Raw genomic sequence first — 283,387 nt, 5'->3', positions numbered from 1 at the left:
TCTGGAGGATATCGCGGAGGATGCTTTTCCCCTCCGTGCTCGGTGTTACTGCTTACAAAGCAGCACAGCTTGACGGGCATAGCAACAGTAACTAAGTGGGCGGGTCTTTTGCGAAAGGTCAATAGCCTACCAACAGTCTTCCAACAATGGAGTCTGTCCACAGTATATCAGGAGTCTACAGTGTACCCACAGGGTGACTGGCAGTCCTATCCGACTCACTTTGTTGTCGGGAGTACTCCAGAGTAGCATGTCTGTGTTGACCTCCACGGTCCCCTGGCTCACACGGTATCTGCCGACTACTTTGAAGACACGCTTTAGTCCCTGCCTGCTCCAGAAGATCAGGTCATAGCCGTCTACAGTGTCCCCATTTTCATTGAAGTAGAACTGGTTGTCGTCCAGGGTGAAGTTCACCTTCTTAAGCTCCTGCAGAAGCTGTGGAAATGAAAAGATGTGTTGTCTGGGTACAATGGAGCATTGTTACCACACCTCAGTGTCTACCAGTTTAAACAGCAGCACAACACACCAGCATACATACAACCACAAACTCATTCAATGCAATTGAACCGAATCATCAATAAAGCTCCAGAAATAAAACAAACACAGAGATTCATTAATAAATATTTACCTGCCAGGGAGGAAAATTCCTGGGACCAGGGCAGGCAGTCTGGTTGCATCGCAGAAGACTGTGGAGGGCATGTGCCAAGGCCCAGACAGCCTGCCTACTGCCATAGGCCACACCTAAGTCGATCGCCTTCAACAGGAAGTCATCATCCTCTACCTGGGGGTCCACCACCTCACAGGCTTTTGGAGATTTCATTGCCAAGTTGGGGATTTGGGGGATGGGGCACCATGTGGGTGGCTGATTCTTCAGGCACTGGTTGTATTGGCGAAGCTCAGGGGGGCAGGAGAAGCGCAACTCCTTGTACTCTTCGATGAAACGGTTGGTGGTGTTCGGGGCGGGCCGCAACTTCTGCAGGTACTCTGAGAAGCCGGGAATGTTGCCAGTGGTGAAGGTAAAGCCAAAGATCTCCCCCACCTGGTTGATGCCTTCCATATTGGCAACAAGCCGAGACAAAGACCAGGCGTCGCTGGCAATCCAGATCTTGGATGTGTTGGTGCGGATCATCTCCTGAAAGAGCTCGTTTACCAGCTCGCCCTTGAGAATCAGCACCACCACTTTGGCCTGGAAGTTGCGGATCGTGGAGGCTACCTCCAGTATGCGTCGCTCACTGTTCTTGTCACCCAGGTAGTGTGGCATCATCTCCTTGTAGGCCACGCACACCCCCTGCTCATCTGCATCACGCAGGAAACTCTCCATCGCCGCCTTGGCATAGTCGTCGTCCCCAGATACCACGCCCACCCAGTCCCAGCCAAAGTGCGAAATCAGTCTCGCCATTGCCCGCGTCTGGTAAACATCACTGGGGATGGTGCGCAGGAAGGAGGGGAAGCGCTGCTTGTCGGACAGTGCTGCCGCCGATGATGTCCAGCTAATCTGAAGAAGCAGGGATGGGGCAGACAGAGAGGGGGAACAGAGGACACACACGCTCACTGTCTGCTTCACAACAGCCATGCACTGTTCAACCTCAACTGGCATTTTTGACTCCCAAAATTTGTCTCTCCCCACCCCTAGCTTTCTGTCTCACATCTACCTTCCACTGTCTCAGAGTTACATTATCCTGTCTGTCTCACATTTATTTTATAACTGTCTCACAACAAGCTTACACTCCACCTTGGCTCACATCTCCCTTATACACTCAAAAGAAAAAAAACTTGTTTGTTGTTAAAATAATAAATACAATTTCTCAAAACTAGTTAAGGAAACGTACCCATTCTACAAGTAATTCTTAGTAATGCACAATATTTGGTAGCAATTGTTAGTAAAGTTAAATGTAAGTAAATATATGACATGTTATGTAAACAAAAATAATTGTTATTGTTTAATGTACTAAGTGAAAATGCTGATAAGAAATTCAAGTAATAATCCAGTTACTTGATTTAAGCAATCCTTAAGCAATTAAAGCTGCAGTAATGAAGAGTAATGAAAAGTAAATAATAGTAATTTGTAGTAATTTGCAGGTAAATGTTGTAATCATTATAAGTAAAATAAAAATAATAATATTAAAAATTAAATTTTGTGAGTGTACTGTCTGTCTCACCCCTGCCTAGCACTGAGCTACTGAGGAAGCATGTATGGAGGTATATATAACCTTTCTTTCAGCTGTCTTTTGTTTTTTCTGTCTCCTTCACAAGCCTTTCCTCACCCCAGACCATCTGCCTCACCCTGTACTTTGTGCCTGGAAGGGGAAATCCTTCAAATTTTTCACTTGTAAAAATATATCTGTCTGATTGTCCCTCTCACCTCAATCCTGTCCTTGGCTTTGTCTGACCTTTCTCTTATAAGACCTATTTGTGACCCCCGCAGGATAGAGATGGCTCTGATTCTTACCACTGAATTGTACATCTTTAATAATAACAGAAATGAAACCCAGTTCAGTGCCTTCAATAGTGTTATCGCTGATGTGGTTGGTGCATTTCTGGAATTTAATCTCTGCAGATAAGGATGTATGAAGGCCCTGACAGCTGCACAAACTCCTGCAGTGTGATAACAGAGTTAAAGGTGCCCACTAGCAATTACAACCCACTGAAAAGGGAATCCATTATAGACGAACCAACAGCAGGGATAGGAACCTGTTTGCAATCGCCTGCCCCTTGCTGTACATATTTTCCAAAACATACTGTGCCACTCCTGGATAATTACATTCTGAAGTCAGAAGAACAAAGCCAGTCACCACTGTGCTCTACAGAGTGTTTCATCGACTGAACACCCGGAGCGTTTTGTTGATCGAGCGTCTTCAGAGCCATCATGCCATATCATAATGAGCATAGGAAGTGACCTCCATCACCTGAGGAATCTCAACACACCCTTCAAAAGAATGTTGTGTGACAATCTCAGCTGCGTGACAAATTTGTTTTTCAAGTTCGACATAAAGAATGTCGAAAATTACACATTTATACTTCACATCCTGAGCTTCCCTCTCTCCCAGCATTCCCCTCTCCCAATCCCCTCACCCCAGACCTCCACTTACACACATACTCCCTGGCTCCCTTGGTCTCCTCCTCTCCCTGAATTTCCTACCTCTACTCTCCATTCCTCTCCTCTCCCACTCACTCATTTGCTCACCTGGGGGACCATGTAAAGACCCAGTAGCTTGGCAATCGCGATGGACTCCTCAGAGTAGCGCCCCCCCACTACAGCCTTCACGAGGGGGGCGTAGTCGCTGTAGTTGCAGTGGATGTCCAGGCTGCCATTGAGCGAGAGCAGCACCTGTGCACCCTGCAGGGCCTTGATGGCATCAGAGCAGGTATCACATATGATGTAGCCCAGCTTCACCCCGGGCAGGAAGCCAGACTCATTGATCTGCTCGATGCTGAGGATCGTGGCCATCTGTAGCGCGAAGGGCATCCAGTCAAACCTGGAAAGAGACAGAGAGAGGAGACAGAAGAGGGACAGAGGAGATGGAGAGAGGGAGTGATGGACCCATCAGGAACCCAGAGCTCAGTTGTATAAAAAACACATTTCAGTTTCTCCTTAGTTTTCCCCTAGCAGGGATGGCAAACCTGTGGCACGCATGCCCAGAGTGAGACTTAGAGCTGTATAGGTTGGCACGCCAATTGAACGACTATCTGTGTTTTTTTTGTTTCGTTGTTTTTTGCCAGCCCGCCCCTCAATTGTCTAAATTGATTGGCACTTTAGAAAAACAGTCAGTATATTTGGCAGTGACGGCACTGCCCAAAAGGAATTTTCTGAATATTCATGTTTAAGGTTGGGTTCTTGTGCACAAATTTTCGCCATTATGCGCAGAACTGCAGAATCCCATTGGTGGAGCTGTGCAGATCCACGCAGAACTGCGAAAATCTGCACTGCATGGACGAGATGTTAATATTATGATGACTGTTCATGCTGAGGTACGGCACTCTGGCAGCAGGAGGAAGATGACAGAAACTGTAAGTCTGTGCTGTTGTGATTCATTGTGGTCAGCAATGGACGTGTCTGTTCAACACGCAGTGGAAAGCATTTTGTTTATCTCCTGTATCACATGGAGAAATGGCCACAAGCATTCATATTTAACACTCCGACAATTTAAAAACTTCATGAAGTTGTCAAAAGAAAGCTGTCAATTCTCAAAATAAATAAATTGTTCACAAATGTACTCTACAAATCAAAGGCATACTCATACTCAGGGTAGATTGATACCAATGCATTATTTTTGTCTTAAAACAGTGCCACACAGTGTATACTAATCTACCAGTTTTAGTTATTTTACAAAATGTAAAAGCAGTAGATATAAGTAAATATACGTTGAAAAAAGAAGGTGCATTGGTAATGTGCAAGTGCAAACAAAACAATATGGAAGGGTTACTAATGCAGCCAAATGAACAAACGTCTACTTCTTGTATGTAACAGCAGGACAATGGGAGAGTCTGTGGGACATTGTTTTGGGGGTAGATTGTGATTTTAAAGGGGTTTTTAAACGTACTTCACCATTATAATCCTCAATCTTAATGTGTGATTAAATGTGATTCATGCATTTTACTTCACTGTAACAATACTGCAACATATAAATGATGTATTAATTGTATTAAATGGTTTTCCACTATATACAATTAAGATTGATTTATTTAATTTGAACAAGGATTAAAGATTCCCATTGTCCAATATGAAAAGGGACATATTCCAAAAATGATAGTGATGTGCTATTACTACTGCTTTGTATATTTGTAAATTGACAATAATCTGTGAGCAAAAATGGAACCTGCATATTTATAATATTTTTGGGGAGGAATATGTGCCTCGATTCATTCAGCTTGATACTCTGCAGCAGACTCCCATTAGCAGACCACAGAGGGATAAGGGGGTGGGTTCAAGGGGGGGAGTGGTGTTGATTCAGGTGGTGGGTGGGTTGGTTCTATCTGTCCATCTTGTTTAAATTTTTCTGTATTGTGGTTTGTTTTGTTGGCATGTTTGATTCATAACTTAAATTACAACAAAAAATAAATATAAATATTGGTTTAAAAAATGCTTTTTAGCCCCTGTATAAACATTTATATTCCTAATTTATCAATGGCACCCTTTAGCACTTAACAAAGCATACAAACCAGACATTGAGCACTCCATTCAAAACAGGATTGCCATCGCTGGCCTAAAGCTTTCCTGGAGTTTAAAGGTATTGCACAAAGCTCCTCAGACACTACATTAGTATAGGTCAACTGGTTTCATTCCTGCTTGCAAACTTGTCTTATGTTCTGACGTTCTCACACAGTGAACTCAATCTCATCATTAGGGAAGGAGCTGCTATAATTAAAACTGAACTTATTGAATAGCGATGCAACCCAAGACAGAAGCACTTAGCCCCTTAGCCAAGCAAAATAATGAAGCAATACAATCCATATACTGTGAAACAGAAGCATGGATTCAAAAAGTGCTGTACGAAGGTGACCATTGTTCTATCCACCCAACTCTACTGCTTTAGGGGTTAATTACACCTATGTGTGTCAAAAATGTACTTAAAACTGACTGTAAGCTGTTCCTAAACCATGAGTATGGCACGAGCAACACAGGCCAGTGAACACACAGCTGTGGTCAGTGCTGGTAGGGTCTATTCACCTTTACTGGTACTTGTACTTCTCGATTTCATCCATTATCCCCCAGTCCTTAACAGCTCAATGCTTGTAATGACTTGTGTTTTGACAATGAGGAAAAATGTGAACACCTTCGATTAAGTGGCATGAACAAACAAAGTGCTTTTGTGTATGTGTTGGTATACACACACACACAGGCTCCAGTATTAACACTCTCTCTAGTTAACTAAGCAATGGGTTTTAAAAGTTCCCACAACAGCAGACACAGGCTGCCCTGGTTCCTAAGCACCCTGGACCCCTTGCACCCTCTTTCTCCTACCCCAGGGCTGTACTCACTGTGTGCAGTTGAATCCATTCGGCTGTGTCCTCAGCTCAGTCCCCACAGTGGCGTGGAAGGGCAGGAGCCCCCCCAGCAGGATGTCCCCAGGGGCGTGTGCTCCACAGATGCTCTCGATGTAGTCACAGCAGCCCCCCAGGCCCCCCAGCACGGACAGAAGCAGGACCGATACGCACAGAGTGCCGAGCATCACGCATGTGTATGAGTGCGTGTGTTTGTGTGTCTGTGTGTTCAGTGCAGGACTATAAAATCACATTGACATACAGTCTCACGTTACCACGTCCTTTTATGTATCAGGTCTCCCTCTCTCTCTCTCTCTCACTGGAATAGGGGTATGGCGTAGGTCTCACACGTGTTGTACAAACAAAAGCTGCATAGCGGTGCCCTGGAATTGAAAGCATAGACAGCACACACCTTCCTCATTCCTGGGCGGCTCATCATATAGCACAGAGCAGGCAACCTGGTGGCCCTCAGAGGAGCAGTGGGCTGTGCCAGTGTTGCTGACACTGGGGGGTGTGTGGGGAGGAGAAAAAGATCTCTGCATCTTCCCGCGCTGTAAATCCCCATTACAAAAAAGAAAAACAAAACAAAACAAACTAGCCGAGCAGGAAACCTGAGATGGTCACAGTCTCTATGGGATTTGCACAGCAGCTCCGCTCGCTCCACTCACACCTCTGATATTTCCTAGCCCGAGTCCCTTTATTGCACCTGCATGAAAAATTCCAACCTTTTGTTGTGGCCCTGGGGAAGGGAAGGCTGCACGCACATAGATGGATGGCAGTGGTGGTGTCTGGGTTGAAAGGAGTCTGATTTATTCATTCATTAATCTATCCATTCTTTATTTGATCCATTAATGAATTTGTTTACTAACATATTCAATTTCTTGATTGATTGATTATTGCTTATCTAGATCCACAGTAGCCACCATGGTCCTGGGGAGCCAGTTAGCTTGCTAGATTTTTGATAGGAGTTTTGCACTTTTTATATGATTTTACTGTGGTTGTTTTGTTGTAAGTTTTGCAGTCTCTAATCCACGGCTGGCAGCTTCAGTCCTTGAGGGCCGGGTTCCTGGGGGTTAGGTAGGCACATTTCAATAAGCAACTGCTTTAAACTTGTATTAAACAGGTGATTTGACCTCATAGACCTCATTACATTAATTATATAATTAAGTCCTCAAGGGAACTGAAAACCACAAACCCCTTTGGCCCCCAAGGACTGGAATTGCACACTCCTGTCTTGGGGGGAAAACTGAGTACCCAACTAGCACCCATATTAAAACATTTAAAAAACTCAATAAATAAATACACATTGCAAATGTTTGTTGTAATAGTTGTTTTATTTTATTTTATTTTTTACCATAACAAGCTTCCCAGCAGTAGGTGACAGCTGTAGCCAGAAGAGGAGCATGCCCCTGATTACACTGTGTCAAACAGTTCAGGGGAAGAAGGCACAGAACCAGAAGGGCAGGTTTCAGCGCATCAGTGTGTTTTTTATTTGAAAGTTGGAATTACCCTGACTGCCTGTGGGGAAGAGAAATGGGCACATACTATGAACTTCTTTCGTCCAAAGTTACTGGAACAGTAGAGTCCTGCCCTACTGATAAACACTATTAACTGTAACAGTGGTTCTCATCCCTTGTCCCAACCCTGTTGGTTTTTGTTTCAACCAGCTCTCAATTACTTAATTACATAATTGATCGCAGTGAGCCAGAACTGAATCCGGCACACACAGAGTGCAAGGCAGAGACCAGTCAGTTGCTTTCAGCCTTTTTTCTTAGAGATGCTGGCTTCATTCATCCAGGTACTTTTTAATTTGACCCTGTCATTTCCATCGCCAGCCTCCAGCATGTGACCACAGATGTATTGGGTTCAATGGGATGCAGTGTCACAGGGAGGTGTGACAGATATAGCTGTGAATGACACCAAGTCAGAATCTTTCCATTGTGGGAAAAGGGTCCAGCTAAAAGTAGAGAGCTGGAGTTTCTGATTCTGTTGTGTAATCTCCAAATCCTAAAGCAGAGCTCTATTCCTGCACTTCTATTCTCAGCCCTGTGTGTGTGGAATAATCCCTGAGGAAGCAGCGCTGCCCAGCCCAGTCCGGCACAGAGAGGGAGGGAGGAGGAGTGGAGGGACAGAGTAAAAGAAAGAGATGAAGCACAGACCCATAGAAAGTGACAAAGAGAATGTGGGGGATTGAACTGAATTAGAGAGAGAGAGAGAGAGAGAGAGAGAGAGAGAGAGAGAGAGAGGGTAAGAGATGGAGAAGGATGGAATGATAGAATGGGAGAAAAACGGACGGACGGCATTTATAAAGCTGTTGTCTGATTTTCCTATTGAAAATACACTTTGTATTGCACTTATGTTGTAAGTCGCCCTGGATAAGGGCATCTGCAAAGAAATAAAAATAATAATAATTTAAAAAAAATAAGTGGGGAAGAGGGCCTTTTTCAGAGGGCCTGTCTTATGGTTAACAGAAGTAAATAGTTTATACATGAGGTTAAAGTTTTATCCATCTGGCCTACGGTGAGACATGAGTAGAGGCAATAAGAGACAGTGAAGGAGTGAGAGAAGGGACAGGGAGAGAGGGGGATAGAATGAAAGAGAAACCGAGGGAAAGTGGGAAGAGAAAGCTGAGGCCAAACCAGAGAATGAGAGAGGGAGGTGTAGAGTCAGACTGTGAGAGAGAAAGAGAGAGAGAGAGAGAGAGAGAGAGGTGTCAATATCACTAAGTGAGACTCTGCAGCTCTCCTGCTGTAATCTGTCCAGCTGGCAGAAGGTGTGAATGAATAAGTCTGGTCTCACCTCTCACAACACCACTCACCCTGTCTGCCCCACAAGACTACACCTAACCACAGAGACCACTGCAGCCTCCCCCAGGAAACACAATACTAGAGTAACTTACATTGCAGATGTAACCGGGGGGGTTTCATGTTTTTTACCACTATTATGATTATGTATTTCTATTTTATCAGAATGTGTTTTAGGGCTGTCTTGGTTTTAATTGTTTATGTATTTTTTTCTATAATGTTACCGTGTTCCTGTTGCCATTTAAATCGATCTCTGAATTCTGGTACATAGAACCAGGGTTGCCAGATTGGGGGGAAATCCCCCATTTGTGGCGGAAAATCAAAGCCATGGGGGAAAAAATAGGGGGAAAGATTTCATGGGGGATAATATTTTTCAGATGGGGGGATTCAGATTGAAATGGGGGATTTCTGTAATATTTTATTCATATTTTTCATTCTTTCTACTAGTTATGATTATGTTATGATTAGGGTTATGATTTCACTTCCTATGCAGACAGGCTTAAAGGGGCTGTAGAGTCAGGGAAGGAGAAGTGCAAGGCGATGCTGGTGCAGATGGCACATCAACTGAAGGCTCGACTGCCACCCAACATCAACATACTGGAAAAACTGGACATGCTGCACCCAAAAGAGGCATTATCACAGATCAAGAGACCCATCACAGCTATTGCGAACGAATTCCAGGTGGTATGCAAGCCAAGACATAGGAGGAACTGAACAACACTGGTCCAATTTAACCAACAAGGCCTGGAACAAAACAGCTGATGAGTCATCCTTCAGGATTGGGGTGTGCGAAGACACGGATGCTGCCGGGAACAAGCAGTATGGTAGTGAGCTTGCCCTCACCATGTTAACTCTACCAATTTCAACTGCAGCAATGGAACTACTTTCAGCACTGTCACACTGATGAAAACAAAACTAAGAAACAGACTTCAGTCCAAGACTTTGGAAAGTCTGCTGCAAGTCAAATACTGCTCGGAGTGGAAGGGACAGGACTGCAGGAGCTTTCAGCCAACTCCACAGATGCTGCAGAAGTTGAACAGCAACATGTACAATGTCAGCAAGAACAGGGCTGTCTGGATGCTCTATTTGTGGAAGCCTAAGTTTGTAAAGCATTTTTCATTGGCAACTGCATTTATTCTCACATTTTATCCGTGCAAGGTATACCTAATTGTAGACTGAACAAAAAAATTGTATTGTTTATTCACAGGGAAAACCCTGCATAGAATGAGCTGGACATGAAAAACCCACTCCACAGCATATGTTTCTACTTGAGAAACAATGGCATTTCGGTGGAGTTTCCCTTTAAGAGCAATTGTCACGTAAACATCCACATTTTTGGTTTATACAGGAATAACATGATTAGCTGAATACCTTTTCAGAATTTTAGTTGTGAAGTGTGATATTGCATTGCAAAACCATGATGCTATCAGTGTTTTGCAATATATTTTTTCTGTATTTTTATTTTGCTAACTGCATCCAAAACTCAGTTCTTTTGCTGGACTTTTGCTGGTGCCTGTTGCACAGACACGTCATTCTGAAACTCTTATCTGCCTGATCTGTCACTACACTGCATTTTTCTTTTTTCGAGAGTTAAAATCTTTTGGCGCTTTTTCACACTCAAGAAACTTAGTTTATTTAAAATGTGGAATAAGCATCGGCACAACTTTGCGGACCACTGCTATACGCCGTAGTGCTACATCTGTAGGTTACTTAAACCATTTTAATCTCTTACAACTGTCTAATCCCTAACACTAGCCAACACTGAATTTTGATCCTAGGTCCATACAAATGTACACACAATTGAGCTTACTCTGTGCCTAATGGTTTATTTCTAAAACCTAAAATTAAATATGTGAAGCGCTCTGGATATCTTGTGAACGGTGCTATACCAAATTCAAATTGATTGAAAAAAATTGATTAGTCAGTAAAAATGACTCCCAACTCCTAAATTTAACAAATGTTCACTTGGGACTTTAACTCTAGCCAGGACTAAAACATAAACCTGATTTAATCATTAAACAGTTTTAGTGCAACATTTAACTAATTAACTAACTAATTTAACTAATTATCCTAATTTGTATCCTAACTTTACTTTTATTCATATTTTCATGTTAAACATCAGAATTTTCACTTCGTACCAGGATAACACCTACATCAAATTCAGATTCTTTATTCTGAACTATAACTATGTGCATCTATGTGTGTGTCTCTGTAGGAGTGTGTCTGTGTGTGTATTTGTCAGTATTTGTGCCCATATGTGTGTGTGGGACAAGGCTGGGCATTTGTCCCTTGCTGGCAAACATTGTCTGCCCCTGTGCAGCTCTGCCATCTCCTGAAGGTCACACTGAGAGACGGGGCAGGGGAGATTATACTAATATCCGGCACTGCACCGCACTGCCCTGTCCCACAGCGAGGGGGTCTGGGGCTGACCCTCACACAACAGCTGCCGCAGTCTCTATCAACCAATCCACTGCATTGTTTTTAAATAAATGGATTTAAAGCTCATATCAGTGAGTCAAGTTACAAGAAGTTAATCTTGAAAGGCATGGAAAAAGTACAGCAGTTACCAAGGGTCAAATACACAAAGCAGTTTCAAAGTTGTAAATGCACACAAAGTTCAAATGTCAGGTTGATAAATATATGTATATATGTATATATATATATATATATATATATATATATATATATATATATATATATATATATACGTATATACACCGATTAGCCATAACATTATGACCACCTGCCTAATATTGTGTAGGTCCCCCTTTTTCCGCCAAACCAGCCCTGACCCATCGAGGCCTGGACTCCACTAGACCTCTGAAGGTGTGCTGTGGTATCTGGCACCAAGACATTAGCAGCAGATCCTTTAAGTCCTGTAAGTTGCGAGGTGGGGCCTCCATGGATCGGACTTGTTTGTCCAGCACATCCCACAGATGCTCGATTGGATTGAGATCTGGGGAATTTGGAGGCCAAGTCAACACCTTGAACTCGTGATTCATCAAACCAGGCCACCTTCTTCCATTGCTCCATGGTCCAGTTCTGATGCTCACGTGCCCATTGTAGGTGCTTTCGGCAGTGGACAGGGGTCAGCATGGGCACCCTGACTGGTCTGCGGCTACGCAGCCCCATACGCAACAAACTGCGATGCACTGTGTGTTCTGACACCTTTCTATCAGAACTTTTTCAGCAATTTGAGCTACAGTATCTCGTCTGTTGAATAAGACCACCCGGGCCAGCCTTCGCTCCCCACGTGCATCAATGAGCCTTGGCTGCCCATGACCCTGTCGCCGGTTCACCGCTTTTCCTTCCTTGGACCACGTTTGACAGGTACTCACCACTGCAGACTGGGAACACCCCACAAGAGCTGCAGTTTTGGAGATGCTCTGACCCAGTCTAGCCATCACAATTTGGTCCTTGTCAAAGTCGCTCAGATCCTTACGCTTGCCCATTTTTCCTGCTTCTAACACATCAACTTTGAGCACAAAATGTTCACTTGCTGCCTAATATATCCCACCCACTGACAGGTGCCATGATAACGAGATTATCAGTGTTATTCACTTCACCTGTCAGTGGTCAGAATGTTATGGCTGATCGGTGTGTATATATATATATATATATATATATATATATATATATATGAGAAGTATGTTTCAAAACTAGGGAAATTAGCCTTAATCAGATAATAGGAGATTACATATCCCACACAGTTGAGGTGATCAGAGAGAAATCACCTCTCGTCTGTTCAGAACTGATATGAGACAGACAAAACAAACACTGATCTGGGAGTTACAGAGTTACACCCCTATGTGTGAGTCCCCTAGAAAACTGTATGACCCCCTTCCAATGTTTTGGAGCTCACCTCTCATCATGACCAAAATGTTTCTGATTAAACGGATTGTAGGTGCCCATGTGTGTATGTGCTCTCCAGTGAGTGACACACAACAATTTGGACAACCGTCGAACACTTTTTGTATTGTTGTTGTTTTTACTATACTATGCTTACTGTAGCACTGCCATATTTTTGATGATGCCTTAGGACTTGGAAATATGTTTGAATGTGTGCCTGTATGAAAATAGTACAGCAAGGAATGTTACATATTCGAGTTCATGTTGGAAAATGCAAACAATGTAAACAACCAAAGGGATTTAACCAAGAATGCTCAAAAACAAGTTTTTGAGCTTTTGTACAGAAGCCTGGGCTTTCCCCATCTCCCCCATTACACACTTAAGCGGGCACACGCATGCGTTAACGCAAAGGACAAAGGTCCAAATCGCAAATGTATTGTCCTGCTGAATAAACCGGCACGGTTAGCCTTTCTGAAGATAATATTTCAGAAAACTTTATAAATGCTTTATCCCTTTTATCCCCATTCCCATGGAACTCTGCGAAAAGGGAAACTCTGTAATAACACTGTTATGTCAAAGCAGCTTATCTCTGTGTGTTGAATATTGAGTACTTTTGTTTTCCAGAGGTGCATCTTGAAGAGTTGTCAAGTCAAGACTGAAACGATTCTGCCTGCTTTCTGTGTTTAGCTCAAGCACGTTGGCAGCGATGTTGATTATTTGTGACAAGCTTTCACTGCTCTGCGTTGAATTCCTTCCCTCTGTAAAAAAACTTTGATTAAAGCAGCCAAGGAGACCTGGTGTGGGCTATAAAAAGCCTTCTAAATAACAGGGCTGATTATCTTAATGAGCTTAAGGTCTTATGTTGGTGTGCAGTGTTTTGTTGTTCTGTTTTTTTTCTTTCTTTCTTTACCGTGACATCTGTTCACACAGGAGTGAGGAAGAAAATCCTGCCTAATCTTTTCAGCAGCTAGATGTCTGTGAGTAAGGACAGTGTGGTGCCCAGGAGCTCACAGCTAGAGAGCCTGATATTCTCAGAGGGGATGTGAAATCTGCGGTCAAATTTGTCAAATCGGCGTCAGTGCGAATGAAGGGGAGACTTTGCAACTGGACTGGGCTTATTCTTTTTCTGTTTCTCTCTCCTTTTGTGGATCAGAGAAAGCAGTCGGACATAAGGAGTGGTTTTGCTACATATGAAAATGACAGGTTCAACAGGTGGATAAGTCACTCTGCTGGTCCCTGCCTCCTCATCTTGCTCTCATTCTGCATTTGGCTCCTTTGTTCGGACTGCAGTTGGAGCGCACCTCATTTGCTCCAGTTTTGTTCAATTTCTCTCCGCTGCCAGAGGACTGAGGAGTGCAGACATGGGCTGCTCCCCATCCAAGGGCAGCGGGATCCACAGCCTGGCAGGCAACAGATTAGGCTCCTTCAGGAGGGGCCAGACGCTACGACCAGGGCCCATTGAGAGCACAGGGGAGTCCATGTCGGATGACAGCCCTGGAGAGACCGATGGAGAGAGCTCGGGGAGAGGAGGGAGAGGAGAAGGAAAAGGAAGAGGTGAGAATGCTGTCTACCAGTCTTCCCCCTCCCTGGAAGAGACCCCTGTGGCCCCCCAGCAGAGGAGACCCTCACTGCCTGAGCCCACGTCCTCAGAGGCAATACACCCAGAGAGGGCCAGCACCCAAGAAGCCCAGGTCAGTGTGGGCCCAGAGGTGCAGGGGGAGCTCAGGGAGGACAAGCAGGGAAGGAAGGGAGTGAAGAAGCCTAAGAAGGGGAAAGGAGGAAGGCAGGGCAGGAGGAAAGACAAGGAGAAGAGAACCCCCACACTTGAAGAGAAGGTGGACTTCCCTGAGCCGCTGGTCAAAGCACACCAGGCCGCCTATGCCTACCTGAACCCCAGCATCTCCCGGTATGAAGCCCTACTGGGGCTGCTGGACCAGGCAGCGCAGACGCAGCTCGCCCTGCAGCCCATGGCCACTTTCCTGGCACTGCGCTTCGAGGAGGTGAACCGCGCATTGACTGAGATCACAGAGGACGGGGAGAGACTGCTGAAGGAGAACGGAGAGCACCTGGCCTGGCCTGCCCCTGCAGTGAAGGCCGGTGCACCCATCAAGACTGCCCCCACTGATCCACCCCCGGACCTGCTGCAGCAGCTGCTCCAGTACACCGTGCAGAGGATGCAGCTGGTGGGAGGCTCTGTGGGCCGGCTGGGGGACAAGGCATTGGAAGAGGCGGCAGAATATTTTGGCTCCCTGGCGGAGCTGCTGGAGGAGAAGCTGAAGACCAAGCAGGCCCTGGAGGGGCGGCTGGCTCGGGTCCTCACCCGCATGGAGGCAGCTGCCCTGAAGAAGCCGCTGCCCGAGGACTCTGCCCTGCACTCTGAGGACAGCGGCATCGGCGCCGAGAGCGAGTCGCTGGCCGGGTCTGAGAGGCACCAGCAGAGGCGCCAGAGCTGCGAGTCCAAGTCCGATGAGTCCCCTGGCCTTTGCCCCCCCCCCAGGGATGCCAAAAATAAGAACAGCTATGCCAGCAGGGATGGCTCAGTGACTCTCCACGAGGCATCGAAGCCCCGTCTGTCAGACATTTCCAGAGAGGGCAAGATGTGTAGCAGCCTGTCGCTCAGCTCCTTGCACTCTACCTGCACCCTCACAGCTGGAGATCAGAGAGACACCGAGTCCCTGTTGGGCTCTGCTTCTCTGGACGAGGGAGACGACAACGAAGAGGAGGATGAGGAAGAGGAAGAAGAGGAGGAGGAGGAGGAGGAAGAGGGAGAAAATGGGGAGGAAGATAGGGGCAGACGGCGTCGCTTCAACTCCTCACCAGCCGTCCCCAACCTGCCTGTAACACTGGTTCCTCGACCCGCGCCCAAGGGCCTGGAGAGCCCAGCCAACGCGGAGCTGACTCTGAAGATGAAGGATGCCATCAGTGGGCGGATCCGCTATGTGTCCACATCCCAGCGCTCTGGCAACGGCAACAGCATCCGGCGTGGAGAGAGCAGTGGGAATGGCGCTCCCACCTGGACAGAGGAAGAAGACACCAAGCAGCCCAAGCGCCCGCAGACAGCCGCTGGGGTCAGGGGGGCAGGGAAGCGGAGAGGTGTGGCGATGAAACAGCGGCGCTCCAGATCTGCTGAGTCCCTTCGCAGCCAGGCAGAGGACCCCACCCTGCTGGAGCTGCAGAGGACACAGAGGGACCTGGGCTGCCGGCTGGAGAGGATGGGCCAAGGCCAGGGGGAGATCGACAGAACCAAGGGGGCCAAACCCAAACTGAACGGGGAACAGCCATCCCAGACCAGCAACCTCGCCTCCGCTGCCAGCAGCCGCCTGCGCTCCTCCCTAGACAAGAACTTTAGCATCCTACCCAGCCAGGAGCGGCCAGGGCTGCACAGGAACAGCGTGGGGGAGCAGGGGGTGGAGACCAGGGAGGAAGAGGAGGAGCACAGGAGGAAGGAGAGAAGGGGGTCGGAGAAGGGTCCACTTAGAGCCAAACCCCCTGACAACTGCTCCCTCCCTCCACAGGCCCCACAGCCCCCCACCACCCAGAGAGGCAGGAGCTCTGTAAAGAGGCTGATCGACACCTTCAGTCAGGGCGCAGCAGAGAGGCAGAGTCCCACCAAGACCCTGGCACCTCTCAAAGGGGTGCGGAAGTGCGGGGTGTCCATTCTTCCAGGTCAGAGCAATAGCAACAGCAACAACAGCAGTAGGGTTGACTCCAGGCTGTCTGAGGGTGACAGACATGAGGAGGTGGATTTGGACAGCTTGCCACCTCCCCCACCCGAGGTCCTGCAGGACAACTCCTTTGAATGTTCAGAGATGCCCCCCAGTGGTCACATTGAGGAGGGCAGCCTGAGCAGGGGGCGCTCCCTGCTGCCCCAGAGGACCACGGCCACCCAGCGGCTCCGGGCCTCACTGAACTCTGTGACGGTGCTGCCCAGCCGGAGCAGCCTGCGACGCAGCTCTCTCAGCCTGTCCCCAGCACGCTCTGGCAGGCAGGGGGCCACACAGGCAGGAGGAGGCGGTGGGGCAGCGTCCCGGAGCAGCTCCCAGGAATCGCAGCCCGATGCCGACCCAGAGAACGAGGAGGCAGCCAGCCTGTACCGGCATGCCCGCAAAATCATCCACCTGCGGCACTCTGTAGAGTCCCCGAGCTCCCCGGAAAAACCCAACACGGTCACGGGGGGCAGGAAAGCCTCACCGAATCAAGGAGGGGCGGCTGCCACGAGAGGAGTAGGCACTGGCACTGAGGCAGCCTCTACTTCCACCTCCACCTCTACCTCTCCATCTGCCTCCACCCATCCCAAGATGTCCTCACAGGGTGGCCAAGCCCCTCCCCGAGGCAGGATGCTGCCCTCCACGCCCTCCACCACCTCCACCACCTCCAACTCCTCCACCCCCTCCAACCTCTCCGCCCTGCACCGCCGGCTGCCCAGCCCACCCACTTTCCGACACCAGCCCACACCCCCCACACCCACTTGCCCCCCTGCCCCCCGGAAGCTCCCCAGTCCCCCTCCAGGCCCGAGGAAGCTGCCCAGCCCCCCCCAGCTTCGCCGTTTGGTCAGTCCGTCCAACACGCAGTGGAAACCCATGACGCCCACTTCCTCCCATCATTCCTCTTTCGCCAAGACCCCCTCGCCCCCAGCCTCACCCCACACATACCACAGACGGACTCTAGGGGGCAGCAGTGAGGAGGGATCAACACCACCTTCTTCCTCCTCCTCTTCCTCTCGCATTCTCAGCAACGCCCGCTCTGTGTTCTGCCCCGCATCCCGCTCAATGTTCGAGGCCCAGCCACCCCCAGCCCCACAGGCGTGGCCCCTCCCCGGTGGCTGTGTGCTCCCTCGGCCCTGGGGGGAGCGGCCGTCCCGAGGTCGGCTACCCCTGGCCTCCACACGCAGCCCCCAGCCCTTCGTCAAGCGCAGCTTCTCGGACCGCCGGCCCAGCCTGAACCTCAACCCCCAGCCGCCCCTCTCCTCCACCGACTCCCTCGGCTCCGTTGGCTCTGGCAGCGAACCCGCCATCTACAGCCAGGGGTGAGTCCCACACTGTCTCACTCTCCACTACTTAATCTTCTGCCTGCCTGTCTGCCTGTCGATGTGTGAGTCAATGTCTGTCTGTCCAATCTGCCATCTGTGCGTGTGCGTGTGTGTGTGTTTGCATTATACATGTCTCTCCATGTGCCTGACTGTGTGTTCCTCAGTGTATCACCCCCTGTATCACACCCTTCCTCAGGGCTGGGCTGGTCAGTCAATCTCTGATCACGGTGTGGATGGAGCTCCAACATCAGTCAATTATCGATTCACTTGCTGTCTCACCCTAGGGCAGGGTTTGGCAACTGGCAGCCCGCGGGCCAAATTTGGCCCGCCAGCATTTTTATTTGGCCCTCCAAAGCCCCCCCGCTCTTACTGAAGAAAACCCCCTCCCCCTGCACGTACAGGGGAAAACACCTTCATCCCCCACCAGATATTGATATAAAATACTTTTTTGCCAAGAAAAACAGTAACCCTGAGAGATATGAGCTATAAACTAATGAAAGAGTAGTAATATTGATTACATCAACAGGGATTCCAAGCTCTGTGAACCAGGAAGTCACAGTGGAGTGCCACTGTGCCACCTCAATTACCAGAGAGCAGGGGGAAAGGGTTGAGCTGGTCTAAATGGGAACATATACAGTTAAATAAATATTTGGACAAGAACCCAATTTTCATTATTTTGGCTCTGTACGCCACCACAATGGATTTGAAAGGAAATAATCAATACATTCTAGAAGTGTAGACTTTCATCTTTAATTTGAGGGTAGTTACATCCAAATGGGGTAAACAGTGTTGGAATTTCACTGATTTTTATATGTGGTCCCCCCAATTTTAGGGGCTCAGAAGTATTTGGACAAACTAACATAATCACGAATTAAATTGTGAGTTTCAATACTTGGTTGCAAATCCTTTGCAGTCAAAGACTGCCTGAAGTCTGGAGCCCATAGACATCACCAGATGCTGGGTTTCTTCCCTGGTGCTGCTCTGCCAGGCCTGTACTGCAGCTGTCTTTAGTTCCTGCTTGTTCTTGGGGCGTTTTGCCTTCAGTTTTGCCTTAGAAATCAAAACAAACCAATCAGAGAGATAGCAATAACATTAGGTGTGCTAATGTGCTAATGAACTGCTCATGATCCCAAGCATACCACCTCATCTGTGAAGCATGTTATGGCATGGGCATGTATGGCTGCCAAGGGAACTGGTTCCCTTGTATTTATTGATGATGTGACTGCTGACAAAAGCAGCAGGATGAATTCTGAAGTTTTAGGGCTTTATTATCTGTTCAGATTCAGCCAAATGCTGAAAAACTAATTGGACAGCGCTTTACAGTGCAGATGGACAATGACCCGAAGCACACTGTGAAAGCAACCCAAGACTTTTTGAAGGTGAAGAAGTGGAATGTTCTGCAATGGCCAAGTCAATCACCTGACCTGAATCCAACTGAGCTTGCATTTCACTTGCTGAAGGCAAAACTGAAGGCAAAACACCCCAAGAACAAGCAGGAACTAAAGACAGTTGCAGTGCAAGCCTGGCAGAGCATCACCAGGGAAGAAACACAGCATCTGGTGATGTCTGTGGGTTCCAGACTTCAAGCAGTCATTTACTGCAAAGGATTTGCAACCAAGTATTGAAACTCACAATTTAATTCACGATTATGTTAGTTTGTCCAATTACTTCCGAGCCCCTAAAATTGGGGGAACCGCATATAAAAATGGGTGTAATTCCTAAACCGTTCACCCAATTTGGATGTAACTACCCTCAAATTAAAGATGAAAGTCTACAACACTTAAAGCACTTAAAGCACATCTTGACTGCTTCCTTTCAAATCTATTATGGTGGTGTACAGAGCCAAAATGATGTAAATTGTGTCCTTGTCCAAATATTTATGGACCTAACTGTATATAATTTGGTCTAATGCAGCTGACTTACTTTATCTTCCCTGTTCATAACTAATTAAAATACAATGATGTGTTTTCAGTCTGATTCTTGGTCTTAGGATTTCACTAATTGCTTGTGAATGAACAGATTTTGTGTAATTTATTTTAATTGAAAAACAGTATATCATTGGATTGTATGGTCTTATGGACCCTCTGTTCTTAGACCAGGCCTGCTTGCTCTTTGTTTCAGATTTGTCTGCTTTTTCTGTGTTTTTCCCCAAAACATTCAAAGCAGGGGATTTACAGTCTGTTTGATAATGGGATTCGCAATGACAACATGACAAAGTGGTGAACACTCCCTCACCTATGGCCATGTGCTCCGGTGCTGTTTGAGCACTTCAGTCAGGTCACGTCTGTTTTGTTGTGTAGAGAGCCCAGTAGGAACTGAAGCTGACTCAAGCATCCTTTGTGAGTAGATGTCGTTACTGAGTGACAAATCAATAGATCTCCAACATCTCCACGTATCAAAACAGTTCAATAACGTAATGCAATTTAATTTACATAAGTGAAAATGTAATCAACAATAACTGTATATAGACAATGTATTTTATATTCAATGCTTCATATGCTTTGAAATTACAGAAATTGACCTCATACACTGACTAACTGACTGATATACTGTGACTGACTTATTGACTGAAACACAGACTATTTGACTTGTACACTGGCTGGCTGGCTGACTGACTAAAACACTGATTATTGGATTGATAAACTGACTAACTGACACATCATACTGACTGACAGGAAGCTGTGAGCTCAGGTGCCCTTCCCAGAAGGAACAGGACAAATTAAATAAACAATTAATTTAAGATAATTAATTATCTTTCCCTCATGAAAGACTGAAACCATTACATCACTGTAACAGTAAGGAATACACACAGAGCCCTGTTAAAAACACAGATATTTGATCTAGGTTAGTCAAGGCCTGAATTATAATATTTGCCATTTTGTTTTATTTGGTTTCTGACTGGCAAGATGACTGGGAAAGTAAAATAGATTCCAGTGTGAGAGATACATGTTTTCTTGTGTCACAATCACATCCCAGTGGCATCTCTCATCTTTAGACCACATAACCCAATTCCACCAAACCCTGCTCCCCCTGTGGCCACTACCCTCCCCATCCTCAGATCATAGACACCCTCTCCATTCTTAGATTTTCTCCTTTTCTAATACTGTTTAAAACCCTGCCATTGAATAAGCCTTCCACAGAGAGTGGAAATCCCACAGCAAATTCACACATTCAGACATTCAAATAAGTGTGAACACCCCTAAGAGGTGTGAGCAGCGAGGGGTGCTGGAGCTCAGCCACAGGGAGGGAGAGTGGGGGAAGTAGGTCAAGGGCAGAGAGGGAGGAGGAGATTAGCCCCAGTGAGAGAGCTAGATAATACAAGGGCTGCAGGGTGCTGAGACACTGCACACCACCATATTAGAGAAAAACATACAAACAGCATGTAACTCCAGTCCTTACCAAGACTGGTGAACGTGCCCCTGCAGACTCACTTGATTTCCAAAGCTGGGAATTTACTATTGAGAAGGGGAAGTACACGTTGGTGTGATTGTAATTGAACATGTTACTTTCATCATCAGATACTTGACAGACAAAGGCATTCCTGTGGCATCTCTTATCGGGTTTAATTACATGACAGTGTCGCTCATGAACTCGGGGGTAAAAACTGGGTCACTAGCAGTAGAGCTAGAGCCTTCACACTGCGTCTCTATACCGAGATACAATGCAGGTCACAATCTGTGAAGGGGTGGGCAGGGCAGGTGACACTCCAGTGAATTCTGTAAACTGAAAGTATATTCTGGTATGTATTCTAAGACTTTACATAAAACAGGTGCATTGTTTGTTTTAGGTGAGTATTAAGTACTCTGTGTTTAAACAACCTATCCTATTGTTTTTCTGCTGTAAACAGAAGTTGATTGGCTGGCCCAAGTGCACTCAAGCTTAAAGATCTGTAGATCTGCCATAAGTAGCATAGCTTTTCCGAGAAGTACAGCTTTGTTATTTCCCCCGTGTTCAAGTAACATGCATACCAGTACTTTTAATTCCATACCTACAAATTGTGCTATTATTTATTTGGTTTATGTCTTTAAGGCTACATAGTGGGGTTCCTGTTAATACAGCTGGGCATGCTCTTCTTCACTGCCTTGTTTAAGGATATAGGAGTGTCTCAGTCAGGATCTCAACCCTTAACTGTTAAACACCACTGCCTCTGTCCAGTCACATAAAACAACTTATGTTAATTTTCCCCTTAAGTGTAAGAAAGACTGCTGAACAAAGTATCCTAACACCCTGAAGTATGAATATTGCATGGTGGGAGGTCGGGGAGAGCTGCTGAATGTGCCGGGGGTTCATGCAGTGGCCACCTGTCCCATAATCCCAGTGCAGGCTGTGACACAGGACAACCTTAACCCCTGACGACCCACCCCAACCCCCCCAAGTCACTGGGAGCAGCTTGCTTAGGAAGGACACAGTCATTGCTTAAGCTGTCCTGGTAAAGGTATTTGGTTCCCAGGCTGAGATCTGTGCTGACAGGACAGTTAACAATGAAGCAGCCGGGCAGGTTCAGTGAAGTGGGTCTGAGGGATGAGATTTTAATAAATTAATCTGATCATCTTTGGAAAACTCCACCATCAACATGTGAACATTTTAAAATATATTTAAGAGCTCTCTAGCAATGATTAAACCAAGCTTTCAATTAAATTGAAAGCATTTCAGCCCCTCTTATCCATGTAAATTCCTCTCAGTTTAAGATCAGGCGTCAAACCTTGGTGTGGAGTTGGCCAGGGAAGAGGAGTGGTCCTAACATTGAGAGGAGCTCTGAGGGTTGCCAATCAATCAATCAATCAATCAATCAATCAATTAATCAACTGAACAAGTGTCTGTACTTGTTTAACTGATCAATAACCAAAATGTGTCCTCGGTTTTTAGACGCTGGTGATTGAGGAGGTGGCCTAACTGGATCGAGAGGTTTCCAGGAACACTGAATTGAGTCCAAAACATGATAGATTGTCCTATTTCAATGACAAATTCCCTTTTTTTCTCATCACACTTGATTGCTCGCTCGCTGATGTCAAAATCCCAGCACTGCTCATTTATCACCTAGTGATAGAGAGAGAAAGAGCCTTGCCTGCCCACCTGCCTGTCTGTGTGTCTGCCTGGTCTGTCTGTCTGTTTGTTTTTCCTAATCTCTAGCAGATGAGCCCTGGGAAAATGGCAGCCCCACTGTTAGACTGCCCTACTTCTGGTAATCCAGCCTATTACTGCCACTAATCCACCTCTTACTTTTCCCTGCAGCCTGGAGGAGGGCCCACTGAGGGAGGGGGAACCATGGGACCAATCAGAGCTCAGGACTGCCAATCGCTCTGCCTCCCACCCGGAGCTTTGCATCGTGGGTCAGGGCTTTCAGATCGACTGAGGAAAGGGGGAGAGGAATAGGGGAAGAGCAGCAGAGAAAGGAGGAGAGGAGGGGAGGAGCAACTGAAGAGAAGGGGTATGGCGTGAGGGAGGAAGAAAAAGGAGAGATTAGCCCTGCTCTGGGAATAAGATGTTTTCCTCACTTGCAAGAGAGGCTGTGCTAATTCCCTGCAAGCCGCTTTGACTGTGGCTCCACTTCCCGCTGTGAGAGGAACTCTGACTCAGGCCTGTCCTCACACTCCTACTAACACAGAGGAAACACTGAACCACAACAACACAACCATTAGATGTTGATGACTTCTGTTTTCTACTTCTGTCTTTTGGTTCTATTAGGCTTTTTGTACATCATTTCAGAGACATGGTTCACAACACAAAACCAATACAGTGTCCAACCTGACTGTAATTGTTTGTTTCTTTGTTTATTTTGTAAGCTTAAACTCAATCTCACAAATGTCTGTATCTAAACACAACCCTGCTTTGTGAACTGCTATTGCTCTGCCAATGAATAGTGTTTTTTATTTGGACTTTTTTACATAACAAACCTAGCACAAAAACATCCCTTATGATATGATATCTATGTTTATCAGGGATAGGCAATTCCAGTTCTCAGGGACCACAGTGTCCTGTACTTTTTTTCCATCCCACTCCTCTCACTCCCAGGCGTTAATCAGTTCCTAATTAAAAAGTGCATCTTAAACCTGCAGGGATCTGGCCTCTAGTGGACTGGAGCTGCCCATCCAAGATGTAAATTAAAAAATCAGCAGCTAATGTGTGTTGAGGCAGCGTTTATCTCCATGAAATCCAGGGGTTGACCTCCGGCCCACAGCTGTTAAAGAGACCACAGGGCCAGGCCCTTTTCCTCACAAACTGGAGCTCTTAATTGGTTAATTGGTTAATTATCCACTCAACTGCTCAAAGCAATTCTAAACCTCTTTCCTTTTCTGAGGTAACAGGTATCAATACTGCGACATCAGTTTCTGTATAGGATTGTTTAAACAGTGGGCTAACAATAATCAAGTCGACTCCACTCTCGCACACCCCTATACCGGTCTAGACCTCAGCCTCCTCAGCTCCAGTGGCTCATTGGCACAGGCTGGAGACCTGGAGATCCCCCGGTGCAGTTAGTTCTTTACATCACCCTCTAGAATCACCGTTTTTAAAGTCACACTGCCCTGTTTTTCTGTGTCTTCCACATACTGTTATTGTTTGTTTTGTTCTTTGTTTTGTGTGGATTTCAGTTATTGTTTTTTACCTGCGTTCCCAATAAACGTGTTTTAAAAGTGTCTCTGTATTTCTCCTTTGCTGTGTCAAAAACACCTCCACCCCCTCCTCTCTCACCCTTTCTTTTTGATTTAGAAAGAGCATCTCTCTCGTCTAACTCTCCAACACACACACATAGACACAGTCTTCAAAAGCATTATTTGACATTGTTTTCAAATAATTTTAAAAACCATCTGCATTTTTATTTCAGACCAACATAACAAATCAGAAGCTGTATATATTATATTATCTACAACAAAGGACGTTTTAAAAATAACAGTTCAATACTACTGCTCTTGCAAACACTGGCTATGAAATTCAATCCAGAAGTGATTTAAAAACCACAGACTTTTATCTGAGTCAATAAAAGAATAAATTATGTCATTCAGAGAGCCACTATCAAAAATATTCTGCTTCTGAGCGCAATACAAAAATATACTTAATTGTTCCAGTCAGCAACAAATACTTACAATTGTATATTGCACATAACTGGGGATGTGAATAGATAGGTATAGGTACATTATAAATTAAGAGCTTTCTGAAGTTCAGGGGTAAAATACTAAATAAAATTAAATCTCCCCCTGACCTCAGAACTGTGTCCACCTACTGGGTCTACTGAACACAATGTGTGATCAGTTGAGGTCTCAGCCCACTGTCACATTTTCCCTTTCTCTCCCGTTTCTCCCTCAGTACACTGCTCTCCCTCCGTCCCCTTTTCTCCACTCTTCCTCCTCTCCTGCTCCCCTACCCCAGCTCCATCTTTCTTCTCTGCCAGTGTGTCTACAACAGAGGGAAGACAGAGATCCCCACCCCCCTGCTGGACCCTCAGTAGGTCCCACAGTGTGCGTTGCTGGACAGGGGGTCTGGTCTTTGAGCTGGCCCTCAGGCTGTCAGGCAGGACATCCCAGAGACTCTGTGCCAATCTGACCACTTTTCCCCCTCCCCACCTTGCGCCACCCTCCACCAGTTGACCAATCAGGTGCCACAGAGCTGGGAGAACATGTCTCTCCACCACAGAGGGTCTGACTGGAGCCACTGACTCCACCAGCACTGAGAGAGAGAGAGAGAGAGAGAGAAATGGAGCAAGGGAGGGAGAAATGATGAAAGGGTGAAAGATAGCATGGGGATGTGGGACAGATGGGAGAGAGTCAAGGTGAGATGGTAGGAGAGAGAGACAGAGGGGAAGATGGGATGAGTAGACAGAGAGAGACAGAATAACGGGGGAGAGAGAAAGGTGGGAGGTTGTGGGAGTGAGAGCAGAGAGTTACTGTCACACATACAGATCACTAGGTTACTGTCATACACAGATTAAAACAAATAACAAGGACTGAGACAGAGAGATAAAGATTTATATATAGACAGATAAGGGCAATGTGTAGGGTTTACTGGAATCATTCAAGGAACAAGATCAATCTCTCTCACACACAAACACGCACAAATACCATGTTACACTAGTACACACACACATACCTGCCAGTCTCTCAGTCACCTCTTGCACAGCTTGACCACTACTCTGCTGCACCCTGCTGGCCAGAGGCTGCAGTAGCAAGGACTGGTCTGTAACAGAAACAGGGGGAAGGGGAATTCAATGTTTACACTAAGAGCCAAGGGAAAGGTGAATGTTATGTAAATGTCTGCCATTATTTAATGTACTTTGAAATGTTTTAATGTTTTAAATACTTTGGCGACACATTTCGATTTGATTTTTAGAGGGAGAGAGAGGGGGTTAGAGGGAGAGGTGAGAGAGAGAGAAACTGACCGCAGTGTATAATCAGAGAGAGAGAGAGGGAGCGGGAGAGGGACAGACAGGCTGACCGCAGTGTGTGATTAGACAGTCCAGCAGGGCGGCGGCAGAGGGGGCAGTGCCAGGGTGTTTGGAGTTGAAGTTGTCGATGGCGGCAGTGGCCAGGGGAGACAGGACGGGTGTGATGCTGTTGCCCAGCAATGGGACGAGCTGGCTGGCTGTGTCCAGGGCCTTGAGACAGACCTTCCTGTTGGCATCCTGGACACGGGGGCCGAACCAGTCCCACACCTGATCAATCAATCAATCAATTTATCAATCAGTTAGTCAGTTAGTCAGCCAGTTGGTCAGTCAGTTATCAATAAATCAGTCACTCCATACAGCAGTTTTCTAGAGCAATGCTCTGTCCTTGGTCCTGGAGAGCCCCAGTCCAGACCCCTAAGGTTCTATAAGACCAGGAAATTGATGATTTAAAGGATGACCTTTAAAACCGTCATCTCTGCTATGGCTGCCCAGTGGAAACCCCTGCTATAGAGATATATATTGTTGATTGTAAGTGCTCAAAACACAAAATACCATTGACCTCTCACCTCACTCTACTTCTCCTTCTCCTCTTCTCCCTCTCTGTCTCTCACAATCTCTTTTACCCTCTCCCTGTCCCCCTCACCTTTTGGATGTTGTTGCTGATGAGGAGGGGGTGCTGTGTGCAGAGCTCAAGCAGAAGGTCCACCCCCCTGGCCCTCTCTGGATGCCCCCCTCCTGTCAGCAGACAACGCAGCTCCTCCAGCCTCTCCCCCCTGCGCAGGGAGCACACCGCGGCCTCACGCAGACCCCCCCTGCCTCCGTCCTTGCACTCAGCCCTGGAACCCCCCACTGGCATCTCACTCAGGGCATCACTGAGACAGAGACACACACAGGGTCAGGAATGGCCTGCATGTCACAGAGAGACCAGATCACTCCATAGTACACAACTCAGCTCAGTTTAACTACAGTCCCCAGTTCTGAAGGTGCTGAGGATCCAGAGAGACCTATAAACCCTGTTGGACTGGATCAATCAACTGATTGGTTCATTGGCAAATTAGTTGCTCTCACCCGACGCTCAGTCGCGTGAGCCCTGGAACACTGGCTGAGAAACTGGCCCTGGATGACCTCCGACCCCTCGCTGAGGGCGGCTCCGAGACACTCCCCCTCATAACCTGGAGACAGACAGAGTGAAGGACAAGGGGACAGAGAGGCAGTGAGTCAAATATGGGGACAGAGCAGGACACAAAAGGAGATGGAGAGTCAATCATGGGTGGAAAGGGAGATGATCATGGACAGACAAGGAACTGAGAGACAGGGAGACAAATAGGGGTGCAGAAAGGAAGACAGAGACATAACACCCCCCCAGGTTGAGAACCATTTACCCTTGACCTCATCTGACCCTCAACCCCGACTGACCTGGTTCCGGAAAGATGAGGACAGGAAGTGCAGGTCGCAGGTGGGCAGGCAGCGCTGGGCCTGGCGGTCAAACTCAGGGTGGGACATCAACACTGTCAACATGCTCCGCCCATAGAACCTGAGGCATACAAACAGCATTGACACAGTGATACAACACACTGACACATTGACACACCAACAGACGGACTGACAGACTGACACTGCCAACTTGCGTGTAAAATCAACCTGACTGATAATAAAGTACCGCAGACTGATAAACCAGCTCACTGACTGACTGAACGATTGATGGATCAATTTGACAAAGTATTGAATCCCTGATTAATGGACTGAACTAACTGATAATTGACTGATCAACAAATTGTCTGACTTGACCTATCGATTTGATAAAGATTTATCCATCGATTGGCTGAAATACGGGTCTACAGCCGAGCACCCCACCTGGTGTCCTGCTGAGAGTCCTGTGCCAGGCGCACCAGGGTGATGAGGAGCTCCCCCTTTCCGCCCCATACCCCACTCATCACCCGCTCCGCCCCCTCGCTCTCCACCAGCCACAGCATCAGCTCCGCAGCAACACAGCGTGACGCGGGGTTACGATGACTGAAAAAGAGAGAGAGAGAGGGAGGGAAGGAGGGTAGGAGAGAGGAGAGGGGAAGAGAAAAATGTTATGTATTTCAGTGTTTGTGTATCAGCGTGTGTCTCACCGGTCCAGTGTCTCAGTGTGTGTGTCTCACCTGGCTCCAGTGACAATGAGTGTCCCCAGGACGCGGGCCGGGTTGGCGCTGCCCACAGCTGCCCTCAGTGTCTTCTGTGCCTCCTCCCTCAGGAACTCGCTGGCATCTCCCGCTCTGAGCAGCAGCACCCGGCACACCTCCTCCAGCTGCCCCTCCACTGCCCCCCCCAGTGCCCCACACACCCGGCCCAGTGCCCTCATCGCCGCCCGGGACACTCCTGACCGCAGACTCAACACCTGGGGGAGAGGGGCAGAGGGGGAGAGGACAGAGAGAAGAGGGGAGGGAGAGAGAGAAGGGGAGGGGAGAGGGAGGGAGTGCAGGTAAGGGGGAAGAGGGAAGATTGGGAGGGGTGAAGCAGAGAGGGAGGAAGCAGGTGGGGGTGGGGGAGAGAAAGGGAGAGGGGATAGGAGATGAGGGGAGAGAGAGAGGAAGGGGAGAAATATGATGGGGTAGAGCGAGAGGACAGCGAGGATGCAAAGGTTAAGAGAGAGACAGAGCGAGGGAGAGATTGATATTCCAGTATTTTCTAAATGCCTCTCTCATCGTTCCCACTATTACCTCTTATATGTCCCTATCAATACCACTGCCCCCTGGATCAGTTCCAGTATTGTCTCCAGTACTGCCTATTGCTCCCTGTATCTGCCTCTGGTGTGACCCACCTCTCTTTTGAGCAGTTCAATGAGTTGGGGAAGTTGGGGCAGCAGGGTGCCAGGGTGCCAGGCAGCCAGGGCACACACTGTGGTCAGGCACTGAAGCTTCACCTCCCTAGAGGAAGTGGGGAGAGGGAAGGAGAGAGTGAGGGCAGGGGGGAAGGAAGGCAGAGAGGGGAGCAAAAGGAAAGAAAGAGAGTCAGGAGGAGAAAGATATAGTGAGAAATGACCAGTCCTGTAGCTGCATGTCTCGTGAAGATGTCTTGGAGAGAGAGAGAGACAGAGGGGTGCAGTACTGACCAGTCCTGGAGCTGAAATCCTCTGACAGTCTCCCTCAGCTGCTGCTCTGGGTTCGAAAGGGGGCGGGGCTCCTCACTATCAGAGTCTCTGCCCTCTTCCTGGGACTCAGGAAGCAGCCTGGAGCCTGGCAGGACTGACACACACATTCACTGTTAACCAACACGTACTGACAAGAGATACACAAGCAGGTACAGCAAAACATACAGACTGACAGACAAAGAGAGGTACACAGAGATATACACAGACAGACAGAGAAAGAGAAAGACAGTCAGACAGTCAGTCACCAGAGGAGTGTCTCCTGTGGGGGGGCGGCAGTGTGGGTCGGCTGGGGCGACGCTGCAGGACAGCAGCCAGACTAGCCCTGCGAGGTGGGGGCTGTGCCAGTGCTGGGGGAGATATAGAAACACACACACACGCACAGTGAGAATCACATTGTCACACACACAAACACAGTTCAACGCACACTACTAGGAACACACATACAAACTGACACTAACACACACGTTAATACACACTCACTGTCAGTAAAACAATATAAATAACACACACATCAGTACATGCACTGTAAGTAACACACTGCCAGAAATCCACACAACTTGTCACAAGAGGGGCCACAAAGGGGTCAGGGGCCAGGTCACCCTCTGTGTCCGCCCCCCTGTCTGTTTCACTCTCTCCCTCTCTGTCTCCCCGCTGCCTCTCCAGCGCCATCCTCCACCTGTTGCGCACTTTCTCCTGCGCTGACTTGGACAGGGTCGCTGGGACCTGAGGTGGGAGGACAAGGAGGAAATTAATGATATTCATATTTCCTTATTAATTATGGACCTGCTCTGGACTGGATTGGGAGGTCCCCTGGTTCAGTCATTCTCAGTCTGGTCTTGGAGGTGACTTGTGTCTGCAGGTTTTTGTTCCAGCTTAGCCTTAAATTACTTAATTACTTGGAAACCTAATTTAAGTACATTGCTGTCAATTATTTGTATTATTAGAATTATTATTAGTAGTAGTAGTAGCAGCAGTAGTAGAAGTAGTAGTATTAGACTGAGAACAGGAGTAAGGCCAACAGAGTTGCAGAGGTATGTAACAAGATGCTGTGAATTTATTTTCTGTGCAAATTGATGATGATTGGGGAGCAGAGATTGTTGTGTGTGAGTGTGAGAGATAGAGATAGAGATAGAGAGAGAGAGAGAGAGAGAGAGAGAGAGAGAGCCTCTCCCACACTCTCACCTCTGCCATAGGGGGTGCCAGGGAAACGGGGGGATCCAGGGATGCAACAGAGACATCAGGCGTTGCACCCCCTGCTGGTCTCAATGCCACACTGCATGCTGCTGCAGAGGGGAGGGTGTTGCTCTCTGACTCCAATGACTCGCCTGCCTGTGTGGATGTAGAACACTGGACAACACAACACAGACAATGCAACAGTGTGTGTGCAGTGTTCAGCGTGCAGTGATGCGATATGGAGTGTGTGCGTGCTTCATGTTCTGTGTTTTATGGACAGTGGTACAATATGCCGAGTTTAATGTTTAAGGTGTAGTGTCTGTAATAATTAGCAGTTTGTAGTGCTTATTGTTCAAGTGCTGATGTTTCCAGCTGCACCCTGACCTCAGACTGTGTGGATGGTCCCTGTTGCCTGGCGGGGTCAGCTGATCCTGTGGGGGTCACCTGCAGGGAGTCAGTGCCAGGTTGGGTCAGTGACCGTGAGACGTCCTGCCCTGCGTTCTCTCTCTCTGGCTGTCCTGGGAGATCAGGACTACTGCTCCTGGAGAGACCTGCAGAGAGAGAGAGAGAGAGAGAGAGAGAGAGAGAGAGAGAGAACAATGTAACCCCCTCAAGATAAGTTGGCAGAATCACAAGAACAAAGTCATTGTCGCATAAAAACAGGCAGATCTACGTGGGTATAATAATCAATCTCCGGGAAGTGATCCAGAATAAGTCTGTGTACCTGTTAACGGCCTGGGGGGCACTTGGAGAGGGAGATCGTCACTCTCTGGAGACAGCCTGAAACAAAATGACAGATTTACCACCTGAACACAGGCGCACTGACACGGAAACGCACAACGATCTTCACTAGCTCCTCCCCCTGTCTCAGCCGGTCTCACCTCAGGTTTACATCCTCCGCCTCCTCTGTGTTAGGCTGAGCTGACTGGCTGTGAGGTTGGGATGGGCTCTGGGTGTGAGCGCTGTCCAATCGGATGATGGGAGGCAGCAACGTTCCACTGAGTGACATGCGCTTCCTTTGGGCACTGGAGCGCACGGACTGCAGGGCGGCCAGAACCTGCACATGAACACACAGGCCCAGAAACAGACAGACAGAAGACAGAGGAAAGACACAGTGTCATTCACACAGACAGACAGACAGACAGACAGACACAGAATGATAGGCAGATTTACACAGACAGACACTCAGACACAAACAAACACAAACACAGAGACAGAGACAGACAGAATCCCCCCCATACACACACACCTCCTCTGGACACTCCTCCTCTGTGTCCTGAGCCCCCTGGTTGCCACTGCCACCCCCACCCCCCTCTCTGCTGGATCCTGGTGTGATGGGTGGTAGGGGTCTTGAGCATGACAAGGGTCTCTGAGGGGCAGGGCATACATCAGGTACCGCTTCACCCAGCATCCTGCCAGCGCTCATTGCACCTGGGGGCACAGAGACACTGCGTCACTGCTGATTCTGGCTGACATCACTAAATGACAGTTTGATTCCACACTACAGACTCTCATCTCATCATGGGGACTTGATTCAAGTCTTCAAAATCATGAAGGGCATCGACCACATCAAACCAGAGGAGCTTTTCCAGATCAGCAGGGATACACGGACCCGGGGACACAAATGGAAATTGGGCTTCAAGGCATTCAAAATAAAAAACAAGAGACACTTCTTCACACAGAGAGTCGTCACGATCTGGAACAAACTCCCCAGCGATGTGGTAGAAGAGACAATTTGGGAACATTTCAAAATAGACTGGATAGGATCCTTGGATCACTTATTAATGGACACCAAACAAGCCTGATGGGTCAAATGGCCTCCTCTCGATTGTAAACTTTCTTATCATGAGGGTTAAGCAGTCAATTATATGGTTACTCTTCCAATCTTTCTTCCTTTCACTCTTTGTTCCTTTCACCACTCCCCCACAGAACTCCTCTATTTTTCTGCTATAATGTTGGATACAGTGGATCAGTAGTGTGACACCCTGATCACATGGGGGCAGTCTGGCCCTGCAGTCATACCTCCAGCCCTGCTCTCGACCCCTCCTCCAGCTCTCACTGTGTCCCTGCCTCCTGACACAGGTGTGGTGTGATTGGCTAGCGAATGGGGCCTTGGCTCTGACAGGCGGCTGCGGGTTCGAGTGTTGATGGGAATGGGCAGCAGGGAGTGCCTCCTGCGCTGTGGCATCCGAGCCTCCGGGGGGCGCTGTCTCTCCGGACTGGCTTCTCTACCCGGACCCTGGGGCAGCTGGGGCGGGAGCAGTTCTGTTCAGACACACAGCGTCAGACACTACTTATGAATAGGCAAGACAAAAATCTTCAGAATAAAGTCAAAGTCGAATTCGCGCAGAATTCAATTAATTCAGATAATGAATGTACTCGTGTATCAGACAATCTCGGTTTGAGGCTTAAAATGCAAGAACCTTGTGGCACAAAACTAGAACGTTTACAAAATGAAGCATAGCGAAGATGATGCAAAAAAAAAAGTGGCCACCAAAACACTGCAAGCGATCATGCTCAACAATTTCGATGTGGTTTCTATGAAGATGGGGGACGACATTTTTGGACCTTCTGTCACCACTCTATTGACCACTGTCAGGGTTCTTTCCCTCAGAGACTCAGAGACACATCAGTAGAAAAGCACAACACCAAGCAGGAAAGAATACATATATTATTAGTATTATTATTACTACTATCATTGTTGTTGTTCTATTTTGAGTTTTGCGCTTTGAACATGGATTACCAATCTACTGCCAAATCAATAGCAGCATTAAGTATTAAAACGAACTATATCATCATTATCAGCAGCAACAGCCTACATTGATCCACTGCTGGATGAAGGCTCCCCAGCATGAATCCACTTGCTTCAATCTATAGCTTCCCTTTTCCATGTCACACCGGCAAAGTTTATTATTTTATCTTCCCATCGTCTATGTGCTGTTCTTCTAGGTATTTTTTCTTCTCTTGGGATCCACTCGATAGTTTCCTTTTTCCATCATTGATCTGTTTTTCTTGCAGTGTAATAATAATTATTATATTGTGTACCACCTTGGTATATTAAATACAATGTAAAGAATTGTAACCATTTAGTTCTGAAGTATATTTTTGTTTTAAAAGACTTACTAACTTGTATATTATTTTGTGGGTCAATCAAGAATTGAGACACCAGTATTGTGCTCTCAGCAACAGAAAGAAAGGCATTCATTCTGGACAAAGCACCCAGGTTTTGAGAATTTTTATGAGGCCTTTTTTCTTTGTCCCACTGTCTGTCAGTCAGGTACTTTCAGTGACTGAGAGTGAATCAGTCAGTCAGTGGGTCAATCAGTGTCTCAGTGTGTCTGTCTGTCAGTCTGCCAGGTTGTCAGCGTCTCATACCATTGTGAGGTAAGCCGTTACTCGGGAGTCGCAGGGGGGAGTCCACACTCCGGCTGCGCTGTGATTGGTGGCCAGGTCTCACATGGGGCACACTCCCACAATACACTGCAACCGGCACCCGTACTGGTCCTGAGGACACACAGCAATTAACTGACCACACCACAGACAGATATACAGATGCACAAAAATACAGAGACAAGAATCGCAGCTGCAGTGTTGAATTTACTTACCTGCAGTGAATTCAGATTGTTCCATGGCTGCAGCCTCCCCTGCCCTTCGCCTCTTCCTCCCTCTCTGTCTCTCTCAGTGCTGTATCAGAGGTAGGGAGAGAAAAGCTGAATTGACAGAGCCACAGGAAGGACCAGACAGCAGAGTGCCAAGGGGAGAAGAGGAGAGGTGTCGTTTAACGCCCCTAAGAGCAGTGGTGCCGCCAGCGGTGGCCAGGGGGGACCACGGCCACCCTGATACAATCGCTGCCCCCCCCTCATGAGTTGCATATGCATATTTTGCTTCTGAGTATGCATAATATGCTTATATCTGATATTTTACATTAGATACTATCCATTTAAATCAATAATGTATATTTTTCATAATAGTTAATGTGAAAGAAAATAACAAATGCACAGCCAGCCAGCCGCTTTTGACTGTCCGACACTGCATCACACTTCAACCCTAGGCTATAGTAAAATGTATATTGTTGTCCATGATTATGCAGTTTTGTTTTGTTTTTCATTTTTGGACATATATAATATAATACTTCCATTTACAAAAAGACCCAGCAACAGCCGAACAAAGCTGTATTGAAAATAATTGGAGGCCTCTGTGTGGTGTTTTTAAACTTGAGTAGGCTTGCTCCCAGTAAATGTTTTGTTCCTTACAATCAATGCACTCCTTCAAATTAAAGCTGTATGTTTGTCTTTTTAAGGAAAAAGACAACTAGCCTATCTGAAGAACAATTAATCGCCTAACACATACAGATACATAACACATTAAAACAGGATTCTTGTGGAACTCAAAATGTTAACTGTACCAGTATTAGTCTATGCACTACAGATAATTAGTAACATTAACTGTAACATAAGAAACCAAAGTATATCAGTATGCGATTCCTTAACTCTCATATTTACATCGTTTTCAAATAGCCTATATACTACAACAGCATAATAGAATTCCTGAAATTCAGTTATGGCTTTTGATTTTGGTGTGCCACCCCAAGATTTTCATGACAAATTTCTGGGGTCGCCACAGCCTAAGTGTGGAACGACCGTCCCACTGAGCTCAGGACCGCACAGTCTCTGACCACCTTCTGGTGATTTCTCAAGACACATCTGTTCAGACTGTACCTGTAATACAGCAGCCTTGCTATTTTGTACTTATTAAACTCTGCTTGCTTATGCTCCTGCGTACTTCTGTATGGTTAGCACTTCTTTTGTGTTACTGCAGCCCTTCCAATGCCTCCCTCTCCCTTTAGCACACACTTCACAGTATTGTGTCTGCACTTGTTAGCTCATTGTACTAGGATGTGTGCTTACTGTATTTTGTACTCATTGGATTACTGCATTTTTGTAATGCTTGAAAGTGAAAACTGTTAAGTTGTCCTGGATAAGTGCATCTGCAAATATATAACTGATAAAATAAAGAAAGATAACACACAGGTAGAGAGTACGTGTAAGAGTGTGTGTGCTGGCAGTCCTGAGCAGCGTGTCAGTGTGTGTGTGTGAGTGTGAGAGAGAACGGGAGAGAGTGGGAGATGGCTATCAGTAGCTTGTCCAGACAGGACCATGTGGAGATACGAGTGTGTCGATGATAACACACAGCACCCCCACCCCCCCACCCAGGGCTGCAAACACAACCTGAAGTAGACATGTCACAATATCTAAACACGTCCAGAAAAACAGATTGTGGTACTAATGTCAATAAATTGAGAGTGCTTTCCTGATAAAACCAGCAGCGTACACTTTGTTTTACTGTAGTTGAATATACATAATCACTGCTGTTAAACTGAATGTTTCTTCAGTGACCTACACACCAAAGTGTCACACTGTGGCCCCGGTCAGGATCACACAGCCGGGGACAGGAAAGCTGGGCTCAGCTCAGGGCACAGGGTCCTCTGAGGGAGGGAGTGGTGGAGGGAGAGAGAGAGGAGGAGGTGGGTGTTGCAGGGGCCATATTACAGCAATGATTCCCTGCAGTATGGAGACTCACACATACCCCTTGTCGATAACTCCAGTCCAGTCAGAGTACACATACAGACTGGCAGCTTTAGCTACTCATGACTCCACACGCAAGCTCATAAAAAATAAAAAAATAAAAACGTCACAAGATAAATGGTAGATATACAGCCTGGCACCTCATGGAACCAGCATTGGCGGTTCGTCTGTGTTTGCTGCACAGCATTTTGAGCAGCCAGGTGTTTGGTCTGTGCCTGTGAGCTTAACTTCACAGTTTATAATGCCCAGTCTAATATTAACCACTTCCAGTATACGCTACACTATACACTACGCAGACCGACAGAGAAACAGAACATGCTGGGATACAGTACCTGTGTGAGACAGGAGCTCCCTGACCTGTCTGTCCCTACCTCTGCACAAACGTCCCACAGCGTCCAGGGCTCCAGAGATGCAGCGCAGAGCTGCTCAGAGACACACAGACTCACCGCCAGCTTCAGAGTCCCACATACATTCACCTGCCAGCTGGGTCAAGAGATTGGCAGACTCATAAGGTGACTCACAGAGAAAGTCACAGACTGACAGGCTAACATACTCTCACACAAACAGACTGACCCACAGCGTGTGCAGCCCGTCTCCTCTCTCTCTCTGCCCAGGGGAGTAGAGAGCCACGCTGTCACTGACTGAATACACACATACCTACACTCACAATCACACACTGGCCAGGGCGAGCCGGGGCAGGGCAGAGCCACCTCAAACACTGCAGCCTAGTAACCAGGAACAACGAACACAGTGGGACAGCCCTGCAGGGACACATGTGTGTGTGACTGTCAGTGTGTGCGAGTGTGTCAAAGTGGAAATGTGCATGTGTGTGTGTGTGTCAGAGTGTGTGCGTGTGTGCGAGTTGGTGTGTGTGAGTCAGAGGGTGTGCGTTTGTCTGTGTTTGAGTGTCAGACTGTGCGTGTGCATGTGTGTGTCAGTATTTGAGTTCCAGTCTGTGAGTGTGTGAGTAAATGTGTCAGAGTATATGTGTGTGTGTCTGCACTGCCCACACTGGACTACAGGGCTCGACCTCCTCTGAATGGAGGTTTATACTGGCTGTGCCCCCTGTCCTAACTATGTGACTAGAACAAATAAATGATTAATGTTATTAAATAGTTAATTTCTCCAAATTTCCGGCAATATCGCCTAATAATCAAAAACAAATGCAACATTCTACCATGTAGGATAGACTGACAGCCTCTTCTGTTACATCTGTAGTTCCCCATTCTTCCCACAAGGGGGCAGTGTAGGGTAACAAACTGGAGAGGATCGGTGCAGTTCAGTTACTGTATTGAAATGGCCTCATTTAACCTTCACTGTAATGTATTGTAACTGTGTCGACCTATTCTGGTGTTAAACACTGGAAAAAACTTTGGGGGAAAAAAGGTCTGAATTCAATTGCGCTGACGTGAAGACCAGTCAAGATTTTTTTTAATAATTTGTTTTCGATTGTGAAAAAGGAACGTGGAAAAGCAACACATTCCCTCTCTCTGTCTCTCTCTGTCTCTGTCTCTCTGTATGTGTGTGTGCATGTGTGTGCATGTGTGTGCGTGTGTGTGTGTGTTCTTTCCCTCAGGGTTTCTTGTAGCTTCATTAAAATGCAAATGACAATTAAACAATTGAATCTTCTCATGCAAATAAGCTTGTGCGCCTTGGTACAAACCCCGGATCATAAACTAACTTTATTCAAATGTTAATGCAAATTGGAATATGAACATGCAATCCTGCAATTGCATTTTGTTTTTTTAATGTATGCATTATTTGGGTCAAAATGAAAATGTAAATGCAATAATTCAACTTTTCTAAGCACTTTAAAAGACTTGCTCAGCTTTATGGTGAACAATATTCAAATGGTAATTCAAAGTTTAAAATTCAAACCCAATAAAAAACGATTACCTATTTGTTTTATGTATGTATGCAACATTTAAGGCATAATTTAAATGAAAATTAAATAATACAACTGTACATGAATTTTCATGCTATATCGTGCACATTCTATGACCGTTTGAAAATGTTAATGAAAAAGCCATTTGACATTTCATTTTGAAAGACTTCCCCCCTTCATGGTTAACATCATTCAAACGCTAAGTCAAATGTGAATAGAGAACACCAGTGCCCCACTTTGCAATTGGATTTTCTTGCTCTTACGCCGTTTCCCTAACAAAAAGAGAATGCAATGTCAAACTCTATTGCATTTGCAGTCATTCTAGAGCTGTGCATTTGCATTTTCATGTTCTACCTCTACCTCTAACCTCCGACCTCTGAATTTTTACCACAGGAACTAGACTAACAGACAGCTGGGAGGGAGCCTAAAAGCATGTGTAATGAAGTCTGCTGATTCCATGACAATTCACCCCTATCCTACCTTGTCCACATAAGCATTTTTAACTATGAGTGTGTTAACTTATTGTAGAGCTATTGCATTTCAAGATTTATTTAAATATTTAAAGATATATTTCAATCATTTACAGATGTCTTTAAATGAATTTGATCTCATTTAATTCCATTTACAGATATCTGAAATGTATTTAATTTCAAAACATCTATTAATTTCAAAATATCTGAAATACATTTGAAGATGTCTCAAAATAACTGGCTCTTTAAAGTATTTTCCACATGTCATTGTGTTACAACATTAAATCAGAATGGATTTAACCAGGAGTTTTTGCCACTGATCAACACAGAAAAAAGCTCTACTTTGGTTTCATCAGACCATAGAAACTTCCTCCACTTGGTCTCAGAGTCTCTCCCACATGCCTTCTGTCAAACTCTAGCTGAGAGTTTTTTTTCTCTCCCATAAAGGCCACTTTTGTGAAGAACCCGGGCTATTGTTGCAGTAGCACAGTGTCTCCCAGCTCAGCCGTGGAAGACTAACTCCTTTAGAGTTGCCATAGGTCTCTTGGTGGCCTCTGAGACTAATGCCCTTCTCGTCCGGATACTCAGTTTTTGAGGACGGCTTGATCTAGGCAGATTCACAGTTCGCTCCATTTCTTAATAATGGACTTTACTGAGCTAAGAGGATATTCAATGCATTGGAAATATTCTTACATTTCACCCCTGATTGGTGCTTTTCAAGAACCTTGTTCCCTATCTGCATTGATCTTTATCTGCATTCCCGATCTGTTCCTTCATCTTTATTATGTCGTTTTTGTTAGGAATTGTACTAACCAACCCAGAGACAGGTGTATTTAACCTGAAATCATGTGACACACTTTAATTGCACAGAGGTGGACTAAAGACAATTGGGTTCGCCACAGCTCAATCAGGTGTGTCATAGCAAAGGGGTGATTACTTATTCATTCAAGTATTTTCTGTTTTGTAATCCATTCTGATTTCATGTTGGAACACAATGAAATGTGGAAAAGTCCAAGGGGGTGAATACTTTTGAGAGCCGCTGTAACTGTTAAGGTTAGTATATGTTGGCTGAAACTATCACTTCCTGTTTTCTCATTCAGTTACATAGAAATTAATGAACGAGTGAAAAGGAAGTGATAATCTCAAGTCCACCATGAAGCGGGAAGTCTTTAAAAATTAAATGTCAAAAGTCTTTTGAATTAACATTTTAATATTGTCAGCAAATGTGCATACTAGAATATGCAAATGAAAATGGGAATATTGCATTAGCATTTTCATTTTGACCCAAATAATGTATGCAGACACATAACATGAAAATGCAATTCATTTGAATAAAGTCCACTATATGCTTCCATAACAATTCCCCAACTAAATGAAAATCCGATGTCAAATGATATTAACATTTTCTCTTTTCACATTTGAATTAACATTTGAATAATGTTAACCGTGAAGGGGGGAAGTCTTTGAAAATGATATACCAAATGACTTTTTCATTAACATTTTCAAACTGTCATAGAATGTGTATGATAGAGCATGAAAATTCAAATGCAATTGGATTATTCAATTTAAATTTCAATTATGACTTAAATGTTGCATAAATAAATGGAAAATATAGGTTACAATTGTTTTATTGCATTCTGGTTTAAAACATTGAATTAAAATTTTAATATTGTTCATCATAAAGCGGGGGAAGTCTTTGAAAATAAAATGTCAAATGGCTTTTTCATTAACATTTTAATATTGTCAGCGAATGTGCGTAGTACAATATGCAAATGCAGATGGGATTATTGCATTTACATTTTCATTTTGACCCAAATAATACATGCATAAATGGAAAATGTTCTAATTTGCATTAACATTTGAATAAAAGTTAACTATACACTTCCATACCTCTTCTGTGTGAGCGTTTTTATATATAAAGTGTGTGTGGTGTGTGTTATGAACAACAAGCTGGTGTCACTAAATTATAGTAATGCTGAATTTGTTATTTTCAGTCAGCATGGAATATAGTTGTTAATTTTGTGGGGGAGTAATAATAACAGAACTAATTTATTATGCAGATCCTCCTCAAGTCAAAGAGCTCTCCTGTCAAACTGCTATAGCAAAAGGACACTGCTATAAGGTTGCAGCTGTCAGCCAGACAATACTGTATACTGTACAAGGATTAGTTAACTAACTGAACCTTGACTGTGATTGGCGAAAAATAAGGGGTGGGCTTTAAATATAATGTGTGTTATTAAAACATTGTAATGTTTCAACTAGGTTTGGTCACGAGAAAAACAGCTGGTAGAAGTGTATGTATATTCTTTATATCATATTTTCATGCACTGATCACATCAACAAGAAAATATTTCTGGATACATCAGACTGAATAGTGAAATACATAAACAATAATACAGATGTATTAGTTTTATTTACCCCAATTAATTGTTTCTATATATTGTTTATGTCAGCATTTACAAAAAAGGGTCCTTAGTAATAATATTGCTTGATTGTCATTTGTCTTAACATTGCACATACCTTACAATATCTAATATATTTCCTAATATGTTTTGATATTAATCAAGTATTTTGAATCTTTGAAAACCAATGTTATATACATTGGATTTCAAAGATTATATGTAAATTATTACATATTATTGTTATTGTTATTACATATTACATATAATGAGTATATGTAAATTATATGTATATAACATTGTCTGTATGCAAATCAATACTTAATAATAATATATCTGGATGTAAAGTGTTCCACTTAATTCTACATTTGTTCACACATTTAGTGATCCTGAAGTAAACAAACTGATATCTAAGATGGTCACCAGGAGACAGGGGCCCTTGAAGACAAATAGATGGATGAGCTTGGATTGAAAATCATCTCATCTCTCACCTTGAGGACCTGAGGCTTTGTGCAACATACTACAGCAAAAGCTTTGGACACTAATGCATTTAAAAGGAATGTTCTCATTTTATATTATTGGAAATAATCTTCATAAGATTTTCCCACATGGATTTAACAACAGATTACAGATTAACAAATTGTCTAGTTTTTAAACTACAAATAAAAAATAAATGTTAAACGTTGCATTTTCCTCAATTAATTTACGCAACTCTGAATACAATTTAAAATAATGTATTTTGAGTTGCAGAGTTTTTGCAATAATGTTTTATACATGTTGATCAAATGCCCTGCATGAAGGTGGTGGGTTTCCTAGGTGAACATACTGCTGTAAAAAATGTAATTAATAAATAGGCTACATATATAAATTCTAAGAGACCAGGCTCGATTCTGGCAGCCGAGTCTGCCCCAATGCCGTTTACCCAGAACTGGACTGATGTACATTCATACAATACAGTTTGACATCGGGACAGTTCTGGCAAATGGCATCATGCCGGAATCGGGCCAGTTCTGGCCGGAATCAGTATGCTGTCTGGCAGGATATTTACTGTCAAGACCGTTTGACTGCTCTGACAGTCACTGTAGCTCGATCCTCTGGCGCCTGGTAAATATCCTGTAATGAATGCAGAAAAACAGCCCCTCTCACCCTCTCTTTCTCTCCCTCCCTGGGTTGCGTGCAGCTGCATTCAAATGCAAATACTAATCTACTTGTTTATGCAAATACGCTCAACCGCCTCCATAGCACCTGCATACAAATGCAAATATAACCCATGATGATTCACAAATGCATTTGACAACAATAACAAGCCTGACGCACAAAAAGCAGAACATTGTAGCCAGGCAACCAGGTGCTCTTTATTTATATATTTTTAGTATTTGTTTGTAATTTTTGTTAAGCTAACAGACAAACACTCTACACAGAAAATGACTCTGAATTATGCCACACTTGGGCTATACACCGATCAGCCATAACATTATGACCACTGACAGGTGAAGTGATTAACACTGATAATCTCGTTATCATGGCACCTGTCAGTGGGTGGGATATATTAGGCAGCAAGTGAACATTTTGTCCTCAAAGTTGATGTGTTAGAATCAGGAAAAATGGGCAAGCGTAAGGATCTGAGCAACTTTGACAAGGGCCAAATTGTGATGGGTAGACGACTGGGTCAGAGCATCTCCAAAACTGCAGCTCTTGTGGGATGTTCACGGTCTGCAGTGGTCAGTACCTATCAAAAGTGGTCCAAGGAAGGAAAAGCGGTGAACCGGCGACAGGGTCATGGGCAGCCAAGGCTCATTGATGCACGTGGGGAGCGAAGGTTGGCCCGTGTGGTCCGATCCAACAGACGAGCTACTGTAGCTCAAATTGCTGAAAAAGTTCATGCTGGTTCTGATAGAAAGGTGTCAGAACACACAGTGCATTGCAGTTTGTTGTGTATGGGGCTGCGTAGCTGCAGACCAGTCAGGGTGCCCATGCTGACCTTTCCACTGCCAAAAGCGCCTACAATGGGCACGTGAGCATCAGAACTGGACCACGGAGCAATGGAAGAAGGTGGCCTGGTCTGATGAATCATGAGTTCAAGGTGTTGACTTGGCCTCCAAATTCCCCAGATCTCAATCCAATCGAGCATCTGTGGGATGTGCTGGACAAACAAGTCCGATCCATGGAGGCCCCACCTCGCAACTTACAGGACTTAAAGGATCTGCTGCTAATGTCTTGGTGCCAGATACCACAGCACACCTTCAGAGGTCTAGTGGAGTCCATGCCTCGACGGGTCAGGGCTGGTTTGGCAGCAAAAGGGGGACCTACACAATATTAGGCAGGTGGTCATAATGTTATGGCTGATCGGTGTATATATTATGTGATATTGACTGATATGCAGATTTGAAGCAGTTGCTTAAAAAAAAAAAAAAAAATCCCTGTGATTGGGGATCTGGCTACTTGCCTTTAAATGGGAACTGCTCAGGACATCAGTGCTTTTAACTGCACACTACTTCTCTGCCTCAGTTCTATATATTTTCTTATTCTCTCATCCAGTGCATTTTTACATACCCCATAGGAAGCTGTTTTATATTCCATTTCATTGCTTAGGATAAAGTTGAATCAGGATTGGCAACGTTTTGGCATAATTATCAAATATCTGCCTCCCTCTTCTTTATCAGTTAAACTGCAGAGACTCGGCTGAGACTGTCTGAGCTGAGCCCCACTGCCCACAACTATTTTGTATTTGTATTTTATTTTGTCCATAATGAGATTTCACCTCATTGCTGAATCCCCCTGCACCGGTGGCAATTGTGTGTGGTTGAAACCATAAGACACGCCCCGGCCGTATAAAGAGGGAGGCGCTGTGACTGCAGCTCCATAGCCCTGCGAGTGGAGAGGCAGGCAGCCCGTTTCCCAGCGCTGACCGCTCACAGCCGCCCCCGTCCTCTCAGCGCCGGTGGGGGTGTTGGGTGTCTCTGCGTCTGCAGATGCGGATTGTTGTCTGCGGATCATCCCCGGCCGTACTGGTGAGTACCGGTTACCGTTTCATATTTCCTCTGGCTCAATCACACACACTTTCTCTGTACCGCTAATCTCGCTTCATCATGCTTACCATTCCCCCCGCTGCCCTGTGCACAGCCCGACCAGGCATGCGTCCTGGCTGTCCTGCTCCCTCACAGGCGGACGGGGTGCTGGGGACGATTGGATCAGTCCCAACTGCGGATCAATTAACTAATAAACGCGTTCCAGTCCTCCGTTAATATAAACCTAGAAATATTGAAATATCATTCGTTTGTGGTGCAGCCCAATACAAGGATGGCTTACAAACGAAACCCAAAAAGTTATTGTCGCAACCCGTTTGGCTCCGGGCTATTGGCAAATATAGTGAACTTGGATATGAAAGGCTCTATATTGCTCTTCATTGCATCTTTTGTGCAGATTGTCTTGATGTGGGTGTTTGTTCTTACACCTCCTTTCCCAATACTGTACTTTGTTTTGCTCTGCAGTCTGATTCGTCTTGCTGCATTGGTTACCGGTATCCTATCACACCTTATTAACTGTTAAAAGCGAGCAGCTTTGGATACAAAAAAAGTTTATGCCGCTTTAAAATGGTTAATCCTCTGTATCACCATATCAGATAGTTATGTCATTGTACTGAGAAAGTGTTTGTAGCCAGATCGGTTTAATTACTGCATCACGATGCTTTAGGCAACAATGACAAACAGTAGATGAACTTAGTTGCTTATTCTTGTGAATGTCGGAACGAGTGCAATCCAGGACAGAAAAGGGGGATGTGTATGATCCTGTAAAGTCTATAGAGTGATAAAAGGAGGCAGGAGGGAGAGGAAGAGGAAGATGGGAAAGATTGCACCCATGTCTGTCAGTACCTTGTGTTCCCCCATGCAAGGTGTTTCACCACTTCAGCAAAAACTCAAATTGTGTCCTGCCCCAAAAAACACCCTCAGGGAAATTTGAGGGAGAGAGGATGGGAGGGAGAAAAATAAAAAATAAAACACACCATACTGTCCCATTTGAATGAGAGAATTGGCTGTTTCTGTGCGCGCAGCAGAGTACTGGACAGCCCTGATCCTACAGAGCCCCAGGACAGTTATTTTCTACAGGGCACCAGATTATAAAGAAACACTTGTGAATCAATGGAGAAAGTCCAGTCACCTTGTTTAAGGGAATTTCTGGTTCTTGAGGGGCTGAAGGGGTTTGTTCCTAGTGATCGCAGAATGAAACTGTTACAATGGCTAAATGGAGAGACTTTGGACGATTGAGGACTAGGGAATGGAAAGAACAGTCATATACTATCCTGCCCTGACCAAAAGGCAGCATGTGTTAAACCAGTGTTTCTCTCGGGCTTGATTATGGCTGCTCGCTGCCTGCTAATGCTTCACTGCCCTCCTATGTCAGTTGTTTAGGCGGGAGAAAAAATTCTGCAGGTTCACATGCATTTGCAATTCTCTTCAAGTACTTTGCAGATTGTGTTGCCCCCTGTTCATCAAGGTGAGACCTTCACCTCACTCCTCTACCAGTCCCTCCCTTCACTCCATTCTCATTCTCCTGTTCACACTCTTCTCAACCCCTGGAGAAGATCAGAAACGGGCGAGCTTGATTGGACTGAATGCAGAGAGCCGTGTCGAGAAGGGCTCTTTGATGAATGGGGATGAACTCAATTCTAGAAGTATTTGAAGAGCACTGCTAATGCATGACACCACGTCCGATCCCACCTCCCCCAGTAAAAAGCCATCCACAAGAAAATAAAAACTCAGGAAAATAAAGCACACGACTGAGGTGGAGGCTCTGGTTACAGAATTTAATTTTGCAGTCGTCTCATCCTCCTGTTAGAACAGCAACAGCCTGTACAAACACCGCGCTGCACAGACAGAGAATCGGACAAGACGGACGGACACAACACCTACCAGCCACCTCCTGCACAAGAGCCCCCACCCAACCCCATATCAAACAATAAAGCAGGCAGGACGGGGGCGCTAAAGAGTCTCCCCGAACTGACGCACAGGGCAGGGGTAGGGAGGAGCTGGGAAGGGCAGGGCCTCAGTCTGTAAAAAATCACCAAGATCAGTCCACACCACACCCCCACACCCTCCCCTCCCCAGTTGTCAATTTTCGGGCCAGTACAGGGAGTGTCCAGTCCTCAGTGTGGTTCAGTGGCACCACTCTACAGGCTGCCCTGGGGTACTGTGCCAACTGTCGGTATTGCCCCAGGCATAATTCAGATATCTTCATCTTTGTATAAAACTGTGTTGGTTGGTTGTTTTTTTTTCTTAAAATAAAATCCAAAAGAAATGAAAATGAAAAAAAAAAAATTATATAAATTTCTCCATTCTGTTTTGCGTTTTTCCTCCCCTCTCCTTCTCATTCTTCCTCGCTCTCGTTTTCCGGCTCCAAGTCCGAGTCACCGTTCACTTTAGTTTCCACATTCATCTCCTCCTCTTCCTCTCCCTCTTTCTCTCTATCTGATGTCTCGTCCATCTCTTCTTCCTCATCCTCCTCCCAATTCTGCTCATGGAGGGAAAATATATTTGATCATTAAAAGCAAGAAACCCTCAGGCAGTTCAGAGATCACAATAGCAATAAGAAATTGAAGGTCCCCTGCATGTTTTTAGAGATCAGTGACCAAACCCCCCTCCCCAGTCAGGGTGATACTCACATCAGAGTCTTCCTCGGCCAGTCCTTCATCCCCAGAGCCTTCCTCTCCCTCATCTGAAGAATCTGCAAGAGGATCACAGATCAACTGTCAGTTTCAAACAGATAATGGCTTGCTTGCCTTGAACAAGACTAGGGGTCAAATTCATGGGCACATTTCTTCAAATGCTTTGAAGATTGTGTTGACCTTCTAACTCCTCTACCAGTCACTCCCTTCACTCCATTCCCATTCACCTGTCCATGCTCTCCTCTACTACTGCAGAGCGGTCAGAGGTGGAGAAGAGCAGGGACAGGCGAGTTCGATGGGGAGAGCAGTGATGAGAAGTGCTCTCCCTTGATAAATAGAGGTGAACAGAATCATAAAAGGAATTTGAAAAGAAATATTGCAAAACCATTTGACCCCAAGTGTGGCTTGAATGCACCACTAGGAACAGTAAGGGTAAATGCTTTACTGCAGCATAAAAGACTATTCAAGGTTTACAGAATATTAATTTGTACAGACAGAGGGAGAGCGCGAGCGAGAGACTCATTAAAACTCCCACCCCCTCCATCGAGCCGAGCTCCAAGTACAAGTGCATTTCCATTTATATGTAAATTATTATTTCCCCCAACCTGCATTTGCATTTAAACACAATCGGAAAAACATGTGCGCACACACAGTGCATTTGCATTTATTCAGAAAAGCAAGGCGCTTATATTTTCATAAAGAAGATGCATTTCAGCTGTAAAGAAAAATCATAAATGCCTTTAGCAAAGGTTAGGGTCACTCAACCTGAAATTAACACAGCTAATCAAAGGAGGCTGACAGCCTGCAGGCAGAGACCGTATCCTCGGGACAGCACATTAAAGCAGAAGCATGAGGAACAGACACTATTAGACACAGTGGTGTGTCGAGTACTCCTACTGTCTGCTCCTTTGCCTGCTGACAACAGGTGCTGCTCAGGAAAAACTCTCAAAAGTATCCGAAATCTCAAAATAAAACTCATGCATTTAAAAAAAAAAAAACATGTTTCCAGCACCTCTATGCTATATTCAGAAACATGTGGCTTCACAAGGCAAACTGTAAGCAAGATTTATTATATATATTTTTAAGTGATGGTTGATTACAAAACCTGGATTCTTTTGGGGACTGTGTTCCTCACACCTGCAAGTGAACACCCCTTGACTTATTACGAAGAGTTGCATGTTACAGTATCTTACAGTACATAAGACATTGCATGAGTTGAAACATACACCCGCTTCCCTCTGTTTCTCTAGGAACCAGCCCCCCCACCCCCCCTGGGCCACCATGACCAAACGCAGGGCGTCGGTTGTGTTCGATCACTTTGTGGTCCCCGACACGGCCGAGGAGGTGTGCAGGGTGCAGTGCAAACACTGCGGAGTGGACATGAGCTTCAACAGGAGGGCCACCTCCAACCTACTCAACCACATGAAGGTGAGCGCTCACCCAAACAACCATTCAGGACAGGTCTGCTTGAAACAACAAGACAACATGGCACTACAGGACAGCACAGTGTAGCGTCTCACTCCAGTAGCCAGTGAACAGGGCAGCTTACGACAGGACCTGTAGGTCACAGACACCAGTCAATGCCACACTGCAGCGGTCTTGTAGTCCTGGAGCAGCCGTATACAACAAGGGTCTGCATTGACTGGGGATACCTCCAGACAAAGCATAGCACAGGGTCACAGTCCAGGTGCCAGCTACATAAAACAATCTGTTAAGAGTAGGTTTTGCCTATTATTTTCCTTTGCAGTAGACCTGAAAAGACTTTGGCATGGACATCACACTGACACCTCAAACTCCTCTCTTGCAGAGGAAGCACGCCTACATCCCCTTGGAGCTCGCATCCAGCCCAGCCAAGCCATCGCCGCCACCTCAACCCCTGACCTCCCTGACCCCCCCGCCTATAAAGAAGTGGCAAGACAGTGACCCCCGTCAGGCTCAGGCTGACATGGCGCTGATCCGCCTGTTTGCTGGGGAGCTCCTGCCCCCCTCCCTGGCGGACAGCCCACTGCTGAGGGCCTTCCTACAGGAGCTCCAGCCAGCCTACAGTCCCCCAGGCCACCCCACCCTGCTGAAGGCACTGGGCCAGCAGCTATCACAGCTCCTCCCACAGGTGCGGGCGCTGGTTCACTCCGCCCCACGCGTGTGTCTGACTGCCAGCCTGGGGCGTGGCCGTTACGTGGCAGTAGCTGGACACGCGGTGGTGGACTTCACACCACGGACAGTGATGCTGGGCTGCAGGAGGACCGGACGGGTTGGGGATAAACGGGCGACTCCAGGCTTACTCCAGTTTTGCCACCAGATTGTGGAGGATTATGACCTGGCAGGCAAGGTGGCCTGCATCCTCATAGACCTGGCCCCCGAGGCCCAACACCACGCCACCCTGCCGGGGTTCGAGGGATCGGCTTCAGACAATGGTTGGGGGGAGGAGGAGGGCAAGCTGGAGGATGGGAAAGGTGTATTGGGGCTCCAGCCCTGCTTTGCCAGAGCCCTGCACTTGGTGGTGACTGATGCGCTTCAGGCAGTGGCCCAGGCAGCTGCTCCCTCCATAGGCCGAGCTGCCTCCATCAGCACCCTCCTGCAGAGCACCACTACTGCCCCAGAGCTGCGGCATGACCCCCCCACCCACACCGTCCCCTCCCTCTGGAGCAGTCAACTGAGGGTCATCCGCATGGTGCTGGCAATGGCTGAGAGCAGTGGCAGCACCCCCCCACCCCTTGAACCCGGTGACCAGCAGCTCCTGGAGGAGCTGGTTGGCCTCCTAAGCCCCTTCGAAGAGCTACAGGAACGGGTGCGAGGTGGGGGAATGAGGACAGTACCAGGGACAGCACCAGTGCCTGCCAGCTTGGTCATCCCCTCCATCCAAGGCCTCCACAGGCACCTGGGCTCTGCGTTTGAGAGTGGGCCGGGACCAGGACCAGGGTTAGGACTCGCTCCTGCCCTGCGGAGTGCAGTGGAGCGGCGGCTCTCTGGGTTTGAGAGAAGCGCAGACTACCAGAGAGCCACCCTGCTGGACCCAAGGCTGAAACTGCGCTGCTGGGAAGGGGAGCTTGGGGACCAGTCGAGTAAAGTGGCCCAGGTGGACCAGGTAGCCCAGCTCAGAGAAGACCTCCTGTCTCTGGCCAGCACGGTCCACACAGACTCCCCAGCTCCATGCCCGCCTAAGCCTCTGCCCTCGCCTTCCTCTCCCTGCTCCCCAAAGAGAAGCTGCCTATTCCCCTTCTTCCAGGACGACCCCCCAGTATCGCCCAGCCCCCATTCCCAGGAGGTAGAAAGCTACCTGGGGGAGGCCTGCCTACCCTATAGCCAGGACCCACTGGCCTACTGGAGGAGCAGCCGGCAGCGCTACCCCCGGCTGGCTCACCTGGCTCAGCACTACCTCTGCATCCCCGCCTGCCCCCAGCCCAGCTGCGCCCTGCCCGCCCCCCCAGTGCCGAGTGACTGTGAACTCGATATGCTTGCGTTCATCAGGTGCAACAACAGACTGCTGTAGAAGAGCAACGCAGCGGTGGGCTGAGGGTTGACCACAGATGGAACAACCACCTTCCAATCGGTTATTCTCCTATGACAATCTGTTCATGATAAGGTGCATCACAGGCTCCAGAGACACAGATTAAGGGCAGGGCACCTTAGTGGGGTGAATTGAAGCAATGCTTATATCCTGATGTGCTCATAAAGACCTCTCTTGCACTGTGGGGATCTCTCAGTGACTCATGAAGGTATGCCCTTTGTTAGTTTTAGTTTTATATACAGAGACTGATCTGTGATTTTTTTCAATAAAGCTGTTCACAGAAGTCAGTGTGGGGTGTGCGGTTTCCATTTACACATAAACCAACAAAATAAGGGGCTGCTCAGTCCAGCCTGGTTGCCTGGCTACAGAAGTCTAATTCTCATGCGTGAAGCATGTTCATGTCAGTTCTCAAATGCATTTACAGATCCAGGGTTTTATTTGCATTTGTACTGAGGTGTGTGAGCTCATTTGCATGAACAAGATTAAGTAGTTTCTCATTTGCATTTAAATTCAGTTGCATGCAATGTCAGAGGGAGGGAGGACAAGTAGAGAAGGGAGAGTAGAGTTTTTGTACAGTAAGAATAATTCACCATGCAGAGCAATCCTAATGTCAGGATATTTACATCTGGTTAAAATTAAATCCCTCAAAACTTTAAGGATTAAAAAATCCTTAGCCAAATAGAACAATTAGACACTGCATTCAAGAGAATCGTATTATTACAAGCATGTACAAATTTTACTGTAATTTGTCTTCAAGTAAGTTACAGACTGGCTGAGTGTCAAAATATTAAATATTCCTGCAATAAATCAGGATTATGCATCAAAATGCTGAAATTACATCCAGTTTCTAAAATAATAAAACATTCCAGCTTCCTTGTGTGTGGAATCAACAAGTCCCACATACTACCCCCCCACCTGGCCCCTGTCCAGTGAGTGTTTGCCCCAACTCATCCAAAAGGCTGGGAACAGTTAGGAACAGGGAAACTCTGGTCCTGCAGGGTACAGCCCTTCTTTAAATATCAGACAGAGAGCCAGAGAAATGCTGGGCATGTCCTTACCCTCTTCATAGACCAGTTTGGCGGTGAGGTCCAGCTCTGTGACGGTGTGTGACCTCTCCGATGCCGCGACCTGAGGGCAGGGGATACAGGGTTACATACCAAAGATCAAGGTTTAATCCTATTTATTCACAATCACTGGAATTATTGTAACGATTATAGGTCTTTAAATGTATATCTAATATTCTTGGGAGATTAGGACAACCCACAGTTTCAGGGGTCAGGGGTGTGATGCGAGAGCTCAGGTCATTACCTGTGTGACCAGCAGGTAGAGTTTGCCATGCAGTCTAGTGAGCTTGTGGAACATCTTCACTCGGCTCTCAATCAGGTGGTACAGGACACCCAGCTGGCCCACCAGGTCAGGCACCTGCAGGAGAGAGAGACAGGCTGTAACACCCCCCAATATTCACATTCACCGGCTACAGCAGGAGAGGGGAGACTCACTCACGGACAGGCACATAAACATCTGTACACTGAATCATCCCCATTACTCCTTCCAGTCCTCTCCACCTCCATCCCTCCACCCCCACCCCCTGTAGGGGACACTCACTGTGGACAGATAGGAGGCATGGAGTGTGAGGACTGCCTTCAGCCAGCGCACCATCATCACAGCACTAAGAGAGGGCGAGAAACACGAGTACACTTTCAATACACAGACGACAATATGAAAGCATTCCAGTGTAGAGGGACGGGACAAAAAAAATAAATGGCACAAACATTTCACAGCAGCTGGGTTCTCACCTGTATGGATTGCCCTGCATCCTCTTGGTGAGCTGAAACAGGAGAAGACAGTGTGAGACGACTCCAGACAGACTGGACCCACACTTTGCTTTATTTGTGGGGACTTCATTGACACTCATTTGATTCCCAGTATTCCTCACACCACAAAAAAAACATGTAAGGCGAAAACTGATGTCGGATGTCTCCACAACTTGGTTTGTTCAGGAGTTGCCACCTTTGTGAGGACATCTTGCTAAGATTTGAAACCGCTCTCGCTCTTAACATCAGTGTCTCTGTGCCCGACTGCATGACTATCTTTACGTCAAGGTCCCTGCATCGCCGTGTCTCAGGCTCGGTCTGTATCCTCTCTGCGGTTTAAGTATCCCCCCCCCAAGCCCGCTGACTGCTCACCTCCTCCACCAATGGCAGGACGGCAGGGATTGGTAATCTGGAAACTGTTTTCTTTATCAAAGCTTCCTTCTTGGTCTGCAAAACTTTCTGCAGGAGAGGGAAAGAGGAGAGTGGTTAAAAGCAAGTCACTTCACTGCCCCCTACAGTAATATTAGATTACTGCACACACTAAGGCCTCACAAAAGAAGCAGGGATTCTGATGTACAAACAAATTAGACACCCTTCAAAACACTAACTTATAAATAGTTACTTTTCAAAGCAGAATCATTGCTATATGAATTGAAGTGCCAATGACACCAGATATCCGCAGATTTCAGCTGTGTGGGCGAGCTCATGAAGGGGCGAGGCGGTCAAGAGGGGCTGTGGACTCACATTGAGGATGTTGCTGTCGTTGCTCTCCAGCCCCTGGACAAGCAGCACGGCAAAGCTGTCTGTCTGGAGAGAGGAAGCCCCCACAGGGCCCCCTTTTCTCGCAGATACCGTCAGATCCATCTCTCCCAGACGCTCTTCAATGGACATCTACAGCAGGCAGAGAAGGAAAAAGGGGCAGAAAATGTGGAATAAAGGGACAGGGAGATCAGGGAGAGAAAGGAGGAGCGAGATTAACATGCAATGCACACACAGGAGACAGCAGAGCTGTTCAGAAAACCATGTTAAACTCCCTTCTTCCTAGGCAGGGTTGTCCCTTTGCCCACCATTATACGAACCTCTTTGGTTTTCGAACTCTGTTTCCTCTTTTCGGCTTCTGCAGGGACAGACTTGACTGGCGCACAGTGTCCAGGAAGTCCAGGCACGAGGACTTTGGCATCTGCATTGACAACAGGAGTCTTCACCTGAGGGGATGGGCAGGTCAAATAGTAAAAAGTGAGTTCAAAGGTCAAAAGGCGTTTGAAATAATGGGCATAGAAAAAAGATGTGCAAGTGAAAACAAGGAAACTGAATTAAATCGGGGAACAAACCAGGGAAAGAGACATGGAACAAGGAATGGGAGAGTGGAGAGGAAGCAAGGTCAGAGGACAGCAAAAATGCATTTCATGTCACACAAAATCTCCAGAAACTTTAACTACATTACTCCAGTAACAACACAGCTGTATAAATGGGTATTTGCATGTAAAAGTCTCCCTGGATAAGTGCATCTTAGAAATACAGATCTACCAGTCCCCACCCTCCGGTCCTCTGTACCGCACCCTGCCCCTGCCCCCTTAGGGGACGTTACCTTTGAGATGGCGGTTTCCATTGTGAGGGTCAGAGTAGCCTTGACGTCCCTGACCAGACAGACGTGACGTTCTGCAGTGTTCACCGTCTGAGAGAGAGAGAGACATTAATACACAAGGCATACACATAGCTTGGGCATCACCCATGCAGCTACATCACCCTCTATACCATCCCCTCCTACTTGCCAAAGTCTCAATTCCCTCCCTCTGTGCCCCAGTCCTTCACTCTACCCTCGCTCCCTGGAGGCATCCTCTGCCCCTCCTCACCGTGCGCTCAATGACGGGCTGTGTATGGTTGCCGTATGCCAGCAGCAGTGCCTGCTTCTCCTGGCCCAGAGCAGTGGCCAGGACTGGCACCGGAGTCGGACTGTCCCCTCCTGGCACCCCTACCGCCCCCGGGGACGACACCTGCACTGAGCAGGACGGGGACAGGGGCTTCTTACAGTGCCTGCAGAGAGAGAGAGAGAGAGAGAGAGAGAGAGAGAGAGAGAGAGAGAGAGGGCAGGAGAGGAGAAGTTAGAGAAAAACACCAGGGAGATCTTACAGTGCCTGAAGAGAGAGAAGGCTTAGAGAAGTTGGAAGGGGAGAGACCAGGGGAAAGGGCTTCACTCACCCATTCAGGATGTGCTCAAACAGGTGCAGCTGCCCATCTCTACACACCACTGCCAGCCTCACCGCCTGTGCAGAGAGAGACTTCAGTTACAATGGAGGTAATACATCAGTCAAAACTTTGTCAAAGAGCCTACCCTGGTGAATTTTCTGCTGCTCTTTTCCTTGCTCCAAAACAAACCCGCCATTGGCATCATTCAAATGATTCCAGGGGCAGCACAGACCTATTCACACAGAGGGCAGTACAGAGCAAAGGCCAAGGCAATGCCAGTCACAAAATAGGGGAACTCCACCAAAAATCCATGACCTCTCAGGTTATTCTGTAAGTAGATACATTCTGTGGAGTGAGTTCATGTCCAGCTCATTCTATGTACCAGAAATCAGAGATCGAGAAATAGGCCATAACGTCACGGGGGTGCTAACTCTGGAGCTGCTTTGGTGGAAGGTCAATGGAGAAGATCAGAAAAATCATGAAAATCACTAAAAAAATTAAATAAAATAAAAACTATGCACATTCAATGACACATCACCCTATTTCTTCTGAAGAACCATCGGTTTGTAGTCTTTCAACACCCACAACTTCCCACCCACAGGGGGACGTGCGAGCGTATAACGGCATATTTCTCGAACTCTGATTTCTGGTACATAGAATGAGCTGGACATGAACTCACTCCACAGAATGTATCTACTTACAGAATAACTTATAGAATTAGGCAGCACTGTGGAGTAGTGATTAGGGCTCTGGACTCATAACTGGAAGGTAGATTGCTCCAGTAAAATACCCAGCTGTATAAATGGGTATAAATGTAAGTCGCCCTGTAATAACCTGAGAAAATAAGGATTTTCATTGTAGTTCCCCTTTAAAGTGCATTATATCGGTTCAGGACAGCGCCCTCTCCAGATGCTAAAATGTCTGAATTTCAGCTGTGTGTTACTTCAGAGAGGCCAGGTGCAGTAGCTCAGTGTAACCGATTTTTTGAAAAATATTTTCATTCAAGCCAAGACCTTCAATACAGAGAACACAAGTGTGTGATAAAGATTGGGGTTCCTCATTAATGTCATGTAGTTGTCCAGCAATAGGGAGTAATGTTCGATCTGATAGTATGATCGTGTCTTCCAGACAGGCCATCTCTGGAGCACTTCATTATAGCTTTATATTTATATTTAAAATACGAGTGTTCTATCGAGGGATAGAATTTCCTATCAATACTATAATCTGTCCAAAAAGGCTTAAATGCAAAATTATATAAAACTGAACCCAACTTTTTGTCTTGCCCAACATGAAATTCTGATACAGAATTCCTCCTCTACACCAGAACACCCCTAGACCCGTCATCACTCCCTCACAGCTGTGGAGCAGTGTCAGCAGACAGACAGGACGGGGGGACACCAGGAGACTCGGACAGGGAAAGAGCGAGACAGAAGCAAACTCTCAGTCAGTGATGGACACAGAAGAGACATACTCAGAGACATAACCATGAGGGCCACAGAGGGACGAGAGGTCAGAGAGATACAGGCACAGACGAGGAGGAAAGAAACCGATCGAGTCACCGAGAGGGGCAGCGAGGCCGATATGGACACTCACCTCGTCTTTGCTGTCAGAGGCAGTGAGGTCGATGTGCAGCGGCTCGTCTGTCAGAGTGAAGGACACCACTGCGTTCTTATCCTTGCCATCTGCACGCACCTGCCTGAGAGGAGGGGAGAGGGAGTGAGCTACCACAGCCTTGTGCCACCTGTAGAAAACTCACTGCGTTTGGAAACAGGCAGCACAGAGAGAGAGCGGTCCTTACCACACACTGAGCAGCCGGTCATGGGCGGCTCCGGACAGGAAGTAGAGGCCGTCACTGTCGGGGGGGCGCGTGGTGGCAAAACACAGAGTCGTCACGGCTGTGGAGTGTCCTGTGAATCTCTGAGAGAGGGAGGAGCAGAAAAAAGGAAGGGAAGAAGCAGTGGAAAGAGGAGAAAGAATTAGCCACCCAATTGACAGAAACCTGTCAGATGTCTTTCAGCCAACAAGTGGGCCCCATTTAGTGACACTGTCAGTGCTGGAGCTGTGTGCTTCCTGTCCGTTAACTGGGGTTTTATCCCTTCAGCTCTTGGGGAAAAAGACTCACCCGGTACACCTCCTTGGTCTCCAGGTCCCACATCTTGATGGTCTGCCCAGCTGACAGCAGCAGCCGGCCATCTGGACTGACACACAGACTTGTCACTGCGCTGCGGTCCACCTTCCACTTACTGCACACACAGATACGCAGGGGAGAGAGGGAGACACAGGTCAGTGAACCGACCGTCACAGCGGTGGCACACCCCGTACGTGGAGAGTCACAATGCAGCCGCTCTTACAGGAGTCATTAAATCATCAATTAAGCCCAATAATTGGATTGTGTTAGTTAACAGGTTTGGATATAACAAAAACCTAGCAATCTGCTAAATACGGACGGACAGTCAGGACTGACCAGCGCAACTTCCCGCTCCGCAGGTCCCACTCTGCGATGTGGCCGTCCTCGGCACCACTGTACAGCACGCCCCCTTCAGGATGCCACCGCACACTGTTCACCTGCCCACTGTGAGCACCCTCCTGGGGAGGAGGAGGAGAAAGAGGGAGAGAGTGGTTAAAGTCAGAGATCAAAAGTAAATTGCACCTACAACTGCAGGTTCTCCAACTCTTCCACCCCAGTCCAGCACAGGGCCTGTGAGAAGTGCCCTCAACCTCCTCTGTGCCCTTTATCAATTGCTAGCCACAATGCCCCCCCCAACTACTGCCAGCTTCAGCCCCCACACCCCTGTGCTAACCTCAGACTGGCACCGAGCTAAAGTTCCCGCTGTCTCAAGCAAGCTGCCGTGCGGCCAAATGTGCTGATGCCCAGAGCTACTCCCCAGATGCCCACTGTCCTGTGCTCTCTGCAATGCCCAGTCTACCCAATGTGCAGTGCCATACCCCAAGCACCATACCCAGTCCCACCACAGCCCTGTACCCCCTGTACCTCCAGTGGGCAATGCCCAGTGTGCTCAGACTTACTAGTGTGCAGTGCAAGGCTCCCTTCACGGTGCTGTAGATTAGCACGCTGCCCGCCGCAGTGCCCAGAGCCAACAGGTCTGCCCTCTCGGCCGCCACCATCGCCTCTGAACGCCGCTTCTTCCTCTGAGGGCCTTCCTGCGGGCGGAGGAGGATTATAATTTATTTATTGGCAGACATCGTTATCCAGGGGTAACTGTGCTGTTACCTGGCATGTAATGCCTTTTTAATTGCTTTGGCAAAATAAAAAGTTGTAAGCTGCCAATAAAGCACAACTTTGAACTTTGAAGAGAGAGAGACAGAGAAAGAGAAACTACATTTGGTCAGAAGCCATGCTTCATCAACAGTTGAAGACAACCTATGTGGAAGTCTCTGGGAGAGAGAGTGTGTTTTAGAGTAACAGGTGGGAGTTGGTGCAGTCCGGGACAGTCACAGGACCACATACACCAGCAGCTGGTTTCTGCTCACTGTAATAATCTGCCGAGAAGATTATTCTCTCATCGTTAAAAAAAATATTAAATTCCGCACTCTGGTATATAACTGAAAGACTATGGTCACAAGGTGCCTGCACTGTAGTAGCAGTAGAGTAGAAAAACCCTGTTACAGTAGAAAGCTATACTACAGTAACAGAGTAGAATCGTACAATTAAACCATGAGAAGGACAACAAGGAAAAAAAAGTGTGTGTGTGTGTGTGGGGGGGGGGGGGAATAAATAAGAAAATGAACCCCAGAGTAATATAAGAAATGCCCTTTGCAACGGGCACATCCAGCAGCAGCAGCCAGTCTCTAAACACCCCGGCACCATTCACCACCAGCAAGGTAATAAAATGCTCCTTATTGTGTAAAACAGGGAGATGCAGGTAGATACATCACCCCCTAAATGTCCAGTTCCTGACAACATGGACAATAGAGTGTAGTATAAAACACTTCAATAAATTGTGCTCTGGAGGCTGACGGGCTGAAGGGTATTGAAGCATTGGTTTCCAATGATCTCGAAATGACTGACTTTACCTAAACCTCTACCTGCTGCACACACATTTCCCAGTCCCTATACAGTTATAAATTAAAGGGGAACTCCACCAAAAATCCATTATTTCTCAGGTTATTCTACAAGTAGAAACATTCTGTGGAGTGAGTTTTCATGTCCAGCTCTTTCTATGTACCAGAAATCAGAGTTCAAGAAATAGGAATGCAAAGTGGAATCCCTGTGCGCCCGCAGTTTCACACTGCACTGTAGCCTATAGTAAAGTAGCCTATGCGGTGGCTGAAGCAAAAATCAAGTCAAATAAGAGTGACAGTTCTGGGAGGTGAAAAACGTTTTGACTAAAAAACAATGGTTCTTTCGGCAACAACAGGGTGATGGGGCCATTGAGCGTGCATTCGTTTTTTTTTTTTTTTCACGATTTCCTAGTTTTCCCCCATGGACTTCCTGCAAAGCAGCTCCAGAGATTGCACCCCCCTGACGTCACAGCATGTTCTTCGATCGCTGATTTCTGGTACATAGAATGAGCTGGACATGAAAACTCACTCCTCAGAATCTCTCTACTTATAGAATAACCTGAGAAAAATTGGATTTTTCATGTGGAGCTCCCCTGTAGGGCTGCTGAAGTGGGAGTGATGCAGGAACAGCGCTGGACAACCTTGTAGTAAAAATGAACGATAGAACACTGAATCTGCATCAGCAACCAGTCCAGGTAGCCACACTATTGCATCTCACCCTCACAGCCATGTTAAGTCACTCAAGAAAATGCTTTTATTTATCAAGGATTGTCACAACGGCATCCACAACTTCACGGCTGTCTGAACTGGACTGTACGGCCGTAGGCGTCACTGACGGGACTTGTGGTGTTGAGTCAATGGCTGGACTGTAAAACAACTTCCTGACCCGACTCTGGGACCATTAACTATACTGGACGAGAATTAAGCAGCCCTGGTTATCTTCACACAAAGTCCCCCCCGAGTGTCTCAGCTCTCCTGTAAATTGTCACTTTATGTAATGTTTAATCAAACTGCTTGCTATTACATTGCTAGTACTCGTGTTTATTAGATTTCCCCTGTTTCCCCTTCCCCTTAGCTATTAACTATGACTGCACATCTTGTCTGCACTTATTAGCTTTTACAACCTAGGATGTAGGACTTGTATTTGTATTACCTGTACATTTTCCTATGCACTTGTGTAATTGTGAACTTGTAATTGTATTATGTTTTGATCTGTACAATTTTACACTTTTGTATTTTTCCCCTCCCCCCAAGTCACCCTGAATAGAAACAAATAATAAAACAGAGTGAAATACAATTTGAGACGCAAATGAAGTTTTCACACTAGACCAGGTGTCAGCAGCCCTGGTCCTACAGAGCATCCCATCTAGAAGGTTTTAGAAGTCACCCTTGTCCAGTCACCGCAGGGAATGAAGGTCCTGTGCTTCTTCTGGGCTTTGATTCAGCTCAATCAGTCACTGAATTAAACCTTACCGATAGCCAACAGTAAATATAACTATATATTTAGATGGATCAGCTGGAACAAAAGCCTGCAGACACAGGACCGCTGCGGAGAAGCTCAGTTGTACAGTGTGGTGAGTAACGGGTCGGAGTAACAGTTCAATGAAATGCATTTGCCTGTTTTCCTCCTCTCTGCCTCGGCGATACGCGCATCTTTGACAGTCGTGCCGGCTGGCAGCCCCGCAGAGAAACTTCCCTCCCGCAGGCCAGCGCCACGGCCGGACCTGCATGACGTCACACAGCGGCCCGTGTAAACACGCAGATGCACCGCAATGCAAGAGTGCTGTGAATACGGTAAACTGCTTTCAACAAAATCGGTCTAATCACAGAGAAAACATGTTTTTTTGTTGTTTCTGTCCCAGAAGTTTTGACAGACAGCGAAAGGCGCTTTCAAGATCAATCACCGAGTCACGCAGTCCTGTGGCGCTGAATAATACAGATTTCACCTTAAAAACATACCAGACGCCTTCCAGTTACACCAGCCGTCTCAATTGCGACTTGTTGGATGTTGCGCAGACAAAAAAAAAACACAATGGCGTCTTTTCCTAAAATAACATTTCGCCATTATTTTATGTATTTATTTTATTTATTTATTTTACGATTTTATTTAGATTATCGACGATCGGTTAAATAAGATGTGGCTCACAATCTGACGATGGACTGGAACGGGTGCAATGAAAGCAGACAGACCTGCTGCGATTCCCACATGTTGGCCGACCATGTGGGGAGGAAGCAACATGTGCGTCTCCAGCAGCGTCGCAGGCGAACCGCGGATCCCAGCACGTCCCGCAATCAACCCTCCAGCGCAGGCAGCGGGCACTACCCGCAACCCGGCCAGGGCTGGGGTCCCAGCGGCATGAAGCCCATGTGCTGAGAGGGCAGCCGTAACTTTCAGCGCCGCCCGCAGACTAGGCCCAGTGAAACTCTATAGAAAATAAGTCACCCCCCACCACCAAGCGTACCTTGTCCGTCCGGCATGGTCCCCAAGCTATGCAAGTACAAGTCGCACTCAGGTGGGCTGAAGGCACGTATTCCTGGTGCAGAGTGTTGCTGTGTGTGTCCCAGATCCGCAGCCGCCCATCCTGTGCGCACACCGCCAAGTACTGGCGCGACTTGAGCGAGAAAGCGCAGGGATACGCCAGCGAAGAGCTGCCTCCGTCGGCCGCCATTGCTGTAGCGCTGCGTCTGCTCACAACACGCAACCCCGCAGCCAGCGGACACGTGTTATGGTTCAGCGAGCATGCGCACTAGCTCCGCCAAGCCCGCCTCGCTCATTGGCTGCAGCCAGGGCGGAAAGGGCGTGCCCAGAAGACCGGTGTGGGCGGAGACGGTGTGGTAGATGGCATGACGTGGGCGTGTTCGCATGTGTGAGGGGGCGTGGTTTACCATATTAAGTTAACGGGCGGTGCTTTGATTGTAAAGGGCGGGGTTATTATATTTTAAAAAGAAAAGGAGGCGAGGGTTTCTGACTTTGTGACGTGATTTTATTAATGTAAAACTAAGACGTGTGACATTTTAATATCCCCGATTGTGAAATATATTTTAAATACTATTGTAATTAACTATTGAAACGTAGGGACATGTTGCTTTGGAAGGATTAGGAACCAGTAAAGGAAAATTACATGTAAGGTATGCTTGAATTCCCACTCTCTATTGGAATTAATGTTCTTTAATAATTTAGTAAATATTCTTGGTGAACTTATTTATCGATATGTTTTCGGTGTTTGATTACCGATTCACTGTAAAGATTTCAGTCATCCCGGTTACACCAGCAAAGCTTCTGATCTAGTTTTCCCTTCTTCCATGTGGGTCTTCTGTGTCACTTTGTCCATCTGTTGGGATCAGTTATAGCTTCTTCAGTTTAGCGTTGGTCGGTTCTTCTTTGTGTGTATCTGGCCCATAGTCAATCATCTTCACTCTTGAAAATGTCACATGCTTTTGTTTGTTCTTGCAGCCACGTATCTGTTTCATGTGTGTCATATTTTTGTATTTATTGAACAGGTTTCTGAGCAATAGGTGAGCACCGCTATTATGAATTGGTCCAATCATTTCAGAATTCCTTTCAGTAGCTCTTCAATATGTACCCCTTCCCATACTTACTCTTCTTTTGATTTCCCCAAAAACATCTGCACCTGCGTTGATTTGTTGGAAACGATAAACGTAACTGTTTTGGCTTCTTAATGTATCTTTCAATCAACTTCAATCTTGTTAGTTTTAAAAAGATGGTTTTGCTTTGTTAAAAAAGAAGTAAAATACTGTTTATTTGAATTTAGTATTTTTCTTTTCATCAATAAAAACAATTCAATTTTTAATACTTGTGATTAAAATCATTAAAATATCAGTCCTTAAAATCACTTAAAAAAATTTAAAATCTTTGTGATTTTAACAAGAACAAAAACAATTAACTTTAAAATAAACGTGCCCAAAACAACAAAACAAACGTGATAAAAGCAAAAACTGCTCACCAACAAAAGGGTCAAATACATTGAAAATAACTGAAAATGCATTGAACAAAATAAAGAAACAATTAAAAGGGAAAAAATAAAAAACAAACAAAAAAGGTCCAATGCATTTTAAATTAAACCCAAAACGGTCAATGTATTTGTTAAAAAAGAAGGGTGGGGCATTGCCTCAGTGATATTATTCTTTACATTGTATTTCACAGCGATCTAACGCTATCTATAGTCCATTAACGCCGCCTCCAGGTGCGTAAATGACAAGCGTGTGTGGCGAGGCGTCGCACAATTGATGACGTCTTTCCCACGCTGCTCCAGCATGGCGACTGTCAGAGAGGAAGGTGTGTGTAAGTGACTGATCCAGGCAGGGGGCGACCGCCGAGGGACTAAACCCGGAGCCAACGCAGGACTGCTCTCCCTGCAGCCGGCCTGGTATGATCTGATCACCTGTCAAAACCGACGGAGGGCAGCGCGACTTTCTTCAACACTGCTTTGTACATGGTGCGCATCGTCCGTAGTAGCAGTGCGGATACAACCGCACACTGAAGGAAAACCCGACCCGCAGGAAAAAGGTTCCTACCCGTAGGTGTTGTTGTGTTTAGGAGGAAGAAAAGAGCTGGACTCGCATGGGTAGATGTGGTGTGTGTCTGCCGGGTGCATCAGTCCCATGTGGGAACCGTGTCCTTGGACTCCACTAACGGAATATGCTAGTAGTCTGTACAGTAGCTGCTGCGTCTGTTTGTAAAACGTTAGTGATATTAAGTGAGGTCTTTAAACAAAATGATCAAAAGTAATGCAAATACATTATACAAAATAAGTTGCACACAGTTAATATATGCTCATGGGGTGGTGGGAGTTCTGTGGTGTGTAATTACTACAAAACTATCTGAATATTGTATTACTGCACACAGTTTACATTTATATATAGACTTTTTGAAGTTGTGCTGTGCAGATGTGGGGGGGTGCGTGCAGGTTCTGGCAAGCGGGCCAGCTGTGTGCCCGGGCGCGGGGGGCGTGGAGCATACTGGGGAGAAGGGGGTGTGAGGTGGAGGGAGGGGGACAGGTATTCAACCGCCCAGGAGGGGGTCACAGACTCTTTGGATTAGCACCCCCTGGGGAGGGTGAAGAGAGTAGGGGGAGCCGAGTGAGGAGTGAGGATGAGAGTCCAGACACCCAGGCTGGCTCTTCCCCACCTCAACCACTGCCCCGGACTGGGGTGCCACCCCTCGGCTTGAGCCTGAGGGCCAGACATCGATCCCTGTCACCCCTGGAGAGACTCAGCCGCCTGCTGCCCCTGGACTCCCTGACACAAGAGGTGAGGGAGCTGAGAGAGAGCGAGGGAGGGGAGACGCAGGGGTATGGAGAGGGACTGGTAGCAGGAGAGAGACAGATGAGAGAAGAACTTGAGGAGAGACAGATGCAGGGAGAGAGACTGCCTGAAGGGCCCACATGGGGAGATTGCAGCTCTATGGATGGGGAGTATGGAGACTCTGGGTGTTCCAAGAGCCAAGTCCCAGGAACCCCAAGCAACACCCCCATCCCCATTATCCCCAGGGAGCTGCCCCTGCACCCAGGGGAGCTGGTGCTGGCGGAGTATCGGCGTAAGGGACAGCTGGAGTTCCGGAAGATGTTTGAGCTGAACGAGGGGGGGCAGCTGCACAGTAACTGGGGGTCCCTGGCCCACAGCGCGGTCCTGGGGCACCCCTCGGGCACCTTGGCCCTCACCTCCACAGGCACTCCCCTGCTGCTGCGCCGGCCCAGCCTGGAGGAGTATGCCCTGCTGATGAAGAGGGGCCCCACCATCGCCTACCCCAAGGTACAAATCAAGGTACACACACACACACTACTGACTTCCAGTACTGCTCCTTAATACCCCCTAACTACTAACCCTTAACTACACTGCATTGCTCCACACTACAGCCCTGTGCTCTTTGCCCATTTTACTGCCCACTCCAAGGTACACACACAGGCCCACAATACTGTCAACCAATGTGCACAACCAATTACACATTCCAGCCTTTACCTGTCCCACACTTCCTGCCCAGCATCACCCACCACAACATGCACAGCAAGGCACACACACTACCCCACCTGCCTCTGACTCTGTCTCTCGCTCTGCCTCTGCAGGATGTCAGTGCGATGATGATGATGATGGATGTGTGTGAGAGGGACAGTGTGCTGGAGTCGGGGTCAGGGTCCGGGGCCATGTCTCTCTTCCTGTCCCGCGCAGGTCAGTCCATGTCTCACTGTCCTCTCTGTCTGATTTTCTGTCTGTTCTCTCACTCTGTCTATGATTGTCTATGTGTGTTCTCACAGTGGGCTCTGGGGGTCGGGTACTCAGTGTGGAGCTGCGGAAGGACCACCACAGGAGGGCACTCCTGAACTACCAGCGCTGGCGAAAGTCTTGGGGCATGGCCCGTGATGGAGCCTGGCCTGACAATGTGGAGTTTGTCAACAAAGACTTGAGCAGTGCTGCTGACCTGCTGGAGGGGCGGAGCTTCCATTCAGTAAGGACTCTCTCTCTCTCTCTCTATCTCTCTGTGACTCGCCTAGGTGTGTGTGTTTTCCTCTCTGTGCCTGACACAAGTGTGTGTAATTGCTGCACTGTGTCCATGTGCATGTGTCTAATTCCCCCTGTGTTCCAGGTGGCTCTGGACATGCTGAACCCCCAGGTAGTGCTGCCCACTGTGTTCCCTCACCTGTGGAATGGGGGTGTCTGTGCAGTCTACCTGGCCAAGTGAGTACACAGCACACTGCACACACACACACTGCACACTGCACACACACTGCACACTCGGCTCCACCACACTAGAATCAGGTGCCAGGTGAGAGCAGCTCTGGTCCACCGGTCTCATTTGCTTGGTCGCTCAGCAGCTTAACGATCAGAGGATCTCAATCTGATCCAGATGTTTCTTACTAAAGGATCTCAGGAACGCTGACTCCAGACACCAGTTTTAATCATATCGCAACCTTATAACTTCAGGCCTATATACGCTCTGTTTGGCACCTTGTTCTCGTTACCTTTTTTTGTAGAAATAAATGTACAGTTGAGTTAACATTTTAATTAGCTTTTTGGTTTAATTAGGGTCATTTCAAAGGAGCATACATTAAAACCAAGTAATGGATCAAGTTGCTATAAAAACAGAAATTGTATCCAATTGTATTGTATGGAGGCTGTTACCCTTCTGTAACCACAGTTGTCCCTCTTGTCTGGGCGCAGTATCACGCAGGTGGTGGACCTGCTGGAGGGTGTACGCAATGCCGGTCTGCCCCTGCTGTGTGAGCGGGTCATTGAGGTCACGCACAGGGACTGGGTGGTGGCCCCAGCGATCCGGAAGGATGGCAGCCGGGCCCCCAGATTCCTGTCCACTGGGGTCAAGGGTCAGCATGACGAGGAGAAGGAGGAGGAGGGGGAGCCATCATGTGACCAAGAAGGAGGTGGGGATACAGACAGGCAGACACAAGCCATTTGATAAACGCATAGTTTTATAGTGCTGGGTATAAACCGTTTACTGTGTTTATGATACTCAAGGTGTGTGGGTGTTATTTTCGGTCACAATGTATATTTTAGTGTGTTATTCTGTCTCCCTGTTTGATGTCTTTCTGCGTGTTAGTGTGTATGTGTCCCTCTGTCTCATGGTCTGTGTGATTTGCAGAGACTTTGGGACGACGTGACTCAAGGTCGTTAGAGACAGTGCCCTACATCGCCCGGCCCCATCACGAACAGGGCAGCCACACAGGTGAGAAAAAGAGAAACAAATTCACAGGGGAGAGACGGAGCAACCAGGTGAGACAGACAGAGGGCAGGGTGTGAGGGACAAGGCATTCGCATACATACCAGACTGTGCCACATATTGCCACTAACACAAACATTTAATAAAACACACTTCATACACACTTGAGTAAAACGAGTTGTACTTAACAAGACGATGTGTGCATGTGCATCCCCAGCATTCCTGGTGAAGCTGAGGAAGGTGGTGCCAGTGCCACACCACTCCAGGTCGGGGAGGATGGAGGGTCCGGGCGCCGACACAGAAGACCCCAGCAGCCACATTGGCCAGCCGTGACAGTCACAAGCAAGCCTGTCTTTCCTGGAAATGTTGTTTTTGTTGTTGCTGCTGTTGTGTCTAATTAAATATTTTATTAAACTGCTCTGTTTACAAGGATACATTTTGTTATAATACATAACCACTCTGGAATTGCATAGTAGGGATCCCTGGTCCTGGAGTCCTGCAGTCAGTCCTATAGTTCTCTCTCAAGCCTCCAGAGGAGAATTATTGGGACAAAATCCAGAAGACACCTACTTGATACCCCCCCACCACACAGACTTTAGGCAGCAGATGACAAAAGCCTCCAACACAATAGGTGCATGGTTCACAGATATATAAATAGTTTAAATTCCCCTTAAGAATGAAATACTTTGGATAACAATAGGATTAAGTAAGTGGACATTTTTTTTTTATATAGATAGAATGATACAAATCTTTCACCCCTTGAAGGAAGACCCCTATGGAAACTTGTCACCCTGAACTGCTCTAGAGCCGCCTCATCTGCAGAAAATATATTGTCCTATAAAAAAAATCACAAGAACAGAGAAAAGCCGAGAACAGAATCAAGTCAAGTTGCTGTAAATCGTTTATTAAAGACTCACATAGGTTTGTGGATTTCCTTTTAAGGGGAAGATGAGAAGAAGCATAACTGATAATACTGAAATAATTGTTGAAGGGAAATTCATAACCAGTCCCCACCCCTACCAGCCAACCTGCTCAAAGTTACTGCAGTGAACCCACACTCTGTAGTTTACAGCAATGGAGAGCACAGTCTAGTCTGGGATAGCCAAATCCTGGAGGGCCTCAGTCCAGGAGGTTAATATAGCCCTCTAAATCTACAGCTGCAGAACCGCACAGATTTGTGAAACTGCTTCAGTGATGCAAATATGAAAACCAAGTTATGCCAGAGCTCTCAAACTCATATCCTGGAGAGCAGTGTCTTCTGTTCCAACCCAGCATCAAGGTAATTAATTGGTCTGATTGAGCGAATGAACAGGGTGAATTTATTCCTTCTCTACAGTCTGTAATTTTTTACATGTTTTGGTGCCTTGAATCAAGAGCTTTTTATAACCATCAACTATAAAAGACCCTTAAACAATGTTACAGTCAGGACCCTGAGCTAAACCTGCCACACACCCTTCCCTCTGCTTTCCAAGACATTCATCAGTACCACTTTTCTTTCCATTTATTTTCCCTGCTCACCTGTGAAATATGATGCAGTATTACAATATAGATCTGTTGACAGTGCTCTTGTGAACCAGTCTGAGGTTAATGTGATACAAGTGTTTAAATGCCAATGCAAATGCAATGTTTAAGTGCTCAGTGCAGAGGTTACAAAATAAAGGCCCTGGACATTACAGGCCTTACAGTGAATAATCATCAATATAATAAATAACAATAATAACAACAGTGAAAGTATTTCTAATCATGCTACTCATCTAACAGTCAACTGAGCTGAGCGTTTAGTTACATATGTTATAGTATCGGACAAGAAAACCCTGCACTGCAAAGGATGCAGGGATCATGGGAAGGAGGGATGGAGGGAGAGTGGCCAGTGAGGGATTCGGTCCGGTCTTCACTCCTCATTGAACCAGTCCATGGAGGAATCCTTCAGCCCAGAGCCGCTGTCCAGTGCGCTCCCTATGGGATAGACAATACGATTACAAATTACAGCTCTGTGGGATCCACACACTTATGGAAAATACCAAAAAGGCACAAAGGTACTTGTTCTTTATTTTGTTTATAATAGGTTTATATTGTTGTTGCTGCTGTGGTTTGGATTGTGTGCGTTTATGCTGATGCTCAGCTGTAGGAAGGCATGACTAATTAGCCTGCAGAAATCTAGAAACAGAAGGCGAGACGGGGAATATAGGGGGTGACAGGAAATGAGAATATGCAATAAGGAAGAAAGACGTTAGAAGCTCTTACGGGGGGAGGCGTTTCGGGAGTGGGTCGCCCCATCGCCACGGCTCCTCCTGCAGGTTTGCCGAGTGGTGGCGGAGGAGGTGAAATGGTCCTGGGGGGTCACCTCCAGTGAGAGGGTGCAGGGCAGTGGAGAGGAGGAGGAGGAGGAGGAGGAGGAGGAGGAGACCCCCAGGTCCAGAAAGCGCTCCCCCCTGGTGCAGAGCGCACAGCGCGCGGGGGAGGCGGAGGGACCTCGGGGCAGCTGTACTTCCTCCCGCCCGTCGTACTGACGCTGGGCGCCACTGTGGTGCTCTGCCCGCTCCCGTTGCCACACGAAGTGGGAAGGTGCAATTGCTATCACCTGACGGACAGAGTTAGAGGTAGAGACAAGCAGGTGTACACACATTATAATGAGGATTTCTTCAACAACCTCCGCAGAGAGATCGGCCATTTCTAGGCCCAGGGGAATGTGCTGCTCTTTGGGTATTTCAATGCCCGGAAAGGAACTGAGCCAGACTGCATCGGCACACAGGGAAACAGCCCTGTGTTCAGCCAGGCCCCTCTGTACCTCACCCCCACCACAGTACAGAGGAACACACTGACTGTGAAAAGATCAGGCCACTGTCATCACACACTATCACAGCCCTATAAACTGTACGACCTCAAGCAATAATACAGATGGTCCCCAAACAGCACAGAGGAATTTAATAAAGCAACTAGTTCAACCAAAATTACTAACTTAATTAACACTTTCCTAAACACACAGTACCAACCAAATGTGACAGGACTAAATCTGCCAGTTGCACACATCAACAACATTTTTGATCAGGCTGCTATAATGGCAAAACTAAAACCAACCAAAAACAAAAAACAAAAGAATAAACACAGACACACTGAGAAATGGTTTGATGAAGAATGCAAAAAAATAGACAGATTTAAAAAATGTATCTAACCAGAAACATCAACCACAAAACCCAGATTTATGCTTAACACTAAAACACTACAAACACACTATCTGACAGAAAATACAAAAACACACCAACAGTAGCCTTTTAGACATAGAAAACTATCAACCACAACCAGTTCTGGCAAATGTGGAATAATCTAAACACAGCAGAAAAACTGAACAATTTGGAAAAACTATTATGCTGACCTCTATACAGGCATCCAAGAAAAAGATCTAACTCAAGATCAAAACCAAAGGAATACAAAAATTAAACTCTTATAACAAACAATTAAAAGAAAACCAAAACACAATTGACTATCCAATTCCCTGCAAGAGCTAATTGGCAAATTCCAGGCACTCAACCACAAGAAGGCTTGTGGACCTGATAGCATCAGCCCTGAGATGCTCAAACACAGCAGCCCCAAGCTGCAGGAGGCGGTGCTTACATTAAATTATTCAACCTAGTTCTGCATTCAGGTTGCTTCCCTGTCATCTGGAAATAGGGTCTTATATCCCCAATCTACAAGATCGGAGACAAATTTGACCCCAACATCTACCGGGGCATCTGTGTGAGCAGTAACCTGGGGAAGGTGTTCTACAGTATCATTAATGCCCAGATACTGGCCTTCCTTACCAAGCACAGTGTCCTGAGTAAGAGTCAGATTGGCATCCTCCCAAAACACCGCCCTACTGATCATATTTATACCCTACACACCCTCAAAGACAAACATGTAAAACAAAAAAGCAATGGAAAAATATTTGCCTGTTTCATTGACTTCAAAAAAGCTTTTGATTCCATTTGTCATGAAGGACTATATTATAGATTACTTCAAAGTGGCGTAGGGGGTAAAGTTTATGATGTATTAAAATCAATGTACACAGAAAACAAGAGCAGAATAAGGATTGGATACAAAAGGACAGAATTCTTCACACAGGGGCGTGGAGTGAGGCAGGGCTGCAGTCGGAGTCTAACACTGTTCAACATCAATATCGAGTTGGCCACAGTGTTGGAGCAATCTGCAGCTCCTGGCCTCGATGAGCAGGAGGAGATGAGGAGATCAAGTTCCTGTTCTACACAGATACCTGGTGCTGCTGTTGCCCACAGAACAGGGGCTTCGGCAGCAGCTGGCACTGCTAGAGCAGTACTGCCAGACCTGGGCCCTGGCAGTAAACATGAAAAAGACCAAAATAATGATCTTCCAAAAAAAGCCCAGATGTCAGGAGACCAGATACCGCTTCACTCTAGACAACACCGCTCTAGAACACACCCTGAGCTACGATTACCTCGGACTGAAGATCAGCGCATCAGGGAGCTTTGTCCTGGCAGTGAAAGCACTAAAAGAGCAAGCCCAAAGAGCTTTATATGCCACCAAAATAAAACTATATAAAATAAACATCCCGATTAGTATCTGGAGCAAGATCTTCGACAGTGTCATTCAGCCCATTGTGCTGCGGGTCAGTGAGATATGGGCTCCACTCAGTGAGCAGGACTACACTTAATGGGACAAACACCCAACAGAGACCCTGCAAGCAGAGTTCTGCAAAAAACATCCTACAGGTGCAAGAAACACCCCCAATCTTGCATGCAGGGCTGAACTGGGCCACTACTCACTGCTCATCTCCAGACAAGTCCCCCAGAGTCACTGCAACACAAGGCCCTGAGAGCCCAAGAGCTGAACCCAAGAAAGAGCCCCCTCAGTCAGCTGGCCCTGAGGCACATCAGAGTCAAACAACTTACTGAACAAACTAAAACCTCCTATCTGGAATATTGTGACAAAGAAACTAAATCCCAAAGTAAACTGGATTGCTATCAGGCCCTAAACAGTGAATACACCCTTGCAGAGTCTCTCTTCACTGTCAGAGATACGAAGCAGAGATGCCAGTGCTGTGATCACTGTGAAAGGTGGAAACAGAGATGCACTTCCTACTACAATGCAATAAATATGCCCCAATAAGGGACATATTCTTTAATAAAATAATAAATGCCCACCCAATCTTTGAGAAAATTGATAATAAAGAAAAACTGTCAGTCCTCCTGGGGGAGGGGGACACAGCCCCCCTGGCAGCCCAATACACCTCCGCCTGCCACAGCATGAGGGGCACAATGTGAAAATGTCTGTAGACACTTATTATTGTGATATAGTTTCTTGTTTGTTCCATGTTTGAATTTAAAAAAAAAAGTAAATGTGTGTTTATGTATATTAAGATTTTCTTAATAAATTATATATATTTATTGACTTATTGAATTATTTGTCTTATATTTTTTCCATATAAATGTGTGAAATGCTTTGGCAACACTGCAGACCTGTTTTTCATGCCAATAAAGCACCCTTGAATTGAAAAATTGAATTGAAATAGAATTGAGTGAGTGAGTCTGTGAGAGTCTACAGTGATGCTCCACCAGTACCTCCTCGCAGCAGCGGCGGCTGACAGCGGCCCGGTAGTCAATTCGGGCCCAGAGTCGGTCTCGCTGTCTCAGGAACCCAGAGAACTGCTTCCTCCAGGCCTTTCCCAGCGCCCAGGGGAAGATCTCATACTTGCTCTCCTCCTCGTCCTCCTCCATCGTGTTTGCCAGGTATCTGCATGGGCCACAGAGCCAAAGAGAGAGATAGAGAAGAGGGTGAGAGGACATCTGATTAAGACTATTTCCTATTTCATTGGACCATGACTCATTGTTAATTGAAATTTTAAATGTATTTTTTAAAGTATTGCATTTAAGTATATAAAACCTGAAGGAAGCTGTGGAGAGTATTGAATAATGAATGGGATAAATACAGCAGAAATACAGGGTGCTGGCACAGAAGCAGTACAAGGCCATCTTGTGCACAGACCTCTGAGAACACAAATAATTACTACTATTGCCTACTTAGACAATGCCTCTTTAAACTTGTCTGTTTCTGATAATAACCCTGCCGTGGTGGACATTCCTGCTACTTACAGCGCAATGAAGAAGTTAATGCGGGTGTGTTCGCTGATGCTGAAGCGAGCCCTCTTGAAATAGACGAACGTCATGGCCAGCAGGTACTGAGTTCACACAGAACATAAAAGTAAAGAACTGAGCCACTCACAATATTATCCAGGTGATAATATCAGTAATAGTATTGATATTATCAAATCATTTGGGAGACATCTTTAGCTGTGGGAAAAAAATGTGAGGCAAATCTTTGCAACTTCCCTGTTATGAGCGGTAGGTCTTTTAAATTAAGCATATTTGAAACAGTTCTGCCTTTGATATTGAATGCAAGAATAATAAACGACTGCATATGCATATTCGTCCCTGTGATGTTTTTTACCTTGTCTGAGATTTTGCAACAGCAGTCCATCCACAGAAAGTCCTGGACAAGGTCGTCATCTGAAAATAAAGCTTACAGTGATCACAAGGTCCTTACTTACTACTTTCACTACCAGAGATTTATCACTTATTGTCATCGACCCAATTAACTATGTATACCAGAGGGGCCCCAACTCCAGTCCTGTAGGGCCCAGTGTCCTCAAGCTTTAATTCCTCACTGAGCAATGAATCACCTAACTTTGCTCATTATTGGCGCACTGAACCGGTTTAACAACAGTCCAGTTCTGAAGGTGGTGAAGACTCAGGGAGAACTGTAAACGGTGCTGGATTGGACTGAACTATGGCTATGCAGTCCAATTTAATAGAAAAAAAAACTCAGCTGGGCTCAGATGATATAGCCTTTGAAACAATGTCAATGAGGCAGGAAGTCAGCTTTATTGTCCATGCAGTAAAGAGCAAAGCAGAGGAAGTGGGACAGACTCCTGAAGCCACCAAATTACCAAAGGCAATTTGCAAACATGGCAGGGGGAAGGGAGAGAGGCAGAAAGAGCGAGAGATGGAGTGAGAGTGTGTGACCAATATTTTAATGGAAGGCCACAACACAGCAGGGGGAAGGACTGGGAGCTAGGCCCCACCCCACCATTTTTCTCCGGCTCACCGAACAGCTTGAAGAAGGCAGCCATCTCCTGCCTCTGGATAACCAGAGTGGGGCCCCAGCAGCACTTGTTCTGGGAGGAGGCATCGTCATGGCCTGTGGCACCATGGTTCTCATTGCCGCGGCTCTTCCCCGGGTGGCCGTGGCCCTCCTGCAGAACGGGCCTCTTCAGCCGCAGGCCCCTCCTGAGCTGCAGGACGCGGGGGGCGGCCGATCGAACACGCACTGTGACTGTGGGCGGCGTCTGGCACCAGCTGTGGGTGTGCTTCATCATGCTGCTCCAGCCGCCGCGATCACGGGCCCCCAGGGCCCGGCACTCACACGACAGGGCACCCTCCAGAAGTAAGCGCTGCAGAGACGCACAGGCAGACAGGAAGGCCAGGGGGCAGTCAGGGAGTACAGTCAGTTATTATGTCATTGGAGGTGCAAGTCATTAGTGAACAAACACACCAAATAAATAATAAAATCATATATCCAGTTTATTATTGTTATGATTATTATTCCAAGGATACAGCCAAAGACAAATGCAAGCAGCTACACCTCACACTGCGTAAAACAATTTTATTTAATTACTATTTATTTGTTTATTAGCATTCCGGGGTGACTAACAAAATATAATTGACCTGTATGTTAAGCTGTTTTGATGTGGTAAATTGGATGGACTTCACGTTACTCTCACATCTCTAAAACTAAAATTGCATGTAAACAATTGTAATTGTCTACATTTCAGACCGATATCCACTGCAGCCAGGGGTGACAGCTGAACGAGCTACAGCACTGCCGAGTCCTTACTACTACTACTACTACTACTACTACTACTACTAATAATAATAATAATAATAATAATAATAATTCCTATGTATTTAGCGTCCTCTGTAACGTTACTATTGATCATAATTTATATATTCTTTTTCGTTTAGGTTTTCAATTGAATGAAGTTGTTCTGGTCTTAACGGGACACACCTGTCCACTTGCCGTCTCGCTCGAAGTGTGTTTTGTAATCAGTAAATCACCCAACACAAACTTTATGACACAAATAAACCTCACCAGCACCTTTAACGCCATGAAGATGACACGTTTTCCACACAATGTGTGGTAATCGGAGTCACACGAGCACAAACACAGTCCTACCTGCTAGTCTGCAGTCTCTGTCCGCGGACTCCGGTACAACAACACAGACAAACTCTCTCAACCAACGCGTGTATGTGGGGCGGGTTATCGAAATGAAGTGAGGACATCTAGCAGGCGCTGGTAATGGATATAATCGTGCTGCTGCTGATGATGATGATGATGATGATGATGATGATGATGAGAAGTACACAGAGATTAATGAACACCGCACAGCAGGGCGCGAGCGTGACAGCGGCGCTCACGCGGCACAGCGCGCGCCACACGGAGCACGAGCGCGCGCCCAGCAGCCGCGCAGTCACCCCTAGACTCGGCCATCACACTGCAGGAGGTCAGAGAAAGCATCCCAAACGAGATGCTGAAATACAGCAACACCACCCTGCTGAGCGCCCTGGTACAGCTGTTCAATCTAATCCTGACCTCGGGCTGCTTCCCTGACACATGGAGCACAGGACTCATAACCCCGATATATAAGAAGGGAGACAGACTGAACCCAGACAACTACAGAGGGATCTGCCTGAGCAGCAGCCTGGGGAAGCTGTTCTGTAACGTCCTGAACAGCCGCCTCCTGGCCTTCATACAGGAGCACAGAGTCCTCGACAGCAGCCAGATCGGCTTCCTACCCACCCACCGCACCGCCGACCACATCTACACCCTGCATTCCCCGATCGGCCAGCACAGCCACCGCACACAGAAAGGGAAGATATTTGCCTGCTTTGTCGACTTCAAAAAGGCATTGGACTCAATCTGGCACCCCAGCCTGTATCTGAACTCCTCTAGAGCGGCATTGGGGGGAGGGCGTAAGATGTGATCAAATCCATGTACACAGGCAGCAAGATCAGCGTGAAGGTGGACACCAGGAGGACTGAAGCCTTCCCCCAGGGCCGAGGGGTGAGGCAGGGCTGCAATCTGAGCCCCACCCTGTTCAACATATACATCAACCAGCTGGCCACAGAGCTGCAGCAAGGCCCCGGCCTGACGCTGGACGACACCCAGATCAAGTGCCTTCTGTATGCACACGACCTGGTGCTACTGTCAACCACAGAGCAAGGGCTCCAGCAGCAGCTGGACACACTGCAGAGCCTGGGCCCTGGAGGTCAACATGGACAAAACTAAAATAATGATCTTCCAGAAGAAAGCCAGGATCCAAAGCAGAAAATACAATGAGAGGAGCCCCACAGAAGCCCTGAACGCCGAGTTCTGCAGGTACATATTGAAGCTCCACAGGAGCAGCCCCAACAGTGGCTGCCAAACCGAACTGGGGCGCCTGCCTCTGGGCTGTGCAGTGCAGAACAGAGCCCTGAAATACTGACTGCACTTGAAACACAGCAGCCCAGAGACCCACCAGCACAGCGCCCTGAGGCAGAGCTAAACCGACAGCACAGAGCTGTTGAGCAGCCGAGGCAAGAGACAGCTCCCCCAGCTTCAGCACATCACCGCGGTGCTGCACTGCAGCTACATCGAGCACTGGGCTGAACAAACCAAACAGCAGAACAAGCTGGAGTGCTACAGGGCCCTGGGCAGAGAATACAGCCCTGACACTGGTCACAGACCCCCAGCAGAGACGGACTCTGACCAGGTACAGACTGAGCGACCACAGCCTGGAGGTGGAGACCGGACGGCACAGGCAGACCTGGACCCCCAGAGACAGACGCCTGTGCAGACAGTGTGGGTCTGGGGAGGTAGAGACAGAGGCGCACTTCGCCCTGACCTGCTCCAGATACACACAGGTCAGAGATGCCTTCTTCCCCAGATTCGCCAGCAGAGTCCCCGACTTCCCCCAGCTCAGCACAGAGGAGCGGCTCAGAGTGGTGCTGGGGGAGCACAGACACTGCGCTGAGTACATCACAGCCTGCCACATGGCCAGAGAACCACAACCATGTCTCCAAACCAACAACACAGCACATTAACCATGTAAAATATATGTAAATAACAATATTTTATTTTATATTTGTTAAGTTCTTAATGTTATTGTATATAATTTCAATGTACCCAATTGCTTTGGCAATACTTGTGTGTAAACATATCATGCCAATAAAGCTTGTTTTGAATTTGAGAGAGAGAGAGAGAGAGAGAGAGAGCGAGAGCGAGCTACGACAGCGTGTTCAACAAGAGTGCCAGAGAGCTGTTGAGCCTGTGTCGAGGCCTGGGGCTGTACATCATTAATAGCCGGATCAGGGGGGACTCCTTAGAAAGATACACTTACAACTCAGCACTTGGCACTAGAGTAGTGGACTATGCAATTACTGACATGGACCCAAACAGTTTTAATGCATTTACAGTCAAGCAGCAAACAGTCAAACAGTGCTGTACATAAAGAGAACAGACCAGCCACACCCCAGCCATCAGACCGACTCCAACCTCCTCAACATCACTGCCTCCTACAAGTGGACACAGCAGAGCATCTCAGAGTATGGGAAAGCACTCTGCAATACACAGGTTGGCAATCTATTGCAACACTTTCCGAATAAAAATTATGAATGAAACACAAATGGAGTAAATTTAGCAACAAGAGAACTAAATGACATCTTTGAAATCCTAGCCACCAAGTCTAACCTAAGAAAAAATAAAAATAAAAAACAGAATGAAAAGGGACAGTCAAAAGAAAAATGGTTTGATGCTGAATGCAAAGAAATCAGAAATGAACTGCAATCTCTTTCCAACCAGAAGCACAACACCGCACTACGACATCACTACCACCACACACTGAAACACTACAAATACTCCCTGAGAAAGAAAGAGACAATTATATCACAAAAAAACTGAAAAAAAATGAAAAATCAATTGATCGAAACACCTTCTGGGAAACTTGGAACCAGTTAAATTACACCAAGCAAAATAGAGAATTGGCAATTCAAAATGGCAACATTTGGAAAAATTACTTTGAAAATCTATACCAAGAAATACCAGAGCAAACTCTAACACCAGAACAAAATTTGATCCTAAAGAAACTAAAGGATTTAGAAAACATTATCAAAGACAATCAAAACCCCCTGGACACCTCCATTACCCTGCAGGAACTAAAGGAAATAATAAAATCCCTGAAATCTAAAAAAGCCAGTGGGGCAGATTGTATCCCCAATGAGATGCTGAAGCACAGCAGCCTGGCATTACAGGAGGCCCTGCTGAAGCTGTACAACCTGGTGCTGACTGCGGGCTGCTTCCCTGCTCTGTGGGACCAAGGGCTCATCACCCCCATCCACAAGAGTGGCAACAAGCTGGACCCCTCCAACAACAGAGGGATCTGTGTGAGCAGCAACCTGGGGAAGGTTTTCTGCAGCATCCTGAACAGCAGAATCCTGAGCTTCCTGTCAGAGCACAGTGTGCTGCACAGGGGCCAGATCGGCTTTCTTCCCAAAACCGCACCACCGACCACATCTACACTCTGCACAGCCTCCTCAACAAACATGTACACGGCACCAACAAGGGGAAAGTCTTCGCTTGCTTCGTCTACTTCAAAAGAGCCTTCGACTCCATCTGGCACCCCGGACTGCTCCTCAGACTGCTGGAGAGTGGCATAGGAGGGAAAACCTATGACATCATCAAAAACATGTACCAGGAAAATAAGTGCAGTGTGAAGGTCGGCCACAAAAGGACAGAGTTCTTCCACCAGGGTCGCGGAGTGCGACAGGGCTGCAGCCTGAGTCCTACGCTCTTTAATATCTATATTAATGAACTAGCTTCAGTGCTGGAGCAGTCCTCAGCCCCAGGCCTCACTCTGCACCACTCCACTGTCAAACTACTGCTGTATGCTGATGACACACAACATGGGCTGCAGCAGAACCTGACCATACTAGAGCAGTACTGCCAGGATTGGGCCCTGGAGGCCAACCTGGACAAGATCAGAATCATGGTGTTCCAGAAAAAAGCCAAGAACCAGGCACAGAAATTTCAATTCTTTCTAAATGGCAACACAGTACAGCACACAACCAATTACAAATACCTTGGTCTGGACATTAGTGCATCAGGGAGCTTCAATGCAGCTGTAAGTGCACTGAAAGAAAAGGCACGCAGGGCTTTTTATGCAATTAGTACCAATATATAGTACCAATTCATGCAGAATTGTTTTGTAAATGTTGTGTTCGATGTATATTGATGTATGTAATGTCTGTAAACTTGTGTGTATTGTATGTATACAGTATTATTGCCCACTGCACTGTTCTATGTTTTGCAGTAGAACCCCCTGTACTTGCTTTGGCGAAACAGGTGTAACCTTGTCATGCCAATAAAGCTCTTCTTGAATTGAATTGAATTGAATTGAGAGAGAGAGAGAGAGTCGGCAGTGTTTGGAAATGAAGATGTCCTGCACGATTTCACTAATTGAGTCATGTCCATGACAGTGAACTGAGAGAGAGCGAGGGAGAGTAATGTTTACATATCTTTAATTTCTGTTAAGTTTTATTTTAAATCTATATATGTATTGATTTTATTGTTAAGTGCACTGTTCCTCAGCACTGGACCTGCGTGTAAATGCTTTTGCCGAACCGGTGTAATCTTGTAAATGACCTCAGGCTCATCGTGATTTTATTTTTCATTTGAGTTTGAGAAGGATAGAGGGAGTGGAGGGTAGGGTCTAGGGTCAGTGTCTTCTGACTTTTGTTTCCACTCATCTCTCAATTGCTCACCTTAACCAATGATTTGCTAAAGCTACATAAGCATTTCTTGCAAAAACATCTTGCAAAAATGAATCAAATGCCAATTTGAGCTGGCGCTGAATGATCTGCTTCATAAGACAACCTGACTCACAAAGACACAGATGGTCACATTCTGAAACGAAGAAGAGGAAAACAATTCTTGCTTTATATTTAGTAAACTAATTATATTCTATACATGCAGCTATCAAACATAATGAATACATGAATAAAGAATAAAATGAGTCTTTGAAAGTCTTTCACAATTTTCTTCTACAACACACTACACTTAACTGATTTTACCATGGTAAACCATACTGTATTTAACGTGTTCTTGCCACACAACACCATATTATAACCGTAATTTATCAGAGAATAATAGTAATAATAATCTATATGAGTGTCTAATATTATTATTATTTACATCAGTCAGTGAATGCTGTCTATGATACTGTTCAGAACCCGTTTGTTTGCACTGGATTTAGTATGGGACCTGCTCTGCACTGCTGTGTTGGGGCCGGAACCCTTCTCTCCCGGCCTGTGTGCGCAGGGGCAGCGTTTCCGGTCGGAGCGGCATCGGAAGCGCAGGTGCTGCGTGGCGTGCGAGCGAGTCGGGCTGACAGATCCGAGCCAGAGAGAAGCAGCGAGGGAGAGCTTTGGAGGAAAACGCAAGGAAAGTCCACTTGACCCACCAGGAACAGCGAGAGGGGCCTCATTATGGCTTTAAAGCTCATCATCAACTCCAGCAGCCCACCGCTAGGTACGTATAATTGCAGCGTGGGGTGCGACGCCGGGACCGGGCTGTGTGTGAGCGACAGTGTCCTGAAAGTGGCGGAGGAATGAGACTCCACTCGCCACGTCTGGGTGTAATTATAGAGCTCTGTGTCCATATGTGGGGTGGAAATAAAACAATGCATGCAAATAATAAAGAAGTAATCCATGTTCATTTAGGTTATATATTTGATCTTTAATAGGCAACACACTTTTGTGTATGTGTGTGTGTGTGTGCATGCCTTTACAGCACAGGGATGCATTTAAATAACACACTGCCATAACCTTCTCTTTGCTCTGTCCGTCAGTGTCACTCAGCCACGTCGAGCAAAGTTACCAAACGCAGAGACAGACAGTAGGGGGTTTATTTCGAGCAGGACTGTAATGATCCATGCACGGTAGCTAACATGTGGCTCTAGCTAAATCCTGTGGGTTTTGAAGCGGAAATGCAACAAATAAAAAGCATACATGTAAACGTATTTGTAATTGTTACACCGCAGAAGATTTTTTTTTTTATTTGCTTGGTAACCCTTCTTCTTTTATTATTATTATTATTATTATTATATTAGGTCAGTGTGGTCGTTGCTCCGCCTTGCATTCTGCCCTGGCTGGCTGATGCAAGCGGGTAGAAAGATGATGCGCCCAGTGTTGTGGGAGTGTCTATGTCTATGTGTGTGTGTGTATGTATGTGTGTGTGTATGTGTATGTGTATGCAGGGGTGTGTAAGCATTCTGACAGTTGCACTGCTTGGATTGGGTGGGTTGTGCTAAGGAGTGGTTCACAACTAGAGAGAGATGGGAATTGATTATTCATGAGAGTCAGTAATGTATTAGTTGTGTAGTTATTCAAATTAACATCTTTTTTTGTTACTGTACAATTAAATATAACAACCCAAGCTTTTTTTCTTTTTTAAGTGGCAAGGCAACACCAGAAATCCAGCCATTTCATAGAGGGAGATGTAGAGTCTACCAGCCAGTCATTTTATCAGTCAGGCAGGCAGTGTGCATCAGTGGGCAGTCGTTCACAAGTAAAGCATGATCAAAATGTTAAAATATGCGGATGTATATTAGTTCAGTGTAGTGTTCAAAATATCTTGATATATCCGTTGAAGTATGTTGTCCCACCCTAGTTTGTGCAACATGCAGTGTGGCTGGGCAGGAGTGCTCCGCTTGCTGTGGCAGGGGAGTGTAGCCAAACTGGATTAGCCAGAAGCAGCACTGAGATGCTGGGGGAGTCGGGGGACAGCTGAAGTAGTCGGTGCAGTTTTGGGTGTAATCGGGACAGTTCCTGTGTGTGTGCCTGCAGGCGTGCTGTTGACGGTGGAGCATGTGAAGAACAGCGTGAGTGTGTCAGTGGAGGATGGAAAAGACACCAACCTGCACATCTCAGAGTGAGTACACTCCGCTCTCCTCCCTTGCTCTCTCCACCTCCCTTTCGCTTTCTTTTTCCCAGCTCAATGCAGTGGAGTGTAATATCTCTCTCTCTCTCTCTCTCTCTCTCTCTCTCTCTCTCAGCTCTGTGCAGTTTAGTGACGTGAACTCCATCACTCGGTACCTGGCTCGGGTTGCCCCCAGTCTGGGCCTGTATGGCGCCAACCTACTGGAGCAGACTGAGGTGGGACTGTACTCCTATTGTTATTATTATTAATTTAAAATATATTAGCATTGTTACAGTAGCAAAAGTACCAACTTTTACTTTACCAGCAGCTGTAGTTAATTATGGTAGTATCAACAGCTGTATTTATAGTTTTTACAGTATAGTTTCAGCAGAAGTTATAGTAATGGTAGCAGTAGTTATAGTGGTCTCCCCTCTCTATCCATCTTTCTCTTCCTCATCTTACCTACTTTTATCCCTCAATCCCCCTCACTTTCCTGCCCTACATCCCTCTATGACACACTTTCCCCTCCTTCCCTCCACTCATCCTTCTTCAACTCTCTTCCTCTCTCTCCCTCCTTTTCATACCTCTCCAACTGTCTTCCTCTCACCCCCCGCAGGTTGATCACTGGCTGGAGTTCAGTGCCAGACTGTACCAGCGCTCCCTAGCCCCTGCTCTCGCCCAGCTCAACAATGCCCTCTGTCTGCGCACCTTCCTGGTTGGGCAGAGCCTGACCTTGGCTGACCTTAGTGTCTGGGCCGCGCTCAAAGGTGAGATCTTTCTCAATTTCTCTCTCCTGCCATATCAATTTAAATATCTCTCTATAGCCTTCCTCTCTGCATTGAGTGAGTGTGTCACTGTTCAGTGTGTGTGTTAAGTGCTGCCACAGCCTTATAACAATTTTTTCTCCCTTTCCATCCATCTCTATTTTAATTCTCTCCCTCCCCTTCCCCCTCTCAGACAGTTCCTCCTTGCAGTCTCTCCTATCTGTGGAAGGCACAACCCCCCATGTGAAGCGCTGGTTCAGTTTCCTCAGCTCTCAGGGCCCCTTCAAAGCTGTGGCGGAGAAATGCGGCACGCCCAGAGCCGCCCCCCGCAACGGAGGGGTGAGTACAAGGGGGGGATGCCCAACAACAGCGGAGGTGGTGGGGAGGAAAGGGGTCACAGTACTGAGAAGAAGAAAATGGTCAGTACAGTCACACAGGGCTCAATACTGGGGTCCACGGGGGTCACACACATGTCAGTATAGGGTAACAGTACTGACGTATGCTGAGGTCACACAGAGGTCAGCATAGAAGTCATAGTACTGAGAGCGATGTGTCACACAGGTTAGTGTTGGACTCGCAGTCCTGGGAGTCAGTCTCTCTCTGCCTGTCTTTATGTAACAGTTTCTCCCTCTCGTTCTCTCTCAATGCCCTCCCCTCTGCAGCAGTCCTCAGAGAAACGTGCTGACGTAGGGAAGTTTGTGGAGCTGCCTGGGGCTGAACTGGGCAAGGTGGTGGTGCGTTTCCCCCCCGAGGCCAGCGGGTGAGTGATCAGTGTGGGTGGAGAAGGGCCACACAGACCACCACCATCTTCATCATCTTCTGTATCGTCATTACCCCCGTCTCTTTCACCTGCTCCTTCTTTCTCTTTTTTTCTACTGCTTACCCTTCTCCTCCTTTCTCCTTCTCTCTCCTCCCCCCTATCTTGTCTCCTTCTTCCTCCCTGAGATCTTTATGCATTGTAACTCACATACAGCATGGAATCGCAGAGGAATCTAAGTAGTAAATATGAACAGCTTAATTTAACATCTCTGCCCGTCTCTCTCCGTTCCTCTCTTGCCGCCCTTCCCCCCTCACTCTCTCTCTCTGGCAGGTACTTGCACATCGGTCATGCCAAAGCTGCTCTGCTGAACCAGCATTACCAAGTCAACTTCAAGGGCAAACTGATCATGCGCTTCGACGACACCAACCCCGAGAAGGAGAAGGAGGACTTTGAGAAGGTGAGTCAGTGTGGCAATCGTTCAGTTTGTGCGTCAGTCAGTCACAGCCATGACACTGAAGGACACAGAGACCCCGTAGTGAAAATGATCCGTCCCTCCCCAAGGTGATTCTGGAAGACGTGGCTCTGCTGCAGATCAAGCCGGACCAATTCACCTACACCTCGGACCACTTCCCTCGCATCATGGGGCTGGCGGAGCAGCTGCTGAAGGAGGGCCGCGCCTACATCGACGACACGCCCCCCGAGCAGATGAAGCAGGAGAGGGAGCAGAGGCAGGAGTCGCACAACCGCTCAAACAGTGAGGCCCTGCTCTGCCACACGCCCCACAGCACGACACACAGCTGCACAACCGCATACACCGCTGTGTAATTGCGCTGCACTCTGCGCACGGTCACATGCATGTACATTGTAAACTGCTACACAATTGCACAGCGCACACAGCTACACAGTCAACACTACTAGACATCTGTATAGTGCTACACATAGTTTAGTTGCGAATAGAAATCGTGTTGCTATTAACATCCCTCTCTCACTGTGCCCCCTCTCCCTGTCTTCTCCTCTTCCTCTTCCCTCCCCTCCTCTTCTCGCTCTCCCTCCCTCCCTCCCTGTGTCCAGCGGTGGAGAGGAACCTGGAGCTGTGGGAGGAGATGAAGGCTGGCACAGAGCTGGGCCAGAGGTGCTGCATGAGGGCCAAGATCGACATGAACTCCAACAATGGCTGCCTACGGGACCCCACCCTGTACCGCTGCAAGAACACCCCCCACCCCCGCACAGGCAGCACCTACAAGTCAGTCACCTCACTGGGCATAGCTAGCACACCCTGTATAGACACTGTACAGGCAGTAGAGATTATACTATAAATGTTATTAGCATACTGTATAAATTAAAGACTGGATACGACAGACTGTATGGGACCTATATGCTACATAGTCCGCTCTAAACAATTTCCCTCTCTCTCAGGGTGTACCCCACGTATGACTTCGCGTGCCCCATCGTGGACAGTGTGGAGGGGGTGACCCACGCGCTGCGCACCACGGAGTACCACGACCGCGACGAGCAGTTCTACTGGGTGATCGAGTCGCTGGGCCTGCGCCGACCCTACATCTGGGAGTACGCCCGGCTCAACCTCAACAACACCCTGCTGTCCAAGAGGAAACTCACCTGGTTCGTGGACCAGGGCCTTGTGGACGGCTGGTGAGGAACGCATCACACAAGCACACACACGTAATAGCCTGCCTACACACATTAACACACACACATGCACACTGCTGAAGTAATTCACAAATACAATTTGCATTTTCTTAATTACTTTTCTCTCTCTCTCTCTCTCCTCCGCCTGGCTCTCTCGCAGGGATGACCCCCGGTTCCCCACAGTGAGGGGGGTGCTGCGCAGGGGCATGACGGTTGAGGGGCTGAAGCAGTTCATTGCCGCACAGGTCAGGGTTGTGTGTGGCTGCAGTGGTGTTAGGTTTTTGTGTTTATTTTAATTCACAGGTTCAGGCAACTGTTGTTAATGTCAATGATTCGTATTTTCTTACCTATTCTTCCTCTCTTTCCGTTTCTCTCTCTTGCAGGGTGGGTCCAGGTCTGTTGTGAACATGGAGTGGGACAAGATCTGGGCATTCAACAAGAAGGTATAGTTCGACATGCTTTACTGTGCCTTCCCTGCTCCTACACACACCCAATGTAGACATAGTCCCAACGCAGCCCCAGTCCAGAGTAATTCCTGGTGCTGAACAAACCTAGTACAGTAGCAGAGCAGCCCCATTACAAACCTCAGCAGGTGAGACTTTTGTGTGGCCCCACTCATAGTGCAGTACAGTGCAGCCCAGCACACTGTACACAACGTGGCCCTGACTGCAGAGGGGGAGGCCGAGACGGTACTGGGACCCCACGCCCCCTCAGTGTGCAGTACGTTCTGTGTGCGCATGTGTGCGTCTGTGTCAGTCGGTGTGCATCGATTGATCTGTCAGGTCCTGTCAAATGCGCTGCCACCAGGGGGTGAGAGAGCTGGCTCAGGGCTGCCTCAGTGCTGTGATGTGTGCGGTGCTGTAGCGTGCTGAGGTGTGTGCTGTGCTTTCAGTGTTTGAACTGTCTTGATTTCTCTCTCTCTATCTCTCGAGTTTGTTTGTTTAACATTAAACTGCATCTCACTCTTCTGTTCCAAGCTGCCAATTAGCTGTAAAAAGGTACTCCGCTCCTTTCCTGTCTTCTCCTTCCTCTCTCTCTGTTTCCCTCCCTCCATCCCTCTCTCCCACTCCTCCCCACTCTCCCAGAGGCACTGCTGACGTAACTGAATTAAACAAATGTTAATAAAGAAAGTGAAACATTGAAATAAAAGATTAATATTTAAATAGCAGTTCTATCAACTAAAAGAAAGTGCAGTGTCTGGTACAGTGGAGTGGATCAGAGTGCTGCTCTGGGATTCCCTGGGAATATTTCAGCACACTGGGAGCTATGGACAAGCCTGGCCATGTTTTTGTGTGTGCGTGTGTGAAATTGACTTTTTTTTTGTTTTGTAGGTGTGTAAGTGTCTGCATCTCCCTCTCTGTGTTTCACTCTGCATTTTCCTTTGACACACACACACAATTTCCCTCTCTCTCTTGTCACCCTCTGTGGCCCTCTGCAGTTTGCTGCTTACCTCTGTCTTCCTGCGCCTCTCTCTCTCTCTCTCTCTCTCTCTCTCTCTCTCTCTCTGTCTGTCGGTGTGCCAGTCCCTGTCGCTTGTTTTCATGTCCCCTCTCCTTCTCTTTCTGGTTGGTTTCAGTTGCTTTCATGTCCTCTCTCTTTCTTCCCCTCCACCCACCTCTTGTGCCCCCTTTCAGCATATTGGCAGTGCCTGTGCACAGGGCTCCAGTCTCTGTCCCTGCAGTGTCGGGGACGTACAGCAGGGCGGACGGCACACTGTCAGCAGGACACAGCACTGAGAGAGTGAGGGGTGGAAGGAAGGGGGGAAAAGAGAGAGAGAGCGAGAGAGAAAGAAATTGAGGCAGAGTGAGACTGAAGCCCTGCTCAACCAGCTATGAGTGTTTGTGTGTATATCCCCTTCCTGTGGTTGTGTATTCCTCTGTCTGCCCCTTTCACTCTCTCTGTGACCCCTAATCTTGTCAACACCCCACTCCATGTGTGTGTAGTATGGGTGGGTTTAGACACCAGACATTGTCCCTACATATCCCTTCCTCTCCTGTGTTTTTTGTGACCTCTCTGTGTGTGTAGTGGGGGTTGGCCTTAGGTCCAATACAACTATGTCAGTACGTGTCTGTCTGTCTCTGTGGCCTCTGACCCCGGTGACTCCTGTCTTTCCCAGGTGATTGACCCCGTGGCCCCACGCTACACCGCCCTGCTGAAAGATGACGTCGTAACCATTAGCATCCCCGAGGCGCCTGAGGAGGTCAAGGATGCCCCCAAACACCCCAAGGTACGCCCTCACCCTGGCCACACAGACCCTGAACACACACACGCACACGCAGAGATGTGCACACTCATGCTTACACACAGACATGCACAAATACACCGATCAGCCATAATATTATGACCACCCACCTAATATTGTGTAGGTCCCCCTTTTGCTGCCAAAACAGCCCTGACCCGTCGAGGCATGGACTCCACTAGACCTCTGAAGGTGTGCTGTGGTATCTGGCACCAAGACGTTAGCAGCAGATCCTTTAAGTCCTGTAAGTTGCGAGGTGGGGCCTCCATGGATCCGACTTGTTTGTCCAGCACATCCCACAGATGCTCGATTGGATTGAGATCTGGGGAATTTGGAGGCCAAGTCAACACCTTGAACTCGTGATTCATCAGACCAGGCCACCTTCTTCCATTGCTCCGTGGTCCAGTTCTGATGCTCACGTGCCCATTGTAGGCGCTTTCAGCAGCAGACAGGGGTCAGCATGGGCACCCTGACTGGTCTGCGGCTACGCAGCCCCATACGCAACAAACTGCGATGCACTGTGTGTTCTGACACCTTTCTATCAGAACCAGCATGAACTTTTTCAGCAATTTGAGCTACATTATCTCGTCTGTTGGATCGGAGCACACGGGCCAGCCTTCACTCCCCACGTGCATCAATGAGCCTTGGCCGCCCATGACCCTGTCGTCGGTTCACCGCTTTTCCTTCCTTGGACCACTTTTGATAGGTACTGAACACTGCAGACCGGGAACACCCCACAAGAGCTGCAGTTTTGGAGATGCTCTGACCCAGTCGTCTACCCATCACAATTTGGCCCTTGTCAAGGTCGCTCAGATCCTTACGCTTGCCCATTTTTCCTGCTTCTAACACATCAACTTTGAGGACAAAATGTTCACTTGCTGCCTAATATATCCCACCCACTGACAGGTGCCATGATAACAAGATTATCAGTGTTAATCACTTCACCTGTCAGTGCTCATAATGTTATGGCTGATCGGTGTAGACACCTAGAGTGTGTGTGTGTGTGTGTGGTTTGTTCTATTATGGTTTGTTGCGTTGATGCAGAACACGGAGGGGTATGTGAAGCCGGTGTGCTTCAGGCCTTGAGAGCTGTGTTGTGCGGTGTAGTGATTGTGCGATTGTGTTTCAGAATGCGGAGGTGGGCATGAAGCCGGTGTGGTACGGGCCGCAGGTGCTGGTGGAGGGGGCTGACGCAGAGACCTTCACTGAGGGGGAAACCGTCACCTTCATCAACTGGGGCAACATCATCATCACCAGCATAAACAGGTACTGCACCTACTGAGCACAGTGTACATTGTGTGTACACTCACTCCTATATGGACTCTCGGCTCTAATGCGCTCCCTTCCCCTCTCTCCCTAGAGACAGTATAACGCATTGTAAATTCTCACTGCAAACACTACAGGTGAAACACCTCTCTCGCTCTACAGGGACAGCAGTGGGAAGGTGCAGTCTCTGTCTGGCCGCCTGGACCTGGAGAATAGGGACTACAAGAAAACCACCAAGATCACATGGCTGGCATCCACACCCCGCGCCCTGCCCACGCCCACCATCTGCATCACCTACCAGCACCTCATCACGAAGCCTGTGCTGGGCAAAGATGATGACTTCAAGGACTACATCAACAGGAACAGCAAGGTGAGAGAGAGGGAAGTGGCATTGAGAGAGGCAATGGGGGGTTGAGGGGAGAGAGATTGGTAGAGGGAGGTAGGCAGAACACTTTGTACTGACAGTTTCTGTTTCTCTCCCGTCCCCCCTCTCAGGTGGAGGAGAGGATGCTGGGAGACCCCTGTCTGAAGGACCTGAAGAAGGGTGACATCATCCAGCTGCAGAGGCGGGGCTATTACATCTGTGACCAGCCCTACGAGCCAATCAGGTATCAGCTCCCTCACTCGGCCACTTCCCTATACTTAATTAACTAATCACCCATATATAGTAAATGGCCAATCGGGATCAAACCCTACCCTGTGTCAGGATGCTGCACAACCAATCAGCTCACTGGGTGCTGAGCAGCCAGGGGAAGCTGGTTAATTGTAGGAGAATACAATTATATAGCAAAGTACTTACACCACTGTAAGGAGAGCCCTATGTGTGTTATCGGTGTGTGTGGTGACGGGTCATCTCTCTCTCTCTCTCTCTCTCTCTCTCTGCAGTCCTTTCAGCTGTAAGGAGAGCCCCTGTGTGCTGCTCTACATACCTGATGGTCATACCAAGGACATGCCCACTGCTGGCTCCAAGGACAAGAGCAAGAGCCAGGCTCCCAGCAAAGCTGTGAGTCTGCACACCTGCACACACTGGACAGATGTTCACAGTTTCCTACACCTGTGCACATCATACATGCCTGTTCTCACCCGAAAGACACAAACACTCCTGTAGACTGATGCAAGCCGTTACACGTGTATATATATTTATTTATACCGACATGCTCACTGTGATGGATACTGTGACACACATGCTGCCTTCAACTTTACCATCTGTCATCTCCTGTAATGAACGTCCCTCTTCCCTCTGCCCCAACCCCCTCTCCACCCTTCTCTCGACTCTCTCTGATCCCCAGGTGAAGGTGGAGAGTGTGTGCCCAGCCAAGGCCCCTCCCAAAGTATCCTCCCCCACTGCGCCCCCCAGTGGCAGCGGGGATGTGGCCGGGCTGCTGTCCCGGGTGGCTGCACAGGGGGAGACAGTCCGCAAGCTGAAGACGGAAAAAGCGCCCAAGGACCAGGTGGACGCTGCAGTGAAGGAGCTGCTGGCTCTGAAGGCCCAGTTCAAACAGCTGACCGGGCAGGACTACAAACCCGGCATGGCCCCTCCCAGTCCTGCCCCAGCACAGTCTTCCCCCGCCCCAGACCCATCCAACCCCACCCCCACCTCTGCCTGCTGTCCATACGAGCGTGTGTCCCAGCAGGGGGAGCTGGTGCGCAAACTGAAGGCAGAGAAAGCACCCAAGGTAAGAGACGGACACTGGCTTTTCTGACATTCAGCTCATTGTGAATATGCAGTGTGTGGAAACATCAAGAGCAACGGCAAAGTGGCTGAACTACATCATCGGTTTTACTGCCAACTTCAGCTGATTACTAACTCACAGACCAGTAAACTACAGTGCAGTGCAAGACAGGACCGTACTATGCACTGCAGCAGTACTCGACAGCCCTGGTCCAGGACGGGCTCAGTCCAGTTAATTTTATGGGTCATTCCTAAATCCTCTCTCACTCTCTGTCCAGGACCAGGTGGACGCTGCAGTGAAGGAGCTGCTGGCTCTGAAGGCCCAGTTCAAACAGCTGACCGGGCAGGACTACAAACCTGGCATGGCCCCCCCCAGTTCCGCCCATGCACAGTGTAATCCCACCCCCGCCCCCAACCCTGCTTCCTGTCCATACGAGCGCGTGTCCCAGCAGGGGGAGTTGGTGCGTAAACTGAAGGCAGAGAAAGCGCCCAAGGTGAGAGAGAGAGAGAGTCAGAGTCAGAGTCCCTTGAGTCAGCTGGCCCTGAAGCTCACGGCACTGACCCCCGCTAATACTGCGAACAGAGACCAGCTTCAGGTCAGCACTGCTTACCTGCCCCCAATTAGAGTCAACCAAATCATAAAGATAACCAAAACCTCCTATCTGGAACATTGGAACAATGAACCCAAATCCCAAAGTAAACTGGATTGCTATCGGGCCCTAAACAGAGAAAACACCCTGGCAGAGTATCTCTTCACTGTCAGAGATACGAAGCAGAGACGGATCCTGACCAAGTACAGGCTCAGTGACCACAGCCTGGCCATAGAGACGGGCCGACACGGCAGAGCTGGCTGCCCAGAGAGGAGCGGCGCTGTGGTCACTGCGAGACAGGAGAGGTTGAGACAGAGATGCACTTCCTCCTCCACTGCAATAAATATGCCAAATTAAGGGACACATTCTTTAATAAATTTATAAATATTATAAAATCATTTTCTGAATTGATAAATGAAAAAAAAATAGCTATCCTCCTGGGGGAGGGACACACAGCCCCCCTGGCCGCCCAATATGTAGCCGCCTGCCACAGCCTGAGGGGCTCACTGTGAAAACATACATGAGCACCAGCTGTAAACTTATAAACTATAAATAAAGTAAATGTGCATGTCTATTAAGATTTTATTTATAAATTATATTGTACCGTTTCAATTTATTTTATTTATTTTATTTTTTTTCTCCTTTTTCTTACCTTTTATTATTTTTCAATGTATATATAATATCAACTGCTTTGGCAACACTACGAAACTGTTTGTCATGCCAATAAAGCACCATTGAATTGAATTGAGAGAGAGAGAGAGAGACCGACCGACCGACCCACCCATATTGGCTTTTTTAATAGATAATAAAATTAAAAATCTACAGCTGCTGTAATGTCATTTGTGTTTTACGCTCTCTCTCTCTCTCTCTCCAGGACCAGGTGGACGCTGCAGTGAAGGAGCTGCTGGCTCTGAAGGCCCAGTTCAAACAGCTGACGGGGCAGGACTACAAACCTGGCATGGCCCCCCCCAGCCCTGCCCCTGCACAGTCTAACCCCGCCCCACAGAAGTCAACCCCTGCCCCCAGTCAACCCAGCTCCACCCCTGAGGTCCAGGCACTGTTTGCAGAGGTGTCCCAGCAGGGGGAGCTGGTGCGCAGACTGAAAGCGGAGAAAGCCTCTAAGGTGAGAGTTTAGGACAAGACAGAACAGTGCACTAGAGTACAGACTCGACCTGCACATCCAGTATCACGCAGTCGCTGTGTGTGATAACATCTTATTTGTCTGTGTGTTTGCATGTATGTGTGTGTGTCAGTGCTGACCGCTCTCCCTCTCTCCAGGACCAGGTGGATGGTGCAGTAAAGTCCCTGCTGGACCTGAAGTCTCGGTACCGCACGCTGACTGGAGAGGAGTACCGACCCGCCGGCACCCCCCCAGCACAGGACAAGAAGAAGAAGGAGAAGGAGAACAAGAGTGAGAAGCAGCAGAGCGGAGCAGGAGCAGGAGGAGGAGGAGGAGGGCGTAAACAAGGAGGCGGAGGAGGAAAAGAGCCACCCCAAGACCAGGAGAAGAATGCAGGGAGTGGAGGGGCTGGAGGGGGAGAGGGGCCCAAGAAACAGACACGGTGAGAGAGGGAGAGGCCTGTCTCTTCTTTTGGGGGAGGGGGTGGCTCACTATGTTTTAAAATTCCTGGTTAATAAATGTAATCTCTCTCTCTCTATCCTGCAGGCTGGGTCTGGAGGCAAAGAAAGAGGAGAACCTGGCAGACTGGTACTCACAGGTACAGCCTTGTGTCTCTCTCTCTCTCTCTCTCTCCCTCTCTACAGATCTGCAAGCATCATGTTCGATGGAATTGTGTAACCCCCTCTCTCCCTCACCGCCCCTCTTCTCCTCCCTCTCTCCGCAGGTGATAACTAAGGCGGAGCTGATCGAGTACTACGACGTGAGCGGCTGCTACGTGCTGCGGCCCTGGTCCTACTCCATCTGGGAGACCATCCAAGAGTTCTTTGACGGCGAGATCAAGAAGCTGGGCGTGGAGAACTGCTACTTCCCCATGTTTGTCTCGCAGGCTGCCCTGGAGAAGGAGAAGTCTCATATCGCCGACTTTGCGCCCGAGGTCAGAGGGGGAGCCGGGGGAGGAAGAGTGGGGAGTGGGAGGCTGGGGTGTTTCAGGACTGTGCTGTGTTACAGTGGTGACCGTGTTTTATTTTATGTCGCACAGGTGGCCTGGGTGACTCGCTCTGGGAAGACTGAGCTGGCCGAGCCCATCGCTGTCAGACCGACCAGCGAGACGGGTGAGCGACGCAGAGGGAGGGAAAGGGGGGTGGGTGTTTGAGGAAGACTGGGGGAAGGAGGGGAAGGGAAGGAGGCGAAAGAGATTGGTAAGAGAGAGAGTGCTAAAAGTTTGGACTGTTCTCTAGTCCTTTTGTTGGTGAGGGGAGGCTGTGTCTGGACAGCAGTTGTGTGGAGATACTGAGACAGTGTACTTCAAACACACCTCCACACCACTAACCAAGTGTCTTTCTCTCTCCCTCCTTGCCTTTCCCACATCCCTCCCTCTCTTTCTCTTTCTCCCCTACAGTGATGTACCCAGCCTATGCCAAGTGGGTGCAGTCTCACAGGGACCTGCCAATCAAACTCAACCAGTGGTGCAACGTGGTGGTGTGTAACCCTCTACTAATCATTCCAACTGATAGATTGACCGATCACAATTGACTCATGCGGTATAGAGTGAGTGTGTGGTTATATGGGTATCCCTCAATATCTTGTAATCTCTCTCTCTCTCTCTCTCAGCGGTGGGAGTTCAAACACCCCCAGCCCTTCCTGAGGACCAGGGAGTTCCTGTGGCAGGAGGGGCACACGGCCTTCGCCACCAAGCAGGAGGCAGAGGTGGAGGTGAGCTAGGCAGAGGGGAAGAGCGTTTGTACATAATGCAGTATCTGTCTGCACAGTGCGTTGACGCAGTCATGGGTCTGTGTGCGCAGTGCGTTGACGTGGCCGTGTGTCTGTGTGCGCAGGTGTTGCAGATCCTGGAGCTCTACGCCCGGGTGTATGAGGAGCTGATGGCGATCCCTGTGGTGAAGGGAAAGAAGACAGAGAAGGAGAAGTTCGCCGGGGGGGATTACACCACCACTGTGGAGGCCTTCATCTCCGCCAGCGGCCGTGCCATACAGGTACACCCCCATACGCCTCTACACCTCCCTCTCGCACCCATTTCACTCTCGCCATCTTTGTTTTTATTTTATTTATTTAAATCTTTCTCTCTACCTTAATGAATCTCTCCGGCTCTCTCCTCTCAGGGCGCCACCTCTCACCATCTGGGTCAGAACTTCTCACGGATGTTTGAGATCGTGTTTGAGGACCCTCGGCAGCCAGGGGAGAAGCAGTTTGCCTACCAGAACTCGTGGGGCCTGACAACTCGCACCATCGGGGTGCTGGCCATGGTGCACGGGGACAATCGCGGCCTTGTCCTGCCCCCCCGCGTCGCCTGCCTGCAGGTGAGATCCACACTGATGCTGACTAACTGATACAACGGCGGACCAATCTGCTGACAGACCGGAGCTCCCACTGACACACTGACCGACTGAAATATTGATGCACTGGTATGCTAACTGATCTGCTGATATCCTGATACACTGACTGACTGACACTCCTACTTACTTACAGTCCCTACGTGTCTCCCATTATCCCTCCCTCCGTCCCAGGTGATCATTATCCCGTGTGGCATCACGGCCTCCCTGCCCGACAGTGAGCGCGAGGCCCTGCTGTCCCGCTGTGCTCAGTACCTGGAGCGACTGACCCGCTGCGGCCTGCGTGCCCGCTGTGACACCCGTGACAACTACTCTCCTGGCTGGAAGTTCAACCACTGGGAGCTCAAGGTAAGCAGAGGAGATAGTGGCCTTACACACACACGCACACACACTGTGACAATACAGAAAACACACCTGTACTACAGAAACACAGACACACACCTGCAGGGGGCCATAGAGAGGACTACTCTGCCAGCTGGGAGGTCAGCCATTGGGAGCTCAAGGTACCCAGGGGCTGTAGAGCCACCTGACAGACACCTGTACCACAGTGCTGTACTACAGGGTATCCCCTCTCTCTCCCTCTGTGTGTCTGCAGGGCGTGCCGGTGCGAGTGGAGGTGGGTCCGCGCGATGTGAAGCTGTGTCAGTGTGTGGCCGTGCGCAGGGACACGGGGGAGAAGATCACCGTGCCCGACGCCGAGGCAGAGCCGCGCCTCACACAGCTGCTGGATGACATTCAGAAGAACCTGTACAGCAGGTACACACACTCACTGCACAGAGTCACTGGGACACAGACAACACACCACAGAGAGAGAGAAGCACATACTCTCACACTGCACTGCAGAGGAACTGTACACTCACACTGCACTGGAGAGATGCACACACTGCACTCATTCTGAATGTACACACTCACAAACTGTACTGTGAATGAATATTAAAACTGTACTGTGCACACACACACTGCACACACTTTTGTCTCTGACCGGTCCTGCTGTGTCACAGGGCGTCTGAGGATCTGAGGAAACACATGGTGGCAGTAGACAACATGGAGGACTTCCAGAAAGAGCTGGACCAGGGCAAGGTGAGAGAGCGAGGAATGGGGCCATGCAGTGGGGCGGGGATGGAGTAGGGAAGAGGGAGGAAAAGGTGTGAACCGTGATATCTTCCAGTCTGCTGACGTCACTCTCTTTCGTTTTCTCTTTCTCTCTCCTGCAGATTGTACAGATCCCATTCTGCGGTGGCATTGAGTGTGAGGACTGGATCAAGAAGACCACTGCCAAGTAAGATGCACACTGCTGCACAACACTGACACACTGATACAAACTGTGCCTGTTTACAATTTTAATAAATAAATAAATTAATTAATTAATAAATACAGCAGATCTGGGTTTCCCTCTAATACATTAAGGACTGTTTTTAATAAATGCTATAATTTGTCCATAAACACCATGGCTTGAAAGGTGCACACTTTCGTTCAGTTATAACCTGCTATATTGTAGCTGTATCATGAAACGTGCATATTTTGTTCCAACTGTAACTTCCCCTGGTTAAGGGCGTCTGCTAAGTAAATTAAAAAGAATGCGTGAAAAAGTGTCGTTTGCAGTTAAAAACTGTAGTAAGAGTAATAAGTTGTGCTGTTTAAAAGGCGTATCTACTTGCACATATTGTGATGATTACAATAATAAATAATAGCAAATATGTATTATTGTTGCACATGGAAAGGTTATCTTACAGTAATGTGTAATGCTTGTCCAAATAACATGTTGTCTATACACGTTTAGCTCTTCCTAATATTCCTTTATAGAAACTAGTATTTATTACACTGTTTACAGTCAGCCAAAAGAAGTGAAAACGAAACACGGCACTATCCCACAATCGCTCTGCCTCCTCCCACAACAGGGGATGAACTTCCTACGATGGCCAGGTTTTACAAAAAGCTCTGGCACGCTTCTGAGGAGGGATGCTTAAGCCAGTGGAAATGAGGCATTAGACTAACTCCTGTCCGCTCTCTCTTCCTCCCTCCCCCAGGGATCAGGACCTGGAGCCCGGAGCGCCCTCTATGGGAGCCAAGAGCCTGTGTATTCCCTTCCAGCCCCTGAGGCAGCTGAGCTCAGGACAGCAGTGCGTTAGTGGCAAGGAGCCCGCCCAGTACTACACACTATTCGGCCGCAGCTATTGAGAGATGCACACACTCTCTCTCACTCACACTCACACACAAACACAGTGTGGACTAGAGCAGTGGAGCCCAGCCCTGTTCCTGGAACAGTCCCCAGTCTAACTAGTTTTATAGCCTTCATACAAATCACCAAGTTATCACCATATTAAGTTATTCATTGACTTAAACGAGTGCACTTGTTCAATGATTCTGGTTCTTGGGCCAAAGGGTATTCAGACTACCCTGCTAAATTGGTGCCCAATAAAACCAGCTGGAGTGGATCTCTCCAGGATCAGGGCTGGAGAGCACTGAGGATACCTACACACACACACTAACACACACTAACCGCTCCAGTACCGAGAACAACTACCCCACTACAGTTGCCCCAGGACTAGGACACACTGCCCCCCTCCACCTCCTCTACAACATCCACAGTCAGAACACGAGGAATAGACGCACAATCGCAACACCTCCTATAACTATACCCCCACTGCCCCACACGGCATCCCACCTCAGCAGAGTGAGAGGGAGAGACGCAGACGGCTGACAGTCCTAGTCTTGGATTCATTATGTCTGTGTGATCCTGTTGAAACGTGTTAAACTTCAGTTTTTTAAACCCGTCATCTCACTTTTAATGTAGTTCTTCTCATTTGTAGCTGCAGTACAGACTGGCTTGTGTTGTTTTTAGGTTCAGTGTATTTCGGTGGGGTTTCTGGGGTGTGGTTTCTGGATCCAGACCTGGCTGACACATACAGCTCTCTCTTCTGTCTCTCCTTTTCTCAGTCCCCCCCACCCTGTGTTAATCAGACCCCTCGGCCCCTCCCTGTGTTTTGTAGAGAAGTGACCCATAATAAAGCCTGGATTCTCAATTAACAAGGACTGTGTTCTGTTCATTTCATGTCTGTGTGTGTTTGTTGGTGGGGGGGAGTAAATGAGGGTAAGGCAGAATACATTAATATGTAAGTGTGGACATGTATTTGTATTGGCTTGTCTGTGGGTGCAGTACAGCACAGCACGGGTCTCCAGCTCTGGTTCACGTGAGCAACAGTACAGTGGGCCTCTGTCTTGATCTATGAATCATCTTTACACTGAGTGGCAGCTTTATTAGGTACACCGACCTAATCACAAGTTGCATGCCCTTTACCCTCGGAATAGCACGTTTCCCCGTGTTCCTGAAGGTTAAGGGTTTCACAAAACTATGTTAAGCTCACTGAAGTCAACCCAATTCAAAACTAAACTACCTGAATCCAGGCATTGAGAGCTCAGGGCACAAGAGGCACGGGGGTTAACTTGTATTTGAAGGTGGTGTGCACCGACCCAGGGGCCCCAGAGCACTACTCAGTACTGGCTCAGAAATCTGACTTTAGGAAGCAAATTATTTTCAGAATCTAAGCCTTTGTAAATGTAGGGAAAAGTCTTCAAAGTCTTTACACGTGGAAAACAAACAAGATTTTAATTCCATCTGAAAAAAGATGCGAAACTAATGGTGCATTAGTCAAGAGTGCGAAAGTGATGCCATTAGATTGTTCACCCCTTCCGACCAGAGCACTTTAACACCGCCACATAATCTAATTGAAAGTGCAAAAAATACGAAGTGCAACCCAACATACAGCTCTGGGGGGAGAAAACTCCGAGACCACTCCAAGTTCAGAAATCAGGTTTAAGAGGTCTCTTAAAATTATGTTTATTCAACAAACCTAAAACAAGTTTAATTTTGCATTCAAATTTGCGATTCTTTTCAGCCCCATTAATATGCATGCGTCTTTGTCTAGGCGTGAGACAAGGTGTTCACTCACCCAGGCTAATTTCCAAAATAACGTGTTAGGTTACAAGGAAACCAGCGGTAACAGGTCACCGGATAGCCCCGGGTGCATTTTCCCACGACACAACGACGAGCACGACCCCCGGCCGGGGTGGGGTCTGAAAGATGGAGCGGAAAAAAAAAGAGAGACCCCGGAGCAGGAGGGCGATGGCTCTTGTACAGCCTGTGCACTGAGGGGTCAATGAGTTTAACACACACTGCACTAGTTAAACACTGATAACGGCTGTCGATTGGGAACCATGCATTTTACTAGTATTTATCGCCAATCCTCCGAGTGCACAGACAGACACAGCGCACACGGGACCGCCGCACGAAGAGGGAGAGAGATATGGAGCAGCGATAAAGATGTGAAGGCTCAGCTCTTTCACGCCCTTTCTCTCTCTTCCCTGTAACGGGAGGACAGTCCCGCAGTGACTAGTTTGTTGCACGCAGGCACGCACACGGGGGACAGGAGGCTGACGTCGAGGAGGGGCGTCCCTGTGGTTTGGCTGCGGTTACACCGGGTGCAGCGGCAGGTTTAATAGTTTAACCAACACCGGCCAGCTGGTGCGCGCCGAACTGGGCAACTAACACACACGCAGGCATGGGCCGCTACAGCGGGAAGACCTGCCGCCTCATTTTCATGCTCGTCATCACTTTCGTGTTTTTCGTGGCCGAGATTGTGGTGGGCTACCTGGGCAACTCCATCGCGCTGGTGTCGGACTCGTTCAACATGCTGTCCGACCTGCTGTCTCTGTGCGTCGGGCTCAGCGCCGCCCGCCTGTCGCGCCGCCCCGGCACGGCCCGCTGCACCTACGGGTTCGGCCGGGCCGAGGTGGTCGGGGCGCTGGCCAACGCCGTGTTCCTGACGGCGCTCTGCTTCTCCATCTCCGTGGAGGCCATCACCAGGCTCGCCCGGCCGGAGCGGATCGACGACCCGCAGCTGGTGCTGATTGTCGGGGCCCTGGGGCTGGCCGTCAACGTGGTGGGGCTGCTCATCTTCCAGGACTGTGGGGAGAGCAAGAGGAAGGCGAGGAAGAGGAAAGGGGGCTCCGGGGAGGCGCCGCAAGGAGCAGGTGCCTCTAAAACCACCTTTTATTTGTTTATGTATGTGTGTTTGTATCTGTTAATTTGTTTATTTGAATATGTATTTATTTTATTTGTAATATTTATGTTATCACTTAATTTAAATTGCATGTGTACATACCGCGCAAACAACCCACAAGAAACCGCATTATAGATATACTATATTGTATATAGTGTAATAATAATACTTATTGTTATAACTAACTCTTGAAGTAGTATTCATAATTATAAGACGAAACTGGAATAACAGCATGCCTTTTATGTATGCATTTATTATTTACAGACATCCGCACACTGAAGTAGTGGTAGAAACGCTGCTTCTGCTAATTAGTTAGGATAGTAACAGTGGTGCTACGAACAGTGATGCAGCATTTGTCTTGCCGCTTTTGATCTGTTTCTGACTGCTGTTTTCTGCCTATCTGCTGAAGCATGGCAGCATGAGTCGGTGCTCTATCCCTGCATCACTGTGCCCATCCCGGGAGAGGGGCTGCGGCCACTAAGCAGCTCGATCCTGCAAGGGGAGGGCACACGGGCCTCCAGGGAGGGAGCAGGTAGACGGGGGGGACAGGCTCCAGATATAATGACAGGATTACTGATTGTTTCCATAAACAACTGGTGATATACCTGACAGACAAGAGCACTGATTATTATTATTATTATTATTATTATTATTAAATATTATAGTAATACTAATGTATTTGCCCTTGCTTACAGTTGTCACATTGCCCACACTTCTGCCCACACTTGTCTGGAATAGACAGGCATGGGTTAAAATTGTGTGATGTAAATGGATGGTTACTCCAGTTACTGTACGGGTGTTTCCCCCAGGTCGTGGGATCTACAGTGTCAGGAGCGTCCTCTGTCCTCACTGCCCTTCACTGCCTGCAGCACTCGCTTTATCTTCAGAGCACATCTAGAGCGTATATACCCTGGTGTACGTGCGTGCGTGTCTCACTCCAGGGCTGTCTTCACTGCTCCCTAGGGTAACTGCAATGAACTTTCAGAGTTAGTGCGGAGCTGCGCACTGTCCAGTACAGTGCTGTACTGAGATCGTCCCCAGCTGCCTGCACAATTGCAATGAAAAATGCAAAGCACCTGATCCCTGGTTTAGCACTCTGGGATTAAGCGTTGTTTTGGTGTTACCAATCAGGAACTGCAGGGGGCTCACGTCTCACAAAGAGAACATTTTCATTATTCATTCAAGTAACCTAATACAGGTCAGTATCATTACCACGAATTTCGAAGGGTGTGATCGGATTTTATCGTTTTATCAAAAAAGTATTATTACTGTTCTTCATGGGCAGGGACTTCGATGTGCATTTTATGGTTACGTTACAAACTAACATTTTCCTTCACAATTATATATACACCAAATACCCATTATGTAACGTGATATATTTTAGTAATTTTCTCATTTGTAAGTGTAAGTGTACACCAGGTGCACACAGTGTGAGTTAGTGTGTGTGTCTGGCCCAGGCATTGAGCTTGTGGTGTTCCTCTCGCAGAGCTTGTACACACACCGCCTGTCTTGTCGGTACACAGGTGCCCCAGTGCTGAGCGGCACCACAGAGCCAGAGGGCACGGACACTGAGGATGGCCAGCCACTCAACATCAGAGGTACCATCAATGACCTCCCCCCCTACTGTACTGCACCACCTCCACCCCCCCAACCCCACACACAATATAAGGAACAGGGTTTGATTCTCCTCTGATCCGTCTTCTCTCCATCTGTCCCTGTCTCGCTCTCTCTTCCCCCAGGTGTGTTGCTGCACGTCCTGGGTGACGCTCTGGGCTCGGTGGTGGTGGTGGTTGCCTCAGCGCTGTTTTATGCCCTGCCGCTGCCGCCCGAGCAGCCCTGTAACTGGCAGTGCTACGTGGATCCCAGCCTCACCCTCGCCATGGTGATCATTGTCCTCTCCTCCGCCACACCCCTGTTAATGGAGACCGTCTCCATCCTGCTGCAAGCCACGCCCCCCAGCCTGGCCCTGCCCAGCCTCAGTGAGTCCATATGGCCATGCTCATTATTATTATTATTATTATTTCTTGGCCGACACCCTTATCCAGGGAGACTTACAACATATCATCCACGGCTAGGTGTCAGCTTCAGTATGTTTAAGGGGGATCAGTTCTATGAAGGGCTCCAGCCTCAGTGCCGGCACTGCGGCCCTCTGGGAGTCCTCTCTGGAATGGGATTTGGGCTGTTGTGTTGTCAATGGGAACAGCCCTACAGCATGGGGTGGGGGGGCAGAGTTATTTGTGGCATTCTGCTGTCTGGCGTGCTTAAATCTCTCACACGTACACACATGGTCAGTTCCTGTTTGACACATTATTTACTTTAACAATGTAACACGCTGGACTGAATGGCACTACTTCAGATTGCAAGTGGATAACCAATACGCAGTGTGGAGTTTCACTGTGTTCTCACCTATGTGCGCGATGCTGTGACTTGTCCCGCTGTGTGCCAAGCCGTGTCTCGTTCAGCCCTGTCTCGGGTTATTTCTCTATCACCGTGCCTCATCTGTCTCTCTCACATTATCCTGTAACCTGACCTGCTGTAACTCACTGTGCCGTTTCCCCGTTTCTCTGTACTGTCAACATCTCAGTCGCTGTGCTGTACCCTGTATCTGCGTACTATAACCCATCTGTGTGCTCGTGTGGGGGAGGAGAAAGCCCCTCCTTATTGGAGGTGGTTCTGCCGTGACCCAGCACGGATTGTAACGTGCACAGGTTGGATTTCAGGCGGCTCAAGTCTGTCTGCAGTATAACACAGCATGTTGATAAGAATCATTCTGGCACTCGTACCTAAGTTGCTTACGGTCCGACCTAGCAGTGTAAACGCAGTACGGGTCTCACTGTGCTGTAACCTGTCTCAAGTTGTACTCTAATGCACTGCCCTCACTTCTGTCCCCTCCTCTTTCCTCTCCCTCTCCCAGTGGATGACCTGTTGGCAGTGCCGGGGGTGAGCGGCATTCACGAGCTGCACGTGTGGGAGCTGTGCCGGGGCCGCACCGTGGCCACCCTGCACCTGCACTGTTTGGACAGGTCGGCCTTCTCCGTGGCCTCCCCCCGTCTCCGAGAGATCTTCCACCGCGCTGGAGTCCACTCCGTCACCATACAGCCCGAGTTCGAGGAAGAGGATAAGGGAGAGACTGGGGGAGGCCAGCACTGTAGAGCCCCCTGTGTGTCACCTAAATGCCAGTCCTTGTCCTGTTGCAAATCCGACCCCAACCCTGCATTGGTTAGTGTCTCCTGCAACGGGAACCTCAGCCCCGCCCCCTCACCGCCGGCTTCTGAGGATGATGAGTCAGTGGCTCTCAGGATGTTGGGGGAGGGGGCGGCAGAGAGGGATATGCAGAGTAGTGATGGGGGGGTGGAGCTCGTGAATAGCACCAAGTTTTAGACCAGAGAGGAGGAGAGGGAGAAAGGAAAGAGACAGCCTTACTGACTCGTACATCATCATGCTCGAGTGAAACAGAACTACAAGAAAGACATGGAGAGGGAGGGAGAGAGAAAGTTCTAAAGGGCCAGAGAGTTTTTGTTTTCCAATCCACACCTGCTATAAATTACATACTTTAACTAATTATGTACAAACCAATGTAATAAACCCATTTTCCCTGGTCTAACACAGCTGTTTACTTAAGTTGCCCAGATTGTGGCCCTGCAGAGCTGGATTTGAAGCGTCCTGCTCTGTACCCAGGGACAGTGCCCCCTAGTGAATACAGGCTCAACAGCACCACCCTGCACAGTTCTTCATGAAGGACAGGGTTATACTAGTTTTGACAAAGAATTTATAGGGAAGCCAATTCAAAAATGAATAAGAAAACAGTCCTCCATTCAGTCTGTCTGTCAGCTCCAATGTGAGGTCTGCCCCCCCTGATCAATCCAGCAGGGCTGCCTCGCATTGTGTCAGCAGCATTGGAGCCGCTGTCTGTTCAAGGACCAAACCGGACTCTATCGTGAGCTGTGCTGCACTAAACTGTAAATTGAACTTTTCTCTGTTTCAAATGTTCTAATTTATTGTAAAATAAATTCTACATTTTAAGCACACCCCATTGCATACAGTATTTCATATTTACTGGAGCTTTGCTGTGACACACTGAATTGCCGATTTCATTAATATGGCTTTGTCCTTATTGTTAAGACTCTCCTCTCAGAGTTTCCTGAAGATGTGTTGTAGCCCTAGAGAGGAAACTAGTGATTCCAGGTGACTGAGCAGCTCAGACAGGAGAGTGTATGGAAACTATTCATGGAGTGTCAGTTCAACATTTCAAAATAGGTGGGCCTCCTCTCCTTTGTAAACTTTCTCATGTTCTTATGTTCTTATTTACATGCTCCCCACTCCCCCTCCACTTCCAGGCAGCCTGGTTGTCTTGCTGTGTTGTCTGTGCCCCTAGATGGCAGCAGAGGACTGGCACACAGTGCAGCCCTATGCAGTCCTGAGTCTCAGAGCGGTGACTCATCGAGCTCCTCGCCCCATTGTCTGCCAATAAAGATACCTTGAAGCGTTCCTATGAGAACAGCTTAGGATTGCTTCCGATCACCTTCTTTACCTGACAATACAATGCAACACAGCACACCACCACACACATCTCTTAAACTGAGGCCAATACACTATTACGATTACTCTTTTTAGTAATTAAGGGTTAGAAGTGGTTTTGTTTAGGCTCCAGACTATGTGAAGAAGTACCTGCACACATCTGATCTTAATGCCCATTGGTGTTATTTTTGTGGTGTGAGGGGAGAGGCGTGTATCTCCGTTTCCCTGTCCAGCTTATTATCTCGTCCTCGGCTCATTAATTAATTATAGCTAATTGCCAAGATGAGCACTTCCTGGAACACAACTGCATCAGCCTGGGCATCATTCCAGGGCACTGCAGACAGCAGTACAGCACAATAAAGCTTCACCACGCTGCACTACAACACCGTACCGCTACACTGCACTACAACAACACCATACGGTACAATAAAGCATTCCAACAGCACCGTGCTTTACTCTGTTATTTTGGCAAAATCTGTCACTAGAAGCCCGAGCAACGGAAGAACAAATACTTCCTATAGAATACATTTTCCAGTTTTCCTGGCATGAAGTAATCATCCACATGCGCTAGCTGTGTAACTGAATTGTACAGTTCTATTTTCAACTACATTCAAACTATGTCTGTAATTATAGGAGATCTATTTCTCCCATTGTGATTTAAAAAAAGTATAATGAAATATAAATGGAGAAAAAAACAACTGCATAAAATAAAAAAAAAAGTGCATTGACATCATTCTACGTCATATCGCCAGGCAACCACGCAATCAACCTGTTGCTATGGCAACCGCACTCCAAGCCCCCCCTCTGTTTGCTCCGCTCTGGCTGGGCTGTAGCTCCAGTCAAACCCCGCTCCTCACTCCCTATTCCCCTCACGCGCTCATCTCCTCAACACCCCCCCACACACAGGCGAGCAGCGGAGACGCACTGGAGCCGCAGCCCACCACCATCCATTACTGCTATTTCCACCTCATCTGTTCTATTTTAAATCTGCACGTTTATTTATACATCTGCTAATGATCAAAAATAAAGATTTTTAAAAAGCTATGCTAACATCAGCCAATATTTTATTATATTTCGGGTTGCTAGTTAGATTAACATTCTAATCATTTGCTTAAAATAACCATACACTTTAAGATTTCTGTTTTTACATTGAGTCATAGTCCTGAGTCAGCATTTAGCATTAACTGAGCTGGAACAGAAATGGACACTCAGTGACCTAGAACAAGAATGATTACAGGTTCATATATATAAATATATAAATATATATATGAGTATTTGTACAATAAAAATAGCAATAATAGCAGCAGAAGTCCTAGTAATAAAGGACCCAGTGTGTACACAATCCCAGAGGCTGTTTATTACAGTCTGCAGTTATTCAGTTCATTTCATGGCCAGAGCATTGACAGCCCGCGCTGCTCCACTCCCATACACCCCACACGGCTCCCCGCCCAGCTGCATGGGAAGAGCACCCACCAGTGGAAAACATTACACAACTGTAGACACATTAACACAACAGCACAACCAAATATTGATACCAACCCACACAAAAACATCAACAAAGTCGGACAGTTAACGCTTTGTAAAATTATACTTTCACTTAAAAACACAAAAATAAAACTAAATAAAACACAATCTGGTCTATAACCAGCCTATAGGTGATCTCAAATAAAACCACAATGATTATAAAAAAATTAAAATTAAAAAGATGCACAGAAAACAAATGCTGCCAGACTCTGCCGTGTTGGAGCGTGCACGGTTTTGTGTCGTGTTGTGCAGCAGCCATGAGATGCGTTAGGGACCCCTAACACCAGTCTCTGTGACTGGGCAGCAGGCAACAGCTAGGATGAGCAGTGAGCAGTGCACGCTTCACTCCCATCTCCCCGTGAGAGACAGCGATCTCTCTCTGTCTGGTGTGCTCTGAGCTGCCTGGGCCGAGTCTGTGAGTGTAAGATGCTACATGATTGTGATTGTGTCTGGGCTGTGAGGAGCTGAGCCTCCCCCCACTCCCACTCCTACAGCACCTCTCCCGACAGCAGTGTGTGCGTGAGTGTGTGTCTGTCTGTGTTGCAGCTTGCATGCATCTAAGATGTTTGTCTCTGTGCAAGTCTGTGTCTACGTTGGCTAGTGTGCATGTACGTCGCAGTGTTTGTTTTAGTGTTGTTCTATGTACAGGACTCTTCATTCACCTGACCCAGTGGAACCAGTCAGATCTCCTGAACCCCTGTTAGTTAACCAATTTAATAATTAGTTTAAATAGACAGCTGTTCATGTCTTCAGCTCCTAGAAAGTTCTTGATAAAATATAGTTATGTACACTTTGAAATCAGCAGCTGTGAAATAACAAAATGTTCAATCCATTTCAGCTGTGGCATTATATAAATGGCCAATGAAAGAAATTAAATCAATTCAGTCCAATTTAAGTGTGTGTGTGAATCTGGCTGTACATTAGTGTCCGTCTGCCCGTGTCTGGGTGTCAGTTAATGTCTCTATGAGTCCATGTGTACTTGTCTGTGTGCCTGATTGTCATTTAGTAAGCACACGGATGCAAACAGATGCAAGTGTTTCTCTGCCTGTAATTATTCAAGTGTGTATGTCTGTGCGTCTTTGTATCTGTGAGTGTGTGTGTTCATTTCTGTATGTGCTTGAGTGTGTATCTGTTTGTCTGTATTTATGTGCGTCTGTGGCCTATCTGCATCTGTATTTCACCTTGTGTGTGTGTGTATCAGTGCATTATGGCTCTATTCCACCAATCTGGGACGAGTGAACACCCAGTCTGTAAAAAACACAAACAGATTAAAAAGAACAAAACACAATGACATAAATAAAATCGGGGAATATAAACTGAAATGAAGGACCGGAGCACGGAGCCAGGGGAGCGGGCGAGGACAGAATCGAGGATGAACGGAGAGGTAGAGGTGGCGGAGGTCAGTTTCACAGTCTGTTGACTGGGCAGGCTGAGCACGCAGAAGGTACAGTGCATACAGAGCGAGGGAGAGAGCGGGCGTCCAGGTCTGACTCACAGACAGACAGACAGCCAAGCAGAGAGACAGACAGAAGGGAAGACAAACACTGAGACAGATAGTAAGTGGACATCCCACATCCCCCTCCTGCTCCTTCTCTTCCTACATCTCTCTATTGCTCACCCACTAGATCCTGGGGATGGAGCCACACCACTGTAATGTTCCTATGTTTTTGAGGTGTTCGTTCGTTCTTCTGGCTGTGTCTCTGTTACTCTCTCTGCACAGGGGACCTGGTGAGAGGGAGAAGGGGGTCCTTTTAGCCCATGCTCTACCCCTTCACCCCTCCCTTCCTGCTGGCCTCTGTGTCCTTGCTCTGCCCTTCCCCCGCAGTGCCCAGTGCCTCGTTCACCTTCGCCCCCCCTCACCCTCCCTCTCTCTCTCTCTCTCTCTCTCTCTCTCAGTCCTTCTTCTCTGAGGCATGTATGTCCTTGCATTCCTCTTCTACAATCTTTTTCATCTCCTTATTTAACTCCTCTCCCTTCCCAGCCTGTCCCTCTTTCCTCCGGTGGCAGGCCAGCTCCAGCAGCTCCAGCCCCCCTATCGCCTTCTGCTGGCCGAGGTAGAACAGTACCACGACGAGGAAGTAGGCGCGCAGTGCAGGCGAGAGGCAGAGCCCCACGCAGCAGAGCACAATGAAGGCACTCCAGTACAGCAGGGAGGCGGCCTGGATGAGCAGCACCCGGGCCTCAGACTTGCAGGGCGGGATGCGGCTGCGGCCCGAGGCGTCGAAACAGCGGCGCTCCCCGGTGTAGAAGTCCCGCAGGCGCACTTCCTTCTCCTGCCAGCGCTCCTGGCACCAGGCCTGCAGCTGGAGGCCGTCGGTGGGCAGTGCGGAGGCAGGGTAGCGGCGCACGTGGAAGTGGATCTCGCGTGGGAACAGCCCACCCACCAGGTGGCGCTCCGTCTGAGGCGGGACATGGGGGTAGGCCACCGTGATGTCGTGCACTGCGTCCAGGTTGTCTCCTGAGAGAGAGAGAGAGAGAGAGAGAGATGGCGAGATGGAATGGGTAGAGAGAGGGGAGAGGGCGGACAGGAGTGAGGAGAGAAGAGAGAGGGAAGGCAGAGGAGGGGCAAGGGGGACAGGAGAGAGAACAGAGTTTTCAGCTCAAATCTGTCAATAACATACGCAATGGCTCTATAACAGTCCCATCATCCCTCGCTCTCATTGTGACAGAGCACTTAGACTGCTAGATGGCTAGAGCAATCACTATTGCTAATCCATGGGCTATATAAACAGCATGCAGAGGGGAGAGGGAGAGACAGGGAAAGCAAGAGGGGAGGGGGATGCAGCCAAAACATAACAATACTGACTGGAAACCAGGATAAAATGGTACAGGCGCTGGGGGAGTGCGGGGAGACTGAGATCATGGACTGCACTGGACTGGACAGGTCTGTGCCGAGACGGTAATAATCTTTAGAACTGGGGATTTCCTTTGGGTTTGAAGCCCTGGTCCTGGAAAGCCGCAACACAGGACACTGCAAACACACTATTGCGCCCACCCTGGCACTCGCCCCTGACCCCTGGCTGACCTTTGCGAAGCATGTCAACGATGAAGGTGAAGCCGGTGGTGCGAGGGTGAAGCACGTACTCGTACTTCGGCAGCCCGTTCTTCTCAGCAAACTGGTCACTGCGGGCACGCGTGTTCTCTGAAGGAGGGAGGAGGAGAAAAAAAGAAGGGTAGAAGGGGACAGGTAGAGGAAGGAGGGTGGAACAAGAAACAGAGGATGGGGGGGAGGGATGGATGGACAATGAGGACAAAGTACAATGAGCAGAGTGTTGGTAAGTGCTTTATTAAAACTGTGAGGTCAGAGTTTGTGTGTGTGTGTGTACCTGTGAGGTCAGTGCCTTCTGGGAATATTAGCAGCTGTAGAGGCTCCCTGATGTCACAGAAGTACTGCAGCATGGCCTGCAGGTGGCGCCGGTCATCTTCCCAGCGCCGGTGAATGAAGATAAAGGAGGCGACCTGCATAGCCCAGCCTGCAACACACAGTACACCACACAGAACAGTACCGTCAGTCCCTGCAACACATTGTCAGAGTGCGAGTCTATCAGAGAGACAGTGCATCAGTGTACTCAGTCTACGTATATATCTGTGTGTTAGTATAGCGCTGTGCAGCACATCAGTGTGTGACTGACACAGCGGGACAGGTTAACCATATACACTCACCTAAAGGATTATTAGGAACACCATACTAATACTGTGTTTGACCCCCTTTCGCCTTCAGAACTGCCTTAATTCTACGTGGCATTGATTCAACAAGGTGCTGAAAGCATTCTTTAGAAATGTTGGCCCATATTGATAGGATAGCATCTTGCAGTTGATGGAGATTTGTGGGATGCACATCCAGGGCACGAAGCTCCCGTTCCACCACATCCCAAAGATGCTCTATTGGGTTGAGATCTGGTGACTGTGGGGGCCAGTTTAGTACAGTGAACTCATTGTCATGTTCAAGAAACCAATTTGAAATGATTCGACCTTTGTGACATGGTGCATTATCCTGCTGGAAGTAGCCATCAGAGGATGGGTACATGGTGGTCATAAAGGGATGGACATGGTCAGAAACAATGCTCAGGTAGGCCGTGGCATTTAAACGATGCCCAATTGGCACTAAGGGGCCTAAAGTGTGCCAAGAAAACATCCCCCACACCATTACACCACCACCACCAGCCTGCACAGTGGTAACAAGGCATGATGGATCCATGTTCTCATTCTGTTTACGCCAAATTCTGACTCTACCATCTGAATGTCTCCACAGAAATCGAGACTCATCAGACCAGGCAACATTTTTCCAGTCTTCAACTGTCCAATTTTGGTGAGCTTGTGCAAATTGTAGCCTCTTTTTCCTATTTGTAGTGGAGATGAGTGGTACCCGGTGGGGTCTTCTGCTGTTGTAGCCCATCCGCCTCAAGGTTGTACGTGTTGTGGCTTCACAAATGCTTTGCTGCATACCTCGGTTGTAACGAGTGGTTATTTCAGTCAAAGTTGCTCTTCTATCAGCTTGAATCAGTCGGCCCATTCTCCTCTGACCTCTAGCATCAACAAGGCATTTTCTCCCACAGGACTGCCTCATACTGGATGTTTTTCCCTTTTCACACCATTCTTTGTAAACCCTAGAAATGGTTGTGCGTGAAAATCCCAGTAACTGAGCAGATTGTGAAATACTCAGACCGGCCCGTCTGGCACCAACAAACATGCCACGCTCAAAATTGCTTAAATCACCTTTCTTTCCCATTCAGACATTCAGTTTGGAGTTCAGGAGATTGTCTTGACCAGGACCACACCCCTAAATGCATTGAAGCAACTGCCATGTGATTGGTTGGTTAGATAATTGCATTAATGAGAAATTGAACAGGTGTTCTTAATAATCCTTTAGGTGAGTGTATAAGCAATATAATAAAAGTTAAGTGCAGGAAAGCAAAGTGGAATCGAGGTAAAGTATGGAGAGGAGCAAACGCGGCACAAAGCCACGGGAGACACAGAGTACACACATGGCACTGCCAACTAACTGTGCTCCATTAAATGCAGTGTGTTAGATGAACAGGACGAGTCTCTTAAGAGGGGTGCTGCTGACCAAAGCCGGGGATGGCCTTCAGGCCGGCCTTGAGGCAGATCTTCTCCAGCCGCAGGTAGCTGTAGCGCAGCAGGCAGCTCCACAGGAACATCCAGTCCAGCCGGGTGCGGTGGTTCATGATGATGACGCTGCGCTCACCCGGCACGAAGCCATCGCCCGTGATCACCACCTTCACACCAAACACCAGCTCCAGCAGTGCCTGGGGGAGGAGAGGAGACTCAAATAGAGACTGGGAGAGACTGCGGGAGTCACAGAGAGAGAGAGAGACTGCGGGAGGCAGACACAGATAGAGAGCCAGACACATAGTGACAGGCAGTCAAATCGACACACAGTGACAGGCAGTCAGATGCATGGACAGGTGGACAGACAGAGGGACAGCGAAACAGGTGACAGACAGGCAGATGGGGCAGTCACACTGACCACGGGCAGGGTGAGCCAGGTGGCGACGATGCGGTCGGTGAGCCAGCGGTACCAGGCTGGAGACACCAGCATGAGGGGCAGCACAGGCGCCAGCATGAACACACTGCCGAAGAAACTGCCCAGGAACAGCGTCACCACGAAGTACAGGCCCCCCACGGAGACCATCCTGCCACACGGCACACAGAGAGAGGGGGGAGTTACAGTTGTTCTGCTCAACAGTACAGTTTACAACAAGGCAACACAACAGCAGTGTTACAGGAGTTACAATACAGTAGAATAGTCCTGTTACAGTACAATAAGCCACCTGAACAGCACCGTAACTGAGTGTTTGATTGAAAATAGGAGGAGTACTGGAGAGGTGAATGACCTTCCAGCTCAGCAATATAATCACTTTCTCAGTCTCATGCTCTCAAACACACCCACACAGAAACACACCTCTCTCCTGCTCAGAAACACCCGAGATTCCTGCATCATCAGGCTGCTAAAGCCTGAACCAGTGAATGGAGCTGCTCTGCTGTTATCGATGTGTTAGAAAAATCACTGTGGTAAACAATACTATACTATAGTATACTGTGCTGACATAGAACCTGTTGGCCCGAGTCCTAGGGCCTGTTGCATAAACATTGGCTAAGTCTTTGTCTTATTATGATTATAAGTCACACTAACAATAGACACTGTTGCATGAAACAGTCTTTCCTTAGACTGCTCTTTCTTAGTCAATCACACAACGTATTCTGGGAATTTTAAGACACTTGAAGAAAAGGAAAAACGAGGCGGACACTTCTCTAAAATAGTGACGAGTAACTGAAAATCTATGTTAGTTATTGAAATATAATTTAAAAAAATATATGATTTGGTGTGGGATAAAAATGTAAGTTAAAAGCATCAAGGCGCTTTGTTTGTGCTGTGCGGTCTGTTAAAAACATGCAGAAATGATGGAATATGCTCAAACAAATACTTGTACAAATACAAACAAACATCTGTGTACTGGAGGACTAGTTTGCATTAGTTTGCATAATTGCATTAGACTAGTCTGACTGTCAAATTAAAACTAATCTAATGGTTTAGACTGCATGGTTTAGACTAGTCTAAAATAGTTTTATGCGACCAGCCCTTGGCCTAGTCCCTGACTGACATCTCAGCATGACTCTGCAGTAATATCAAGGGAGGAGGGCAGGAGTGGGAGACAGAGCAAGAGGGATGGGAATGACTTCAACCTTCCTCTGTATCAGCTCTAATTGGGTGATTCAATGTGAGTTTTTTTAAATGATATTGGCCAACACATTTCTTTGGATTATGCTTAGTAGGGTCTAAAGTCAATATAAATGTTGATTTCAAAGAGACTACTTATTTTTTACACCTTTTTGTGCTTTTTGTACCAAGTGAATGAAATTTCTCATTACTGCAATAACATTTTAACATGTTTTTAATTGCTAAGTAGCTCTAAGCTAGCTATAGTAATGGACAAAATAGAATTCTTTACTTTATTAGGCATAGGCTATACAGGCGGTCACCTAGGCCGACATCCATCCATTGGGTTGAGATTAAAAAAATATTACTTGATTTTATGCGTAATGTTGCCTACTTCTGAATTAATATAAACATGATAATTGATGTAGTTGTAGTTGAAGACCCCTAAACCCTCCTCAGTACCATTTACTCTCATAATAAATCACATTCCATGGCTTTTATTTATTATTAGGCATGCCAGCCAGTTGATATGTGACCAAAGTGGGTCCTAGATGCTCTGTCGACGCAGTACCTACCCAGTTCTGAGAACTCTTTAATGGAGTTAACGGAATTGCTGCCTGTTACAACAGCAACTGGGGAGCGATCATTCAGTGCGCTAAAACTCCACAATGTTGTTGTGCAATCCACAATGAAAGACAAAAGACTTAATGGGCTAGTGCACCTGTACATAAATAAGGACCTCAAACTAATTTATGGAGATGTTCTTGATGAATTTAGGCATCACAACAGGAGTCTTGAATTCACCAAGAAACTCCTAAATCAGCAGCGGAAACAGCTTATTTCCAATGAAAATAGGGGTTATGAGATAATACATTGCAGTAATGAGAAGGCCTAGTGAAAAATGCTAACATTAGGGGCAGCCTTTTTGATTCAGTAAAAATGAATACATCATCTTGTAGAGCATTTTAAAGACTGTAATATTGATCAAAAATGTATAATAAAAATAATGATGATACCAATTTATCATCAATAGCCGTAATGAGAAACTATCGTGTCAGGAACAGGGGGTTTAGATAGAAGTACAACATTTTTAGTGAATCAAAGTGAGGAGACTAGCATACTTCTCCTCTTGTTGATGCATCATGGGAGAATAAGACTTTATTGGCAATACTGTTATGATTTTGACAGGGCAATGAACACATACTGCGGTAATGAGAAATGGGTTGATGGACACCATGTTTTTTCATTATATTATCCATATTATGATGTCTATATTTTAAAATTATTTTTATAGACTACTAGACATTTGACAATATACACTGTTTTCTTATTTTTTTATTTTACTTGTAATACATTAGATTACCATCTTGGACAAGGGCATTTGCTAATAAATAAATAATAATAATAAGGTTAAGGTTTTACCATTTAGTTTCAGAATGTTTTTTATATTCAAATCATCACGGCCATGGTTCAAGGATGCTTTCATGAGAAGCACCTGATTACTGCTGCTAACGAGCACTGCTGAGCAAGCAGGATAAACAGGGCAATTAGATTTTTCCACTGGTTAGGGATTAAACGCAGCAGGGCTGACTGACGCACATGGAGAGACAGACTCAGACCGATGCACACAGGCATACAGGCAGACACACACAGACATACAAGCACACACTCTCACTGTCTGACTCAGCACTTCACCTGTCACGCCTACACACCTGTGGTCAGGTGACACATCATAGTTAAGTGTGAAGTGCAGTCACGTCAGCACCGTGAGCCAGAATCACAGTGTCTGAGCTATCTCTTTCCATTAGTCAGTGAGATAGATTACAATCACCTCGTTCAATTACAAGTTAAAGTTCTATTGCACTTTTTATTGTTATTATTATTACTGTATTATTACCAAGACATTATGTAAACAGCAATTGAGATAGCGGGCCAGACACAGATGTAATGGGAAGCCTGTCTTTGTAAACAGTTTCAGTCATGAAGCCAACTTAACTGACTGGCTGAATGACTGTTACACTGTCTGACACACTGGTCCAGACTTTACAGTGAATAAGATGAAGATAAAAGAGAAGAGGGTCTACAGGTGTTCATGTAAACATGTCTTAAGGAGGTGCTGAAAGGTGGTGCGATAACGTGCTGTCCTGATGTTGTTGATGTAGTGAGGCTGATACCTCTATACCTGTCGATTGTCTTAAGGCCAATTCACAACTGCCCTAACAATGTCCAACAAATGCCAACAAGCACCAACACCCAACAGTTGTTGTCTTTGTGTGATATGCCTGTTGGAGTTTGTTCGTTGGAATAATTTGTTTCTTGATTGAACTTGCTCAATCTGCTTTTGTTGGGGTTATGTTTGACCAGTGTGCTACAGTTTTCCAGAAAACTAAGGTGTAGCGTCTGCACTTTCCAAAACAACGGGGTAGGTTTTCCTGCCAACTCTACGGAAACTAAAGCATGCTGGCGGGGGACCATTATTATTTAAGTCAAGTTAATTTCTAGACAAGATGGCAGAACTTCGAAAGAAGAAACGTTGGTGGACCTTCAGGTGGGTCTCTAACGTTAGCGCAGTAGTCTACAATAACTTCATTTATTTCAATAACAATAACGTTATCATTTTATACGTATCTTATCTATAACTTCAGTTGAACAGTGTTAGTTGATTTGAACTTTATAGCTAACGTTACTTCATTCAATTTGGAGGAGATGTCAAGCAGCCCGAAAACAATGTTGCAGTTAATGTTACACAGCTTTCTGGCTAACGTTAGCTACTTAGTAGCTAACAGTAAAGCTAAATAACTAGATAGCGGTCAACTGGATACAGCCGGTCAATTCAGTCACTGATAAACCCCTTGTAATTCAAACTTTACAGAATCACAAAACTAGCTCTAGGCTACATTTCAGTGTAGCCTACTTTTTTCTCCCATTACAATCATGCCTACAATTAGATTGGTATCAAGTTTGACACTGCCAAGGCCTAATAACTTATGGATGGTTGTCTCACAGATGCTGAGATCAAAAATAAAATGTACTACATGCGGACCCAGTACAATCGGTATCTGAAGACACCTGCCTCAGGAAGTGGAGGGCGAGTGACTCCAAGGCAGGAGTGGTTTCTCAGAAAGATGAACAGAAACAGTCATTTGTTGCAGTTTGGTGGGGCCGTGTGAAAATGAGTTGTTCCAAATATTCTAAACCCAGCCGCCAACAAGAGAATGTGTGGAATGCTGGCGTTTGTTGCGGCACTGTGTAAGGGCCTTAACAGGGCACGATAAAATACGTGATGGTGTATAGAACACAACACACAATTACACAACACTGCTCTATTTCACTGCCACACACGATTCACAGTGGCATTCTACACACCTATAGAAATTTCTACCAATCCTCATTGAAGACAGCAGACACCGGTATTAGGGGTACATCTGCCACACTGTGTCAATTGTAGTGTGTAGTGTGGAGGGTGGGCAGTAGCATGGAGTAGTGGTTAGAGCTCCACTCTGGAGCAGAGGATTGTGGGTTCAATTCCAGGTGAGGGACACTGCTGTTGTACCCTTGAGCAAGGTACTTTACCTAGATTACTCCAGTAAATGCCCAGCTGCATAAATGAGTAAAATGTAAAAAATAATGTGATATATTGTAACAGTTATAAGTCACCCTGAATAGGAAACTGAGAAATAATAATTGCTGGCACAATCATCCTTCCCTGACCTCACTCCGTCTGAACGTGTCATGATCACAGCAAATCCCAGAAGATGAGCCAGCCTGGGCGGAGGTAAAAAATAAACTGAGCAAAACACTGTAACCGGCTTAAAGTACACTGGTGGCCCGGTGAGAGCCAGGATAATAAATAGGCTACACAACTTTAATCCCCCACATAAACACTCACACACTAGCCAATCCATCTGTTTGATTTACAAGCTATTTTGTTTAGGGACACGTTTTGTTTACAGCTGCACCTGTGTGCTGCTGTAAATATAATACAATATTGCTTACTGATTGTATTATATGAAACACAAATATGATTATTAACAACAACTACCATTAGTACTTCTAATAATACACATTATAATGCAGTCATCACCACTACAGCCTTACTCAACACTGCCCAGTGTGCAAGATCAGCCCACGACACGAACTGCTGTCGGGTGTATTAAGGACTCTGAATTCTGGTAGCTATCGTGTAGTTCAGATTCGGGCAGATTTGCGAAGTTCTGCGCGATTCTGCGCTGCTGCACCAATGGGATCGGCGGAATTGTGCAGATCTGCGCAGATCTGCGCTACCACGGCTTCAGTTATGTAGCAATAAATACATTGCGCAACTCCAGCGTTGGTTCTGTATGAGACCCGCCTAAGATAGTTAATTACTACTATTATAGTATGATCTCAACGCGCATAGTAACCCCTTTGTCGAGTTGTAGCTAACTTTTTGTGCATGATTTGAAAAAAAATGTGCCAACTCACTATTGCACTGAAATGATGCCACACTACCTGTCATATTTCTAGTCTGTTTGTTATTGTTATGGTTATGGTTATGGTTGTAGTCACTAGCCGCGCTGTGTGTGTGTGTGTGTGTGTGTGTGTCGAGAAGGGAGACGGGCTGGGCAGGACCGCACAGACTCTCTCCTCCAAACTGAAGACAGACACCCACACAGTCGCTCTCCCTCCCTCTCCCTCTCCCTCTCTCCCTCTTCTCACCTGTCGCCGGTCCCGTCTCTCCACAGCAATAACAGTCAGGCGGATCCCCGGGGTTAGGGCGGTCGGGCGCAAAGCCACATCAATCCAAGTATAGCAATACAAATAACACGGTAAATACAAAAAGTGTATAAAATAGATTTTAAAAATAACAAAACAATATATCTATATACTCTTAAAAGTACAAAGTTCAAGTCCCGTTTCCGGCCCCTGCTACAGGCAGGGAGAGCGGCAGTGCTCTGGACGGGTTGCGCCTGTTTCCGCGGCCGCCATAGCTGACACAATGACCTCTGAACTTTCAACCCTCACCTTGCTACGCGCAGGCGCCACTAGGGGGCGCTGTGTGTTTACATCTGGATGGCAAGCAGTCCTGCCTAATCGTGCTGTTTGAAAGATTTATATTTTTTCATTATTCTGTTCTTTTCTTATCCTCTCCTCTCTCCTACTCACTTTCTTTCCTCTCTCCATTCCTTTTCCTCTTCTGTATTCTCTTTCTTTCCAGGTCTCTAATTTTTACTATCAGAATGTGAGCCAATATTCTTGTATATAAATGTGTGTGTATATTGTAATATGTCATTGTGCATGTACACAGTATGTGTCTAAATATGGAAATGTCCCCACAAAGATAGTAACTCTTGATAAAACTACGTTCTGGGGACATCCCCACTTTGAGAAACAATTAAATGTGTTTTTTTTTCATTGTTTGTATCAAATAAGTTAAAACTGCTCCATTGTTTTGTTGTGGAGTTATTTTTTACTGAAGCCAGATGAAATATGTGTATGTCAGTGTGTGTTTAGTTCTAAGGGAAGAGCGCAGTATATTAATAGAGTTTAAAATCCTCACACAGTTTATTGTTTTTAAACATTCCTGTCCTTTCTCAATCCTGCTCCTGAGGGAGAGAAGGGGGAGAGGGCCACAGAGGGGTCAGGGGTAGAGGAGGGGACAGGAAGAGTGAACGCTGAACAGTGAGACACTTCTCCTGCCTGTGAGCTGAGCCTGTCTTCACCCTCTCTCTGCTCTCCCTCTTGTTCCTTCTGCCTTTTCTCTCTACCTTCTGTTACCTTTCATCTCCTCCATATCCATATCCATATATTTGTCCTTTTATTTTAAAATTCAAAGGTTGCTTTATTGGCATGAGTTTTGCACAGAACATACAATACAACTGAATAACAAGTTCAACAGCAATAACAAAAATTAAATCATATACAGCTCTGGAAAAAATTAAGAGACCATTACAAAATTATCAGTTTCTCTGGTTTTACTATTTATAGGTATGTGTTTGGGTAAAATGAAAATTTTTGTTTTATTCTATAAACTACTGACAACATTTCTCCCAAATTCCTAATAAAAATATGAATGGAATGGAATGGCTGCCATACATGAGAGATGCTGATTTAAGACAAATGTGCAGTGGTCTCTTAATTTTGTCCAGAGCTGTATATACGTATACCTACATACATCTGCCTGGCTGTGTATCTGACTGGACCCCATAGCTCACATCCATATAATATAAGGAAGGGGTTGGATTAAACTGTAAAATATTTCCAGTATACTGCCAAACATAATATTGTCAACTTACTGCCAAATTCGAATTGGGGTATTAATTTTGCCTTCTTATAATGGCATTAAATTCTGCAGGCATTTTCTCTTAGTGCATTCACTGCCAGATTATTAACTGACGCATTGAGAGTCAGGCCCAGGTATGGGTAGTGGATTTCTTAAAGTGAAATGGTATCTGCTTTCCTGACATCTGGCTTTATTCTGAAAAATTGTTTTTGTTTTCTTCATGTTTACTGTCAGAGCCAAAGTCTGACAGTACTGCTCTAGCAGTGCCAGGTTCTATAACATAATAAGCATAGTATATGTTTCTATAATATATGCTTTGTTATTTTTCCCTTCCATTTCATTTGAAATAATTAAAATATAAAAGTTTGTTAGGCGCTCATCTTAGCATTTTTTCTGTCTCTCTCTATGTATTTGTATTGATGCAATAAGGTTGTAAACCTTTTCCCAATGTATTTACTGTTAATCACAGTGCACTAAAAAGGCTTGCTTTAAACACCATACAACAGTTCAGATACATACAGGCCACAAACAGACATTTACAGAACAATGACACACTGCTTAGTCAACATTTCTCCTTCTCTTTCACTCCCTGTCTCCTCACCGTCTCCTATCTCCCTCTGCGCTCCTCCTTTCCCCCCTATTTCCCTCTACAGACCCCTTCTCTCCCAATCTCCTTCTCTCTCCCTGTATCTGTGTACTGGCTATTAATAAATCGTCCAGCCCAGGCTCTGGAGCAGCTTCAACAGCCAAACACTTCCCCCTTCCCTGTCTCTGTTGCTCTATCTCCCTCCTCCTCCTCTGTCACCAAAGTGTAAAACCATTGTGTGGTGCCAGTCTGTGTGTCAGTGTACAGTCCCAATCCGTGTGTGTCTGTGTAGTGTCAATTATGTTATTTATGCCCCTGGCAGTGCCCAGCCTGAGAGCAGCCTGCCTCCCTGACACACAGGGCCTGGGAACTGAGTGCCCGCTTGCTGATAAAACAGTCCCTGGCCTGGCCCTCTACCACAGTCCTACCTCCTGCTCTCTCTGTCTCTGTCTCTGTCTCGCACTCCGCCTCTCTCTTTCTGTTTCTCTCTCTCCCTCTCAGTGTTTCCAAACATATTAAATGACACACACAGAGGGAGACAGTGTGTCGGTCAGTGTGGAAGGGGGGTTTGTGTGTGTGTTTCGGGATGCTGGGGGTGGGGGTGCTGACAGGCTAATCCAGCTCCGGATTGTTTCCATTGGAAAGAATGTGAAGAATGGCGAAGGAGAAGTTATCAGCACTTTCCTGCCCACACTGACAGAAACACACAGGCACTGTACTGTACTGCTACTGACACACACAGCCACTGTACTGTTTGTACTATACTGTACTAACACTGACACATACAGTACTGTGCAAAAGTTTTAATCAGGTGTGAGAAAATGCTGTAAAGTAAGAATGCTTTCAAAAATAGACATGTTAATACATTATATTTATCAATTAACTAAATGCAAAGTGAGTGAACACCCTTTGCCTTCAAAACAGCATCAATTTTTCTAGGTACACCTGCACAGAGTTTTTGAAGGAAGTCCGCAGGTAGGTTGGCCCAAACATCTTGGAGAATTAACCACAGTTCTTCTGTGGATTTAGGCAGCATCAGTTGCTTCATGTAAGCCCAGACAGACAGACTCGATGATGTTGAGATCAGGGCTCTGTGGGGGCCATACCATCACTTCCAGGACTCCTTGTTCTTCTTTACGCTGAAGATAGTTCTTAATGACTGTTGCTGTATGTTTGGGGTCGTTGTCATGCTTCAGAATAAATTTGGGACCAACCAAATCCCCAACTCTATTTGCAGAAATGCAGCCCCAAACTTGCAAGGAACCTCCACCAAGCTTCACTGTTGCCTGCAGACACTCATTCGTGTACTGCTCTCCAGCCCTTCGGCGAACAAACTGCCTTCTGCTACAGACAAATATTAGATTTTGACTAATCAGCCCAGAGCACCTGCTGCCATTTTTCTGCACCCCAGTTCCTGTGTTTTCGTGCATAGTTGAGTAGTTTGACCTTGTTGCCACGTCGGAGGTATGGCTTTTTGGCCGCAAATCTTCCATGAAGGCCACTTCTGACCAGACTTCTCCGGACAGTAGATGGGTGTACCAGGGTCCCACTGTTTTCTGCCAATTCTGAGCTGATGGCACTGCTGGACATCTTCCGATTGCTAAGGGAAGTAAGCATGATGTGTCTTTCATCTGCTGCAGTAAGTTTCCTTGGCCGACTAAATATGGATTTGATTTGGATTTTAATTCTGTTCACTCACTTTGCATTAAGTTAATTGATAAATATAATCTATTAACATGTCTATTTTTGAAAGCATTCTTACTTTACAGCATTTTTTCACACATGCCTAAAAGTTTTGCACAGTACTGTACACTATCATTGTATAGTACTGTACTCTACTATACTGACACTGATACACAGCCACTGTACTGTGCTGTTGTGTATTGACACTATATGGACACACACAACAGCCACTGTACTGCCCTGTGCCACATTGACACACACAGAGTCGCTACACTACTGACACACTGACACACACAGAGCCACTACACTACTGACACACTGACACACACAGAGGCACTACACTACTGACACACTGTTACACTGACAATACAGCTGCAACCCTCACACACAGACAGTAGACTTTACTGCATTTCCCCATAAATGACACACAGACACACACACTAGCACTACAGGTGCTCAGGGAGGAAGAGAGGCAGGGGGACACAGAGAGACAGTCTGTGTGTCAGTGGGGTGAGTGGTGAGGGGCAGGATGCAGGGCAGAAGCGACACTCAGTGACTATTCTATCAATCAGTTACCCCAATGACTCCGGGAGTCATACCCCAATGACTCTCACGCAAGACATTAATTGGGGGTATAGTATAGTCTGTCAATATACACCAGGTGTGCCGTGTGTACAGTATATTGTCCAGGTGTATAGTGTATTCATTACATATTCCAGATGTACAGTGTATACAGTATATGTGCACTAGGTTTAAAATGTATCCTGTCTATATTTATCAAGTGTACAGTGTTTACAATATATATACACCAGTTGTACAGAGTAGATATACCAGATGGGCTGAAAGATCAAGGGAGAAGGACTAATCACTTAATGGTGTAATGACAATTAGATACAGAGATGGGGAGAGAGAGATGAAGAGGGAAGGGGGGGGGCACTCACCTGGACAGTCAGTTTTTCCACTGACGTACAGTGCAATGTGGCTGTGGGCAGTGATTATTCAGCCATATCTGTAATTACTGTCATCATTGCCCAGGACTGCTGAGCTCTGCAGGGCCGCCAGCCTGTGAGGAGACAGCACAGCCTGTCTGATAACCCAGCGCTGTCAGACACCACGGCTCCACCCGCTCCTATCCTGGACATCGAGTGGCCTGCGTCGCTCCTGCTCTATAGCGTCTATATACACTGTATGGCCTCCTTCTCTCCCTGTTCTCCCTTCTGTCCCTGTCTGTCTTTTTCTCTCCTTTATTTGTCTTTTGTTTTTACCTCTACCACAAACCTTTTCAATTCACTTCAATTCAATTTCCTTTATTGGCATGACAAGAATGCAATGGGACTGCCAAAGTTTTTACCATGTATTTATTTTTAAGCCTTCGCTCTCTCTCTCACTTTCTCATATCTTAGATGTGCAACAATCAGCAGGACTGACCTCTGGGCAGCTATGATGCAGAGTCAGTGAAGACTGAATGACTCACTGTGCAGCCCACACACAGCTCTGCCTCCCCAGCTACACAACACCCAGCTAATTGTACTGTTAACAGCAAACGCACACGTGTACCTAGGTGTATTGTGTAGATGAGCTGGCTCCACCAAGGAGCATTAGCAAGCAAAACTACACTCTGACTCTGAGCAAAATAACAGAGACAGGAGGAAGGCATGGAGAGAGAGAGAGAGAGAGAGAGGCAGTGGAGGAAGAGACAGCAGGGGTTTGTCAGAGACAGCGTGTGAGAGAAATGAACAGCAACAGAAGTCACAATCAGACAAAGAAAACAGTCACACACACAGTCACTTACACACACACACACACACACACACAGATAGAGACAAACGGCCTGTGAATACCAACAAAGCGTCACACATTGTCATGCTCCTAATCACACACTCACTCACAGAGGAAGTTACAGTATGCAGAACTCTGAGCTCCCCCACCACAGCAGGTGAAGCAGGCACAAAAGCGAAGAGGGTGGAGGGGGGTAGAGAGGGAAACAGGAAGAGGTTTAAAAAAAAAAAAAGACCAAAATAGAGTGAGTGAAAGAGTGGGGGAAGGGGTTCCAGAGAGAAAAGGATCAGAGACCGCAAGAGAGGAAAAGGGAGAAATTGAGGGAGAAAAATGTAATAGAGAGAAATAGTTTTGGAGAGAATGATGAGACTGAGAAGAAAAGTGTGCAGGGAGGAAGTTAGTTATGTTTGTAATACTGGTTCTGAGTTATGTTATCAGTCATTAAAGGTTTGTTGTGGGGGGGCTTTATAAAATTGTTTTGCCAAAACCATTTCCTGCATGAGAACCCCTTTATAAACCAGACTATAAACCTAGCCCACCTTCTCTGAAAAGAGACTCAAAGGCAGACAGACAGACTCACAGACCTTGGAAAGCACTTTCAAATGTTTATTTACAAATTCTGTCACTGTGACAGAAAAGTGGTTTGGAGAAAAAAAAAAAAAATGGAAAAAAAAAAAAAAAGCCAGCAAATCTCCCTGAGCTTTACAAAATACAGAATACATGACACAGGAAACATCCTACTGGTCACAGCGCACAGAGTCCCACAGCCAGAGTCAGAGAACCACTAGAGTACAATTAAAACGACAAAACCAAATGTACAAAAAAAAGAATGTACAATGGATGCAGAAGAGCATGCATGCAGGCAGACCAACAGACAGACTTGTCCACTGAACACATCTCTCGAGGACATATGGGGAGGAAAATAAATCATTTAAATTCCACTTCAGCACCAGTCTTTTCTTACACATTCCTTTCAAGACAACACTTAGCCACCTTGGGCCGGTGGGCCACATTAGAGTCCAGTCCAGTGCCCTGTGGTTTGAGTTTTAGTCAAGCTCTTAATTACTGAAGCATTTATTTTCATGATGTGGACTAAGACTGCTAAAGGTTATTCTGGGTCAGGACTTTAACCATTTAATCCATGTGGATAAGAAGAGAGCAGGTAGGGTGTTAAAAAGACATGCAGAACTGAGACTCACCTAGACCAGCACTGCCCATCACCTCTCTAACACACAGCACCAGGCCTAGAGGGCTGTAGTGTCCTCCTGTATCTTATGCACCCCAACCTGTACTGCAGTCCTGAGCAGAAACAGGCACACAGTGCTCCAGCTCCCATCAGATGAGTGGCTTCAGTACAGAACAGTGCTCCCCACTTCAGCACCCCCTTATCAGAGGCCTTGAGAATCCAGACCTGCTTTTCCCATTTTAAATCGCATGTGAACCCCTCCTGCGGAGAAACCACTCCACCCCGACAGTAACCCCTAGACCCCTCCTGACTGAAGGCAGTGGCTGTCATAGACCCGTGGCCCTGTTCCAATGCTCACCCAGTCCGTACCATTTATGGACAGCACAAAGTTTTGTTTGCTGGTTTCTAACATACATATATACATACATACATACACATATAACTCCAAACCACTTCCTTTTCTGAGTGGTGATGAATGGGGGAGGGGGACAGAAGAGAAGTGCAATGAGTCAGTCCATCGCACATCATCTCGGACAGCACTAATATGACCCAGTACCCTAGAGAGAGACGCAGACACTGGGAGGACCTCAGTGTTTAGGTGTCTACAGTCTGCCTGTAACAGCACCGGAGCAGCAGTGTCAGGGCCCAGTCATGTTGGCCATCTAATCCAGCATCACACAAGGATAAAGGGGGCAGGCATCAATCCACAGTCCTGCAGAGCTCCCGTCTCTCCTACTCCAGATACCTGCCCACGGAATATGACTTGGAACCATTTGTCCTGCCCCTTGTTAGAGGGCGGGTGTGTGGGTTGTCATTAGCACTGTCACCGTTCTTGGGCAAGGTCTCTCCAAACAGAGGGATCTGCCATTACACAGTCCTGCATTGGAGAGAAGACTTCTCCAGGTTCGCTCAACTTTTCCTGTGTGACAGGTGGCAAGCTGCCTGACAACAATCTTGTTCTGGGGGAAGGTGCTTAACAAACCTGTACATTGATGCATGGACTTCCTCTAGATTTCTAATCCTCCCCCCACTCTCACTCACTCCACGGGTTTTGCAATTGTGCAATTCTTAACGCCACTTTACCACCACCACCCCCCCCATCCCATCCCATCCCATCCCATCTATCAGATCAGTGGTTTCTCTTTCAAGAACACGAGAGGGGTGCAGAATAACCCCCGACCCACGGACACGCCCCAGGCCCTGGCTTACAGAGGGGAGAAAAAAAAAAAAGTATATAAGGCAAGAAAAACCATAACAGAACCCCCCCCACATTTTTTTTTTCTAGAGCAAAACAAAACATCAGCTGCCCCAGAAAGAGAGAGGAAGAGAATGTGCCACAATTCAAACACAGCCCTGCACATCAGCAGAGACAGGAAGCAGCAGCGCATCAGTGAGATAGCAATCGCAGAGAGCAATGGAGAGGAGAGAGTAAGTGGTGAGAGCAGCAACATCGTCAGAGTCTGTCCTACCAGGGTGCGCTACCGCTACCCCTACCCCCCCACCACCAACTTCAGCACAGGACACACACACGGCCTTCAAACGTGTGTGTGTGTGTGTGTGTTATATTATATAATATACACACACACGCGCGCGCGCACACGCACACACACACACACACACACACTACCCCAGTGAGGGAGAAAATACACACACACGTGCATGCATGGTGTCAGAGGCCTGTGTGTACGTGTATATATATATAAAAAATTACACATACACAAACACACCCCTCTGGAAAAAATTGAGACCACTGCAAAATGATCAGTTTCTCTCATTTTACTATTTATAGGCATGTTTGTGTAAAATGAACATTTGTTTTATTCTATAACTACTGACATTTCTCCCAAACTCCAAATAAAAATATGAATGGAATGGAATGGCTGCCATAGATGTAGAGATGCTGATTTAAGAAATTTGCAGTGGTCTTAATTTTTTCCAGAGCTGTATACATACACACACGTACATATACATACACACACAGCACTCCGTCCCTCTCCCCCTTGGTTTTCTTCTGGTCAACATAAGTGCATTTGTCCCCCACTCTCTCTCTCGGGACTGTGGCACAAACGTGGAAGCACATGTCTAACATATCAACCCCCCCGTCCTGCATTTGCCTCTGTCCAGCGTCTGTGGCAGTGTCTTTAGAGCTTTCTCATGTCCATCGCCGTGTGCGAGTGTAAAGTATCCTCTCTTTGGGATCCATGGCAGTGTGAGTGAGCAGGTGTGTGCCATAAGGTACGCTCTCTCTCCTGCATTGGTGTCCAGTGTGACCATCTAACCAGGTGGTATATTTACAGTGTACAGGCTGTTGTGTCCCCTTCTCCCTTCAGCTCCAGTCCCTGGCAGCAGCATCAGTGTGAGCGTGTGTGTGTGCACGCACATGTTTGTATGTCTGTGCGAGAGAGAGAGAGAGAGAGCGCGTATGTGTCCCGTGTTGCATGCGTGTCCTGTGCTGCATATTGCAAGTCCGTATCTTGGCAGCCAGGGCAGCTTGAGCCTGTGTGCGTATGTGTGAGCATGTGTGCGTGTGCGTGTGTGTATGTGTGTGTGTGTCTGATTGGCTGGTCGCTCTAGTGCTGGTTGTCCTGGGTCTGAGCCGGCTTGCATGGGCTCATCCCCTCCTGGCTCATCTTATCATCCTCCTCTTCCTCTTCTTCGCTCACCAGGAACTCCTCTGGAGGCCAGCGCAGCTCCCCACTCTCCACCTCTCCCTCCGACGGCTCCACCACGATGGAGGGCAGCCGGTCCTTCAGCTTACAGCAGCGCTCAAAGTCCGAGGGGTCGGGGAAAATCTGTAGAGACCCAAGGAGGACAGGGTGAGCATGAGACACTGAGGAAAAACACTTAATCACCTTTAATTTCCACAACAAATGGAGACACACACAGACAGGCTCATTGTCACTTTGAACGGGCATAAAACACTCTCTCCAGCCGAGGAACATCTGCAGAGAAAGGAAGTTTAGAAATGATCCATATGCACTGAAACTGTTCTTTAAGCATCTGTAAATGTTCTGCATTTCTGTATTGCAATTAATGTACACCCCTCTCTGCACTGTTCTGCTGCACTGCTCCCTTCAATGTAAACACTCAATGAGAAAACCTTGTCTTCACGCCAGTAAAGAGTGCTTGAATTGAACTGAAGTGAAGTGTGAGCGAGGGCTTATGGGGGAAACAGACATGTTGAACCACACCACACCAGCTCCCATCTCTCTCGAGGAAGAGGGGGGGAGGGGAGTGGAAGAGAAAAAAAAAAAGCTGTGCGCACGGCTGTCTTGTTATTAAGAAGCTTTTCCAAGTACAGCACATATTCTATCGTTATCAGAACTCAGCAAACTATTTTTAAACCCGTGTCTTCAATGGAGACAGATTTGAGTCTGGGCACGGAGCCCAGTGGAAACAGAGCATTAGGCTGCCGTCCCATCCGCTGTCCATGGCGCTGCGAGCCGAAACCAGCCAGCTGTAGGGGGGGTGAGGGAGGGAAAGGCAGGGTTGTAAATTACACTTGTGTCTGTTCCATTTTGTAAATACTTTTGGGGGGGGGGGGGGGGGGGGGGGATGTAACAAATTCAAAAACAAAAGTCTTTGTAATCCAGTACAGCTAGATTTTTTTTTTTTTTTTAATATATATATATATGAATTGTGCAGCAGAATTAAGGTTGTGTGTGCAGATTACTTTAATGTGTAGATCAAACCTACCCAGTCGCAGTTTGTAAGTCAACTAGGATTGTTAAAAAAAAAAAAACGCCGGATGCAATTCTGGGGATGATTAGCTCCTGAGGGACCAACAAGCAGGAGTGTCTGAATAAGGCTCCTCTAGCTTGTAATCCCTCTCATGTCTTCATAATAAAGAGCTCAGTGGCAACTATTAAGGCGATGCAACTGGCAACTACCTCCTTGACTGACACTTTGGGAGGCCAGAGGTCAGTAGTTTGATCAGTGATGCCGAGTCGATCCTGGGGAGGCCAGCTGAGGTGCGCTCTCCTGGAGAAAATGCTTGTTTTTGGTCCCTCCTCCATCAAAAGTGCAGATGGAGAGACCGTTTAAGAACTTGGGGAAAATGCCACCTCTAGGCTGGTAGCAGGTGCGGGACTGGTGTCAGCCCAGAGCGAAGTCAAGCAGCCCTCTGACAGCCTAACTAACTGGGTTTGAGATTTGCAGAGTTGCAATTCAGTTCAATACAGTTTGCACCTCTTCCTCTGGGGACAGACGCATAGGAAGTGGTTGCTGTTGCAAGGCAGATAAGCTTGAAATAAAATAAAAAAAAGAAAAGGGGGCAGAGGGGTTTCGGAAAAGAGCAAGGCACTTAATGAAAGCCTGACTCCTTGCCCACCATCTCCTCTGCTCTAGTGCTGGCTGCAGATGCCGTTTGAGCTGTGGCAGGACGCAGTGCAGGGGTCTGCCAACCTGGGCGACATGCGCACGGTTGTCTCCTTCCACTTCACTTTGGAGCCAATAACATAACAGGCAGAGGAACCCAGTCAGTGTCCCCTCCACCCCCAACAGCAAGAAACTCGAGCTGCTTTGGTGTCTCTTCACACATAAAAGGGAGACCGATTCATTGATGGCTTTGGAATAAGAGATTCCTAATCCTACATGCAGATTTAGGCTTGTACTCTCTAGCAGAAAAATATATATATATATTTTTTTTTAAAACAAGACGCTGTGATTTACCCAACTCCTGCCTACGTGCATGGCTTCCTGTAACGCTCCCTACTCACAGACTTCAAAAGACAGACCAACATTCTGAGTCTCTCCACCAAGTTCACAGGGCACACTGATTCACACAGCCCCCCCCACTCTCCGACAAATAAAGCAAAGGAAAAAATTCATATAAAAACAATTTAATCCACAAAAGATTCCATTAGATATTTTTTCCCGGCTATAAATAACCCCCGAACAGGATCCTAAAAATATTTACCCCGATTCCACATCTTGAAACAATTACCAAAAAACACAAAAAAAACAAAAAACACTGCTGTGAGCTCACAGGCCTGGGTCAGAGGTCCGACCAAGAAGCAGGGAGCTCGAGTAACTGGGCACCCCAGGGATGGCAGCCAGGGAGCTGGACAAACAAAGGGGTCTTGGGCCTCCGAGAATACTACTCCAGCTTTCAGACCACAAATCCCACTCAAGTACAGAAATCTGTACACAGGGCAGCCCATTTCGATTAAAAAAAAATAAAAGGATGAGCACCAGTTTTAGCAGGCTCCTAATTTTTCATAACCTGCATGTCCAATCCGATCAGGTGGGATGCTCCAGATCTGAAAGACGTGACAGGAGGCTGCAGCTTTCCAGCCAAAGGGTTTAAGTCTGACTCAGGGGGGCTTTGAGCTTTCTACTACAGTGCAGCCAAGTATAGCCAATGGCAGACAGGGCAATTACTTAAAAATTAATCCTACTTAATTTCAGTCCAGGTGGTGGTTTAACAAAGACCATTAAAACATGGTGTGGAAGCAATGTTCTCCTAATCTGATCCTCGAGGTCCACTGTCACGCTCCACAGTCAGTGGGCACTGCTACCAACAGGTCACACCTACCAACAGGTCACACCAGGCCCTCAGCTGCCTCAATTAAACCAATTAAGCCGCCAGACATCACTAGGCAGGGGGGGCAGAGTCACATGAGGGAGCAGCTTCCAGACGCAAGGGGAAAAAAAGACACGGGCTCAAGAATTCAAGAGATAAGATACGAGCAGTTGAGATCATTCCAGAACAGACCGGATGCAATTTTCAAGTCTGGAAGTTACTGCAGCTACCAAACCAGCACAACGGGTTGAACAACCTCCTCTATTTGTACACCACTGATCAATGATGGTGCTCTTTTTGAATTCAGTCAGTTAAGAGATCACTGGCAACAATCACCCAAATGTCCTTCACCCCCTTGAGGAGCACAGTTCAATGAATGGGGTACTTGTTGCTAAAATGATCAATAAAGTGAGGTCCAATGCTGGAGACCATAGCTGTAGGATGAAATAAAACTCCATTTCAGACTGCAGGGGAGGGAAATGTTCTGGGGATCAGCAATATACTAGCAAAGCAGGGGATTACAGTAGGCACTGACACTCTGGTCCACTGGGAATGGAAGCACTCTGAGGAGAAGACCGCAGAGGACCACAGATCTGGTATTCAGGAAAGTAAATTAAAATTCTGGAGAAGTTCTGCATGTGGAGTCTGCTGGCAGCAACAAAGAGGACTAAAATCCACCAGAGAACTCAAAATGGAGGGGAACCAAAAACAAACAGGCTAAAACCAACCCTGTGAATATTTTCAAAATACAACTAGCACAGAAAAGAACCAGAGCTAGGCTGACAGACCACACGGTCGCTGCACACTTCCCGACACCTGCTACGCCTCCAACAGGTTGGCCACCCGAGAACACCCAGCCCAGCCCCCCCACCGTGCGGAGTACAGGCCAACACTGACCGACTGACAGAGTCTTGACCCTGATACTGTCAAAGTTTGAATAGTTTAGTAGGAAGCCTGGAAAGATAATGCTAGTGTGGCCGGTTCTGTGGGTGTAAGGCTGTGCCTTACAGTGTGGTATTGAAGTCAGACATGGCATTGAGCTCCTGTACTGCAGAACAGTTTATAGCACGTGCACAGCGCTCGGTTGATCCGACACAGACTGACACTCACAGCCCAGACACAGCCAGCCAGACGCTCACTGCTATGCCTGTGTGTCAGTGCAGGGGGCCGGACTGGATGGTGTGCCGAGACAGGCAGGCAGGGCCAGGGGAAGGATGTTGTCAGGGACCGAGACAGTACAGATCCCAGTGTGTGTGTGTAGGGTGACACTCCAGTGTTGCTGGAGGAATGTAGGGAATGCGTGAGCTCACGGGAAGCGGGGGTGGGATTTATAGTAGGTGCTGACAAAACTGAGAGGCACATAAAGAGAAGCAGCCAAACCCCTGACCCCCAAGTAGTATCCCTTCTTCCTTCTCCATTTCTTGTTCTCTCACTCAACTTATGAGGATTTAAAACAAAAACCACTGCAGCCCTGAGCACAGTAGGCTGAGCAGGAATCAACCTTATAATGAGTTTCCCCTCAGCAGTACCTGATAGGAGTGTCGGTCTTTGCCAGGAATGAGATGGATGTCGTCCATGGGGGCGCCGCTCATCATCACCACCTCAGTCATCTCACAGGAGGGCAGGAACACGGAGCTGAGCGAGACAGAGGGTTAGAATAGCTGGGTCAGATGCGCTCACATGGACACTCGGACAAGAGCAGCGAATAAGATCACTCGTGAAGAGCAGAAGGACAGACAGACAGGGGCAGAGCTGCACCCACAGTCCAGGGTAATCAAACTGCAGTGCAGGCGGCAGACAGACACCAGCTCTTGTTGTGTGGAACATCAAAGGCAGTGGTTAGAACTTTCAGTACTGTAAATATATATTACAATAAAATCAAAAACGTAATCTGCAAAGAAAATAAAAGTTTCCACTGTTTTGACTGGGTTTCAGCAGCTACTGTAGAGCTCTGCAGCTCTGTGCTGAAAACAGTGAAGCTGCTCAGTCATTATGAAACTGCATCGTAGGCGTGCAAAGCAGAAATACGGAGCTGACACCATTCGTGTTTCTACAGCACCAGAGAGGACACTCTCCACTACAGTCATGAACACCATCGTGTGCAGGTCCCCACCTCCACTGCCCAGGCATGCACCGCGGTGTCCAGCTCTTGAGCACACAGGCCCTGCAGAGAGCTGTAGCCCCTCCTCTCAGAGCTCAGGGCTCATGAAGGCAGCTCTCAAACAAGCCTGCTTCTTGCAGAGGGGGACAGTTATAATGCACAACCTACAAGAAAAAGGTTGCAGAACTAAATGTTTGCATGTGCTTACCCAACACAGTGTCACACCCATATCCCTCCCCTTCAGCACTTCCCCCTGAACACTTCCCAACTCCAGCTGAAATGTTCTAGTTCCAACTGAGTTTCATACATAACTGTGTATATCATACAAGAAACTTCTTGGTGTGATTAACAGTACAAGGCTTTTCAGTGCATCTTTTAGCGTTAAGATGTGTCTGGCAATTCAGTTTCCAATTTGACTGTTTTGATGCGCTGTTAATACCCCCCCCCCCCCCCCCCCAACACCAGGATTTCCCAGAACCCAGTGTTGAAAGAGAAGTGCTAGGACTGAATTAGACAACTTCAGAGGGGAGGAGGCCACAAATGTATAAATACAAAAGCAGTACACACGCACTTCATATAAAAATAAACCAAATGTGCATGTATGTGTACTCCTTTATAAACACATGTATATATATTGGATTATGTATTTTTTCCACTGCCATAGCCAAATTCACAAAGTTTCCATTGCAATTTTGAAAACTGCATTAGGAAGCTTTGACCATGTAAATGACCTCAACAAAAATAAATGGATAAGAAATAGCCGAAGTTCAGACTACAGCATTCTTTGTTTTTTTTATTTTTATCTTCAGCACACAGCGAGGGCAGCTAGTACTAGTCATCCGTTTTATGACTCTGGAGGACATTAACATCAATGATGTATTTGATTAGATACTCCGTTCCTTGAGTTGCCACAGTGTCTCTCCATAATGAGACACCCACCCCCCGTAACTGGGAGTTGGGTTGGAATAAAAGCCAAACGACAGTCCCTACTGGAACAGAGCGAGAGCCCTGCTGTTGCCTCTCCCACTGAGAGTGCAAGAGATGCAGACACCGTACGCAAGATATTTTGCATAACTCATTACCTCAGCTCAGCTAAAACCGCTCCTAGCCCTCACAGAGCCTAATGTGCGCATGATGTTGTCGATTGTGGCTCGAAAACCTTGATTAATACCTGCAGTGACAGCAGGGGGGGCTGTGGTGGAATGCTTTGGCAAATCTTCTCCTAGTGCTCCAAATCCCTTTTATGACCCCCCCCCCCCCCCATGAGGTTTGCAGACACCAGTTTTCCTACCATAGGTAATGCAGCCTGTGAGCATGGGAAATAACTCGGACTCTCTGCGGACACAAGTCACAGAAGGGAAGGGAAAAAATAAGATTTTTGCACACAACAAAACCTTGCCAACAGGAAACAGACCAGAGGCGGAAAGAACAAGGAAAGAGACGCACAGGAGAGAAAGAACTTCAACTGAATGGCTATTAGAGAAGCGGGCTAAAGCTAAACACATGCTATTGGCAGTCATATTTCTACTCCGTCTTCATATAAACATCCTGCTCTGCGAAGAATAACAGAATATCAACATCCTAAGATATTTCAAATGTATATAGCAGAACAAATAAAATTATACAGAGTCCAATCCAGATTCTCCTTATAGTACAACCGATCTCCTACGGCGGAGACTTGCTCAGCCCCCCCGTACGCCCCTCACTCTGGACCTGGATATCACGATCAGCTTCAGGAACTAGAAAGTGCTGGATATAGCATAGTGGTACAGTCTCCATGTGCTGCATTGGGCTGTTCTGCCTCAGTCTCCAACACGCAAAACAGACGGATGGACACTGCCTGCCCTCTCTGCTCACACCCTCAGAGCATCACTGTCTATATATTAACACACAGCTCAGCGGTCACAATGGCCAGGCTGCTTCAAACGATACAAAGAGAGAAATGTCTGTATATTACTCACAGGATGTCTCAATAGCATCTGTGAAACATCTGTATATAATTCTCCTTTTATTATATTAGCATTCCTGTACTCTCCTAGCACTGGATTTAGAACAATGTTTTGACAATACTTGTACAGATCTTGTCATGCAAATACAGCTCAGACAGAGCGAGAGAGAGAAAGGATTCACAATTGTCATTACTATTTATTTGTTTTTCTTTTAATCATTGCATTGGCACTAACACTTGTCACACTAAGCACTCTTAAACTGAACTGAAATTGAAAGCAGGACTAATTATGTCAGTAAGCTCACAGTCTGACACACAGTGGCTGTCCCTCACACCACACACCCCCGTCGTTTGCAGGGGACATCCTGACAAACCACAGGTTTAAAAAAATATATATACACAGGATTATCCTGCTCGTTTAATCTAACATCTTTACAGGAAATTCAAATCAAATCTTCCTTGTGAGGCAAGGAGACTGGAATGCAGCATTTAGGAATGCGGCACAGCTGCCCAACCGGCTTCATGGCCCCCTGCTCTGAAAGGCACTATATGGAGGAGGAGGCTCTCAGAGGACATTACTGAGGGACAGAACACACAGCTGTGCACAGAACAGAGGACTGGGCTGGCTGGAAGGGGGCCCGTTCCCAGAGGCCTGCCTGGGACAGCATAGCCCCTAACAAGCCAATACAGTCTTACTTGCAATTCATGTTGCTGTACCCGAAGAGTAAACCTGCACCTGTGCAGTTACACCTTAGAATTAGATCACTAGAGTACAACTTGTTGTGTTGGGTCTTTATGGGTCTGTGCGAGTTCTCCACCTTGAGCAGGAGTGTGCTTGTCTGTCTCTTTAATATAGAGGTACAGAAAGTCCCCGATCACAAGGGAATTCCCAGAACAGGCTGCCATACACACTGCTCTCATCTCTCCACAGTGCAATGAGCCCAAAGACAGCAGCCAGGCCTAGCCTTAAACACTACAGCCTGCCTTGCAGGAAGTGCGCATCTGGGTGACTGAAAGGCACAGAAGAGCGAGAGAGAGAGAAGTCAGACTACCACAACAACAAAAACAGAAAGGCATGTTTAGTCGGAGTACAGCACAGCCCTAGAGTGGAAAGGGACCCTAGATTTGGAGCACGGCACAGTCCTAGAACACAGATGGCTTTCTTTATTGAATATCACAGCTTTTAAAATTGAAAGGTTACCATTCAACCTTGCAATGTTTGTTATTGAATACTGCAGACACTTAAATGAGAATTTGGCAAATATTTAAAATCAAGCATTCAAAATAGTGGTAGCACATTACTGCTGTACTAATTACATACATAAGCCTGGTGGCAAATGTGGCAAATTACATTTTTAATTACTTGTTGCATTGTAAAAGTAAAATAACATCAATAATCTCATCCTTCAGTCCTAGTTAAGGAAATCTAGAATATAGCAACTTGAAGACAGAAGTCAACGGTGTGTTGTAAATGCTGCTGGAGACCCTTCAGTACAGGCGAGTGTGTTCGTTAAGGCATGTCCACTTGCTTAACATATAGCTGTAGTGCTTTGAATGAAGGCAAAGCTACTTGGACAGTGAATCACAGTAGAAATGTTCTCTATTGGATTGCCAGAAATGTATATCGTGTGAGATGTCCATTAGTGACAATGCAATCAAAGCACAGTTTTGCAGCACCTCTGTCCTCTGTCTGCCATGCTGATATGCTTGGACTGTGCTGGGTCCACAGCAAGCTTGGCAAATAAATGTGCTACTGCTGTGACCTACATTCAATAGGTACAAGGACTCAGAGCTTTACACAGACATACACAGGAGTAATAAGTGTCAGATCTCTGCCCTTTCCTGGCAGTGGCTGAGTGCGCGCAGTACAGCAATGAAAAGGTCAGGCTGCTGGAAACCCCGGTGCGATAATGATGAATAATTACAGCATTAATTAGCAGCTGAGAGTTTTCAGGCAGCATGCAGCCGAGTCAACACGGATCGAGAGAGGAGGGACATTCTGACTAGGCCCAGCTAGGCTCTCCTTAGTCTTTGTGCAGTATTGCGCTCGGAGTGGGTGAAGAAAAAGCACCTTTACATTGCATCGCATTTCCTAGAATAGCTCAATATAGACATAGGAGCTGTGCATGGTCAGAGTCAGACCACTGCTGAGTGGTCTGACTCTGACCATGCACAGCTCCTATGTCTATATTGAGCTATTCTAGGAAATGCGATGCAATGTAAAGGTGCTTTTTCTTCACCCACTCCGATACCCACACGGTTGAGAGCGAACACTTCAACAGACACTCTGACCACCTTTCCCTCACATCACCAGCTTCTTTACTGTAACTGCAGGAGCTCTTGTTCTCCCTACAGTCTGTTGAAATCTGCAGATCGTGATAAACGATGTAACTCATGCAAGCCCCATTCCCTACAATGTTACAGTGCAGCAGTGCCCATTATAGTGCTATTAATATTATTTTAAAAAAATGGTATGCTACAAAAATGCTACACAAACAAACCAAGGTTCATAATCTCCTCTGTGTAGCAGTCACACCACAACAGGCGGACGAGTCTCGGTAGTAAACGGTCGAGACACCGAGTCTAGCGCACACTACACAGCGGTCGCGATGGCGCTGCGCAGATGTCCGCAGTTGTGCGCCTGTATGCTCCGCCAATGGGGTCGGTGGGATTGTGCAGATCTGCGCTACACGAACACGACCCGTTACCCTGCCTCTCACTGTGCTGCAGCGGGGAGCCACACGAGCACTGTGGTACCCAGACAGAGGACAGCCGTGTTAAACTCTTTTACAACAGCCCAAACGCAAACCTAAACCCTCTTTTTATGTTCACCCATATAACATCACTCGTGTTCAATGCAAACAGTGCGGGGACAGGCGGCCCACTCGCCTCTCTCGGCCTCTCAGTTAATGTGAAACCACTTGGTCTATTAGCAAACAATAGGAAAAAACTTCAGAAGACGCGTGGTGCATAAAAACATAACTTCTGTTTTTTCCGTGTTGTGTGGAATATGACCTTTCTTTCAACACTTCCTGAAACCGGTTTAAAACGGAGTGAAAGCGGGCGCAGCAGTCTCGGGTTGAGTGGCCCCCCCACCCCCCACTTTGCTGCAGTTATTTACGGGAACAAAATACATCACTGAGATTGTATTTTAATACAAGACGCTGCAACAATATAAAAGTACACCAAATAGTCATTACAATTATAGTAGACTTTAACACAGTTGATTACCACGTCACTGCGCAGACCGCTCTCCATTTAACGCGGTACCCCATTGTGACGCACTGTCCTGAATCTAACCTGTCCTGCCAGCCAACACAGCGTGCATGGACTGCATGTGCATGGACACACACGGGTACAAGTGCTGGTTTTGCAGACATGTTGTGAATACGAGATGGGCCGTCGTCCCCAAAGCAGCACTTTGAAACTGCTCATCCCAGCAGTGCTCGAGCAAATGACACGGCTGTACCCCCCCCCCCAACACAACCAATTACTCCTCCAGCACATTAGGGCTTGTTAACCGCTCTGCATTATTGAAAGTTAGCAGTTGCTCTAATCATGTGGGCCATAAAACGGAAAATAAATTAACCGGCTCCAGATTAAAACGCCGTTATGGCACAGTGGACAGCTGTGGGAGCGCTGGGCTGTAATGAATGATATCTGCGTTACCAGCAGCGCGCCGATCACCGCAGCTCGCAGGGCGCACTGAGGACACTAACACTAGCAAGAAAGACAGGATGGACAGAGGACAGATCTGCCTCCAGTTCAAAAAGGGTCTGCAATTGCCAGCATAAAAGCCCTTAAAACACTAAATGCACAGGTAATGTCCTCAACTACACGTTCTCATCCTCTCAACATGCAACACGTCTCAAAATGCAGAGGAGTGTGGAAAATTGCATATGCATATGCATATATATATATACATATACATACATACACATACCCATTATTGCATGTCAGTGATCCGGTGTGCTCGGACTGGCAGGAACTTGTATAACCTTGTCAAGGCAGTAAAGCGCTTATGAAACAGGGTGGGGGGGGGGCTTTGCCGCAGGTGCCCACAGCAAGAGTGACAGGTGGGATTTCATATGTAACCCCCCACCCTAGACACACACACAGAGGAGGGCAGAGGGACAGAGGGACAGACAGGCGGACAGAGATGGAGTGGGGAGACGGGGATGTAAAAGGAGGGGGGTAGAGTAACAGAGTAGCGCAGCGTAAAAGAGGGGAAGGGATACAAAAAAACGGAAGATTAGACTGATAAAGGGGGGCGGAGAAGAGAAAAGAAACGGTACTCACCAGTATAGTGAAGGATAATGCGCCGACATGAATTCACATCTACAAACGCGGAGAGCGACCCAGGAAACAAACCAACGACTCCGGCTTCACTCCGCAGTGGACCTGCACAAGCGGGCAGAGCTGTCAGGCGGCGGAGAAGCGAAGCTCAGGGGACACCGACTTGCTCCTGCTTACACTGAGACTGTGACTGTGACTGTGTCTCTGTCTCTGTCTCTGTCTCTGTCTCTGTCTCTGTCTCTGCTGGCTGTGCCGGTGCGCTCGCAACGCTGCCGTATTTATACCAGGGGGCGTGTCCGGCCGCGACAGCCCCGCCCCCCTCACTGGCCTTTTCTTCAATGGCAGCGCGCGCGCACGGAGCCAGCGCACGGATCTGCGGCGGCCAATCAGATCGCAGCTCATCCCGGTTCATTGAGGAAAAAAACCCACTCTTGAACTTGAATGGCATTGGGACGTCTGGCGGCCCGCTATGTGCGTGTGTGCAGCAATGCAAGACAAATCACGTAATCCGCTATTACTGAGCCACACATGAACGCATCGCTCATATCAGCAATATTTTATTGATATCAGTACCATGCGTGTCCTGATTTAATAACAATGTATGTGTGTGGGGATGTAGCCTATACGTTTTATGTTTATGTCAAATTTCATGTCAGATTAGTATTGTATTATTATTATCGGGTGGAACAGATTCAGTTTCTGCAGTGAGGTGCAGAGTGGGAATGTCAGGGTGGGCACTGCTGTGCTATACAACTAACGCGTGCTACCTTCCCTGTATCGTAAATGCATTGCAAATCTATATGGATCGTGCATGTGCCAGCGCCCAAACTACGACTCAATACAGACAGAGGGGCATAAGCATCAATACGATTTCAAACGCAGCTAAGGAGGATGACATGAAGCCTTCATTGTGTCCAGACATGAAATCAGCTCAGGTCGCATGTTGCTGTAAAAGTCACACTGAGAAGATGAATGAAAGGGAGGGGGCTCTGCAGCGCACGGCGGTCAGTAGGACTCACACTGCGGCTGCACTATCTGGGTGGGGGTCTCCATTTGATGCACAATTGCTTCTACAAAATCCTGTCTTTAACAGTCACACACACACACACACACACACACACAATCTGTCCCGGTGTCATGGCCGTAATACGTGTGCGGATTGCAGATAGGATTGAATGGGTTTCATTGTGCTAAGTGATACGTGTGGAGATGAAGTGTGGGGGCATGCAATACACACACAGACACAAAGACACAACACCAATTTATACACACACTTATCCCCTCCTTCCTGCTGTTGCTGTTATTGTCCCAGCTTCTGTACAGCACCAGCCTACGATTTTGAAATGGTCTATAGAAAATACCTCAAGATGTATTACCCGCCAGTTTGCTTTTACATATATATAACCTGTTCTTCATTGATGACATCTTTTGATTGAAAAATTAAACCTGCGGGCTCTGTTGGGACGCTCAGATCGACAGGTCCGGCTCCGGTCTCGGGTGGACGTGGTGCAGATATCTGCGCTGGCAGACTCAATCAATCCTGAACATTTCTGCATTATTTTCCTGCCCTGTACTGCCCCCCTGTGGACACTGCAGTAACCAAACAATAGAATAGTCGCAATAGTTATAATAGGCTGCTACAGGAACAACAACACAGATTAGTTGCAAAGGTTCAATAGGGAGCTTTAAATAGCTTACGTTTGTGAAGGTTACACTCGGAACAGAAACAGAACAGCGCTGGAGGCAGGATATTTCACAGTGCTCCCTTGGTCATACTATGGGGATGTGTCGCCCTCTGGTGGACATTATTAAAATAAACGATAAGTACCTGAGAGTACAGTGATTGTTTCTGTTCATTTATATAGAATACATTTTACCAGATAAATCAAGCAAACAAATATATACAAGCTCTTACTACAGAATATATCATATTGGATGTCATATTGAAATTGCTGACGGTTTAATTGTTTAGAATATTATTGTGTGGTCAGGAAAGTTGATATAAACATCTCTTGAAAGCTAGATAATGAAATCAATGTAAAACTAATGTAGAACATTTTTTAATCAAATTTGAAAATTGAAATAACTAATACTGCCATATCGTTATTTATTATACAACTAATAAAGAAACAGTCTTTACTTGTTAGACAATACTTGACACCCTTGTTCTATTTCTTATGACAGTATTCATAGGATCCAATCAAAATGTTGACCTACCCTTGATTCACAAAGTACCAACCCTTTTACTGTGAGAAGTCACTTTCAACTGCTTCTAAATCAAAATGAGATTTAGTATGTTTATAATTTGCACTTTGTAGGTAGGTCAGAGTTGCAGTCTAGGCCTAGGGGGCATTACTTAATACAGAACCATAACGTTTTAAGATCTTTAATTAAATAGTTATGAATTGGTGCACCGTGCCCCCCCCCCACTGCACAACCTCACAGATCACAACCATCACACAACACATACCACACTGCACAGAAAACACACAATACACAGCAAGGACTCAAGACAAATCACTTTATTGATAAACTGCCACTACAGAAAAACTCAGCAAAGACTAAACATTCTCACTTTCCTCAAATTAAAGAAAGAAAAACAGCAATAATAATAGTAATAATAATCACACTATTACCACCAGATTATGACAATCACTTTTTCTAATCTGCCAATTGCAGAGGCAAGGTGAGTTGTGATCGGACAGGTGATGGGTTGAGGGGGGCAGGGACTGGTTCTGTGTCCTGCAGGAATAAACAGGACCGCCCCCACCCCCATCATAAATCTTCAAAAACCTGGTAATGGCACAAGGGGACAGGGCTGGTCAAAGGGAGGAGGGCCACAGGGCTTCCCAGAGTCTGCAGCCTGTGCACCAAGAGAGAGAGGTTTGAAGCTGAATACACACCCTCACAGCACACGGCAGCCTTCACACTCTCACACCCTCCCACCCGTCACAGAGAGATCACACCGACTCACTCACCAGGTCTGACTTTCAGCAAATGTCAGTCAGTTAATCAGTCAGTCCTGCTAAAATTAAATTTCAATGAACAGTTTCTCTTTAAATGCCTTCACATTAAAGGGATGTTCAAATTTGAGATTAATACAAAAAACAAACAGGAAATAACAATAATAATAATGATGAACTAAACTAACCCCTCCATCCTTCCTTAGCCGGACCCTGGTTGTCCTTTGTGCCGGTTCCTTGGAAATGTTACACTAACGCTTTCTGCACACACAAGCTTCTCACACCGCAAAACTACAGGGACAGCGGGAGGAGACGACACAGACCACAGTGGGCGCATGCAGAGCAATGTACCTGTGGCAGAGTCCGTACCGGTGACGGTCTGGAACTACAACACCATGTCTGTTAAGATCTCAAACGACTTCGCCAATGTGGTACTTGTGCATGCAAACCCCAGCACAGAAACACAGTAACCCACCCGCTGCAGGAAATCACAGCAGCACAGCACTCACTCATTCCTCAGTCTAGGACACCGAGAGACAGAGACAAGGGAAAAATAAAAGAACGGAAATAAAAAGAACCAACTCTCCATTATTAAAACCCCACTCTGCCACACAAAACTCTTAACTGGTTTGACACACACTTGAACTGCCTCTATCTGCACCACCACCCGTTTCTCACTCTCACTCCTACTCTCTCTACAGTCGTCCTACCCTGTCCCTCAGGGGCTGTGATACTAGCAGGCTGCAGGCTCTGGGCTCTAGAATGGCCACGGGGTGTGTGTGTGCGGGTGTGTGTGGGTTTTCAGGTGTTCTGTGTTTGTGCTCGTGTAAATGTGTTATGTAATTGATCTCTGTTGCATACAAGTGTGCGGTGTGTGCAGTGTGTGGGGGTTTTGGCGAACTGTGTGTTAACGTGTGGGTGGGGGGTGAGACCGTGCGAGTCAGGAAGAGCGGCGTCAGTCGGACTCTCTAGATGGTGGGGGTGAGGCGCAAGGAAATGCTGGTCAGTGAACGCGCTGGGGGGCAGGCGGTGTCAACAGGGGTGTTAGCTGAGTTGGAGGCTCTCAATGGGGCACTTGAGCTGCGAGTGTGTGTTGTGGTTTGTGCGGTGTGGGGGTGGGGCGTAGGGGCAGAGTTGTTTTGCAAAATGGAGAAGCACGGCCTCGACCGCACGTCGGCCCGGCAGCGCTCAGGAGTTGTCCGAGGGCACGTGCTCCTCGAAGCCCTCGCTCTCGCGCACAAGCGCCCGCTCCAGGATCACACGACCCTCCTTGTAGCGCTGGCTGTCCTCCGTGGCGAACTCGTAGATCCAGCCCAGCTTGCTGTTGCAGTTCTTGCAGCTGACGTCCCGCACCATGTGTCTCCCCGTCAGCATCACGCGGTCCTGCACCTCGCTGTACTGCAGGTTCACCACCTGGGGGTGTCACACAGGTACATTCTTACAAACCACTCAAGCAATGTGGGAAACCCAGCTGTGCCAACTGTAACGGTGATCCATTGATTGTTCATCAGGGGATTCAGTGTGTGTGAGTAGGTGTGGGTGGTTGTGGTTGAGCGTCAGCGAGTCAGCTAGTCTTTGTGAGTGGCTCGGTGTCACAGAGTGTGTGTCACTCAGTGCGCCTGTTACCAGACATTGACTCACTGACACAGTGTGTGGCCGAGTGTCAGCGTGCGTGTCTGGAGGTAATGGAGTCCGTGTGTGTGTGTGTTCATTGGTGTGACAGGGTGCGTACCTTGTTGAAGAGGAAGGCGCGGCCGGTGGCGCCGGTGAAGCGTGTGGAGATGAGCTCGGAGCGGTTGGTCAGGATGGTGTCGCAGTTGGCGCAGGAGAATAGACGCGTGCCGCCGATGTGGTCCAGGAAGATCCGCCCCATCGCGCTCAGCTCCACTCTGGGACACTCCTGCAGGGGGACAGAGGGAAGAGGGAGCAGGACAGGTTAGTCTGGCAGGCAGGGCAAGCTGGGAGCTACAGACACAGAGAGATACAGACACAGAGACTTATATAGACAGAGAAACAGACATTTACTGTATATAGAGACATCATTTTGTCAGTATTAGCCTGTCCAGGGTTTACAGCTGCAGACTCTGGTTTTAAAGGCACAACCAGGGCCCCGTTTCTCATACCTGGTTTAACTAATTTAGGTTAATCAACCGAACTCAGTTAATCCAATAGCCTGATTTAAATGATCTCCTATCGTAATTTACTCAGCTGGACTTGCTTTGAAGAACAGAAAAAGCCAGACTTCTGTCAAGTTATCCTGAAAGTTATGTTGCGAACTCAGTTAGCCAGCTTCGAGGAACGAGGCTCAGGGGCTGGATATCACATCTTATTTACAGAAGAACATTATAAGCAATATTCAGATAATCTGCTTCACCGGGCAGCACAACCAGGACAAGAATCTGCAACCTATAAAACCAGAGATGGATCGCACTGCTCAGCGATGGGAAGTCCTGCGTGCTCATAGTTAGAGGTGCTATGTAAGTTTATTGCTTGAACACAGGCAGGCATTGCATCAGAGTGTTCAGGTATGAGATTGTAGAGACACCCATGCCCAGTCTGCAAGGCTCCAGGCAAAGATACAGACACTGCCCTCCCCATCAGAACCGGTGGCACTCTGACTCAAAAGCACTGTGTCTACTGTGGGGTGGGGAATGCAAACAGCAGGAAAGTCCATTGCACAATTGTGAAAGACACCAACAAGTCCCTACCCATACATTGATTTACATCATAATTAACTATGTAATTAAGGTGGCTGTGCCAACAATCACACACACGGGAGGCATCTGCACTCAATTCACATCACCACTGACTCATGCTCCACTTTGATCTCATCTTAGCGTATATTATTTTTCAATCATCTATTTTTGTGAATTACACTGCATACTACAACATATAGACCTCTGAAATATAAACTACTGTATGTATTATTTACATTGTGTAACCAATCATGTGTGACTGATTATATAACATTATCCTCTAGTCCACACAATAACATTATACTTGCGAGCGTTTGAGTCACTTTGGATTATGAGGTCAGCGAATTAATGAGTCAGCTCTGAACAAATGGTCTTTAGATCATTAAAAAAAAGGGAACAAGCACATACTCGCACAGACAGACAGAAGCAGAACAGGTCTGTCCGAGCTGCTCTGATCCCTGTGCATGTCGGACACTTGCTTGGTCTTTTACATTCCACTGGACAGAGCAGTTTCAGTGGCACAGTTCATGAGCATTGCCAAAGCATTTACACCACAAAGCCCCACATGCAGGCTGGCCTTGTCTGGAGGTTTCTGTGGTTTCAGTGCAGCTCAGCCTCTGGCAGCCTAATTAGCACCTACTGCCCTTAATATCCAGTGCAGTGCAACAGGACTCAGTGTGTAAAATGAGACTCATGGTGACAACGTTCCCGTTGGACTTCAAAGAACGTTCTGGGCTGGGTGCTGGTCCTCTAACCTAGGTTAGCACAGCATGTCCACTGCCTGACTGTATGTTTAGGACAGGCATGGCTATCATGGTGCTGATGTGCTTCATTACTGTACTCAGGGCTGCTCCCGGCAACACTGTCACTGAGGTCGTGCCTTTTTCAAATGTAAAGCCTTTTAGCATTTAGATTCTTGTCAACCCTGCAGGTCTTAGATAAAGGCTTGAGCTGAAGAAAGAAATGGAGAACAAAGAAAAGAATGAAAAAGGAAAGGAGGAATAGACTGCACAGCCCCAGTCCTGGTGGAGTGAGAGGCTGCAAGCAGTCAGGCTGTTATGCCACTGAGAGTGGCATAACAAGTACTGCTGCAACATCATCTGCCATTACTACAGGTAGTCCTACAGCTACCGATACAAGACCTCGAATGACTGCAAGTACCAACTCTACTGCTGTAACAACAAGTATTAATACGACATTAACACTTCTGCTGCCCTGGAGGCTATGACCACAAGCACTGAAACTATAACTTTTCTTACAGTAGAGATCTTTCTGCTGAGATCACTGTTGCAGTTCCTGCTCCTAATGCCGCAACGGCTTCATTTATAATTATACATCTCGAGGACTGTGACAGCTGCAGTGTGAGCGGAGGATGCACATGCTGCCATACAATCCAGTCTGACTGAAGAGTGTTGTTGTTGATTGTAGAGAGACCGGTCATTTGTGCCTTCCCTTGGTTTTATTCACACACACACACACACACGTCTGCCCCCCCCTCTCCTTTCCTCCACCCACACTATCCTCTCCTCTATCCTGTCTTCTCATTGCCCTTTTTCCTCTTCTTGATCTTGTGTTTTTCTCTGCTTTGGGTTTATTTATAGATTTCCAGTCTCTCATGCTGCTCCCTCTGTGGTCTTAATTGCAGAGATTATTTTTAGTACCTTTTTAAACCCTGAAAACCCCACACTGCTGCATTTCGCATCCACTGCGGGGCTGCTCATTTTAATGTGGGTGTCTGGGCTGTTGATACATGCACAACACACATCAAACCCCATCTCCACCATCACAGACAAACAGCGTAAGAGACAAAGTGTAAATGCAGACAGAGAGGCAGCAGGGACGATGTAGACAGACAGACAATGAGTGTGTCACAGACAGACTGCCACCGCACTGCCCCTGTTGTGTGTCATACGGTGTAATCACAGCCCTGCCTGGAGACTGTGCTGCAGTCTCCATCGCAGCAGGGCACAGCACCAACACAACGCCAACGCTGTTACGGTTAAAAAGATGCACACCCCGGCCAAAAAACAACAAGGCAGCAGGAGTCAACAGAGGACAGCCTGCAACAAGAACAGTCAGGAGCTTCCCCTCTATCTACCTCGCCTGCATTCAAATAAAGATACCTTGCAGCATTATATATATATATATATATATATATATATATATATATATATATATATATATATATATATATATATAGCATCTATATATAGCACACAGAGCTGTAGTTACTGGGCACAATCTCCAGGAAACATCTACCAGCAGGACACACTGGGCTCTTCATACTGACTAACAGCGACGCCTCAGGGATGAATATATGCACTTAGACAACGTGGCAAAACCCAGCAATGTAAAAACCGCCACAATCACAACACGACTGCACTAGCGTAGGTCACCCTTCTCCCCCGTAACAGCTGTGCTCCGTCATAACAAATCAGTAACCGATCCAGACAGACCCCCTCCCACACCCACACCAAGACCCATCCGCCGCCATCAACACTTTATAACACTGCACTGTCGCGATATACTGACGATCTGATACGAAGTAGCACAACAATAACAAAACGGCTGGGTCAGGTCGTGGGGAGGAAACCTGTGCGCAAACAAACCAGCAGCAGCGCAGCAGCGCAGCCCGCAGGGGAGACAGAGACCCAGACACACACAGCCCCCCGATCACAGGTGTCGCAGCTCGGGTGGGGGGCTCTCAGTGCGGACTGACCCCAGCGATGCGTCTGTGTTGTAATCCGCGCTGGCAGACATTGCGGGCTTTGCGCTTTCCTCTGCCCAGCGCGTTTTGTTTGTCTTTGCTTTGTTATGAATGCGGCTGCGTCCGTGTGGCGCAGATTTCCGCACTGCTGCGCCGCTCCACCAATGGGATCGGTGGGATTGCGCAGATCTGCGCAGACCTGCGGACACCTGCGCTTCGAAAACGCGAGCTGTCTTTTAAAGTTTTTCAAAAGGAGGAATTTAGCCGCTGTGCTCAGTCCAGCTCAGAGCAGCATCTGCGCACAGAGACAGCGCGACCGGCCGGCCAGTGCTGTACTGGGAAACAGACACCAGTGCTGTACTGGGAAACAGACACCAGTGCTGTACTGGGAAACAGACACCAGTGCAGGACGCGCCTGCCGGGCATTATTATTATTGGAGTTCACCCCCCAGCTGGAAGTAACCCAGTGCGGGTTTATTTCACAACCACACAGACACACACAATCCTTCCGACACGCAGCGAACAACCGAGCAAACACGGAGCAGCTGCCGCCCGCCCCCTCCCCCACCCCGGCCGCCGTCTGCGCCTCAGCCCGGGCTCCGCGCTGTCTTTGTTGACACCCAGCCCGGCCGCCTCCCTCACCTCTCGGCCTGTCTCCGTGTGCGTGTCAGTCGGTCAATCGCCGGCCTGCCTCGACTCTGCGACGAATCACCGTAGGTCGATGAGCCGCTGCGCTCTCACTCAGTTAGTCTCTCTTCTTTTCCTTTTGTTTTCCGTCTCTCTCTCTCTCTCTCTCTCTCTCTCTCTCTCTCTCTCTCTCTCTCTCTCTCTGTGTTGTTGTCTGCTGCTCAGCTGTTCCTGCAGCTTCTATAACAACATCCGCTCCGCGCTGAGGCCCCGCCCCCGGCCCTGACGGACAGCTGAGCGGCTCCTATAGGCGCAGAGCCGCCTGGGACAGGAAGCGGCTGACAGCGGCGAGCTGGGTAAACGAGTGTGACAGACGGTTAACATTCACACATTTCATTGGGGTCTGTTCAGGTTGCTTTATTGACACATTGTTACTGGTATTGCAAAAGCATTGCGGGAGTTATAACGCACACTATTGCAATAACAAACATCATTATTGTGCGGATCAACCTAGTCTAGTTAGCTGCCCCCCAGTCCGCACCTATCCCAGCGAGTTTCCTCAGTTTCTTTCTGTTGCTCGTGTATTGTATTGGTCATTATTGTGTTCGTTTGTTATGAAAAGTTTTAACACGTTTTTAAAGTATTTTAGTCTTCCTGTTTTTGTAAGATAATTATGTCATTAAATTGGGATGTAACATAGTCCCTGCCCTACCCTAGCGGCAGTAACTGTAGACAGACATATAAACCGTAATACATGTAGATTTCTGTATGATATTGTTTTTAATTGTAATAAAATATTAATTGTTCACAGCAGTGTCTGACATTTTATTAATGCTATTGACCCAAATTGTCCCCGCAGGAGGCCAGGGCGTCCACTAGGTGGCAGCAGATGGCGGAGTATCGTGTGTATCGTGTGTATAGTGTGTATAGTGTTATTGTGTGTATAGTGTGTATTGTGTTATTGTGTGTATTGTGTGTATAGTGTGTATTGTGTTATTGTGTGTATTGTGTGTATAGTGTGTATAGTGTTATTGTGTGTATAGTGTGTATTGTGTTATTGTGTGTATTGTGTGTATAGTGTGTATTGTGTTATTGTGTGTATTGTGTGTATAGTGTGTATTGTGTGTATAGTGTGTATAGTGTGTATTGTGTTATTGTGTGTATTGTGTGTATAGTGTGTATAGTGTTATTATGTGTATTGTGTGTATAGTGTGTATTGTGTGTATTGTGTGTATTGTGTGTATAGTGTGTATTGTGTGTATTGTGTGTATTGTGTTATTGTGTGTATTGTGTGTATAGTGTGTATTGTGTGTATTGTGTGTATTATGTTATTGTGTGTATAGTGTGTATTGTGTTATTGTGTGTATAGTGTGTATTGTGTGTATAGTGTTATTGTGTGTATAGTGTGTATTGTGTGTATAGTGTGTATTGTGTGTATAGTGTTATTGTGTGTATAGTGTGTATTGTGTTATTGTGTGTATTGTGTGTATAGTGTGTATAGTGTTATTGTGTGTATTGTGTGTATTGTGTGTATCGTGTGTATAGTGTGTATTGTGTGTATCGTGTGTATCGTGTGTATAGTGTGTATAGTGTGTATAGTGTTATTGTGTGTATTGTGTGTATAGTGTTATTGTGTGTATAGTGTGTATTGTGTTATTGTGTGTATTGTGTGTATAGTGTGTATTGTGTTATTGTGTGTATTGTGTGTATTGTGTGTATAGTGTGTATAGTGTTATTGTGTGTATTGTGTGTATTGTGTGTATTGTGTGTATAGTGTGTATAGTGTTATTGTGTGTATTGTGTGTATAGTGTGTATTGTGTGTATCGTGTGTATTGTGTGTATAGTGTGTATCGTGTGTATCACGCGTGACATGCGTGTCTTCTGCTCTAGTCGCTGAACAGCTGGCGTGAAGCTGCTGACTGAATGATCGGCGCCGACACATGCATGATCACACATGCTCTGTTACAGCGCAGCTATCAACGGTTTGAGTTGTGTGAGCATTGTATTGTGAGTGTTGGGCGCAGTGTTTTAATTTCGTCAACGAATCCTATTTTCAGTGACGATAACGAGACGAAATACTATGACAAAAACGAAAACTAAAAATAAATGTCCCAAGTTAATTAATCCAAGTTAAGCGCTTACAACATGAAGCACAATTCATGCTTGGCTACAATTTGCTTATGCTTTTAATATCACTTTAAACATCTACTCTTTTGTGTATCTGCGGGGGAAGTTTTGAAAACGAAATATTAATGCAAAAGCCATTTTAAATTGTAATAATGTCAGCGAATGTGCGTACTGGAATATAAAAATACAATGAAATCATTGTATTTGCATTTTGACCTAAATAACGCGTGCATAAATGAAAAATGAAAATGCAGTTGTGGAATTACATTTGTATTTGAATGAAGTCCACTATATGCTTCCATACTGTTCTTGTAACTCTATTCTTATTACACACATTTTCAAGAGAGACTTCAAACTTGTGACCATGAAGTTTACAATACCTGTTTGTGATTTGATTTAAAATTTAAAATGAAGTTAATCAATGTTTTGCATCCATCCACTAATTGATGTAAACATCTGGCATCAGACATGATGTTGATAATGAAATAAAAAAAATACTAAATGGACTAAAATGTGACTAAAATTACATTGACTAAAACTAGACTAAAATGACAGGAGTTTTCGTTGACTAATATTAACTTAAACTAATGAAATGACTAAAATGTGACTAAAACTGACAAGCATTTTAGTCAAAAGAGTAAGACTAAAACTAAATATAAAATAGCTGCTAAAATTAACACCGATCCATGGACCGATTCAAGTGTTTAGACCAGAGATATGAATTAATACTATGAGCAACTTACATGGGTAACCATTTATGTGGTTTTCCTGGAGCAATCTGGGTAGAGTGTCTTTGCTTTTAATTTGAGCCCACAAATCAACGATCACACTGACCCATGCTCATAGTGGTGCTGATCTCTCTCTCTCTCTCTCTCTCTCTCTCTCTCTCTCTCTCTCTCTCTCTCTCTTCAGATTCAAGATTCAAGATTTATAATTCAGAAGATCTGGATGATAAAGCTATACCGGTTCTGCCACAAATTTAAAAGAAAATTCCTCTCTCTCCCTCCTTTTCTCTCTCCCTCTACTCCTTTCCTACTCTACCCCTTTCTCCCCATCTCCATCTATCTAATCAATCTTATCTCCTTTAATGCCCAAGTGATAAGAGTGATCTCTGAGCTGGGACACATCCTGGTGCTAAACCAGCAAAAACATCCCATCAGCTGCCCCTCCCTTCCACTTTACTGTCATGTGTTATCTGCTCCCTATCTGCTGATATCATCTTTTTACAGCACTGTTGTTCTGGGTTGCACTGCTACACAAACAACATTAATGTAACAGACATTATATATTTATATTATACATACAGTGGGTAACATAAGACTACATTCGATACAAAGTCAAAGCAAAAGAAAGCACACTAGGACACACAGTTTTGGTGTCCCGGCTCTCACTCACAGGATCAGGTAATGGTTTGGGCAGGGGGAGAGTATCCCAAGGTCACCGCTGCCCTCTCCTGCCAGCACTATTGCGTGACTGTCACATATCTGAACTGCAGATCTATCTAGATTCGATTGGATGTCAGAGTGAGTGTGTGACTGTGTGTGCGAGGTACATCAATTAAAGAGAACTCGAGTAAATAGTAATACTTCCCTCTGATACGTTAAAATTAAAAAGAAAAATACATTTTCTCCCACAACAAAGTTATTTTCTGTGCCTATTCCAGCGGCCTGTTGCAAACCCTACAATTACAATGACATTAATATTGTTTGGCTTTTGGTGTGTGTGTGCATAGTATATATGTGTATGTGTATCGCTATCCATCTGTGTACTGTACTGCTGCACTGTGCTGAGAGATGCGGTTATTCTTGTGAAGGTCTTAATAAGGAAAAAGTATATTTAGGGATTGATTAGAACTAATACATTTCATTTTAGTGTCTTACATTTTTCACTAGTCAAAGGCAGGGCTAGAACCCAAGGCCTGGAGAATTGTATGGATTGTATGGATTGAGCTAACCAAGTTATTGTGAAAATGCTATAACATCTACTTAATACTGCATGTGTCTACAGCATAGTACAGTGCATAGTAGTTACAGCACAGCACAGTAGAGTACATGTTTCAAAAGCTCATATTTAAGAGTGTGGCTGAGACAAATGGGCAATTGCAAGTGTGTTTGAACTTGAACCTATTAGCACATCTCTCTTATATGCATCTACAAGGGCGAAGGGCTTAGCTCCATCAGTGGAGACGAGGCTTTACGAACAAACACACACACACACACTCAAAGATTAACGCTTATAAACACACGCACACACACACACACACTCATACATACTCATACATACAGTTGCTTGTACACTTACATTCCCATCCCCACAGACATGAATACTGACATAGTCACACATGAACACACACACACTTAGCTACGCACATAAACGCACTCAAACACACACACACAGTCCTGCTGACGCTAAGACACTCTTCTGAGATAAGGTGCCAGGGTCAGTGCTGGAGGTGTTTGTACAGCGTAGGTAGGGAGGGGGGGTGGTTTACTATGTGCCCAGGGTGAATGAACTAGCCCCCCCTACTGCACCCTCCCCTCCTTCAGGCACTATATAACCATGGGGAGATAAACAGACAGGTCCCTCTGCTGCTTATAGACAGACGGACGGTCACACACTCAGACAGACATGGACACAGCTCGCTTTGTGACACTAGCGGCTCTGGCAGTGACGCTGCTGGGAGATCTGCCTGCCCTCACAGGTACCAGGGGGCTTCTATTTCTTAAAGACAGTAACAGATTTGGTTTCTTGTTGGGGGGCATTCATGTACTTTATTCTACTAACAGTACAGTGGAATACACTGGAGTAGAAATAACACTTTAAAATGGACAATCAATGATTCAAAATGTATGCAAATGAGAAACTGTAGATGCAGGACCTCCAGGGTTACTGAAATTTTGTAAGAAGCAAAACATTTTCCAAGCAGACATATGATTATAAGAGGAAATACGTGCTGAGCAGAGAGAGAGAAAGAAGGGGAAGGGGGAGTAAAGAGATGGAAGTGGCAGCAGATTGGTCATTGTTGTTATAAATGTTGTTATTGTTATTGTCATTAATGGGTGTTGCTCTAACATGAATAGTCTGGCAACACTGTAAATTGTCATGTCAATAATTACATTTCACAGACAAACACACAAATAGAGAGAGAGACAGAGAGACAGACAGTTTGTCAGGAGATTACTTGGAAGGCTGCTCTTGTCCCTGAAAGTCACTGTCCAGTATGTGTTATAGATCATCCATAAACCTCAGCTATTACATTTTATTCAGAGTGTGTTTAATGATCCTGTTACCATAGTATAATTCTATTCATAGTAACTCTGGACTGGGAACTGGAACAGGGAACTGGTATTTTGGCACAATGCAGACGAATCGGTTTGTCAAATTCAAATTCAAATTCAAATTCAAAGGAGCTTTATTGGCATGACATATCAGTATTGCCAAAGCAGGTACAATATAACCAACATCAGTTTTTGTTTTGTTTTACGTAGTGTAACAGGAATTAATTGAAAAGAATACACTAGAAACTGGGGAAATGTGTGTGTGTGGGGGGGTGGTACAGATTAATCTAACAATTTTGTCGTGCAGGGAGAGATGGTAATGATGATAATGTTAAACAATAATCATAATGATAACAATACTTATAATAATACAAATAACAGTAATATTGACAATAATAGTGGTAATGATAATAATACTGCAATAATAGACCAAATAATAATAAAACAAATAATAAAAAAACAATAGTAGTAATAAAAGAATACATTTCAGTAATGATTTATACTGTAGTATATAGACACATTTCTTCCCTGCAGTTCCTCTGTGCTAACAGTCCGCTACATATTGGGCAGCTAGTGGGGCTGTGTGTCCCTCTCCCAGGAGCACTGCCAGTTTCTGTAGCTCTGTCTTGTTTTGGAAATGTGGGAGAGAGATGGTGATTTTGCGGAAGAATATGTCTCTCGTTTCTTTGTATTTATTGCAGTGTAGGAGGAAGTGCATCTCCGTCTCCACCTGTCGTGTCTCACAGTGACCACAGAGCCTGTTCTCCCTAGCCTGCCAGGTCTGCCTGTGTCGGCCCGTCTCTTTGGCCAGGCTGTGGTCACTGAGCCAGTACTTGGTCAGGATTCGCCTTTGTCTTAAATCTTTGACCTCGGTTAGGTATTGTGCCAGGATGTATTTTCTGTTTAGGGCCCGACAGCACCCCATTTTGTTTTGTGTTTTGGTTTCTTTATTCCAGTGTTCCAAATAGGAGCTTTTCATATGTTCTGTGATGTGGTTGGCTCTGATTGGTTGTGTTCCTGCAGTGCTGTCCCGAAACTGACTGATGTCCGTGTGGCTCAGAGCAGTGAACTTCAGGACTAGTTGGCTGAGGGGGCTCTTTAGTGAGCTGAGCTCTTGGCTTTGAAGGGCCTTGTAGTGGTATGAATCTGGGTTACTCTGTTTTAAGTGAACCCAGTATTTTAGTGCTCTTTTTAAAATTTGGACCTGTAGTGGGTAACGGCCTAATTCCGCCCTGCATGCATTATTTGGGGTGTTTCTGTGCACCTGCAGTATTGATTTACAGAATTATGCATGCAGGACGTCTGTTGGGTGATTGTCCCATTTTTTGTTTTCCTGGTCTGTGAGTGGACCCCAGATTTAGCTGCCAGATTTCTGAGATGATGGGGTGAATCTGAGCAGAGGGGCCTGGCTGCAAGATTATATTATTATTATTATTATTATTATTATTATTATTATTATTATTATTACTGAGCAGGGGGTGTTGTGTTCAGTGCTGTGCTGCAGAGAGCAGTGGGAATGCAAGCACAGTCCACACTGCAGTCCTCCTCCCAGGACATGATCAGCAACTTCTCTCACTCAGTCTTACACATTTTCTCTATCTGTCACACACACACACTCACTCAGTCCCACACACTATAAACTGTTAACTCATTAAACAGATAGAATAAAGATGGAATAAAGACTGGGACAAGCACAACAGCTGCACTTCCCATGGTAGACACTGGTGTGAAGAAACTAATAACCAGAGTGTGATGCTGGTACATCACATGGTTAGGAGCAATGGTCATGTTCCTGTCCTATACACAGCCTGACAGAACCTTGTGAGATTGTGGACCATCAAATAAACACTGACTTACCTGTTCAAAAGTATTCCACCACAACATGCAGACATGGGGAAAGAATGGAAAGAACATACATTAACATGTGAGCTCACATAACATCTTAACAAACATTGAACATTTGGCTAACAAGGACAAAAACAGTGGACTTATTATAAAAGAGATCTCTGTAAATACTTACTGGTATACATGTATTTCGATGTAACCTTGGGATTGTGTTATTGGTGTTGGATGTGTGTGGATTGTGGGGAGGATGAGGCTTAAGGTATTAAGGAAGCAGGAAGAGAGGGTTTGTTTGGGGTGTGACATGAAAGAGCAGAAGGTCAAAGTCAGTTTTTCTAATGCTGGACCAAGCTACATGTTTGTAGCTAGTTTTTGTTTTATTTTTTATAAACCCAGTGAGTGTTTTGTTTTGCTTTGCTTTTATTTTTTAATTTGCTTGTTTTTGTACCTGGAGTTTTACCTTTTAAGGCCAAGTTTTTGTACTTTGGACCTGAGGAGAATTTCTCTATTTCCCCACACTGTGAATACACATTACACAAATAAGTCGGTATATTTATACTCACGTATATCCTCCATTATATCCATGCTTAAAATGTGTCTTAACTCCCACCCCATATTTCTCTCCATCTGTCCCTGCCTCCCTCTCCCTCTTTTGGTGCTCCACAGGGTCCCACATACAGTCAGAGCTCCCCCTGGTGTCAGGCCTGGGGCCTGCAGTGTCAGAGGGAGGAGCAGACAGGGTGAGGCCACTGTGTTTGGGTGTGTCAGTTTGTGTGAGGATGTGAGTGCCTGGGTCAGAGCATGTGTTTATATGTGTGTGAGGCAGAGAGAGAGCGACACACAGTCCAACATTTCCCAAGTCATTTTCTCAGAGAGATTATGTGTGTGCGATGACTGTGTCTGTGTGTCCTTCCTTTTACAGACAGAGGGACAGCTGCTCCTGCCCTGCTCTGCCCTCCCTGCCCAGCCTCCCCCTTCCTCAGGTGAGTGTGTTCCTCTCTCCAACTGGTCTATAGTGCCTTACACCCCTTTCCGACTCCAGGCCCACCCTCATACCACCAGCCCAGCACAAAGCACACCACAGCATTGGAGAACAAATCAGTCACAGCAGAGTTTCTCATTGTAATAGACTGATGTAAGGAATACACCCCAGATTTACCACAGGATCCTTCCAGAGAGTCCTGCCTGAGCAAACTGTCTCTCCTGCCTCTGTTAATGAAGTCCCTATCTCTGTGTTTCTGTGTGTGGATGTGTACCTCTGTGTGTCTATCTGTCTATCTGTCTGTGTGTGTCTGTGTGTGGTGTGTGTGTGTGTTCTCCAGTTCACAGTGTGAGGCCCTCAGACATCTCTACAGTAGCTGCCATAGGAGCCCTGGTGAGTGTCTCTCTGACCTCTGACCAACGATCAATACCAGGCTAGAACCATCAAGCAGTACTATAGCAACAAACAGAGACAGTGTAGAAGAGTGTGGAGCAGTACAGGACAGTGGTGTTGTGCTACAGTACTGTGATGGTGTTGCACAGTTCAGTGGCAGTGTGGTCCAGTGACATACTGCACAGTGCACAGATGCAAAGTAAAACACAACACACACAGCAGCAGTGTAACAGTGTTAACTCTGGTGCTGTCAAAATGTGTGACTGACAGAGAACACTAACACTCTGTCTCTCCCTCTCTCCAACTCTCTCTGCTGTGTAGCCCCCCATCCTCCCTGGAGACCAGCAAGTGCAGACAGACAGGTGAGGAGCTGGGCAGGGTGACAGTCTGTGAATGAAGAAGAGAGAGAGAGAGAGAGCGAGAGAGAGAGAGAGAGAGGACCTGACTACCTGATTAACTTGATGGATTTTATATTTCGCTATAAAGCTGCAAATGCTGTTGTTAGTTGTGCCCCGGGGAACCAAAAGAGTATCAACCAATCAAAAGCCTTCAATGGAAAAAAAATAATACTTCAAATAATGTTTTATGTGCCTGACTGATTAGATCAGATAAAGTTGATACATTTATAGGCAGACTTATCTGGAATTAAAAGTTGGCAGCCACTGTAGCCACTCCAGGAACAGTACTTGAGAGCCTTGATTTATAGAACACATTGGGTGCGTTAAGCAGGCGAGCATCTCAGAGCGGCACAGAGAAAGGATCAGTTGAATGACTCACTCAGTCCCGCGCTTTGTGAGTTGCTCAGAGCACTGCTGAACATTTCCCATCAGTGATCAGAGTGAGTGGACCAAGATGGACGATTGTTTGGACAGCAGGACTAGGCCTGTAGCTAGTACTGCACACCTGACCTGCTAAGGACTGCTTGAAAAATAATATTATGTCATCGTCAAAATATAACAACAATAATAATAATCCCTCTTGTTTGTTCTCTCTTTCTCTCTCTCTCTGTAGGAGTGCAGTGGCCACAGTTATAGGAAGGTTATCAGGTAAGTCTTTAGCAGTGTCTGTCGATCTCTCTCTCTCTCTCTCTCTCTCTCTCTCTCTCTCTCTCACAAACACACCCACTAAAGACCTGACCCTGCAGAACTCCAACAGCTTGTGTCTCTCCCCCTGCACCACACCTCTCACTCCTCACCTCTCACCCCTTACCCCCGAATCCTCACCCCTAAATCCACAACTCTCACCCCTCACCCCTCACTCCTGACTCCTCACATCTCACCCCTCAGGAGTGACCATGGAGAAAGGTTGTTTATGTGCTTCCCAGTGCAGTGCAGGGAATCACTACAAGCCAGACACTCAGTCCTACCGCAGAGACACAGAGAGTCCCTGGTTTTCTCCTCTGACATGCCTCTGAGTCTCTGACCTCAGTGACCTTCTGCCCCGATGGTGGGAGTGATAGGGCGCTGCCAAGGAAGACAGTGCAGCGTCAGGCCTCAGCAGATAAAGTCCCTCGGAAAGCTTCAGATCAGCGCAGACACACAGCAGCCGCCACTCTGCCTTATCTGAGCTTGGCAGTTCTCCAGTGGCTTTTACAAGCATTGTACATGTGCTATACATTATAATAATAACAAGAATACTGTGGTGTATATGTGTTCTTTTGTAGCTTTCAGTAGCAGAAAGTTCTGCAAAGTAGTATTTAGAGTAGTGAAGAGCATTATTTTGCCATAACAGAAAGCTCTGGATATTCTTCAGCTTCATACTCTTGGTAATAGAATGTTCTAGATGATCTATTATATTTATATAAGCATCCAGAGCTCTTACATATTCAGCAAGTGGGTTTGGATTTAACTCTATTAACTGTTGTGTATAGAAGAAAGCTAGTTGTGAGCTGGCAATAGTGCTACCTTTTCCCAATAAGCAAAATTCCACAATAAAACAATAAAATGCGAGAGTGATTTGTGACAGGCGTCAGTAGAGATCCTAGTGGCAGATAGAGCCAGTTAAACACAAACGCTGGCCCTGAACCAAAGACGGCACAGCACAATACAGCACAGCACTGCGCAACATAACAAAGCTCTGTACAACACAGTACTGCACAGCAGTCAATGGCTAGACTATAGTGCTGTGATGGGATCACTGACTGTAAGGCTGTAGATTTAGATTTGGGGTTTATGTATGTTAGTGTGTGGGAAGGCGTGACCCTGTGAGGGTGCTAGTGTGTAACTGCCTGTGCTCTGACTTCCTCTGTGTCTCTCTCTCTCTCAGAGCTCCTGTCCCTGTTTAACCCTGAACTGTCCACACTGCAGCTTGACCACACACACCAGCACAGGTACCCTGTCTGTCTGTGTAATATGTCTGTACTGTCTGTCTGTCTGTCCAACATATCAGTACTGTCTGTGAAGTGAATCTGTGTGTGTGTGTGTGTCTGTCTGTCCAAAGGCTCCATGCTATATCTGTGTGTCTCAGTGCCATGTCTGACTGCCCATCAGGTCCCTGTCAGAACAGGCTGAGGCCCTGGCTCTCTCTCTCAGGAGCAGTGAGGTAATGATCTTGTCTGTAAGCCAGACTCTTTCTTCCTCTCCTTTTCTCCCCACCCTGTCCCTCTTGTCTCTCCATAATCTTCTCCCTCTTACTGTCCCTTGCTCCCTCTCTCTCCCTCTCTCTTGCACTCTCTTAGCCTCTCTGTCTTCAACCTCCTCACTATCTACATCTCTCTGCTGATTAAGACCAGCTATTTATTTAATCACAAGGCAATTAGGAGCAATAAAACAAAATAAAATAACTGCAGCAGAATAGAGTTCAGTGAGAGTACACTCCCAGGCCCTGCCTATGTGGGAACACAGATGAAAAAGCCCTCATGTGTTTGCCTGCCTATAGATAACAAAAGACATTATCAGTAGGTCAGTCAGCCTGGGGGGGACAGTGCTCAGTATCAGTGTTCAGTAGGTGGAGGACTGGAGGGCCAGTGTCAGGCAGGTCAGGGTAACATCCTGTCTCTCCATGCAGGCCAGGCCCTCAGACCGAGGCTGGAGACTGATCCTGCTGTTCAGTGGAGAGCAGCCCTGTCCCTGTGACACCCAGGTACCAACACACACCCCTCCACACTTGTCTGTCTGCCTGATAAACTCTGTCTGTCCACCCTTTATCCCCATGTCTCACCCTGTCTCTGTGTCTGTCCATGTCTCTCAGGTCAGCCCAGCTGTGCAGAGTGCAGTGGAGCAGGTAGAGAGCGCTGTACAGGTGCTGCACAGACAGGTGAGGAGAACTGGCCTGTTAACCAGAGGAATAAATAAAAATAAATACAATAATTCCCATTGTAAGCCACTGTGCCACCTAAATTCTTAATGTATTTAACTAAGAATAGGGCTATGTATACTTATTTTCTTAAAAAGAAAGTGAACTCATAATGGTATTTTTCCTTTCTACCTAAATGTCTGTCTGTACCTGTGTGTCCCCCTGCCTCTGTACCTATGTGTCCCTCTGTCTGTCCCTACACCCCTATCTCTGTGTGTTGGTCTCTATTGCTGTCCCCGTTTGTCATTGTGTGCAGGTCCCCCGGGCGCTGGTCAGCGTGGTGCCATGGGTGGGACAGACAGGACAGGCTCTGGGGGGCAGGTATGTCAGACTGGGCTATTTCTGGATATTTATATTCACACAACACTGCCATACTGGCTGTGGCCTCTGCATTGACAGCAGTGCAGTGTGTGTGAGTGTAGTGCAGTACAGTGCAGTGTGCTCAGTGTGCCGTGTGTCTGCAGGCGCTGTGGTCAGTGTGAAGGAGCTCTCAGTGCCGCCGGGGTCCGACTGACGGATGCTGTTCTCACCCGAGCTCTGGAGGTAAACTTAATCTTCATCACGGCACTGCTCCTCTTCATCACTGTACTGCTGCTCCTCTTTATCACTGCTCCTTCCCACTGCATCAGGGCCTAGTGCTGCTGCTCAGTCTTCTCCTTCTTTGCCATGCTCCTATTCTCCTCCTCCTCCCGCCTCGTCCCCTGTCCCTCAGCCCTGTTCGTTTACCTGGCTGTGCTGTCGTCTCCGTCGTGGGAGAACGGGTGTAACCAGCTCCCGTGTGCGTGTCTGTGTTGTGTGTCTGCCACTTGGATCATCTGCTCTGGTGAGTTTGGGCCTGGTGGCTTTAGCTCAGTGTAACTGTGTCTGTGCCGGTCTGTGCTGTGTGCAGGAGGCTCTGGAGCAGCAGCTGGTGGAGAAGCAGTGGTACAACGACAGAGAGGACTTCACTGTGCACATCCAGGCCCTGCCCACTGGCACTGGCACGGACTACAAGGTGGTGAGTGACAAGTGCTGTTGCCGTCCACCTCTGCTTTGAAAGCTGGTAGGACTGCTATGTATTGACACTGTGTGTGTAAGGTTGGAGTATTTCAGTATCCTGACCATACCCTGCAGACGGTGACGCTGACAGAAAAGACACCTGTGGGTCTGGGTTTTATTTTTTGTGATTCCTTTTTTTCAGGAATGCCATGTAGGTTAACTGTTGTATGTGTCACTAGCAACTTTCCTCACTGTCTGTGTGTCTCCTGTGTGCAGGGAGGGAGGGAGACCCCTGCTGGACACGATGCCCTCCGCCTGGCCCTGCAGCTGTGGACTGGCCTGGTGAGCCTGACTGACACACGCCTGTCACACCTGACACACAGCTGACTCACACTGCACTCAGCAGTAACAGGGCCTGCTGTGTACAGGAGCCGTTAGTGCAGTGAAGCATAGTGGAGGACAATCTTATCAAACTGATTTGAATTTGAGTCAGGAGTCAGGGTTCAGAGCAGAGATCAGTGTCAGCACTGCAGTAAAACACTAACCCCCCCTCCACCTCTCCCTTAGTCAAGGCCAGGGAAGTTAAGGATCTGAACACAAGGACTGGCTGATTGGAAAGCCAAGATCACCCCACATCAACCTGGGAGAGCATGGCAGATTAGATTAGATGGGCTGAGATCAGATTAGATCAGGTTGTGCTGGTGGTTGTGAGGAGCAGCAGTGAGAGAGTGGTTCTGTGCCCTCTGTGTGTCTCTGTCAGCGCCGTCTATCTCCCTCGGTGGCAGCAGCCCTGGGAAATTATCCCTGATTCCTGCTCCTCTGTGAGATAAGATTTATCGGGAAGAGTTCATAAAGTTATAGAGGGAGATGAAGAAAAGGAGAAAGAGGTGACTAAGTCTTGGTGAGAATCTTCTCTGGGCGCTGAGCCCATCTGTGTCTCTGTCCCTCTTATCACATCCTCCTCTCCTGTCTGGATTGACAGTGTGAGGACATGTCCATTGTCTGATGAAAGACTGACTTTTAGTGTGGGGGCTAATTGACTAAGTTGATTAAAAGAAGGAAGTTATTTAAGTGTTTTAAAGAGAGTATAAAGATCACCTATGAGTCAGCATCTTTTGCTGTAGCACAGTGCTCTCCAGCCCTAACCGTGGAGCACTTCTAGGCCACTTAGTATTACAGGGCAGCTCTGACGTAAATGGCAGCTCTATAAATTAAACCCTTGTCCACAGACTGGGAAACACATGTGAGATTGGATCAATGGAACCAGTACAGTCACTGGTGCAATGCAATTCTTCAACTCCCCAGACGATTTTTAGGTGGTGAGTTATGAAGCCTTCTGGACTGATTTACATTAAATAAAGCAGAGAAGACAGACAGACCTGTACCTGAGTTCACTGGAAAGTCAGAGGCACTCCACCCAATCTCACAGCCTCTCTTCCAGCTGCAGCCCATGGGAGAGCAGCCTGCCATGGAGGACAATGACATCAGCCCTGTTGTGTGCCCCACCAAGGTGAGACTCACCCTGTCTCTCTACTCCGGCCCTCAGCTCTGTCTGCTACCCCACTACCCTCACTCCTTCTCTCCCTCCCTCCCTCCCTCAGACCTCCCTGATTCCCCCCTGGCTGGGCTTTTAAATGAATCCCTTCTCCTGCTCTCTCAGGCTTTCCTCTTTTCTGTTTGTGATTGAACTCTGTCTGGCAGAGAACTAAACATCAGTTAACACCCTCCTCTCTCTCTCTCTCTCTCTCTCTCTCTCTCTCTCTCTCTCTCTTTCTCAGGACTGTCCGTTCCTCCGCACTCACAGGAACTCTTTTCCCAGCTCTCCCCAGCCCAGATCTCGGACGCTGCACAAGAGCAACGCCACCCCACCGACTCCCACACACACTCCCACTTCCACACAGAATCACACTACCACACATAGTTCCACTCCCACAGTGCCCAAACCCCTTGACCCGGTGAGTCTCTCTCGCTCTCTCCTGTCCTGTGTTGTAATGCATGCATGCAGTGTGTTGATATGCAGTGTGCAGCAGGGCTGTGTGTCTGACTGTGTCTCTGTGTGTGCAGGGCTCATCAGGGCTGTGTGTCTGTGTCCGGGGTTGCGTCTCTGTGGTTTCTGTGTGTGTCTGTATGCACAGGGCTGTGTGGGTGTGTTGGTGTGTCTGTTTGTGCAGGGCTGGGTTAACTGTGTCTCTGTCTGTGTTTGGGGTTGTACTGACTGTGTTGTGTGTGTGTGTGCCTGTGTAGTGATTTTCTCTCTCTCTCTCCCTCTCTGTGCAGGTGTTGGGTAGTGAGCTGCATTGCACTGATCACAGCCCCTCGGACACCCCCCCCACTTCAGGTAAGCCCTGGTAGGTGTTGAAGTGGGTTAGCACTAGGATTAGGGTCAATGCTGTGGTAATGGATAAGGTTAGAGTTAGGTTGAGATTAAGTTTAAAATTAGGATAAGGGTAGAGTTTATGGTCAGTGCTATAGGTAGGGAAAAGCCTGTTTCTGTTGCCTTCCTGACTGTCTCTCTCTCTCTTTCTCTCTCTCTCTCTCTCTCTCAGTCCACTATCTCAGGCCAGGGGACATCAAAGTGGTAGCAGCTATAGGAGACTCTTTGACGGTAAGAGGTTCTGTGTCTGTCTGTCCGTCTTCCTGTCTGTCTGTCTGTCTGTGTGTCTCTCTCACTGTCTGCAGACTGCAGTCATCACTTTCTCAATGACTTTATAATGCCTGTCTGTCTGTCTCTCGCAATGTCTTTCCGTGTCTCTCGGACTGTCTTTGTGTGTATCTCTCTCTGTCTGTGTGACCGTGTTTCTGTCTAACTTTCTGTGTCTGTCTCATTGTCTGCCTGTGTGTTTGCATGCATGTTTCACGGTCTCTGTGTTTGTATCTGTCTCACTGTCTGTCATGTTGCCCGTGTGTGTGTCTTGTCTGTGTGTCTCTGCAGGCAGGAAATGGTGTTGGTGCCAACCCCAACAACATCCTGGATGTCCTGAAGCAGTACAGGGGGCTTTCCTGGAGGTGAGGGGCAGATAGAGATGCAACTCAGGGAGAAAGGGGGCAAGAGAGGACAGTGAGCAAGTCAACACAAAGAGAAGGAGTAGAAGGAGGCAGGAGAGACAGAGAAGGGCAAATTTGTGGCAGTAGAGGGGGCAGAGATAAACAGAGTGGGGACAGAAGAGGAAAATTATTTGAGGGTGGCGGGGTAGATAACAGGGGATACAGGGCAGGAAAGGGGGAGAGGGGCAGATACAGGGAGAGGGATGGAAAAGATGGGAGATTGTGATAGGGGGGCAAGAGTGGGAAAAGGAGAAGGGGCAGAAAAAATTGATTCTGAATATTCTTCTTTTAATATTATTATTATTGTGTGTTTTTCAGTATTGGAGGAGATCAGACCCTGAACACAGTCACCACCCTGCCCAGTGAGTAACACACTGTACCTCTGTATTCTCTGAGCAGTGTATCAGTGAATGTGTGTTTAGACATGTTGATAGTGTTTAGGTGTGAGTGTGTGAGAGAGAGAGTGTGTGTATGAATGTGTGTGTGTGAGTGTGTTTTGACCTGCTTACAGTGTGTGTCTGTGTGTCTCTGCAGACTTGCTGCGGAGGTTCAATGCGGCTTTGACTGGCTTCTCTGTGGGCATTGGAAACACCGCTGCCAACGCCTTCCTGAACCAGGCGCAGCCCGGAGCCACCACAGTGTAGGAAGGGCATGGGGGCTGGGGGATAGGTGGCACAGGGGAGAAGGGGGCAGGGGTGTGGAGAGTTTGGGGAGTGGAGAAGGATCAGGGAAGCAGTGAAATTATCAGCAATGGGGTGAAAGGGGTAGAGGGAGAGTGGGGCATGGGAGGAAAGATCCAAGAGGGGGGGGTGCAGGTGGCGGATGAGTCCGTCTATTTAATCATTGTGACGCAGGGATTTACACTTCAGTCTGTCTGTCTGTCCATACAGGACTGGTACATGTTTCTATCTCTCTCTTTAACTTCTTTTGTTGTAGATATTCTTGACTGTCTTTTAATTGTCTGTCTCTCTGACAGGGACTTACCGGGCCAAGTGCACACCCTGGTGAAGTTGATGAAGCAGGACCAGGTGAGACAACTAATAACTATACACACACATAGACACAAACTGCTACACACACACAGACACAAACTTCACACACACACACACAAAGACCCAAACTGCTACACACACACCAAAATTCAATTCATTTCAATTCAGAAAAGCTATATTGGCAGGACTAAGTTACATCAGAGTTGACAAAGCATTCCATCAATGAGGAAGAATAAATACAGAAATTATACTTTTAAAACGTCAACATATATTTATAATATAATAATATACAATATTTTCACTCAAACACAGCTACACACTGTAGCCCACTAACACACACCAACACATACACCCTGGTATAGACTCTTCCACACAATAACATACACTTGCCACACACAAACAATCGCCACACACACATACACGCATACACACAGACTGACATGCTGTCAAGCACACAAAGTCAGCTGCAGGAGACAGACAGGGAGAAACGCTGCCATCTAGTGGTAGACCTGGGGATTACAGTGGGAGAAACATGGAATACTGAAGTTACAATAGGGGGCAGCAGTATCAGGTCTGTAGAACCGGCCTAGTGATAGTAGTAGTAGAATGGTGAAATAGCTGCTGTTGCAATACACTGTAGCAACTGTCTCTCCATCTCACACATACGCTCCACTCTCAAGTCAATTCAAAAAAGCTTTATTGGCATAACCTAATGACATCGTTGTTATCAGAGCATGTAAATACAGGTCTCTCTCTGCGCCTCGCTCCCTCACTACATCTCTCCCCCTCCTTGTCTCCTCAGCGAGTGGATTTCCAGAGGGACTGGAAGTTGGTGACAGTGTTCATCGGAGGCAATGACCTGTGTGACTACTGCACTGACAGTGTGAGGCCTGGTGCTGGGGGGGAAACTGGCAGGGGAGGCCAAAAGACGGGTTTAATTAAGCATTTAAAGTCTGTAACCTTTCAACTGGTGTTCTGTTCTTATAGTTCCCTCCTCCCTCTCTATCTATGTAGATCTATTTCTCACCCCGGAATTTCATGATCCGAATCCAGCAGGCTCTGGACATCCTACACAAAGAGGTACAGCTCTAGCACTGTCTCTCTGTCTGTCTCTCTTTCCCTCTGTCTCTCTGTCACCTGCTCCTTTCTGTCTGTCTGTTTCTCAGTGCAGTACCTGTCTGCAACTTAGTGTCTGTCTCTCAGTGCCTGCCTGTCTCTCTCCCCAGGTGCCGCGGGTGTTTGTGAACCTGGTCGAGCCGATGCACATTACCCCCCTGCGCAGATTGCACCAGGACCGCAGCCTGGGCTGCCCCACCCTGATTGTCAAGTAACGGTCTCCTTAACCAATTTACACCTCAGCATTTAACACCCTTGTTAACCAATTATCTCCTCAATGCCCTCTCCCCTTTATTAACTCCCTCAGTCTGCAATTTACTCCTCAACTTCATCAGACTCGTTTACCAATTAACTCCTTCACCTTGTGTTGTAACTTGCTCATTAATCAGTCAACTCCAATTACATCATGGTCTTTTGAATAAGCTTGCAAGTGTCTCCACTCCCCCAGTCTGACTGTAAAGTGACACTCAGTGGCTGACTGCCCCCCCCCCCCTCTGTTTCTCAGTATATTGTGTCGCTGTGTGGTGAAGCCTAAGGAGGGGTCCAGGGAGCTCCAGACATTGAATGACCTGAACAGAGCCTATCAGGTACGAACTTCCCCGGAAAATAGCCACACCCAGAGCAGCTAAACATGAATCCCACCAATACAGCAATATTACACCAGTAATACTGGCAACTGGGTACGTAGACAAGGACGCCCTGCCTGTTCCTCAGTGTCAGTCCCTTTTAAACTGTGATTCCAAAATAATGAACAGGCAAGATCAGCAAAACATATTTTATTATAATACTTGTTTATGCTGCGTATACTTTTAAAAGAGAACATTAAAAAGCACCTTAACTGTTTATTAAAAAAAAATCCCCCACACTATTATACACAATCCTGCTTTATCCTTTTTACATCACTTGATCAGCAGTCAAATATTATGTAGCACAATTTTAAATCTTTGGAAAATTGTCACCTGTGCCATTTGTCCTGTGTGCCCTGTGCGTGTCTTGCCGTGGCAGCGAGCAGTTCTTGAGCTGGTGGACTCCGGGCGATACGACACGCGTGATGACTTCACTGTGGTGGTGCAGCCTTTCTTCAGGGAGGTGGTGCTCCCCCTGCTGCAGGTCAGAGGCACTGCAGGCAGCCCACTCTGCACCTGGCCAACATTTGTGACACTGCAATGTCAAGTGAAATTTACTAGCATTTTTATTTTATGTTAAATGGTTAACTCTGAGATAAGCACCTTGATACATTTATGTCACCTTCCATTTTGTTTGGCATTTCCACATTGGAGAAAACATTATTAACTCCATAACATCATCAGGTAACAGTCTCATTTAACAATGAAGCAAAACCATCTGCAGACACCCTCAGAACATTTAAAGAATAGATGTAGTGGTCTTCATTTCTAGGCATTGAGCGTGTATAATGTTTAGACTACCTCTGTCTGTCTCTCAGTCTTTTGCACATGATAAGATCTCTCTCCTCTCCCCCCACCTATATGTCCCCCCTCCACCCACACCCAGGATGGGCGCCCTGATCGCACGTTCTTCACTCCAGATTGTTTCCACCTCAGTCAGAAGGCCCAATCCCACATGGCCCGATCCCTGTGGAACAACATGGTGATAATGATGCATTGACACACTGCACTGCCTGATAACACTGACAAAAACATTGACAAACTGACATACTGACTGACACATTGACACACTGACATTAACACTGACTGACTGTCTCTCTTACTGAATGACTGACTGACTCTCTCTCACTGTCTGCACCTGTGTGCGTCTGTCTGTTTCTCTGTCTGTGACAGTCTGTCCATGAGGCAGTCGCTGCCTCACTTGTTCATTGACTGACTGAGTGTTTGACTGTGTGTGTCTCTGTGTGTCTGACTGGTTTTGTATCTGACTGAATGTCTGTCCCACGTGTCTGTCTGTGTCAGTTCAGTGTCTGTCTCTCTGCCTGTCTGACTGTGTCCTTGTGTCTGTCTCACAGCTGGAACCTCTGGGCAATAAGACTGATGTTCAGAACTTCACAACAGGGTTCACTCTACACTGCCCCTCACAGGTGACTCCCAGGACTGCACCCCTTCCCCACCAGACACCATGCACTGTTCACATACTGGATAATGTTACTGCTGCTACTACTACAACTAATAACAATATCAATAATAATAATATTTAGACATGACTACATCACTAGAATAGTTATGTTACAATCAGGGCTTACAGTAATAGTATAGGATGGTCCTGTTAGAACAGGGAACTACAATAACAAGAACAATGCAATATAATAGTCCCGTTACAATAAGGGGCAGCAGTAACATTACACTACAACAGGGGTCTACAGTAACAGGACACTGCACTAGTCCAGTTACAGTGTTGCAAGTTAGACATAAGCTTGACTTCCTCTTCCTGTTTTAGCACGCACCCTTCCTGCGAACCTATAGGAACAGTAACTACTCCTACCCTGACCCCGACCCCACCGAGCCACCAATCAAGGTAGGTCAGTCTCTCTGTGGGGGGTTTGGACACTCTATCAAGTGTGGAGCTGTTCACACAGTGTGCTCTGGGACATCACCTTGTGTTAGACATGCCCCCAAATACATACACACTCAGAGTCTGTGCTGTCATGTGTTACTATTTGTGTTTCCTGTCAGGACTGGGGCAGTGACCTGACTTGTAAGAACCGGGCTCCCTCTGATTCCCCACCCACCTCAGGTGAGAGAGGGAGAGAGAGAGGAAGAGAGGGAGGGTGAAAGGGAGATAGGGAGGGAGAGTAAAAGTGTGACAACATTGACAGTTTTGTCAGTAGTGTCAATAGTACAGTGTATGTGGTATGTTGTGTAGTGTGCAGTCGCTGTCAGAGCTCTGTGCTGTCAGTGTGTCAGTGGAATACAGTGTGCTCTGTGCTGTGAGCTGTCAGTGACTGTGCTCTATCTCTCAGCCCACAGGCTGCGGCCAGGAGATGTGAGAGTGGTGGCTGCTCTGGGAGACTCTCTGTCTGTGAGTATCTGTGACACCCCCTTTCACTCCTCCTCTATCCTGTGCAATTGTCTTTCTGTCAATGTCAATGTGTGTCTTTCTCTGTGTTTCTTTGTATCTCTTTATGTCTGTGCCTGTCTATATCTGTGTGTGTGTTCAGGTCTCTGTGTGTCTGTGTCTGTTTGTTAGTCTGTGCATTGTCTGTGTGTCAGTGTGTCTGCCTGGGTCCCTGCGTCCACCTGTGAGTGTCTTTCTATCTGTGTGGCTGTGTGTCCATCTGTGTCTCTGTGTCTGTGTATCTAACTTGGTCCTGTGTCAATCTGTCCAGGCAGGGTTCGGGGTGCGGGCGAAGTCCATCCTCACGCTGAAGACGGAGTGGAGAGGACTGTCCTGGAGGTGAGGGGTCAGGGTCAGGGTAGGGGGTCAAACCCACTCACATACCATAGAAAATTGTGGTTGGTGTAAATTATGTATTGTTATTGGAGTGAATTATGCTGTGTGCTAGGATGCAGTGTTATAGTGCTATAGTGCATTGAAGCATCTGTTATTGTGTTGTATTGAAGTCTGTTATAATACAATGTGTTTTCTAATGTGGCATTGTGTTACTGTGTTGTATTGTAAAGTGTTGTGTTGCACTGAAGTGTGTTGTAATGTGTTGTGATTGTTTGTTTCAGAGTGCACACTGTCAGCCTCTAGCTGTGTGTTGGTGTTGTGTATCTGTGTGTGTTGTTGAGAGAGTGTTTGTGTCTTTGCAGCATCGGGGGGGATAAGAAGCTGGAGACAGTCACCACATTGCCCAGTGAGTAACCCCTGACCTCTCACCCTTGACCCCTCACCCCTCAGGTCAGTGTCCCATCTCTCTGTCTCTCAGCACTGACCTCTTCCTTTTCCGCTGAGGTGAACTTCTCATTTTAAATTGCTTTCTTTCCCTCCTCTCTCCTGCTCTCCCAGAGGCTCAGATTGTACTCAGATTGAGCTCAGGTGGTGTTGTCATGACAGTAATCCGGTCTCAGCTCTGACAGCAGGGCATGCTGACTGGGACATGAACAGGCTCGGAGCACAACACAGAACAACAATAACATTTACACTCCTCCCCTCTCCCCCCTCCATCCCGTCCTCTCTCTGTCAGATATCCTGAAGGAGTTCAATCCTTCTCTGTTTGGTTTCTCAACGGGTCAGGGGAAGGCCAACACTCGCTTCAACATGGCCCAATCTGGAGCCAAGGCAGCGTGAGTCTGACTGACTGACTGACTGACACCCTGATTGACTGATATGGTGACTAACTCACTGACAAACTGATTGATACACTGACTGACTGCCTGCCTGACTGATACATTGATTGACTGACCGTTTATCTGTGACACAGGGTTTCTTTCAGTGTTCAGTGTGTCTTTTCCACAGAGATATTCCAGAACAAGTGGAGAATCTGATCCAGGCCCTGAAAGATAGCCCGGTCAGTCACCCTACATGCTGTCTGTCTGTCTGTCTCTGTCTCTGAATATCTCTAGCTCTCTTTCTCTGTCTCCCCATATAAACGTTTTCTATACTACGCTATGAGAAATCCACAGTAAAGTGTAGGAAAGCAAATTGATATCCTGGTAGGTATAGGAGGTATACTGTAGTGTAGTAAACCATGATACAAAGTTAATGTGTATATTCGGCCATAGTGCTGTCCAAACTCACAGTGCTAAACTTTCATCAGGCCCTCTCTCTGTATCTCTGTATCTCAATTAGCAGATGCTGTACCTGTACTGAAATCTTTCTCTCTCTCCCCCTTCTACTCTCTCCCTTTTCTCTCTCTTTCAGGAGGTGGATTTTGACAATGACTGGAAGATGGTGACCCTGTTCATTGGGGGAAATGACCTGTGTCAGTACTGTCTGGACAGGGTGAGTCCATTTGCACACTGACCTCTGCACCGCACAGTGTCCGCTCTCACACTGACCACTGCACCTCACAGTGTCCGCTCTCACAATGACCACTGCACCCCACAGTGACCGCTCTCACACTGATCACTGCACCCCACAGTGACCGCTCTCACACTGATCACTGCACCCCACAGTGTCCGCACTCACACTGACCACTGCACCCCACAGTGTCCGCTCTCACACTGACCACTGCACCTCACAGTGTCCGCTCTCACACTGACCACTGCACCTCACAGTGTCCGCTCTCACAATGACCACTGCACCTCACAGTGTCCGCTCTCACACTGACCACTGCACCTCACAGTGTCCGCTCTTACAATGACCACTGCACCTCACAGTGTCTGCTTTCATACTGACGACTGTACTGATTACTTTATTGACCATTGCGCTGACCACTATATTGAACACAATAATGACCACTGTGCCACACAGTCTCCACTCTTACAATGCTCAGCCCCTTGTTATTTTGTGTCTGGTCAGTTGTGTTCCCGCTGAGTCTCTTTATTGCTGTGTCGTGTTTGTGGGTGATTGTGTGATTGTATCTCAGTATGTTAAGCAGTGGTGCTGCTGACCATACAGGTGTTGTGCTGATGGTCTGGCTATGTCTCTGTGTTGCGCTGCAATGTGTGACGTACCTGAGTAGTTATGCCTGACTGCACAGTTGTGTTGCTGGCTGTGTTGTTGTGTAGTGACAGTGCAGGTGTGTCTGTGTTTCGGTGCAGGACACCCTGTCGGTGCAGAACTACAGCCAGCACCTGAGGGACAGCCTGGATCTACTCTACAGAGAGGTGAGGGGATGGGGTCCATCTCCCACAATCTGATGGTATCCGAGACACTCCGACCCACATTCATAAATCTACTACTCTCTTCCTCTCTCCCTCCCTCTCCTGTTCTCCCTCTAACTTCCTAATTCGCTGTCTCTCTCTCCCTCCATCTCTCTCTCACTCCCTCTTTCTCAGGTGCCCCGGGTGTTTGTCAACTTGCTGGAGATCCTGCAGATCGAAGGGCTGAGGAGAATCAAGGACGACTCACTGGGCTGCTCTCTGCTGCAAAAGTACACTGTCTGTCTGCCTATCATAGTGATGTCCATCTGTCTGCCTGTCACTGTGTCTGTCTGTCGGTTGGTCTGCAACTGTGTCTGTCTGTCTGTGTACCGGTCTGACTGACAGAAGGATTGTCTGTTAGTCTGTCAGTTTGAGTATCTGTCCGTCTTTCCATTAGGAACATGTGTCCATGTTTCCTGATCCCAGGGGAGGACTCACTTGAACTCAGTGAGATCAAGAGGGTCAACCGCGAGTACCAGGTCAGGGGTCAGGGTTTCTCTTTCCCTTTCACTCTCTATATAGTACTCCCTTCTCTCTCATTTTTATATTCTCCCCACCCAGTTTCCCTCTCTCCCTCTGTCCATCAGCCTTTCTATGCCTCCTCTCATTCTTCTTCTCGCTCTTTCTTTCTTTTTCTCTCTGCCCCCGCTCTCTAGTCATCCTCTCTTGTCCCCTCCCTCTGTCTTTCCCTCTCTGTCAAGACTGAATGGCTTTAGCAGCTCCTTCAATCCCTCTCTCTCCCTCACTCCCTCTCTCCCCCCCAGATGGAGACAGAGAGGCTGGTGTCGGGGGGGCGCTATGATGGCAGGGAGGACTTCACAGTGGTCATTCAGCCCTACTTCAGGAACTCCATCATCCCACTGGCAGCGGTCAGTGACAGGGCCGTCCTGATCACTGCACAGTCCACTCCACAGTCACTCTGACCACGACACGGAGCCCCCAGTAACACTGCCACACTGCCCACTAACAATAGGCATATTTACACTGCCATTTCTGATCCGGATCAAATGCATCGGTAGCATTTGATCCTGGAAGTGTAAACACTCGACCGGCTCAAGTTCCAGCACGCACTGTGGCGGCGTGTGTTTTAGAGACAGGGGGGCAGACAAACAGCCTTCACATCAGTGGAGCAGATAGGAGAACACTTCCCTACTACCCGTATTATAAATATGTTAAAACTAACACTAAATGGCTTGTTATTTTAAGTAAGCAACAATATATAATTGTATTTTTATTTTCAATGCTTAAAAATATGCAACTGCATTGGTTTCACTTGTTATAATAATTTGTAACGAGAGAAATACAATTTTCGATACAGCGCTGTATTCTAAAAGACTGATTTAGTATATTTATATAATCAAGTTTGTTCTGATGCGCTAATGCAAAGACATGAATCAGTGGAGCAGATTAGAGACCCTTCCCTATTTCCCTTGTTACAAATACAATATTGTTCAAATTAACACTAAATGGCTTGTTACTCTATCTTAGCAAAAAATATAAAATTAATTTAAAATGCTTCGACTGCAAAAAGTAACTTATTTTATGTTTGCAAAAAATGTTTGTATATGTATTTAAAATGCTTTGTTTCCGAAAAATGTGTAAGTGCGTTGGTTACTGGTGAGAATAATTTGCAACGAGTCAGTTTTTGATATAGCCATGTTATAAAGGACTAATTTATATATTCATATAATGAAGTCTCATTCTCTTTTCTCTCTCCTCCTCTCTCACCTTCTCTCCCTCCCTCTCTATGCCTCCCCCCCCACCCTCTCTCTCTTTCTGCAGGATGGGAAGCCTGACCTGAGCTTCTTCTCGGTTGACTGTTTCCACTTCAGTGAGCGCGGACATGCCGAGATGGCCATTGCCTTGTGGAACAACATGGTGAGAGTGCCCAGGGTCAGGGGTCAGGGAGGGGTTAGTGTTTGCTGGGCCAGGGTGAAGTGTTAGCGGGGCAGAGAAACAGGGGCCACAGTGCCAAAGTGAAAGACCTCCAGAACTGCTGGGCAGTGATGAGAATAGGGGTGACAGTGACACTGTGTTTTGCAGCTGGAGCCAGTGGGACGGAAGCAGGTCTACAACAACTTCACACACAACCGCAGGAAGATCCACTGTCCCAGCAAGGTGAGACACAATGACATACTCGATGATATACACACTGATACAATGATTAACTAACACATTGATACAGTACATTACAGCAGCACAGTATAGCAATATTATATCACATACTTGTTTCTTCCATACCACCTTTCTCCATCCTCTCTCCTTCCATGCCCTCGCTTCTCTCCCTTTCCACCATTCTCACATTCTCTCCTGCTCCTCCTCCTCTCTCTCTCTCTCTCAGGACCAGCCCTATTTCTTCACGAGGAACAACAGCTTTCCATGGCGCACCCCCTCCACCCTCCCTGCAATCAACACGGTGCCTCTGTGGGCTGCCATGGTTATCCTGGCAGCGGGGCTACTGATTGGCTGCTTGACCACGTGGCTCCTCCTCTCCCGCAAAGCCCAGCAGAGAGTGCGGGAGAAGGAGAGAGGGCTGGAGCTGCCCAGCACAGCACTGTGACTGCATCCCATAATAACAACATCACCCCGTCCTCCTGCTGCAGCACACTGTGGCCACCCCCACCTGGGAGGCCTCAAGGCTAATCAATAGAGAACCCAGGGGAAATTACTATAGCAGCTTACTGTAGAGTGTAGTTTTACCATTGACGTATTTGCTACAAAGTGTGGTGCAGTAACATCACAGCCAGTATGAACATACATGCAGCTGTGCACCACGGTCAGTTCAGTTTGCAGCTCTGTGTGTACAAACTAGTCATGTGCTTACTAAAGTGTCTTTACTGTAAAATCGACAATAGGCAAAAAGTACATATTTTCTGCATTTTACTGCATTTTGTTGGCAGTTCTTAAAAGTTCAGAAAAATGTTCATTATAGCTTTCCACTGACATTACAAATCAGTACATTTGCTCTATAGTCTAGAGTCTACAAAGTCCTTCACATTTATTTTTTGCAGGACCTGTAGTTGTGACTCGCTGTTCGTTCTCCTGTGACATTCCTCAGAGTCGGCCTCTTATCTCTGAACTGAATTACTCTCTTACCCCCTACAATAGCACAGTATACAGGGTACCTGTAGGGAAAAGGACATCAGTAGTCCAGCCTGTTAGAGAGAGTATAGTTCCCAGGAGTTTCATTCTTCAATGTGCAAAGATGTCTCCTGTTAATTCCTGTCTGTACAGATTGCTGTTTCTTTATCTGTGATGTATTTTGTTTCCTGATAAATATGTTTGTTAAATAAATGAAATAAAATAAAATAAAATAAAATAAAATAAAGTACAATCAGTCAGTGAGGCAAAAGTGTGGCATCTTCTGTGCCTCCTTCTGAGAAGCTAAACTGAGAGGATCCGGAGATCAAACTGAACTATTCCCCATATCTAGCAAAGGGTCAGAATGAAATAATACATTGGTCTTCCTGTTAATAGAAAAACTTGATTGATTTTCTGTTGGATGAGTCATTCCTCTACTCATATATGGATCTGCTGTCAATGAGTAGTTTGTTTTTGCTATAACCCCCAACACACACACACACACATACTGCAATATGGACTCTCACAACCCTACAACAGGCTCACACACCATGCTCACACAGTTACACACACCGTGATGCATTGTAACACACAGAACAACACACACTACAACACCCACACAATGCAAAACACATAAGGAACAAACTCACATACAGATAAATCAGATAATAAAAAAGCTTTACAGATATGGGTCAAGTGCAGAGAAGCAATGCATAGGGGAAGTAGAAGTGCAATAAATACAATGATCTTTCTCTCTCTCTGTCTATCTCTATCTATCTCTCTCGCTCTATCGCTCTCTGTGGACAAAGGGGATCATGGTGATTCATGATTCACAATAGTGTCAGGGTAACTGTACACCCTGATATAACCCCCCCCCACACCACCACCCCAGGCCCAAAACTGACAGATGGATAACTGATGACTGCTTGGCTATAGGGGTGTGAGGGAAAAGAGGGAGTGGGGTTGGGGGGGTATAAACAGAGGGTAGGACAGAATGTGTAAATGTTTAAACTGCGGCTTCAGAGTCACCTTGCTCAGACACCACAGAGCTGGGGGAGTCTGTGGCTCTGGTGGTGGGGATCAGTAAGTATGTGTGGGAGCTGCTCACTTTATTGCTTTTCACTCAGCCCTTCTTTGCATACTACACCGACAACTGTGCACATAACAATATATAACACAGAGAAACAGCTACACAATGCAGCCACAAGTTCTGCAATGAAACAAAAAAAACTTCAGGAAGACAAATCAAAAAGGTGCAGCAAATAGATGATAATAATAATATTTATTGAAGAAAGTGTATGCATTCTTTGGATGTTTCAGACGTGCTAATACAGACAGCAACAGACATACTCGTCTTTTACTTTTCGCTTGTGCATGAATATATTTAAACGTCAGTGTGCCGTGACTGACGCGCTGCGCTGTTATCAGGCGCCTCGGTGTCTCTGGCGCCGCCCGGCGGGTGGAGGAGGAACCGGCGCGTCTGTTTGCGACTCCGACAAGATGGCGGAAGGCGAGCTGAATGTTGATAGCCTCATCTCCCGGCTGCTGGAAGGTAGGCGAGAGGCGCCGGTGCCGGTGTCGGCCGGGAATATGTAGCCTTCAAAACGGGACAAGACAAACTAGTCCGAGAATAAGGACGTGGCTGAAAACGCGGCCTGTCGAGCAGCGGGAGCAGGTGTTGTCAGCCGGGCAGTGTTTACAAGCGCCGGGGCAGCGGCGGCTGTCGTTAGGGAGAGAGAGGCAGGGGAGGCGGTGCGGAGGTCTGGACCTCAAACACACACGAAATGTCTGTTAAATAGATGCGTGTGTGTGTTGACGTTGCACTGACAGGCTAGTGTCGATGTACATTCATCGTATTATGATGATAATGCATGATGAACGACTGTCAGGCATTCCCGTCCGCCTCATGTTATTGTTAGTGCACCTTCATGTGTTTCTGTATATAACGCACACCAGCTAATCGGCGCAGTGATCACCAGTGCTCAGGTGTCTCCATTATTCCCTGCCCACCTGTCATGTTGAGGCGTGTTTTGCACATTAAATCCGAGTTTAAATGAAATCATCGCAGGCTGAGTGTGGCGGCAGCTGTGTTTACAGTGTTTGGTCAAGTGGCTCTGTGTGTTGAAGGCGTGTGTGTTTGTATATGTGAATAAGCGCGATATAAAATGGGGCTACGCCGCTCCTGCGTCATTGTTATTATTTGATTATTAACATGCATGTGATTTTCGCGGGTGCAGCTCTGCGCCAGTCGGGTTTGATTTCAAAAACAGATGAGAGGGGGGATGCGCCGCACAGACCCCGCACAGACCCCGGCTCTGTGTAATGGACGTGCTGTGGTTGGCAGGTCTCTCTCCTGGACACCACGTATTGTACCTGGTGATGATCAGTCTTTCCGTGGACCTGGGGCTCTTTCTAAATTCCTTCTAAAAGTAACTATGACTGTATCCATTTAGGCTGTTTGTCTTTTATATAAATGTCTTTCTGTCTATTAATGTTACTCAAACAGCCTACAATAAGAATACATGTTTCTGATTGACCCAGAGGGATTCAATTAGTGTCACTCACTGGTTACAGGACATGTTGAGCTAATGCTCTTCAGCTGCATGAATCTGCACTAATCTGTCTGTCTGTGGTGCAACTCTATACCTGTGACTCTTGCTATATATCAGTCTGTAATGATCTCTCCATCCACCCCTCTATCAATCTGTGTCTGTCCATCTGTGTGGCATGACTGTTAGTTAGTCTCTTTGCTCAGCAGTGTAGGACTGCTTGGCTGACAGGAGTGGATGGTCTTAGTACTGACTGCACTGGAGAAGCAGAAAAAAACAGCACTGGCGTATCGTATTGAAGTTCCTCATAGTCTGTACAAATCTAATCAAAGTCTAAACAAACAGGCTGTAAATCTGCTGGCACCTCTCCCAGTGGACATTTCTATTGGTCCCTTTCCTCTTCAGAGTTTTGTATTGCCTCCTTCTCTGTACTTCCTTATCAATAGCTTATCTGTGTGCACTGCCAGTAAACTTACGTAACACTGAACTTGTCTACTCAGATCTGGAAATTTGTTCCAAGGTAAATACTGCTCACTAAGTTTAAATTCAAAGAAAGAATGAAAGAAAGAAACCCCCACCAAAAATGCTTACTGTTACAAATCCAGTCACTGCATGCACATAACTCATTAGTAATCATTATTAATTCAACATATAGGAGATGCTAACTTGCAGAGACTAAGGCAGGCATTAAATACCAGTCCATTATTGTGCTGTGTTGTTGTGGCACACCTGACTTGTTAATAGGTGAGAAATTTGTTTAATTAAGGAGCTAACTGCACCAGAAAACTGACCTGTAGTGTAGAGATGGGGCTGGTTTTGACTGCACCCCCACCCCACCCAAGGATAGACTTTGAACCCCCTGGTAAAAACTGTGCTCTAAATCAGAGAAAGCTGTCTATGTTGCAACTAATGCACTGAAGTATGAAGCTAAACTGCTGTAGACTGAAATAAAATCGGTGTCTGATCCAGCCTTTTGCAGCTGTGATAAAAAAGACATGCTTTTGTAGACTCTGAGAGTACATGGGAGTGAGAGGGAGAGTGTGTGAGTGAGTGCACAGCACAGACACTGCAACACACTGCAGCACAGTCAGTGTCCTTACAGACGTTGTTAAATCCTTCATCACATCCCAAGGGACAGTATTCCTTCAGTGTGGGGCAGACCACCTGACCATAGAATCAAACCTCAACAGAATCTGTCGTGCATAGACGCCACTACAAGTTGTGTAACTTCAGCTGTCAGCCTTGAACCGATTGACCGTATGAAAATCCTCCTTCAGTGCATTCAAATGAGCGCTTCCCTGCTGAAGATGTTTTTGATGCAGGAATGGCTGTGGCTTGGTATTGAATGTAGCACGATTTACCTTACGTAGTGTAATGACTAATGTGTTCTGGTACTTCTTGCAACAGTCATAATATAAACTCCAGGAACATGCAAGAGGAAAACTAAGGGGGACCTGTGATTGTGTAATGCCAATAAGTGACTGAACCTTGTTCTAGTTCTGGAGTGCTGTGTGCAGCTGGGAGCGGGTGGGAGGGGTGACAGTCTTCCTGGGGAGATAATGACCGCTGTGGCCCTTTCTCCCTGTGTGACTGCCACAGTGATTGTCAGCGTCAGTGTCAGTGTCAGTGTAGGGCTGTGCGCGCCAGGCTCTCTCCTCCCCTCTCTGCCCTCTAAGCGTTAACCCCTGCCTCCCCACTTCTTTCCTTCTCTGTCTTTCTCTCTCTCAGTTAAGTGATGTATTAACCACCTCTCAATGCAGTTCTGTATTATCTCTCTCTCAGTGCGGGGATGCCGCCCAGGGAAGATCGTGCAAATGTCAGAGGCAGAGGTGCGCGGGCTGTGCATCAAGTCCCGGGAGATCTTCCTCAGCCAGCCCATCCTGCTGGAGTTGGAGGCCCCTCTCAAGATCTGTGGTCAGTCTCTGCACACTCCTCCTCCTCTTTACTCACTCCATCTCTCCATACTCGTTCATCTCGCTCAACCCCACTCCTCTCCTTCACACTCACCCTTATCCCATCCTTCTCCTCACTCACCCTTTTCTCCTACTCCTACACTATCCTTTTACTCATCCTGTCTTCTGTGCCCTCCTTGTACACACTCCCACTGACACACACCTATTCACACACGCGCACACACACACACACACACACACACACACACACACACGCTGACTGACATGCAGTCACTCACTCACACTCTCAAACACAAACGCATGCTCACTCAGACACGTACCCACTCATACTCATCTGATGTTTCTCCAACACTGAATACACAAACATACCCTCTGTCTTCTTTTCCTGCTGTTGTTTTCTCTCACTCCCACTGAATACAGACACACTCTCTCTCTCTGATGCACAGATGCATACCCTCTCTCTTCTCTTTTTGTCCTGCTCTGAATACACATGTGCGCAGACACACACACTCTCTCATATTGCTTTTTGTTAATTTTTGGTGTGTTTTATTTTTCTTCATTCATTGTTAAAATATGATTGAAGTCTAAAGTTTCTCTCTCTCCCCGTAGACACACACACACACACACATATATATATATATTACACATACACCCACCCCCTCATTCCCACACTAACTACACTCACACTCTCTATCTCACAGAGAAGATTAACTTTCAAACCAGAAAGAACAATAGTTATATTTCCCTGTATAATACAAAATAAAAAGTCTAGTCCGATTTCCCCTCCATCCCTCTCTCCTCCTTAAGACAGCGCAGTAACACAGCACCAGTCCTGCTGCCATCCTGGTCTCCTGGCCTGTCGGCCCTCCTCTCAACAGAGATAGAGCACCCCCGTCCCCCTGCCCTTCCCAGCATCTATATTGTTTGTCCGAGCCCCTGATCAGGGCCAATTCGCTGCCCCTGGCAGCCAGTCTGCACAGCTCCTCCACAGAGAGCTGGAGTTTTGAACATACTATACTAGGTTTCTCCACTGTAAAGGGCTTAGAGAGAATGCTGGTGAAATGTATGTTTTTATGTGGATGCTGGTTTTAATATGGAGGTGGAGAGAGCAGGAACGAGGGAGGGAAATGGAGAGAGATGCCTGAGGGGAGGCAGACTGAGCCCCCCTGGACTTCTCACTCCCACACCTTTACCTCTCCTCCTGCTTTCATTCTTTCTTTACCTTTGTTTTCTTCTGCCTACTGCTTTCTCTTTATGGTCAAGAGATGATGGGCAGTCAGGCTCCAGTCTCTGTGTTAAAGTAAACTATACTCTACTGCAGTGGTTTATACTTTGTCCTTGAACAGTCTGTTCTCTGTGACACCATCAGTGTTACACTCACACACACTGTGCAACTGCAGTGTACACAGCAGCTTTGACTGAGATCTATACACACACACGCACGCACGCACACACACACACACGCACATATGAAGCGTACACAGCACCAAAGACCACGCCCCATCACACACTACAGCCACACACACTGATCAACACCTGTGTATACAGTAACACAGACTGCATACACTTGCATACAAACACATACAAACGCTCCTCTGTCTGTATTAACCCCGCCTCCTCTCTCTCTCTGCAGGTGACATCCACGGGCAGTACACAGACCTGCTGCGGCTCTTCGAGTACGGAGGCTTCCCCCCCGAGGCCAACTACCTGTTCCTGGGGGACTACGTGGACCGGGGCAAGCAGTCCCTGGAGACCATCTGTCTGCTGCTGGCCTACAAGATTAAGTACCCCGAGAACTTCTTCCTGCTGCGGGGCAACCATGAGTGCGCCTCCATCAACCGCATCTACGGCTTCTACGACGAGTGTAAGAGACGGGAAGAGTGGGAGAGTGGGAGGTGAGGGGTTGGGGTTGGGGTTGGGGTTGGGGTTGGGGTTGGGGGAGAGAGAGGGAGGGAGGTATGGTGAAAGATGGGTGTGCCTCCATCTTTACACCTCTCTCTCTCTCTCCATCTCTTTCTCTGTCTCTAGGTAAGCGCAGGTTCAACATCAAGCTGTGGAAGACCTTCACAGACTGCTTCAACTGCCTGCCCATCGCCGCCATCATCGACGAGAAGATCTTCTGCTGCCACGGAGGTGAGGGGGAGGGCATTGGATCGGGTGATCTGGGTAGAGGGAGAGATGGAAGGAGGGGATAGTAAGATTTGAAGAGGGAGGAAGAATTGATGAGTTGAAGTGAGGGAGGGAGGGAGGGAGGGAAAGAGGGAAGGAAGGAGGGGGACTGTGTGTTTATTTATTTTTATTTTGTTGTCTCCCCCTCTTGCTCAGGCCTCTCTCCCGACCTGCAGTCTATGGAGCAGATCCGCCGCATCATGAGGCCCACAGACGTCCCCGACACAGGTGTGCCTGACGGGCAAGAGGCAGAGGCAGATCCTGTGTGTGTGTCTGTGCTACAGTGTGTATCACTAGTGTCTCTCTCTCTCAGGGCTGCTGTGTGACCTTCTGTGGTCAGACCCTGATAAGGACGTGCAGGGCTGGGGTGAGAACGACCGCGGCGTCTCCTTCACCTTCGGGGCCGACGTGGTCAGCAAGTTCCTGAACCGGCACGACCTGGACCTCATCTGCAGAGCCCACCAGGTACTGAAGCACTGTAACACACACACACACACACACACACTGTACCCCATTTTATATATATATATATATATATATATATATACACTGTACACTAATCTTTTGCACACTGTACTATAGCTACACTGCACACTTCTACTACATGCTAACACACGCACTGTTGTTACTGTATACTGACCGTGCAGTATTGTATACAGACAGTGTGTTGCTGCTTGCGCACTGTGTATGTGTGTACAGAGTGTGTGTTCAGACTGTGTTGCTGTGCTCAGGTGGTGGAGGACGGGTATGAGTTCTTTGCGAAGCGGCAGCTGGTGACTCTGTTCTCGGCCCCCAACTACTGTGGAGAGTTCGACAACGCCGGGGGCATGATGAGCGTGGACGAGTCCCTGATGTGCTCCTTCCAGGTCAGACACACTGACGCCGTCCCCCAGTCCCCTGCAGATACAGCCACACTGACACTGGCACTCCCAGCGCACCCACACCTACATCACACGGGTGACTGTGGACACTGGGCACTGCACTGTACTCTGTGTTTGTCACTCAGACACAGAGCAGCATCTGTTCCTGCTTTTACTGCCTGTACCACTGTCAATAAAACACATGACATGTACTAATACTGTCCCCCCCCCCCTCTTTCTTTCTCTCTCTCACTCTCCATGTTCTTCAGATCCTGAAGCCGTCGGAGAAGAAGGCGAAGTACCAGTACGGGGGTGTGAACTCGGGGCGCCCCGTGACCCCACCCCGCACTGCCAACGCCCCCAAAAAGAGGTGAGCGGCCGGTCTGTCTTCGAGACCGCCGCCCCTCTTACCCTCTGACCACCCCCCCAACTCCTGTGACCACCTAGACCACCGTTAACACCCCCCCGACACACACACACACACACACACACACACACACACACTGCTGCACAGACAGACAGCAGCCCCGATCCTCTCCTCTCCTGTCTGCTCACAGTCTGGAGCTCCTCTCTCTCTCTCTCTCTATATAGTGGTGTACATAAATCTTTTTTCCTTTTTTTTTCTTTATTGCTGGGGGGAGGAACACTGACAGGCACAGAGCCATCCTGAGAGAAGGCAAGAACCCAGGGACCAGATTGTAGTGTTGAAGCCAGACCCTGGTGCTGTGTGACTGGTGATGACATGCACACACAGACCTTCACCCTCTCTGACACACTTACAGACACACAGAGATGCACACTGCCTGGCCACATCCTCACACACGCAGACACAGCTGAGCACAACCTCTCTCACGCACACAAACAGAGAGGGGGGGAGTAAGATAAGGAGAGGGTGAGGTGAAGTTCTATAAAGATTTTAGTGGAAGGTGGCGGGAGGTAGGGATGAAATGAAAGATGGATGTAGCCGAGTTGGAGAGAGGGAGAGAGGGGGAGAGGGGGAGAGGGGGATGTGGAGTGTGACGAGGCCTAAGTGCTCTGAGGGAGAGTAGTGCAGTGCTAGGGGGGCTGGGGGCTGTGAATTGTCTAATACACACTGACTGACCAACTGTGCCTGGACACAGACTGCTGCTCCTCGGTCTGATTGGGCAGCTCCCCCCTAGCCCTATTCAGGACCAGACAGCTGAGTCACAGTCTGGTACTGGAGCTCCTCAGCATTGACTAGAGCTGTGCTGGTCTGCCCCAGTCCTGGAGCACCACTGTGTCTGTGGGCTTTGGTTCCAGCTGCGTTCAAAATCACTAACGTAATGAAATGTTTGCTTAATTGGACCTCATGGAACGAGAGAGTTCAGGTAAAAGGGATTAAATAAGCGAGAGATTTGGCTCGGACACGGGGGTACTGCAGGACCAGGGCTGAGGACCACAGCCCTGCTGCACACAAGGCATGGTCAATTTGCCTGAGACGGTCGTGGGGAGTCTGGCATTGTGTTGGTCTGATGGTTTCCAGCCCCTGGAGAGTCAGGAAGGCTGAAGAGGGAAAACCTTGGGACTGGGAATCTTTGGGGGTGGAATTGTCATCGTAACACATCATTGCTTTAGCTCGATCAGGATGTGAAGCCTCTGTTCAGCCAGCTCAGGCCTGTGCATGAGGTGCGAGTGAGCTAGCCTGGAGGCCTGGCCTGTTGTAATCAGTGCAGCTGGCAAGGGCTCTGACTCGGAGCAAAGTGGGACAGGCAGAGGAGATGGGGCAGTGAGGGGAGAGCTGAGGATAGGATTTTTCTATTGAAATCGTTGGATATTCTAATGAGAACAACCCAAAACCCACACATACACTAATTTCAGTCACAGTGCCTTTAGAGAGCAGTGACTGTGGACCAGACAGCATTCAGACTCCCACTCAAGACACTGTCGTTCACTTTGTGTTTGCCAAAGCTTTTACAGTAAAGACCAGTGGGCCCTAAATATGAGATGCAGTCTCACAGACGCACATGCCACAAACTGATACACACAGCAGAAAATGGTGACACCTGGTGGAGAGATTAAGTCACTGCTTCAGAGGTTATTTGGATGGAGCCTCCTCTCTTTTCCCACTCTTCAGTGCAGGGCTATTCTCCCCCCTCACTCATTAATGGAGTCCCTCTCCTTCCCCCTCTCTCCCTTTTTCCTTCAGTGCAGGGCTGTGTACAGCCTGCCTGCCTGTCTCCTCCCGAGTGTCAGTGACTGCTCTGTGGACAGTCAGCCATGGTCATGACTCCTCTGTCTGTCTGGATGTGAGCAAACAAACACCAATCTGTACCCAACAGGGTGGTCACTATCCCAGAGAGTTCTCTTTTTGGTATCTTGTTTTCTTATTGTTTTTGATTCTGGTCTTTTCTAATTTAACTTCTCTTGCCGAGAAACCGTGTAATAACAAAGCTAAAACGAAACAAACGGAAGAATCAGTTTTGCGATTTGTACAAGTTAGTTTCACAGTCTTTGGGTTCAATAAATGTAAACAAACCGGAGTGGCTCTGTTGACTCTTCATTTGGTCCTTCAGTGGCCCTGCAGTGTCATGTGTGTGGTAGTGAGTCTGTAGTTGTTACTATGTGAGTGTTAAGTAAGTAAAGCAGGGGTCTCTAGCCCTGGTCCTTGAGAGCTACAGTACAGGTAACAGAGTAAATAAGTGCACTAATTGAGTCTACTAATTAGTAACCAGTTTGGAGTAAAACACGACCCAGAACAGACACTGAGGCTCTTGTCTGGCACTGTGGTGAGGCAGCCCTGGCCACAGACATGCAGATTCACAGTGCAGGTGATTCCATAGGCTGGGAAGAGGAAAAGGAATCCTGGAGAGAAACGCACACACGGTTCTTTGTGCAAACTTGGTCCTTTATTAGTGTGAATATAAAATGTAAAAAATAATCACAGAAGAAAGTGAGTGCAGTCTGGAGCAGCTGTATCAAAGCCCCAGTGTGTCAGACTGGCTGGGTGGGAGGCTGATGTCAGACCTTCAACACAGGTGGGAGGAAGGGAGGCTGAGCTCCCTTGAGTACCACCCTGCTCACAGCTCCACACCAGAAGACTTTTAAACTACTGACCAGCTGTGCTCACAGGAATCACAGCTGGACATTAAACACTGTAAAAGACAGACAGCAGTGCATCATGGGCTGAACAGTACTGGCACTTCATTGCAGTCAGATTAGAGGAAACCGAGAGGGCAAGGGGTCAGACGGTCAGTCACAGGGTCAGTATGAGGGCAGAGGGTCAGATATGGTCGCGCGTCAGTCAGGATGGAAGATTACTTGGTCACCGGTTGAAGGGGCACTTGGGGGTCAGAGGGCAGCGGACAGGAGGGTCAGTTGGTGCTCAGCGCCTGTCGGACAGACGGTGGCACATGCTGGGTGTAGTAGTCGTGGTCACGCAGCGTGGCCAGAACCCCCCTGCTGTTCATGTGCTGGACGTCAGCTTCGTACCGGTACGGGCAGCCCAGGATATCGGTCAGCCGACCTGCAGAGTGAGAGAGAGAGAGAGAGAGAGAGAGGGAGGGAAGAGAAAAGGGGGTTAACAGAGTGGAAGCACGGCGGGAGGAGTGAGAAAAGCTGAGGACAGGAGTGTAGAGAGAAGGCAAAACAAAAAGGGTCAGGAAGATGGAGAGAGAAAGGGGTGTGTGGAGTACTTCAACCCCTTTGGGATGGAGGATGGAGAGGGAGAGGGGGGGTTGAATAGAGAGAGATCCTCACCCCCCACAGCGTGCAGGATGGCCTCGGGGGCGCAGGTGTCCCACTTCTTACAACCGGGACTGGCAAACACATAGGCTGAGGCCTTGCCCTCCACCAGCTGGATAATCTGGAGAGGAGTAGAGGGAGGGAAACCATGTCATTAACCATAGCACTGCCAGACAATAATCCTCTCACAGTGACACAATAAAGAGGACTGTCCACCCCATCTCATGCCACCCACAACCCTGCTGCCCCACCCACCTTGTTTCCAGCCCCGCCCACTCGGATGACCTCGTGTGGCTCCATGGCCTGGACACATTCCGTCACCAGCTTGTTGCTATGGGAGCGGGTAGTAGTGACGATGCGTCGCCCCTCAGGGACCTCCTGCAGCTTGAACCCAAACCCGCCCAGTCCCAGCATGCCCCACAGCGTCCGGCCCAGGGCAGCTCCTGCACCCAGCTGCAGAGACATAGGGAATGTACTGAGGTCAGTGAATCGGCATTGTATTGGGTTTCACTCTGCACTGGGGGGTCAGTGTACTGAGGTCGTACCTCATAGTTGTAGAATGGTTGGTTGATCACCCCGGCGACAGCTTTGCCCTGGTATGCAATGCCAATCAGCACGGTCACATGATCCAGCAGACCTGGGGGGACAGCATGACATCGTCACTCTGAGACTCACAGTGACACAATCACATACACTCCTAGACACAGGGAGACATGCACACACATGCTGATGATCCCGCCACACACTGCTCTATATCCTCTCTCTCCTTCTCCCCCACTATTCTCTCCTCGTACATATCCCAGAGAAAGGTGGGAGATGGTGTGTCTCTCCCGGTGACCACTGGGCTCAACAAGCACTGGACAGACGCACTGCGACAGGGCCAGAGACAATGACAGTGAAAGAGACAGAGACACACACACAGACAGAGGCTATTTCAGAATTTAAGGAGAGCTCGGCTGGAAGCAAAAGACACTGGGAGACAATAGGGAAAATGGGAGTCCAGAGGGAACACTGAGATGCTGCTGAAAGACTGTGTCACAGTGCAGTGGAGAGCTCACCCTCTGTGTACTCTTTAGTGCCGTCCAGAGGGTCCACCCACACCACCAGCTGAGGGGGAGACAGATAGAGAGAGGTTAGACAGATGTAGTTAAACATGTCTCCCTTCCCTGACCTTTTCCTCATCCGACGCTACACCCCCTTTCCCTCTCCCATCTCCTCACCTCCTCCTCTCTCAGGGTGCTGTACTCCGCAGGGCAGGCTTTCTGCAAGACCTCCTCAGCCTGCCCGCTCTCAATCAGGTCCTCCTCCACAGCCTCCACTGGCAAGTCCTGTACACAGAGACACACACGCAAAGACACAGACAGATAGGCAAATGTAGAGAGTTATGTTCAATCAAAGCACATGCATGCCAAAGGACAGACAGATGGACACCAAGATAGAAGTACAAACAGAGAGAGAGGGACAGACAGGTAGAGACGCAGAGGGTCAGTGACAGTACCTCCTCAGCGATGATGGTGATGGAGGGGAAGCTGCGAGACAGTGAGGCGATGATGCTCCTCTGGACCATCCGGTCAGCTTTGGTCTGCAGGTCACTGGCCCCTGACTGCGGACAGAACATTGACACTGATGCACTGTCCTGACACACTGCACTGACATACTGACATACTAACAGACAAACTCTAATTCACTGTCCTGACACACATTGCTCTGACATACAGACAGACAGACACTGATGCACTATACTTACTAACACACTACACTGACATTGCTACACTGTTCTGAGCCACGCAGTCTAACACACAATGACTAACTATGCTGGACTAACACACTGCCACTGATACTGACGTACTGTCTCACACAATGACATACATAAAGACACACCAACACACCGCACTGACACACTCTCTCACCTTCTCTACGATGCCCAGCTCCCCGCTGTGCAGGACCCTTCTGACAATTCCACCCGCTCTCTCTGCCACCGCGAACGCGGACGCCAACACCCGCATCACCACTGGACTGCCTGCCATTTCTGAGAGTCGGGGGAGGGGATAAGAGAGAGTGGAGACAGAAAATTACAATTACTTATAACTGGTCCTACTTGTGAGGAACAAACACTTAACAGACCTCGAAACAGGAGGGCTGCTGTGTGTGTGTCTGAATGCACTGGGGGGGATGCAGGGGTTGTGTTGTAATTGATGTGCAATCACAGTGTGGCCATCATGGCTCAACACCTCAATTCTGTTTCACAATACAGTACTGACTGACTGTGTGTGCGTGTGCATGTGTGTGTGTAACAGTCACAGTATGAGAGTGTGTAAAAACGTATCTGTGTCATTATGTAACAATTGGTCGGTGTGTGTGTGTGTGTGAGGAATTGTGTGTTAGTGTCTACTCTCTATTAAGTCTAAAGTCTTTATCTCCCAGGGCTGTGTTTAATGTATGCAGTGACACTCCAAAGTTTACACAAAGTTAACTCAGTTCAGTTGAATGGAATCATCCCAGTATTCTCTCACTATGGCTGAATCAGTATTGAACAAACTCATAGTACCGATCACTGAGGAACAAGTACAGCTCAACAAATAATATGGTTTATAAGGCTCCTGTAAGCACTAAACCCCGAAAGGGAACCCCTGCTCCTCAACTCTGCATCCCTGCACACCAGACTTACACACAAACTCAGAGTTTACAGCCAATCACACTGCTTTTCCTTGTGTGAGTATAACAGCACGTATAGTGTATATAATGCCATAGTGATGTCCTTTCAAACCCCTCGTGTCTGGGGACTGGTCCTTTGGTAAAAGTGTGTAGTATAACGTGTTGTGGTGTAGGGCAATGCAGTGCAGCAGGTTTGTCTCTCCGTGTGCTGTGTCTGAGACGGCAGTTTGAATCACAGTGGGAGTCTGACTGCACACACACTAAAGGGATATTATGGTGGGTTGGTTGGTTGGTTGCTGGGGGGGGGATACTGTTGAGACATCTGTGTGCAATCACAGTGTGGTCGCCGTTTCAACACCTCCGCTGTGTCACAACGCTAGTACTGGCATTGCGTGTGTAAGTGTGTGTAACAATCCAATGTGGAGATTCAGTGCTTGCGAGTGTCAGTATGTGTTAATGTGCTACAATGTGTCAGTGGTTGAGTGTATATAACAATAAATGCATCACTGTCAGCCCTGATCTATAAAGGTGTAATTCAGTCAAGTCCTGGTGTGAGTTATTTATATAAAACAGTGATAATATAAGAGACATCCAAGTTTTCACATGTAGTAGCCAATCTGTGATAAATGACCTTTCGACATTCGTCAGTTTGAGAGAGTTGACACTGAGGTGAGATGAACAGTTGTGACTGTAGCAATAGTAACAGTAACCATAAGGTAAGAAGATACAATAGCAGTAAATTGTAGTAATGATAATATGGATCCCTAATATGTCTGTTTTTACCATGATCTCTAATATAATACACTACACTACATTGACTGAGGAAGTACTGACTGCAAAAACAAATCAAAAAACCGAGTGGGCAAATCACAAATCAGCTAACTAACCAACTCAATAAATAAATGCATACAATGGCCTCCTGCACTTAAAATTGCTTCCTGAAGGTAGCGATGTAAGTCGGACTATATTTTCCCCACAGGACCCTACAGGATCATGGACAGCCAGCCAGAGACCATTGCCCCCAACTGTGAAGCAGAAAAGCAGCGCCAAGTACAGTACATGTGATTTCAGAAACAACGTGTACATCTAAAAAAAGTGATACAAGCAAAATGGTTGATTGTAAAGTGATTAAATACTGTACTTCTGTACCTGTACCGATACATACCGAGGAACATGCATGTCAGTCACAGTGACACAGGCATGTCAGCGGGTCCGAAGTGCAGACGGGCTGTAAACACACCGACTCCTGCAGCACTGATTTACTGTGATCTGTACAATGCCTGAGCCAGTGCGATTCCCTCCCCAAGAACAAGTCTAATAACAACACCTCCCACAACAGCAGCTGGCACTGGCAAAACTACAGCTGTGTCTACGGAGGCAGTAATGGTGCCGACCCTCCGCCCCACACACCGGCTCTCCTCATCAGGTCAGGCGCACAATGTGTCGCCAGTTGTCGCTGCTCTCCGGCGCTGTCTGAACATTAGTGCCCAGCTCCGTTTCCCAGCGGACGGACGCACTCACCGCGCTGTTGCGTGCTGCTCCGGGCTGCTCCAGCGCTGCTCTGAGGCGGACTGAGAGGCACCGGAGAGTCGCTGTCAGCGGCCCGCCAGGAAACCGCGCCGGAGGGACGGCCTCTGTCACCGCGCCGGTCCTAGCGCTAGATGGGTTCACACCTCGTAATCCTGCTGCAGCTAATGCAGTGCGTGTTCCTGGTGACTACTATGGAGCATTATAAGGGGCAAAATTAAATATTTAATTCATAAATTAATGCATCAATTCATAAATCAATTCATTCATTTATTGCGCTGTTTGCTAAGTGATCTTTCAGCTAAATTTTGCAATCGAACTTCTTTTTTAATGCATGTCAATCACCCGAGGGGGCGGGTTTTGTCCTTCTGCAGGCACCAATCGCACGCAGGGAACGATCGATGACGCTGTGATTGTGGGCGGGGCTGCTGGACGAATAGTGTTGGCAATATTGAACAGAGATAAGTGCTTTAAAGTCTCCTAAGTCAATGTCCAAAAAGCATATGTAATATAGTGCTGTAACCCCAGACACACATCTTTTTTTTCTCAATGTATACGTTTATTTTAAATGAATTCCAATAATTCAGTCATAGACTACACCTAATTAGCACAGATGGCTGCGTTAGGAGGGTCTTCACTGTGCATGTGCTGGTGTAGTGGTTTAGAAACAGCTGAACCTGAGGTTGAGGGTGCGATTACACACAGCGGAGAAGTGATTTAAAATGTAGGTGTTGGATTTATATACATACAGCTCTGGAAAAAAGTTCAGAAATCAATGTTAAGTGGTCTCTTAATTTTTTCCAGGGCTGTATATCCTGGAATACATTTTTTATTTAAAGAGCCGTTTGGGAGCCAAAAGAGCCGTCTCATTGTGAAGAGCCCATCACTATACAAAGCGAACCTGCACAGGCCATAAGGAGACATTCTCTTGTGGTCCCCCAGTGGTCAGAGCAGGACATTTAGAAACGTTCCGGTTTGGTCCCATTTTGGTTTCTGTTATGAAGTTACAATCCTGACATTCACAGCACTTCATGAAATGTCATCTTATGGTTTTCTATTGGTTATGGCAGGACGTTATAACCAGGACATTAGCGTTGTTCTTGTTTGCTTTTAGTAGTAGGATGTTATCATTAGGAACATTTTAACAGGGTTTACAGTCAAACACGGTAGAGGTGCAAGATAACAGAATGAAGTCTCAAACAATAATTAAAAATCACTACACTATGACATCAATTAATTTCATTAGGCAGAAACCCACCAACGTTTCGTCCAATGAGCCTTCATCAGGGTGCAGTGAATTTGAGATCATGCAGCAGATATACCTTCTGTCAAATGAATTCAATGGGTAATAATGTTATTCAATTAGCTGAAAAGAATGGGTTTATTGAGTTTTAGTTTTTCTATCATTAATTAGGAATCATCTAATTTCAATACAATTGACATTCCTCTGAGAGCCCTCCCAGCTGCTCGATGGGGGAGAGACAAAGTTGTGGGAACACAAAGGAGTGGTGCAAAAAAACACAAGTTTATTCCAAAGTAGGGCGGTGTTCAAGCAGGGAACCAGAAATCACAGTCGGCAAAAATAAGTCCAAACAAACTATTCAAAATAAAACAAATAAAATAAACTCAGGACTCTCTGTAACTAAGACCAGGGTAGTACATGTACAAGGGGAAGTCTCTCTACTGAAGCATCCAGCACCCTTCTATTGGTGCCAGCAGGCTGACTCCTCCGACAGTTCACACCAACAAAGAAAACTATTAAATAAAATGAACAATAAAATAAAGTTAACCTAACTTTGTGTTTCCCATAAAATTCCCCAAACAATTAAAAGTATTTCAATTCCGCCCCCCCAATAACCCAGATTCCATGGTCCATCAATTCAACCAAAATGGCGATGCACACAGACTTGTTTGTACAGGATTTAACAAAGATCTTAATAACAACACAACTAAACTTAATGAAATGACCGATTGCCCTTATCAAAAGGAGACGTCTAAGCTGTCTCCATGAGGAGCGATATCTTATAGTAAACAGAGAACTGGAAACCAGTTTAATCCTTAGCTTTCTTTTAACATGTTAGTCAAATATATTTACTTTTAAACAATTACAGGAACAGTCTTACACTATTAATACTTGTTTTGTTGATTACTGGTGATCATTCAATGAGTGAATATCTGGATCGCAGTGACAGACAGAAATGACTAATAAGGTGATCTTGATTTTTGCTTGCCAGTACACCTGAGGGGGACTGTGAGGGACAAGAGGGGGAAGCTCACCATTAATTGAAAAGATCGCACAAGCAAAACAATGGGAAAAAGTGCTTCACATAATGTGACTTCTGAAATAATAATAAAAAAAGTTGTCTTTAAAAAAATTAATTAAAACAATTGTGTTTGTGTATTTCAATTATTTTGTAAATAATAAGCTGTGCTTATAGGGATGGACATTATCACATTGAGCATGGGTTAAATAATAGTGCTATGTATTTTTGTCTACTCCTTTTTAATGTATGCATATGGCTGAATGTAGTATGTTACTATAATTTTTACAATAATTTGTTATTCATTGCCATGTATATGGGTTATAACAGTATATTCTGTATTTATTTCCAAAAAGCATTAATGCAACTAGGAAATGTGGTAGAGTTACAGAAATTGACAGGCGAATACTAATGCTAAGTTAACATTTTTAATATTTTTTTTGTTAAAAAAGCCAACAATAAAAATGGCATCCAATCTTCTGCAGTAGTGCTAGGGCAACACTTAGGGAACACCTTCAAATGACCCTTTCCAACACACACACAATTCTGTTAATTAGTAATATACCCAGATGCTTATATTTAGTACATTCATTTGACAAAGTACAAAATTAAATGTTTAATTAAATGTACATATTAGTATTAAAACCAGACCTTCAATTTTAATTTGTTAAAGATTATTGTAATCATATAGATAAACATAATAGAAACTTTCAAGCATTTTGTGTCTTATTAGATTAAAGTATTTACCCTTTCCCTTTGTCACACTGGCACTGCACAAAATTTGATTTGAAAAATGAGGGTAAAGACGATTGAGTAATTCAGGGCGGGGGGTGTGCGGGTCCCCCCCAGAAGATTTTGACAGCTGGAGACCTGAAATGCGCGATTCTGAGTCATTTCGAACTAAAACAGCTCAAAATCTCCATGAAATCAGGCAGATTTGGACTCAAACATATCTTTGCTTCACAACCATCACCAGCGAAAACTCCCACATCAAGCAACATTATATTTGCAAACTAGACGTGGTATCTGGTGCTGGTCAATCACAGATCTGTGTCAGTGGGTCTGTAATTGACACGGGTGAGGATGCACAATTCTCGATGTGTGCTCTGCTACAAAGATGCGTCTGCATTGGAAATCATTTGTTTCCACCCCTGATGTAGGAGTTTCTAGGTGAACACAAGCTATGGCACCATGCACCCCTGGTCGTGTGAATGCACTTTTATATTTTAGAGGCGAGGTTGACATATGGGCACACGACAAACAACGCACATTTTAGCTGCTTATTTATAGAAATCAGGAAAACCGAATACCTGTTTTTGTACAAAGTGCCACTCTTGCCCCAGTCCAGAATGTGTCCAGAGACGCCGAACAGGGAATCTGCGAGCAATCAACCCACTAACTAACTAAAGGGAACACTAGCTCTATATAGGACATCCCATATTACAGTTTTTCTCGATTGCTTAAACACATTTCTTGAAATTATGCCTCCTTTTCTCAAAACTCTAAACACAAATCCATAACTTCTCACCCAATTCCTTAACGTACTGTACAGTACAATACACCAGACAACGACACAAAATTATTCTGCCCCAGCATCCCGTCTTTGGTCTGGGACAGGCCAGAGAATCTCGTCAACATCACAGGCTATATTGGCCCTAGCCAGGCGGGGGGGTAAAATCCTCTTGCATGCCTGATCCACCCCTGGCACGCATCAACTGAAATGTCTAGGCAGGCTTCTTCCATGGCCTGGAGGAGGTGAACACGGATGTGAGGTTCTCTGTCATACATTTTCCACCGCCATGCCAAAAAATATCCTCTATCGGGTTTAGAAAGGTAGAGTATGCAGACAGAAAGATGTTGTAAAACCTCGGGTTATTGGTAAACCAGTCACGAACCAGAGCAGCACGATGGAAGCTGACATTATCCCAAACAACAACGTAGCGAGGCTGCTCTGGTTGTGCTGGCTCCCTCTGGTCAAGCTGGAACACAAGCTCTCTTAGACCATCGAGGAAAGCAAGGAGGAGCATAGTGTTATAGGGTCCAAGAATGGCATGGAGGTGGAGTACCCCTCGTTTCTGATGGCCATGCACATAGTGACGTTCCCTCCTCTCTGGCCAGGGACATTCACAATAGTCTGATGGCCAATTATGTTCCTCCCCCTTCTCCTTCTTTTGGTCAAGTTAAATCCAGCCTCATCAACAAAGATAATCTCATGGGGAACAGGCTGGCCTTCAATCTCAAAGATTCTCTACAAAACACATGAAACACAGTAGAGTAAATGACTACCCTGAAACACAGTTCAAGAGGGCACAAATGGCAGACCACCATTTGTACTTTGTGCTACAGTATAAAATGCTGTACTGCTATACTGTGACGGTAAACAATACTTCATACAATACAAAAACTCATACTTGAACATATTCCAGACCTGTTTCATCCAGAACCTGTGCTTTCGGAGGATGCGATCAATTGTGGAGAGGCTGATGGCATTTATCCCTCGAAATTGGTGATTGTCTTCAATCACTCTCCTTTGAATCTTTCTCAGGCGGATTACATTGTTGGCAATAACCATATTTACCAGCTCCCTCTCTTGCTCCTCTGACAAAAGCCTTAGACTGCCTCCACCAGATGGTCATCTCTGTGTCCTACAAAAATAGAAGTACTGATTACTGTAACTGTAACACATGCATTTTACAAAATGGAAGCATACAGAAACTCTGTCTGTATGTGAGGCAATTTGATGCATTTCTTTGTATTAGTATAGTGCAACAGCTACAGTACATGTACAGTATGTGTTGTAACAGCACAGAGTACAGCACTCAAAAGTTACAGTAGAGAGCAGTCTGAAGTACACCTACCTGTTTTTCTCCTTGAAGGTTCGAAGCAACGGTGAAGCAACTCAAGGGAGGCTGGGCTGTACTCGTTGCCCAGCCTCCCTCATAGTCATACCATGGACAAGGACATGGTTAACTAGAGTGGCACAAATTTAATCCGAGACTGCTCGTCTCCTTGCCCTTCCCCTTCCTCTTCCTTGTCGTCATCCTCCTCCTCCTCTTCCTCCTCTCCCTACTCCTCCTCCACCTCCAACTCTTCCTCTTCCTTCACCTCTTCCTCCACTCCCTACTGCTCTTCTTCCTCCTCCTCCTCCACCTCTTCCTTCACGTCTCTCTGGATCCATTGTTCCAAAACTGAATGAATTGACTCGGGCCCTTTTATATATCTATTGAAGGTTCAGATTGGTGTGTGATTGAAGAATCCCCTTTTATTTGCTCTCAGAAAAATCAGACTGTAGAGTAGATTGAATCAAACAGAGTCTTTATTCAAGCCGCTTGCAGAAAAGTAATTCACGCAGACACGCAGGTCTCTTTCCTTACTTCCCTAAAATCATAGAGCTTACATGATGTTATATACATACTGTGATATCCTGGACAGGGTGAGTTTTAACCAATAAGGGGGAGAGAAATCCCTATCTTGATATCCTTACTATCTTCCTGATTAAGCTTAAACACAATGTTTTCTATGTTATGCCCAAATATGGAGACATATGTAGCCATTTTGTTATTTATATTCCACACGTATCTAACGCATGCCTAGATAGGCAAAGGGGGGTTGTGTGCCCACTTCCCCATCATCTTGTGGTTTTACAGAATGTACGTTCTGTACTACATTTGTATTGTGTGTCTGCAGAGAGATGCATCTGGTACAAACCGGTAGAAGCTGGTCTCGTTATATGCTCCTTGGTGACCCCATGTATGGGGGGGGGTGGTATTTGGGGCCTCTTCAGTGATCAATTTTGACACTTAATGTTTCCACCTGGGTGATTGTGTACTCCTCAAGCTGTGCTGACTTGAGTGAACAATATTGAATGCTAGTGCTTTCTAAATGACCACATGGTGTAGGCAATGAGAAACTAAGGGATTTGTGTGTAGAGTAGAGTAGAATTGCTGTGACTAGGTTCCACACTATAAAAAATAATAAATACAAAAAAAAATAATAATAATAATAATAATAATAATAATAATTTAAAAAATTATGATAAAAGTTAATTAAAATTATTCTTGCAGTCATCAAAAGCGTCTGGCGGTCCGGATTTGCCGCCTATTGACTACCCCTGCCTTAAAGCATTTCCTTTCATGTTTTATAGTGATTTCCATTGACATTCTTGCTAAATGATGCCATTATATATGCACTGAAAGTGAAATGCACAACATGTACTCAAGAGGTAAATGCACATGAACGCATATAATCTATTCAGTATATAACCTGCTGTAGATGTGTGCAGGTGTTTGTGTGTGCATGTGAAAATCCAGGAAAAGAAAATTACAGAATAATGTTAAAACCACAGAACACACCATGGTGTACTTAATATTTTATTTCAGTGTATTAACATGAATGGTTTAATACAGAGCACATTTCATGTCAAAGTAATGTCATTAAGTTACATTGGGATGGCAAGTGTCATAGGCCTTGAAGTATAGTGTACTGTTCTCCGTATGCATTACTGTGCATATTTCAACACCTTCACATCAAGGAACCGGAAACACGATCTTCATTTCCACAGGGATCAATAACATGAAACAGCGTGAAACTGGACAACAAGACAACAATGTCTACATAAGAAATAATTCAATCTACTCTAAAGTAAAGGCTAGATACATTGGTATTTGAGTCGATGAAAGATAATTCACATATCTTACTACAATCTTAATGCATTTGTTTAAACAGCTACACTGAAAGATAGTATGAAATATTACTCCCACTAATCCCACTAACAACTAGCATAAGACTAGGCTAACAGCAGTTAAGCTAACACACTGTGTTTATCTACATCACAAAGTTAACTAAAGTATCCAAATTCACACCTAATAATATAAAATGAAAGACATATACAAAATGAATACAATATGTAGAGACAGAGCTGTATCAAACCATAAGCAGTTAACTGAAACAGGACACCTACAGCCCCACCAAGAATCGTTAGCCCCACCTTATCCCCACCATGGAACAACCAAGATAAAAAGGCAATAAAAAGGCAAACACAATGTTAGGGTACGTTGTCAAAAGTGTAGAATTTAAAACAAGGGCAGTGATGTTCAGACTGTACAATGCACTAGTTAGAGCTCATCTGGATACTGTGGACAGTTCTGGGCTCCACACTTCATGAAAGATATCGCTGCTCTAGAGGCAGTTCAGAGGAGAGCAACCAGACTTATTCCAGGTCTGAAGGGAATGTCCTACTGAGAGACTGAGGAACTGAACCTTTTCACCCTGGAACAGAGGAGACTACGTGGGGACTTGATCCAAGTCTTCAAAATCATGAAAGGCATCGACCACATCAAACCAGAGGAGCTTTTCCAGATCAGCAGGGACACACGCACCCGGGGACACAAATGGAAATTGGGCTTCAAGGCATTCAAAGTGGAAAACAAGAGACACTTCTTCACACAGAGAGTCGTAACAAACTCCCCAGCGATGTGGTAGAAGCTGAAAGTTTGTGAACATTTAAAAACAGACTGGAGCGGATCCTTGGTTCTCTCAGTTATTAATGGACACCAAACGAGCACGATGGGGCAAATGGCCTCCTCTCGTTTGTAAACTTTCTAATGTTCTTTTGTTCTTAAGAATATCCCAGAAATAAGCGCAGCCCGTTCGAATTGCGTCACTGCGTCATTGCTGCGTGAAACTGCGGGCGTCCGCACGCACTGTAGTCTGAGCCAAATTAGTTAACGTTAGCTAACGCTAGCTGCTAGCTAAGTAATTTGGAAAATTGTAACATTGCTAACATTAGCAATGCTCTTTTGGCTACCAAACGGCTCTTTAACAATAAAGTCAAACAGTTTGCGATAGTTTGACTATGATTTTTGTTAAAACAATTCCAATTAAATTATTACATGAAATCATACTCTACCTTAACCACAATGTATTTAAAAATGCATTGGTTTGTTATGAAAGGAATGCTATTAAACATTTGCATTTAAAGTTTAACTTTTTAATGTATACAAACAAAGTGCATATGAATCTAACCATTCAAAACTAATACAATCTGAACAGCATAACAGCATATTGCACCTTATCAAAGAAAAATAAATAACAATTTGCAAAACAGCAGCATCCCATTAATTGAAATAAATGTAAAAAAGAAGGATGCTAATACACGTGTATTTAAAGTATAACTTTTTTAATGCATATAAGCAAAGTGCATATAAATGTAACAATTCAAAACGAATGCAATCTGACAGACAAAATAGAATATTGCATCATATAATCATTTTCCAGCTGTTGTTTTCACAGCTGTCCTTCCTCTCTCTCCTCGGCTGCTGTGAGTGAGTTGGAATTAGTTAATTCTATTCATGTAAATATTTTGATTATTCATATCTTAATTTGTTTATATGTTTATAAATAGATTCGGGTCCTCTGCTGTGCGAGCTGGCTCTTAGACATATGAGAAGCATACACTATATACTGAGGCTGCATACACTTTTATTATGTATTTAACATTCTCTTTGCTTCAAATCCAAATCACATTTTAAACCATGTGGCTGAGCCTGCGACTCACAAAACTACCTCGGGTAGTCGTTGAATCCATCCAATCAAATTGCAAAGAGGAGGAGGAGTCCGCTTTCAACCGCTCTGCAGGTTTGAAAGAGCGACGGAGGGAATTCGTTTTGAAGGAGGAGAGAAGGATAGAGCCTGTATAACACTATAATACTGCACTTAATACAATGATTAAAACAGTATAACACTGTATGCATGTACGTGTATATGTTTAATATTTAGCTGATTCATCTGTGCAACATTAATCATACAATTGTGCATCGAGTGGCTACATATGTACGCTGTTAAAGTAAGAACCTACAGCATACGGTCTTGCAGTTTTTTTAACATACATGAACACTACTTTAAAGGCTGCATTCAAGCCTGTATTCATACCAATGCAGTCCTTTCTGAGTTCAGCCACACATATGACATATATTCACAATATTCAGTGAAGCTGCGTTTATATTGCATGCAGAGCAGACGCACTGCAATACCCGAGCTCTGAATCTGTGTGAAAACCCCGGTCATCAATACAGCGGTGTAGGCGAGTATATTACCCCAGGTACCCGTGCTTTACGATTACCCCAGGCCAGTCAATAAAGCTTTTCTGACACACCTGTCTGTGATAGTAAAACTAGATGTGCGCTATATTTAACCACATCCATGGCATTGAAACGTGCATTGACATACAGGCTATGGTATAGAGGACAGGAATGACAAACGCTTTCATGAAAGACCTGCTGCTCATACAGGACACGAACTTGAGGTAATGTAGTCTACGTACTCCGTTTTATGCACAATTGTATGATTAATGTTGCACAGATCAATCAGCTAAATATTAAATATACACGTAAATGCATAGTGTTATACTGTTTTAATCATTGTATTAAGTGCAGTATTATAGTGTTATACAGGCTCTATCCTTTCCTTCTCTCCTTCAAAACTAATTCCCTCCATCGCTCTTTCAAACCTGCAGGGCAGTTGGAGGCGGATCCTCATAGACTGTGATGCTTGATTGGTTGAAAGCAGACTCCTCTTCCTTGCAACCTAATTGGATAGATTAGTTTGAGTAGTTTTGCAAGTCACAAACCCTCAGGGATCAGCCATTTTGGCATTAACCATGGAACGGTTCACTGCACCAGCACCATCGTCATCTGGGGTTGTTGTCCAGGCATCGGCATCTCAGCGGTGTCACAGGCCTGCAGAGAGAGCGAGACGGAGCCAGTCCGGTGCATGTGGAAAGCTAAAACTCAAACATCTGTACTCTAGAGACCAGCGTGTCTAGGCCGGGCTTTGCTCCTCAGGAGGCAGAGAGCAGGTCTGAGGTGAGGGTCCGAGGACCTCCGGGCCAAGCATGTTCTCCTCCTCTGTCCCGGAGGCTCTAATTCCCATCATCTCAGGGATTCTTTCCATGACATTTTCCCTCGTGGTATGGGACTGCTGGAGAGTCAGGCCGTGGAGCAGCTGCTCCTGTCCTCCGAACCTGCAACGCTGTCTGAAGCTGTGGCATCTGCCCTGAGGTGGCCAGAGCAGGTTCGTTTCTCTTGTGCTGGCGGTTGGGCGGTTGTCCCCTTGTCGGACCCCTGTGCAGAGCCACTGCCTGTCTTGGTTTTTGATACTCTTTCTATTCGAGCCAGTGCCAGATCTAATGCACCCTCCAGCTGCAATAGTTCTGGGTCTCGCACTTTCACCCCATTCCCATCGCCATCTGCGAGATGCTCTCCGTCACGATGCTGTTCAGCCTGGGGTTTATCGAGGTCCCGATCTCCCTTTCAGCGGGTGTTGGCAAGGCGGGTCTGTTCTTCTGCTCAGGAGGGCGGTTCACCATGGCGGGGCCCGATGTTCTGGACTCTACAACTCTTGAGAGTCGAGGCAGAAGCCCCACTCCCTCCTCCAGCAAAAACAACGACAACGGGCCCCGTCATGGTGAACTGCCCCCCTGAGCAGAACAACAACAGATCTGCCTTGCCAGCACCGACAGGAAGAGACAGCAGAGCTGCGGGAGGCACTGGGCCGAGGGACGTCGTGGCAGAGACCGTCTCACAGATGAAAACTGCCCCCCCGGCAGCAACAGGACGGGGGATGAGAAGGGAATCCCAGAATCGTTGCAGCTGTAGAGTGCATTAGATTGGGTGCTGGATCGGACAAAAGGAAAAGCAAATCCAAAACAAGCAGTGGCTCTGCACAGGGGTCCGACAAGGGGACAACCGCCCAACCGCAAGCACAAAAGAAACGAACCTGCTCTGGCCACCTCAGGGCAGATGCCACAGCTTCAGACAGCGTTGCAGGTTCGGAGGACAGGAGCGGCTGCTCCACGGCCTGACTCTCCAGCAGTCCCATACCTCGAGGGATAAGGTCATGGAAAGAATCCCTGAGATTATGAGAATTAGAGCCTCCGGGACAGAGGAGGAGAACATGCTTGGCCCGGAGGTCATCGGACCCTCACCTCAGACCTGCTCTCTGCCTCCTGAGGAGCAAAGCCCGGCCTAGACACGCTGGTCTCTAGAGTACAGATGTTTGAGTTTTAGCTTTCCACATGCACCAGACTGGCTCCTTCTCGCTCTCTCTGGAGGTCTGTGACACCGCTGAGATGCCGATGCCTGGACAACAACCCCAGATCACGATGGTGCCGGCGCGGTGAACCACAGCCTGCAGAGAGGGGAGATTACACCAGTGACAAAGAGCCGGTCCGGAGTGAAACAGCACTGGAAGCAGAGACAGAGAGCCTCTCAGGCAGAATCACTATATAATGAGACGCACACATTTAATCATGGGGGCCAAACAGGCCATAATACATCAGATTGTGTGCATACTATACTGGATCACAATTATGTATGTATACTGTTTTGGTTTGTGTGTGTACTGTATTGGTTTGTGTGCGAAATGATTTCATGCATGAAAGTGCTTTTGTGCAGCAATACACATCTTGTAGACCAAAATGCACATTTCGTTCACATAATTCCCATTTTGTCACACAAAATGACCTTTATTTGCACATAATGAGTATATTCTACATATACTGCATGATGTGGATACAGTATATCCACATCATGAGTTTGTCCTCCTAAATACTTGCTGTGGATGAAAAGTAAAATGCACTTTGACTTACGTGGACCGAATGAACACCCGAGTCTGCATTATGTCCACAAAATGATGTCCTGTGCACATAATGTAAGAGTTGCATTTCATTTTGTGGACGAAATGAAAACCCTCTTTCATAATGTCCTCCACGAAATGAACTGCAGATACTGTTCTTTTCCTGACAAAATAGGAATTGTGAACAAACTGTACATTTTGGTCGACAAGATCTGTATTGCCACACAAAAACGCTTTCATGCATGAAATTTTGTCTGACACAAACAGCGCCCCATAACTGTCAACCATAGACACGGTGTGAACAATATTTAAAAAGTAATCTGTGATGTCTCGCTCAGATGACATGTCAAGTCATTCAGTAATGTGTTGCTTGAGGACAAAGCTCGCACTGCTGCTTCCGCCTTGATTTTCCTTCGTCCCTAGTCCTGCCCCGCCCAGTTGAGTCACGTGAACAACCGATATGGTACTCACACAAACCAACATAGTACTCACACAAACCATTACAGTACTCACACAAACCAACATAGTACTCACACAAACCAACATAGTACTCACACAAACCATTACAGTACTCACACAAACCATTACAGTACTCACACAAACCAACATAGTACTCACACAAACCAACATAGTACTCACACAAACCATTACAGTACTCACACAAACCAACATAGTACTCACACAAACCATTACAGTATGCATGCAAAGTTGTGAACCAAATATAGTATGCACACAATCTGATGTATTATGGCCTGTTTGGCCCCCATAATACTGAGATGAACGCACTATATTCTGAGACACAATCTGGAGTGTGTATAGTGTATGTACCATGGGGTGAATTATGTCCCTAACGGCGCCCCCCCATACTACTGCCTGGAATTCCAACACGTTGAAACGGAGAGCCCCTCGGGGGGAGGGGCCGGGCCCATGCATTAGGCCTGCAGGAAGCGGACCATGGCTTCTGCTGCCTTCTTCTTGACCCTTGAATCTTGGTCCTTTAGAAGGCGAGAGAGACCTGTGACGAGAGGAAAATGCTGTAGATACACTTTGCTTGGCAGATTCACTGATGAATGATAGGGTCTCAAATCAAAAGCTTTTGATTCTTTCATGTTTTATAAACTGTGAAAACTTCTGGCATCAGAGTAATAGCAAAAACACTGCCGTCAAAGTGATGAACTAGAGACGTTCACGTACCTTTGTTGAGTCTCATCCTAGGAATTAAGTTGAAGAAGCCTTTCTCCGTCTTCTCAAGAAGAGCCCCTGACACAGAAGAACAACAGGTGTGAGACAGTGCGACTGCTTTACATAGTGGGACAGAAGCTTTCTTGACAGAGCTCTGTTGCTCTGGCTCTCTTACCGATGAACACAGCAGCACTCGCTCTGAGCTCTGGGTCACGGCTCTTCTGGTAGCGTAGGACAACGTCCCGGTACACCCCCATCGCACCGGGGAAGGTCTGTTGCTAAGAGTAAAACAACATCTTTCAGCGGAAATACAAGAACCAGTGGTCTGAAAACAGCATCAGACAACCAGGCTTGGAAAACATTCCCACACATGATGAGCGGAACCCAAACAGAATGCCAAGAGGAAAGTCGTGAACAGCGACTTACAAGGACAGCGGTCACCTCCTTGATGAAGGAGGGGAGTTCCAAGGGCACTCGTCCAAAGTGCTCCTCAATCAGACTGGTGAAGGCTGTGCGATTCAGAGCTGGCGCACACTGCTGCAGAGTCCGCTGGCAGGCCTGGGGTGGGAAGAGTCATATCACACTGAGTAATACAAAGAGAGCTGCCATTTGTTCTTTGCTCAGAGGTCGTCAGGTTGGCTGTATGGTCTTTACCCCCGTTATATTCAATTTCCACATGGTGCCATTTAAAAACATACCACTGTGGGTCTTCACTGCCCAGCGTATTTACCTGGGAGACTGCTGGGTTGGAGTCCTCGAGGTGGAGCAGCAGCCTGGCCAGGGAGCCGTGACACTGCTTCTTTAATACTTCATTCCCAACAGCCCTCTTCACTAGCGCTCCCAGCAGAACCACCGTGGCCCTGCGGATCTCCGGGTCCGCCTGCAACACAAGCACATGGACAGACGCGGCACGTCAGCACTGGCCTGTCCTCATTCGGTAATACAGCTTGAAGTAAATGAGTAGAAAGGCGTACGAGGAGCTACACTTAAACTCCACAGAAGAATGTGGTCGACATCACAGCGAGTGGGAGAATGACCAGATCCAAGAAAAAACATAATCTTCACAATGAAACCAAGGAAACATTCTAAGACATACCTTTTCTATGCAAACCTTTGCCTGGTGGTAAACTTTGGGGATAAGTTTCTTGACTGTTCCATTCTCACAAAACTGGAGGCTGGTGCCCAAACCAGAGATGGCCCTCAAGATAACTGGCTTTCCTTGCTCCTCCGACATGGAAAGGGCACCGGTCATCTGCTCCAGTTGCTTTGTAGCGTATCTGTGAATCTGAGCAGAGAAGAGGGCCGTGCTCAGCCTCCATCTACACAAATATGCTGTCAACCGACCAGAGACTCATCCAATTCCGACATTAGACTCCAAAACTACTCTAGTCATTTCTCTTTACCTCCTTCTTGGGCAGAGTCTGCAGCCCTCGCACTGCCAGACTGTCAATGTCCTCCAAGGACTCTCCACAGATCGCCAACAGCCTCTCCATGACGCCTGGTGACCAGATGTGATCAGTCAGGTGTGGGTGTTGCAGAAGCTTTGAAAAGGGAAGACATGGGTAAGTCTGAGACACTGCAGGATCAATTGCTTGGAGCAGGAAGACATTTAAAAGCGTTTGAAAAGATCACGAAAATCCTGCTGGAGAAAGGACTGCATCGGACTGCAATACTGTGCCGGACAAAATACATTCATTTTTTGGGGAATAAATACATGCAAACATGAAAGACTATGATCAAACATCCTGGAGTGAAATTAAATGTCCCAATGTCTTGAGAAATCTCTCAAAATACTTTAAATGTCTATAGTTTAATACTGAGTAACTTATGGATCCCAAAGTGTTGTAGCTGTATTTATATATACATTTATTAGTTGTTCTTAAGAAACTACATATACAGGCTGTGACTGTATATTTAGTACTGTATATTTCATGATATGCTAAGAGGCTACACAGGACAGATTTAAACACACGCCCACTTTATTTAATAATGCAATTTTATTCTCCCACAGATGGATAATAAGGGAAATATCTAGGATATTTAAGGTATATTATTAACTAGATGAAATGGGAGTAGATGCGACAATTTTCTAACAAATACCATCATGTTTTTAAGTGATGTAATTTGTTTTATAAATATTTTTTCATTACGTCCTGGTTTCTACACCTTTGGTGTCTCACATTCACTTCCTAGGGCAGCTGTACCTCACGGCAATGAATATAAACTCTGGCGTACAGTTACAGTTACACGGTTACAGCCCGGCCATGCGGAGTTGCACCTAAACGTGGCCAGTGGAAACGAAGTATAATTTGGTTATATGAAAGTCCGGGGAGATGACACTCACAGCAGAGAAGAAATCCACCACGCAGATCTTCTGGCTCTCTCCCATGCTGCTGTACCGCTCACAGAGGGAAGTTACCACAGCAGGCATGCCAGGGGCATCGAACCTCAACAGCGCCCTGTCGTTCAACAGAACAAAGTAATTTATTTTGCAACTTTTTCTCTAGCTAATTACGGTTTATCCATTTGTCCCTGCTAGGGGTTTGATTATTATCAACCTGGATGAGTCGTCTAAAATTGCCCTCTGAAAGGGTGTCTATGGAAAGTTGGTGGCCCTATTAATCATGTATTAATAAATGTCTGTAGAACAGTTCTTTGGATCTGCTCGGGGCCTAATGCTTGAGCCCAGCTTGTCTTACCTGGTCAGCAGGAAGATCCCCTCAGGCTCCCGACCTGGTTCCCTGAGCAGTTCCCATACTCTGTCCCGGTCCATGTGCTGAAGGACATCGCTCAACTGTGCTTGAGACAGCACAGCCTTCAGGGCGTCCACAGCGGTGCTGGAGAGAGAGCGGGACCATATCACTGGACTGGGCGTCGGAGAAAAATTTGTGCAAGTATAATAACGGACGACAGTTTTCTGGTGTGATTCACCGCTGGCTCCCCAACACAAACTCTTACCTCCTGACACTGAGGCCTGCGTCCAGAGCTGGACTCTCAGGACCCAGAAGGGGCAACAGGCCAGCGAAGAGCTCCACAAAGTGCGTGTTCAAAGCCTCCAGGCTGTTCTCAGACAGGAAGTCCACTACAGCACGGGCCTGACCAAGGCAAAGAGAAGCAGATTAAAAACGAGTCCAGAAGGGACAGTTCCGGGCCGTGCCCTCGTCATGTTGGGCTTTCTAGTCACTTACCGCCACGGCTTGCCCTGTACTAGCCAAGGCCATCAGCTCGCTCAGTGGCCAGAGACCCCTGCTGATGGCCAGGATGGCCCCCCACAGCTTGACACACCACTTCTGCTGCTGAACGGTGCTGGAAAACAATCAAACACGCATTATGTGCTGACCTACAGTAAGTGACTGACCGTCTCTCCCCCTTAATAGGAAAGAGAGGCCGACACACGATAGAATTAAGCTTGGGATCATGAGCAGGTGGACATTGCGTGGCTCTGATTGTCTAGGTAATCCAGGATAACTGCGTGAGTCGTGACATCTGACAAATAACGAAGGCATGATTGTCGAAGCTTTTTAAAAAACATTTTACAAGGTGTGGGACTTCAATCATGTTTGATCCCTCAGAGAATGTTCTTCACAGGCCAGTTTAGATTCATAAATCCCACCTGTCAGCAGACGAGTAGTTGATGAGGGAGTTGACGACCGTCACACTGTCCAGTCGGAACAGTTGGAGAACACCCTCCTTCGCGCTCTCTCTCACCCTCTCTTCCGCATCCCTCAAGCCCAGAAATGCATGGAGCACCTGAGGAAGCTATAGCACAAAGGAGAGAGCAGGTTATAATCCAAAAATGGTTTCCCTGCATACACTCCTATTTCTGCCTGCAAAAGATTCTATAAAAAGTCAGATTGGAGGACTTCTAAGGCTCTTATTCCCTAACAGGGTTGCTGCATATTGGGTTGGGTGGTTCAAGCTGCAAGACAGACGTGTGGCCTGAGCTGAACTTGCTGTCCAGCTGACCAGAAGCCCAAACACTTGCTATACAGAAGTTCAGAGCTGTAACTGACGCTATAACATTAAAGCACTGTTCCTCTCACCAATCCAGTGAGCTCAGTGGGGTGAGCTTCCAAGATGCTGCACAAGAGAGTGCAGGACCCCTGGGCAGAGCTGGTCTGGTTGTCTTTGAGTCCTTGACGCAAACCCTCAATCAGTCTCTCCTTCTCCTGCCGAGGGAAACACTTGCCGACGATCTGAAACACAGAAACGCACTCACCGCTCAGTCATCAACCCAGCGCAGACACTCTTAAAGTCACCGTCAACTCATTAGACTATGCAGTTGCTACAAGCGTGTTACAGACGTGCCTCAGCGCATGACTCTGGAATCTGTAGAAGGCAGACTGTAGACACGACAGGCATGGAGGCACGGTTTTACCTGGAGGAGAGCAGCACAGGTGTCCGGGACAGAGCGGCTCCGTTCAATACATCGGATCAGGTCTTCCAACTTGTTCCTGCCAAATTCAAAACCTGTAAAGAAAAAAAAAATGAAAACCTAAAACTTTGTACACTGATAGAAACAGACACACAATGTAAAGTGCAAACTAATTACTGTCTGCAGTACTTTACAGAACTGTTCACTTCATAGCAACACACTCAGTACCTCCTGTACGCAGCCAATGGTCCAGAAGGACTCTGATGCAATGTGCTGCCTTTCCCCTGATCACCGGCTCCGGGTCAAAGCATCGTGGAACTAGGGATGCCAGCAGTTGGCCTAATGGGAAGCTCCCTTGCACCTGTTGAAAAGAACAGACACCCGGAGATCAGTGCAAAGCCCAGTTTCATGCCCCAGCATCGCCACCCTCAAAGACACCCGCCCACCGTGTGAAAATCAACATGGAAACACCGAGCCACACTGAGAGGCCTGAATCCTGGCTCACCTGCATGGATTCAGCCTCCATCCAGTAACCTTCCAGGAGAGCGGTGATCATCGCCATGGCCCTAATTCGTTTGACATCAATTACAGACAAGCCCAATGCCTGCAGCGGCTGAGGAGGGAGGGATGACAGAGGAGAGGGAAAAAAAGTGAACAGAAAAACACATTTAAAAGATTTATCAATGTAAGGACTTAACTCTTTAAGGAACAGAGGGACACAAGCTATGACTTATATAGAAATGTTAGGTTGATTCCAAGATTTGAGGTCATAATTTGTACAAGGATACAGTGATCTGTCCAGCCTAACTGACTGAACCTACGCAATCAGCCTTGCCCCGTCTCTTGAACAGCCCAAAACTCGATGGTCACTCTGCTTTAAGGCAAGGTAAAGGGTCTCACCTTCAGCAGCTCCAGGAGGGTGTCGGGGGTGAAGTCCAGCCGTAGCATGGCTCTGAGCAGGGCAGAGAGACTCCTTGCATTGGCAGAGTACACCTCCTAGACAAGACAGCAATCAAATACAATGTACACTATCTGTGTGACAGATGTGAATGGAACATTTGTAATCACATTCATGTCGATATATTCATGTGAACAGTTCTTGATGATGATGAGCACTACTACACTCTTACAACTCTGAGTATTGTAGACAATCTCTGCTCCCTGGACTCCTGTTTCTCGCAGGAGATACAGCACAGATGATTGCATAGTATTGTTCATTCACCAACATTATTATTATTATTAAACACTGAGAAATGTTATTTTCAGCTTTGGAAATGTTTAAATATTCATTATCAATTGAAAGTGTCAAAACAGATCCTTACCTGGAGTGAATCCCCATTGGGGGCCAGCCAGGGAAGAGTTAAGACATCCTCGACAATCAGCCACACAAGATGCAGCTGCTGTCTCCTGAGGAAGGGCTTGGCTCGGCTGGGGAAACGAGAGAGAGTGTGCGGTTATAGGAACTTCAGCAGAGCACACAAATCTAATCCCTGTTGCTTTAAATTGATCATTTCAGCCAAAACATTGAACTAATGAAACCCATCACATTTTCATAATATAAGACCCACCCAAATTCTGGTCTAGGTTTTCTATACCCATTTACTGTGAGGCTTGTTAGTCAACAGAACACATTTCAGGGTTCTCAATGTTTCAGGCGAGTGGTGCGTCACATGGGGGAAAAGAAACCAGGCCCTGACTGACTATCAAGAGTTGAAACACATCTCAGCCATGTGGCTACAGGGACAGTTACCTCAGGATGGTGCACGTGTCCAGCGCCCGCTGGCAGAGGGACGGGCTGGAACTGTCTGTGGGCCGATCCTTGATCAAGGTCTGAGGGGGTGGAAAAAAACAGGTTTCTGACACTTTCACATCATGGTATTTGTGACTGATGACACAACATACTTAAGGCGGTGCCAGTGCCAGGTGACAATACTCACAGGAGACTGATCTTTCCCAGCACACAAGGAAACCCTACTTACCACCAGCTCACCCAGAAGCTCCTCTTTGAAAGGGAAGGTGAGTCCAGCGTCCTTGACTGTCCGTGCCATGAGGCCGAGACTGACGCACACGCTCGCTCTGACTGTGGGGTCCTGGGTGAGAAAGAGCACAGCATCTCAGTCTCTGGAGGTTGTCATGCACAATCACACTGGTTTCCTTGTTTAAGATATCTTTTGCCTACCTCGGACCTGAAGAAGGCACTCATTTTGGGCAAAATGTCAAACTCAAGGACCTCTTCAACGTCTGATTTAGGGCTCATGCGGGCTATGAACCCATAGCACAGTACCACTCTGCTGAGCACATTGGTCTGCCGGAGAAAATGGATAAGGTTAACCAAGATTGGAGGAACTTCATTTGGACTTGAAGGCAATTGCTAAATACTATATGAAAACAGGAAGATACAGGAGAACATGAAACAGAACCTACAATGATCAAATGTTAATTTACCCAGGACTGTAACATGTACAGATCCATCTGGGCTTAAATAGTGTCAGCAGTTTCACATCTTAAAAAACACAATTGCTATTCTGTAGGCATGTGTGAACAAAACGATTTTGTACCTTATTCCTGAAGTCTCCCTCCAAGTTTGGGATGGAGACAGGCATCTCAGAGAGTCCGACAGAAATGATTGACACTATCAATCTCTCAACATCAGGAAGTGGTTCGTTTCTGGCCACTGTCTCCACTGCCTCGAGAATCACAAGGCGATCTTCTGAAGCCACCTATTACAAGAGGAAGAAAAGGAAAAAAAGAATACCCTCTGTGTTGGTTTCCAGTCCGGGCAAATGACAGATTGACAGTCTTATACTAACTTTAGATTACTTTGATCTTCATTTGAACCCTGTTCTTTAAAACAGTCCAGTGAAATGATACATATTTGGACAGTGACACACTTTTTTAGCTCTGTACCCCAGCCTATTGGATTTTACCGTGTAGGAATTACGGCCCTTTTTATACATTGCCCCCCATTTTAGGGGATCAGGTCATGGTCATTGGTCAAATCCAATGTGCTGGAGTACAGAGCTAAAACAACAAAAATGGTGTCAATGTCCAAATACTTGTGTGCTGCACTGTATATGCAAGTGTATACTTAATACATTAAAAAAAATATATATATATATATATGTAGTGTTATGTTGGGTGTATTTGGATAAGAGCATTTGGGCTCTGAGCTGAAGCACTGATCCAAAGAAGACCTCTCCCCCCCAAAGTTATCAGATTTCCTTAGCTCTTCAGCTTGGAACTGGTTTGCATCAAAGTGACAGTTTTGGGGAGGATGGCACCGAGAAGAGGCCAAATAGTTTGGAATCCTGCTATGAGATGTCTGGAGAAAGGGGCCTGTAGGTGATAAAAACTCTTTGAAGTGGACGAGAGCCGAAATCCCGACATAGAGCTACGAACCCAGGCCAACCGGCATTTCCAAAAGATGGCATGGATTGACATCAGTCATAAATCAAGCCCCCCTCCAATAGGACACTGGGGGCTGAAACCGAAATCCAATCTCAAGAACTCAGGAACCAATCACCTATTGATCTGACAGACTATAAGGAACAGCGGACAGTCTTTCTTTCTCTCTCTCTCTCTCTCACCTAAACCAGAAACTCGCTGCCACAGCTCAACCTGTAGCTCTGTTGCCAGAACCAGAACCAGAACCCAACTAAGTCTTTGCCGGCAACAGAAGAGTTAAACTGGGAGAAGGAGATTGAGCCGTACGAAGAATTCTTTTAAAGGACTTTATTAAATAAAGAACTTTACAGACTGCGCTGCCCGCCTGTGCCCACCTGATCAGTGGAGTTTTACAGCTGGACAATTGACTAAGTCGACTGTATACGAAAGTGTCAGTCATTTAAATAGCTATTTGAGTCTTAAGAAACTTGACCCTTGGAACAAACAGGGCCCTGCTTTCCTCAAAGACTTCGTCTTCAAGTAACTACGGTGGAACCCCTGCTTACAAAGAAGATTTTGTGCACAACCTTGGAGCCTTCAAACCAGTGGAAAATCTGTTTGGAAACGACTCTACATTCACGAAACCCCAACTTCCAGGTGCATCGACTGAGTGGAAGTTCTTGGACAAAGCCGAACCGGACTGCCTTTGTTCCAAACCACACGGACCTCGTGCCGTGTGCTGTTATCTGAGCCCGAAGACAGAGAGGCCTCTCTGCGACGAAGTTCAGATAAGTTTAACAGTTTGGAGTTCATGATTCATGACATTTGAGAAATCAATTAGAAATGTTAATCTGTGATTCATAACTCTAGAATGTGTAATATCATTTAGTTTTCTTAAATATAAATGTGTGTTGCATTAAACTGTTTTGTTGATAATTTTAGAAATAAAATCTGTCAACGCCGAGAAATATCTTCTCATTCCTGTTTAACTGTTTAGTCTGAAATTGATACAAGTTAATAGACATTAGATTATTGGTGGCCCTGCCTATCCTTAATCATTGAATAATAATCAGTTAAGGGAAATTGTGGTAACAAGTAATGATAGGATCTTTCTCGGCACCTAAACGTAAATGAGACTGATATATATATAACGAGAAGTTACCTGACATAAATACTAACCTGCGTAGTTATTTAATGTCTGACTAATAATACTAACGAGAGACTCACCTTCGTATTACTAACCGGTATTGTAGTCAATGTTTTTATAACCATTTTTGTTTAACGATTTGTGTTATCATATGCGATACCATGGTCCTTGATTTGGTCACGGAAGTGATTTGTCTTTGATTTGTTGATCTAGAGTTGAATTTTAATTAGTTTTTCCCTTTTGTATAATTAGTGTAGTGCTACATTTAGTCTTTGTTTTGAATACATTTGACAATTTATATCTTTGGAATTGGTGTCTGCGTCCAATTATTACAGAAATTGAGTTCTACAAGATTCCAGGATTCGTGATAAGGTGATACTATAAATTTACTTCTTTAATTGAAATTTATAAGTGTACCTTACGCTACACATATATACATATATATATATATATAAATGCATCAAAAAGTGTGTGGGGGGTAAGCTTTGTTGAGGCTGTACTTTACCTGAGGTTTGTTGGCCAGGTACTCCTCAAAGAATGGCAACTTATTTCGAAGACATTTCTCGAGGCAGTCTAACTGACTTTGAAGGTCCGCTTCCTCATCTGCATCACAGGAAGAAGAAGTGTTGCCTGGAAGAGAGACGCACATCAGTTCTGTCAGAAGATATTCAGACACAGTGACTGTACTCCCGATGTTCATTTTGATTCCCTATGCCTATGCCACCAGGGAATTATGGCTGTCTTCGCACTTCAGAGATTGTGTGGGTATTATTAAACAAAAGCCCATGTTTAGTTGTGTTCTTTATTTAAAAGTTATCTTACAGAATAGGTCAAGCGAAGGAGAATGACAGACTCCTACAGAAACACATGGCATCCCAAAGCCGTTACATAATAAAAACATTTTACCTTGTTTTACCATCCTCTTCATTTGTTATTCTTCTGCATAATACAATATAAAAACACAGTTAAGCAAAGCAAAAACAAATTTAAGCAACGGACTAATTTGTTAAATCATTGAGAACCCGTGCAAATGAGGGTGATATACTCATTAGCAAAATGAATAACTAATTAAAAATGTGTTAAAAGAATGTTAAAACAAATATGTACATGATTCCATTATTCACATTGATTTTATATATTGAATTGGAGTGTAAAAAATAAATACAGTATCAATGCATTCTGCTAGTACAGTAACACCCTATCAGGCCATATTTAGAACAAATTACACTGACACAAGATGACCATATTGCATTTTGTTTTCAAATACATATATATATATATATATATATATATATATAGTTATAATTAGAAAATACTTTGCAAATCTCATTTCATTTCCTTCAAAATCAACATTTCCAATAGAAAACTACAGGTAAGTCGCGTAAGCTGCATTTCTTGTCAGTAGGATATTACAATAGTATCATCAATTAAAGCGGAGCTGCTTATAACTTCTAAACTGCAAATGACCAATACAATGCCCTACTAAATCTATCCGATGATAAGATATTAATACACAAACAGAACAAAAATAAATTAAATACAATCTCACCAACTCCAGAATAGGTTCTTCTGACTGAAAGCACAGCTAATGATTCTTTGCCAGCGTTTTATATGCTATTGTTTGCAAGGCATGCTATGATGACGTAACAATTGCCCAGTGTCACAGTGTCAGTATAACCATAACGATGATGATGATGATGATGATGAAGAAGATTATATCGCATAAACATGCGATATAATCTTCATCATCATCATCATCGTCATCGTTATACTGACACTGTATATGCATTGATAAATAAATAACGCGTGAAAAACATGAATTATTGAGTAATGCGTTTCACTTCCGGACTGACGTAAGTCACCCTCTACCCACAATGAAAAGCAACTGTCGGAAATATACAGCAGTACCATTATATGACAACATTCAGATTGTATTATAATATGATTAAATTGTGTTTAAATTGCCAAAATGCTGTTCTTTGGAAAATAAAAACAAAATACGTGATATTATCGTAAAAAACACACACATAATCAACTGTACATATACAAAGAATAGCCTACATTATATGTCACAACACATAGGCATATAACGAAATACCAGTTTATTTGTGGAATACAAATGAATGTGTCAAAAACAAATATCTTCACGACTGTAATAGCCTACAGACACAATACTGCTAAGTGTATCTGTATAATAATGAATTCAAAAGATCTCACCGAGAGCTGATTCATTTTGTATACACGTCGGCTGTCTCGTCTGCCTGCACGGCAACGCCTGCGCTTTAATGTCCGCCATGTTCACTTGACACGTACAATCTAACCGCTCCTTCTGGGCTGTTCTGGGGTCCCAAATACCATGTTTTTATCATGTCCTTATTGCCAGAGTTTGTCCACACGGTCAAAACAAAAGAGCGATTTTCCAAGTTGCGGTAAAGGCTCTTGTTCTTTCCTTTATTATCCTTTTTGGGGGATCGCAAGATCTGTCGGTTGATGTCGACCTAAACCTCATTCAAACTCGTAAACTGGCCATAATCGCTGGCCCCACCCGCGAAACTCACGATTAATCGCCCGCGGTCCGCGCTTTCTGAGCTCGCTGGCTTGCCATACTCGCGACCAGGGTTGGCAGATTGGGGGGAAATCAAAGCCATGGGGGGAAAAATAGGGGAAAGATTTCATGGGGGATAATATTTTTCAGATGGGGGGATTCAGATTGAAATGGGGGATTTCTGTAATATTTTATTCATATTTTTCATTCTTTCTACTAGTTATGATTATGTTATGATTTCACTTCCTATGCAGACAGGCTTAAAGGGGCTGTAGAGTCAGGGAAGGAGAAGTGCAAGGCGATGCTGGTGCAGATGGCACATCAACTGAAGGCTCGACTGCCACCCAACATCAACATACTGGAAAAACTGGACATGCTGCACCCAAAAGAGGCATTATCACAGATCAAGAGACCCATCACAGCTATTGCGAACGAATTCCAGGTGGTATGCAAGCCAAGACATAGGAGGAACTGAACAACACTGGTCCAATTTAACCAACAAGGCCTGGAACAAAACAGCTGATGAGTCATCCTTCTGGATTGGGGTGTGCGAAGACACGGATGCTGCCGGGAACAAGCAGTGTGGTAGTGAGCTTGCCCTCACCATGTTAACTCTACCAATTTCAACTGCAGCAATGGAACTACTTTCAGCACTGTCACACTGATGAAAACAAAACTAAGAAACAGACTTCAGTCCAAGACTTTGGAAAGTCTGCTGCAAGTCACATACTGCTCGGAGTGGAAGGGACAGGACTGCAGGAGCTTTCAGCCAACTCCACAGATGCTGCAGAAGTTGAACAGCAACATGTACAATGTCAGCAAGAACAGGGCTGTCTGGATGCTCTATTTGTGGAAGCCTAAGTTTGTAAAGCATTTTTCATTGGCAACTGCATTTATTCTCACATTTTATCCGTGCAAGGTATACCCAATAATACACACACAAAAAAAATGGTATTGTTTATTCACATTTACTTATGGGGGAAAATTTCTGAAAACAGTTGAAAATGGGGGATTTTTTTTCCACCAGTAGGGGAATTTTGAGAGAAGTGTCTGGCAACCCTGCTCACGACGTTACTGTTACTTCCTGTTATTAGCATCCGCTTTAGGCGTGCGGCGCACCAGCGTGTCTCCCAAATATAATTGTATACATAATAAAATGGATATTAATAACATTATATATTTCAATGCATTTTATTTTTTGCAATAAATGTACCCAGTCATATTGCTTATATGAATTATTTGGATGCGGTTTCATTACTGAGCATAAGGCAAACTCCTGAATGTTTCGGGGAGAGCAGAAACTACACAAGGTGTTCAACAAAACGCAACACAATATTTAATATATTGTGTTGCATATATATAATAAAGTACATTTGAGATATGGATGCTGTTTCCAAGAGGGTACTTTTCATTAGCATGTTATTTAATTTGCAAACATGTGCCTGTGTCGATTGCCGATATAGCCAGAATCATATAAGTGTGTGAGAGCAGCCAGTTTCTGAATGGGAAACCTGTGCCCTGGCACCGCTGCAGGAATTCAGAGCCCTTTAAACCACCGAGCGCAGCGCAGTCACATCAGGCTGCTGGTGCTTGACAGTCATACCCAGCTGATGTGTGTGGTGAATCCCAAGTGTATTCTGTGAAAGCAACTCCTGACTGTATATGAAATGATCTTCCCCAAGACTGCAGCTACCTTAAAGGCAAGGGGCTTCCCCTGCCTGCCATACGTTGTGGGTTTCTACCCCCAGCCTGGACTTATTTGTGATATTTATTGTTATTTATAACTCTAAAAGGCGTATCTTTAACAGTTATATATACACCTTACTATAACTCTGTTATGGTTCCATTAAGTAATAAAGAAGTATTTTCACCTTCAGCATTTCCTTTCATGTTTTATAGTTATTTCCATTGACATTCTTGCTAAATGATGCCATTATATATGCACTGAAAGTGAAATGCACAACATGTACTCAAGAGGTAAATGCACATGAACGCATATAATCTATTCAGTATATAACCTGCTGTAGATGTGTGCAGGTGTTTGTGTGTGCATGTGAAAATCCAGGAAAAGAAAATTACAGAATAATGTTAAAACCACAGAACACACCATGGTGTACTTAATATTTTATTTCAGTGTATTAATATGAATGGTTTAATACAGAGCACATTTCATGTCAAAGTAATGTCATTAAGTTACATTGGGATGGCAAGTGTCATAGGCCTTGAAGTATAGTGTACTGTTCTCCGTATGCATTACTGTGCATATTTCAACACCTTCACATCAAGGAACCGGAAACACGATCTTCATTTCCACAGGGATCAATAACATGAAACAGCGTGAAACTGGACAACAAGACAACAATGTCTACATAAGAAATAATTCAATCTACTCTAAAGTAAAGGCTAGATACATCGGTATTTGAGTCGATGAAAGATAATTCACATATCTTACTACAATCTTAATGCATTTGTTTAAACAGCTACACTGAAAGATAGTATGAAATATTACTCCCACTAATCCCACTAACAACTAGCATAAGACTAGGCTAACAGCAGTTAAGATAACACACTGTGTTTATCTACATCACAAAGTTAACTAAAGTATCCAAATTCACACCTAATAATATAAAATGAAAGACATATACAAAATGAATACAATATGTAAAGACAGAGCTGTATCAAACCATAAGCAGTTAACTGAAACAGGACACCTACAGCCCCACCAAGAATCGTTAGCCCCACCTTATCCCCACCATGGAACAACCAAGATAAAAAGGCAATAAAAAGGCATACACAATGTTAGGGTACGTTGTCAAAAGTGTAGAATTTAAAACAAGGGCAGTGATGTTCAGACTGTACAATGCACTAGTTAGAGCTTATCTGGATACTGTGGACAGTTCTGGGCTCCACACTTCATGAAAGATATCGCTGCTCTAGAGGCAGTTCAGAGGAGAGCAACCAGACTTATTCCAGGTCTGAAGGGAAAGTCCTACTGAGAGACTGAGGACCTGAACCTTTTCACCCTGGAACAGAGGAGACTACGTGGGGACTTGATCCAAGTCTTCAAAATCATGAAAGGCATCGACCACATCAAACCAGAGGAGCTTTTCCAGATCAGCAGGGACACACGCACCCGGGGACACAAATGGAAATTGGGCTTCGAGGCATTCAAAATGGAAAACAAGAGACACTTCTTCACACAGAGAGTCGTAACAAACTCCCCAGCGATGTGGTAGAAGCTGAAAGTTTGTAAATAAATAAATGTAAAAAAGAAGGATGCTAATACACGTGAATTTAAAGTATAACTTTTTTAATGCATATAAGCAAAGTGCATATAAATGTAACAATTCAAAACGAATGCAATCTGACAGACAAAATAGAATATTGCATCATATAATCATTTTCCAGCTGTTGTTTTCACAGCTGTCCTTCCTCTCTCTCCTCGGCTGCTGTGAGTGAGTTGGAATTAGTTAATTCTATTCATGTAAATATTTTGATTATTCATATCTTAATTTGTTTATATGTTTATAAATAGATTCGGGTCCTCTGCTGTGCGAGCTGGCTCTTAGACATATGAGAAGCATACACTATATACTGAGGCTGCATACACTTTTATTATGTATTTAACATTTTCTTTGCTTCAAATCCAAATCACATTTTAAACCATGTGGCTGAGCCTGCGACTCACAAAACTACCTTGGGTAGTCGTTGAATCCATCCAATCAAATTGCAAAGAGGAGGACGAGTCCGCTTTCAACCGCCCTGCAGGTTTGAAAGAGCGACGGAGGGAATTCGTTTTGAAGGAGGAGAGAAGGATAGAGCCTGTATAACACTATAATACTGCACTTAATACAATGATTAAAACAGTATAACACTGTATGCATGTACGTGTATATGTTTAATATTTAGCTGATTCATCTGTGCAACATTAATCATACAATTGTGCATCGAGTGGCTACATATGTACGCTGTTAAAGTAAGAACCTACAGCATACGGTCTTGCAGTTTTTTTTAACATACATGAACACTACTTTAAAGGCTGCATTCAAGCCTGTATTCATACCAATGCAGTCCTTTCTGAGTTCAGTCACACATATGACATATATTCACAATATTCAGTGAAGCTGCGTTTATATTGCATGCAGAGCAGACGCACTGCAATACCCGAGCTCTGAATCTGTGTGAAAACCCCGGTCATCAATACAGCGGTGTAGGCGAGTATATTACCCCAGGTACACGTGCTTTACGATTACCCCAGGCCAGTCAATAAAGCTTTTCTGACACACCTGTCTGTGATAGTAAAACTAGATGTGCGCTATATTTAACCACATCCATGGCATTGAAACGTGCATTGACATACAGGCTATGGTATAGAGGACAGGAATGACAAACGCTTTCATGAAAGACCTGCTGCTCATACAGGACACGAACTTGAGGTAATGTAGTCTACGTACTCCGTTTTATGCACAATTGTATGATTAATGTTGCACAGATCAATCAGCTAAATATTAAATATACACGTAAATGCATAGTGTTATACGGTTTTAATCATTGTATTAAGTGCAGTATTATAGTGATATACAGGCTCTATCCTTTCCTTCTCTCCTTCAAAACTAATTCCCTCCATCGCTCTTTCAAACCTGCAGGGCAGTTGGAGGCGGATCCTCATAGACTGTGATGCTTGATTGGTTGAAAGCAGACTCCTCTTCCTTGCAACCTAATTGGATAGATTAGTTTGAGTAGTTTTGCAAGTCACAAACCCTCAGGGATCAGCCATTTTGGCATTAACCATGGAATGGTTCACCGCACCAGCACCATCGTCATCTGGGGTTGTTGTCCAGGCATCGGCATCTCAGCGGTGTCACAGGCCTGCAGAGAGAGCGAGACGGAGCCAGTCCGGTGCATGTGGAAAGCTAAAACTCAAACATCTGTACTCTAGAGACCAGCGTGTCTAGGCCGGGCTTTGCTCCTCAGGAGGCAGAGAGCAGGTCTGAGGTGAGGGTCCGAGGACCTCCGGGCCAAGCATGTTCTCCTCCTCTGTCCCGGAGGCTCTAATTCCCATCATCTCAGGGATTCTTTCCATGACATTTTCCCTCGTGGTATGGGACTGCTGGAGAGTCAGGCCGTGGAGCAGCTGCTCCTGTCCTCCGAACCTGCAACGCTGTCTGAAGCTGTGGCATCTGCCCTGAGGTGGCCAGAGCAGGTTCGTTTCTCTTGTGCTGGCGGTTGGGCGGTTGTCCCCTTGTCGGACTCCTGTGCAGAGCCACTGCCTGTCTTGGTTTTTGATACTCTTTCTATTCGAGCCAGTGCCAGATCTAATGCACCCTCCAGCTGCAATAGTTCTGGGTCTCGCACTTTCACCCCATTCCCATCGCCATCTGCGAGATGCTCTCTGTCACGATGCTGTTCAGCCTGGGGTTTATCGAGGTCCCGATCTCCCTTTCAGTGGGTGTTGGCAAGGCGGGTCTGTTCTTCTGCTCAGGAGGGCGGTTCACCATGGCGGGGCCCGATGTTCTGGACTCTACAACTCTTGAGAGTCGAGGCAGAAGCCGCACTCCCTCCTCCAGCAAAAACAACGACAACGGGCCCCGTCATGGTGAACTGCCCCCCTGAGCAGAACAACAACAGATCTGCCTTGCCAGCACCGACAGGAAGAGACAGCAGAGCTGCGGGAGGCACTGGGCCGAGGGACGTCGTGGCAGAGACCGTCTCACAGATGAAAACTGCCCCCCCGGCAGCAACAGGACGGGGGATGAGAAGGGAATCCCAGAATCGTTGCAGCTGTAGAGTGCATTAGATTGGGTGCTGGATCGGACAAAAGGAAAAGCAAATCCAAAACAAGCAGTGGCTCTGCACAGGGGTCCGACAAGGGGACAACCGCCCAACCGCAAGCACAAAAGAAACGAACCTGCTCTGGCCACCTCAGGGCAGATGCCACAGCTTCAGACAGCGTTGCAGGTTCGGAGGACAGGAGCGGCTGCTCCACGGCCTGACTCTCCAGCAGTCCCATACCTCGAGGGATAAGGTCATGGAAAGAATCCCTGAGATTATGAGAATTAGAGCCTCCGGGACAGAGGAGGAGAACATGCTTGGCCCGGAGGTCATCGGACCCTCACCTCAGACCTGCTCTCTGCCTCCTGAGGAGCAAAGCCCGGCCTAGACACGCTGGTCTCTAGAGTACAGATGTTTGAGTTTTAGCTTTCCACATGCACCGGACTGGCTCCTTCTCGCTCTCTCTGGAGGTCTGTGACACCGCTGAGATGCCGGTGCCTGGACAACAACCCCAGATCACGATGGTGCCGGCGCGGTGAACCACAGCCTGCAGAGAGGGGAGATTACACCAGTGACAAAGAGCCGGTCCGGAGTGAAACAGCACTGGAAGCAGAGACAGAGAGCCTCTCAGGCAGAATCACTATATAATGAGATGCACACATTTAATCATGGGGGCCAAACAGGCCATAATATATCAGATTGTGTGCATACTATACTGGATCACAATTATGTATGTATATTGTATTGGTTTGTGTGTGTACTGTATTGGTTTGTGTGCGAAATGATTTCATGCATGAAAGTGCTTTTGTGCAGCAATACACATCTTGTAGACCAAAATGCACATTTCGTTCACATAATTCCCGTTTTGTCACACAAAATGACCTTTATTTGCACATAATGAGTATATTCTACATATACTGCATGATGTGGATACAGTATATCCACATCATGAGTTTGTCCTCCTAAATACTTGCTGTGGATGAAAAGTAAAATGCACGTTGCCTTCCGTGGACCGAATATACACCCGAGTCTGCATTATGTCCACAAAATGATGTCCTGTGCACATAATGTAAGAGTTGCATTTCATTTTGTGGACGAAATGAAAACCCTCTTTCATAATGTCCTCCACGAAATGAACTGCAGATACTGTTCTTTTCCTGACAAAATAGGAATTGTGAACAAAATGTACATTTTGGTCGACAAGATCTGTATTGCCGCACAAAAACGCTTTCATGCATGAAATTTTGTCTGACACAAACAGCGCCCCATAACTGTCAACCATAGACACGGTGTGAACAATATTAAAAAAGTAATCTGTGATGTCTCGCTCAGATGACATGTCAAGTCATTCAGTAATGTGTTGCTTGAGGACAAAGCTCGCACTGCTGCTTCCGCCTTGATTTCCCTTCGTCCCTAGTCCTGCCCCGCCCAGTTGACTCACGTGAACAACCGATATGGTACTCACACAAACCATAACAGTACTCACACAAACCAACATAGTACTCACACAAACCATTACAGTACTCACACAAACCAACATAGTACTCACACAAACCATTACAGTACTCACACAAACCAACATAGTACTCACACAAACCATTACAGTACTCACACAAACCAACATAGTACTCACACAAACCATTACAGTACTCACACAAACAAACATAGTACTCACAGAAACCAATACAGTACTCACACAAACCAACATAGTACTCACACAAACCATTACAGTACTCACACAAACCAACATAGTACTCACACAAACCAATACAGTACTCACACAAACCAACATAGTACTCACACAAACCATTACAGTACTCACACAAACCCACACAAACCAACATAGTACTCACACAAACCATTACAGTACTCACACAAACCAACATAGTACTCACACAAACCAATACAGTACTCACACAAACCAACATAGTACTCACACAAACCATTACAGTACTCACACAAACCCACACAAACCAACATAGTACTCACACAAACCATTACAGTACTCACACAAACCAACATAGTACTCACACAAACCATTACAGTACTCACACAAACCAACATAGTACTCACACAAACCAATACAGTATGCATGCAAAGTTGTGAACCAAATATAGTATGCACACAATCTGATGTATTATGGCCTGTTTGGCCCCCATAATACTGAGATGAACGCACTATATTCTGAGACACAATCTGGAGTGTGTATAGTGTATGTACCATGGGGTGAATTATGTCCCTAACGGCGCCCCCCCATACTACTGCCTGGAATTCCAACACGTTGAAACGGAGAGCCCCTCGGGGGGAGGGGCCGGGCCCATGCATTAGGCCTGCAGGAAGCGGACCATGGCTTCTGCTGCCTTCTTCTTGACCCTTGAATCTTGGTCCTTTAGAAGGCGAGAGAGACCTGTGACGAGAGGAAAATGCTGTAGATACACTTTGCTTGGCAGATTCACTGATGAATGATAGGGTCTCAAATCAAAAGCTTTTGATTCTTTCATGTTTTATAAACTGTGAAAACTTCTGGCATCAGAGTAATAGCAAAAACACTGCCGTCAAAGTGATGAACTAGAGACGTTCACGTACCTTTGTTGAGTCTCATCCTAGGAATTAAGTTGAAGAAGCCTTTCTCCATCTTCTCAAGAAGAGCCCCTGACACAGAAGAACAACAGGTGTGAGACAGTGCGACTGCTTTACATAGTGGGACAGAAGCTTTCTTGACAGAGCTCTGTTGCTCTGGCTCTCTTACCGATGAACACAGCAGCACTCGCTCTGAGCTCTGGGTCACGGCTCTTCTGGTAGCGTAGGACAACGTCCCGGTACACCCCCATCGCACCGGGGAAGGTCTGTTGCTAAGAGTAAAACAACATCTTTCAGCGGAAATACAAGAACCAGTGGTCTGAAAACAGCATCAGACAACCAGGCTTGGAAAACATTCCCACACATGATGAGCGGAACCCAAACAGAATGCCAAGAGGAAAGTCGTGAACAGCGACTTACAAGGACAGCGGTCACCTCCTTGATGAAGGAGGGGAGTTCCAAGGGCACTCGTCCAAAGTGCTCCTCAATCAGACTGGTGAAGGCTGTGCGATTCAGAGCTGGCGCACACTGCTGCAGAGTCCGCTGGCAGGCCTGGGGGGGGAAGAGTCATATCACACTGAGTAATACAAAGAGAGCTGCCATTTGTTCTTTGCTCAGAGGTCGTCAGGTTGGCTGTATGGTCTTTACCCCCGTTATATTCAATTTCCACATGGTGCCATTTAAAAACATACCACTGTGGGTCTTCACTGCCCAGCGTATTTACCTGGGAGACTGCTGGGTTGGAGTCCTCGAGGTGGAGCAGCAGCCTGGCCAGGGAGCCGTGACACTGCTTCTTTAATACTTCATTCCCAACAGCCCTCTTCACTAGCGCTCCCAGCAGAACCACCGTGGCCCTGCGGATCTCCGGGTCCGCCTGCAACACAAGCACATGGACAGACGCGGCACGTCAGCACTGGCCTGTCCTCATTCGGTAATACAGCTTGAAGTAAATGAGTAGAAAGGCGTACGAGGAGCTACACTTAAACTCCACAGAAGAATGTGGTCGACATCACAGCGAGTGGGAGATTGACCAGATCCAAGAAAAAACATAATCTTCACAATGAAACCAAGGAAACATTCTAAGACATACCTTTTCTATGCAAACCTTTGCCTGGTGGTAAACTTTGGGGATAAGTTTCTTGACTGTTCCATTCTCACAAAACTGGAGGCTGGTGCCCAAACCAGAGATGGCCCTCAAGATAACTGGCTTTCCTTGCTCCTCCGACATGGAAAGGGCACCGGTCATCTGCTCCAGTTGCTTTGTAGCGTATCTGTGAATCTGAGCAGAGAAGAGGGCCGTGCTCAGCCTCCATCTACACACATATGCTGTCAACCGACCAGAGACTCATCCAATTCCGACATTAGACTCCAAAACTACTCTAGTCATTTCTCTTTACCTCCTTCTTGGGCAGAGTCTGCAGCCCTCGCACTGCCAGACTGTCAATGTCCTCCAAGGACTCTCCACAGATCGCCAACAGCCTCTCCATGACGCCTGGTGACCAGATGTGATCAGTCAGGTGTGGGTGTTGCAGAAGCTTTGAAAAGGGAAGACATGGGTAAGTCTGAGACACTGCAGGATCAATTGCTTGGAGCAGGAAGACATTTAAAAGCGTTTGAAAAGATCACGAAAATCCTGCTGGAGAAAGGACTGCATCGGACTACAATACTGTGCCGGACAAAATACATTCATTTTTTGGGGAATAAATACATGCAAACATGTATGACTATGATCAAACATCCTGGAGTGAAATTAAATGTCCCAATGTCTTGAGAAATCTCTCAAAATACTTTAAATGTCTATAGTTTAATACTGAGTAACTTATGGATCCCAAAGTGTTGTAGCTGTATTTATATATACATTTATTAGTTGTTCTTAAGAAACTACATATACAGGCTGTGACTGTATATTTAGTACTGTATATTTCATGATATGCTAAGAGGCTACACAGGACAGATTTAAACACACGCCCACTTTATTTAATAATGCAATTTTATTCTCCCACAGATGGATAATAAGGGAAATATCTAGGATATTTAAGGTATATTATTAACTAGATGAAATGGGAATAGATGCGACAATTTTCTAACAAATACCATCATGTTTTTAAGTGATGTAATTTGTTTTATAAGTATTTTTTCATTACGTCCTGGTTTCTACACCTTTGGTGTCTCACATTCACTTCCTAGGGCAGCTGTACCTCACGGCAATGAATATAAACTCTGGCGTACAGTTACAGTTACACGGTTACAGCCCGGCCATGCGGAGGTGCACCTAAACGTGGCCAGTGGAAACGAAGTATAATTTGGTTATATGAAAGTCCGGGGAGATGACACTCACAGCAGAGAAGAAATCCACCACGCAGATCTTCTGGCTCTCTCCCATGCTGCTGTACCGCTCACAGAGGGAAGTTACCACAGCAGGCATGCCAGGGGCATCGAACCTCAACAGCGCCCTGTCGTTCAACAGAACAAAGTAATTTATTTTGCAACTTTTTCTCTAGCTAATTACGGTTTATCCATTTGTCCCTGCTAGGGGTTTGATTATTATCAACCTGGATGAGTCGTCTAAAATTGCCCTCTGAAAGGGTGTCTATGGAAAGTTGGTGGCCCTATTAATCATGTATTAATAAATGTCTGTAGGACAGTTCTTTGGATCTGCTCGGGGCCTAATGCTTGAGCCCAGCTTGTCTTACCTGGTCAGCAGGAAGATCCCCTCAGGCTCCCGACCTGGTTCCCTGAGCAGTTCCCATACTCTGTCCCGGTCCATGTGCTGAAGGACATCGCTCAACTGTGCTTGAGACAGCACAGCCTTCAGGGCGTCCACAGCGGTGCTGGAGAGAGAGCGGGACCATATCACTGGACTGGGCGTCGGAGAAAAATTTGTGCAAGTATAATAACGGACGACAGTTTTCTGGTGTGATTCACCGCTGGCTCCCCAACACAAACTCTTACCTCCTGACACTGAGGCCTGCGTCCAGAGCTGGACTCTCAGGACCCAGAAGGGGCAACAGGCCAGCGAAGAGCTCCACAAAGTGCGTGTTCAAAGCCTCCAGGCTGTTCTCAGACAGGAAGTCCACTACAGCACGGGCCTGACCAAGGCAAAGAGAAGCAGATTCAAAACGAGTCCAGAAGGGACAGTTCCGGGCCGTGCCCTCGTCATGTTGGGCTTTCTAGTCACTTACCGCCACGGCTTGCCCTGTACTAGCCAAGGCCATCAGCTCGCTCAGTGGCCAGAGACCCCTGCTGATGGCCAGGATGGCCCCCCACAGCTTGACACACCACTTCTGCTGCTGAACGGTGCTGGAAAACAATCAAACACGCATTATGTGCTGACCTACAGTAAGTGACTGACCGTCTCTCCCCCTTAATAGGAAAGAGAGGCCGACACACGATAGAATTAAGCTTGGGATCATGAGCAGGTGGACATTGCGTGGCTCTGATTGTCTAGGTAATCCAGGATAACTGCGTGAGTCGTGACATCTGACAAATAACGAAGGCATGATTGTCGAAGCTTTTTAAAAAACATTTTACAAGGTGTGGGACTTCAATCATGTTTGATCCCTCAGAGAATGTTCTTCACAGGCCAGTTTAGATTCATAAATCCCACCTGTCAGCAGACGAGTAGTTGATGAGGGAGTTGACGACCGTCACACTGTCCAGTCGGAACAGTTGGAGAACACCCTCCTTCGCGCTCTCTCTCACCCTCTCTTCCGCATCCCTCAAGCCCAGAAATGCATGGAGCACCTGAGGAAGCTATAGCACAAAGGAGAGAGCAGGTTATAATCCAAAAATGGTTTCCCTGCATACACTCCTATTTCTGCCTGCAAAAGATTCTATAAAAAGTCAGATTGGAGGACTTCTAAGGCTCTTATTCCCTAACAGGGTTGCTGCATATTGGGTTGGGTGGTTCAAGCTGCAAGACAGACGTGTGGCCTGAGCTGAACTTGCTGTCCAGCTGACCAGAAGCCCAAACACTTGCTATACAGAAGTTCAGAGCTGTAACTGACGCTATAACATTAAAGCACTGTTCCTCTCACCAATCCAGTGAGCTCAGTGGGGTGAGCTTCCAAGATGCTGCACAAGAGAGTGCAGGACCCCTGGGCAGAGCTGGTCTGGTTGTCTTTGAGTCCTTGACGCAAACCCTCAATCAGTCTCTCCTTCTCCTGCCGAGGGAAACACTTGCCGACGATCTGAAACACAGGAACGCACTCACCGCTCAGTCATCAACCCAGCGCAGACACTCTTAAAGTCACCGTCAACTCATTAGACTATGCAGTTGCTACAAGCGTGTTACAGACGTGCCTCAGCGCATGACTCTGGAATCTGTAGAAGGCAGACTGTAGACACGACAGGCATGGAGGCACGGTTTTACCTGGAGGAGAGCAGCACAGGTGTCCGGGACAGAGCGGCTCCGTTCAATACATCGGATCAGGTCTTCCAACTTGTTCCTGCCAAATTCAAAACCTGTAAAGAAAAAAAAAATGAAAACCTAAAACTTTGTACACTGATAGAAACAGACACACAATGTAAAGTGCAAACTAATTACTGTCTGCAGTACTTTACAGAACTGATCACTTCATAGCAACACACTCAGTACCTCCTGTACGCAGCCAATGGTCCAGAAGGACTCTGATGCAATGTGCTGCCTTTCCCCTGATCACCGGCTCCGGGTCAAAGCATCGTGGAACTAGGGATGCCAGCAGTTGGCCTAATGGGAAGCTCCCTTGCACCTGTTGAAAAGAACAGACACCCGGAGATCAGTGCAAAGCCCAGTTTCATGCCCCAGCATCGCCACCCTCAAAGACACCCGCCCACCGTGTGAAAATCAACATGGAAACACCGAGCCACACTGAGAGGCCTGAATCCTGGCTCACCTGCATGGATTCAGCCTCCATCCAGTAACCTTCCAGGAGAGCGGTGATCATCGCCATGGCCCTAATTCGTTTGACATCAATTACAGACAAGCCCAATGCCTGCAGCGGCTGAGGAGGGAGGGATGACAGGGGGGGGGGGGAGAGAGAGGGAGACAGAGGGGAGGGAAAAAAAGTGAACAGAAAAACACATTTAAAAGATTTATCAATGTAAGGGCTTAACTCTTTAAGGAACAGAGGGACACAAGCTATGACTTATATAGAAATGTTAGGTTGATTTCAAGATTTGAGGTCATAATTTGTACAAGGATACAGTGATCTGTCCAGCCTAACTGACTGAATCAACCCATCAACGCAATCAGCCTTGCCCCGTCTCTTGAACAGCCCAAAACTCGATGGTCACTCTGCTTTAAGGCAAGGTAAAGGGTCTCACCTTCAGCAGCTCCAGGAGGGTGTCGGGGGTGAAGTCCAGCCGTAGCATGGCTCTGAGCAGGGCAGAGAGACTCCTTGCATTGGCAGAGTACACCTCCTAGACAAGACAGCAATCAAATACAATGTACACTATCTGTGTGACAGATGTGAATGGAACATTTGTAATCACATTCATGTCGATATATTCATGTGAACAGTTCTTGATGACGATGAGCACTACTACACTCTTACAACTCTGAGTATTGTAGACAATCTCTCCTCCCTGGACTCCTGTTTCTCGCAGGAGATACAGCACAGATGATTGCATAGTATTGTTCATTCACCAACATTATTATTATTATTAAACACTGAGAAATGTTATTTTCAGCTTTGGAAATGTTTAAATATTCATTATCAATTGAAAGTGTCAAAACAGATCCTTACCTGGAGTGAATCCCCATTGGGGGCCAGCCAGGGAAGAGTTAAGACATCCTCGACAATCAGCCACACAAGATGCAGCTGCTGTCTCCTGAGGAAGGGCTTGGCTCGGCTGGGGAAACGAGAGAGAGTGTGCGGTTATAGGAACTTCAGCAGAGCACACAAATCTAATCCATGTTGCTTTAAATTGATCATTTCAGCCAAAACATTGAACTAATGAAACCCATCACATTTTCATAATACAAGACCCACCCAAATTCTGGTCTAGGTTTTCTATACCCATTTACTGTGAGGCTTGTTAGTCAACAGAACACATTTCAGGGTTCTCAATGTTTCAGGCGAGTGGTGCGTCACATGGGGGAAAAGAAACCAGGCCCTGACTGACTATCAAGAGTTGAAACACATCTCAGTCATGTGGCTACAGGGACAGTTACCTCAGGATGGTGCACGTGTCCAGCGCCCGCTGGCAGAGGGACGGGCTGGAACTGTCTGTGGGCCGATCCTTGATCAAGGTCTGAGGGGGTGGAAAAAAACAGGTTTCTGACACTTTCACATCATGGTATTTGTGACTGATGACACAACATACTTAAGGCGGTGCCAGTGCCAGGTGACAATACTCACAGGAGACTGATCTTTCCCAGCACACAAGGAAACCCTACTTACCACCAGCTCACCCAGAAGCTCCTCTTTGAAAGGGAAGGTGAGTCCAGCATCCTTGACTGTCCGTGCCATGAGGCCGAGACTGACGCACACGCTCGCTCTGACTGTGGGGTCCTGGGTGAGAAAGAGCACAGCATCTCAGTCTCTGGAGGTTGTCATGCACAATCACACTGGTTTCCTTGTTTAAGATATCTTTTGCCTACCTCGGACCTGAAGAAGGCACTCATTTTGGGCAAAATGTCAAACTCAAGGACCTCTGCAACGTCTGATTTAGGGCTCATGCGGGCTATGAACCCATAGCACAGTACCACTCTGCTGAGCACATTGGTCTGCCGGAGAAAATGGATAAGGTTAACCAAGATTGGAGGAACTTCATTTGGACTTGAAGGCAATTGCTAAATACTATATGAAAACAGAAAGATACAGGAGAACATGAAACAGAACATACAATGATCAAATGTTAATTTACCCAGGACTGTAACATGTACAGATCCATCTGGGCTTAAATAGTGTCAGCAGTTTCACATCTTAAAAAACACAATTGCTATTCTGTAGGCATGTGTGAACAAAAACGATTTTGTACCTCATTCCTGAAGTCTCCCTCCAAGTTTGGGATGGAGACAGGCATCTCAGAGAGTCCGACAGAAATGATTGACACTATCAATCTCTCAACATCAGGAAGTGGTTCGTTTCTGGCCACTGTCTCCACTGCCTCGAGAATCACAAGGCGATCTTCTGAAGCCACCTATTGCAAGAGGAAGAAAAGGAAAAAAATAATACCCTCTGTGTTGGTTTCCAGTCCGGGCAAATGACAGATTGACAGTCTTATACTAACTTTAGATTACTTTGATCTTCATTTGAACCCTGTTCTTTAAAACAGTCCAGTGAAATGATACATATTTGGACAGTGACACACTTTTTTAGCTCTGTACCCCAGCCTATTGGATTTTACCGTGTAGGAATTACGGCCCTTTTCATACATTGCCCCCCATTTTAGGGGATCAGGTCATGGTCATTGGTCAAATCCAATGTGCTGGAGTACAGAGCTAAAACAACAAAAATGGTGTCAATGTCCAAATACTTGTGTGCTGCACTGTATATGCAAGTGTATACTTAATACATTAAAAAAAAAAATATATATATATATATATATATATATATATGTAGTGTTATGTTGGGTGTATTTGGATAAGAGCATTTGGGCTCTGAGCTGAAGCACTGATCTAAAGAAGACCTCTCCCCCCCAAAGTTATCAGATTTCCTTAGCTCATCAGCTTGGAACTGGTTTGCATCAAAGTGACAGTTTTGGGGAGGATGGCACCGAGAAGAGGCCAAATAGTTTGGAATTCTGCTATGAGATGTCTGGAGAAAGGGGCCTGTAGGTGATAAAAACTCTTTGAAGTGGATGAGAGCCGAAATCCCGACATAGAGCTACGAACCCAGGCCAACCGGCATTTCCAAAAGATGGCATGGATTGACATCAGTCATAAATCAAGCCCCCCTCCAATAGGACACTGGGGGCTGAAACCGAAATCCAATCTCAAGAACTCAGGAACCAATCACCTATTGATCTGACAGACTATAAGGAACAGCGGACAATCTTTCTTTCTCTCTCTCTCTCTCTCACCTAAACCAGAAACTCGCTGCCACAGCTCAACCTGTAGCTCTGTTGCCAGAACCAGAACCAGAACCCAACTAAGTCTTTGCCGGCAACAGAAGAGTTAAACTGGGAGAAGGAGATTGAGCCGTACGAAGAATTCTTTTAAAGGACTTTATTAAATAAAGAACTTTACAGACTGCGCTGCCCGCCTGTGCCCACCTGATCAGTGGAGTTTTACAGCTGGACAATTGACTAAGTCGACTGTATACGAAAGTGTCAGTCATTTAAATAGCTATTTGAGTCTTAAGAAACTTGACCCTTGGAACAAACAGGGCCCTGCTTTCCTCAAAGACTTCGTCTTCAAGTAACTACGGTGGAACCCCTGCTTACAAAGAAGATTTTGTGCACAACCTTGGAGCCTTCAAACCAGTGGAAAATCTGTTTGGAAACGACTCTACATTCACGAAACCCCAACTTCCAGGTGCATCGACTGAGTGGAAGTTCTTGGACAAAGCCGAACCGGACTGCCTTTGTTCCAAACCACACGGACCTCGTGCCGTGTGCTGTTATCTGAGCCCGAAGACAGAGAGGCCTCTCTGCGACGAAGTTCAGATAAGTTTAACAGTTTGGAGTTCATGATTCATGACATTTGAGAAATCAATTAGAAATGTTAATCTGTGATTCATAACTCTAGAATGTGTAATATCATTTAGTTTTCTTAAATATAAATGTGTGTTGCATTAAACTGTTTTGTTGATAATTTTAGAAATAAAATCTGTCAACGCCGAGAAAAATCTTCTCAATCCTGTTTAACTGTTTAGTCTGAAATTGACACAAGTTAATAGACATTAGATTATTGGTGGCCCTGCCTATCCTTAATCATTGAATAATAATCAGTTAAGAGAAATTGTGGTAACAAGTAACGATAGGATCTTTCTCGGCACCTAAACGTAAATGAGACTGATATATATATAACGAGAAGTTACCTGACATAAACACTAACCTGCGTAGTTATTTAATGTCTGACTAATAATACTAACGAGAGACTCACCTTCGTATTACTAACCGGTATTGTAGTCAATGTGTTTATAACCTTTTTTGTTTAACGATTTGTGTTATCATATGCGATCCCATGGTCTTTGATTTGGTCACGGAAGTGATTTGTCTTTGATTTGTTGATCTAGAGTTGAATTTTAATTAGTTTTTCCCTTTTGTATAATTAGTGTAGTGCTACATTTAGTCTTTGTTTTGAATACATTTGACAATTTATATCTTTGGAATTGGTGTCTGCGTCCAATTATTACAGAAATTGAGTTCTACAAGATTCCAGGATTCGTGATAAGGTGATACTATAAATTCACTTCTTTAATTGAAATTTATAAGTGTACCTTACGCTACACATATATACATATATATATATATATAAATGCATCAAAAAGTGTGTGGGGGGTAAGCTTTGTTGAGGCTGTACTTTACCTGAGGTTTGTTGGCCAGGTACTCCTCAAAGAATGGCAACTTATTTCGAAGACATTTCTCGAGGCAGTCTAACTGACTTTGAAGGTCCGCTTCCTCATCTGCATCACAGGAAGAAGAAGTGTTGCCTGGAAGAGAGACGCACATCAGTTCTGTCAGAAGATATTCAGACACAGTGACTGTACTCCCGATGTTCATTTTGATTCCCTATGCCTATGCCACCAGGGAATTATGGCTGTCTTCGCACTTCAGAGATTGGGTGGGTATTATTAAACAAAAGCCCATGTTTAGTTGTGTTCTTTATTTAAAAGTTATCTTACAGAATAGGTCAAGCGAAGGAGAATGACAGACTCCTACAGAAACACATGGCATCCCAAAGCCGTTACATAATAAAAACATTTTACCTTGTTTTACCATCCTCTTCATTTGTTATTCTTCTGCATAATACAATATAAAAACACAGTTAAGCAAAGCAAAAACAAATTTAAGCAACGGACTAATTTGTTAAATCATTGAGAACCCGTGCAAATGAGGGTGATATACTCATTAGCAAAATGAATAACTAATTAAAAATGTGTTAAAAGAATGTTAAAACAAATATGTACATGATTCCATTATTCACATTGATTTTATATATTGAATTGGAGTGTAAAAAATAAATACAGTATCAATGCATTCTGCTAGTACAGTAACACCCTATCAGGCCATATTTAGAACAAATTACACTGACACAAGATGAACATATTGCATTTTGTTTTCAAATACATTATATATATATATATATATATATATATATATATATATATATATATATATGTTATAATTAGAAAATATTTTGCAAATCTAATTTCATTTCCTTCAAAATCAACATTTCCAATAGAAAACTACAGGTAAGTCGCGTAAGCTGCATTTCTTGTCAGTAGGATATTACAATAGTATCATCAATTAAAGCGGAGCTGCTTATAACTTCTAAACTGCAAATGACCAATACAATGCCCTACTAAATCTATCCGATGATATAAGATATTAATACACAAACAGAACAAAAATAAATTAAATACAATCTCACCAACTCCAGAATAGGTTCTTCTGACTGAAAGCACAGCTAATGATTCTTTGCCAGCGTTTTATATGCTATTGTTTGCAAGGCATGCTATGATGACGTAACAATTGCCCAGTGTCACAGTGTCACAGTGTCAGTATAACCATAACGACGATGAAGATGATGATGATGAAGAAGAGTATATCGCATAAACATGCGATATAATCTTCATCATCATCATCATCGTCATCGTTATACTGACACTGTATATGCATTGATAAATAAATAACGCGTGAAAAACATGAATTATTGAGTAATGCGTTTCACTTCCGGACTGACGTAAGTCACCCTCTACCCACAATGAAAAGCAACTGTCGTAAATATACAGCAGTACCATTATATGACAACATTCAGATTGTATTATAATACGATTAAATTGTGTTTAAATTGCCAAAATGCTGTTCTTTGGAAAATAAAAACAAAATACGTGATATTATCGTAAAAAACACACACATAATCAACTGTACATATACAAAGAATAGCCTACATTATATGTCACAACACATAGGCATATAACGAAATACCAGTTTATTTGTGGAATACAAATGAATGTGTCAAACACAAATATCTTCACGACTGTAATAGCCTACAGACACAATACTGCTAAGTGTATCTGTATAATAATGAATTCAAAAGATCTCAGCGAGAGCTGATTCATTTTGTATACACGTCGGCTGTCTCGTCTGCCTGCACGGCAACGCCTGCGCTTTAATGTCCGCCATGTTCACTTGACACGTACAATCTAACCGCTCCTTCTGGGCTGTTCTGGGGTCCCAAATACCATGTTTTTATCATGTCCTTATTGCCAGAGTTTGTCCACACGGTCAAAACAAAAGAGCGATTTTCCAAGTTGCGGTAAAGGCTCTTGTTCTTTCCTTTATTATCCTTTTTGGGGGATCGCAAGATCTGTCGGTTGATGGCGACCTAAACCTCATTCAAACTCGTAAACTGGCCATAATCGCTGGCCCCACCCGCGAAACTCACGATTAATCGCCCGCGGTCCGCGCTTTCTGAGCTCGCTGGCTTGCCATACTCGCGACCAGGGTTGGCAGATTGGGGGGAAATCAAAGCCATGGGGGGAAAAATAGGGGAAAGATTTCATGGGGGATAATATTTTTCAGATGGGGGGATTCAGATTGAAATGGGGGATTTCTGTAATATTTTATTCATATTTTTCATTCTTTCTACTAGTTATGATTATGTTATGATTTCACTTCCTATGCAGACAGGCTTAAAGGGGCTGTAGAGTCAGGGAAGGAGAAGTGCAAGGCGATGCTGGTGCAGATGGCACATCAACTGAAGGCTCGACTGCCACCCAACATCAACATACTGGAAAAACTGGACATGCTGCACCCAAAAGAGGCATTATCACAGATCAAGAGACCCATCACAGCTATTGCGAACGAATTCCAGGTGGTATGCAAGCCAAGACATAGGAGGAACTGAACAACACTGGTCCAATTTAACCAACAAGGCCTGGAACAAAACAGCTGATGAGTCATCCTTCTGGATTGGGGTGTGCGAAGACACGGATGCTGCCGGGAACAAGCAGTATGGTAGTGAGCTTGCCCTCACCATGTTAACTCTACCAATTTCAACTGCAGCAATGGAACTACTTTCAGCACTGTCACACTGATGAAAACAAAACTAAGAAACAGACTTCAGTCCAAGACTTTGGAAAGTCTGCTGCAAGTCACATACTGCTCGGAGTGGAAGGGACAGGACTGCAGGAGCTTTCAGCCAACTCCACAGATGCTGCAGAAGTTGAACAGCAACATGTACAATGTCAGCAAGAACAGGGCTGTCTGGATGCTCTATTTGTGGAAGCCTAAGTTTGTAAAGCATTTTTCATTGGCAACTGCATTTATTCTCACATTTTATCCGTGCAAGGTATACCCAATAATACACACACAAAAAAAATGGTATTGTTTATTCACATTTACTTATGGGGGAAAATTTCTGAAAACAGTTGAAAATGGGGGATTTTTTTTCCACCAGTAGGGGAATTTTGAGAGAAGTGTCTGGCAACCCTGCTCACGACGTTACTGTTACTTCCTGTTATTAGCATCCGCTTTAGGCGTGCGGCGCACCAGCGTGTCTCCCAAATATAATTGTATACATAATAAAATGGATATTAATAACATTATATATTTCAATGCATTTTATTTTTTGCAATAAATGTACCCAGTCATATTGCTTATATGAATTATTTGGATGCGGTTTCATTACTGAGCATAAGGCAAACTCCTGAATGTTTCGGGGAGAGCAGAAACTACACAAGGTGTTCAACAAAACGCAACACAATATTTAATATATTGTGTTGCATATATATAATAAAGTACATTTGAGATATGGATGCTGTTTCCAAGAGGGTACTTTTCATTAGCATGTTATTTAATTTGCAAACATGTGCCTGTGTCGATTGCCGATATAGCCAGAATCATATAAGTGTGTGAGAGCAGCCAGTTTCTGAATGGGAAACCTGTGCCCTGGCACCGCTGCAGGAATTCAGAGCCCTTTAAACCACCGAGCGCAGCGCAGTCACATCAGGCTGCTGGTGCTTGACAGTCATACCCAGCTGATGTGTGTGGTGAATCCCAAGTGTATTCTGTGAAAGCAACTCCTGACTGTATATGAAATGATCTTCCCCAAGACTGTAGCTACCTTAAAGGCAAGGGGCTTCCCCTGCCTGCCATACGTTGTGGGTTTCTACCCCCAGCCTGGACTTATTTGTGATATTTATTGTTATTTATAACTCTAAAAGGCGTATCTTTAACAGTTATATATACACCTTACTATAACTCTGTTATGGTTCCATTAAGTAATAAAGAAGTATTTTCACCTTCAGCATTTCCTTTCATGTTTTATAGTTATTTCCATTGACATTCTTGCTAAATGATGCCATTATACACTCACCTAAAGGATTATTAGGAACACCTCTTCAATTTCTCATTAATGCAATTATCTAACCAACCAATCACATGGCAGTTGCTTCAATGCATTTAGGGGTGTGGTCCTGGTCAAGACAATCTCCTGAACTCCAAACTGAATGTCTGAATGGGAAAGAAAGGTGATTTAAGCAATTTTGAGCGTGGCATGGTTGTTGGTGCCAGACGGGCCGGTCTGAGTATTTCACAATCTGCTCAGTTACTGGGATTTTCACGCACAACCATTTCTAGGGTTTACAAAGAATGGTGTGAAAAGGGAAAAACATCCATTATGCGGCAGTCCTGTGGGCGAAAATGCCTTGTTGATGCTAGAGGTCAGAGGAGAATGGGCCGACTGATTCAAGCTGATAGAAGAGCAACTTTGACTGAAATAACCACTCGTTACAACCGAGGTATGCAGCAAAGCATTTGTGAAGCCACAACATGTACAACCTTGAGGCGGATGGGCTACAACAGCAGAAGACCCCACCGGGTACCACTCATCTCCACTACAAATAGGAAAAAGAGGCTACAATTTGCACAAGCTCACCAAAATTGGACAGTTGAAGACTGGAAAAATGTTGCCTGGTCTGATGAGTCTCGATTTCTGTTGAGACATTCAGATGGTAGAGTCAGAATTTGGCGCAAACAGAATGAGAACATGGATCCATCATGCCTTGTTACCACTGTGCAGGCTGGTGGTGGTGGTGTAATGGTGTGGGGGATGTTTTCTTGGCACACTTTAGGCCCCTTAGTGCCAATTGGGCATCGTTTAAATGCCACGGCCTACCTGAGCATTGTTTCTGACCATGTCCATCCCTTTATGACCACCATGTACCCATCCTCTGATGGCTACTTCCAGCAGGATAATGCACCATGTCACAAAGGTTGAATCATTTCAAATTGGTTACTTGAACATGACAATGAGTTCACTGTACTAAACTGGCCCCCACAGTCACCAGATCTCAACCCAATAGAGCATCTTTGGGATGTGGTGGAACGGGAGCTTCGTGCCCTGGATGTGCATCCCACAAATCTCCATCAACTGCAAGATGCAATCCTATCAATATGGGCCAACATTTCTAAAGAATGCTTTCAGCACCTTGTTGAATCAATGCCACGTAGAATTAAGGCAGTTCTGGGGGGGGGGGTCAAACACAGTATTAGTATGGTGTTCCTAATAATCCTTTAGGTGAGTGTATATGCACTGAAAGTGAAATGCACAACATGTACTCAAGAGGTAAATGCACATGAACGCATATAATCTATTCAGTATATAACCTGCTGTAGATGTGTGCAGGTGTTTGTGTGTGCATGTGAAAATCCAGGAAAAGAAAATTACAGAATAATGTTAAAACCACAGAACACACCATGGTGTACTTAATATTTTATTTCAGTGTATTAACATGAATGGTTTAATACAGAGCACATTTCATGTCAAAGTAATGTCATTAAGTTACATTGGGATGGCAAGTGTCATAGGCCTTGAAGTATAGTGTACTGTTCTCCGTATGCATTACTGTGCATATTTCAACACCTTCACATCAAGGAACCGGAAACACGATCTTCATTTCCACAGGGATCAATAACATGAAACAGCGTGAAACTGGACAACAAGACAACAATGTCTACATAAGAAATAATTCAATCTACTCTAAAGTAAAGGCTAGATACATCGGTATTTGAGTCGATGAAAGATAATTCACATATCTTACTACAATCTTAATGCATTTGTTTAAACAGCTACACTGAAAGATAGTATGAAATATTACTCCCACTAATCCCACTAACAACTAGCATAAGACTAGGCTAACAGCAGTTAAGCTAACACACTGTGTTTATCTACATCACAAAGTTAACTAAAGTATCCAAATTCACACCTAATAATATAAAATGAAAGACATATACAAAATGAATACAATATGTAGAGACAGAGCTGTATCAAACCATAAGCAGGTTTGCGATAGTTTGACTATGATTTTTGTTAAAACAATTCTAATTAAATTATTACATGAAATCATACTCTACCTTAACCACAATGTATTTAAAAATGCATTGGTTTGTTATGAAAGGAATGCTATTAAACATTTGCATTTAAAGTTTAACTTTTTAATGTATACAAACAAAGTGCATATGAATCTAACCATTCAAAACTAATACAATCTGAACAGCATAACAGCATATTGCACCTTATCAAAGAAAAATAAATAACAATTTGCAAAACAGCAGCATCCCATTAATTGAAATAAATGTAAAAAAGAAGGATGCTAATACACGTGTATTTAAAGTATAACTTTTTTAATGCATACAAGCAAAGTGCATATAAATGTAACAATTCAAAACGAATGCAATCTGACAGACAAAATAGAATATTGCATCATATAATCATTTTCCAGCTGTTGTTTTCACAGCTGTCCTTCCTCTCTCTCCTCGGCTGCTGTGAGTGAGTTGGAATTAGTTAATTCTATTCATGTAAATATTTTGATTATTCATATCTTAATTTGTTTATATGTTTATAAATAGATTCGGGTCCTCTGCTGTGCGAGCTGGCTCTTAGACATATGAGAAGCATACACTATATACTGAGGCTGCATACACTTTTATTATGTATTTAACATTTTCTTTGCTTCAAATCCAAATCACATTTTAAACCATGTGGCTGAGCCTGCGACTCACAAAACTACCTCGGGTAGTCGTTGAATCCATCCAATCAAATTGCAAAGAGGAGGAGGAGTCCGCTTTCAACCGCCCTGCAGGTTTGAAAGAGCGACGGAGGGAATTCGTTTTGAAGGAGGAGAGAAGGATAGAGCCTGTATAACACTATAATACTGCACTTAATACAATGATTAAAACAGTATAACACTGTATGCATGTACGTGTATATGTTTAATATTTAGCTGATTCATCTGTGCAACATTAATCATACAATTGTGCATCGAGTGGCTACATATGTACGCTGTTAATGTAAGAACCTACAGCATACGGTCTTGCAGTTTTTTTAACATACATGAACACTACTTTAAAGGCTGCATTCAAGCCTGTATTCATACCAATGCAGTCCTTTCTGAGTTCAGTCACACATATGACATATATTCACAATATTCAGTGAAGCTGCGTTTATATTGCATGCAGAGCAGACGCACTGCAATACCCGAGCTCTGAATCTGTGTGAAAACCCCGGTCATCAATACAGCGGTGTAGGCGAGTATATTACCCCAGGTACCCGTGCTTTACGATTACCCCAGGCCAGTCAATAAAGCTTTTCTGACACACCTGTCTGTGATAGTAAAACTAGATGTGCGCTATATTTAACCACATCCATGGCATTGAAACGTGCATTGACATACAGGCTATGGTATAGAGGACAGGAATGACAAACGCTTTCATGAAAGACCTGCTGCTCATACAGGACACGAACTTGAGGTAATGTAGTCTACGTACTCCGTTTTATGCACAATTGTATGATTAATGTTGCACAGATCAATCAGCTAAATATTAAATATACACGTAAATGCATAGTGTTATACTGTTTTAATCATTGTATTAAGTGCAGTATTATAGTGTTATACAGGCTCTATCCTTTCCTTCTCTCCTTCAAAACTAATTCCCTCCATCGCTCTTTCAAACCTGCAGGGCAGTTGGAGGCGGATCCTCATAGACTGTGATGCTTGATTGGTTGAAAGCAGACTCCTCTTCCTTGCAACCTAATTGGATAGATTAGTTTGAGTAGTTTTGCAAGTCACAAACCCTCAGGGATCAGCCATTTTGGCATTAACCATCGAACGGTTCACCGCACCAGCACCATCGTCATCTGGGGTTGTTGTCCAGGCATCGGCATCTCAGCGGTGTCACAGGCCTGCAGAGAGAGCGAGACGGAGCCAGTCCGGTGCATGTGGAAAGCTAAAACTCAAACATCTGTACTCTAGAGACCAGCGTGTCTAGGCCGGGCTTTGCTCCTCAGGAGGCAGAGAGCAGGTCTGAGGTGAGGGTCCGAGGACCTCCGGGCCAAGGATGTTCTCCTCCTCTGTCCCGGAGGCTCTAATTCCCATCATCTCAGGGATTCTTTCCATGACATTTTCCCTCGTGGTATGGGACTGCTGGAGAGTCAGGCCGTGGAGCAGCTGCTCCTGTCCTCCGAACCTGCAACGCTGTCTGAAGCTGTGGCATCTGCCCTGAGGTGGCCAGAGCAGGTTCGTTTCTCTTGTGCTGGCGGTTGGGCGGTTGTCCCCTTGTCGGACCCCTGTGCAGAGCCACTGCCTGTCTTGGTTTTTGATACTCTTTCTATTCGAGCCAGTGCCAGATCTAATGCACCCTCCAGCTGCAATAGTTCTGGGTCTCGCACTTTCACCCCATTCCCATCGCCATCTGCGAGATGCTCTCCGTCACGATGCTGTTCAGCCTGGGGTTTATCGAGGTCCCGATCTCCCTTTCAGCGGGTGTTGGCAAGGCGGGTCTGTTCTTCTGCTCAGGAGGGCGGTTCACCATGGCGGGGCCCGATGTTCTGGACTCTACAACTCTTGAGAGTCGAGGCAGAAGCCCCACTCCCTCCTCCAGCAAAAACAACGACAACGGGCCCCGTCATGGTGAACTGCCCCCCTGAGCAGAACAACAACAGATCTGCCTTGCCAGCACCGACAGGAAGAGACAGCAGAGCTGCGGGAGGCACTGGGCCGAGGGACGTCGTGGCAGAGACCGTCTCACAGATGAAAACTGCCCCCCCGGCAGCAACAGGACGGGGGATGAGAAGGGAATCCCAGAATCGTTGCAGTTGTAGAGTGCATTAGATTGGGTGCTGGATCGGACAAAAGGAAAAGCAAATCCAAAACAAGCAGTGGCTCTGCACAGGGGTCCGACAAGGGGACAACCGCCCAACCGCAAGCACAAAAGAAACGAACCTGCTCTGGCCACCTCAGGGCAGATGCCACAGCTTCAGACAGCGTTGCAGGTTCGGAGGACAGGAGCGGCTGCTCCACGGCCTGACTCTCCAGCAGTCCCATACCTCGAGGGATAAGGTCATGGAAAGAATCCCTGAGATTATGAGAATTAGAGCCTCCGGGACAGAGGAGGAGAACATGCTTGGCCCGGAGGTCATCGGACCCTCACCTCAGACCTGCTCTCTGCCTCCTGAGGAGCAAAGCCCGGCCTAGACACGCTGGTCTCTAGAGTACAGATGTTTGAGTTTTAGCTTTCCACATGCACCGGACTGGCTCCTTCTCGCTCTCTCTGGAGGTCTGTGACACCGCTGAGATGCCGGTGCCTGGACAACAACCCCAGATCACGATGGTGCCGGCGCGGTGAACCACAGCCTGCAGAGAGGGGAGATTACACCAGTGACAAAGAGCCGGTCCGGAGTGAAACAGCACTGGAAGCAGAGACAGAGAGCCTCTCAGGCAGAATCACTATATAATGAGACGCACACATTTAATCATGGGGGCCAAACAGGCCATAATACATCAGATTGTGTGCATACTATACTGGATCACAATTATGTATGTATACTGTTTTGGTTTGTGTGTGTACTGTATTGGTTTGTGTGCGAAATGATTTCATGCATGAAAGTGCTTTTGTGCAGCAATACACATCTTGTAGACCAAAATGCACATTTCGTTCACATAATTCCCATTTTGTCACACAAAATGACCTTTATTTGCACATAATGAGTATATTCTACATATACTGCATGATGTGGATACAGTATATCCACATCATGAGTTTGTCCTCCTAAATACTTGCTGTGGATGAAAAGTAAAATGCACGTTGCCTTCCGTGGACCGAATATACACCCGAGTCTGCATTATGTCCACAAAATGATGTCCTGTGCACATAATGTAAGAGTTGCATTTCATTTTGTGGACGAAATGAAAACCCTCTTTCATAATGTCCTCCACGAAATGAACTGCAGATACTGTTCTTTTCCTGACAAAATAGGAATTGTGAACAAACTGTACATTTTGGTCGACAAGATCTGTATTGCCGCACAAAAACGCTTTCATGCATGAAATTTTGTCTGACACAAACAGCGCCCCATAACTGTCAACCATAGACACGGTGTGAACAATATTAAAAAAGTAATCTGTGATGTCTCGCTCAGATGACATGTCAAGTCATTCAGTAATGTGTTGCTTGAGGACAAAGCTCGCACTGCTGCTTCCGCCTTGATTTCCCTTCGTCCCTAGTCCTGCCCCGCCCAGTTGAGTCACGTGAACAACCGATATGGTACTCACACAAACCATTACAGTACTCACACAAACCAACATAGTACTCACACAAACCAACATAGTACTCACACAAACCAACATAGTACTCACACAAACCAACATAGTACTCACACAAACCATTACAGTACTCACACAAACCAACATAGTACTCACACAAACCAATACAGTATGCATGCAAAGTTGTGAACCAAATATAGTATGCACACAATCTGATGTATTATGGCCTGTTTGGCCCCCATAATACTGAGATGAACGCACTATATTCTGAGACACAATCTGGAGTGTGTATAGTGTATGTACCATGGGGTGAATTATGTCCCTAACGGCGCCCCCCCATACTACTGCCTTGAATTCCAACACGTTGAAACGGAGAGCCCCTCGGGGGGAGGGGCCGGGCCCATGCATTAGGCCTGCAGGAAGCGGACCATGGCTTCTGCTGCCTTCTTCTTGACCCTTGAATCTTGGTCCTTTAGAAGGCGAGAGAGACCTGTGACGAGAGGAAAATGCTGTAGATACACTTTGCTTGGCAGATTCACTGATGAATGATAGGGTTTCAAATCAAAAGCTTTTGATTCTTTCATGTTTTATAAACTGTGAAAACTTCTGGCATCAGAGTAATAGCAAAAACACTGCCGTCAAAGTGATGAACTAGAGACGTTCACGTACCTTTGTTGAGTCTCATCCTAGGAATTAAGTTGAAGAAGCCTTTCTCCGTCTTCTCAAGAAGAGCCCCTGACACAGAAGAACAACAGGTGTGAGACAGTGCGACTGCTTTACATAGTGGGACAGAAGCTTTCTTGACAGAGCTCTGTTGCTCTGGCTCTCTTACCGATGAACACAGCAGCACTCGCTCTGAGCTCTGGGTCACGGCTCTTCTGGTAGCGTAGGACAACGTCCCGGTACACCCCCATCGCACCGGGGAAGGTCTGTTGCTAAGAGTAAAACAACATCTTTCAGCGGAAATACAAGAACCAGTGGTCTGAAAACAGCATCAGACAACCAGGCTTGGAAAACATTCCCACACATGATGAGCGGAACCCAAACAGAATGCCAAGAGGAAAGTCGTGAACAGCGACTTACAAGGACAGCGGTCACCTCCTTGATGAAGGAGGGGAGTTCCAAGGGCACTCGTCCAAAGTGCTCCTCAATCAGACTGGTGAAGGCTGTGCAATTCAGAGCTGGCGCACACTGCTGCAGAGTCCGCTGGCAGGCCTGGGGGGGGAAGAGTCATATCACACTGAGTAATACAAAGAGAACTGCCATTTGTTCTTTGCTCAGAGGTCATCAGGTTGGCTGTATGGTCTTTACCCCCGTTATATTCAATTTCCACATGGTGCCATTTAAAAACATACCACTGTGGGTCTTCACTGCCCAGCGTATTTACCTGGGAGACTGCTGGGTTGGAGTCCTCGAGGTGGAGCAGCAGCCTGGCCAGGGAGCCGTGACACTGCTTCTTTAATACTTCATTCCCAACAGCCCTCTTCACTAGCGCTCCCAGCAGAACCACCGTGGCCCTGCGGATCTCCGGGTCCGCCTGCAACACAAGCACATGGACAGACGCGGCACATCAGCACTGGCCTGTCCTCATTCGGTAATACAGCTTGAAGTAAATGAGTAGAAAGGCGTACGAGGAGCTACACTTAAACTCCACAGAAGAATGTGGTCGACATCACAGCGAGTGGGAGAATGACCAGATCCAAGAAAAAACATAATCTTCACAATGAAACCAAGGAAACATTCTAAGACATACCTTTTCTATGCAAACCTTTTCCTGGTGGTAAACTTTGGGGATAAGTTTCTTGGCTGTTCCATTCTCACAAAACTGGAGGCTGGTGCCCAAACCAGAGATGGCCCTCAAGATAACTGGCTTTCCTTGCTCCTCCGACATGGAAAGGGCACCGGTCATCTGCTCCAGTTGCTTTGTAGCGTATCTGTGAATCTGAGCAGAGAAGAGGGCCGTGCTCAGCCTCCATCTACACACATATGCTGTCAACCGACCAGAGACTCATCCAATTCCGACATTAGACTCCAAAACTACTCTAGTCATTTCTCTTTACCTCCTTCTTGGGCAGAGTCTGCAGCCCTCGCACTGCCAGACTGTCAATGTCCTCCAAGGACTCTCCACAGATCGCCAACAGCCTCTCCATGACGCCTGGTGACCAGATGTGATCAGTCAGGTGTGGGTGTTGCAGAAGCTTTGAAAAGGGAAGACATGGGTAAGTCTGAGACACTGCAGGATCAATTGCTTGGAGCAGGAAGACATTTAAAAGCGTTTGAAAAGATCACGAAAATCCTGCTGGAGAAAGGACTGCATCGGACTGCAATACTGTGCCGGACAAAATACATTCATTTTTTGGGGAATAAATACATGCAAACATGAAAGATCAAACATCCTGGAGTGAAATTAAATGTCCCAATGTCTTGAGAAATCTCTCAAAATACTTCAAATGTCTATAGTTTAATACTGAGTAACTTATGGATCCCAAAGTGTTGTAGCTGTATTTATATATACATTTATTAGTTGTTCTTAAGAAACTACATATACAGGCTGTGACTGTATATTTAGTACTGTATATTTCATGATATGCTAAGAGGCTACACAGGACAGATTTAAACACACGCCCACTTTATTTAATAATGCAATTTTATTCTCCCACAGATGGATAATAAGGGAAATATCTAGGATATTTAAGGTTTATTATTAACTAGATGAAATGGGAATAGATGCGACAATTTTCTAACAAATACCATCATGTTTTTAAGTGATGTAATTTGTTTTATAAATATTTTTTCATTACGTCCTGGTTTCTACACCTTTGGTGTCTCACAATCACTTCCTAGGGCAGCTGTACCTCACGGCAATGAATATAAACTCTGGCGTACAGTTACAGTTACACGGTTACAGCCCGGCCATGCGGAGGTGCACCTAAACGTGGCCAGTGGAAACGAAGTATAATTTGGTTATATGAAAGTCCGGGGAGATGACACTCACAGCAGAGAAGAAATCCACCACGCAGATCTTCTGGCTCTCTCCCATGCTGCTGTACCGCTCACAGAGGGAAGTTACCACAGCAGGCATGCCAGGGGCATCGAACCTCAACAGCGCCCTGTCGTTCAACAGAACAAAGTAATTTATTTTGCAACTTTTTCTCTAGCTAATTACGGTTTATCCATTTGTCCCTGCTAGGGGTTTGATTATTATCAACCTGGATGAGTCGTCTAAAATTGCCCTCTGAAAGGGTGTCTATGGAAAGTTGGTGGCCCTATTAATCATGTATTAATAAATGTCTGTAGGACAGTTCTTTGGATCTGCTCGGGGCCTAATGCTTGAGCCCAGCTTGTCTTACCTGGTCAGCAGGAAGATCCCCTCAGGCTCCCGACCTGGTTCCCTGAGCAGTTCCCATACTCTGTCTCGGTCCATGTGCTGAAGGACATCGCTCAACTGTGCTTGAGACAGCACAGCCTTCAGGGCGTCCACAGTGGTGCTGGAGAGAGAGCGGGACCATATCACTGGACTGGGCGTCGGAGACAAATTTGTGCAAGTATAATAACGGACGACAGTTTTCTGGTGTGATTCACCGCTGGCTCCCCAACACAAACTCTTACCTCCTGACACTGAGGCCTGCGTCCAGAGCTGGACTCTCAGGACCCAGAAGGGGCAACAGGCCAGCGAAGAGCTCCACAAAGTGCGTGTTCAAAGCCTCCAGGCTGTTCTCAGACAGGAAGTCCACTACAGCACGGGCCTGACCAAGGCAAAGAGAAGCAGATTCAAAACGAGTCCAGAAGGGACAGTTCCGGGCCGTGCCCTCGTCATGTTGGGCTTTCTAGTCACTTACCGCCACGGCTTGCCCTGTACTAGCCAAGGCCATCAGCTCGCTCAGTGGCCAGAGACCCCTGCTGATGGCCAGGATGGCCCCCCACAGCTTGACACACCACTTCTGCTGCTGAACGGTGCTGGAAAACAATCAAACACGCATTATGTGCTGACCTACAGTAAGTGACTGACCGTCTCTCCCCCTTAATAGGAAAGAGAGGCCGACACACGATAGAATTAAGCTTGGGATCATGAGCAGGTGGACATTGCGTGGCTCTGATTGTCTAGGTAATCCAGGATAACTGCGTGAGTCGTGACATCTGACAAATAACGAAGGCATGATTGTCGAAGCTTTTTAAAAAACATTTTACAAGGTGTGGGACTTCAATCATGTTTGATCCCTCAGAGAATGTTCTTCACAGGCCAGTTTAGATTCATAAATCCCACCTGTCAGCAGACGAGTAGTTGATGAGGGAGTTGACGACCGTCACACTGTCCAGTCGGAACAGTTGGAGAACACCCTCCTTCGCGCTCTCTCTCACCCTCTCTTCCGCATCCCTCAAGCCCAGAAATGCATGGAGCACCTGAGGAAGCTATAGCACAAAGGAGAGAGCAGGTTATAATCCAAAAATGGTTTCCCTGCATACACTCCTATTTCTGCCTGCAAAAGATTCTATAAAAAGTCAGATTGGAGGACTTCTAAGGCTCTTATTCCCTAACAGGGTTGCTGCATATTGGGTTGGGTGGTTCAAGCTGCAAGACAGACGTGTGGCCTGAGCTGAACTTGCTGTCCAGCTGACCAGAAGCCCAAACACTTGCTATACAGAAGTTCAGAGCTGTAACTGACGCTATAACATTAAAGCACTGTTCCTCTCACCAATCCAGTGAGCTCAGTGGGGTGAGCTTCCAAGATGCTGCACAAGAGAGTGCAGGACCCCTGGGCAGAGCTGGTCTGGTTGTCTTTGAGTCCTTGACGCAAACCCTCAATCAGTCTCTCCTTCTCCTGCCGAGGGAAACACTTGCCGACGATCTGAAACACAGGAACGCACTCACCGCTCAGTCATCAATCCAGCGCAGACACTCTTAAAGTCACCGTCAACTCATTAGACTATGCAGTTGCTACAAGCGTGTTACAGACGTGCCTCAGCGCATGACTCTGGAATCTGTAGAAGGCAGACTGTAGACACGACTTTTTTATTGCTATTCTTTGTAGGCACGGTTTTACCTGGAGGAGAGCAGCACAGGTGTCCGGGACAGAGCGGCTCCGTTCAATACATCGGATCAGGTCTTCCAACTTGTTCCTGCCAAATTCAAAACCTGTAAAGAAAAAAAAAATGAAAACCTAAAACTTTGTACACTGATAGAAACAGACACACAATGTAAAGTGCAAACTAATTACTGTCTGCAGTACTTTACAGAACTGTTCACTTCATAGCAACACACTCAGTACCTCCTGTACGCAGCCAATGGTCCAGAAGGACTCTGATGCAATGTGCTGCCTTTCCCCTGATCACCGGCTCCGGGTCAAAGCATCGTGGAACTAGGGATGCCAGCAGTTGGCCTAATGGGAAGCTCCCTTGCACCTGTTGAAAAGAACAGACACCCGGAGATCAGTGCAAAGCCCAGTTTCATGCCCCAGCATCGCCACCCTCAAAGACACCCGCCCACCGTGTGAAAATCAACATGGAAACACCGAGCCACACTGAGAGGCCTGAATCCTGGCTCACCTGCATGGATTCAGCCTCCATCCAGTAACCTTCCAGGAGAGTGGTGATCATCGCCATGGCCCTAATTCGTTTGACATCAATTACAGACAAGCCCAATGCCTGCAGCGGCTGAGGAGGGAGGGATGACAGAGGGGGGGGGGGAGAGAGAGGGAGACAGAGGGGAGGGAAAAAAAGTGAACAGAAAAACACATTTAAAAGATTTATCAATGTAAGGGCTTAACTCTTTAAGGAACAGAGGGACACAAGCTATGACTTATATAGAAATGTTAGGTTGATTCCAAGATTTGAGGTCATAATTTGTACAAGGATACAGTGATCTGTCCAGCCTAACTGACTGAATCAGCCCATCTACGCAATCAGCCTTGCCCCGTCTCTTGAACAGCCCAAAACTCGATGGTCACTCTGCTTTAAGGCAAGGTAAAGGGTCTCACCTTCAGCAGCTCCAGGAGGGTGTCGGGGGTGAAGTCCAGCCGTAGCATGGCTCTGAGCAGGGCAGAGAGACTCCTTGCATTGGCAGAGTACACCTCCTAGACAAGACAGCAATCAAATACAATGTACACTATCTGTGTGACAGATGTGAATGGAACATTTGTAATCACATTCATGTCGATATATTCATGTGAACAGTTCTTGATGACGATGAGCACTACTACACTCTTACAACTCTGAGTATTGTAGACAATCTCTCCTCCCTGGACTCCTGTTTCTCGCAGGAGATATAGCACAGTTGATTGCATAGTATTGTTCATTCACCAACATTATTATTATTATTAAACACTGAGAAATGTTATTTTCAGCTTTGGAAATGTTTAAATATTCATTATCAATTGAAAGTGTCAAAACAGATCCTTACCTGGAGTGAATCCCCATTGGGGGCCAGCCAGGGAAGAGTTAAGACATCCTCGACAATCAGCCACACAAGATGCAGCTGCTGTCTCCTGAGGAAGGGCTTGGCTCGGCTGGGGAAACGAGAGAGAGTGTGCGGTTATAGGAACTTCAGCAGAGCACACAAACCTAATCCATGTTGCTTTAAATTGATCATTTCAGCCAAAACATTGAACTAATGAAACCCATCACATTTTCATAATACAAGACCCACCCAAATTCTGGTCTAGGTTTTCTATACCCATTTACTGTGAGGCTTGTTAGTCAACAGAACACATTTCAGGGTTCTCAATGTTTCAGGCGAGTGGTGCGTCACATGGGGGAAAAGAAACCAGGCCCTGACTGACTATCAAGAGTTGAAACACATCTCAGCCATGTGGCTACAGGGACAGTTACCTCAGGATGGTGCACGTGTCCAGCGCCCGCTGGCAGAGGGACGGGCTGGAACTGTCTGTGGGCCGATCCTTGATCAAGGTCTGAGGGGGGTGGAAAAAAACAGGTTTCTGACACTTTCACATCATGGTATTTGTGACTGATGACACAACATACTTAAGGCGGTGCCAGTGCCAGGTGACAATACTCACAGGAGACTGATCTTTCCCAGCACACAAGGAAACCCTACTTACCACCAGCTCACCCAGAAGCTCCTCTTTGAAAGGGAAGGTGAGTCCAGCGTCCTTGACTGTCCGTGCCATGAGGCCGAGACTGACGCACACGCTCGCTCTGACTGTGGGGTCCTGGGTGAGAAAGAGCACAGCATCTCAGTCTCTGGAGGTTGTCATGCACAATCACACTGGTTTCCTTGTTTAAGATATCTTTTGCCTACCTCGGACCTGAAGAAGGCACTCATTTTGGGCAAAATGTCAAACTCAAGGACCTCTGCAACGTCTGATTTAGGGCTCATGCGGGCTATGAACCCATAGCACAGTACCACTCTGCTGAGCACATTGGTCTGCCGGAGAAAATGGATAAGGTTAACCAAGATTGGAGGAACTTCATTTGGACTTGAAGGCAATTGCTAAATACTATATGAAAACAGAAAGATACAGGAGAACATGAAACAGAACATACAATGATCAAATGTTAATTTACCCAGGACTGTAACATGTACAGATCCATCTGGGCTTAAATAGTGTCAGCAGTTTCACATCTTAAAAAACACAATTGCTATTCAGTAGGCATGTGTGAACAAAACGATTTTGTACCTCATTCCTGAAGTCTCCCTCCAAGTTTGGGATGGAGACAGGCATCTCAGAGAGTCCGACAGAAATGATTGACACTATCAATCTCTCAACATCAGGAAGTGGTTCGTTTCTGGCCACTGTCTCCACTGCCTCGAGAATCACAAGGCGATCTTCTGAAGCCACCTATTGCAAGAGGAAGAAAAGGAAAAAAAAAATACCCTCTGTGTTGGTTTCCAGTCCGGGCAAATGACAGATTGACAGTCTTATACTAACTTTAGATTACTTTGATCTTCATTTGAACCCTGTTCTTTAAAACAGTCCAGTGAAATGATACATATTTGGACAGTGACACACTTTTTTAGCTCTGTACCCCAGCCTATTGGATTTTACCGTGTAGGAATTACGGCCCTTTTTATACATTGCCCCCCATTTTAGGGGATCAGGTCATGGTCATTGCTCAAATCCAATGTGCTGGAGTACAGAGCTAAAACAACAAAAATGGTGTCAATGTCCAAATACTTGTGTGCTGCACTGTATATGCAAGTGTATACTTAATACATAAAAAAAAAAAAAAATATATATATATATATATATATATATATATATGTAGTGTTATGTTGGGTGTATTTGGATAAGAGCATTTGGGCTCTGAGCTGAAGCACTGATCCAAAGAAGACCTCTCCCCCCCAAAGTTATCAGATTTCCTTAGCTCATCAGCTTGGAACTGGTTTGCATCAAAGTGACAGTTTTGGGGAGGATGGCACCGAGAAGAGGCCAAATAGTTTGGAATTCTGCTATGAGATGTCTGGAGAAAGGGGCCTGTAGGTGATAAAAACTCTTTGAAGTGGATGAGAGCCGAAATCCCGACATAGAGCTACGAACCCAGGCCAACCGGCATTTCCAAAAGATGGCATGGATTGACATCAGTCATAAATCAAGCCCCCCTCCAATAGGACACTGGGGGCTGAAACCGAAATCCAATCTCAAGAACTCAGGAACCAATCACCTATTGATCTGACAGACTATAAGGAACAGCGGACAGTCTTTCTTTCTCTCTCTCTCTCTCTCACCTAAACCAGAAACTCGCTGCCACAGCTCAACCTGTAGCTCTGTTGCCAGAACCAGAACCAGAAACCAACTAAGTCTTTGCCGGCAACAGAAGAGTTAAACTGGGAGAAGGAGATTGAGCCGTACGAAGAATTCTTGTAAAGGACTTTATTAAATAAAGAACTTTACAGACTGCGCTGCCCGCCTGTGCCCACCTGATCAGTGGAGTTTTACAGCTGGACAATTGACTAAGTCGACTGTATACGAAAGTGTCAGTCATTTAAATAGCTATTTGAGTCTTAAGAAACTTGACCCTTGGAACAAACAGGGCCCTGCTTTCCTCAAAGACTTCGTCTTCAAGTAACTACGGTGGAACCCCTGCTTACAAAGAAGATTTTGTGCACAACCTTGGAGCCTTCAAACCAGTGGAAAATCTGTTTGGAAACGACTCTACTTTCGCGAAACCCCAACTTCCAGGTGCATCGACTGAGTGGAAGTTCTTGGATAAAGCCGAACCGGACTGCCTTTGTTCCAAACCACACGGACCTCGTGCCGTGTGCTGTTATCTGAGCCCGAAGACAGAGAGGCCTCTCTGCGACGAAGTTCAGATAAGTTTAACAGTTTGGAGTTCATGATTCATGACATTTGAGAAATCAATTTGAAATGTTAATCTGTGATTCATAACTCTAGAATGTGTAATATCATTTAGTTTTCTTAAATATAAATGTGTGTTGCATTAAACTGTTTTGTTGATAATTTTAGAAATAAAATCTGTCAACGCCGAGAAATATCTTCTCATTCCTGTTTAACTGTTTAGTCTGAAATTGACACAAGTTAATAGACATTAGATTATTGGTGGCCCTGCCTATCCTTAATCATTGAATAATAATCAGTTAAGGGAAATTGTGGTAACAAGTAATGATAGGATCTTTCTCGGCACCTAAACGTAAATGAGACTGATATATATATAACGAGAAGTTACCTGACATAAATACTAACCTGCGTAGTTATTTAATGTCTGACTAATAATACTAACGAGAGACTCACCTTCGTATTACTAACCGGTATTGTAGTCAATGTGTTTATAACCTTTTTTGTTTAACGATTTGTGTTATCATATGCGATCCCATGGTCTTTGATTTGGTCACGGAAGTGATTTGTCTTTGATTTGTTGATCTAGAGTTGAATTTTAATTAGTTTTTCCCTTTTGTATAATTAGTGTAGTGCTACATTTAGTCTTTGTTTTGAATACATTTGACAATTTATATCTTTGGAATTGGTGTCTGCGTCCAATTATTACAGAAATTGAGTTCTACAAGATTCCAGGATTCGTGATAAGGTGATACTATAAATTCACTTCTTTAATTGAAATTTATAAGTGTACCTTACGCTACATATATATACATATATATATATATATATATATATATATATATATATATATATATATATATATATATATAATGCATCAAAAAGTGTGTGGGGGGTAAGCTTTGTTGAGGCTGTACTTTACCTGAGGTTTGTTGGCCAGGTACTCCTCAAAGAATGGCAACTTATTTCGAAGACATTTCTCGAGGCAGTCTAACTGACTTTGAAGGTCCGCTTCCGATTCCGAGTCCTCATCTGCATCACAGGAAGAAGAAGTGTTGCCTGGAAGAGAGACGCACATCAGTTCTGTCAGAAGATATTCAGACACAGTGACTGTACTCCCGATGTTCATTTTGATTCCCTATGCCTATGCCACCAGGGAATTATGGCTGTCTTCGCACTTCAGAGATTGGGTGGGTATTATTAAACAAAAGCCCATGTTTAGTTGTGTTCTTTATTTAAAAGTTATCTTACAGAATAGGTCAAGCGAAGGAGAATGACAGACTCCTACAGAAACACATGGCATCCCAAAGCCGTTACATAATAAAAACATTTTACCTTGTTTTACCATCCTCTTCATTTGTTATTCTTCTGCATAATACAATATAAAAACACAGTTAAGCAAAGCAAAAACAAATTTAAGCAACGGACTAATTTGTTAAATCATTGAGAACCCGTGCAAATGAGGGTGATATACTCATTAGCAAAATGAATAACTAATTAAAAATGTGTTAAAAGAATGTTAAAACAAATATGTACATGATTCCATTATTCACATTGATTTTATATAATGAATTGGAGTGTAAAAAATAAATACAGTATCAATGCATTCTGCTAGTACAGTAACACCCTATCAGGCCATATTTAGAACAAATTACACTGACACAAGATGACCATATTGCATTTTGTTTTCAAATACATTATATATATATATATATATATATATATATATATATATATATATATATATATATAGTTATAATTAGAAAATACTTTGCAAATCTCATTTCATTTCCTTCAAAATCAACATTTCCAATAGAAAACTACAGGTAAGTCGCGTAAGCTGCATTTCTTGTCAGTAGGATATTAGAATAGTAGCATCAATTAAAGCGGAGCTGCTTATAACTTCTAAACTGCAAATGACCAATACAATGCCCTACTAAATCTATCCGATGATAAGATATTAATACACAAACAGAACAAAAATAAATTAAATACAATCTCACCAACTCCAGAATAGGTTCTTCTGACTGAAAGCACAGCTAATGATTCTTTGCCAGCGTTTTATATGCTATTGTTTGCAAGGCATGCTATGATGACGTAACAATTGCCCAGTGTCACAGTGTCAGTATAACCATAACGATGATGAAGATGATGATGAAGAAGAAGATTATATCGCATAAACATGCGATATAATCTTCATCATCATCATCATCGTTATCGTTATACTGACACTGTATATGCATTGATAAATAAATAACGCGTGAAAAACATGAATTATTGAGTAATGCGTTTCACTTCCGGACTGACGTAAGTCACCCTCTACCCACAATGAAAAGCAACTGTCGTAAATATACAGCAGTACCATTATATGACAACATTCAGATTGTATTATAATACGATTAAATTGTGTTTAAATTGCCAAAATGCTGTTCTTTGGAAAATAAAAACAAAATACGTGATATTATCGTAAAAAACACACACATAATCAACTGTACATATACAAAGAATAGCCTACATTATATGTCACAACACATAGGCATATAACGAAATACCAGTTTATTTGTGGAATACAAATGAATGTGTCAAACACAAATATCTTCACGACTGTAATAGCCTACAGACACAATACTGCTAAGTGTATCTGTATAATAATGAATTCAAAAGATCTCACCGAGAGCTGATTCATTTTGTATACACGTCGGCTGTCTCGTCTGCCTGCACGGCAACGCCTGCGCTTTAATGTCCGCCATGTTCACTTGACACGTACAATCTAACCGCTCCTTCTGGGCTGTTCTGGGGTCCCAAATACCATGTTTTTATCATGTCCTTATTGCCAGAGTTTGTCCACACGGTCAAAACAAAAGAGCGATTTTCCAAGTTGCTGTAAAGGCTCTTGTTCTTTCCTTTATTATCCTTTTTGGGGGATCGCAAGATCTGTCGGTTGATGGCGACCTAAACCTCATTCAAACTCGTAAACTGGCCATAATCGCTGGCCCCACCCGCGAAACTCACGATTAATCGCCCGCGGTCCGCGCTTTCTGAGCTCGCTGGCTTGCCATACTGGCGACCAGGGTTGGCAGATTGGGGCGAAATCAAAGCCATGGGGGGAAAAATAGGGGAAAGATTTCATGGGGGATAATATTTTTCAGATGGGGGGATTCAGATTGAAATGGGGGATTTCTGTAATATTTTATTCATATTTTTCATTCTTTCTACTAGTTATGATTATGTTATGATTTCACTTCCTATGCAGACAGGCTTAAAGGGGCTGTAGAGTCAGGGAAGGAGAAGTGCAAGGCGATGCTGGTGCAGATGGCACATCAACTGAAGGCTCGACTGCCACCCAACATCAACATACTGGAAAAACTGGACATGCTGCACCCAAAAGAGGCATTATCACAGATCAAGAGACCCATCACAGCTATTGCGAACGAATTCCAGGTGGTATGCAAGCCAAGACATAGGAGGAACTGAACAACACTGGTCCAATTTAACCAACAAGGCCTGGAACAAAACAGCTGATGAGTCATCCTTCTGGATTGGGGTGTGCGAAGACACGGATGCTGCCGGGAACAAGCAGTATGGTAGTGAGCTTGCCCTCACCATGTTAACTCTACCAATTTCAACTGCAGCAATGGAACTACTTTCAGCACTGTCACACTGATGAAAACAAAACTAAGAAACAGACTTCAGTCCAAGACTTTGGAAAGTCTGCTGCAAGTCACATACTGCTCGGAGTGGAAGGGACAGGACTGCAGGAGCTTTCAGCCAACTCCACAGATGCTGCAGAAGTTGAACAGCAACATGTACAATGTCAGCAAGAACAGGGCTGTCTGGATGCTCTATTTGTGGAAGCCTAAGTTTGTAAAGCATTTTTCATTGGCAACTGCATTTATTCTCACATTTTATCCGTGCAAGGTATACCCAATAATACACACACAAAAAAAATGGTATTGTTTATTCACATTTACTTATGGGGGAAAATTTCTGAAAACAGTTGAAAATGGGGGATTTTTTTTCCACCAGTAGGGGAATTTTGAGAGAAGTGTCTGGCAACCCTGCTCACGACGTTACTGTTACTTCCTGTTATTAGCATCCGCTTTAGGCGTGCGGCGCACCAGCGTGTCTCCCAAATATAATTGTATACATAATAAAATGGATATTAATAACATTATATATTTCAATGCATTTTATTTTTTGCAATAAATGTACCCAGTCATATTGCTTATATGAATTATTTGGATGCGGTTTCATTACTGAGCATAAGGCAAACTCCTGAATGTTTCGGGGAGAGCAGAAACTACACAAGGTGTTCAACAAAACGCAACACAATATTTAATATATTGTGTTGCATATATATAATAAAGTACATTTGAGATATGGATGCTGTTTCCAAGAGGGTACTTTTCATTAGCATGTTATTTAATTTGCAAACATGTGCCTGTGTCGATTGCCGATATAGCCAGAATCATATAAGTGTGTGAGAGCAGCCAGTTTCTGAATGGGAAACCTGTGCCCTGGCACCGCTGCAGGAATTCAGAGCCCTTTAAACCACCGAGCGCAGCGCAGTCACATCAGGCTGCTGGTGCTTGACAGTCATACCCAGCTGATGTGTGTGGTGAATCCCAAGTGTATTCTGTGAAAGCAACTCCTGACTGTATATGAAATGATCTTCCCCAAGACTGCAGCTACCTTAAAGGCAAGGGGCTTCCCCTGCCTGCCATACGTTGTGGGTTTCTACCCCCAGCCTGGACTTATTTGTGATATTTATTGTTATTTATAACTCTAAAAGGCGTATCTTTAACAGTTATATATACACCTTACTATAACTCTGTTATGGTTCCATTAAGTAATAAAGAAGTATTTTCACCTTCAGCATTTCCTTTCATGTTTTATAGTTATTTCCATTGACATTCTTGCTAAATGATGCCATTATATATGCACTGAAAGTGAAATGCACAACATGTACTCAAGAGGTAAATGCACATGAACGCATATAATCTATTCAGTATATAACCTGCTGTAGATGTGTGCAGGTGTTTGTGTGTGCATGTGAAAATCCAGGAAAAGAAAATTACAGAATAATGTTAAAACCACAGAACACACCATGGTGTACTTAATATTTTATTTCAGTGTATTAACATGAATGGTTTAATACAGAGCACATTTCATGTCAAAGTAATGTCATTAAGTTACATTGGGATGGCAAGTGTCATAGGCCTTGAAGTATAGTGTACTGTTCTCCGTATGCATTACTGTGCATATTTCAACACCTTCACATCAAGGAACCGGAAACACGATCTTCATTTCCACAGGGATCAATAACATGAAACAGCGTGAAACTGGACAACAAGACAACAATGTCTACATAAGAAATACTTCAATCTACTCTAAAGTAAAGGCTAGATACATCGGTATTTGAGTCGATGAAAGATAATTCACATATCTTACTACAATCTTAATGCATTTGTTTAAACAGCTACACTGAAAGATAGTATGAAATATTACTCCCACTAATCCCACTAACAACTAGCATAAGACTAGGCTAACAGCAGTTAAGATAACACACTGTGTTTATCTACATCACAAAGTTAACTAAAGTATCCAAATTCACACCTAATAATATAAAATGAAAGACATATACAAAATGAATACAATATGTAAAGACAGAGCTGTATCAAACCATAAGCAGTTAACTGAAACAGGACACCTACAGCCCCACCAAGAATCGTTAGCCCCACCTTATCCCCACCATGGAACAACCAAGATAAAAAGGCAATAAAAAGGCAAACACAATGTTAGGGTACGTTGTCAAAAGTGTAGAATTTAGAACAAGGGCAGTGATGTTCAGACTGTACAATGCACTAGTTAGAGCTCATCTGGATACTGTGGACAGTTCTGGGCTCCACACTTCATGAAAGATATCGCTGCTCTAGAGGCAGTTCAGAGGAGAGCAACCAGACTTATTCCAGGTCTGAAGGGAAAGTCCTACTGAGAGACTGAGGAACTGAACCTTTTCACCCTGGAACAGAGGAGACTACGTGGGGACTTGATCCAAGTCTTCAAAATCATGAAAGGCATCGACCACATCAAACCAGAGGAGCTTTTCCAGATCAGCAGGGACACACGCACCCGGGGACACAAATGGAAATTGGGCTTCAAGGCATTCAAAATGGAAAACAAGAGACACTTCTTCACACAGAGAGTCGTAACAAACTCCCCAGCGATGTGGTAGAAGCTGAAAGTTTGTAAATAAATAAATGTAAAAAAGAAGGATGCTAATACACGTGTATTTAAAGTATAACTTTTTTAATGCATATAAGCAAAGTGCATATAAATGTAACAATTCAAAACGAATGCAATCTGACAGACAAAATAGAATATTGCATCATATAATCATTTTCCAGCTGTTGTTTTCACAGCTGTCCTTCCTCTCTCTCCTCGGCTGCTGTGAGTGAGTTGGAATTAGTTAATTCTATTCATGTAAATATTTTGATTATTCATATCTTAATTTGTTTATATGTTTATAAATAGATTCGGGTCCTCTGCTGTGCGAGCTGGCTCTTAGACATATGAGAAGCATACACTATATACTGAGGCTGCATACACTTTTATTATGTATTTAACATTTTCTTTGCTTCAAATCCAAATCACATTTTAAACCATGTGGCTGAGCCTGCGACTCACAAAACTACCTCGGGTAGTCGTTGAATCCATCCAATCAAATTGCAAAGAGGAGGAGGAGTCCGCTTTCAACCGCCCTGCAGGTTTGAAAGAGCGACGGAGGGAATTCGTTTTGAAGGAGGAGAGAAGGATAGAGCCTGTATAACACTATAATACTGCACTTAATACAATGATTAAAACAGTATAACACTGTATGCATGTACGTGTATATGTTTAATATTTAGCTGATTCATCTGTGCAACATTAATCATACAATTGTGCATCGAGTGGCTACATATGTACGCTGTTAAAGTAAGAACCTACAGCATACGGTCTTGCAGTTTTTTTAACATACATGAACACTACTTTAAAGGCTGCATTCAAGCCTGTATTCATACCAATGCAGTCCTTTCTGAGTTCAGTCACACATATGACATATATTCACAATATTCAGTGAAGCTGCGTTTATATTGCATGCAGAGCAGACGCACTGCAATACCCGAGCTCTGAATCTGTGTGAAAACCCCGGTCATCAATACAGCGGTGTAGGCGAGTATATTACCCCAGGTACCCGTGCTTTACGATTACCCCAGGCCAGTCAATAAAGCTTTTCTGACACACCTGTCTGTGATAGTAAAACTAGATGTGCGCTATATTTAACCACATCCATGGCATTGAAACGTGCATTGACATACAGGCTATGGTATAGAGGACAGGAATGACAAACGCTTTCATGAAAGACCTGCTGCTCATACAGGACACGAACTTGAGGTAATGTAGTCTACGTACTCCGTTTTATGCACAATTGTATGATTAATGTTGCACAGATCAATCAGCTAAATATTAAATATACACGTAAATGCATAGTGTTATACTGTTTTAATCATTGTATTAAGTGCAGTATTATAGTGTTATACAGGCTCTATCCTTTCCTTCTCTCCTTCAAAACTAATTCCCTCCATCGCTCTTTCAAACCTGCAGGGCAGTTGGAGGCGGATCCTCATAGACTGTGATGCTTGATTGGTTGAAAGCAGACTCCTCTTCCTTGCAACCTAATTGGATAGATTAGTTTGAGTAGTTTTGCAAGTCACAAACCCTCAGGGATCAGCCATTTTGGCATTAACCATGGAATGGTTCACCGCACCAGCACCATCGTCATCTGGGGTTGTTGTCCAGGCATCGGCATCTCAGCGGTGTCACAGGCCTGCAGAGAGAGCGAGACGGAGCCAGTCCGGTGCATGTGGAAAGCTAAAACTCAAACATCTGTACTCTAGAGACCAGCGTGTCTAGGCCGGGCTTTGCTCCTCAGGAGGCAGAGAGCAGGTCTGAGGTGAGGGTCCGAGGACCTCCGGGCCAAGCATGTTCTCCTCCTCTGTCCCGGAGGCTCTAATTCCCATCATCTCAGGGATTCTTTCCATGACATTTTCCCTCGTGGTATGGGACTGCTGGAGAGTCAGGCCGTGGAGCAGCTGCTCCTGTCCTCCGAACCTGCAACGCTGTCTGAAGCTGTGGCATCTGCCCTGAGGTGGCCAGAGCAGGTTCGTTTCTCTTGTGCTGGCGGTTGGGCGGTTGTCCCCTTGTCGGACTCCTGTGCAGAGCCACTGCCTGTCTTGGTTTTTGATACTCTTTCTATTCGAGCCAGTGCCAGATCTAATGCACCCTCCAGCTGCAATAGTTCTGGGTCTCGCACTTTCACCCCATTCCCATCGCCATCTGCGAGATGCTCTCCGTCACGATGCTGTTCAGCCTGGGGTTTATCGAGGTCCCGATCTCCCTTTCAGTGGGTGTTGGCAAGGCGGGTCTGTTCTTCTGCTCAGGAGGGCGGTTCACCATGGCGGGGCCCGATGTTCTGGACTCTACAACTCTTGAGAGTCGAGGCAGAAGCCGCACTCCCTCCTCCAGCAAAAACAACGACAACGGGCCCCGTCATGGTGAACTGCCCCCCTGAGCAGAACAACAACAGATCTGCCTTGCCAGCACCGACAGGAAGAGACAGCAGAGCTGCGGGAGGCACTGGGCCGAGGGACGTCGTGGCAGAGACCGTCTCACAGATGAAAACTGCCCCCCCGGCAGCAACAGGACGGGGGATGAGAAGGGAATCCCAGAATCGTTGCAGCTGTAGAGTGCATTAGATTGGGTGCTGGATCGGACAAAAGGAAAAGCAAATCCAAAACAAGCAGTGGCTCTGCACAGGGGTCCGACAAGGGGACAACCGCCCAACCGCAAGCACAAAAGAAACGAACCTGCTCTGGCCACCTCAGGGCAGATGCCACAGCTTCAGACAGCGTTGCAGGTTCGGAGGACAGGAGCGGCTGCTCCACGGCCTGACTCTCCAGCAGTCCCATACCTCGAGGGATAAGGTCATGGAAAGAATCCCTGAGATTATGAGAATTAGAGCCTCCGGGACAGAGGAGGAGAACATGCTTGGCCCGGAGGTCATCGGACCCTCACCTCAGACCTGCTCTCTGCCTCCTGAGGAGCAAAGCCTGGCCTAGACACGCTGGTCTCTAGAGTACAGATGTTTGAGTTTTAGCTTTCCACATGCACCGGACTGGCTCCGTCTCGCTCTCTCTGGAGGTCTGTGACACCGCTGAGATGCCGGTGCCTGGACAACAACCCCAGATCACGATGGCGCCGGCGCGGTGAACCACAGCCTGCAGAGAGGGGAGATTACACCAGTGACAAAGAGCCGGTCCGGAGTGAAACAGCACTGGAAGCAGAGACAGAGAGCCTCTCAGGCAGAATCACTATATAATGAGACGCACACATTTAATCATGGGGGCCAAACAGGCCATAATACATCAGATTGTGTGCATACTATACTGGATCACAATTATGTATGTATATTGTATTGGTTTGTGTGTGTACTGTATTGGTTTGTGTGTGTACTGTATTGGTTTGTATGCGAAATGATTTCATGCATGAAAGTGCTTTTGTGCAGCAATACACATCTTGTAGACCAAAATGCTCATTTCGTTCACATAATTCCCATTTTGTCACACAAAATGACCTTTATTTGCACATAATGAGTATATTCTACATATACTGCATGATGTGGATACAGTATATCCACATCATGAGTTTGTCCTCCTAAATACTTGCTGTGGATGAAAAGTAAAATGCACTTTGCCTTCCGTGGACCGAATGAACAACCGAGTCTGCATTATGTCCACAAAATGATGTCCTGTGCACATAATGTAAGAGTTGCATTTCATTTTGTGGACGAAATGAAAACCCTCTTTCATAATGTCCTCCACGAAATGAACTGCAGATACTGTTCTTTTCCTGACAAAATAGGAATTGTGAACAAACTGTACATTTTGGTCGACAAGATCTGTATTGCCACACAAAAACGCTTTCATGCATGAAATTTTGTCTGACACAAACAGCGCCTCATAACTGTCAACCATAGACACGGTGTGAACAATATTTAAAAAGTAATCTGTGATGTCTCGCTCAGATGACATGTCAAGTCATTCAGTAATGTGTTGCTTGAGGACAAAGCTCGCACTGCTGCTTCCGCCTTGATTTCCCTTCGTCCCTAGTCCTGCCCCGCCCAGTTGAGTCACGTGAACAACCGATATGGTACTCACACAAACCATAACAGTACTCACACAAACCAACATAGTACTCACACAAACCATTACAGTACTCACACAAACCAACATAGTACTCACACAAACCATTACAGTACTCACACAAACCCACACAAACCAACATAGTACTCACACAAACCATTACAGTACTCACACAAACCATAACAGTACTCACATAAACCAACATAGTACTCACACAAACCATTACAGTACTCACACAAACCAACATAGTACTCACACAAACCAACATAGTACTCACACAAACCATTACAGTACTCACACAAACCAACATAGTACTCACACAAACCATTACAGTACTCACACAAACCAACATAGTACTCACACAAACCATTACAGTATGCATGCAAAGTTGTGAACCAAATATAGTATGCACACAATCTGATGTATTATGGCCTGTTTGGCCCCCATAATACTGAGATGAACGCACTATATTCTGAGACACAATCTGGAGTGTGTATAGTGTATGTACCATGGGGTGAATTATGTCCCTAACGGCGCCCCCCCATACTACTGCCTGGAATTCCAACACGTTGAAACGGAGAGCCCCTCGGGGGGAGGGGCCGGGCCCATGCATTAGGCCTGCAGGAAGCGGACCATGGCTTCTGCTGCCTTCTTCTTGACCCTTGAATCTTGGTCCTTTAGAAGGCGAGAGAGACCTGTGACGAGAGGAAAATGCTGTAGATACACTTTGCTTGGCAGATTCACTGATGAATGATAGGGTCTCAAATCAAAAGCTTTTGATTCTTTCATGTTTTATAAACTGTGAAAACTTCTGGCATCAGAGTAATAGCAAAAACACTGCCGTCAAAGTGATGAACTAGAGACGTTCACATACCTTTGTTGAGTCTCATCCTAGGAATTAAGTTGAATAAGCCTTTCTCCGTCTTCTCAAGAAGAGCCCCTGACACAGAAGAACAACAGGTGTGAGACAGTGCGACTGCTTTACATAGTGGGACAGAAGCTTTCTTGACAGAGCTCTGTTGCTCTGGCTCTCTTACCGATGAACACAGCAGCACTCGCTCGGAGCTCTGGGTCACGGCTCTTCTGGTAGCGTAGGACAACGTCCCGGTACACCCCCATCGCACCGGGGAAGGTCTGTTGCTAAGAGTAAAACACCATCTTTCAGCGGAAATACAAGAACCAGTGGTCTGAAAACAGCATCAGACAACCAGGCTTGGAAAACATTCCCACACATGATGAGCGGAACCCAAACAGAATGCCAAGAGGAAAGTCGTGAACAGCGACTTACAAGGACAGCGGTCACCTCCTTGATGAAGGAGGGGAGTTCCAAGGGCACTCGTCCAAAGTGCTCCTCAATCAGACTGGTGAAGGCTGTGCAATTCAGAGCTGGCGCACACTGCTGCAGAGTCCGCTGGCAGGCCTGGGGGGGGAAGAGTCATATCACACTGAGTAATACAAAGAGAACTGCCATTTGTTCTTTGCTCAGAGGTCGTCAGGTTGGCTGAATGGCCTTCACCCCCGTTAAAATCAATTTCCACATGGTATCATTTACAAATATACCAAAATTTCCAGGACCTGTACGAACCGTGTATGAAAGTCCAGGGAGATGACACTCACAGCAGAGAAGAAATCCACCACGCAGATCTTCTGGCTCTCTCCCATGCTGCTGTACCGCTCACAGAGGGAAGTTACCACAGCAGGCATGCCAGGGGCATCGAACCTCAACAGCGCCCTGTCGTTCAACAGAACAAAGTAATTTATTTTGCAACTTTTTCTCTAGCTAATTACGGTTTATCCATTCGTCCCTGCTAGGGGTTTGATTATTATCAACCTGGATGAGTCGTCTAAAATTGCCCTCTGAAAGGGTGTCTATGGAAAGTTGGTGGCCCTATTAATCATGTATTAATAAATGTCTGTAGGACAGTTCTTTGGATCTGCTCGGGGCCTAATGCTTGAGCCCAGCTTGTCTTACCTGGTCAGCAGGAAGATCCCCTCAGGCTCCCGACCTGGTTCCCTGAGCAGTTCCCATACTCTGTCCCGGTCCATGTGCTGAAGGACATCGCTCAACTGTGCTTGAGACAGCACAGCCTTCAGGGCGTCCACAGCGGTGCTGGAGAGAGAGCGGGACCATATCACTGGACTGGGCGTCGGAGACAAATTTGTGCAAGTATAATAACGGACGACAGTTTTCTGGTGTGATTCACCGCTGGCTCCCCAACACAAACTCTTACCTCCTGACACTGAGGCCTGCGTCCAGAGCTGGACTCTCAGGACCCAGAAGGGGCAACAGGCCAGCGAAGAGCTCCACAAAGTGCGTGTTCAAAGCCTCCAGGCTGTTCTCAGACAGGAAGTCCACTACAGCACGGGCCTGACCAAGGCAAAGAGAAGCAGATTCAAAACGAGTCCAGAAGGGACAGTTCCGGGCCGTGCCCTCGTCATGTTGGGCTTTCTAGTCACTTACCGCCACGGCTTGCCCTGTACTAGCCAAGGCCATCAGCTCGCTCAGTGGCCAGAGACCCCTGCTGATGGCCAGGATGGCCCCCCACAGCTTGACACACCACTTCTGCTGCTGAACGGTGCTGGAAAACAATCAAACACGCATTATGTGCTGACCTACAGTAAGTGACTGACCGTCTCTCCCCCTTAATAGGAAAGAAAGGCCGACACACGATAGAATTAAGCTTGGGATCATGAGCAGGTGGACATTGCGTGGCTCTGATTGTCTAGGTAATCCAGGATAACTGCGTGAGTCGTGACATCTGACAAATAACGAAGGCATGATTGTCGAAGCTTTTTAAAAAACATTTTACAAGGTGTGGGACTTCAATCATGTTTGATCCCTCAGAGAATGTTCTTCACAGGCCAGTTTAGATTCATAAATCCCACCTGTCAGCAGACGAGTAGTTGATGAGGGAGTTGACGACCGTCACACTGTCCAGTCGGAACAGTTGGAGAACACCCTCCTTCGCGCTCTCTCTCACCCTCTCTTCCGCATCCCTCAAGCCCAGAAATGCATGGAGCACCTGAGGAAGCTATAGCACAAAGGAGAGAGCAGGTTATAATCCAAAAATGGTTTCCCTGCATACACTCCTATTTCTGCCTGCAAAAGATTCTATAAAAAGTCAGATTGGAGGACTTCTAAGGCTCTTATTCCCTAACAGGGTTGCTGCATATTGGGTTGGGTGGTTCAAGCTGCAAGACAGACGTGTGGCCTGAGCTGAACTTGCTGTCCAGCTGACCAGAAGCCCTAACACTTGCTATACAGAAGTTCAGAGCTGTAACTGACGCTATAACATTAAAGCACTGTTCCTCTCACCAATCCAGTGAGCTCAGTGGGGTGAGCTTCCAAGATGCTGCACAAGAGAGTGCAGGACCCCTGGGCAGATCTGGTCTGGTTGTCTTTGAGTCCTTGACGCAAACCCTCAATGAGTCTCTCCTTCTCCTGCCGAGGGAAACACTTGCCGACGATCTGAAACACAGAAACGCACTCACCGCTCAGTCATCAACCCAGCGCAGACACTCTTAAAGTCACCGTCAACTCATTAGACTATGCAGTTGCTACAAGCGTGTTACAGACGTGCCTCAGCGCATGACTCTGGAATCTGTAGAAGGCAGACTGTAGACACGACAGGCATGGAGGCACGGTTTTACCTGGAGGAGAGCAGCACAGGTGTCCGGGACAGAGTGGCTCTGTTCAATACATCGGATCAGGTCTTCCAACTTGTTCCTGTCAAAGTCACCACCTTTAAAGAAGAAAAATAAAAAATAAAAAAAAAATTAAAACCTTTAACCAAAAGATCAGATACTCTGTGCCATCTGCAATGTAAAGTGCCAACTAAATACTGTCTACAGCTACATGCACTTTACTGAGCTGTTCACTTCATAGAAACTCAGTACCTTCCATAAGCAGCCAAGGGAACAGAAGGGCTTTGATACACCTCGCTGCTTTCCTTCTCACAGCCGGCTCAGGGTCACAGATTCGTGGAACTAGGCATGCCAGCAGTTGGCCTAATGGGAAGCTCCCTCGCACCTGTTGAAAAGAACAGACACCCGGAGATCAGTGCAAAGCCCAGTTTCAAGCCCCAGCATCGCCACCCTCAAAGACACCCGCCCACCGTGTGAAAATCAACATGGAAACACCGAGCCACACTGAGAGGCCTGAATCCTGGCTCACCTGCATGGATTCAGCCTCCATCCAGTAACCTTCCAGGAGAGCGGTGATCATCGCCATGGCCCTAATTCGTTTGACATCAATTACAGACAAGCCCAATGCCTGCAGTGGCTGAGGAGGGAGGGATGACAGAGGGGGGGGGGTGGGAGAGAGAGAGACAGAGGGGAGGGAAAAAAAGTGAACAGAAAAACACATTTAAAAGATTTATCAATGTAAGGGCTTAACTCTTTAAGGAACAGAGGGACACAAGCTATGACTTATATAGAAATGTTAGGTTGATTCCAAGATTTGAGGTCATAATTTGTACAAGGATACAGTGATCTGTCCAGCCTAACTGACTGAATCAACCCATCAACGCAATCAGCCTTGCCCCGTCTCTTGAACAGCCCAAAACTCAATGGTCACTCTGCTTTAAGGCAAGGTAAAGGGTCTCACCTTCAGCAGCTCCAGGAGGGTGTCGGGGGTGAAGTCCAGCCGTAGCATGGCTCTGAGCAGGGCAGAGAGACTCCTTGCATTGGCAGAGTACACCTCCTAGACAAGACAGCAATCAAATACAATGTACACTATCTGTGTGACAGATGTGAATGGAACATTTGTAATCACATTCATGTCGATATATTCATGTGAACAGTTCTTGATGATGATGAGCACTACTACACTCTTACAACTCTGAGTATTGTAGACAATCTCTCCTCCCTGGACTCCTGTTTCTCACAGGAGATATAGCACAGATGATTGCATAGTATTGTTCATTCACCAACATTATTATTATTATTAAACACTGAGAAATGTTATTTTCAGCTTTGGAAATGTTTAAATATTCATTATCAATTGAAAGTGTCAAAACAGATCCTTACCTGGAGTGAATCCCCATTGGGGGCCAGCCAGGGAAGAGTTAAGACATCCTCGACAATCAGCCACACAAGATGCAGCTGCTGTCTCCTGAGGAAGGGCTTGGCTCGGCTGGGGAAACGAGAGAGAGTGTGCGGTTATAGGAACTTCAGCAGAGCACACAAACCTAATCCATGTTGCTTTAAATTGATCATTTCAGCCAAAACATTGAACTAATGAAACCCATCACATTTTCATAATACAAGACCCACCCAAATTCTGGTCTAGGTTTTCTATACCCATTTACTGTGAGGCTTGTTAGTCAACAGAACACATTTCAGGGTTCTCAATGTTTCAGGCGAGTGGTGCGTCACATGGGGGAAAAGAAACCAGGCCCTGACTGACTATCAAGAGTTGAAACACATCTCAGCCATGTGGCTACAGGGACAGTTACCTCAGGATGGTGCACGTGTCCAGCGCCCGCTGGCAGAGGGACGGGCTGGAACTGTCTGTGGGCCGATCCTTGATCAAGGTCTGAGGGGGGTGGAAAAAAACAGGTTTCTGACACTTTCACATCATGGTATTTGTGACTGATGACACAACATACTTAAGGCGGTGCCAGTGCCAGGTGACAATACTCACAGGAGACTGATCTTTCCCAGCACACAAGGAAACCCTACTTACCACCAGCTCACCCAGAAGCTCCTCTTTGAAAGGGAAGGTGAGTCCAGCGTCCTTGACTGTCCGTGCCATGAGGCCGAGACTGACGCACACGCTCGCTCTGACTGTGGGGTCCTGGGTGAGAAAGAGCACAGCATCTCAGTCTCTGGAGGTTGTCATGCACAATCACACTGGTTTCCTTGTTTAAGATATCTTTTGCCTACCTCGGACCTGAAGAAGGCACTCATTTTGGGCAAAATGTCAAACTCAAGGACCTCTGCAACGTCTGATTTAGGGCTCATGCGGGCTATGAACCCATAGCACAGTACCACTCTGCTGAGCACATTGGTCTGCCGGAGAAAATGGATAAGGTTAACCAAGATTGGAGGAACTTCATTTGGACTTGAAGGCAATTGCTAAATACTATATGAAAACAGAAAGATACAGGAGAACATGAAACAGAACATACAATGATCAAATGTTAATTTACCCAGGACTGTAACATGTACAGATCCATCTGGGCTTAAATAGTGTCAGCAGTTTCACATCTTAAAAAACACAATTGCTATTCTGTAGGCATGTGTGAACAAAACGATTTTGTACCTCATTCCTGAAGTCTCCCTCCAAGTTTGGGATGGAGACAGGCATCTCAGAGAGTCCGACAGAAATGATTGACACTATCAATCTCTCAACATCAGGAAGTGGTTCGTTTCTGGCCACTGTCTCCACTGCCTCGAGAATCACAAGGCGATCCTCTGAAGCCACCTATTGCAAGAGGAAGAAAAGGAAAACAATAAAACCCTCTGTGTTGGTTTCCAGTCCGGGAAAATGACAGATTGACAGTCTTATACTAACTTTAGATTACTTTGATCTTCATTTGAACCCTGTTCTTTAAAACAGTCCAGTGAAATGATACATATTTGGACAGTGACACACTTTTTTAGCTCTGTACCCCAGCCTATTGGATTTTACCGTGTAGGAATTACGGCCCTTTTCATACATTGCCCCCCATTTTAGGGGATCAGGTCATGGTCATTGGTCAAATCCAATGTGCTGGAGTACAGAGCTAAAACAACAAAAATGGTGTCAATGTCCAAATACTTGTGTGCTGCACTGTATATGCAAGTGTATACTTAATACATTAAAAAAAAAAAATATATATATATATATATGTAGTGTTATGTTGGGTGTATTTGGATAAGAGCATTTGGGCTCTGAGCTGAAGCACTGATCTAAAGAAGACCTCTCCCCCCCAAAGTTATCAGATTTCCTTAGCTCATCAGCTTGGAACTGGTTTGCATCAAAGTGACAGTTTTGGGGAGGATGGCACCGAGAAGAGGCCAAATAGTTTGGAATTCTGCTATGAGATGTCTGGAGAAAGGGGCCTGTAGGTGATAAAAACTCTTTGAAGTGGATGAGAGCCGAAATCCCGACATAGAGCTACGAACCCAGGCCAACCGGCATTTCCAAAAGATGGCATGGATTGACATCAGTCATAAATCAAGCCCCCCTCCAATAGGACACTGGGGGCTGAAACCGAAATCCAATCTCAAGAACTCAGGAACCAATCACCTATTGATCTGACAGACTATAAGGAACAGCGGACAGTCTTTCTTTCTCTCTCTCTCTCTCTCACCTAAACCAGAAACTCGCTGCCACAGCTCAACCTGTAGCTCTGTTGCCAGAACCAGAAACAGAACCCAACTAAGTCTTTGCCGGCAACAGGAGAGTTAAACTGGGAGAAGGAGATTGAGCCGTACGAAGAATTCTTTTAAAGGACTTTATTAAATAAAGAACTTTACAGACTGCGCTGCCCGCCTGTGCCCACCTGATCAGTGGAGTTTTACAGCTGGACAATTGACTAAGTCGACTGTATACGAAAGTGTCAGTCATTTAAATAGCTATTTGAGTCTTAAGAAACTTGACCCTTGGAACAAACAGGGCCCTGCTTTCCTCAAAGACTTCGTCTTCAAGTAACTAGGGTGGAACCCCTGCTTACAAAGAAGATTTTGTGCACAACCTTGGAGCCTTCAAACCAGTGGAAAATCTGTTTGGAAACTACTCTACTTTCGCGAAACCCCAACTTCCAGGTGCATCGACTGAGTGGAAGTTCTTGGACAAAGCCGAACCGGACTGCCTTTGTTCCAAACCACACGGACCTCGTGCCGTGTGCTGTTATCTGAGCCCGAAGACAGAGAGGCCTCTCTGCGACGAAGTTCAGATAAGTTTAACAGTTTGGAGTTCATGATTCATGACATTTGAGAAATCAATTCGAAATGTTAATCTGTGATTCATAACTCTAGAATGTGTAATATCATTTAGTTTTCTTAAATATAAATGTGTGTTGCATTAAACTGTTTTGTTGATAATTTTAGAAATAAAATCTGTCAACGCCGAGAAATATCTTCTCATTCCTGTTTAACTGTTTAGTCTGAAATTGACACAAGTTAATAGACATTAGATTATTGGTGGCCCTGCCTATCCTTAATCATTGAATAATAATCAGTTAAGAGAAATTGTGGTAACAAGTAATGATAGGATCTTTCTCGGCACCTAAACGTAAATGAGACTGATATATATATAACGAGAAGTTACTTGACATAAATACTAACCTGCGTAGTTATTTAATGTCTGACTAATAATACTAACGAGAGACTCACCTTCGTATTACTAACCGGTATTGTAGTCAATGTGTTTATAACCTTTTTTGTTTAACGATTTGTGTTATCATATGCGATCCCATGGTCTTTGATTTGGTCACGGAAGTGATTTGTCTTTGATTTGTTGATCTAGAGTTGAATTTTTATTAGTTTTTCCCTTTTGTATAATTAGTGTAGTGCTACATTTAGTCTTTGTTTTGAATACATTTGACAATTTATATCTTTGGAATTGGTGTCTGCGTCCAATTATTACAGAAATTGAGTTCTACAAGATTCCAGGATTCGTGATAAGGTGATACTATAAATTCACTTCTTTAATTGAAATTTATAAGTGTACCTTACGCTACATATATATATATATATATATATATATATATATATATATATATATATATATATAAATGCATCAAAAAGTGTGTGGGGGGTAAGCTTTGTTGAGGCTGTACTTTACCTGAGGTTTGTTGGCCAGGTACTCCTCAAAGAATGGCAACTTATTTCGAAGACATTTCTCGAGGCAGTCTAACTGACTTTGAAGGTCCGCTTCCGATTCCGAGTCCTCATCTGCATAACAGGAAGAAGAAGTGTTGCCTGGAAGAGAGACGCACATCAGTTCTGTCAGAAGATATTCAGACACAGTGACTGTACTCCCGATGTTCATTTTGATTCCCTATGCCTATGCCACCAGGGAATTATGGCTGTCTTCGCACTTCAGAGATTGGGTGGGTATTATTAAACAAAAGCCCATGTTTAGTTGTGTTCTTTATTTAAAAGTTATCTTACAGAATAGGTCAAGCGAAGGAGAATGACAGACTCCTACAGAAACACATGGCATCCCAAAGCCGTTACATAATAAAAACATTTTACCTTGTTTTACCATCCTCTTCATTTGTTATTCTTCTGCATAATACAATATAAAAACACAGTTAAGCAAAGCAAAAACAAATTTAAGCAACGGACTAATTTGTTAAATCATTGAGAACCCGTGCAAATGAGGGTGATATACTCATTAGCAAAATGAATAACTAATTAAAAATGTGTTAAAAGAATGTTAAAACAAATATGTACATGATTCCATTATTCACATTGATTTTATATATTGAATTGGAGTGTAAAAAATAAATACAGTATCAATGCATTCTGCTAGTACAGTAACACCCTATCAGGCCATATTTAGAACAAATTACACTGACACAAGATGACCATATTGCATTTTGTTTTCAAATACATTATATATATATATATATATATATATATATATATATATATATATATATATATATATATATAGTTATAATTAGAAAATACTTTGCAAATCTCATTTAATTTCCTTCAAAATCAACATTTCCAATAGAAAACTACAGGTAAGTCGCGTAAGCTGCATTTCTTGTCAGTAGGATATTAGAATAGTAGCATCAATTAAAGCGGAGCTGCTTATAACTTCTAAACTGCAAATGACCAATACAATGCCCTACTAAATCTATCCGATGATAAGATATTAATACACAAACAGAACAAAAATAAATTAAATACAATCTCACCAACTCCAGAATAGGTTCTTCTGACTGAAAGCACAGCTAATGATTCTTTGCCAGCGTTTTATATGCTATTGTTTGCAAGGCATGCTATGATGACGTAACAATTGCCCAGTGTCACAGTGTCAGTATAACCATAACGATGATGAAGATGATGATGAAGAAGAAGATTATATCGCATAAACATGCGATATAATCTTCATCATCATCATCATCGTCATCGTTATACTGACACTGTATATGCATTGATAAATAAATAACGCGTGAAAAACATGAATTATTGAGTAATGCGTTTCACTTCCGGACTGACGTAAGTCACCCTCTACCCACAATGAAAAGCAACTGTCGTAAATATACAGCAGTACCATTATATGACAACATTCAGATTGTATTATAATACGATTAAATTGTGTTTAAATTGCCAAAATGCTGTTCTTTGGAAAATAAAAACAAAATACGTGATATTATCGTAAAAAACACACACATAATCAACTGTACATATACAAAGAATAGCCTACATTATATGTCACAACACATAGGCATATAACGAAATACCAGTTTATTTGTGGAATACAAATGAATGTGTCAAACACAAATATCTTCACGACTGTAATAGCCTACAGACACAATACTGCTAAGTGTATCTGTATAATAATGAATTCAAAAGATCTCACCGAGAGCTGATTCATTTTGTATACACGTCGGCTGTCTCGTCTGCCTGCACGGCAACGCCTGCGCTTTAATGTCCGCCATGTTCACTTGACACGTACAATCTAACCGCTCCTTCTGGGCTGTTCTGGGGTCCCAAATACCATGTTTTTATCATGTCCTTATTGCCAGAGTTTGTCCACACGGTCAAAACAAAAGAGCGATTTTCCAAGTTGCTGTAAAGGCTCTTGTTCTTTCCTTTATTATCCTTTTTGGGGGATCGCAAGATCTGTCGGTTGATGGCGACCTAAACCTCATTCAAACTCGTAAACTGGCCATAATCGCTGGCCCCACCCGCGAAACTCACGATTAATCGCCCGCGGTCCGCGCTTTCTGAGCTCGCTGGCTTGCCATACTCGCGACCAGGGTTGGCAGATTGGGGCGAAATCAAAGCCATGGGGGGAAAAATAGGGGAAAGATTTCATGGGGGATAATATTTTTCAGATGGGGGGATTCAGATTGAAATGGGGGATTTCTGTAATATTTTATTCATATTTTTCATTCTTTCTACTAGTTATGATTAGGGTTATGATTTCACTTCCTATGCAGACAGGCTTAAAGGGGCTGTAGAGTCAGGGAAGGAGAAGTGCAAGGCGATGCTGGTGCAGATGGCACATCAACTGAAGGCTCGACTGCCACCCAACATCAACATACTGGAAAAACTGGACATGCTGCACCCAAAAGAGGCATTATCACAGATCAAGAGACCCATCACAGCTATTGCGAACGAATTCCAGGTGGTATGCAAGCCAAGACATAGGAGGAACTGAACAACACTGGTCCAATTTAACCAACAAGGCCTGGAACAAAACAGCTGATGAGTCATCCTTCTGGATTGGGGTGTGCGAAGACACGGATGCTGCCGGGAACAAGCAGTATGGTAGTGAGCTTGCCCTCACCATGTTAACTCTACCAATTTCAACTGCAGCAATGGAACTACTTTCAGCACTGTCACACTGATGAAAACAAAACTAAGAAACAGACTTCAGTCCAAGACTTTGGAAAGTCTGCTGCAAGTCACATACTGCTCGGAGTGGAAGGGACAGGACTGCAGGAGCTTTCAGCCAACTCCACAGATGCTGCAGAAGTTGAACAGCAACATGTACAATGTCAGCAAGAACAGGGCTGTCTGGATGCTCTATTTGTGGAAGCCTAAGTTTGTAAAGCATTTTTCATTGGCAACTGCATTTATTCTCACATTTTATCCGTGCAAGGTATACCCAATAATACACACACAAAAAAAATGGTATTGTTTATTCACATTTACTTATGGGGGAAAATTTCTGAAAACAGTTGAAAATGGGGGATTTTTTTTCCACCAGTAGGGGAATTTTGAGAGAAGTGTCTGGCAACCCTGCTCACGACGTTACTGTTACTTCCTGTTATTAGCATCCGCTTTAGGCGTGCGGCGCACCAGCGTGTCTCCCAAATATAATTGTATACATAATAAAATGGATATTAATAACATTATATATTTCAATGCATTTTATTTTTTGCAATAAATGTACCCAGTCATATTGCTTATATGAATTATTTGGATGCGGTTTCATTACTGAGCATAAGGCAAACTCCTGAATGTTTCGGGGAGAGCAGAAACTACACAAGGTGTTCAACAAAACGCAACACAATATTTAATATATTGTGTTGCATATATATAATAAAGTACATTTGAGATATGGATGCTGTTTCCAAGAGGGTACTTTTCATTAGCATGTTATTTAATTTGCAAACATGTGCCTGTGTCGATTGCCGATATAGCCAGAATCATATAAGTGTGTGAGAGCAGCCAGTTTCTGAATGGGAAACCTGTGCCCTGGCACCGCTGCAGGAATTCAGAGCCCTTTAAACCACCGAGCGCAGCGCAGTCACATCAGGCTGCTGGTGCTTGACAGTCATACCCAGCTGATGTGTGTGGTGAATCCCAAGTGTATTCTGTGAAAGCAACTCCTGACTGTATATGAAATGATCTTCCCCAAGACTGCAGCTACCTTAAAGGCAAGGGGCTTCCCCTGCCTGCCATACGTTGTGGGTTTCTACCCCCAGCCTGGACTTATTTGTGATATTTATTGTTATTTATAACTCTAAAAGGCGTATCTTTAACAGTTATATATACACCTTACTATAACTCTGTTATGGTTCCATTAAGTAATAAAGAAGTATTTTCACCTTCAGCATTTCCTTTCATGTTTTATAGTTATTTCCATTGACATTCTTGCTAAATGATGCCATTATACACTCACCTAAAGGATTATTAGGAACACCTCTTCAATTTCTCATTAATGCAATTATCTAACCAACCAATCACATGGCAGTTGCTTCAATGCATTTAGGGGTGTGGTCCTGGTCAAGACAATCTCCTGAACTCCAAACTGAATGTCTGAATGGGAAAGAAAGGTGATTTAAGCAATTTTGAGCGTGGCATGGTTGTTGGTGCCAGACGGGCCGGTCTGAGTATTTCACAATCTGCTGAGTTACTGGGATTTTCACGCACAACCATTTCTAGGGTTTACAAAGAATGGTGTGAAAAGGGAAAAACATCCATTATGCGGCAGTCCTGTGGGCGAAAATGCCTTGTTGATGCTAGAGGTCAGAGGAGAATGGGCCGACTGATTCAAGCTGATAGAAGAGCAACTTTGACTGAAATAACCACTCGTTACAACCGAGGTATGCAGCAAAGCATTTGTGAAGCCACAACATGTACAACCTTGAGGCGGATGGGCTACAACAGCAGAAGACCCCACCGGGTACCACTCATCTCCACTACAAATAGGAAAAAGAGGCTACAATTTGCACAAGCTCACCAAAATTGGACAGTTGAAGACTGGAAAAATGTTGCCTGGTCTGATGAGTCTCGATTTCTGTTGAGACATTCAGATGGTAGAGTCAGAATTTGGCGCAAACAGAATGAGAACATGGATCCATCATGCCTTGTTACCACTGTGCAGGCTGGTGGTGGTGGTGTAATGGTGTGAGGGATGTTTTCTTGGCACACTTTAGGCCCCTTAGTGCCAATTGGGCATCGTTTAAATGCCACGGCCTACCTGAGCATTGTTTCTGACCATGTCCATCCCTTTATGACCACCATGTACCCATCCTCTGATGGCTACTTCCAGCAGGATAATGCACCATGTCACAAAGGTTGAATCATTTCAAATTGGTTACTTGAACATGACAATGAGTTCACTGTACTAAACTGGCCCCCACAGTCACCAGATCTCAACCCAATAGAGCATCTTTGGGATGTGGTGGAACGGGAGCTTCGTGCCCTGGATGTGCATCCCACAAATCTCCATCAACTGCAAGATGCAATCCTATCAATATGGGCCAACATTTCTAAAGAATGCTTTCAGCACCTTGTTGAATCAATGCCACGTAGAATTAAGGCAGTTCTGGGGGGGGGGGTCAAACACAGTATTAGTATGGTGTTCCTAATAATCCTTTAGGTGAGTGTATATGCACTGAAAGTGAAATGCACAACATGTACTCAAGAGGTAAATGCACATGAACGCATATAATCTATTCAGTATATAACCTGCTGTAGATGTGTGCAGGTGTTTGTGTGTGCATGTGAAAATCCAGGAAAAGAAAATTACAGAATAATGTTAAAACCACAGAACACACCATGGTGTACTTAATATTTTATTTCAGTGTATTAACATGAATGGTTTAATACAGAGCACATTTCATGTCAAAGTAATGTCATTAAGTTACATTGGGATGGCAAGTGTCATAGGCCTTGAAGTATAGTGTACTGTTCTCCGTATGCATTACTGTGCATATTTCAACACCTTCACATCAAGGAACCGGAAACACGATCTTCATTTCCACAGGGATCAATAACATGAAACAGCGTGAAACTGGACAACAAGACAACAATGTCTACATAAGAAATAATTCAATCTACTCTAAAGTAAAGGCTAGATACATCGGTATTTGAGTCGATGAAAGATAATTCACATATCTTACTACAATCTTAATGCATTTGTTTAAACAGCTACACTGAAAGATAGTATGAAATATTACTCCCACTAATCCCACTAACAACTAGCATAAGACTAGGCTAACAGCAGTTAAGCTAACACACTGTGTTTATCTACATCACAAAGTTAACTAAAGTATCCAAATTCACACCTAATAATATAAAATGAAAGACATATACAAAATGAATACAATATGTAGAGACAGAGCTGTATCAAACCATAAGCAGTTAACTGAAACAGGACACCTACAGCCCCACCAAGAATCGTTAGCCCCACCTTATCCCCACCATGGAACAACCAAGATAAAAAGGCAATAAAAAGGCAAACACAATGTTAGGGTACGTTGTCAAAAGTGTAGAATTTAAAACAAGGGCAGTGATGTTCAGACTGTACAATGCACTAGTTAGAGCTCATCTGGATACTGTGGACAGTTCTGGGCTCCACACTTCATGAAAGATATCGCTGCTCTAGAGGCAGTTCAGAGGAGAGCAACCAGACTTATTCCAGGTCTGAAGGGAATGTCCTACTGAGAGACTGAGGAACTGAACCTTTTCACCCTGGAACAGAGGAGACTACGTGGGGACTTGATCCAAGTCTTCAAAATCATGAAAGGCATCGACCACATCAAACCAGAGGAGCTTTTCCAGATCAGCAGGGACACACGCACCCGGGGACACAAATGGAAATTGGGCTTCGAGGCATTCAAAATGGAAAACAAGAGACACTTCTTCACACAGAGAGTCGTAACAAACTCCCCAGCGATGTGGTAGAAGCTGAAAGTTTGTAAATAAATAAATGTAAAAAAGAAGGATGCTAATACACGTGTATTTAAAGTATAACTTTTTTAATGCATATAAGCAAAGTGCATATAAATGTAACAATTCAAAACGAATGCAATCTGACAGACAAAATAGAATATTGCATCATATAATCATTTTCCAGCTGTTGTTTTCACAGCTGTCCTTCCTCTCTCTCCTCGGCTGCTGTGAGTGAGTTGGAATTAGTTAATTCTATTCATGTAAATATTTTGATTATTCATATCTTAATTTGTTTATATGTTTATAAATAGATTCGGGTCCTCTGCTGTGCGAGCTGGCTCTTAGACATATGAGAAGCATACACTATATACTGAGGCTGCATACACTTTTATTATGTATTTAACATTTTCTTTGCTTCAAATCCAAATCACATTTTAAACCATGTGGCTGAGCCTGCGACTCACAAAACTACCTCGGGTAGTCGTTGAATCCATCCAATCAAATTGCAAAGAGGAGGACGAGTCCGCTTTCAACCGCCCTGCAGGTTTGAAAGAGCGACGGAGGGAATTCGTTTTGAAGGAGGAGAGAAGGATAGAGCCTGTATAACACTATAATACTGCACTTAATACAATGATTAAAACAGTATAACACTGTATGCATGTACGTGTATATGTTTAATATTTAGCTGATTCATCTGTGCAACATTAATCATACAATTGTGCATCGAGTGGCTACATATGTACGCTGTTAATGTAAGAACCTACAGCATACGGTCTTGCAGTTTTTTTAACATACATGAACACTACTTTAAAGGCTGCATTCAAGCCTGTATTCATACCAATGCAGTCCTTTCTGAGTTCAGTCACACATATGACATATATTCACAATATTCAGTGAAGCTGCGTTTATATTGCATGCAGAGCAGACGCACTGCAATACCCGAGCTCTGAATCTGTGTGAAAACCCCGGTCATCAATACAGCGGTGTAGGCGAGTATATTACCCCAGGTACCCGTGCTTTACGATTACCCCAGGCCAGTCAATAAAGCTTTTCTGACACACCTGTCTGTGATAGTAAAACTAGATGTGCGCTATATTTAACCACATCCATGGCATTGAAACGTGCATTGACATACAGGCTATGGTATAGAGGACAGGAATGACAAACGCTTTCATGAAAGACCTGCTGCTCATACAGGACACGAACTTGAGGTAATGTAGTCTACGTACTCCGTTTTATGCACAATTGTATGATTAATGTTGCACAGATCAATCAGCTAAATATTAAATATACACGTAAATGCATAGTGTTATACTGTTTTAATCATTGTATTAAGTGCAGTATTATAGTGTTATACAGGCTCTATCCTTTCCTTCTCTCCTTCAAAACTAATTCCCTCCATCGCTCTTTCAAACCTGCAGGGCAGTTGGAGGCGGATCCTCATAGACTGTGATGCTTGATTGGTTGAAAGCAGACTCCTCTTCCTTGCAACCTAATTGGATAGATTAGTTTGAGTAGTTTTGCAAGTCACAAACCCTCAGGGATCAGCCATTTTGGCATTAACCATCGAACGGTTCACCGCACCAGCACCATCGTCATCTGGGGTTGTTGTCCAGGCATCGGCATCTCAGCGGTGTCACAGGCCTGCAGAGAGAGCGAGACGGAGCCAGTCCGGTGCATGTGGAAAGCTAAAACTCAAACATCTGTACTCTAGAGACCAGCGTGTCTAGGCCGGGCTTTGCTCCTCAGGAGGCAGAGAGCAGGTCTGAGGTGAGGGTCCGAGGACCTCCGGGCCAAGCATGTTCTCCTCCTCTGTCCCGGAGGCTCTAATTCCCATCATCTCAGGGATTCTTTCCATGACATTTTCCCTCGTGGTATGGGACTGCTGGAGAGTCAGGCCGTGGAGCAGCTGCTCCTGTCCTCCGAACCTGCAACGCTGTCTGAAGCTGTGGCATCTGCCCTGAGGTGGCCAGAGCAGGTTCGTTTCTCTTGTGCTGGCGGTTGGGCGGTTGTCCCCTTGTCGGACTCCTGTGCAGAGCCACTGCCTGTCTTGGTTTTTGATACTCTTTCTATTCGAGCCAGTGCCAGATCTAATGCACCCTCCAGCTGCAATAGTTCTGGGTCTCGCACTTTCACCCCATTCCCATCGCCATCTGCGAGATGCTCTCCGTCACGATGCTGTTCAGCCTGGGGTTTATCGAGGTCCCGATCTCCCTTTCAGCGGGTGTTGGCAAGGCGGGTCTGTTCTTCTGCTCAGGAGGGCGGTTCACCATGGCGGGGCCCGATGTTCTGGACTCTACAACTCTTGAGAGTCGAGGCAGAAGCCCCACTCCCTCCTCCAGCAAAAACAACGACAACGGGCCCCGTCATGGTGAACTGCCCCCCTGAGCAGAACAACAACAGATCTGCCTTGCCAGCACCGACAGGAAGAGACAGCAGAGCTGCGGGAGGCACTGGGCCGAGGGACGTCGTGGCAGAGACCGTCTCACAGATGAAAACTGCCCCCCCGGCAGCAACAGGACGGGGGATGAGAAGGGAATCCCAGAATCGTTGCAGCTGTAGAGTGCATTAGATTGGGTGCTGGATCGGACAAAAGGAAAAGCAAATCCAAAACAAGCAGTGGCTCTGCACAGGGGTCCGACAAGGGGACAACCGCCCAACCGCAAGCACAAAAGAAACGAACCTGCTCTGGCCACCTCAGGGCAGATGCCACAGCTTCAGACAGCGTTGCAGGTTCGGAGGACAGGAGCGGCTGCTCCACGGCCTGACTCTCCAGCAGTCCCATACCTCGAGGGATAAGGTCATGGAAAGAATCCCTGAGATTATGAGAATTAGAGCCTCCGGGACAGAGGAGGAGAACATGCTTGGCCCGGAGGTCATCGGACCCTCACCTCAGACCTGCTCTCTGCCTCCTGAGGAGCAAAGCCCGGCCTAGACACGCTGGTCTCTAGAGTACAGATGTTTGAGTTTTAGCTTTCCACATGCACCGGACTGGCTCCTTCTCGCTCTCTCTGGAGGTCTGTGACACCGCTGAGATGCCGGTGCCTGGACAACAACCCCAGATCACGATGGTGCCGGCGCGGTGAACCACAGCCTGCAGAGAGGGGAGATTACACCAGTGACAAAGAGCCGGTCCGGAGTGAAACAGCACTGGAAGCAGAGACAGAGAGCCTCTCAGGCAGAATCACTATATAATGAGATGCACACATTTAATCATGGGGGCCAAACAGGCCATAATATATCAGATTGTGTGCATACTATACTGGATCACAATTATGTATGTATATTGTATTGGTTTGTGTGTGTACTGTATTGGTTTGTGTGCGAAATGATTTCATGCATGAAAGTGCTTTTGTGCAGCAATACACATCTTGTAGACCAAAATGCACATTTCGTTCACATAATTCCCGTTTTGTCACACAAAATGACCTTTATTTGCACATAATGAGTATATTCTACATATACTGCATGATGTGGATACAGTATATCCACATCATGAGTTTGTCCTCCTAAATACTTGCTGTGGATGAAAAGTAAAATGCACGTTGCCTTCCGTGGACCGAATATACACCCGAGTCTGCATTATGTCCACAAAATGATGTCCTGTGCACATAATGTAAGAGTTGCATTTCATTTTGTGGACGAAATGAAAACCCTCTTTCATAATGTCCTCCACGAAATGAACTGCAGATACTGTTCTTTTCCTGACAAAATAGGAATTGTGAACAAAATGTACATTTTGGTCGACAAGATCTGTATTGCCGCACAAAAACGCTTTCATGCATGAAATTTTGTCTGACACAAACAGCGCCCCATAACTGTCAACCATAGACACGGTGTGAACAATATTAAAAAAGTAATCTGTGATGTCTCGCTCAGATGACATGTCAAGTCATTCAGTAATGTGTTGCTTGAGGACAAAGCTCGCACTGCTGCTTCCGCCTTGATTTCCCTTCGTCCCTAGTCCTGCCCCGCCCAGTTGACTCACGTGAACAACCGATATGGTACTCACACAAACCATAACAGTACTCACACAAACCAACATAGTACTCACACAAACCATTACAGTACTCACACAAACCAACATAGTACTCACACAAACCATTACAGTACTCACACAAACCATTACAGTACTCACACAAACCAACATAGTACTCACACAAACCATTACAGTACTCACACAAACAAACATAGTACTCACAGAAACCAATACAGTACTCACACAAACCAACATAGTACTCACACAAACCATTACAGTACTCACACAAACCAACATAGTACTCACACAAACCAATACAGTACTCACACAAACCAACATAGTACTCACACAAACCATTACAGTACTCACACAAACCCACACAAACCAACATAGTACTCACACAAACCATTACAGTACTCACACAAACCAACATAGTACTCACACAAACCAATACAGTACTCACACAAACCAACATAGTACTCACACAAACCATTACAGTACTCACACAAACCCACACAAACCAACATAGTACTCACACAAACCATTACAGTACTCACACAAACCAACATAGTACTCACACAAACCATTACAGTACTCACACAAACCAACATAGTACTCACACAAACCAATACAGTATGCATGCAAAGTTGTGAACCAAATATAGTATGCACACAATCTGATGTATTATGGCCTGTTTGGCCCCCATAATACTGAGATGAACGCACTATATTCTGAGACACAATCTGGAGTGTGTATAGTGTATGTACCATGGGGTGAATTATGTCCCTAACGGCGCCCCCCCATACTACTGCCTGGAATTCCAACACGTTGAAACGGAGAGCCCCTCGGGGGGAGGGGCCGGGCCCATGCATTAGGCCTGCAGGAAGCGGACCATGGCTTCTGCTGCCTTCTTCTTGACCCTTGAATCTTGGTCCTTTAGAAGGCGAGAGAGACCTGTGACGAGAGGAAAATGCTGTAGATACACTTTGCTTGGCAGATTCACTGATGAATGATAGGGTCTCAAATCAAAAGCTTTTGATTCTTTCATGTTTTATAAACTGTGAAAACTTCTGGCATCAGAGTAATAGCAAAAACACTGCCGTCAAAGTGATGAACTAGAGACGTTCACGTACCTTTGTTGAGTCTCATCCTAGGAATTAAGTTGAAGAAGCCTTTCTCCATCTTCTCAAGAAGAGCCCCTGACACAGAAGAACAACAGGTGTGAGACAGTGCGACTGCTTTACATAGTGGGACAGAAGCTTTCTTGACAGAGCTCTGTTGCTCTGGCTCTCTTACCGATGAACACAGCAGCACTCGCTCTGAGCTCTGGGTCACGGCTCTTCTGGTAGCGTAGGACAACGTCCCGGTACACCCCCATCGCACCGGGGAAGGTCTGTTGCTAAGAGTAAAACAACATCTATCAGCGGAAATACAAGAACCAGTGGTCTGAAAACAGCATCAGACAACCAGGCTTGGAAAACATTCCCACACATGATGAGCGGAACCCAAACAGAATGCCAAGAGGAAAGTCGTGAACAGCGACTTACAAGGACAGCGGTCACCTCCTTGATGAAGGAGGGGAGTTCCAAGGGCACTCGTCCAAAGTGCTCCTCAATCAGACTGGTGAAGGCTGTGCGATTCAGAGCTGGCGCACACTGCTGCAGAGTCCGCTGGCAGGCCTGGGGGGGGAAGAGTCATATCACACTGAGTAATACAAAGAGAGCTGCCATTTGTTCTTTGCTCAGAGGTCGTCAGGTTGGCTGTATGGTCTTTACCCCCGTTATATTCAATTTCCACATGGTGCCATTTAAAAACATACCACTGTGGGTCTTCACTGCCCAGCGTATTTACCTGGGAGACTGCTGGGTTGGAGTCCTCGAGGTGGAGCAGCAGCCTGGCCAGGGAGCCGTGACACTGCTTCTTTAATACTTCATTCCCAACAGCCCTCTTCACTAGCGCTCCCAGCAGAACCACCGTGGCCCTGCGGATCTCCGGGTCCGCCTGCAACACAAGCACATGGACAGACGCGGCACGTCAGCACTGGCCTGTCCTCATTCGGTAATACAGCTTGAAGTAAATGAGTAGAAAGGCGTACGAGGAGCTACACTTAAACTCCACAGAAGAATGTGGTCGACATCACAGCGAGTGGGAGATTGACCAGATCCAAGAAAAAACATAATCTTCACAATGAAACCAAGGAAACATTCTAAGACATACCTTTTCTATGCAAACCTTTGCCTGGTGGTAAACTTTGGGGATAAGTTTCTTGACTGTTCCATTCTCACAAAACTGGAGGCTGGTGCCCAAACCAGAGATGGCCCTCAAGATAACTGGCTTTCCTTGCTCCTCCGACATGGAAAGGGCACCGGTCATCTGCTCCAGTTGCTTTGTAGCGTATCTGTGAATCTGAGCAGAGAAGAGGGCCGTGCTCAGCCTCCATCTACACACATATGCTGTCAACCGACCAGAGACTCATCCAATTCCGACATTAGACTCCAAAACTACTCTAGTCATTTCTCTTTACCTCCTTCTTGGGCAGAGTCTGCAGCCCTCGCACTGCCAGACTGTCAATGTCCTCCAAGGACTCTCCACAGATCGCCAACAGCCTCTCCATGACGCCTGGTGACCAGATGTGATCAGTCAGGTGTGGGTGTTGCAGAAGCTTTGAAAAGGGAAGACATGGGTAAGTCTGAGACACTGCAGGATCAATTGCTTGGAGCAGGAAGACATTTAAAAGCGTTTGAAAAGATCACGAAAATCCTGCTGGAGAAAGGACTGCATCGGACTGCAATACTGTGCCGGACAAAATACATTCATTTTTTGGGGAATAAATACATGCAAACATGTATGACTATGATCAAACATCCTGGAGTGAAATTAAATGTCCCAATGTCTTGAGAAATCTCTCAAAATACTTTAAATGTCTATAGTTTAATACTGAGTAACTTATGGATCCCAAAGTGTTGTAGCTGTATTTATATATACATTTATTAGTTGTTCTTAAGAAACTACATATACAGGCTGTGACTGTATATTTAGTACTGTATATTTCATGATATGCTAAGAGGCTACACAGGACAGATTTAAACACACGCCCACTTTATTTAATAATGCAATTTTATTCTCCCACAGATGGATAATAAGGGAAATATCTAGGATATTTAAGGTATATTATTAACTAGATGAAATGGGAATAGATGCGACAATTTTCTAACAAATACCATCATGTTTTTAAGTGATGTAATTTGTTTTATAAATATTTTTTCATTACGTCCTGGTTTCTACACCTTTGGTGTCTCACATTCACTTCCTAGGGCAGCTGTACCTCACGGCAATGAATATAAACTCTGGCGTACAGTTACAGTTACACGGTTACAGCCCGGCCATGCGGAGGTGCACCTAAACGTGGCCAGTGGAAACGAAGTATAATTTGGTTATATGAAAGTCCGGGGAGATGACACTCACAGCAGAGAAGAAATCCACCACGCAGATCTTCTGGCTCTCTCCCATGCTGCTGTACCGCTCACAGAGGGAAGTTACCACAGCAGGCATGCCAGGGGCATCGAACCTCAACAGCGCCCTGTCGTTCAACAGAACAAAGTAATTTATTTTGCAACTTTTTCTCTAGCTAATTACGGTTTATCCATTTGTCCCTGCTAGGGGTTTGATTATTATCAACCTGGATGAGTCGTCTAAAATTGCCCTCTGAAAGGGTGTCTATGGAAAGTTGGTGGCCCTATTAATCATGTATTAATAAATGTCTGTAGGACAGTTCTTTGGATCTGCTCGGGGCCTAATGCTTGAGCCCAGCTTGTCTTACCTGGTCAGCAGGAAGATCCCCTCAGGCTCCCGACCTGGTTCCCTGAGCAGTTCCCATACTCTGTCCCGGTCCATGTGCTGAAGGACATCGCTCAACTGTGCTTGAGACAGCACAGCCTTCAGGGCGTCCACAGCGGTGCTGGAGAGAGAGCGGGACCATATCACTGGACTGGGCGTCGGAGAAAAATTTGTGCAAGTATAATAACGGACGACAGTTTTCTGGTGTGATTCACCGCTGGCTCCCCAACACAAACTCTTACCTCCTGACACTGAGGCCTGCGTCCAGAGCTGGACTCTCAGGACCCAGAAGGGGCAACAGGCCAGCGAAGAGCTCCACAAAGTGCGTGTTCAAAGCCTCCAGGCTGTTCTCAGACAGGAAGTCCACTACAGCACGGGCCTGACCAAGGCAAAGAGAAGCAGATTCAAAACGAGTCCAGAAGGGACAGTTCCGGGCCGTGCCCTCGTCATGTTGGGCTTTCTAGTCACTTACCGCCACGGCTTGCCCTGTACTAGCCAAGGCCATCAGCTCGCTCAGTGGCCAGAGACCCCTGCTGATGGCCAGGATGGCCCCCCACAGCTTGACACACCACTTCTGCTGCTGAACGGTGCTGGAAAACAATCAAACATGCATTATGTGCTGACCTACAGTAAGTGACTGACCGTCTCTCCCCCTTAATAGGAAAGAGAGGCCGACACACGATAGAATTAAGCTTGGGATCATGAGCAGGTGGACATTGCGTGGCTCTGATTGTCTAGGTAATCCAGGATAACTGCGTGAGTCGTGACATCTGACAAATAACGAAGGCATGATTGTCGAAGCTTTTTAAAAAACATTTTACAAGGTGTGGGACTTCAATCATG

General features: G+C 45.9%; 19 protein-coding genes across 22 annotated transcripts in view; 6 read left to right on the top strand and 13 right to left on the bottom strand.

Moving 5' to 3' along the window:
* The window catches only part of olfcb1 (olfactory receptor C family, b1), an 11,573-nt gene extending 5,215 nt beyond the window's left edge, over positions 1-6,358 (bottom strand). The window contains exons 1-4 of the mRNA XM_066703047.1: positions 5,977-6,358; positions 3,182-3,473; positions 626-1,492; positions 220-432 (exon numbers count right to left, since the gene is read on the bottom strand). Coding sequence (XP_066559144.1) covers positions 220-432; positions 626-1,492; positions 3,182-3,473; positions 5,977-6,167 — 1,563 coding nt within the window. The 5' untranslated portion in view covers positions 6,168-6,358. The remainder of the gene's footprint in view (positions 1-219; positions 433-625; positions 1,493-3,181; positions 3,474-5,976) is intronic.
* A 7,635-nt stretch (positions 6,359-13,993) lies between these two features.
* Positions 13,994-24,276, top strand: pcare2 (photoreceptor cilium actin regulator 2). Its single transcript, XM_066713848.1, has 2 exons — positions 13,994-17,658; positions 22,894-24,276. The coding sequence occupies exons 1-2, from the start codon at positions 13,994-13,996 to the stop codon at positions 23,012-23,014; spliced, it is 3,786 nt and encodes a 1,261-aa protein (XP_066569945.1). The 3' UTR covers positions 23,015-24,276.
* Positions 24,277-24,928: 652 nt separating this feature from the next.
* On the bottom strand, positions 24,929-33,977 carry LOC136759033 (TOG array regulator of axonemal microtubules protein 2-like). Its single transcript, XM_066713837.1, has 19 exons — positions 33,953-33,977; positions 33,723-33,851; positions 32,370-32,612; positions 31,597-31,778; positions 31,229-31,404; positions 31,072-31,127; positions 30,732-30,898; positions 29,774-29,897; positions 29,420-29,521; positions 29,136-29,268; positions 28,845-28,950; positions 28,186-28,421; positions 27,893-28,051; positions 27,455-27,572; positions 27,107-27,210; positions 26,682-26,910; positions 26,089-26,305; positions 25,744-25,830; positions 24,929-25,323 (listed from the first exon to the last, which is right to left on the bottom strand). The coding sequence occupies exons 1-19, from the start codon at positions 33,975-33,977 to the stop codon at positions 24,929-24,931; spliced, it is 2,988 nt and encodes a 995-aa protein (XP_066569934.1).
* An 11,499-nt stretch (positions 33,978-45,476) lies between these two features.
* On the bottom strand, positions 45,477-60,595 carry wdr43 (WD repeat domain 43). The gene is made up of 18 exons (XM_066703034.1): positions 60,343-60,595; positions 56,885-57,019; positions 56,322-56,443; positions 55,980-56,100; positions 55,656-55,774; positions 55,451-55,553; positions 53,870-53,934; positions 53,524-53,704; positions 53,259-53,345; positions 52,750-52,875; positions 52,415-52,561; positions 52,043-52,129; positions 51,653-51,684; positions 51,462-51,525; positions 51,165-51,278; positions 50,915-50,984; positions 46,346-46,407; positions 45,477-46,194 (listed from the first exon to the last, which is right to left on the bottom strand). The coding sequence occupies exons 1-18, from the start codon at positions 60,547-60,549 to the stop codon at positions 46,051-46,053; spliced, it is 1,986 nt and encodes a 661-aa protein (XP_066559131.1). The 5' UTR covers positions 60,550-60,595; the 3' UTR covers positions 45,477-46,050.
* Positions 60,596-62,122: 1,527 nt separating this feature from the next.
* Positions 62,123-65,987, top strand: trmt61b (tRNA methyltransferase 61B). Of its 2 annotated transcripts, none has more exons than XM_066703021.1 (7): positions 62,123-63,652; positions 63,964-64,066; positions 64,153-64,343; positions 64,482-64,573; positions 65,057-65,274; positions 65,493-65,576; positions 65,788-65,987. In XM_066703021.1, exons 1-7 carry the CDS (start codon positions 62,789-62,791, stop codon positions 65,901-65,903), a joined length of 1,668 nt encoding a protein of 555 aa, XP_066559118.1. In that variant the 5' UTR covers positions 62,123-62,788; the 3' UTR covers positions 65,904-65,987. The 2 variants fall into 2 exon arrangements, with proteins under 2 accessions (XP_066559118.1, XP_066559110.1); XM_066703013.1 differs by having other exon boundaries at positions 62,123-63,664.
* Positions 65,988-66,460: 473 nt separating this feature from the next.
* On the bottom strand, positions 66,461-74,036 carry spdya (speedy/RINGO cell cycle regulator family member A). The gene is made up of 7 exons (XM_066703001.1): positions 73,815-74,036; positions 72,687-73,032; positions 72,030-72,088; positions 71,675-71,760; positions 71,144-71,315; positions 67,815-68,151; positions 66,461-67,526 (listed from the first exon to the last, which is right to left on the bottom strand). The coding sequence occupies exons 2-7, from the start codon at positions 72,955-72,957 to the stop codon at positions 67,462-67,464; spliced, it is 990 nt and encodes a 329-aa protein (XP_066559098.1). The 5' UTR covers positions 72,958-73,032; positions 73,815-74,036; the 3' UTR covers positions 66,461-67,461.
* Positions 74,037-79,006: 4,970 nt separating this feature from the next.
* On the top strand, positions 79,007-96,027 carry eprs1 (glutamyl-prolyl-tRNA synthetase 1). Of its 2 annotated transcripts, none has more exons than XM_066702993.1 (33): positions 79,007-79,202; positions 80,519-80,603; positions 80,728-80,827; positions 81,208-81,358; positions 81,549-81,694; positions 82,021-82,115; positions 82,446-82,572; positions 82,677-82,869; positions 83,187-83,358; positions 83,532-83,765; positions 83,923-84,007; positions 84,146-84,205; positions 85,879-85,989; positions 87,131-87,267; positions 87,430-87,637; positions 87,763-87,875; positions 88,153-88,270; positions 88,557-88,943; positions 89,218-89,433; positions 90,404-90,652; positions 90,808-91,091; positions 91,196-91,247; positions 91,374-91,583; positions 91,689-91,761; positions 92,049-92,128; positions 92,261-92,362; positions 92,485-92,640; positions 92,767-92,964; positions 93,172-93,345; positions 93,593-93,753; positions 93,999-94,077; positions 94,212-94,276; positions 95,025-96,027. In XM_066702993.1, exons 1-33 carry the CDS (start codon positions 79,160-79,162, stop codon positions 95,173-95,175), a joined length of 4,815 nt encoding a protein of 1,604 aa, XP_066559090.1. In that variant the 5' UTR covers positions 79,007-79,159; the 3' UTR covers positions 95,176-96,027. The 2 variants fall into 2 exon arrangements, with proteins under 2 accessions (XP_066559090.1, XP_066559085.1); XM_066702988.1 differs by having other exon boundaries at positions 82,018-82,115.
* A 1,166-nt stretch (positions 96,028-97,193) lies between these two features.
* slc30a10 (solute carrier family 30 member 10) lies at positions 97,194-102,085 on the top strand. Its single transcript, XM_066702982.1, has 4 exons — positions 97,194-98,028; positions 99,581-99,655; positions 99,797-100,036; positions 100,972-102,085. Exons 1-4 carry the CDS (start codon positions 97,557-97,559, stop codon positions 101,436-101,438), a joined length of 1,254 nt encoding a protein of 417 aa, XP_066559079.1. The 5' UTR covers positions 97,194-97,556; the 3' UTR covers positions 101,439-102,085.
* Positions 102,086-103,910: 1,825 nt separating this feature from the next.
* On the bottom strand, positions 103,911-115,761 carry lclat1 (lysocardiolipin acyltransferase 1). Its single transcript, XM_066702971.1, has 6 exons — positions 115,477-115,761; positions 109,588-109,753; positions 109,168-109,366; positions 107,426-107,572; positions 107,125-107,241; positions 103,911-106,557 (listed from the first exon to the last, which is right to left on the bottom strand). Exons 2-6 carry the CDS (start codon positions 109,750-109,752, stop codon positions 105,992-105,994), a joined length of 1,194 nt encoding a protein of 397 aa, XP_066559068.1. The 5' UTR covers position 109,753; positions 115,477-115,761; the 3' UTR covers positions 103,911-105,991.
* Positions 115,762-121,680: 5,919 nt separating this feature from the next.
* Positions 121,681-136,388, bottom strand: lbh (LBH regulator of WNT signaling pathway). The gene is made up of 3 exons (XM_066702962.1): positions 136,147-136,388; positions 129,328-129,433; positions 121,681-125,066 (listed from the first exon to the last, which is right to left on the bottom strand). The coding sequence occupies exons 1-3, from the start codon at positions 136,173-136,175 to the stop codon at positions 124,845-124,847; spliced, it is 357 nt and encodes a 118-aa protein (XP_066559059.1). The 5' UTR covers positions 136,176-136,388; the 3' UTR covers positions 121,681-124,844.
* A 2,262-nt stretch (positions 136,389-138,650) lies between these two features.
* ypel5 (yippee-like 5) lies at positions 138,651-145,394 on the bottom strand. The gene is made up of 3 exons (XM_066702956.1): positions 145,152-145,394; positions 140,839-141,006; positions 138,651-140,519 (listed from the first exon to the last, which is right to left on the bottom strand). Exons 2-3 carry the CDS (start codon positions 140,977-140,979, stop codon positions 140,295-140,297), a joined length of 366 nt encoding a protein of 121 aa, XP_066559053.1. The 5' UTR covers positions 140,980-141,006; positions 145,152-145,394; the 3' UTR covers positions 138,651-140,294.
* Positions 145,395-149,846: 4,452 nt separating this feature from the next.
* On the top strand, positions 149,847-172,241 carry plb1 (phospholipase B1). Its single transcript, XM_066702955.1, has 44 exons — positions 149,847-149,965; positions 153,051-153,124; positions 153,307-153,367; positions 153,707-153,759; positions 154,081-154,121; positions 154,771-154,805; positions 156,025-156,088; positions 156,249-156,300; positions 156,766-156,840; positions 156,949-157,014; positions 157,310-157,374; positions 157,518-157,596; positions 157,943-158,050; positions 158,308-158,373; positions 159,473-159,541; positions 159,810-159,986; positions 160,309-160,369; positions 160,578-160,636; positions 160,964-161,037; positions 161,395-161,438; positions 161,611-161,716; positions 162,053-162,104; positions 162,871-162,951; positions 163,083-163,148; positions 163,295-163,395; positions 163,690-163,771; positions 164,190-164,294; positions 164,697-164,792; positions 165,166-165,237; positions 165,594-165,671; positions 165,830-165,890; positions 166,117-166,175; positions 166,483-166,550; positions 166,910-166,953; positions 167,284-167,383; positions 167,556-167,607; positions 167,961-168,041; positions 168,803-168,868; positions 169,040-169,134; positions 169,302-169,383; positions 169,669-169,773; positions 170,687-170,782; positions 170,948-171,022; positions 171,246-172,241. The coding sequence occupies exons 1-44, from the start codon at positions 149,893-149,895 to the stop codon at positions 171,462-171,464; spliced, it is 3,438 nt and encodes a 1,145-aa protein (XP_066559052.1). The 5' UTR covers positions 149,847-149,892; the 3' UTR covers positions 171,465-172,241.
* Positions 172,242-173,432: 1,191 nt separating this feature from the next.
* On the top strand, positions 173,433-181,977 carry ppp1cb (protein phosphatase 1, catalytic subunit, beta isozyme). The gene is made up of 8 exons (XM_066702951.1): positions 173,433-173,537; positions 176,317-176,448; positions 178,081-178,311; positions 178,476-178,580; positions 178,773-178,844; positions 178,930-179,081; positions 179,348-179,482; positions 179,746-181,977. The coding sequence occupies exons 1-8, from the start codon at positions 173,486-173,488 to the stop codon at positions 179,848-179,850; spliced, it is 984 nt and encodes a 327-aa protein (XP_066559048.1). The 5' UTR covers positions 173,433-173,485; the 3' UTR covers positions 179,851-181,977.
* A 344-nt stretch (positions 181,978-182,321) lies between these two features.
* Positions 182,322-187,612, bottom strand: bpnt1 (bisphosphate nucleotidase 1). Of its 2 annotated transcripts, none has more exons than XM_066702953.1 (9): positions 187,355-187,612; positions 185,089-185,207; positions 184,677-184,781; positions 184,399-184,506; positions 184,237-184,285; positions 183,724-183,815; positions 183,434-183,631; positions 183,194-183,299; positions 182,322-182,960 (listed from the first exon to the last, which is right to left on the bottom strand). In XM_066702953.1, exons 2-9 carry the CDS (start codon positions 185,203-185,205, stop codon positions 182,809-182,811), a joined length of 927 nt encoding a protein of 308 aa, XP_066559050.1. In that variant the 5' UTR covers positions 185,206-185,207; positions 187,355-187,612; the 3' UTR covers positions 182,322-182,808. The 2 variants fall into 2 exon arrangements, with proteins under 2 accessions (XP_066559050.1, XP_066559049.1); XM_066702952.1 differs by lacking the exon at positions 187,355-187,612 and adding an exon at positions 186,999-187,023.
* Positions 187,613-200,007: 12,395 nt separating this feature from the next.
* Positions 200,008-210,956, bottom strand: LOC136760056 (maestro heat-like repeat-containing protein family member 1). Its single transcript, XM_066715301.1, has 25 exons — positions 210,892-210,956; positions 210,249-210,281; positions 209,848-209,972; positions 207,370-207,531; positions 206,991-207,116; positions 206,791-206,901; positions 206,562-206,641; positions 206,134-206,239; positions 205,712-205,807; positions 205,317-205,424; positions 205,040-205,172; positions 204,815-204,906; positions 204,480-204,632; positions 204,050-204,195; positions 203,625-203,742; positions 203,395-203,531; positions 203,136-203,273; positions 202,781-202,895; positions 201,840-201,977; positions 201,533-201,721; positions 201,167-201,316; positions 200,863-200,994; positions 200,612-200,714; positions 200,449-200,514; positions 200,008-200,269 (listed from the first exon to the last, which is right to left on the bottom strand). The coding sequence occupies exons 2-25, from the start codon at positions 210,268-210,270 to the stop codon at positions 200,187-200,189; spliced, it is 2,829 nt and encodes a 942-aa protein (XP_066571398.1). The 5' UTR covers positions 210,271-210,281; positions 210,892-210,956; the 3' UTR covers positions 200,008-200,186.
* Positions 210,957-219,806: 8,850 nt separating this feature from the next.
* Positions 219,807-230,812, bottom strand: LOC136760048 (maestro heat-like repeat-containing protein family member 1). Its single transcript, XM_066715288.1, has 25 exons — positions 230,762-230,812; positions 230,097-230,129; positions 229,696-229,820; positions 227,203-227,364; positions 226,823-226,948; positions 226,623-226,733; positions 226,394-226,473; positions 225,966-226,071; positions 225,544-225,639; positions 225,114-225,221; positions 224,837-224,969; positions 224,612-224,703; positions 224,277-224,429; positions 223,847-223,992; positions 223,422-223,539; positions 223,192-223,328; positions 222,933-223,070; positions 222,578-222,692; positions 221,637-221,774; positions 221,330-221,518; positions 220,964-221,113; positions 220,660-220,791; positions 220,409-220,511; positions 220,246-220,311; positions 219,807-220,066 (listed from the first exon to the last, which is right to left on the bottom strand). The coding sequence occupies exons 2-25, from the start codon at positions 230,116-230,118 to the stop codon at positions 219,984-219,986; spliced, it is 2,829 nt and encodes a 942-aa protein (XP_066571385.1). The 5' UTR covers positions 230,119-230,129; positions 230,762-230,812; the 3' UTR covers positions 219,807-219,983.
* A 9,353-nt stretch (positions 230,813-240,165) lies between these two features.
* Positions 240,166-251,260, bottom strand: LOC136760040 (maestro heat-like repeat-containing protein family member 1). The gene is made up of 25 exons (XM_066715278.1): positions 251,191-251,260; positions 250,523-250,555; positions 250,110-250,246; positions 247,571-247,732; positions 247,192-247,317; positions 246,992-247,102; positions 246,762-246,841; positions 246,334-246,439; positions 245,912-246,007; positions 245,481-245,588; positions 245,204-245,336; positions 244,979-245,070; positions 244,631-244,783; positions 244,201-244,346; positions 243,776-243,893; positions 243,546-243,682; positions 243,287-243,424; positions 242,932-243,046; positions 241,997-242,134; positions 241,690-241,878; positions 241,324-241,473; positions 241,020-241,151; positions 240,769-240,871; positions 240,606-240,671; positions 240,166-240,426 (listed from the first exon to the last, which is right to left on the bottom strand). The coding sequence occupies exons 2-25, from the start codon at positions 250,542-250,544 to the stop codon at positions 240,344-240,346; spliced, it is 2,841 nt and encodes a 946-aa protein (XP_066571375.1). The 5' UTR covers positions 250,545-250,555; positions 251,191-251,260; the 3' UTR covers positions 240,166-240,343.
* Positions 251,261-260,976: 9,716 nt separating this feature from the next.
* LOC136759024 (maestro heat-like repeat-containing protein family member 1) lies at positions 260,977-268,649 on the bottom strand. Its single transcript, XM_066713825.1, has 15 exons — positions 268,615-268,649; positions 268,202-268,338; positions 265,694-265,855; positions 265,315-265,440; positions 265,115-265,225; positions 264,885-264,964; positions 264,457-264,562; positions 264,035-264,130; positions 263,603-263,710; positions 262,745-262,897; positions 262,315-262,460; positions 261,890-262,007; positions 261,660-261,796; positions 261,401-261,538; positions 260,977-261,160 (listed from the first exon to the last, which is right to left on the bottom strand). The coding sequence occupies exons 1-15, from the start codon at positions 268,634-268,636 to the stop codon at positions 260,977-260,979; spliced, it is 1,824 nt and encodes a 607-aa protein (XP_066569922.1). The 5' UTR covers positions 268,637-268,649.
* A 10,752-nt stretch (positions 268,650-279,401) lies between these two features.
* LOC136760029 (maestro heat-like repeat-containing protein family member 1) overlaps positions 279,402-283,387 on the bottom strand; it is a 10,967-nt gene continuing 6,981 nt past the window's right edge. The window contains exons 15-25 of the mRNA XM_066715265.1: positions 283,017-283,134; positions 282,787-282,923; positions 282,528-282,665; positions 282,173-282,287; positions 281,232-281,369; positions 280,925-281,113; positions 280,559-280,708; positions 280,255-280,386; positions 280,004-280,106; positions 279,841-279,906; positions 279,402-279,661 (exon numbers count right to left, since the gene is read on the bottom strand). Of these exons, the coding sequence (XP_066571362.1) occupies positions 279,579-279,661; positions 279,841-279,906; positions 280,004-280,106; positions 280,255-280,386; positions 280,559-280,708; positions 280,925-281,113; positions 281,232-281,369; positions 282,173-282,287; positions 282,528-282,665; positions 282,787-282,923; positions 283,017-283,134 (1,369 nt within the window). The 3' untranslated portion in view covers positions 279,402-279,578. The remainder of the gene's footprint in view (positions 279,662-279,840; positions 279,907-280,003; positions 280,107-280,254; positions 280,387-280,558; positions 280,709-280,924; positions 281,114-281,231; positions 281,370-282,172; positions 282,288-282,527; positions 282,666-282,786; positions 282,924-283,016; positions 283,135-283,387) is intronic.

The sequence above is a fragment of the Amia ocellicauda genome, chromosome 1 (assembly GCF_036373705.1).
Source record: "Amia ocellicauda isolate fAmiCal2 chromosome 1, fAmiCal2.hap1, whole genome shotgun sequence".
Lineage (NCBI taxonomy): Eukaryota > Metazoa > Chordata > Actinopteri > Amiiformes > Amiidae > Amia > Amia ocellicauda.
This window is presented reverse-complemented; position numbering and strand designations above follow the sequence as displayed.

What these genes read in the sequence shown, in the direction of transcription:
- pcare2 (XM_066713848.1), top strand. Translation starts at nt 13,994, where the DNA reads ATGGGCTGCTCCCCATCCAAGGGCAGCGGGATCCACAGCCTGGCAGGC. An exon ending in CCCGCCATCTACAGCCAGGG is followed by an intron (nt 17,659 to 22,893) that starts GTGAGTCCCACA and finishes TTTTCCCTGCAG; the next exon opens with CCTGGAGGAGGGCCCACTGA.
- LOC136759033 (XM_066713837.1), bottom strand. Translation starts at nt 33,977, where the DNA reads ATGGAACAATCTGAATTCACTGCAG. An exon ending in CAGGGGGGCGGACACAGAGG is followed by an intron (nt 29,522 to 29,773) that starts GTGACCTGGCCC and finishes TATCTCCCCCAG; the next exon opens with CACTGGCACAGCCCCCACCT. An exon ending in CTCATTGTCACTGGAGCCAG is followed by an intron (nt 28,052 to 28,185) that starts GTGAGACACACA and finishes TCTCTTTTTCAG; the next exon opens with TCATCGTAACCCCGCGTCAC.
- wdr43 (XM_066703034.1), bottom strand. Translation starts at nt 60,549, where the DNA reads ATGGCGGCCGACGGAGGCAGCTCTTCGCTGGCGTATCCCTGCGCTTTC. An exon ending in GACCGGCTGCTCAGTGTGTG is followed by an intron (nt 55,554 to 55,655) that starts GTAAGGACCGCT and finishes CCCTCCTCTCAG; the next exon opens with GCAGGTGCGTGCAGATGGCA. An exon ending in ATGCCTCCTATCTGTCCACA is followed by an intron (nt 51,279 to 51,461) that starts GTGAGTGTCCCC and finishes TCTCTCCTGCAG; the next exon opens with GTGCCTGACCTGGTGGGCCA.
- trmt61b (XM_066703013.1), top strand. Translation starts at nt 62,789, where the DNA reads ATGTGGGGGGGTGCGTGCAGGTTCTGGCAAGCGGGCCAGCTGTGTGCC. An exon ending in ACCCCAAGGTACAAATCAAG is followed by an intron (nt 63,665 to 63,963) that starts GTACACACACAC and finishes CTGCCTCTGCAG; the next exon opens with GATGTCAGTGCGATGATGAT. An exon ending in TCTCTTCCTGTCCCGCGCAG is followed by an intron (nt 64,067 to 64,152) that starts GTCAGTCCATGT and finishes GTGTTCTCACAG; the next exon opens with TGGGCTCTGGGGGTCGGGTA.
- spdya (XM_066703001.1), bottom strand. Translation starts at nt 72,957, where the DNA reads ATGATGAAGCACACCCACAGCTGGTGCCAGACGCCGCCCACAGTCACA. An exon ending in GTTGCAAAATCTCAGACAAG is followed by an intron (nt 71,761 to 72,029) that starts GTAAAAAACATC and finishes GTGTGAACTCAG; the next exon opens with TACCTGCTGGCCATGACGTT. An exon ending in CTCCCGAAACGCCTCCCCCC is followed by an intron (nt 67,527 to 67,814) that starts GTAAGAGCTTCT and finishes TCTATCCCATAG; the next exon opens with GGAGCGCACTGGACAGCGGC.
- eprs1 (XM_066702988.1), top strand. Translation starts at nt 79,160, where the DNA reads ATGGCTTTAAAGCTCATCATCAACTCCAGCAGCCCACCGCTAG. An exon ending in TCTGGGCATTCAACAAGAAG is followed by an intron (nt 84,206 to 85,878) that starts GTATAGTTCGAC and finishes TGTCTTTCCCAG; the next exon opens with GTGATTGACCCCGTGGCCCC. An exon ending in ATGCCCCCAAACACCCCAAG is followed by an intron (nt 85,990 to 87,130) that starts GTACGCCCTCAC and finishes ATTGTGTTTCAG; the next exon opens with AATGCGGAGGTGGGCATGAA.
- slc30a10 (XM_066702982.1), top strand. Translation starts at nt 97,557, where the DNA reads ATGGGCCGCTACAGCGGGAAGACCTGCCGCCTCATTTTCATGCTCGTC. An exon ending in GGAGGCGCCGCAAGGAGCAG is followed by an intron (nt 98,029 to 99,580) that starts GTGCCTCTAAAA and finishes GTCGGTACACAG; the next exon opens with GTGCCCCAGTGCTGAGCGGC. An exon ending in CCTGGCCCTGCCCAGCCTCA is followed by an intron (nt 100,037 to 100,971) that starts GTGAGTCCATAT and finishes TCCCTCTCCCAG; the next exon opens with TGGATGACCTGTTGGCAGTG.
- lclat1 (XM_066702971.1), bottom strand. Translation starts at nt 109,752, where the DNA reads ATGGTCTCCGTGGGGGGCCTGTACTTCGTGGTGACGCTGTTCCTGGGC. An exon ending in CCTGGCTCACCCTGCCCGTG is followed by an intron (nt 109,367 to 109,587) that starts GTCAGTGTGACT and finishes CTCCTCCCCCAG; the next exon opens with GCACTGCTGGAGCTGGTGTT. An exon ending in CGTTGACATGCTTCGCAAAG is followed by an intron (nt 106,558 to 107,124) that starts GTCAGCCAGGGG and finishes TCTCTCTCTCAG; the next exon opens with GAGACAACCTGGACGCAGTG.
- lbh (XM_066702962.1), bottom strand. Translation starts at nt 136,175, where the DNA reads ATGTCGGCGCATTATCCTTCACTATACTG. An exon ending in CATTATCCTTCACTATACTG is followed by an intron (nt 129,434 to 136,146) that starts GTGAGTACCGTT and finishes TGTCTCGCTCAG; the next exon opens with CTCCGTGTTCCTGCCCTCCT. An exon ending in AAGACCGACACTCCTATCAG is followed by an intron (nt 125,067 to 129,327) that starts GTACTGCTGAGG and finishes GGGTCTCTACAG; the next exon opens with ATTTTCCCCGACCCCTCGGA.
- ypel5 (XM_066702956.1), bottom strand. Translation starts at nt 140,979, where the DNA reads ATGGGGCGGATCTTCCTGGACCACATCGGCGGCACGCGTCTATTCTCC. An exon ending in GCGCCTTCCTCTTCAACAAG is followed by an intron (nt 140,520 to 140,838) that starts GTACGCACCCTG and finishes TGACACCCCCAG; the next exon opens with GTGGTGAACCTGCAGTACAG.
- plb1 (XM_066702955.1), top strand. Translation starts at nt 149,893, where the DNA reads ATGGACACAGCTCGCTTTGTGACACTAGCGGCTCTGGCAGTGACGCTG. An exon ending in TACAGGGGGCTTTCCTGGAG is followed by an intron (nt 161,038 to 161,394) that starts GTGAGGGGCAGA and finishes TGTGTTTTTCAG; the next exon opens with TATTGGAGGAGATCAGACCC. An exon ending in CTCTGGGAGACTCTCTGTCT is followed by an intron (nt 166,176 to 166,482) that starts GTGAGTATCTGT and finishes CAATCTGTCCAG; the next exon opens with GCAGGGTTCGGGGTGCGGGC.
- ppp1cb (XM_066702951.1), top strand. Translation starts at nt 173,486, where the DNA reads ATGGCGGAAGGCGAGCTGAATGTTGATAGCCTCATCTCCCGGCTGCTG. An exon ending in GATCTTCTGCTGCCACGGAG is followed by an intron (nt 178,581 to 178,772) that starts GTGAGGGGGAGG and finishes CCTCTTGCTCAG; the next exon opens with GCCTCTCTCCCGACCTGCAG. An exon ending in TCATCTGCAGAGCCCACCAG is followed by an intron (nt 179,082 to 179,347) that starts GTACTGAAGCAC and finishes TGCTGTGCTCAG; the next exon opens with GTGGTGGAGGACGGGTATGA.
- bpnt1 (XM_066702952.1), bottom strand. An exon ending in GCACCCTGAGAGAGGAGGAG is followed by an intron (nt 184,286 to 184,398) that starts GTGAGGAGATGG and finishes TCTCCCCCTCAG; the next exon opens with CTGGTGGTGTGGGTGGACCC. An exon ending in AACCATTCTACAACTATGAG is followed by an intron (nt 183,632 to 183,723) that starts GTACGACCTCAG and finishes ATGTCTCTGCAG; the next exon opens with CTGGGTGCAGGAGCTGCCCT.
- LOC136760056 (XM_066715301.1), bottom strand. Translation starts at nt 210,270, where the DNA reads ATGAAGAGGATGGTAAAACAAG. An exon ending in CCCTCCTGGAGCTGCTGAAG is followed by an intron (nt 205,425 to 205,711) that starts GTGAGACCCTTT and finishes CTCCCTCCTCAG; the next exon opens with CCGCTGCAGGCATTGGGCTT. An exon ending in CCTGTGCTGCTCTCCTCCAG is followed by an intron (nt 204,633 to 204,814) that starts GTAAAACCGTGC and finishes TCTGTGTTTCAG; the next exon opens with ATCGTCGGCAAGTGTTTCCC.
- LOC136760048 (XM_066715288.1), bottom strand. Translation starts at nt 230,118, where the DNA reads ATGAAGAGGATGGTAAAACAAG. An exon ending in AACTACTCGTCTGCTGACAG is followed by an intron (nt 223,540 to 223,846) that starts GTGGGATTTATG and finishes ATTGTTTTCCAG; the next exon opens with CACCGTTCAGCAGCAGAAGT. An exon ending in TGGTGGATTTCTTCTCTGCT is followed by an intron (nt 221,775 to 222,577) that starts GTGAGTGTCATC and finishes CCCTTTTCAAAG; the next exon opens with CTTCTGCAACACCCACACCT.
- LOC136760040 (XM_066715278.1), bottom strand. Translation starts at nt 250,544, where the DNA reads ATGAAGAGGATGGTAAAACAAG. An exon ending in AGGAGGTGACCGCTGTCCTT is followed by an intron (nt 240,872 to 241,019) that starts GTAAGTCGCTGT and finishes TTTTACTCTTAG; the next exon opens with CAACAGACCTTCCCCGGTGC. An exon ending in GAGTGCTGCTGTGTTCATCG is followed by an intron (nt 240,672 to 240,768) that starts GTAAGAGAGCCA and finishes CTTCTGTGTCAG; the next exon opens with GGGCTCTTCTTGAGAAGACG.
- LOC136759024 (XM_066713825.1), bottom strand. Translation starts at nt 268,636, where the DNA reads ATGAAGAGGATGGTAAAACAAG. An exon ending in GACACGTGCACCATCCTGAG is followed by an intron (nt 264,563 to 264,884) that starts GTAACTGTCCCT and finishes TCGTTTCCCCAG; the next exon opens with CCGAGCCAAGCCCTTCCTCA. An exon ending in GGGATCTTCCTGCTGACCAG is followed by an intron (nt 261,161 to 261,400) that starts GTAAGACAAGCT and finishes GTTGAACGACAG; the next exon opens with GGCGCTGTTGAGGTTCGATG.